General features: G+C 44.9%; 5 protein-coding genes across 16 annotated transcripts; 3 read left to right on the forward strand and 2 right to left on the reverse strand.

Annotated features, from left to right (window-relative positions):
- The first annotated feature begins 665 nt into the window (after positions 1 to 665).
- Positions 666 to 160,770, forward strand: LDLRAD4 (low density lipoprotein receptor class A domain containing 4). Its single transcript, XM_060405482.1, is given in 9 exon segments — positions 666 to 702; positions 9,182 to 9,243; positions 37,054 to 37,151; positions 101,424 to 101,874; positions 110,828 to 110,968; positions 142,849 to 143,003; positions 153,095 to 153,145; positions 154,474 to 154,942; positions 154,945 to 160,770. Coding segments are annotated over 6 exon segments (915 nt in total). The 5' UTR covers positions 666 to 702; positions 9,182 to 9,243; positions 37,054 to 37,151; positions 101,424 to 101,834; the 3' UTR covers positions 155,004 to 160,770.
- FAM210A (family with sequence similarity 210 member A) lies at positions 159,015 to 177,739 on the reverse strand. 4 transcript variants are annotated; one of them, XR_001024035.3, is made up of 5 exons: positions 177,545 to 177,739; positions 171,505 to 172,021; positions 167,606 to 167,717; positions 165,251 to 165,548; positions 159,015 to 163,772 (listed from the first exon to the last, which is right to left on the reverse strand). XR_001024035.3 is itself a non-coding variant. In XM_004020515.4 (4 exons), the coding sequence occupies exons 2-4, from the start codon at positions 171,978 to 171,980 to the stop codon at positions 165,315 to 165,317; spliced, it is 822 nt and encodes a 273-aa protein (XP_004020564.1). In that variant the 5' UTR covers positions 171,981 to 172,021; positions 177,545 to 177,739; the 3' UTR covers positions 159,015 to 165,314. The 4 variants fall into 4 exon arrangements, 3 of the variants coding, with proteins under 3 accessions (XP_004020564.1, XP_011959010.1, XP_042095256.1); XM_004020515.4 differs by having other exon boundaries at positions 159,015 to 165,548; XM_012103620.3 differs by having other exon boundaries at positions 159,015 to 165,548; positions 176,668 to 177,739.
- A 50-nt stretch (positions 177,740 to 177,789) lies between these two features.
- RNMT (RNA guanine-7 methyltransferase) lies at positions 177,790 to 211,573 on the forward strand. Of its 7 annotated transcripts, XM_060405479.1 has the most exons (12): positions 177,790 to 177,849; positions 178,873 to 179,156; positions 183,378 to 183,835; positions 188,185 to 188,320; positions 190,929 to 191,054; positions 194,390 to 194,505; positions 195,562 to 195,743; positions 196,220 to 196,384; positions 199,228 to 199,345; positions 200,362 to 200,463; positions 201,484 to 201,517; positions 204,572 to 211,014. In XM_060405479.1, the coding sequence occupies exons 3-12, from the start codon at positions 183,419 to 183,421 to the stop codon at positions 204,607 to 204,609; spliced, it is 1,434 nt and encodes a 477-aa protein (XP_060261462.1). In that variant the 5' UTR covers positions 177,790 to 177,849; positions 178,873 to 179,156; positions 183,378 to 183,418; the 3' UTR covers positions 204,610 to 211,014. The 7 variants fall into 7 exon arrangements, with proteins under 7 accessions (XP_060261462.1, XP_060261459.1, XP_004020565.1 ...); XM_060405476.1 differs by lacking the exons at positions 178,873 to 179,156; positions 204,572 to 211,014 and adding an exon at positions 211,090 to 211,573; XM_004020516.6 differs by lacking the exon at positions 178,873 to 179,156.
- Positions 211,574 to 221,364: 9,791 nt separating this feature from the next.
- Positions 221,365 to 226,207, forward strand: MC5R (melanocortin 5 receptor). Of its 2 annotated transcripts, XM_042239121.2 has the most exons (2): positions 221,365 to 221,505; positions 222,724 to 226,207. In XM_042239121.2, the coding sequence occupies exons 1-2, from the start codon at positions 221,459 to 221,461 to the stop codon at positions 223,724 to 223,726; spliced, it is 1,050 nt and encodes a 349-aa protein (XP_042095055.1). In that variant the 5' UTR covers positions 221,365 to 221,458; the 3' UTR covers positions 223,727 to 226,207.
- Positions 226,208 to 244,621: 18,414 nt separating this feature from the next.
- On the reverse strand, positions 244,622 to 263,097 carry MC2R (melanocortin 2 receptor). 2 transcript variants are annotated; one of them, XM_060405189.1, is made up of 2 exons: positions 263,045 to 263,089; positions 244,622 to 248,345 (listed from the first exon to the last, which is right to left on the reverse strand). In XM_060405189.1, exon 2 carries the CDS (start codon positions 248,263 to 248,265, stop codon positions 247,372 to 247,374), a length of 894 nt encoding a protein of 297 aa, XP_060261172.1. In that variant the 5' UTR covers positions 248,266 to 248,345; positions 263,045 to 263,089; the 3' UTR covers positions 244,622 to 247,371.
- Between the last annotated feature and the right edge of the window lie 24,128 nt (positions 263,098 to 287,225).

Here is a 287,225-nt window from a genome sequence, read left to right on the forward strand (position 1 = left end):
CCAATGAGAAAGGGATGCCGTGGGAAGACCTTCATGTCTGCGAAGGGGTTGACCGGGCGAACAGGAGGATTTATCAGCCCTACTAAGGGTCTTGCAGCCCTACTGTGCGTCTGGGCCTGTGTGGGAAGACAGGTTACCAGGGGCGTGCGCGGCTCCCGCTGCCTTCTCCGGCTCCGGGATGGAGTTCCCCGTCCGGCTGGCGGTGGGCGCGCGCCCCGCCAGGCCGAGCCGAGCCTCGTGCGCAGCCGGGGGTCCCGCGGCCTGGCCGCCCGCTCTCCCTGCTCTGTGGCCGCAGTCCGCGGAGGTCGGCGCTGCCCGCTCGGGGTCCGGACGGCCCAGCCCGCCCCCGCCCCGCCCGGCCGCCGCCGGTCCCGCTAGGAGGGGGATGGGGAGGGTGGAGAGGCCGGCGGACCGCGAGGCACACGCGGCCGCGGCGAGCGGGCCGGCAGGAGACAGACGGCGCGGAGGCGGAGACGGTACTGTCTCCTGCTTCCCCGCCCGGCGCTGCGGACCCGCCAGCGAGGCCGGGGATCCCCTGCGGGCTGGGGAGGAGCCGCCGCCGCCAGGCCGACTGCGCGTCCCGGGAGCGTGGAAGGGGGCGGGGAGCGCGGGGAGTCCGGGCCGATCCGGGCCCTTAAAGCATCTCGCCCTCCCCCGCCGACCCCGGGCGCCTGCCGCCTCACTCCAGAGCCGCGGCCGCAGGTAAAGGCTGACCCGGTGCTGCGGCGTCCGGCGAAGTTCGGGGCGGAGGCGCGGGCGGGAGGACGGGACGCTGGAACGGGATGTCCTCGATCCCCGCCGTCGGCGCCCTCTCCAGGGTCGCGCTGGGCACGGCGGCGTCCGGCGCTGCCGGGGGTGGGCGCGGGACGGCGGCCCCAGCCGAGCCGTCGGCTTCCTGGTGCCCCGCGCTGTGGTGCGCTGCCGCGGCGGGGTTGGGGAGGCGGGGTCCGCGGGCAGGTTGTGTGGGACCTGCCGGAGTTTGCGGGGCGGGAGGACCCTGGACCCCGCGCTTCCGGGTGTTGAGCGCGCTGCGCCGGGCGCCGGCTGCAGGGGCTCCCGCTGGTCCCGGCGCCACTGGCCCCTAGGCTGCGCCCGGAGCCCGCAAGAAGCGGGCGTGGGCAGGATTTCTGTGACCCTCGCGGCGGAATAAACAGGAAGCGACGAGCACCCAGCCCGGCCGCCCCGCTTTGTCGTGCGGTCTGCGGGGCGCCGCGCGCGGGACCCCTCCCGGGACCTCGCCCGCTGCCCGGGGGCTGGGCGCGCCGGGTAAGCTGGGTGCTGGGCCGCTCGCCGTGCTGGCCCCCAGAGCATCAGCTTGGTTTTAAACTTTTTTCCTAATTGGAAAAGGAAGAGGCTTCCGATGAGGCGGGGGGCAAGGGGGTTTAGGAAGACAACGAGGATCGCGACAGGTGGGGGGCACCTGGAGAAGGTAGGGGTTCGGCCGCTTGCCTAGTGAACACGGGAGGGTTTTTGCACAGCCGGAAACTCACCAGGCGCAGGAGTGTCCGTGAATGCGGTGGATTCAGTAGCTTAAGTTTTGTTTTCCCCGTAGACTCTTTTAATTAGCTGAAATTGGATATTTTTGATTTGCTTATTTCTCTTCCTCTGTGTCCCATCTATTTTCTTCTCTTTCTCTCTTATTACTTTGGTAGCTTCACATCTCTGGACCCCTGGCTTGTAGTTCGGTGCTGCGTTCTAAATTTTGGGTATTTTTGGGTGCCCTACTGTGTGTGGGCATTGTGGGATGAGGGAAGTGAGCGGCACAGAGTTGGTCCTGGAGCTGGTGTTAGTAGGCTTCTTGCAGTGGAGGTGGCTGGCTTGAAGACTGGTGCATCTCTTCCTTTAAAAGGAAGATTCCTTTGAAAATAGCCCTTCTGCCTGTTGGGCTGACCCTAAGGGTGGTCTCCAGTCCGGGTCCCCTGGAGTGGCACAATGGTCCTGGTGACCCTGCACGGAGAAACTGCCAGGGTGTCCAGTCAGGTCTGCGTTTTCATAGGAGGGTTTAGTCTTTCCAGGGCTTATACTGTGTGTGCTGTCTCCTCTGCACAGCTGCCGTTGGACTCTGCACAGTAATCTTGGAACATGTTCTTTATGTTCAGTGAAGGGTTGTAATGTCAAATTTGAGTCATTCCATGGACTAAGGAGTGGATCTTATCCATGTACATGTATTGAATTATAATATTTGGTTTCCTGTCAACCCTTGGATGGGTGCCCTTTAATGGTCCTTGCAAAGAAGTGCTTTTTGAAACACAGGGTATATTCCTCATGATCTCTTAGAGCTTAATTCTTTTAAGAGCTTCCCTTTGCTATTGACACTGAACACATTGTTAGGAAATAGGCCTGAGATTGTAAATGCCAGTGAGGGATTTGCTGCTGCAGACTTAGTGCTGCCTTCTTACCTTGTTTTAAAAGCCGCCCCCACCCCCCGCCCCCAATTTCTTCATATTTTGCTGTTACCCTGGAAGTCTTGGCTGTTGGTGGAGTCTTCTAGTTGGTGAAGGCTTGTATTTACAATGGAGAAACCTGTCCCTAGCAGGCTTTTAGGGCTGTCTCTCGAATCCTCTCTGGGGCTGTTTGCATGACCACAGTCTTGCAGAGGAACCTGGCCTGTGGCACCTGCTTACTAAAGGATTTTGTGCCAGTTTGGTGGCCTATTGTTTGAAAGTCAGAGTCTCCCACCCCCGCTTGCCAGAGTATATACATATACAGACAAATTTCATTACCCACCTCCCCTCCCCCCAGACTGCTGACAGTGCTCTAAGAATAGTTTTCTTGCCTGGCACTGAGAGCAGTATCCACCCGCCTGCAGAGGTGTTTACAGTCCTGGGCTGCAGCCCTGGTTGGCTTAGTGGCCTAGCAGAGCAACCGGTGGCTCGTGGGATGCAATGGGCTGTTCCTTGGGGCTGCTGGAAGGGCACCTCCCAACTGGACAGGGGAGCCTAGGGAAGTGACAGTGAGTTAGCATCTTGGGCGCTGTGGTTCCCGGCCTGTGGCCCAGCAGAGACCCCTGAGCTTGTCTGGATCCCTGTGCAGTCACCCTCATGGTCTGGGCAGGAGGTACTCAGGGGGTGGGGCATGGTCAGTGGCACCCATGACTGGTTGGGTCTTCCTGGTGGCCCTTGCAAGTTTTTTTTCCATCTTTCTTCTGCGTCTGGGCTTATGATGTTTCTGTGAGGTGTCTGTTCTTTGAGGTGAGAGTTAGTACAGAAAAAAGAAATGAAATGATCTTTCCATGTTAACCTGCAAAATTTTTAGAAACATTTAATTAATGTGCTTCATATGGATTATGGTGAGCAGTACAGAATGGTGTGGAGTGCCCCCCAGTGGCCCTCTCTCCCTACTTCCACCCCCTACTTTCAGGGGTCTCAGGACATTCTCCGGAAAGCCAGTCTTCTGATGTCAGAGTGACTTTCTGCCTTCGTGGTATGTGTTAGTCTGGAATTATACCGTGACCTTGTACCCTGGGTGTGAAGGAAGGTGAAGCTTCAGTTTTTAATAGCAATGTATAGCTTCTGCCTCCATCTGAAACTTTAGGCCACAAGACTTGCCACATCTTAGGGAAATTTTGGTGACATTATTAGTTTTTAGGCAAGTAGGGGACACAAGTGAGCACCTGTATTAATTGCTGTAGAAATAATTGGGTTTGTAATTCAAAGTGATAGTGTTTTTCTCGCTACCATAGGAGGATGTGAAAATAATGCTTGTGTTGTGTCCTATCTGTGTGATTTGAGTTGGATTGCTTTTCTTTGAATTTCCACTAAAAATGGTACTTTGGCCTTTTAAGCTGTTTTTGTAAGGACTTTTCTTTCCCCCAAGCTTGTTTTCCAGATAAGTCTTGGAAATTACGAAGAACATAGCTATAATTTCTCCCTTGATTGGCAGCAGAGAGCTTTCCCGGACAAAAATAAGGCTGTTCTGTGCCAAATGGTTGACTTTTCTAGAATAAAAACTCTAAAGGGTTTGCAGAGAGTCCTCTGGTTAATATATTGGCATTCCCAGAACCCACTAAAACCCGGCAGCCTGCCAGACACCACTTAATGAGGACGCGGAGTGTCTGGCTCAAATCCCCAAGAGCAGAAGCGGGTGGGGGCTGCTGTCCACACCCTTTATTCATTTTTAATGACCGTACTTTTGTTTTGCAGATTTTGTTCTGCACCCCTCAAGACCCACAGCCAGGGTGCCCCTCCCCCATTCATTTATCTGCTCATTCACTTGGCACTGGAAAAGTGTGGAGACTTTCAAGGTTAAGGATCCTGGTGAGGGATCCTTTCTGTTTGCGGGAGTTCTTTTGTGGTTGGCTTTCTGTTTTCTCATTCTTCCTCCCACCCTCAAAACCCGGCCTTTATTTTGGAAGAGGAAGAGAGAAAAGGAACAGAAAAGGAAATGACAACTTTTTTTAAAATGATGCTTTATTGTCTCCTGGAAAAGCGAAGCATTTATGAAACTTAAAGTTTGTCAGACAGTTTATATGACAGTGCAAGTTGGTGCTTGCCAAGCTCCAGACAGATTGCTAACGTTACATGACAGGGAAAAAGAAATTACCGCTGTCTGCGAGCGGTGGGCGGGGCCGGGCACCCGGCAGCCTGTAGGCTGTGCAGTGCGTGGGGTGCGTGGGGGTGCGTGAACAGCCTCCGCCCGCTGCCTGGAATTCTTCAACTAGCTTTGGAAGCAAGAAGGGTGTGTCTCTTGCTTTTATTTTCGGCAGGGCTGCAGGGCGACAGGATCCAGGGAGCAGCTCTGTATTTTTTCTGACCCGGTGACGCTTTGCCTCGCGGGCGCCTCTGGCCCGCACAACTCTCCTCCAGCCCGCACGACTCTCCTTCGCATCAGGGGACATGGTTCCTCATCTTCCTCCCGGGGTCCAGCTTCCCATGACACTGAACTGCGTTCTTAGCCGCTCGGGTCCTCAGGTGTCTCGAAGCCAAGTTTGCGGCTGCGTTGTTTCTGCAGCTGCAGACGTTAAGAATCGGTTGCCTGAGATAAGGGTGCCATCTACCCGGGGGAGGCGGCTGGTGGCACTCCTTGGGCACAGTGTACTTTCATCCCTGGCATGTGGAGAGTCAGCTGGCAGTGTGACAGGTGTAATGAACTTAATGGACTTGCTCTAGTTGTTGGTGGGGACACTGCTCGTATTACAAAGCTAGCTCCTAAGTGGGGGCTCTGCCAAAGGACTTGCAGGACCTTCTCTGTGCAGACAGGATCCAAGGCCTGGCCTGGCTGAGAACTAGGTGTGTGTAAGCCACACGATCCCTAAGTGGACCCAGACTTTCTCTTCAAAGGAAGGCTGCTCTGTCTAATCTCCCCACCCATATCCTTCCATCCATATGGTGGGGTGCGGCCCTGCCCCTGGGATTGCAGAGTGCAGGTTCCCAGTGCTGCCTCCTTGGTTCCCTAGGAGTGGCTGGACCCCTGGTGGCCAGTCAGTGGCCCTGGGGCCAGCAGCCTCTGCACAGAGTTGAGAGGGAATTTTTCCAGAGTGAAATCCCCTGTTCTGAAGGTGGGAGGCCAGGCTGTGCTTGGAAGGGCTCCAGTGGCCAGGGGTCAAAGTTGTGGGGGAGGTAGCAGCGCCTCGGTGCCAGGCCGTCCTTAGTGTCCTGAGAGCTCCTGTTAGCTGATTTCATCCCCAATCAGCCCTAGGATGTGGGCACTGCCACCCCTCAACCCCCGCACAGGCACACAGGCAGCAAGAAGCCTGAGATGCTGGCGTGAAGAAACGCTGTGCCTTCTTTGGGGACCACTCTCGGCAGTCAGAGTGGAGCAGGACCAAGTCTCTCTGTGACCTGAGCAGGGCCCAGCGCTCCTCCTTCCTGCCTGCCTTCCTCCATGGATCTGACTCACGCCTCTCCTCCCGGCCTCATTCTTCTTTTTTTTCTTCTTCTTTCTTTCTTTCTTTTTTTTTTATAATTCTTATTTATTTGGTTGCACCAGGTCTTAGTTGCGGCAGGTGGGATCTGGTTCCCTGATCAATTGCATTGGAGTGTGGAGTCCTAGCTACTGGACCAACAAGGAAGTCCCTCCCCACCCCTCATTTGTAACCCCAGCTCCTGAGCCTGTCCTGCCTGTGGTCACAGCCTCAGCTTTGAGAGTTGGGGTTGGGCAGGGCTCCACGGGACTGCCTCACTGATGTTCTCTGGCTGGGTTTGTTGTGGGCCAGTCCTATTTTCCTGGCCCCCAAAGCCTTTGGGGTGGGCTGAGGTGGCCCAGGCCCTCCCTGTGCAGCAGAACTCAGCTAGTCCCCAAATGTGGGGTGAAGCGAAAAGATAACCACAGCTCTCAAATTCTCTGTCGTGTCTTGTGCGGGATTGGGTTAATCAACCACACGTGTCTGCATGCAGTTCTTGTGTCCATCCTGGATAGACCCAAGTGTTTGAGCTTATGGAGCCTGAAGTGAGGCCCCTGGAGGTGCAGGTGTCTGAAGCCTGCAGGATGGCCCCCAGCCCTTGGTAGACTTTTCCAAGGCTGCAGGCGGGACTAGACATTTCTAGACCTTTCATACCCTCTAGTGGCTGGGTGGTACTGTTCCCCACGAAGGTACTGTGGTGCCCCCAAGCTGTGGGCACTGTTGGGCCTCAGTCTAGTGAGGTCCCTGGGATGGGGGTGGATGGGCATCCATTTGTGGTGGAGGCCACACCTATCTGGAGGAGTTCCTGTCTGTTCCTCCTGTCAGGTGGTGGGGGCCCTAGGGCCCTAGACCAGACTCCACACTCTGTTTGAACCTGACTTTTTATTCCAGAGATTCAGGCCTGGCTGAAATCAGCGTCACAGACCTAGTCTCTGAAATCCTTTTTTTTCCTGATTAAAAAAAACAAGAAGAAAATGAAAACGACTAAAATTACCTATAATTCCACTACCTTTAGATATGACCTCTATTAACAGTTTTGTAGATTCTTTCCAGGCTTATTTATTGATTATAAAATCATGCTTCGAACTTACATACTTTTTATAAACTTTAACATTCATCTTGAATATATTTTCATGTAATTTAAATATTCTCTAAAAATACCACTGCTGATGAGTATTAAATTCCACCCTGTGGTTATATTGTTATTTTCTTAAGCCTGTTTTGGGACACTGAGTCTGCTGGCAGTTTTCCCTATTATAAATAATTCTGCAGCAGACATTCCGGTTACATCCTCTGGACAGATTCCTCAAGGAGGAGCCGGTGGGTGTGAGAACTTTCAGAGGGGCCCCCAGAAAGGATGGGGCACTGCACACGGACATGGGGGTGACTGCAGCCTTGCCAGTGCTGAATATTGTTATAAAAAAAATCTTTGCAAGTTTGGCAATGAAATGGTATGCTTAAATTCTCTATCCCATCCCTCTGTTGTGAAAATCAGTGTAGCATCCGGTGACCCACAGGTGAAGAGAGTTTGCTGTGGACAGATGCCGTGATGTTAGTGGGTGCTCCCCACGGGGGGTATAAGACCTTTGTACTATTTTAAATTTGAATTAAACTTAGGCAGACAGGTTAAGGGTAGTAAACAGTCTAATGATACATTTTAAAGAGAAAATTAGGGATTTTATGGCTAAAGACTGTGTCTGATCTTTCCCTGCCCCCCCACCCTAACCGGGGACGGGGGCGGGGGGCAGTGTGGACTCAGCGGTGGAGCAAGGAGGCCAGGGTGGCTCCGTTAGCAGGTGCCTGAGGACCTGAGTGACGTTCCCCTCAGTCATCCTATTCGCTTTTAGCCCTCGCTTTCTGAGATCAGACTCTTCCTTGGCCTTTCCCCCAAGGATGCCAACATGAAACTCATCTTCTTACTGTTTCACTTGATGGCTGATGCTAGATCTCTGGCCTGGGTGTCCTCTGTGGGGTTGGGGGCCTTGCTATGGCCCCTTTCGCTACACTTCTGCAGATTTCTGCTTCCAGCCAAGGCTGGAGCCTGTCCTGAGTGCAGACTCCAGAGGGTGTTGGTGCCGGCTGCTCTGGAAACCCCAGACAAGGGAAGCTATCTCAGTACATCGCAGTTAGCTGAAGTCCGTTTTGTTCTCCTCAAAAGGCAGCCTGATTGGTTGAAAGGTAGGGACCAGCTGGAGGGAACAAGACTTGACACCTGTGTCTTGGGGTAATTGGGCCCCAACGAGCTTGTTTTGGTCACAGGCACCTTTGTGCAGTGGTGTGGGGCAGGTGTGGGTGCTTGGGAGCGCTGGCACGTGAGCCCAGTGAGCAGAGAGCAAAGGCCACGGGCCCACTGGGCGCTGATGCTTGAGTGGATGACCGCGGCACTCTGGGCGCAGCCTGTGGGAGCCCCCTTGGCTGCTGTCTTGCCTGCTTGGCACTCCCCACCCCACCCCACTCTGCTGGCCACGCAGGCAGCCACACTCCACTTTCCAGGTGCAAACACACCCTGGACAAGGCCTGGGGAGGGGGGCAGACAAGGCCTTGGAGATGTAGCGAGCCAGAGGACCCCAGGAAGTGAGAGGGCTAGCTGGTGGCCACCCAGCTCTCTGACCGTGGGGGGCGGGGTGGCTGGGGGAGCAGCCGTGTGGGGCGTTGAGGAGCTAGTATCAGTGGTTCGCGGACAAGGCTGCTGGTCCCTGTGTGCGGGGCTGGCTGCTCCTCAGTTGGAAAGGAGGGCCTTCTGGATAGAATTCAGCATGAATTTCAAGGGTGGCTAAGGTTACAGTTGGGTGGCTTGGCTGGACGATTGTATTTCTGTGACTTGGGCTCTTAAGATATAACACTGAAGCCTTTGGAACTTCCATCCTACTGGTATTTAAATGAGTGCCAGTCTTTTACTTCCAAACCAGAGGTCCTGGAATTTATTTATTTTCATCTGAAGAGTAATGTAAAAATAGTATATACACACAGTCTTCACTGTGTAAGTTAGGTAGTAAATTTAGTCCAGAGATATGATAACCTTTGTTTCTGATAAGTGAAGCTGGCCCTTCTGTGGCTTGGAGCATTTATTTGATGGACTCCCTTGTGCTGAGCGCGGAGCGTGAACTTTCACCGTTTTCCTGTTCTGACATGGCTTACTTTCTGGAGTTTAGGAATCGGGAATCACTTATGTGCCTGAGGAAGTGGCTTCCGCGGAGGCCCCAGGGCTCCAGTGTGGGCCGGAGCCGCTTGGGGGGACGCATCCCCTCATAGTATGGAGGGAAGTTTTGCGGGGAGGAGGTTGCTTTTCTTTGCTGCCGGCCGCGCCCTTCCCTAAAACAGCTTCTGTCTGCTTCTTAGGTTCGGAGGGGATCAGACGAGGTATAAAGCTCACGCAGACCAGCTGGGAGAGTCCAGCCTCGGTAAGCCTCGATGAAGCGCAGCTGCTTCCAGTGAACCGAATATTTTGGGCGCGCGCGCAGCCTGTGCGGTGGGGACACCGCTCCTGTCCCAGGACTGGAGACCCAGGAGTCTGAGTCTGGGCACCGGAAGTGGCCGCTGTGACCAAGCTCCAGGTCTGAGCTGTTAGTCTGGGAGGAGCGTGTACCGGGGGCGGAGGCGAGGCTGCTGGCTTGCAGCTCTGACCGCTGGCCACCGCACGCGCCCTCCCTCTCCTCCTCCTCAGTGGGGCCCCGCGACGTCCGAGCACTTGGTCTGCTCCAGACAACCGGGGGGAGACTTCAGGGAGAGGCTGGCTTTGGGCTGAGACGTGGCCGTACAGTGGTTTGCAGGGCGAATAGCGGGGAGAGGGGTCTCTGTCCCAGGCCCCTGAAACCCTGTGCACTGAGTCTGCATGGTGCAGACCTGAGCGTGACCTTCCTGCACTGTGAGCACGGGCTCCGCTCTCACGGTCATTGTGTGGGTTATAGGTCAGTTCACTTGTGCAGTGTGTGTGCTGCCCACTCTTGATCACAGCGGGATGTGTGTGAACAGTCGGGGGCCACTGTCGGCCCTGGGACCACGTGTCCAGGCATCTGTGGCAGGAGGGCGGGTCCACAGTGACTGTGTGGCTCCTGCGTTTCTGGCTCTACCGTGCCTGGGAGGGAAGGGCACAGGGAAACACTAGCAGAGCAAGCCTGGGTCGGGTCCTGCCAGCGCAGAATGTGCCTGAGCTTCAAGGGTCAGATCCCATCAGTGCCCATGGCTGGTGGTGGACGGCGTTGCTGGGGAGGGGACACAGGTGCTGGGAGGAAGTGGCAGTTGATCCGTGACCGTGACCTGCATGGTAGAGGGAGGAGGGGGGCTCAGGGGATGAGTGTAAGTGGAGGTGGGACTCGGAAGTGGGAGGCACGGTCTTTGTTGGAGGTGGAGAGTTCGGTGGTTCTAACTTCCTGGCGCTGGGTGGAGGTCTGCAGACTGAGCCTCTTGCAGAGCTCTGCCCATCTTTGCTGAAAACCGAATCAGCCAGCAGGTAAAATGGGGCTGTGGGGACACCTGCCTTCCACCTGTTTTCACACCTGGTTGTTTGCCCTGGAGGCTCTGTCCCCAGCTCAGAGCTGTAAGACTTGGAACTTGTTCACATTTCACAAAATGCTTTAACGTTCGTACTCCAAACAGCTCATACCAGGGAGTTAGGCTTGTCACTTTCACATGGTGACAATAGTGGCTTCTGTTTGCAAAACACTTGAACTTTTTCAAGCTCTTCAAAGACAGTGTTTAATCTCATGATCCTTGGCTTTAATAAACAAATAATGAGATGTACGTGGAAATGTAATTAATTTCTAATGCAGCTGTTAGCTGAATATGGGATTCAGATCACAGTTTATTTTAATGTACAAAACCTGATGGGAAGAGGTGCCCTGCAGTCAGTCATCCAGGCCTCACGGTGGGTGGTTTTCTGAAGGAACTCAGGGTTTGCAGCTTGCTGGCTGGACAGGCATAATTTTGGGAGGTTAGGGCAAATGCTAGTCAAATTCAGACGTACAAGGCTACTTTAGGGCTGATCTGAACAGTCATTTCCCCGTGGTTGTCAGAAAGAGACGTGGGGTGCAGCAGGGTATGTGGGACAGTGCTCTCACCTCCCTTGTTAGAGGACGCTGTGCCGGTGGCCCTTTGTGGCACTTAAATCACAGCAGGTCCTGGCACACCTGGAGTGTCACCTGGTGGTCACGATGGAGCCAACATCCCCCTGTTTGTCCTGTGTCTTTCAGACCAGCTGGTTTTCCCCTTGTGGCTTGGACGCTGTCTTGCTGTCTGTCTGTTCAGCTGTAGGTGCGGGTTACTGCCGATCTGCCTCCCCTTTTAACAGAGGAGTGTTTGAGCCGTGACATCAGGCTGCTCTAGCCCTCGCAGTGCCTGGCCACCCCTGCCCCTCGACCTCGGCAACTCCTCCTCGGGTTCTCCTCTTCTGTGGCCACCGTGTGTCCCTTCGCCTTCTTGGACCGCAAGCAGAGTCAGGCTTGCTTTGCAGCTTCCTGCTCTCTCCTTTGCAGGCCCCAGAGGTGCTGTTTCTCCCCAAGTCCAGGTGCGTCCTGAGCTGGTGATGGAGGCAAAGGCCAAAGGGTCCCCTGCGTTCCCTGCTTGGACATCCACTAAACTGCCAGTGTGGGCCAGGTGTCCCTTGGAGGTTTTGGTGCAAAGGAAGTGCTTTCTGCCCTGTTGGCCTATGGATCAGTACTTATCTTGGAGGGTCAGTGGCATTTGGGGGTGGCCTAACCCTGAAGGACAATGTGTGGAAATGGCCCCTCCTTGCTGAGCAGAGTGCTTGTCTTCTGTGTTGCTGGGATGTTCTCTGCTGTTGGTGGAGTGGGGACAGTGGTGAGGAGGGGCAGGTGGTCAGTGAGCAGAGCCTGGAGAGCTGGTGGGGGTACTGAGTGCCCCTTATCTGAGCTTCCTTCCTGTGGTTCTTTGTCACTGATTCTGGTGAGGTTTTATTGACAACCTCCTCATGATGAGACGTGGTTGGGTGCTTGGTGACATGGCCTGGGGGTCTGGCCACATCTGAGGGGTCTGACCTTCAGTCAGTGGGGAGGGTTTCTGACTACTAAACCTCCCACCCATGCCTGGAAAGCATAGAATTCCGTCACGTGGATTGAAATGGGCTCTGTATTTATGTGGAGACCTTTGCCCCTGATTCCACACTCAGGCCTGACTGGCCAGTGGTCCTCGCCAAGCCTGTGACTAGAGCCGTGTCCTGATCCCCTCTTTCCGCCCAGTGATTCAGACACACAACCAGGAGCCCTCCTGGACTCCCCCGCCCCGCTCAGGGGCTTGTTCTGCCTTCAGAATCTGCCCTAAATCTGGTCACTTGTCTCCGTCACCAGTAGCTCAGTGTGTGTCCCTCCCCTGGGCTCATGCAGGGGTCTCTGACCAGCCACTCACCTCCCTTCCCCATAGTCTGGTTTCAGCCCAGTGGCTGAGTGAACCGGGCCTGGTGATTGGGCTTCTGTGCCCGGCCTGGGGGCATGACTGCTGTCCCCTGGGGCTCCCCACTGTCCAGCTCCACCCCCAGGGCTTTGTGGTTGCTACCGAGATCCCTCTTCCCAGGGCTGTGTGTCCATCAATCACTTCACTCAGGCTTTGGTTGGGTGTCCTGCCCAGACTCTGTCCAGATTTCCTCTGCTGCCCAGGACAGGAAGCATAGGACCCAGGGAACACAGGCCGGAGCCAGGACACGGCAGGACAGTCACTCCTGGGGTGGGGGAGGGGTGGGGCACTGGGGGTCCACCACAGTCACCAGGGGTCAGGCCAGGCCTCTACTACCTATCAGAAAGGCTTAAGCACAGCCCAGGCTGGGGGCCGAGGGGGCGCTGGCACAGCTCAACTCTACACCACCCTCCCCTCACCCCCAGGTGTTTTCTCATCTACATTAACTTTCATTTGACTGTTTTCCCCAAAATGACCTGCTCTTGCCCTCCCTCCTCCTCTCCCAGTTCAATCCACTTGCCAAATAAACTGCTTGTGAATGAAAAATTACCTGTTTCAAGCAAATGAATCAGACTGTGGAAGATCATCAGATTTGTTAGTGTTCTTGAAATCATCATAGGCAGAGATTTCTCCCTTTAGACCCAGTGTCTGTTATAACCTCGGTTCTCCTCAGCTGCTTTCTTCTGTCCTTGGGATCAGGAAGAGTTCAAAGTAGACAAAGTTACAATCTGTGAGTCATTTTCCCATCTTGTCAAAGAAGGCTAAGCCCTGAACAGGTCCCTGGGAGCTTGACTCATCTCCAGACACCTGACTCTGCTTTTATTCTGGTGTTAGATTCATCTTCTTGGGTTGTGTGGCCTCCCAGGTTGGCACTAGCAGTAAAGAACCCACCTGTCAATGCAGACACAAGAGACCCCGGTTTGATCCCTGAGTTGGGAAGATCCCCTGGAGGAGGGCGTGGCAACCCACTCCAGTATACTTGCCTGGAGAATCCCATGGACAGAGGAGTGTGGTGGGTTAGAGTCCATGGGGTCACAAAGAGGCACAGCTGAAGTGACTTAGCACACACAGCACACCTTAGATTTCAAATTCACGAGGATATGAAAATTATTTAGGTGGAACAAGGGAAAAACCTGAATAAGACAAATTCTAGTTAGTGGCAAGTAACACAGCGATTCATTTCCAGTGATGGATTTCAGCCCATGTGATGTGTCACAGACACTAGGGATGCTTGCAGGTGAGGTGGGAGTCACCCCACATCCGTGGTCCTGCCCCCTCCAGCGGTGGCGGGCTGTCTCAGGGCCGAGTTCCACTCTGCCTCCATCAGGAGTCTGTTGGAACGAGGCAAGCACTGTGCTTCCCTGGAGAACACCTGCAGGGGATGGGCCAGGACATTAAGAATGGATGTATCCAGCATCGCCCAAGGATGATTTTGAAATCCTGTCTTTTTACCCTTTCCTTGTTTGCTACAGTGATCACTTTTATGAAAAGGAAACCACCAGTGAACTTGATTTCTTCGGGCCATGGAACAAAAAGTCAGTTTCTGAAAAACTGTGGAAAACAATGTGATGTGTGTCTTTTTTAAGCATCGTGGAAGCAGGAACGAGTTGCTATGGTGAGGCTCACTCTGCATGGAGAGCGGTGCCCTGAGCGTCCATGTACACAGACTTTCTCCTCAGATGTGAAAACAGTCACACGCAGGATCATGGTTCCGTCTTCTCCCCTCAACTCGCCATTTGGCTTTGATCTAAAAGCATGAACAATCCTGCATTCTCTCTGCAGCCTCTCAGCCTGAGGTCACCTGAGGTCATCTGGGGTTGCCTGTCAGTCCACCTTGCATGCTGTCTGAGGCTCCATCCTTGCCCACTGAGAGCAGACTGTTCAGAAAGCTGGCCCAGGGACCTTCAATTTCCACATCCATGTGTTTCTGCAGCCTTGTGTTGGAACACATGTGGGTTCTCCGACGCCCTCCTCTGAACCACTTGCAGAAATCCACGGTCACGTGTCTGTAAGGTTTTCCCTTCAGTCTGTCCATGGTGCAGAACACATTTGCTGCAGCCCCTCTGTGTGACTGGCTGCTGTTGACCTGCTGGCGTAGGTACAGGAGTGAGCGCGGTTCTGTGAAGAAACGTGGCCCATGGAGATGGAATCCCCATTTCTGTTGGCGTCTCTCGAGCTGGGCTGGAGGGCCACTGTGCTGGGGGCCGTCCTCTCCCAGTGTGGCATTAGGCCAGCTTGTTCGCAGGCGCTGGTACTCTGCACCTCTGACATCCTGTTAGTCACACTTGGAAATGAGAACATTTCCACTTAACCTTGGGGCTTCCCAGGTGGCACTAGTAGTAAAGAACCTGCCTGCCAATGCAGGAGATACGAGAGATGTGGGTTCAGTCCCTGGGTCGGGAAGATCCCCTGGAGGAGAAAGTGGCAAGCCACTCCCATATTCTTGCCTGGAGAATCCTATGGACAGAGGAACCTGGCGGGCTACAGTCCATGGGGTTGAAAAGAGTCGGATGTAACTGAAGCGACTTAGAACACACACACTTAGCCTTAGGGTTGAACATTCCTGCAGGTAGGTCACAAATGATGTCAAGATTTTAAAAGTTAGGTTGCCTTTGTTCCTGAAAGTCTATAATGTCTTTTTATCTACAGGCTGTTAATGATTTTTCCTAACAGCAACTGCTTATTCATTGACAGTAAACCAAGGAGGAGGCAGACCCAGGCAAACCTCAGGTCTCCAAATATCGTAACTAGGAACACATCCATTCTCACCACACAGACTTTCAGGTTCCAATCTGGGCAGCTTTTTAGTAGCCAGGAGGTAGTGAGAATTATGGGTTGTGTTATCAGCGTGTCTGCAGGGTTTTAAAATCCACATCCCCGCTCCTTTCTACCAGTACGCCTCGGCCTTTTTAAACAAACTTTGTATTAGTGACATTGCAGTGAGTGTGTTTACACAGAGTCCTCCTGCCCTTCACCCAGCTTCCCTGACTTTGGTGTCTGACACCGCATCAGCTCACGGTGACTTGCATCACAGGCGCAATGCACACAGACTTGCTGGGTCTCATCATTGCTCCTACTAAACCCCCTCTGTTACCAGTGCTTAGTCATTCAGTCGTGTCCCACTCTTTGTGACGCCATGGACTGTAGCCCGCCAGGGTCCTCTGTCCATGGGATTTCTCTAGGCAAGAATACTGGAGTGGGTTGCGATTTCCTCCTCCAGAGGATCTTCCCAACCCAGGGATCTAACCACGGTCTCCTGCATTGCAGGCAGATTCTTTACCATCTTAGTCACCAGGGAAGCCTAGACTGAATCCCATATTTGTGTTGTGTTCAGCCACTGCTATGTTTATTCCTCCAGCTTATCTTCGTCCTCTTATTACGGTAAAATTTCAAATGATGAAGGTAGAGAAGAGCAGAGCGTCTGAACTGGTTCCCCCTCTCGACTGTGACCAGCCTGTGGCTCGTTCACTTTTGTCCCCTGCAGAACTCACGTCCTGCTCGACGAACTGACCTTGAGCAGTGCCTGCAGCCTCAGCAGTGCCCTTCCCACGTGTGCCTGGGGGCCTTGTGAGGTCGCTAAAGACCTGATGCTCTGCAGTCGCTCCTGTAACACCCTGAAGTGAGAACCAGGTTGGGTCCTTTCCTGCCTTCTTCGTTTCCAGGAAAAGTGCCCCAAGTGGGAAGTCAAGCAGAAGGGTTTACAGGCAGGTGCCCCACTCCAGAGCCCTTGCCACACTCGGCAAAATGCCAGTTCATGTTTCTTATTCAGCCTGAGCCCCTCCAGCTCCTTCTGACCTTTGCACAGAGCCTGACTTCTGTGCCCACCTTCTCCAGGTGCTCGGATGCCCCTGATATGACCTGCTCTCCTCCCCGCAAGAGCTGTCTGTGGGTGCTTTTCCCCGGTTATGGCTGGTACCTAATACAGACATCCTCCCAGGGCGTTATCTGGTACTTGTTAGTTGAGTGAATGAATGAACCACCAGCCTGTGCTAGTAAGCTGCTTCGCCCCAAGGTGGGGATAGCTAGAGAGGTCTCAGTGTTGGTCCCTTGGGGTTATTACATTTTAAGATGTTACAATCGCTTCACTGAGTTGTGGCGTTTCAGGCTGTGGAGGAGGTGGGGTGCTTTTCTTACTGGTCTTCAAGTTAAGTTAGTGTTTGTATGAAAACTTAACCTTGGTGACCAAAGAAGGGAAATCGAAAAGAATGCTTCCTTTGGGCTTCCCTGGAAATGGGACCATCTGAGGGGACATGGGTCTTCCAGTGGGAACCATGCGTGTGGATGGAGTAAGTCTGCTCCCCGTGAATAAAGCTTGACGAAGCCTGATGTGATTGCTGAAGCTCAGCTGCAGATGTGCATTCGTCCCCCTGTGGATGTTTACTGTGCTGGGGACCCTGGCAGCACCCCAGCCCTGTCCCGGCCGGAGGACTGGCCTCAGGAGGCCTTTGGCGCCCACCTTGCACTTATGCAGACCCTGGCAGTGTTGCAGCCGTGGGCGGAAACCCGGCCTGGGTGGGTCCCAGTGACGAGGCCTGGCCTTTTCCCTCAGTCATCTGAAGCATCAGGAGGTCCTCATGGTGGATGCAGACACGTCTGTGCGCTCCTGTCACACTGTCCTCAGGGCACTCAGTCCACACCCCACAGGGCAGAGCCTGGGGTGATGGTGAGGCGTGTGGCAACCACTGAGTCATATGGAAACAGAAGCTGCGATGTGGGGGCTGGTGTGTGAGTCAGCCTGGGGGCGTTCTGGAGGGAAGGGTCTGCGGGGGTCCATCCTTGCTCCTGGCACCCTCTCCGTGTGGTTGCATCAGGCTCTTCTGTTGATTTTGTGTCTTGGCATTTTGCTCACTTTCTAAACTGCTGCCTGGGCTGTCAGAACTTGCCTATTAATGGGGTCCTGGAGATGGAGGGACCAGCCAGCATCTCCTTGGCAGCCCTGAGCTTGAACCCTTGGACAGCAAGTCTGTGGGGCTGCTGTGAGCAAGGTGCCACCTGCCTCAAGCACCTCTGGTGGCCTGGCACCTGCAGGTACTTCTCTAGGGAGCTGGGTGAGCTGGGGTGTGCCCTGGCACACAGCAGGGAGCCTCTCTTCTCTATGGAAAGGGTCAAGAGAGGGGCTGCCTGGGTGGGGAGCCCAGGTGTCACGCCTGTGCCGCAGTGCGCCTCCCAGGGTGAGGAAGTCGCTGAGACACACAGCTGTTTGCCATGTGCACTTACTTGGAAACATCGCCCATAGATCTCAGAGCTGTTTGTTGTGTTTTCCTTAAACATTTCTCTTGTCAGAATGATGAGAAAATTGCCTGTGTGGGAACTCAGAAGTGCAAGTTTGTTAATCCCTCCTTTGACAACGGAGGTCAAACTGCTGCTTTGTGTTCAGAGCAGTTTATGAGCTGTCACAAGTCACTTCCCGTTAAAAGTGCTGCCGCCAAGTGGAGGGGGTGGGGGTGGTGGGGGGACCTGAGCAGGCCTGGAGGCCCAGTGGGCACACGCCGCTAAGGGTCTTCAGCCGGTGAATTAAATGGTAAAGGGTGAGGTGGCCGGGTTCCTGTGGAAAAGCTGTTTCGAAAGTCTTTTCCCTTTTAGCAATCCCCAGAGGCCTGGTGTGAAGGTGCTAGCTGACGTAGCCCTTCTTTTGATGGCCACAGAGGGTCCCTCGCCGGCCTTTGCTCCTTTATGGCCCCCTTCGTCAGCCTGGCCTCCTGGTGGTGGACTTGCCCTGACCCACCCACCCAGCTGTTCATGGCAGGCAACTGCAGGATGGTGTTCTGGGGTCCGGAGTGTAGCCCGGGCCCTCGATCTGAGAAACCAGCCACTGCGTGGGGTGTTTTCCAGCACGGGTTCTCCATGGAGGCGCTCTTCCCCGCAGGGCACACCTGAAGGTGTGGGGAAGACATCTTTGGTTGTCATAACTGGGAGGCAGGGGTGGGGCTGGCGTTGGGTGGGTAGAGACCAGGGAGCCTGCAGCTGTCCTCCTGGGCAGGGATGGTCACCCAGCCCCAGGTGTCAGCACTGCTGAGGCCAGGAGCCCTGCCGCAGATGACAGGTGACAACAGTGGGTCACGGTTAGCGCACACGTGCCGGCCGGGCAGCAGCTGGCAAGACTGAAAGCTTGCTGGCAAGAGGGAAAGCTCTGGTGTCTGCTGTTACTCCTTGTTGTTCACTTAATATCCAGAAAAGAAACTCCATCGTCCCAAACCATCTTTTGTTTTTATTTTAAAATTTCTTACGTAATTTTTAAAGGGTACGCTCCATTTATAGTTATTATAAAATGCTGGCTATGTTCCTTGTGCTATAAACACATCCTTGTAGCCAGTAGTTTTTACCTCCCCCCCCCCGCCCCCACCCCTATGTTGCCCCTGATAACAGACCACTAGTTTGTTTTCTGTATTGGTGATCCTGCTTTTTTTTTTTCTGTTATATTCACTCGTTTGTTGTATTTGTTAGATTTCACATGTAAGGGAGGTCATACAGTGTTTGTCTTCCTCTGTCTGACTTCAAACGGATGTTTAAACATGAAGAGGGACGTTCAGGATATGGACTCCACCGTTTTGCCCTGAAGGTTAAATACTTTCTCACAGTTGCCTTTGCTTTCTTTTACTAGGTCTCTAAAAAGCATTTGTGATCTAATTACACCTTGTGGAAGCCTGAAGTTGATACATTTGTTTTTCATTAATTCAGTGTTTAGGCCAATCATCTTTCCTTCTGGACTTTTTCTGAGGCCCAGGTTTGGTCTCTCAAGAGAAGTATTCCTCTTTCCTTAGCTGGCTGGGCACAATGGTGTTCCAAGGCAGGCAGAGAAAGGATTGGGCCAGAACAGTGGCCTTTTGACCTCTGTAACACAAGGTCCCAGAAAATGCCCTCTGAAGGAGATTCATAATTTGTGCAGAAAGGGCAGGTCTGTGGTATTCACCCCCAGACAGACCCACGACCCCAGAGGGGTAGCTGTTCCTCATTTTATCCTCAGATCAGGATGACCGCATGTTCCTGAAACTCGCTGTTGTTTTCCTGGAGCGCTTGTGTTACACAATCCCATAACATCATCTTCAACAAAAGAGTATGCATAGTCTATGGCAACTTCTTAATTTCTGACTGTTGGGTAAAATGAAGTTTAGTTGTGAATGTCCCATGGCTGTAGCTCTGAGTAAGGGCCTTGGTAAAAGGAGCTGCAAGCCTTAGTATGTTCTGTGTGTCCTACGTTGTTATATGCTTTTCATTCATTTTTTTCCCAGTGTTTCTTTATTGTTTTCTGACTTTATATCCACATCATCGTTATTATCTATTTATATCAACCTTCTGTCTGTCTATCAATCATCTCTGTCATCTTTATCTGTCATTTATTTCTGTCCACGTATCCTGTCTGTGTGCCGCTCACACAACTCAAGGGGTATTCATTCTGTCCTCCCTTCTAGGAGAAAAGGCTATATTTTATCTTCAGATACCTTCTAAGAGCACATGCTGATTTTGATCAAAAGTCACTGGTTGGCTGTTGAGTGGCCCCTGTGCCACAGCTAGTAAATGTGCCCTCTGCTGCCTCAGCTTCTTTCAAGCCCAACAGCAGATAGGTCCTCCTAGCTGGCGGCCCTTGACACCTGTGGACAGGCATGTTCTCAGCTCTTCTTTGCCCAGGACTCTGGCTGGGTCATAAAGTTTTACAGCAACTTGACCACATTTGTTCACAGCTGGGGTGTAGGGGTGCATGACAGTAGTGGCAGATGTGAGGTTCTCCATGTAGCATCTTGGACTCAGCTGAGTATTTGCTGCTGCTGTTCTTTCTCCCACGATTTCCTTCCCTCTGCAAAGATATCTTTCTCTCCAGGACTTGCTCTGTGTTTTTTGACCTTTCTCAGTGGACAGGAGTGGTTACCTGCCCATTGGCGTGAAGTCCCTCTGTCTTGTCACTTGACTGAGGAGAGCCCTTCATCCATGGATGGAATCTCCCTGGGGACCAGGAGCTCATCACCTTGATAGCAGCCCCTTCGAGGCCCATGCAGATGGGGTGAAACATGCCTGTGATTCCGAGCAGGCTGGCCTTCCTTCCCCGTGGGCCGTTTGCAGGCACCACTGAGGCCACAATGGGCCTCTTCTTCTAGGCCAGACAGCTGGTCCTCCCCTGAGCTGTGAGGGAAGGACCCAAGCTGAAGACTGGACAGTTTCCTTACTCCATGGAGCCACATCCTCAGATGTGAGGATCCATCCTCAGCACATCCTTGCTGCTCTTTAAAGAGAGAATATTCAGAACATGAGACACACCTGAATTTAATGATGAGTATAAAAACATTCTGTAAAGACAGAAATGAATACATATTTGTCATTGTTCAATTATACAGTGTCCTTCATGAGCATAGCTAATTAAGAATGGACCTTTCCATACATATCCTGAGTTCAGTAACTTGAGAAAATGACATTCTTAGGCAGAGAAGCATTTAACATGTATTAGACCCTGTGCTGTTTCCTTTCTGTTCAAAATTGGGGTGAGCATTAAGCATTGTTTCATACTTTTTTCTGCAGATGGCTACATTTGGATTGTGTCAAGTAATTTCTTTCTAGCCTTTCTCTTCTTCCAAGACTGAATCTGGATTGATTCCTGTTTATAAAGCTTCCCAAGATCCTTGCTGGAGACTGTAGCTGGAGAAGGCACTGGAGTGCCTTTCACACCTGTGCTGTTGTAGAAAAGCATTTAAAGTAAAATCTTTCTGAATCAGGAGCATCTCAAGGTAGCTTGTAACAGAATTTGAAGCAGACGTTGGCAGAGTTGTCTGTACAGTGACGTAGAAGCTCTCTTTTCCTGACCTAAAGCTGGGTCCTGAAGCCAGAAACCCAGACTTCTCCTGGCTCTGCCTTTTCCTCCCTGCTCATCTGATCCATTTTGGAGCCATTGAGTCCTGTGGTCATAGTTCAGAGTATTCTCTGACTGGCCATTTCCATTCTTACTTGTAGGTAATACTTTGGCCACCTAATGCGAAGAGCTGACTCATCTGAAAAGACCCCGATGCTGGGAAAGATTGAGGGCAGGAGGAGAAGGGGACGACAGAGGATGAGATGGTTGGATGGCATCACCAACTCAATGGACATGGGTTTGGGTGGACTGCAGCAGTTGGTGGTGGACAGGGAGGCCTGGCATGCTGCGGTTCATGGGGTCACAAAGAGTCTAACATGACTGAGCGACTGAACTGAACTGCATTTGATTCCCAGTGTTTCTTGCTTGGATTCTGCAGTGATGTGGGGACAGACTGCTGTGCCTTTGACCTTTGGTTTTTCTTCCCCTCCCCGTGTGTCTTTTATGTACTTTAGAGAGAGGATCTCAGACTTCAGTGTGTGTAATAGTCACTGGGAGGGCTCCTTAAAATGCAGTTTATGAACTGTTGGGTGTTCTCATATGTTCCCTGGTCTGGGATCCCAGAACAACTCCCAGCTGGCCATGCGGCCGCAGTGACCTAGCCTGAGACTGTCTCCTGGCCCCCTCCCACTGCTCCCCGTGGTACCCTGTTTCTCTGGCACCATCCAACAGATCTCGCTCTTCCTGGCCCCTCTGCCTGGAGGCTGCCCTCGTTGTCTGCTACACAGCTGGGTATCTCCTGGAGAGGAGAGTGCTCCTCTGGGCACATCTTCAGCTGCTGGAAGGTGTAGCAGGAATGAGCTTCCTGGGAAATGACACACTTGGGGCAGGGCAGGCCTCTGCTCTGCTTCTCCAGAGCAGTTGCATCATTGGGAAAGGTAAGAGGGCAACTGTCAGTCTTTTGGGGGATGGCGTGTGTCCCTGCTTAGTTATGGGTTCTGTAGCAGCCCCCTGGGAAGGGTGGCCTGGTATCAGCCTCGCTCAGCTGCCCCAGGGCCCCCATCTCCTCCAGCTTCTGACCTCCAAGCTGCCTGCCTACTCCCTCACATAGGTCAGTTTCATTTGGGTTTAAATTTTGGTTTCCAAATGTCGGTAATGTTTAAGAATTACTTAGGGGGCTTGTTGAAATGCAGATTTCTAGATCCCACCCCCAGATGGTCTGACCTGGGGAGCTGAGACCTGCCCAGTGCCGAGGAGGCCAGATCTAGGCCCCAGCGAGTGGCCCTTGCACAGACCTGCTGCTTTCTCCCTTAGGATCCAGAAGCACAAAAGGCTGCTTTACTACAGAGAGACTGGAGAGGCTCTCTGAGGGCAGGATGTTTGTTCCATTCTTCTGCTCAGATAGTCTTGGGGACAAGTGTCTGCCGCAAACTGAGAAGGGAATCTGGTTTTCGCCTTTGTTGTGTCCAGAGGCCGAGAGAGGTGAGGTGGAGTCACCTCATCTTCCATGTCCCCGCCAAGGTCTTGGTGAGAATCTGCACGGTGTCCATGGTAGTTCAGTTCAGTTCAGTCACTCAGTCGTGTCACACTCTTTACAGCCCCATGAATTGCAGCACGCCAGGCCTCTCTCTCCATCACCAACTCCCGGAGTTCACTCAGACTCACGTCCATCGAGTCCATGATGCCATCCAGCCATCTCATCCTCTGTCGTCCCCTTCTCCTCCTGCCCCCAATCCCTCCCAGCATCAGTCTTTTCCAATGCGTCAACTCTTCACATGAGGTGGCCAGAGTACTGGAGTTTCAGCTTTAGCATCATTCCTTCCAAAGGAATCCCAGGGTTGATCTCCTTCAGAATGGACTGGTTGGATCTCCTTGCAGTCCAAGGGACTCTCAAGAGTCTTCTCCAACACCACAGTTCAAAAGCATCAATTCTTCGGTGCTCAGCCTTCTTCACAGTCCAACTCTCACATCCATACATGACCACAGGAAAAACCATTGCCTTGACTAGATGGATCTTAGTCGGCAAAGTAATGTCTCTGTTTTTCAATATGCTAACTAGGTTGGTCATAACTTTTCTTCCAAGGAGTAAGCGTCTTAATTTCATGGCTACAGTCACCATCAGCAGTGATTTTGGAGCCCCCCAAAATAAAGTCTGACACTGTTTCCACTGTTTCCCGTCTATTTCCCATGAAGTGATGGGACCGGATGCCATGATCTTCGTTTTCTGAATGTAAGGGGGAGGCAAATAGCAGCTCCTCAGGCTGCAGTTCTCAAGTCATGGAAGTGGCTTCTGGAGTAGCAGTCTTCAGTTATACCTGTACTTGCAGAAAGCCCCAACAATTAAATGTATTTGAAACATTTTCTGCATGTGATTATGTAGAGTCATACACTTTCATTTATTTGAATTAAAAAAATTTTTTTCTTGCTGTGGTGTGTCTTTGTTGTTGCTCATTGGCTTTTTCTAGCGAGTGGAGGCTACTCTAGTTGCTGTGGGTGGGCTTCTCATCCCAGTGCTTCTCTTGTTGCAGAGCACAAGCTCTAGGTACATGAACTTCAGTAGTTGTAGTACACGGGCTTAGTTGTCCCATGGCATGTGGGATCTTCCCAAACCAAGGATCAAACCTGTGTCCCCTGTATTGCCAGGTGGATTCTTATACAATCAGCCACCAGGGAAGTCCATGCACTTTTAAATTATCAAGGAATGCGTGTTACTTTTGAAAACTGTACTTGCAGCCCCTGGAAGCATATATGTGTGTGTGTGTGCGCGCACATGTGGCCTTGTTGCACGGCTATCACCAAAAGGTGCTCTGTCTCTCTTGTTTGCAGGCAGCAGCACTGGGTCTCCCCCATCACACAGGATGGGATTTGAGAGGAACAAGGACAGTTTTCTCAGCATCGTAAGAGTTTCCAACGGCGGCCTACGCATGATAATTCACTTTCTAAAAACAACCTGTGCAGCTCGCGTGCCTCTGACGCTGCCTCTGTGCTCAGACCTGGCTCCTGCTGTCTGTAGCTCGAGAAGAGCACCCTCCCTTCATACTCGGTGTCCCTCAGCCTCAGCCCCTTCTTCCTTGGGGTCGGCTCTGGGGAGGTTGGGGTCAGGTCCCCCCAGCCCCTTGCGAGTGGCAGTGTCCTGCGGCTGTGCTGGGGCCCCGGGAACGGCTTGCCTTGGACTGTGAGTCACTCTCCCTTTTTAAGTGTTAAAGTATAGTCAATTTACAATATTGTGTTAGTTTCAGATGTACAGCATAGTCTTTTGGGTTTTTTTGTTTGTTTGTTTTTGCAGATTATATTCCATTATAGGTTCTTACAAGACTGTGGCTTTAATTCCCCTTGCTATACAGTGAATCCTTGTTGCCTACCTATTTTTTGTATAGTATGTAACAAATTTACGGTTATCAAAGGGAAAGGGGAAGTGCGGAAGGAACAGATTAGGAGTATGGGATACAAACTAACTGTCCTTTCTGAGCTTGGGTTTAGGTCACAGGCAGATCAGGGCGTTCTTTCCTCAGACTTTGTATTCTTGTACTTTTCAAGCTGAGCCCACTGCCACAGTGATCTCTGTCATTTTCTTTGTCAGTGGCAGGGTGTTCTGTGGCTCTGTGAATGGACTGCAGACCGGGACGACTCCTCACCCTTCCGCTCAGTCTGTTCCTCTCCCTGGGCCCCAATCTCCTCCAGGTGGGGGCATCTGGTCCCTTCCTCTGGCTTTCAGCTCTTGGGTCAACTCTTTTCCCTTCCTCTCCCCTCTCCCTTCTGGTCCTGGCAGCCACTGGAACCGGGAAGGTGGCTGATTGTTTTTTGTATTATGTCTTTTGGTTGTAATAATTTACCTTCTCAGAAAAATTCCAGTTATTTGAATTTCCCAACTGTTCGGGCTCTGGCTAAGTGGGACTTAATTTCACCTGACGATCTGAAAACTTGGTGCTTATTGACTATACTGTTGAAGATGCTGAGGAAGAGGTTGAGGAAGGGAGATATTTTGATAAGTCAGTAGATGCAAAGTGTTATGCTTTCAAAACAACTCTTCCTTCTGGTCCTTCGGGGCTGAAGCATCCCGCCCACATCGCATTCTGCCCTGGGCTTCATTGTCTGTGACTAGCCTTGTGGGCTGAAGTCACTTCCTGATCTGTCTCCCCTCCCCTTATCTGTATCATTCATCTTAGCTTTTACTGCTTTGTTAGAGGCAAAAGTAATGCACAGAGTGTAACTCTAAAATGTTTAGGAGCTATGCAGTATTATATTGTAAACCTGTATAAATTCTTAACAAAGTTAGTGGTTTGGAAGGATTTTCAGGAGAACTCTGTTTAAAAGGTAAGTAAATTCCTTAAAATAACTGAACTTTGGCTTATAACAAGGTCATTGTTTGGCAGCATTCATGTTTTTAAAGCTTTCCAGAACTCAGAGAAGGAAATAATTCTGAGACAATGTAGTGATTAAAAAATAAAACTAATAAATTAACATTTTCATTGTTTGCCAATGATCGATTTTCTTTCTTCCAAAGTTTTACCCCACATTCTGAATAAATTAAACCTTGTGAAGAACTAGAAGATTAGCTTTACTTTTTTTTCTGGTTGAAATTGGTTTTGCAGAAGTGGAAATTTGGCAGCAAGTATGGAAACTAGCAAATCAGTTTACAGTGTTCTTTGCTTTCTTTAATGAAACCTGAAAGAATGAGGAAAGACTCCATGGCATCAAACAAGAGAAGACTAAATTGTGTATGTTTCCTGAAATTTTATTTTTACCCTTAATTATTCAGTAGCATGTAGAACAATATGTCCAGACTCTAGTTGGCTAGTAGTTGCCTCCAAGCGGGTAGAATTTCAACTTCAGTAGTTATTTTTTGCTGATCTCATGGAGATGTTGGGAAATATTTTCTAAGAATAGTCTAAAACGAAGAGGAATGTGGTAATTTAAGAAAAAACTGTAACCAAATGGAATATAAGCAGTTGGCTGATGACCAACCAGACATTGACCTCTAATGAACTTGACCTCTAATGAGGTGGTGAAACCATGGATGTATTTTCAGTTAAAATGATTAATTAACATGGGATTGTTGAGAGCATCTGTATTTCTTTCACATGAAATGGGGTAGATGGATGTTTCTTTGAACACTGGTTGCCTCATCAATATACGTTTTCCAGCCTGCTGCAGCTCTCGTGAGCGCATCTGATGGAACTTGGCTTGCGTATAGTGTATCTGAGTTGCAGTGTCAGATAAACATGTTTTATTGACTTCTAAATAAAATGTCTCTCTTCATCCTTGGGCAGTTTATAGGTTTCTACACTGGGCCTGGCCCTGCCTTCGAGTTGAGCTCCTGTGTTCTTTCACTCCCTCGCTTGGGTGCTGACCTTCACTTTGCCCAGGTGGCCCTTCCCTTACCCCAATGTGGCTCCTGTCAGCTGAAGCCAGCGTGAACATGCTGCAGTGTCACCTGAATACCTGCTGTCAAGCAGGTGCTCTCTGCTGAGGAGTCTGCTGATAGACTTAAATGTTGAGAATTACATGAGGCACTGTCACGACTAAAATGATCTTGAATTTAATTTGCTTCTTCATGCTGGTTTGGACACCGTTAGGACTTCCTGTTGGAGAAGGAAATGGCAACCAACTCCAGTATTCTTGCCTGGAGAATCCCATGGATGGAGGAGCCTGGTGGGCTACAGTCCATGGGGTCGCAAAGAATTGGACACAACTGAGCGACTTCACTTTTCAGGACTTCTGTATCTCTGGTTTCTATGGCAGAGGCTCAGCATCTGTATGAATAAAGGTGGAGAGAAGCCCACAAGACGATGGCTCCCAGGCCCCCACTACTTAGTCTGTTGATGGAGACTGTGGCCACCACTGAGGGTGGAAGAGTCTGGTTTTGCCTCTTCCCATGGCTTCAGCATCTGGCACAGGGCCTGGGTGTTGGAGTCTGGAAGCCCATGTGGAATGAAGGCTCCTCCTTCTGCTTGAGTCAAAGCCAGTCGCTACAAATGTGCAGGAGCCCTGGGCCCACCACCCCTCTGACCTTGTCTCTGGGACCCTTGTCCATGTTCACTGTCCAGCACCTGTCCTTGTTCTGGAACCTACCCCCAAGAAACTCCTGTCAAATCCTGGCCTCCTTCCAGCCTCAGGGGGATGCGCTGGCTCACCCTGTCTGCTGGCACACGTGCTTCCATGGCACCTGCGGGCTGGATGCTGGTCCAAGGGTTAGGGGTTTGGGTGGGCTTGGCTGCTCTTGGGTTGCTGCCTCCTGCCTCCAGTCTCTTCCCAGTGTTGAGTGTTCACATCCTCCCAGGACCAGGCACTTGGCTAGTAGGAACAGCTCTCTACCAAGAACTGGGTCTCTATTGGATGTTAACTATTAATATAGGTTGTTAAAAACTGAGGACAATTTTCATCTTTGGCTTCTGAAAACTGGTCTTGACATTGATGGGGCTTGCTCGTGTCTGTCCTGTTTCCCCTGTCATATTTTGGGTTTTCAAGGAACTAACAATCTAGGTCCTCCTTATTTTCTGAGAGTGCATGGCAGGAAGTTTGGGATGTTATAATGGGTCTTCTAAATGCCACTGCTTCTCCAGCCTGCGTTGAACTTGCTGTGCGCTTGCCCACCCTCCCCCAGCCTTTGAGGGTCCGGACTTTGGCGCCTACACAGTCCATAGCATCTGCATTTGGATGTGAGTGAGGCTGCTGTACGGAGGACACTGGATGAGAGGCCCTTCCAGGAGGCACCGCAGGCCGACAGGGAGGCTCCAAGGCAGAGAAGGACCTTGATGTCCTGCAGTCCTCATTATGCTTGGTGAGCTTTTCTGTAGGCATTGGGCATTGCCTTTTTTTCTTCCCTTGAGTTTGGAAATCAAGCTGCTGGGGCTGGGATGCCAACTGCCCCCAGAACAAGGGGACTGATGGATGAAGGGCCAAAGGCAGGAAGATGAACAGTTTGGGTGGAAACAGGACTCAGACCCATTTCTTTTCAATTTCTTATGCTGTGACCTCTACTCCAGCACACTTTGTGACCTTTAAGATATGTAAAGTGAAAGTTGGAAAAAGTCTGCATTCTGAGGGGGTCTGCTGCTCAAAGTCACGTTCAAGGGTCACGTCAGTTGTAGCAGTAAACTCACCATCTTGGACCAGAACATCTCTTAAAGGAAGCCAGTGTCTTTTCTGACATTTCCTTAAGGTGCTTTTACTAGGTTTGCCGAAAACTCGTGTTCTCCTCAGTTCAGTCGCTCAGTTGTGTCCGACTCTATGTGACCCAATGAACTTTAGTGTGCCAGGCTTCCCTGTCCATCACCAATTCCTGGAGCTTGCTCAAACTCAAGTCCATTGAGTCGGTGATGCAATCCAACTATCTCATCCTCTGTCCCCCTCTCCTCCTGCCTTCAATTTTTCCCAGCATCAGAGTCTTTTCTAATGAGTCGGCTCTTTGCATCAGGAGGCCAAGTATTGGAGTTTCAGCTTCAGCATTAGTCCTTCCAATGAATATTCAGGACTGATTTCCTTTGGAATTCATTGGTTTGATCTTGCAGTCCAAGGGACTCTAAGAGTCTTCTCCAGCACTATAGTTCAAAAGTATCCATTTTTCTGCCCTTAGCTTTATAGTCCAACTCTCACATCCATATGTGGCTACTGGAAAAACCATAGCTTTCACTATACGGACCTTGTTGGTAATGTCTCTGTATTTTAATAGACTGTCTAGGTTTCTGTTCTCTTACTGCCAAAGGCTTTGCCTGTGTGGATCACAATAAACTGTGGAAAATTCTGAAAGAGATGGGAATACCAGACCACCTGACCTGCCTCTTGAGAAATCTGTATTCAGGTCAGGAAGCAACAGTTAGAACTGGACATGGAACAACAGACTGGTTCCAAATAGGAAAAGGAGTATGTCAAGGCTGTATATTGTCACCCTGCTTATTTAACTTATATGCAGAGTACATTATGAGAAATGCTGGGCTGGAAGAAGCACAAGCTGCAATCAAGATTGCCGGGAGAAATATCAATAACCTCAGATATGCAGATGACACCACCCTTATGGCAGAAAGTGAAGAGGAGCTAAAAAGCCTCTTGATGAAAGTGAAAGAGGAGAGTGAAAAAGTTGGTTTAAAGCTCAACATTCAGAAAACAAAGATCATGGCATCTGGTCCCATCACTTTATGGGAAATAGATGGGGAAACAGTGTCAGACTTTATTTTGGGGGGCTAAAAAATCACTGCAGATGGTGACTGCAGCCATGAAATTAAAAGACGCTTACTCCTTGGAAGAAAAGTTATGACCAACCTAGATAGTATATTCAAAAGCAGAGACATTACTTTGCCGACTAAGGTCTGTCTAGTCAAGGCTGTGGTTTTTCCTGTGGTCATGTATGGATGTGAGAGTTGGACTATGAAGAAGGCTGAGCGCCGAAGAATTGATGCTTTTAAACTGTAGTGTTGGAGAAGACTCTTGAGAGTCCCTTGGACTGCAAGGAGATCCAACCAGTGCATTCTGAAGATCAACCCTGGGATTTCTTTGCAAGGAATGAGGCTAAAGTTGAAGCTCCAGTACATTGGCCACCTCATGCGAAGAGTTGACGCATTGGAAAAGACTCTGATGCTGGGAGGGATTGGGGGCAGGAGGAGAAGGGGACGACAGAGGATGAGATGGCTGGATGGCATCATGGACTCGATGGACGTGAGTCTGAGTGAACTCCGGGAGTTGGTGATGGACAGGGAGGCCTGGCGTGCTGCGATTCATGGGGTCGCAAAGAGCCGGACACGACTGAGCGACTGAACTGAACTGAACTGAACTGGCTTTGAAACATTACATCTCTGTCTAGGCCCCGCAAGCTTCCATCTTAATGGTCTTTAAGCCTTGGCTGCACGTAAGCAAATAAGTGCGCACCTACGTGTGCGTCATATGCGTGCGCGCGCCCTTGTGTGCGTGCGTGCTTCCCTGAGTCCACTGTGTGCATGCTTGTGTGCGCATCTCAGGAGCTCAGCCTGGCCGCCACATGGGCTGTTGCGCGACTCTGCAGTACAGCATTGCCCTGGCGGCTCTTTGGCCTGGTTCCCTCACAGGTGGTTCTGGCCTGTGTAAAGTTGAACGATGGAGCTTCTGAATGTTTCGGCCCGAGGCAGTCGGGCCAGAGCGAGAGCGGAAAACCGTCTGGTTTCCTGTCAGGCCGTAGGCCGTTCACTCGGAGAGGCCCGACCTTCCTCAGGAGTTGGCGTTGGCTGAGAGCCCGGCCTGGGCAAGGGCCACCTTGGCTGGACTTGTAGGTGGTGGCGGTGGGCAGTGAGTGGCACCACCCCGGGCCATTTGCACTGGAACAGCTCAGCCCCGGGGAGAAGGCGACCATCGCGGGGTCCGGGGACCAGAAATCTGGTCCTGCGTCCGTTAGTCCAGCTGCCCATAGGGTCCTCCAGGGCCCGAACAGTTGGGAAAGGAGTGGTCTTCTGCTTCCCTAGTCCCTCAGTAACTGGAGCCTGCAGCTACTGCTGATGGCTGAGACCCTGCCCCCGCATGGGGTCGTCCTGTTCTCAAGGGCCCCTATTCCAGAGGAGCCGCTGCCAGGCCTCATACCAGCCTCAGCCTTCCATTACATTAAAGAGAATTCACCGAGGTTGTGCAAGTTAAGAATGGCTGTGGCTCTGCATTTGCCGGTGGCCCAGTGGTTAAGCATCCACCTTCAACGCAGAGAATGCCTGTTCAATCCCTGATGAGCGGTTGGTGCGAAGATCCCATATGCGGGAGAGCAGCTAATTCCGTGTGCCGCAATGAATGGTAGCCGCACACAGCAGTGAAGATCCCACGTGCTGCAACTAATGCCTGACCCAGCCAAACAGATATTAAAAAGGACATGGCCCGTTCCTCGGTTTCTCCCATGACTTGAACCTTGTGCCCTTCTGTGCCCTCTTCACGTACGAGGGACCACGGCGGCCTGCTCCTCTGCAAGGGTACCTAAGCCATGCTTTGCACTGGCTCCTTGGCAGCCCGCAGCCGCAGCCTCTGCTTGCTAGAAATCAGAGGTCAGGAGGTGGACCCATCCTCAGGTGCTCAGCATCGGGGGTGGTTCAGGAGGACCGCTGCCAGACTTTGTGTGAGCACATGTGCTTATTAATTCTCTTAAGTGAACCGCCCCTAGCGAGGCTTAGTTTCCTGGGTGGGGGCATGTTATTCATGTTCAGCCTTCTTTCTCCGAAGCATTGAGCTTTGTGTGGAGCTGTGCTTTGTGGGAAGAAGGAAAAGACCTGCACGTGCAGGGAGCTGGGTGTGTTCTGTCCTCTGGGCCTGGTACTTACTCTGCCTGAGGTGGGAGGATGGCTTGGTAACCCGGGGTTCCCTGCTGTGGGTTCCCTGTGTTCACTGGCTATTTTTACATGTAGAGATAGGCCCAAGAGAGTTAGTTTTGCTGAGATGTAATGAGTTTATTGAAACTCTCTGCCTTGTTTGTCATGGAATTGGTGTTTTGAGTTTTTCTTGGCTTTAGTGTGCACATTCTGCAGCCTAAGAGGTTGAGCACCAGGGATAAATCTTGGAAATAATGTTCAGATTTATTGAGTGGTTTATGAGGGAGTAAGAATATATAATAAGATCCTGAATATAGATTTCGAAAGAGTATGGTGTGTTTCGGTGATGAAAGAAGTTTTAATTTTGTACTTTCTTTAGTAATTTAACTGACTTGAATGTTTTAAAATCTCCTGTTTTTACACTAGTTCTTTCGAAATTTAAAATAGATACAACTTGAGTAACAATATTCTTTGTAATAATAAACTAATTTTAATCTCAAGGATAGCAGAAACTGGATGATTTATGCATTCAACTTTTAAACAGTCTTGCTTAAAAAATTACAGATCATCAGTTAAAAAATGATCTTAAAGAACCTTTGAAATAGGTTGTCATGAAGTTGACAGTAGTGTTTTGTTTCAAATTTAGAGTCAGGGCATTGAACCTACTCAGGTTTTTCCATTTTAGTTGGGGATGAATATGTATACAAATGGAAAATTAAGAATGATTCTGACTTTGGAAGTTTTCTTAGCGATTTTTTTTTTGTTTGTTTAACATTCAGCTAATAGCTACATGCCCAAGAACTGGCAAGGATATTTGGCAAAAATGGTAACTATGGAGCAGAACTACTAAGTAGTGACTCAGGTTCACAGGTAGAATGACATAACCAGTCCCAAAGAAATTGTCCATTCATCGTTTGGAGATAAGACATTATGCTCAGTGTCTTCCACCTGTTTTGAAGTTAATTTTGAGGCTCTGAGTTCTGCTCTGAAGGATTGCACAAATTCTATTGCTTTGGCCTTATTGTAGTAACAGGAGACTGACAAATCATAATCCTTTTAATTTGGCTTTCAGTTCAGTTCAGTTGCTCAGTCGTGTCCGACTCTTTGCGACCCCATGAATTGCAGCACCCCAGGCCTCCCTGTCCATCACCAACTTCCAGAGTTCACTCAGACTCACATGCATTGAGTCTGTGATGCCACCCAGCCATCTCATCCTGTCGTCCCCTTCTCCTCCTGCCTCCAATCCCTCCCAGCATCAGAGTCTTTTCCAATGAGTCAACTCCTCGCATAAGGTGGCCAAAATATTGGACTTTCAGCTTTAGCATCATTCCTTCCAAAGAACACCCAGGACTGATCTCCTTTAGAATGGACTGGTTGGATCTCCTTGCAGTCCAAGGGACTCTCAAGAGTCTTCTCCAACACTACAGTTCAAAAGCATCAATTCTTCGGCGCTCAGCTTTCTTCACAGTCCAACTCTCACATCCATACATGACCACTGGAAAAGCCATTGCCTTGACTAGATGGACCTTTGTTGGCAAAGTAATGTCTCTGCTTTTCAGTATGCTATCTAGGTTGGTCATAACTTTTCTTCCAAGGAGTAAGCGTCTTTTAATTTCATGGCTGCAGTCACTATCTGCAGTGATTTTTTAGCCCCCCCAAATAAAGTCTGACATTGTTTCCACTGTTTCCCCATCTATTTGCCATGAAGTGATGGGACCAGATGCCATGATCTTTGTTTTCTGAATGTTGAGCTTTAAGCCAACTTTTTCACTCTCCTCTTTCACTTTCATCAAGAGGCTTTTTAGCTCCTCTTCACTTTCTGCCATAAGGGTGGTGTCATCTGCATATCTGAGGTTATTGATATTTCTCCCGGCAATCTTGATTGCAGCTTGTGCTTCTTCCAGCCCAGCATTTCTCATAATGTACTCTGCATATAAGTTAAATAAGCAGGGTGACAATATACAGCCTTGACGTACTCCTTTTCCTATTTGGAACCAGTCTGTTGTTCCATGTCCAGTTCTAACTGTTGCTTCCTGACCTGCATATAGGTTTCTCAAGAGGCAGGTCAGGTGGTCTGTATTCCCATCTCTTTCAGAACTTTTCACAGTTTATTGTGATCCACACAGTCAAAGGCTTTGGCATAGTCAATAAAGCAGAAATACATGTTTTTCTGAAACTCTCTTGCTTTTTCGATGATCCAGAGGATGTTGGCAATTTGATCTCTGGTTCCTCTGCCTTTTCTAAAACCAACTTGAACATCTGGAAGTTCACGGTTCGTGTATTGCTGAAGCCTGGCTTGGAGAATTTTGAGCACTCCTTTACTAGCGTGTGAGATGAGTGCAATTGTGCAGTAGTTTGAGCATTCTTTGGCATTGCCTTTCTTTGGGATTGGAATGAAAACTGACCTTTTGCAGTCTTGTGGCCACTGCTGAGTTTTCCAAATTTGCTGGCATATTGAGTGCAGCACTTTCACAGCATCATCTTCCCTTATATAAAAATGAGTTTCATTCTGAGAACATACTTGTAAGTCCCACTTGTTTGTAAGTCCAATGAAGTTAGCTTAGGTACCCACCAATTAGCTATATAGAACTGTACTGTAATAGGTTTACAATACTTTTCACATAAGTAATATACAAAAAACATACAAAAAACAAGCACAAAAGTAAAACATTTTTAATCTTACAGTACAATATCTTGAGTACAGTAGTACAATACAACAGCTAGCACACAGAGGCTGGCGTCAAGTGAAAGGGCAACAAGAGGTACTGGTTGGAGGAGGGGTAGGAGGTGGGAGATGGTACAGCTGAAGGGTCATTGGCAATGGGAGATGGAGGGCAACCTGCAGTTTCACACCTGATGTTGCTGGAGCGCGTGTTTGTGTCTTTGAAAGTTCACGACTTGAAGGTTTTTATGTAGGAGACTTAACTGTATTTTTAAAAAATGTTAAAGGCCTCCCATGTGCCAATATTCTTCACAAGCATGATGATACCAGGGTGATTGTGATTTGCATTCTTGCCTGCAAAAAGCTCAGACTCAAATAGGAGAAATGAGTTTTTGCTTATGGATGGATGAGGCAGGTATGGAGAGCTGTTTTGATTTGGTAGTTGTATGTGCATTTAACATATGCATATATTATAGACTCCTATGTTTAATTAGTAAGTTAAATATATTTACTGTTGCTACAAAGCAAATAACTGTAAACTTAATAACTTAAAGTGACACCCACATGTTATTTCATGATTTCCATGGGTTGGGAGTCTGGGAATGGCTTAGCTGGTTTTCTACTCAGGATCTCAGAGATTGCCAACAAGCTTCAGCCTAGCTGTGTTCTCTTCTGGAGACGTGAGTGGGGCAAGAATCCACTTCTAAGCTCATTTAAGTGAACAGGTTAAATTGTAGCTGTGGGTCCTTGTAGCTGTAGGTCTGATGTTCCTGTTTCTTTGCTGGTTGTCAGCTGGTGACCGTCCTCAGTGCCTAGAGGCCCCTGTGGTTCCTTGCTGTGTGGCCCCTCAGAGGCCCTTCAGAGATGATTGCGCATTTCTTGAGAGCTGCAAAGGGAGTCCCTCAGTTTCTATTAATAGTAGGCTGACATGGAGTCTTAAGTGAAACCAGATCAAGGGAATGACATCTGTTTGCTTTTGTCATGTTCTGTTGGTTAGAAGAAAGTCACGGATTCTGCCAACACTTATGAGGAGGGAGTTATACAAAGGTGTGACCCCACTGCAGTCACCTTAGAATTCTATCCACCACATGCATTTCTGGTTATTCCACTGACTTGTGTTCCCAGGAAATCAGCATTTGAATCCCAGGAAGACTGAGAGGAGCAGTCTCAGTTGAGGAATAAAACCATCATCAGAAAAGTCAGAAGTGGGTTGTTTTCTTCTCTCAGTGAGTAGAAGGCAGGAGAGAGTGTTTGTAGGTTCACAGTATTGGTAGGAAGGAGTTACGTGAAAATAAAGGGGTGTTTGGCTTGTGTGTTCAGGGTGAATGTCCACAGGAATCTCACAGGGTCCTTTGGCTGGATACAGTCATTTTTTATTTGTATGTCTTAGTCTTGACTGATCACTCAGGAGTGACATATGGCAGGAACATGCTTTAGGGGGCAGGTCTCCTGCTGCGGCACACAAGCTAGACAGATGGTGGCTTATTCACCCTTGGATGGGAATGTAATCCCACACGTTGGCAGGCTGGGTGCTGAGAGGTGCCTGTGCCCTTTGAGACAGAGCTGACTGAGTTGACCTGGAACTACTTTGTCAGGCGTTAGGTGGTCACCTGATGTGACCTGGAGTGATGTGAAGGACAGTGTGCTCATCAAACTGGGAGGAGGATGCTGGTGACAGATTGTGTGAACTGGAACTAGACAGTCGGGAGTCTGTCCTGCCAGCAGGGTGGAGGGCAGAGGTGAAGACAGCCTTGAAGACGCGAATCTTGGAAGTTAGCACATTAGCGAGGTCTCTGATGCTGGGAGGGATTGGGGGCAGGAGGAGAAGGGGATGACCGAGGATGAGATGACTGGATGGCATCACTGACTCGATGGACGTGAGTCTGAGTGAACTCCGGGAGTTGGTGATGGACAGGGAGGCCTGGCGTGCTGCACTTCATGGGGTTGCAAAGAGTCAGACACGACTGAGCGACTGAACTGAACTGAACTGAAGCATGGGTCATTGTTGCTTCCACAAAATTAGACCTGTTTCAGTGGAGGAAAAAGGTGCAGTCTGTTTCCTTTACAATTAAGGATCATTGATCCATGTAGTTGACAGATATTTTGGGTTCATAAGCTACAGCCATATTTAGGATCTCTGTAGTTAAAACCTAGTCCAATAAAGACGTTGTCCATTATATATGTTTGCGACCCGTCATTGAAGAAAAGGCCTGTGACTTTGAAGAAACAAGTCTGTGTCCTTTGATTGGAGACTGAGAACCTGATGGCCCTGTGGCTGCTGAAGAGCTGTTTGGGGGAGTTTATCCCCAGTTCATGCCATGTACCCCAGATTGTGTGCTGGGGGCTTCTCTCTTCCTTCTCTTTATTATTTGATGCTTGTTTTATTCATTTTGGTGTTTGTGCCTTTTGTTGTGATAGTCCTCTAGTATTTTGTTAAATTATTATTATTTTTTAAATTTTATTTACTTCTGGCTGTGCTGGGTCTTTGTTGCTGTGCAGGCTTTTCTCTAGTTTCAGTGAGCAGGGGCTGTTCTCTAGTTGCATTGCGCAGGCTTCTCATTGAGGGGGGTTTCTCTTGTAGTGGGGCGCACAGGCTTCAGTAGTTGTGGCATTGGGCCAGTAGTTGTGCCTCCCGGGCTTTAGAGCACAGGCTCAATAGTTGTGGCGGGTGCATGGCCTTAGTTGGTCTGTGGTATGTGGGATCTTCCTGGGTCAGGGATTGAACCCATGTCTCCTGCATTGGCAGGTGGTCTCTTTACCAGTTAGTCACCAGGGAAGCCCCTAAATGGGCATCTTTAAAAAAAAATTTATTTGACTGCCTTGAGTCTCAGTTGTGGCACGTGAGATCTTGGTTGCAGTGCGTAGACTCTAGTTGTCGCAGGCAGGCTCCAGAGTATGGGAGCTCAGTAGTTGCATTGTGCAGGCTTAGTTGCTCTGCAGCATATGGGATCTTAGTTCCCTGACCAGAGATTGAGCCCGCTTCCTCTGCATTGAACAGTGGCTTCTTAACCACTGGACCACCAGGGAAGTCCTCTCTAGTATTTTTTGGAATTTGGGGGATGGTTCACTAAGGGAAGCCAAGAAATGATTCACTGAAATTCTTTATTTTTCCTTTCAGCAGTTCATGCTCCACGTTGGTAATATCAAAGTGCTCTCTCCTCTTTGGACCGTTTTCAGGAACTGACATCAGTTTTCATATAGCTTAAGCTTAAAAAGGTGAGTAAAGCTTGAGACTCTTCTCTTTGATAATGTTTGTGAGGCAGAGCTTGTCACACCACTGACTGTTATGAGATGGTGTCCCTCTTAAGAATGTGGTCCCAACTCTGAAGTGCAAAAACTATTAATATCTTCCCAGTGTAACTGGGATTAAAGGAAAGTTGCATGGTATCAGAGTAAATGGGACTTTTTCTTTTTTGTTTAATACCCAAGTATTACCAAGTATTATTCACAGTGGGCTGTGAATGTATATAAAATATTTCTAGATTTAGAATATCTGAAGAAAAATAATAATCTTGCTATTCAGTTTGTCTTTATTGCTCCACGTGAGCATTTAATACTCAGATGTTTAAACACATTTAAGATTGATGAGAAGTGGGATTCTTTCTTTCTCATTCTAAATTCTTTGTTTTGCTTGGTTTCCAACTTTGTAAAATGGAAATAATACTGAGATTGCCGTGGGACGTGAGGAGCCACTGTGCTTCCTATGGCACCTGGCGGGTGGTACACTCAAAACGTCTACTGTAGCAGCTACTGGGCAGCTTTTCCTTTGTCTGTGTTGGCGTGATCTGTACTGTAAGGGGATGTTGACCCCCTAATCTGCTGTGTTTGTTCCTATGTTACTTCTTAAAGGCAGGGTATGAGTGGCCTAACCTTGGTGTATCTGGAAGTAGGAGCTTAGATGACACATGTGTTTTGATCACCTCTGGACCTCCTCAGACCCAAAGCTCAATTCAGAGCCAAGCCCCATGGGGGACAGTCAGTGAAAGTGCCCGGGAGAGGGGACTGTGGTGCCAGGAGCAGCCTACCTGCCTCAGTCTGCCTCTTCACCTTTGTGTGCTTCTGTTTCATCAACTCTTAAGTATTTTAATGATTCATCTTCTCCCTAGTTCCCAAGCTGTGGAGAACTTCAAATGAAGATATGAGACTCTTTAGGAAAATAAAAAAATTGTATAAAATATAAGATTCTTTTCCCCCTGAATTTTTATGTGCTTGGCATGACTCATTGTTTATGCCATATTCCTTACTAGAATGTAAGTTTTATAAAGGCAAGAATCTCCCTCCCTTCCACTTGTTTTTTCCTGTAGGACTGGAAGTGGTGCCTGCTAGCTTGGAGTAGTTCAGTGAGCCTTTTGTTAGATGGAATGATTGATGGAGAGTCTCTCAGAGCTTATGCAAGCCTTCTTATTCATGGTGGTTGTTGGAAATAGATGAGGCAGTTGGAGAATCAGGAAGGATTTAATGTGCTTCCTTACTGAGGCACACAGACCCTTGGATTTACATGGACTTTTCACAAGTTGGAAGCTTCCTGAAATCGAAGGTGCTCAGAAGCATGTTGTACTTAACAGACACTCTGAGTCAGTGTGGCTTGCAGTTCCTATGTAGTTCTTTGCTGAGTGGATTTCACCATCAGGGATCTGCAAACATGGAGCCCATTTGGTAGTCTCCCAGGGCGGGGGACGCTTCCATAGGGGCACTCAGGCCGAGGGCCTTGTGGATGGTCAGTGACTGATGGAGTCCTTCTTGTTCTCGAAGTTGTCATTACCTGCCAGGCACTGTGATGTTGGCAAATCCCTTACCTTCCCTGACATGGGGAGCGTTGCTGAGATGTGCTGTTTTTCTTCTACAATTTGACACACTGACCACCGGCTTGAGGTGGAACGTCGTAGCTCATTTCCAGTAGAGCCGTAGAGAGTGTGGGCACAGTGTGGTTTCTCATTGTCATCTCAGATGTAGACCTCTTTGACTTCACCCACCAAAACCTGGAACAGTTTTTAAGTAGAATTTTGCTGGGTAACTGAACACACCACTGGACTAATTCCCTATGGAGTGTGATTCTGTGATTGATTTACAGAATTTTGACAGAAGTAGAAATACTTCTTGCAAACTACATAAGTACCCAGTTCTCTCCCATATATGGAGTTACCTCATTCTGTCAGCTATTTTAAGCAACTTTCAGAATTGGTAATGGAAAACTTTTTCTTGACTACATTACTGTATATGGATTTTAATTAAAAGTAAAGCTGTATTGCTCCTTCTGACTACGACAGGAGTTAAGAGCAAAGTCCCATCTGCAGAACTGCATGTTGCCTGGTGCAGTGTGGCAGCAGGTTGGTGCAGCGCAGGTCATTTCTAGGCACATACTTGGATTCTGAGGTGTTGTAAGAACTTTTATCCCTAAGATAGGTTCTCACAGCTGACTGTCCTGGAGTTTATTCTTGCTCTGTCACTTGTAAAATTCTGTCCCTTGAAGCTCACAGCTGGACTGGGACACATTCCTGCATGCTGATGGAATGGACTGGTGGCATTCCCACAGTGCTCTATCTGCTGGGCTGCGACAGCCCAGGGAGGTCTGGGCTTTTCATTAACTACAAAATGTGCTTGTTTTACTGTACAGAGCAATTTTTTAGACTTGGTTTTAAAATCAGGTCGCGTCCCCATGTCTGGGTTATTATTAAACATGTTTTAAAATTTAGACCTCCTTGATAAGTCTGAACACAGGTGCCTCTTTGCCATATCACGTCTATAAGGTATAGTTGGAAACACTACCTTTGGCCCAAATTCTGTGGCTTGCTGCTTTCACTCACTTTGTTACTCTGGGAAACCCTAACCTCCTCTGGGTCTAAGGTCTTCTCATCTTTATGTAGGATAATAATTGTTTTGTGGAATTACTGTGAAGATTCTTAATTCAGCATTCAGTGCATAGTCAGAGCTCGGTGAAATGTCAGCTATTGTTTTTCATCCAAATGCTAGCTTTTACCCAAGGACTGTGGCTGTCTGGGTCAGAGAAAGAGAACGGAGGTAGATCTTCTCATCCGATTTCAGGAGTAAGAGGTGTGCTGAAGAGTTCCATGAGGTGTCTTTCTGGAGCCAGGAGGGTGAAGTGCTGGAGCCCTGGCTGAGCACAGAGCCACTGGGATGGGGGTGAACAGGTCATGAATTACAGTTTCTTGTACCTTCTCCTGTCCTCTTAATGAGACATAGACATGGTCAGCTTTCAGCACTGAGAAGAAAGGTTCAGACGGGGACATCCCACTTCTTTTTTGGTTTCCTTCAAGGTCACTAAGGAATGTGAAGTGGATGATGAGGACCAGGGAGCCAAGTGGAAGTTCCAGTGTGAGACGTGTGGTCCCAGGGGGGACGTGCTCTAGCAGTCAGAACATGACTCTAGGTACAGGTGATGAAGCCTGACCTGAGCGTCTGTCTTTGTGTTACATTTAAACTTTCAGGCTACATCAGAGAAGATCAGTAGTGTTGGGAGAATCATCACTTCCGAGTACAGGTCTCTGCTCTTCACACTGTCTGAAGGAATGCATACTTTCTCCAGGTGTGTTTTTGCCAGTGTCCAGTAAAACACATTAAACTGTGGAAGGTTTATGCTGGGAGTTCCCTAACTTGAAGGAGGATTTAAACTCTGCCTCACAGTTAGGTTGGGTTCATTCAGAAACTACACCAAGACATCCTGGCTCTATGAGAAGCCAGGCAGTGTTGGCCGTTAGGTTGGGGTCATTCGGTGCCTCTCTGGCCTTCAAGGCTGTCATCAGGGGAGGTGACACCAAGATTCCCTGTCGGGGGCGGGTGTCCTAGGACAGATCCTAGGTCTAGGGTCCCTCTTGGCTTGTGAGAGCTTCTGGGTTCTCCAGGTCTCATTCAGGCTCTCCCACCTTCCATGTTATTCCTTCCTCCCTACCTGCCTTCCCCCTGCCGAGCCATGTGTGCAGCATCAGGGGACTCAGATTTGAGTCCCATCTCACTGCTTTCCCCTCATTCTTCCACTTTAAGGTGAAGAGTGGCATGGAGAAAAGCTACTAGAGTTCAGCAAGGGCATCAGGGATGCTTTATGGTAAAGAGGAAGACCCAGCAAGGCAAAGGGGAAGGCCAGCAGGCAGACACCATTTCTAGAAACTGGGAGGAGAATCCTGTAGCCTTGGCCATCTCTGCCTGTGGCCTGGGAAATTGAGCATTTGCTCTGCCTGGGCATTGGGTACTGTCCTTGTGTTGTTAGACTAGACTATTTTCTCATCAAGTAGACATTCAGAAAAACACCTTTATGTTTCGTGTTAAACCAAAACACACAACAACTTTGTCAGTTGATGCCTAGCACAGTGTCAAACTGCTAAAAAGCTAGCAAATGTTACACCTAAAATTTTTCTGGGGGAGGTAAAGGTGGGGGGTGTGGAGGAGAGTATAAAAATAAATCTTTTAGAGAATCTGGGTTGCTTGGTGGCGTGTGTATTTTTCCATGGGTGGAGGAGGTTAGAAATAGCATTACTTTTTATGGGTTTCTCAGCAGCAGCTCAGAGATTTGGCTTTGTGGGCTTGGTCTGTGTGTGTGGGTGAGGCGGCTCCGGCAGCCTGCGGGGTAGAGGCAGTGCCAGTCTGTCTGCACCCCTCCGCCTGCCTGCCCGCCCCCCACCCCCACCCCTGCAGCTATCACCCGGACGAACAGTGCTCATGTGCGAATGTGATCTCCAAGGTTAGGCTATTGTGGGGACCTGCCTGTGGCAGCAGATGCCTCTGGAGCAGATGGAGCCTCAGCGGTCCCACAGAGTCACATGGATGTGTGTGCGAGGGCAGGTGCCAGGCGTGGGTGCTGTGATCTGGGAGACATCCTCTGGGGGTGCTATGTGTCTGCTGGCTGGACCTCCTAGTCCCTGTGAGCTGGCCTCTCCTTTGAGCCTTAATCTCAGCACAGTGGCCAGGCCACTCCTTTAGAAGGGGCCCTCAGGGGCCCCTTGAAATTTGTTAGAGTTACGTAATTCTTACAGATGGAGTTGGGTTTCCCAGTGTTTCTCAGATTCAACGCAGGAAGGAAATGGAAGGAGGTAGCCACTGGGACCGAGATTTTTAACCCCCAGGGGACCCAGGAATATGTGAATTCTTTGAAATTGTGCCTGTTATTGTAGAGAAGGCCAGGGCTTTGATGGGATTCTCAGTAAGATTTTGATCTCCGTAAAGGTGAGGTAAAGTTCAGTTAACTTGGAAAAGTCATTTTGGAAACGTAGTGAGTGTGGGGAGAGGAGGTGTTGGCAGATGTCCGCTTTTAAGCTATGTGGCAACGCAAGAGGGGACCCCCATCTGCTGGGGTTTTTCTTTGTGGGCTTTTTCTCTTGAATTTCCCATAACATTGTACTGGGAGTGGTTCCTGCCAGAGTCCAGTTGCCAGTGCTTGGTTACCTTTGCAAGCTTGGCGCTTGGGAGGGGGCCTGGGTACTTGCTCATCATTTGGGCTCTCTGTGGATTCATCCTGACATTTAAAAAAAAGCAAAAAACTTTTACTGATTTTTTTTTTTTTCCTTTCTTGGCTGTGCTGGGTCTTTGTTGCTTCACGTGGGCTTTCTCTAGTTGCAGTGAGCAGGGACTATTCTCTAGTTGCAGTGTGTGGGCTTTTCATTGTGCTGGCTTCTCTTGTTGTGGAGCACATGCAGGCTTCAGTGTGCACTGCTGGTGGGTGTGCCTCCCAGCTCTGGAGCATGGGCTCAGTAGTTGTGGCACACAGGCTTAGTTGCCTCTTGGTATCTGGGATCTTCCCAGACCAGGGATCGAACCTGTGTTCCCTGCATTGTAAGGTGGATTCTTAAGCACCAGACCACCAAGGAAGCCCCTCAGTCTGATGTTTAATCAGCAGTTTTCCCCTTTTTTGCTGGGTCTGTTGTTCCATGTTCTCTACTGTTTTTCTGGAGGCTCTCGGGGGTGATTATGATAGGCCAGCAGCTGTCAGTGGACATGGAGGAAACCTTAGGTGACAAGTACTTCACCTGCACTTCCATAGGTCGCCGTGGCTTTGGCACTGCTCAGTGGTGCCCGCTTCTGCACGTTCTGAGTGGCCAGTCACCTTGAGGGGACAGGATCAGTGGGGAAGCATGCTGATGACTTGCAAACACAAAGTGTTATAGCTGCCCCAGGACTATGTGGGCGAGAGAGCCTCAGCCAGGATGGGAGTGGTACCCATGCTGACTGGGCTGCATGGTCCACTGGGAGCAGAAGTGTTTGTGTAGAGTCTGTGAGTGGAGCTGGAGGAGCCAGGAACATTACTCAGGCACCTCTCTTCCGGAGCAGAATGTCGGGGTGCCCTGGAGCCAGGGCAAATTAGAGCAGGCAGGACTTGTCCCAGACATGACCTGGGTCTGTGCTCGCTTTTTAAAAGTTCCACAGCTGCTACCTGAGATGGAAGTTCTGTTCTGTTGTAATATTTCACCTGAGCGGTTACATTCTGAGAATAATAATGCTGTGGGCTCTCTTGAGTTCTCTGCTTGAGTAGATTACCGATTGCCCAGGGCAGTGACTGGGCGAGCAGTTCTGCTTCCCGGGTGCCAGTCGGGCAGCTGCCATGTCCTGTCACCTCATTCTTCATCTCTGTGTACCCCTGTGGACTTTGTAAAGATAAGAGAATCTGCTCAGGTTCTTAAGTCATTTGAGAAAAGTTTTATGGGTCCAGGTGGGTCTGGGAAGTATTTTTTAGTGCTTTGCAAGATATGAGAGTGCTTTCCAGTTGTCATTAAGAACTTGTTGCCACTTAGTATTGTGGTATTTAAGTCAGTTACCTAATTTTTAATCTTTAACTGGTGCTCAAACATTCTGCTGCTCCCTTTTTTCAAAAAATGTGGTAGAAAATATGTAACAATTTGAAACACTGTGCACTGCTAGTGGTAATGAAAAATGGTCATGCTGCTGGGAAAACGGTAGGTTTTAACCATTTTAAACTGTACCGTTGAGTGCTATTAACATATTCACATTGTTGTGCAGTTCCATCCCCAGAATTGGCTTCGTCTTGAAGGCCTCGAGCTCTGTTTCCATCAACCACTGACTGCTATCCCCACGCCAGCCCCTAGCATCCAGTGTTCTGCCCTTTGGCTCTCGGAACTTGACTGCTGTAGACCTGGCACTGGTGGGATCATGGAATATTTGTCATTTTGTGACTGGCTCACTTCACTTAGCATAGTGTTCTCAAGGCTCATGTTACTGCAAGTGTCAGAATTTCATTCCTTTTTAAGACTGAATAATATTCCATGGTCTGTAATAGAGCACATTTTATTTATCTATTTGTTAGTCGATGGACACTGGGTAGCTTCCATCTTTTGGCTGTTGGAAATAGTGCTTCTGTGAACATAAATACCTCTTCAAGTCCTTGCTTTCAGTTCTTTGGATATCCTCATTTAAAAATAAAGTCCCAAAATTTATTTATTAATTTTTTCCAAAATTTAGTTTTAAAAGCACACTCTCAATTAGACGCTGTTGTTATGGAGTTGCTAAGTTGTGTCCAACTTTGCGATCCCATAGACTGCAGCACTCCAGGGTTCCCTGTCCTTCACTGTCTCCTGGAGTTTGCTCAAACTCATGTCCTTTGAATCAGTGAATCCATCCAACCATCTCATCCTCTGTCACCTCCTCTTCCTGCCCTGAATCTTTCCCAGCATCAGGGTCTTTTCCAAAGAATCAGCTCTTTGCATCATGTGGCCAAAGTATTAGAGCTTTGGCTTCAGCATCAGTCCTTCCATTGAATATTCGGGGTTGATTTCCTTTAAGATTAACTGGTTTGATCTCCTTGCAGTCCAAGGGTCTCTCAGGTGTCTTCTCCAGCACATAGTTCGAAGGGAAAGGCAAACCACTCCAGTATTCTTGCCTCAAGAACCCCATGAACAGTATGAAAAGGCAAAAAAGACACCATTTGGAATCCGAAAGAAAGATATACTTAAGTATGGAGGTGATCTGCTTACAATCAGCTTCCCAGGTGGCACTAGTGGTAAAGAACTCATCTGCTGGTGTAGGAGACATAATAGACTCAGGTTTGACCCCTGGGTTGGAAAGATCCCTTAGAGGAGGGCACAGCAACCCACTCCAGTATTCTTGCCTGGAGAATCCCATGGCTAGAGAAGCCTGGCAGGCTGCAGTCCATAGGTTGCACAGAGTTGGACGTGACTGAAGTAACTTAACACTCACAAACAAACAGAGCTGGGGAGCTGTCCTTTATTATCTTAAAATATTTTAGAGGTAGTATCATTTAATAATGATAATAATACCAATAGGTCTCTCGTACATGTTCTGAGTGAGAAGCATTATCCTTTAGACAAAACTCCAGGTAGAGCCATCTTCCAGGAAAAACCCCCCTGGCCTATAACTTGCTCTTGTGTTGTCAGGGCTACTGCTAAGGGAGACTGACAAAAAATGTGAAAAAAAAAAAAAGGAAAAATTGCAGAACTTCTGGTCCGACTCTGTTTTTCCTGAAGATTGGAAACGTAAAATTGTGGCCTTTTATGAATAATAGTGTATTAAGAATTCCATGAGCTCTTCACCATAATGGTTTTCAGCAATCCTGTGCAGTAGGAAGGCTTTCATGTGGCAGTAGCAGCACCCGCCCTCAGGAGCCTGTCTTCAGGGCAGGGGACACCCGGGCAGATCAAGAGTGATGCTCATGGTGAAGTACAGGGAGTTGTCTCAGTCTCAGCAGACCTGGGCTTCACAAGGGTGTGAAGATGCTCTGTCATCAAGACAGAAAGCTGCTGTTGGAAGAGGAGCAGGGGGACGTGAGCAGGGTCATGACCAGCTGTTGGTAATAAAGTTCATCTTGAGCCCACCTCAGAGCTCCAGCTGTGTGTTGGGCCCTCCAGGAGGCTTGGGCTCAGAGATGGCTGGGAAACAGGCCCTGCAGCCCAGGGGGTCTGATGGAAGAGACCTGCAGTCGTGTCCCTGGTTGCAGTCCACGTTGCTGTGTGCTCAGCACGTGCTGCCGAGGGGGCCCAGGCACAGAAGCCTGTGCACACCCCTCACGGGGATGGTGACATGTGAAGTGGGGCCTACAGCACGCTGTGTGTCTGCAGGTGGACACATGCAAGGAGAAAGCGTTCTGGGCAATGGCGGAGGCTCAGCGAGAGGCACGGCCATGAGAAGGTGAATATGGCTGGGGCTGAGGTGGCTTGGGAAGGAAGGTGAGAATCAGAAGGCTGGACAAGGAAGTGGGAGCCAGACCCCAAGTATCTAAATGTTGTGTGTAGGTTGTTATGTGGCAGGGGAGACCTTTTGGGGAAGAAGGTGTCATTAGTTAAGGAAGTTGGGTCTGGGAGCCGTGGGAGGGGGTGAGTGGAGGGAGAGGCAGAGGCTGAGAAGAGAAGCCTGGAGGAGAGCGAGGAGGCTTCTCAAGGCAGAGGTGAGACAGCCTGAGCAGGCTTTGGTGACAGGAGAGGGCCTTGTGGCAAGGCCACGAGTGTCCACTGAGAGACACTGAATGACTTCGAGGCTTGGGTAAGTGGGAGACAAGTGAGCAGAGACAGGTGGGCTAGGAGGTGGGGATGGCTCAGTACGGGACTCCTCACTGACAGGCCTGGAGGGCCTGGTGCGAGAGGCTGGAGGTCAGTCAGGCCACAGGCTGAGGCTGGGTTGGAAGAGGGATCTGGGGTTGTCAGCATGAGGCACAGTCACCCCAGAGACACCGGACAAATCCAAGGATAGGCCTCCTGGAACGGGTGTAAAGACAACAGATATGTAACTTGCTTTGTATTGTTACAGTGATGAAGGTCGATTCTGTTGTCAGGTTTTTGTCTGTTTCTCATGAACTGTCAGAAAACAGACGTCGAGCTTTAACAGTGCTGTGTATCATTTTAACTAGTCATAGTCAGCACAGCCTTAGAGACTGTCCCCTTGGCATTCCCATTATTCCTAGTATTTCCTGTCTATACCTGGGCGCCTTAGGCCTGTTCCAACTCACAGCTACTCTTGTATAGATCATCTCAGAAATCACCCGAGACAGTGCACAGTATCATCAGCCTTCAATTTGGATGATTTTGGCCAGTGAACTCCTAGTTTCAAAATCCCCTTAGTATCTTGCTTTCTCTCTAAAACTACTCAGAAGTACTTTTAAGAAATTTACCCCATTTGTCAATGAGAGCTCAGTAAAGCTGGAAGAAAAAGAAACTCACCTCATCTCTAAATGTAATTGGAAAGACTTCACTGTTGATGTTCTAACATTAGAAATTGAGAATACTCAGAAGCTTTGCAGTAACTCTTCTTTCACAAATGCGTTTTAATGAACATGCTTTATTAACATGCTACCAAAGGTAAGGTTAAAATGGGGCTTGTGTTTTTTATCTCCTGGGTTGGGTCTGATAAACAAAGATGTGAGAAAGGAGCCGTTGCTTATCTTTGGACGGTGGGTGAGGGAGTGGGGACATCTTTTGGATAAAGAAGCATGCTTGTTACTTTCTTGTCTCATGTCCTGGCTATGAAGACTTGACTTTATTGAGTGAGCTCTTACATTTTCTGCACCATCTGCCCTCACACTGTGGAATGGGCACCCAAATTCTTATTACTGTTTTCATTTTGATCTCATATGAAACTGAGAAATGTGTATTATGAGGAGTGGACTTAACTCCAGGTTAAAATCAGATGATTGAATATTTATTTCAGAGAAAATGCTAGTAATTAATATAAACCTCTTGCAAATAAGAAAAATTCAAAGAAGATCAATTAAATAATACTGATGTCATTGATTCAATGTAGAGAAAATGGTAAAAACCTCTATCAAAGGAGGCAGAGAGATTAAGAAAAAATGTACCTGTATAGTTAATATCAGTTTAATCAGTTGAGTTTTTAGAAAATCTAATACAGACAAGAAACCATCAGATAAATGACTAGTTACTATCACTGTGATCTCCAAAATGTTTACTCTGTTCCATGAAGGGAGTGGAAAGGGAATAATAATCAGTTTATATTTCTTTCACATTTTGAAGTGAAGATTTACTTCTGTAGCAATTTGAATTTTTTATAGATGAAACATACTGAGTTTTACAATTCCTCAATTGTATGTAAGTAGAATATAGCACAGAATAAAATGGGCAAGTGCCCTGACCTCAATTTCCGATGGCTAAAAAGATTTTTTTAAACCATCTTCTGTCATTAGCCGAAATCGCATCAATAAAGGCCTACTTCATATCTGTTTAAAGGACAAGGGTTTGTTGAAATGGAAAGATTTATGTGGCCATCCATATTAATGTTGTTTACACTCAAACTGTCTTGAGTTTATAGCAGAGGAAAGTTTAATTGATGCTAGTAGGATCAGTTATACAACTCTGTCTACTTCACACTAAAATATTGCAGAAATAGTAACAGTTTTAATAATCTGAAAAAAGGAACCATAAAGGAATCAGTCAGTACTGTGACTGCACGTGAAAAATGCTTTAGAAACCATTGCTGCAAGGTGAATTGAAGGTCACAGTAACACTTCTGCAACCATGGTGACAGTAACAAAGCACTAAGACTCACTGACATAACTGTCCTGCTTAGAAGCATTTGAGATGCCAGCTAGGAAAAAGTGAACAAGCACGCAGCTTTGGCAGAAGAACTGAAACGCTGGAAAACAGCAGCCACCACTTCAGCATTTGGCAGGTGGGGGCTTCTAGAAACACAATCAGCCCTCATGAGGAACTTGGGCTCTGTTCTTCTTTGCGACACCTCAGCATGCTGTGCTGCCTGGGGTTTTCCACATTATGGTGAGGGCCCCATCACCTGAACTGTTTAGTGGTTGCTTTGAATATACTCTGAGCTTGCACTATAATATATATTGTGTATATAAAGGAAGTCCATTCCAGAGTGCATATTGATAACTTCTCACAGGAACTTAAATTATATCCTGTTGGGACTTCCCTGCTGGTCCAGTGGTTGAGAATCCACCTTCCAAAGCAGGGGATACACTTGAATCCCTGGTTGGGGAACTAAGATCCCCATACTGAGAGGCAATTGGAGAGCCCACTCACCACAATGAAGACACAGCACAGCCACAAAAAATCACATTCTGTTCACTTTCTCCTTTGTCCCTGTCATATGATGGGTAAACTCAGGATGGAAGAAGACGTGAGGCGTGCTCTGGTGTCTGTGAGGACTCTTACAGTGTTAGAGGGATCATAGGATGCAGCACGTCAGACTGTTCAAGGATTCATAAATATATTAGTAAGACTTAGTTCTGTTATTTGTCTAGTTCTCTAATCACTTACTTCAGACCCTCTTCAAGAATGTTATCTTTGATTTACAGTTGAATGAAAAACATTGACTCCATCCTTTTGGAACTTGAGTTGTCAGTGGAGAAAGCATAAATAAGACCAGGATTGAGAGTTGTTAGTCGGCCACTGTAACACTTTGCAAAGGGAAAGACAGATGAGGTGAAACCATCTGGGCTTCATCTGTCTCTGTCCCGGAGAGTGCTGCTCACCTGCAGACCTACCCAGTCCTGAGCCGCAGGAATGGCTGCAGAGATAGTTACAGAAAGAATGGATGGCTTTCAACCACAAGATGAAAACTCTTCCTTACGAAGTTGGATCCTTGAGCTTCTCAGGGTGAAGAATCATGCTCAAGAACAGGCTTCCTGTCACCTCAGGAAGAAACACGCTCTGTCTAACCTTTTATGAGAGTGTTGGGGTCATGGTGGAGGTGCAGCCTCCTCTGGGGAACCACTGCGACATTCTGTGTGTTCAGTTTAGGACCACAAGATTGGCTCTTGGCCATGTGTGTGTCCAGTCGTATAGTTCTTATGCACTGGTGGATGTGATGGGCTCATGAACTGGGTGGGACCATGCCCCAGAGGAGTCCTCGTCACTGTGTGTGGCTGTAGGAGTGAGTGAGGTCCTGACAGTTATGATGGAGGCGTCCATTTCTTCCACCGATCATCAAACTGCATGAGTTTGTTTTCTCATGATTCTCAGCAGACTTAGTCCCATGATCCTCACAGAGTTAGAGGAGCTGGGGTTCCTTCCTGTCCATGGTTCTCCATAGGAAGTGTTAATACTTGAAGTGCTTAACGTGTGTAGCTTATAGTCAGTGTGACTGGGCCAAGGGGTGCCCACATTAAATATTTCTGGATGTGTCTGCGAGAGTGTTTCCAGATGAGTCAGACTCAGTAGATGGCCTCCCTGCTGTGGGTGGACATCATCCAGTCCATTGAAAGCCTGCAGAGAGCAGAAGGGAGAGGAAGGGGGAATCTCACTCCTCTGCTTCCTGCCTGCCTGCTTCAGGTGTGATATCCTGCTCTGGGCTGGCGTTGACATTAATGGTTCTCAGGTCTTCGACTCTGCCTCTTCTCAAGCCTTTGACAATCCTAGCTTCCCTGGGTCTGCAGCTTGCAGACAGCAAATCAAGGGACTTCTTCATAATTGTGGAACCAGTTCCTCATAATAAATCTTTCTCCTTTCTCTGTGTGTATCCTATTGGTCCCATTTCCCTGGAGAATTTATGGCAGCAACCTCTTCATTAACCTGACTGTTTATAGTCTGTGTTCTCCTATCTCAGCATCTGCTTATTCGTGGGCAGCAGCAAAACTCTTAGTGAGATAGAAAACTAAGTTGAAGTCAAATGCTGTATATATTTTAAGAAATTACAGTAGACCACAAAAATGAAACGGCCTGCGTAAGGACTGTCACTGCCAGCACCAGTGGGAACGTCAGAGGCCTTGCTCTGCACCTCAGCCCCTGAGAGTCCACCCACACAGGGATTTTAGCTTCCTGAGGCTAACTAAACTCTGAGGTATTTTCTCAGTTTCTAGGCAGTGGACTGCGTATCAAGCCTGGATGGACTTCGGATCCCTCCAGAGAGTGCGTGTGAGCAGTGGCGTGAACACTCGTGTTCCTCCTCCTCCCCCAGCCAGTTTGTATTCACAGGTGTCCTCACACCTCTCGACTTGGGCTCAGTCTCATATGCTCCAGGAAACAGAACGATGAACAGTACTGTCAGCAGCAATGCACCTCTGCTACCAGGAGGGGCATTCAAAAGCAAAATTAGTTGTTGGTTTTTTCATTTTTTAAATTTGTTCACTCGTTCATTCACTCAACAAATATTCCTGAGAACTTGATTAGTCATGGCAAAGGCCTTCACAGATGGAGCGAAGTGGTTGGATAGGCTGTGACTTGGGCAGGTGCAGGCTTGCTTGGGCGCGTGAGTGGAGGGAGCTGTAGGGACCCAGCTCATACCTGTGGGGCCTCGGCACCTGTCACCTCACCGTAGGTCCAGCCCTACTTTCTCCCAGGGCAGACCTGGCAGACTGGCCTAGTCTTAGTCACAGCTGCTCTGTTCCAGACCTCGGTACCTCATATCTCAGGAGTCCTGGGAGCAGTGAGCATCACGTTCAGTGTAAATGCGGTTTAAGAATCCTGAATTTTAACAAAGCAGTGTTTCTGAGGAATAAAAATGTATCATCTCATGACCAATGTAATTTTCTCTTCCATTCTTTTAAAAAAATGTTTGATTATTTATCTGGCCATGCCAGGTTTTAATGGTGGCACGTGGGATCTTTGATCTTCACTGCAGTACACAGTATCTTCAGTTGTGGCGTGTGGGATCTAGTTCTCTGGCCCAGTGCATTGGGAGGACAGACTCTTAGCCCTTGTACCACCAGGGAAGTCCTTCTCTTGCATCCTTAAGCTTACAGTTTTATTTTTGAACACTGTTTGTTAGGCTTGAGGTGGATGCAGTGTCCCAAGGAGAGGCTACATCATAGGGTGTTTCCTGTTTACTAGGGAAATAATGCCCCGAAGTCTGTTGGCCTAACTGATTAGGGTACTTTTTAGCCAGTGAGATAAAATTTTGGAAAATGTTCAGTAAAACAAAATCTTCCCTGCTATGCTACCAAAAAAGAAGTGCTCGACGTTGGGTATTTTAGTTCCAACAGTCCTCATGTATTTGTTGTGTGCTATTAAGGGCTCAACTAGAGACACGGATGTGTGGTGAAGTTCAGAAGTTTCCTGGCCTCAGGGTGCTGGATGGTGGAGTGGATGGAGAGAATAATAAGGCATTTCTGAAGCCTGATGTTTTGCTTGGCTTGTGTCTTAGGAGTTCACAAGATATGGCAAACGGTAACAGCAATGTTGTGTGTGAATAAAGTGACCTGGGGGTTGACTGCTGACATTATCCCTGGATGTGTTCTCTGTGTGTTTGAGATTCTGTGACCCATACTCTTTTCCTGTTGCTTTTGCCAACCCCCTCGGGGGATCATATGGCTTGAGATGAGTATAGATGATGGAAACTTGACTTACAAAACATTTTTAGCATCTAGAAATGTCTAGGTTGCTGCTGGGAGGCTCTTGCCATGTGGACAAACTGTAGCTGATCCTGTGTGTTGGTGTGTGTGCGTATTGCGTCTCAGTCAGCAGTAGTTTGAATGTGGTGTTCTATGGCTTGCGTTTCCTCTCCTCTATCTCCAAAGAGATATAGAAATTAAATACATTTAGATGTGAGAAGAGAACTACTCATATAAAAGTTGTGCAAATGCTCAGCATGATTGGAATACTGTTTCACACCAGACCTCATTGTGTTACAGAAGAAGAAACAGTACAATTATCTTACGGTTCACTTTCAGATTAAATCATAACTTTAGGATATTTTTTTCTTTTAAAAAGTGACTGCTTCACTAAGAAGTTTTAGATGAATGTCACCTTCCTTCTTCATTCTTTTCACATTGCAAGTGAATTTTCAGGTGTTAGTATTACCTCATTCAGTTCAGTTCAGTCGCTCAGTTGTGTCCGAATTTTTTCAACCCCATGAACTGCAGCACACCAGGCCTTCCTGTCCATCGTTGGGGTTTACTCAAACTCATGTCCATTGAGTCAGTGATGCCATCCAATCATCTCATCCTCTGTTGTCCCCTTCTCCTTCTGCCTTCATTCTTTCCCAGCATCAGGGTCTTTTCAAATGAGTCAGCACTTCGCATCAGGTGGCCAAAGAATTGGAGTTTCAACTTCAACATCAGTCCTTCCAGTGAATATTCAGGACTGATTTCCTTTAGGATGGATTGGTTGGATCTCCTTGCAGTCCAAGGGACTATCAAGAGTCTTCTCCAACACCACAGTTCAAAAACATCAATTCTTCGGCACTCAGCTTTCTTTATGGTCCAACTCTCACATCCATATATGACCACTGGAAAAACCATAGTCTTGACTAGCAGACCTTTATTTTGTCAGCAAAGTAATGTCTCTGCTTTTTAATATGCTGTCTAGATTGGTCATAGCTTTTCTTCCAAGGAGCAAGTGTCTTTTAATATCATGGCTGCAGTCACCATTTGCAGAGATTTTGGAGCCCAAGAAGATCAAGTCTGTCACCGTTTCCATTGTTTGCCCATCTGTTTGCCATGAAGTAATGGGATTGAATGCCATGATCTCAGTTTTTTGAATGTTGAGTTTTAAGCCAGCTTTTTCACTCTCCTCTTTTACCTTCATCAAGAGGCTCTTTAGTTCTTCTTCACTTTCTTCCATAAGGGTGGTGTCATCTGCTTATCTGAGGTTATTGATATTTCTCTCGGCAATCGATTCCAGCTTGTGCTTAATCCCCCCCCCAGCCTCAGTGTTTCTCATGATGTACTCTGCATATAAGTAATACTCTGCATAATAAGCAAGATGACAATGTACAGCCTAGACAGACTCCTTTTCCTATTTGGAACCAGTCTGTTGTTCCATGTCCAGTCCTAACTGTTGCTTCCTGACCTGCATACAGATTTCTCAAGAGGCAGGTCAGGTGGTCTGTATTCCCATCTCTTTCAGAATTTTCCACAGTTTCTTGTGATCCACACAGTCAAAGGCTTTGGCATAGTCAATAAAGCAGAAGTAGATATTTTATTAGTCATTGTCATTTATCCTGATCACCCTTTGAAGCCATTTTTAAAATTTACTCTTAAACTTTTTAAAAATATTGCATTTTACCTTGCTTTCAGTCCTGGAAAATCATATGTAAATGGCACTGTTTGAAGCTTGTCCCATCCTTCTTAGTGATCTTGGAGGAGTCAGGCCCATAGACTGGGGGCTGGCAGAGTCCTTTAGTACAAGTTCAGTGCTAGCTCTTTCTCAGTTCATGCTGAATTATTTCTGAGGTTTCAATGACAGATTTGTCCTAGTGGCTCTTCTTTTAACGAACTCTGGCTATTTCATTCTGTATAGTAAGCTGAGGAATATACATTTTAAATGCTAGTTTTGGCTCATCCTGAAAGGGTGAAATGTTGGTCAAGGTGACTGTCAATTTGAGGCTGTCAGCTGGGAGCACATCAGGACTGGACCAGAAATGGCTTAAATAGGAAATAATTGTGACAAATGGTCTCCTCTTAAAAAAATAATCACTCAATCTGAATACTTAGCAAGAGATTTTTGTCATCAGAAGAATATCTGTGGTAGTATTATTAACTCGAGAGGAAGTTAAGTCTTTTTCTTTAGAACTGAGCAACCACAGCAATTGGATATATTCAAAAACTTCCATTACAAGTAAGGTAATGGAAGTCAGAGACCTTAGTGACTTGCTAAGGTCAGAACCTTATGAAGCAGTGGAGTGAACCTGGAAGCGAGAGCCTTCACTGTGGCCTGTGCCCTTGCAGACCTTGTCCTGGAAGATGTGAAGGGTGTTACTGGGCCAGGTGAAAATGATATTTTTAATGATTGCTAGGAAAATTCTGGTTGCACACTTTTTTTTTTACCATAATTGATGTAAGAACAGCCTGCTTTCTTATTTGCCTGCCAGCTCGTTGTTCAGTTAAAAAAAAGTGTATCTTTTAGTTTGGTCTTATGGAATAGCCGTGAGATTGTCAGTACTCTCAATAGGGGATAGAAGTGAATTCTGAGGCTTTCCTGGTGGCTCAGTGGTAAAGAATCTGCCTTCCAATGCAGGAGACATGGGTTTGATCCCTGATCTGGGTAGATCCCACATGCCTCGGAGCAGCTAAGCTTGCGTGCCACAACTGTTGAGCCTGCTTTCTAGAGCCTGGGAGCTGCAACTACTGTAGCCCGGGCACCCTAGAGCCCACGCTCAGAAACAGGAGAAGCCACCATGATGAGAAGCCCACGTACCACAACTGGAGAGTAGCCCCCACTCACCGCAACTAGAGGAAAGCCTACGGAGCAATGAAGACCCAGCACAGCCAAATAAATTAATTTTTTTAAAAAAGTGAATTCTGTCAGATTTGTTGATTAGTTAGTAAAAAATGCTTAAGAACAAAGAGCATTTTGGTAACTAGAGAGTCAGATTTTAGGGACATGCATAAAAACGCTATATGTTATAGTAATCAAGCACAGTAAAAATCAAGCATTTGACTTGTAGGTGAACCCTTCTTCCCTTAAATGAGCTGTGCCATCTTGGTCTGCAGCTGAGGAGTCCAACACCAGCACTTTCTAAGGGAAGTGGCTCCAGTAGACACATCAGGAGTAGTGAAGCCCCCTGGCATCTGGACTCTGTAGAAGCTCAACACGTTTACTCTCCTGCCCTCAGCACACATGACCATGCGTGGTATGCCCAACATCCTGGAAAGCTGTGGTGGACCTGGTGGCTGGGAAAACCTGGAGTTTGACCCTTCTGTAGACTCATCCCCACCACAGTGCCCAAGCCCGACCGAGGAAAAACCAGCCCCTCCTGTGAATCCGAAGTGTGGGTATGGGGCCGCCTGTAACTGGATTTTACTCAACCTGAAGCACAGCTTCCCCTGTTCAGATGGCCCGTGTGTGAGCTTATACCGGTAGATGTAGAATGAATTTAAAGGATCAGCTGGCACCTGGAAGGGGTTGGCCCTGTCTGCTTAGTGCTTTGGGAGCAGGGTGTGCTGACTTCCAGGTGTGTTAATACAATCTTTGTATTGTGTTTCAGGTGATACCTGTTCTTGAATATCTGAAACAAAGGGCATAGCCACTGTTGTTTTTTGTTTTTGTTTTCTGCTATGTGATTTCTATGAGGCTGAAAGACTTCCCCAGTAGGAGTGAAGTCTAATATATACTTTGGTATGTGTGCTTCTCATGCCTGTACAGAAAGAGTTCAATTTATGTTTGTGTGAAAGACTGAGCACTACCCACGCTGACAAAGGCAGAAATAATAAAGTCAGCTTTGGAACTTCAAGTAACTGTGAAGGCCACTGATTTCACTTTTTACACGGTATGAAGAAGAAAACCTGAAGCCTAGAGAGGCTGAGTGGCTGCAGGGTCTTGTAGCCGCCAGTCTTGAGGGAGGAGCAGACACAGCTCTCCTCCCAGTCCAGGGCTGCTGGTGTCCCTGAGGGGCTGTCCCCTGCCACCGGCACCTTGCCATCCCTGCGATTCAGCTCACAGCGGGGGGAGCGGGAGGAGGGGCGTTGTGCTGTGGTGAAGGTGGCCTGCTCCAGTTCATTATGGCAGGAATAGGGTGCAGTCAGTTACTTTCACTTAGCAGGGTGGTCTCAAAACGAAACTTTGGAATTCTTAAAGATCAGTTTGCATGAAACAGGGAGTGGGAGCTTTGGAAAGTCTTGTCCCAGCAAGTCCAGGCTCTGGTCCAGAAGTGACCTGTAAGCATAGAGGCTAGAGTTTTTGCTTCCATGTGCCTGTCTGGGAGTGGCACTGACTAGTGACAGGTCCTGCTTTGTTTTCTTAGGAAATCATAATATAACTAATGGAAAATACCCTTTCACTCCTAAACACATAGTTTTTATTTGTAAGCAGTATTTTATCTTTGTAACATTTGAAATAATAAAAGCAAAAAAAATTTAGATACAAAGAAAAGGGCAGATTTCATTATGGGGCCATTATTCATATAAGGGCTGTTATTTCATTATTGTAGCATAACCACTATTTTCATTTTTGTGCATTTCAGTTTTTTAATATTTCAGAGTCTATAACACATGCTTTCTACAAGGTCATAATCATGGCCTTGAGAAGAGTTCATGGTCTTTGGAGGCAGAAATGCCTGGGTTGGATTATGTGGCCTGTCAGTTCCTAGTTCTGCATTGTTGGGCAGGTCCCTTCATTTTGCATTTCAGTTTCTCCATCTGCAGAATGAGGCAAACCTTGAACTCACAGACGATTCTTGTAAAGTGGAAAAGGGTTTTCAGGAAGTGCCTGGCCTTTGTGGCCTGTCAGGGCGTGCCTTTCCCTGCTTAATGTCCTCCCTTTGCATGTGTGTTTTGCTGCCTGGTCTGAAAGGAAATGACCACCTTCTTTATAAGATGAGTCCCTACTTCCTATGGCTGGCCATAGAGAATGTTCACACAGGGAGTTGAGATTGAGTGACTTGGTGCCCTGAGGGTCTCTGCATTTTGAGGGGCCTTTGCTTTGCTGACCTGTATTGAGGTCAGAGGAGCAGAGGGTGCTATGTCCTTTGGTGTTTTCTAGCCTGTGGAAGTCATCCAGCCTTTTCTCTAGCATCCTGTGGAGGACTGAGATGAGTCAGCCCCGGTAAACACAGGGGCCAGATTGAAAGGAAGTACGTGTTCTAGTTACTGATACGTGGTTTCCTGAGCTGCCAACCCACGTGTTGGTGCCTGAACTTCAAGTCTGGTGTCAGGTGTTTACCAGGCCTGTCTGATGTGTCCAAAGTAATGGACAAGCCTTTCCTTGATTGCTCAGATAAGAAGATGTATGGTGTGGGGTCAGGATTTGGAACCTGGAGGTATAGTGGGACCTATCCTATTTATAGGTGCTGACCAGGAGGGCTCCCTGGAGCAGGCATGCAATGGGCTGCACAGGGCACTGTGGTGCCAGAGGCCTGGCATAGCCATGGGGAGCCTGGTCACTGTGGAGGGGCACCTCCTGCTCCTATTTGGGGGGCGCCTCTGGTCCCCGGGTGAGGTAGTGCAGGAGTGGCTTAGCTTTTACAGACAAGACTTGCAGTATTTGTTAACAGGAAGCTGGCATCATGTAAACTCTGGGAGAAGTTCTGGGGAGCTTAGACAAAACCGTGCTATGTTCAGAGCAGTGCCAGTCCCCTTCCGGGGACTCGCTGCTAAGCTGTGGGTCCCTCTTGCTGCTGCCAAACACTGTGTTGAGGCCTGGCTGGGCACAGCTGGGGCACACGCTGGCCAGTCACATGTGATGTGAACATGTGTTGTCCCAAATTACACTGTTCTTGAAATTCTGGGGGGGATTTCCTTCTCAAATTCTAGGATGGAATGCTTAGAGTGATGATTTTATATAGCATGTTGGCATTTTAAGTGGTTTGTAGCTTAAAAAAAGGTGGAGCTTGATTTCCTTAGAAAAGTGAAATTAGTTTTCCAAACCCACTCTAGTGAGTGTGAGAACATCCGAGTCGCCCTCATCACCCACTGTACTCCTGCCACGGGTGTGGAAGGGTGTGTGTGTGGCTGTGGGAGAGGAATGTTGGGCCAGATTCTCTTGCTGGAAGTTAAACACATTTCACTAGAAGTTGTGGAGCTTTCGCGTTTAGGGTGTGCCTGTTTGATATATTAAGGCAAAAACATTAAAATTTTTTTCTTCAGAATTTTGGTTTTAGAACACCTGTTTCTTTCATCATCAAGTTAAGTGGCAGCTGCCCCTGAAAACCTCCATGCTTCAGAGGAAGAGAAAGGCCCCGTAACTGACTTCATGGGCTGAGGTGTGTAAGACAGGGACTGGAGCAGTCTTGTATCAGACCTGGATTTGAGACTAAAGTCCTCTGTGGTACCACTTTCAGTTTTTACTTGGGAGGCCAGGCTGATGTGATTATTACAAGTGAATTCCAATGAGACATTACAACTTATGGACTCCAGTGGATGCTGTCGGTGATGTCTGTATGTTTTAGGGTCCCAATGAATGGTGTAGAAACAAAGGAAAGTCCAGTGCCTCTGAGTCCTAGGTGGTGGTGTTCCCCTAGGAGGGGTGGGTTGAAAGACTGCCCGCCTGTGTTCACCTGGTGCCTCCATGCTCAAGTAGCTGGCTGTGTCTGGAGAGAGGCGCCTGCCTTGCCGGAGTGCATGGAAACAGGAACAGCTGGTGGCAGCCTGTCTGGCTGCTCCGGAGGAATTCTGCCCTCCCAAGGCCTGGCTTCAGGCCCTGGCTTGTCTCAGGAGAGCCAGCAGGTGCCTTCTTCCGGCTGAGGCTTTTTGGGGTCTAGAAGGCGAACTGGTGCTTCTCTTGCCATGCTGGCACCCTTCCTTGCCTGCCCAGCTTCTCGAGGTGGGGCTTGTGGTTTTGGTGGGGACCTGGGAGCCAGAGGGGCAGCTCTGCTCCAGTGGCTTTTTGTCCTGAGGACGTGTCTCTGGAGTCAGCCACTAGCACCATCTAGAGACAGAGCCGTGATGCGGGGCCAGGCCCTGTCCTGGGTGGCTGTTGCCTGCTGTGGTCAGCTCCCTCCAGATCTGTCCCAGTGAAGGTGCCTACGACCATCTCTGCTTATTTTTGGTGCACATATTTGAGAACTGGCCATGAGGTGAAAGCTCAAGCGATAGCAGGTTTGAATTTTGTATTATGATTTAATCTTTATGTTATCGACCACTGTACCCTAGGATTCTCTTGTAGTAACGCTAAGCAGGATTGTTCAAATAAGTGAAGCAGATGCCATGTGTCCTGTTTTAACGGGGGATCTTGGCTGCTGCTGAGTCTCTCTGGAGAACTCCATCTGATCACACCACAGCTGAACACCTCTTCCAGTCAGAGCTGGGTGTGCATGGGTGTGGTGAACTGGGAGCTGGCCGCTAGTTGGAGCTCAGAGACCATCCAGTAATTAGCTGCATGGCTTTGAGCAGCTCGCTCCCCAGAGTCACACAGCGAGCACCTGGAGGCCTCTGTATCTTCTCCATTTTTGCATCCTCAGCAACCAGTGTGTGCCTGACTGGAGTGGGTACTCAGCCAGACAGTAGAGAAGGTGGCAGAGCCTAGAGTGTGGCGCTCAGAGGAGTCTGGTCTCAGGAGGGGGCAGGAGAAAAGATTTCTAGTCCATCAGATTTTTAAGTGTTGCCTGCCAAACCCCCTTCTTGGAGATTCTTAATGTACCTTTAGCATACTAGAGGCTCTGAGAAGTTTGGCAGCAGAGAAAACAGTAGTGTTGTTTAACCCAGAATCTCCTTAAACGTGTTTGACCCAAGAACCGTCTCCATTTGACTCTGCTAAGCCTGGGGGAGCTTTTGCTAGACCAGGTGACCTTGAAGGAGACTTCCTTCTGGAACATTCTGGAATTTGAGAGCAGGGGTGGGAGGATAGGACGTATTTAGAGGGGTAATGAGGTGGCAGAAGGTTTGGGGCATGGGTAGGGGTTGGTGGGTTAATCTCTACACAGGGCTCAGACCCCAAATTCCGCAGTTAAACCTGGTAGGCTCTGCATCCACAGTACAAACGGGGGTCTGGGGTGAGGTGTGTATCCCTGGAGCTGAACTCGTGTTGAGGAGGTGTGTGTTTTGTCCTTAGTGAACCAAAGGGTGGTGGATAGAATGACCACGTTTCTGTTGTACTCGTGCCCTTTCTCCTGTTTTCAACAGATTGTAAGTTTCTTGAAGGGAAGAGTCGAAACTCTTAAACTTGCCAGGCACAGTTGCTGCTTATCCACCTGCCGTGGAGTAAATGGTGAAGGTGCTGAGATGCTGTGTGGAGACTTGGCCTCCCTGGCCCCTCCTTTATCCACTAGAGGGCAAGTGGGAGGGTCCTCCTCAGACAGCCACACTGGCAGTGGGCTTGGTGATCCCTCACCACTGTCTCTGGGGATCCATGCCCCCAGATCCCAAGGTTTGTCTCCACCCCTTTCAGATAAGAACATATAAATGTGATTATGTTGAGAAGCTGAAGCATTTGAATAAATCAGATGCTTTTGCCCAGCCCTAGAATAAAGGCTGTGGTTATTTTAACAACAACAGCAAAAATCCTGCAGTCTTCAGCTATTTCTGGAAGTAACTGGTAATTAGCATGCCATTTGTAATTCATTGCCGTCTCCGGCTGTTTTGTTTCCTTGTTCCAAAGCAGCCCAGTTTGGGAGACTGGGTTTATTTTGTTTGGAAATATGATTTTGTGGCGATCTCCAGAATGGCATCACGAGATTAATGGTTTTCTGGAGCTGTAGTTTGCCAAACCTGGGGACTCATTTCCAGCAGCCCTGTGGAGGGAAGTGACGGCTTGCTGGGGTGGTGTTGACTTTCCAAGAAAAGCGCTAGAAGCAACTGCTTCAGGATGGTTTGATGCTACCTGATTTTCCAGGAGGAGAACAGGTAATTGGGGGCAGATTTAAGAGGCTTCATCATTGAACTTGTTGCAGATTATTCTCTGCATATACAATGCACATGTATTGTTCTGTGCATCTCTTGATAAAAGGGTTTAGTTATATGGGCTCTAGACTCTAATAGTAAAATAATTAAAATGGTCCTAGTTCTGTAAGATACGGTGGTAAGAAGAGCTAACTTAGATTGTACAGAGGCCAGAAACTATGGCCTGGACATGTTGTCAGCAGTGAGAGCTGTTTCTGGGTTTTTAGGTGAAGGTGAACACTTGAAAGGGTTTGGGTGCAATTCTGTACTATGGGAGTGGAAATGTAGGCACCTGTATCAAGATGGTCATTGTGGACCCCAATGCAGAGGTTCTCCCACCAGGGCTGTGGGCAGCTTCCAGGTTTCCATGCACAGCCCCAGTCTTGGTTATTGAAGGCAATAACCAAGATTATTGGTTATTGGTTATTGGTCTGAGATTTTCCAGAAGTCTGGCACAGTTCAGGCTGTGGGCTGGAGCGCTGGGGAGAGTGATGGGGAGGGGTTGTGAAGTGGGTGTCTCCCAGAGTCCCTTGGTATAAGGAGGTCAGCCAGCTTCTCTGTTAACCCAAGAGGGTTCAGCCCTTTCAGGTTTGCCTGGTGCACACTTAGGAAAAAGTATTCCTTCTTAGTTTCAAAGTATGATATTCAAGAATAATTTATGTTTTCTGAAACTACTTGTCATGGAAACAGACTTGAGGGTCGAGGACTGGCAAACCAAGTAAGGGTCCCCTGAAGATGAGGGGTGTATACGATGTGGGAGACAGGGTCGTCTAAGCTGCAGCTGATACAGAGTTTAAAAACTATTATTAAGACAGTATCATCACATGGTTCAAAAATAAAATGAGGTGTCAAAAAGTATTGACTCAGAAGCCTACCCTGTCCACTCTGTGCCTGTCCTGTCTTAAAATCACGGTCATTAGTTTCTTATGTGTCTTTCTAGAATCATTTCATTCACTCATGAAGGACTTGAAAATGTGTTAACCACCACCACCTCCGTGTATCTAGAAGGTGTCACCCCCATTTTCCTGAACCGCTTTTTATATTTGACGTGGTTTGGAGATCCTTCACACGAGCACACAAAAAACTTCCTTCTCTCCCCTCCTCTCCTCTTTACAGCTGTCTCATGTCCCATTTAATAGATGCTCTGTCATTTATTGAATCATTTCTCTATTGATGAACATGTGTCTTAATTTCATTGTATTGAATTGCGTGCAAAGTGTGCCTTCAGGATAAGTTCCCAGAACTGGAGTTGTCAAGTCAAAGAGCACGTGCATTTGTGGTTTTGGCTGACACTGCCTTTCACCCTCTGTGGGGGTGGCACCAGCCATAGGTGAGGGGCCCTGTTTGCCACATCCTCAGGAATAGACTGTGTCACCACGCGGTTTCGGAGCTTACCGACCTGGTAGGTGGAAAATGGTATCTAAATGTAGTTTTAATTTATATTTCTATTGATATGATATTGTGTATCTTTCATGTGAGTTTTAGTGCCCTCTGTGTATGTAGACTGTTGCACTTTTTTTTCCTCTCTTGAATTTCTAGGAGCATTTTATATGTTTGAGAAGTAGATTTTGTGATAAAACTTAAACCTACTGTTTCCAAATTTTTGTCATTTGTCTTTAAACTTTGATTTTTACCAGGCTGAATTTTTTGATGTTTATATGGTTATATTATCAGTCTTTTCTTTTGTGGCTTCTGGATTTTGTGTTCTTGTTTGGAAAGAATTGACACCATGGCTGTAGAAGCACTCTATTGTTTAGAATTAACTGGTTTTAGAGATTCTATTAGTTTCTCCCAAACAACACAAGTTATTTGAGTTGTATTTGCCTTTTGTTTCCTGTATACTTTGCTTTTGTCCTCTCTGCTTCACTTTATTTAATATAATAAGAGATCCTTACTGCATTTTTCCAGCTCCCATAATTGGAAAGATACTATAGTTGCTACCTGGAGCAGATATGCTCTCAGTCTGGTGGGTTAAGCTTGTTGGTGTACTGACCTGGAGGCCTCCAAGTGACTGGCCTTGCTCTGCCATGCGCCCTGGTGTGCACGGGCCGAATCAATGGGCAGACACCGAGCTCTGCTGGGAAGCGGGCTCTGAATGTGGCTCCAGGGCCTCAGAATGCTGGGAGAGGCTGCCTTGTCCATGATAATCCAATTCCTAGTCGATTATCATCTGTGCATTCTGGTTTCAATTTTCTTGCCCTTAATTTTTAGATGTGCCAAGTCTTTTGTATTTATTACTTATAATGTTATTTTTCTCTGTGTGAGTTTACTGAGGACTTGGAAGCTGGTTTGTGGGGATGAGGCCCATAGGACATAGCACCCCATCTCTAGCAAGCTCTCAGCACTCTTACTTTGATGATGTTGTTATTATTGTTCAGTTGCTAAGTTGTGTCTGACTCTTTGTGACTCCATGAACTGTAGCATGCCAGGCTCCTATGTCCTCCACTATCTCCTGGAGTTTGCTCAAACTCATGTCCACTGAGTGGGTGATGCAGTCTAACCATCTCATCCTCTGTCATCCCCTTCTCCTTTTGCCCTCAGTCTTTCCTAGCATCAGGGTCTTTTCCAGTGAGTCAGCTCTTCTCATCAGGTGGCCAAAGTATTGCAGCTTCAGCTTCAGCAACAGTCCTTCCAATGAATATTCAGGACTGATTTCCTTTAGGATTGACTGGTTGGATCTCTTTGCAGTCCAAGGGACTCTCAAGAGTCTTCTTTAGCAGCACAATTCAAAAGCATCAGTTCTTCAGCACTCAGACTTATTTATGGTCCAACTCTCACATCCATACATGAGTGCTGCAAAAACTATGACTTTGACTATATGGACCTTTGTTGGCAAAGTGATGTCTCTGCTTTTTAATACATTGTCTAGGTTTGTCACAGCTTTTCTTCTGAGGAGCAAGCGTCTTTTAATTTCCTGGCTGCCATCATCGTTCTCAGTGATTTTGGAGCCCAAGGAAATAAAGTCTGTCTCTGTTTCCATTTTTTCCCCATCTATTTGCCCTGAAGTGATGGGACTGGATGCTTAGTTTTTGAATGTTGAGTTTTAAGGGAGCTTTTTCACTCTGCTATTTCACCTTCATCAAGAGGCTCTTTAGTTCCTCTTTACTTTCTGTCATTAGTGGTCTCATCTGCATATTTGAGGTATTTGGTGTTTCTCCCTGCAATCTTGATTCCAGCCTGTGAGTAATTCAGCCCTGCATTTCACATGATGTAGTCTGCATAGAAGTTAAACAAGCAGGGTGAGAGTATATAGCCTTGATGTACTCCTTTCCTAATTTTGAACCAGTCCGTTGTTTAGGGTCCAATTCTAACTGTTGCTTCTTCACCCATGCACAGGTTTCTCAGAAGACAAGTAAGCTGGTGTGGTACTCCCATCTCTTTAAGAATTTCCCACAATTTGTTGTGATCCAAGGGCTTCCTTGGTGGCTCAGATGGTAAAGAATCTGCCTGCAGTGCATGATACCGGGTTTGATCCCTGGGTTGGGAAGATCACCTGGAGAAGGAAATGGCAACCCACTCCAGTATTCTTGCCTAAAGAATCCTTGGCGGGATACAGTCCATGGGATTGCGAAGAGTCGGACATGACTGAGCGACCAACACACAGTCGAAAGCTTTAGCTTAGGCAATGAATCAGAAGTAGATATTTTTCTGGAATTCCCTTGCTTTCTCCATGATTCAACAAATATTGGCAGTTTTGATCTCTAGTTCCTCTGCCTTTTCTAAACCCAACTTGTACATCTAGAAGTTCTCAGTTTACATACTACTGAAGCCCAGCTTAAAGGATTTTGAGCATAACCTTGCAAGCATGTGAAATGAGGCCAATTGTACTGTAGTTTGAACATTTTTTGACACTGCTCTTCTTGGGGATTGGAATGAAAACTGACCTTTTCCAGTCCTGTGGCCACTGCTGAGTTTTCCAAATTTGCTGACATATTGAGTGCAGCACTTTAACAGCATCATCTTTTAGGATTTGAAATAGCTCAGCTGGAATTCTGTCACCTCTGCTAACTTTGTTTGTAGTAATGCCTCAAAAGGCCCACTTGACTTCATACTCTGGGATGTCTGGCTCTTGTTGAGTGACTACACTATGGTTGTTATCTGGGTCATTAAGACCTTTTTTTATTTAGTTGTGTGTATTCTTGACATGTTTTCTTAATCTCTTCTGCTTCTGTTAGGTCCTTACCACTTCTGTTCTTTATTGTGGCCATCCTTGCATGAAATGTTCCCTCGATATCTTCAATTTTCTTGAAGAGATCTCTAGTCTTTCCCACTCTATTGTTTTCCTCTGTTTCTTTGCACTGTTCTTTTTGGGAAGGCCTTCTTATCTCTCCTTGCGATTCTCTGGAACCCTGCATTCATTTGGGTATATCTTTTCCTATCTTTCTCGTCTTTCGCTTCTCTTCTTTCCTTAGTTATAGGGTCAGTCAGAAAACTGTTTAGACCTTGACCAGTTATACGGTCTTATGTGGGATCCGTCTTTGTGGAGTAAGGATTTTCTGGGACTTGGAAGATGGGATGAGAGTAGGTCTGAGGGACTCAGGGAGTAATGTAGGAGAGGTGGACTTTGAGATGATTATATTTTAAGACTGATAAACACTGGTTGGTCTGGTGCCTGCCTTTCTGAAGAATGATCTGTTGAGGACTCAGCCTATTCTCCTGGCTTCCTGCCGGCCTGTCCTGGGCGCTGTCGCGTCAGTTGTAGTGAGGCTCTTGTAGTTGTCTGTTAGCCTGCGGCTGTTTTAACTGGGTATCATTTAAGCAGATACAGTGATAAAGCAACTGAAGGTTGTTTCTCAGTGTTGGGCCCTGAGTTCTACCATAGGACAGTCAAAAGGAAATCTGTACATGGTTGAAAGTGTGGTGCAGTTAGCGGGGTGTAGCGAGTGAGCCCATGGTCCGTCTTCTCCTGCTTCCTCCTCCTCGCACTTCCTTCTTCCTGCTCTCCAGGTAGCATTTCTCCAGTGGAAGAGGAGGTGCTGGTGAGGGTGTCAGAGCCGTGGATGGTCAGAGGGAGACGGGACATGGAGGGCCGGGCAGTGGTGTTAGCACATGACATACTTTCTGAGAGGGCACACGGTGGGGACCTGATGAGTCTTGTTGGGTTTGGAACTTAGGAGGGTGCTGAGAGCTTTGCCAGAGCACTTCCAGAAGCCTGGCTGTGGATTGCAGGCAGAGTTCCTGCCTCACAGACACTGTTGGAAGGAAAGGCTGACCTGTGGAGGCTGTTCTTGGATGAGTGCCCATGCTTTGAACTACTCTATAAATGCTCACAGAGCTGTCCTTGGACCTTCTGGTGAGATGTACAATTCCCATGTGACCCACCTTCAACCGACTGCCAAACATCGAGTTAAAAAAAAATAGTTTCTACTTGAGATTTATGAGGACACCCAGGAGTGAATTTGGGGGGATCACTGCCCTTTGTTGTGGCCTTCACTCCAAGGGTACACCTACTTCAAAGCATCCCATCACCAAACTTCAGACAATCATTGGAGGGACGACAGGATCACCAAATGATACATCAGCACTTGTCACTGGATGAATGGGCAAGATGCCTGGCCTTGTGGTTTGCATTGCTGGCCTTACCTATTTCTTTCCTGTCAGAACCAAGAGGAGTTGCTGGCATGTCTGCTTGGGCTTGCAGGCAGGGCAGAGGGAGGCACAGGACTGTTTGCTCCCAATAACCCCAGAAGCATAACGCTTTCTGTTACCAGGGAGCACCTCAGTTCTTTCTTGTTTTTACTTTATTCAGTTTGCTTACAGAATTCACTATTTGTTTATTTACTTGCTAATTCTAATCCAGGTGTTTTTGAACCTTTATGGTATGTACAGTGCAGTGATAGATCTGGTCGGAAAAAATATATAAGTAGAAGACACAGTTCCTGCAGAGAGGCCCTGGCATGGCTTGGGTAAACCCTTCCCTGGGGGGAGGGCTGTGTGCTTTTCCTCCTCACCTGCTGGATTCCTCTTCATTCACCTGGACCTGAGCTTGTCCTCACAGGGCCAGAGTTTTGGGGCTTCAGTCACTGTTTGAATCCATTTAGTTTTGTGTTTTGATGTTTTTTGGTTTGTATTATTTATAGTGGACAATATGAGAAATATTTTTTAATTCTGAAATTAGCATATTTACTTTTGCTTATTCTTTCAATTTACTTGGGAAGCTTTAGATAGGCAAACTTTTATTAAGAAGATGATTTGGTATGTTGGAAAAGTTTTGGAACTAGAGATACATAAATTCACATTTGTGCTCTACCGGTAGCATTACTGAGGCCTTAGATAATTTATTTAACTCACTAAACCTGGATCCCTGCTCCACAAACTGTGGAGAGCACTGCCTACTGGAGGGTTGTTGTAAAGATGAGAACGAATGAAAAGCTAGGCCTATATTATTGGGGTAAGCCAGGGGTCCACATGACCTTTTTTATTTACATTTCAGAGTCTTTCATTCATCTGTTCAGTTTACTGTTGAGTCAGTTTATAAGGTGCCTCCTTTATGCCAGGACCTGTGATGGGTGGGATTCAGACACAGATAAGATTCTGTCCCCCTCACAAGGGGCTGCCCAGGGGCCCACTCCAGTCTTGTCATCATGGGGCAGTGGGTGATAACTTGGTCTGCAGAGGCATCCTTCGTGGGAGAGGTGCCTGTGTGTCCTGGTGGCAGCGCTGGGCAGAGTGGTGGTGGTGGCAGGGCCATCTGATGTCCATCAGGTCTTGTTGCTCTTCCTGGTTAGAGGGGCACCCCTTGCTCTGGCCAGTAGAGGCAACTTTGACTCCAGTGTCATCCTCAAAAATGCAAACCATACTGAATGGAATGCTGTTTTCAGTTGGTAATTACAGTTTTCTCAGGGAGGATTTCAAAATCACCTTTCTGGAGGTCAAAAGGTGACCCTGTTGGCACAGTGACAACTTGGCAGTGCCTCTGGTTTCCTTGTCACCCTCTTAGGGAAGGTGGTGGGTTAACCTGGTGGTGAAGGAAGTGCTCCAGTCCTGCCCAGAGGGAGTCATTCAGGCTGCCCTGGCTGACCTGAAGATAAAAGTCCATAGGAATAGCTATGTACCTAGAGGAACTGTTGGACAGCATCGTTAAGAAAGCAATTTCAAGGTTAAAATAACACTGGATAATTTTCCTCTTATGTTTGTACGAATGACAAATCTCAAATAATCATAATCATAAAACCACCGGCGAAACTCTTAAGCCTCCTTTGCATTGTATGTGTCTTAAAAGACATGTTTTGGACTATTTAAGCCTGGAGCTTGAAAAACATGGTAATAATATAACACAAAGTTCTATTTGTGTGTTTTTAGTTCTTTGTGATCTTTTTACTAACTTGGTCAAGAATAGGAGGGAGGTGGTCTGCTTTGCATTCAGCTATGGGACTTGATCTACATATGGAAGGAGTTTTGAGGACCAAGGGCTAAAGAGGGCCACGTGCTTCATATAATTTGGGGGCTACTGGAAGGGATCTGTTATTTGGTTCATTTCACACTACCTCTGGTCTTTGGAAGGACAAGCTTGCCAAACTTTTTGTGTCCTTATTTGCACAGAGGCCCATGTGAGTCAGTGAGTGAGGTCTGGCCAGCCTGTTGGGGTTAGGATGCTCTGCTAGCCTGGCAGCAGATGCTGGAGTCAGTTATTCCTGATTCTGACTTTGCCACAAAGAGCCAGCTAGCAGACAGCATGCTGATTTCCCCAGGCCTCAACTAAGCAGTGAAAAGGAGATGGACATGGGCTGCCAGGACCACTCATACTTGACCTTGAGCTGTTTTTTTCCTGTGTCAAGAGTGCAAGTTTGGGGTGTTTGCATAGCTGAGTGACGCTGATTTCCCTGAGGTAAACAGCTGTCTAAAGGACTGCCTTCCTTCCCATTGGGGAGCATGAAGTTAGTCTCCTTGGCACTCCTGTGTACATTTCATTTGAACAGGAACATTTTGCACCTGTTGATGTGCTGCTTTTTAATTGTTCACAGTTGTTTTCTTTGAAATGTTTCCTCTTGTAAACCACAAGGATGTTGAGGACAGTGACAGTTTGTGACAGTTTCATGCCAGTCTGCACGGCCGTGTTCTCAACGCAGCTGCATGCCGGGGTGGCCTGCTCTTCTCCTTCCTCCATATTTCAGTGTGTTGGTTCAGGAGAGCTTCCCCCCCCCCCCCCCAGTTTTTATATCGTAGAAATCAGAAAGCAGGAGAAATCATTGTTTTATTATGAACTAAATGCAACAAAAAGTGTCTTTCCATTGATCTCCACCTATCCCTTAGTAATGTGGCCAGAAGAGATTCAGCCCAAAGTCAGTGTTTAGACGTCTGTTTTCAGGTGAAGAAGCAATTCCTTCTCGTCTTCTTGGTGATGAGTTTGAGAGGTGGGGCTGGAGGGAAAAAGGCTTGGTATGATTTATGATGGTTTTGTTGCATTTTCCAATGGCTTGGGATTTCCCCATTGCCAAGTGATTTGTCTAAAGGGACATTTTAAAGGAGACTGTTTTGACCCGAGTCAGTGAAATGTTCTGTGTATTAGACGTAGCAAGGGGCTGTGAGTTGTGTTTTTGCAAGAGTTTTAAGTAGTTTTTATAGTTATACCATGCCAAATTATTTATTTTAAAAGTTTAACAGTTTGGTGATATGGCTGTTAACCTTAGAATAATATGCATGTGTGTATGAGAAATAAAAATGACTTACCTGCTTTTTAAAAATTAACATGAAAAGTCACACATTTGTTGGGAAGATGTTGTCAGCTAGAGTTCTCTAGTAGTCCCATAGGCTCAGCGCGCCTCAGAAGTGCTTGGGCTGTAGCTCAGGCATGTTGGCTGCATGTTACGGGGATGACCGTGAAACCAGCTGTTTGACTTTCTGTCAGAAGCCTGTGACTGTGCATCCAGTCAGCAGACCTCTGCCAGGTCGGGCACAGATTGGCTCTGTGTGACCCGCAGAGCTGATCCCTTTCTTAGGTGTGCTTCATGGCGTCTTGGGTCACTGGCTTGAGAAAGCACGCTCCACTGACTTTTCCTTGTGTATTTCCATCAGGCCATAAGAGATAATAATGAGTCAACAAGCCTTCAGAACACCAGATTGCTGACTCCCCAGGTCCCTCGGAACTCCCCCTTTTTTTATGTGTAAGGCAGGCTTTGCAGCCAGCGGTGTGTGCTAGCATATGTAGTACATGGGTTCACTAGCAGAAGACATGGTGATTGGAGCAGTGGACCATGGGCATGTGTGCCATGGAGTCTGTGGGGAAGAAGAGACCTGCTTAAGAGATGTAAGTAGGTAGCTGCCACCCCCCGCCCCCAAGAATAAATTCACCGAACCCATTTCTGAGGCTTCAGAGGCGGGTAGCCAGAAGCTGGAGTGGCGAGGAGGCTCTTGGGGGCGGCTGTGGACCCTGGAGCCCCCAAGCTCTGAGATATTTCTTTTGCTGGAAGCTTTCCTAGACAGAATGGACTTGGATTCGTATTCAGTTTTCGCTCATCCCCATCTTGTTCCACCTGTGAGTGTGGACCAGGAAATGCATTAAATCTCACCATTGTCTTGTGTCTCACCACTCCCCCACATCTTTCCTTGGAATTCTGCCTCTTTCACTTTTTGAGCAACTTCAGAACTAGGCATATCTGGAGCTGGTGGTTAAACTTAATTTGGGATTGATGTAGCTTTAATGATATGGCTGTCAGGAGGTTCTGAATGATGTTCAATTGGTGTTTTGCTGTTTGTCCAGCCAGCTTGGCCTTCAGCCATCTGGGCCTTCAAATAATCCAGTGGCTTTCATCTTCCAGACCCCCTGCATTTTGACCCTCTCAATGGATAATGTTCATTTTCCTTTGGAATTATCCTGGTACATGCATCTTTTAAGTGGGGGGGTATTGATTCACCTACCACATAAATGGTGACTTGGGTACCGTAAGTGTCAGGGCAGCAGTTGTGTGTACTGACTTATAGACAGTAAACACTGTCAAAGCCTTAAGGAGAGTGTCCTCAGGAACAGTTCATAGATGAATAGACAGTGATGTTCTCAAAGTGATAAGAACAGTGATAACTGCTGAGCACACTTTGGTGATCAGAAAGACCTCTACTGGAGTCAGAATTCAGAGGAGGTTCTTAGCTCTGACTGACTCTTTTCAGCCTGTAGCTGACCGACCAGTGCCATTGTGTTGGCAGGTGAAGTAGGACATGGCTTAGTGCATTGTCTGTCATGAGCCTTTCTTGTTGAATTTGAATTATGGTCTTTGGAGAAATAGGAAAGTGTTTTATTTTACCCAAACCTCAATTCACAGGGCCTGGTAAAATAATGATATACTGTGATTCCATTTTTAAAGGTGTTTACACTGATTGCAGATGTAAGTGAAAGTGAAGTCGCTCAGTCGTGTCTGACTCTTTGTGACCCCATGGACTGTAGCCCACCATGCTCCTCTGTCTGTGGGATTTTCCAGGCAAGAGTACTGGAGTGGGGTGCCATTTCCTTCTCCAGAGAATCTTCCTGACCCAGGGATCGAACCCAGGTCTCCCGCATTGTAAGCAAGATGCTTTACTGTCTGAGCCACCAGGGAAGTCAATACAAACAAATCGCTCATCTTGTAATAGGGTCGCCTTGTTCATGTTATACAATGAGTACCTTTGAGTATATGCACCTTACTGCAAGGGATTTCTGTGCACCCAGAGGGAACCTTTGTGTGCCAGACTAAGATGCAGATTGTGAGTGAGGGGTACACTCTCTTCTGCTTGTGGCCATCTGCATTTTCAGGCAGGGAGCTTTGATTCATGGTGGATCTTAAGTGTGTCCTCAAAAATGAGAATAAGTGCCCATCAGTAAGACTAAAAGTTCTTGTTTTTCCTTCATCTGTCTGTTAAATAGGCCTGGATGACAATGGGAAGCTTCATGCAACTTTTAATGTGGTATTAGGTGTTGCAACAGTTACAAACCAGTGTGTTGGTGTGGTGCCACAAAGGCCACAGACCCACGGAGGATGCTGGAGCTGTTGATGGAGTTGTGTTCCTTGGGCTTGTGGGTGAATGTGTGCAGTGCATATGCACCAGGTTAGAAAAGCCCTCTTGCTTTAGACTAAATCATGTTTCCTTCCCATCAAGGATAGTGGTTCCCTCTTTTCTCTTGACTCAGTGTCCCCTTTTTTTTCTGAGGGACCTTGGAATCTTGGTTTTCCTGGTTCTGGTTACTGGCTGGGGGCACAGCTCTCCTGCAGTTACATCTCCTGGGGCAGTTCCTACTGTCTTCTGTGAAGCTCACTTTGCATGGAGATAGGATGGCTGCAGGCACATCAATTCATTTGCAAATTGACGACTTCATTGATTCCCTAGCTTGGCCCTGCTCTGGCCCTAATATTCACTCATCTTGGCTTGGAAGTGGAGGAGGACTTGACTATTGCAGAAACGACTCAGGGTTTAAATGAGGAAAGCCCAGAGCTAAAAGGGAGAAATCAGTGCTAGCAGGAATTGTTGGTGAACTCAGGTTCCATTGCGTCTGTAACACATCCAGCTGGTTAGTATGTGAGGTCATTCACTGAATTTTTAGAAATGCTCTTATTCTTCATAAAGTCCTTTGTATTGGTTTAATACTTTACACGTATTGATTAATTTACTACTGTTTCTCTCGGGCTTCTGTGGTGGCTCAGCTGGTAAAGAATCCGCCTGCAATGCAGGAGACCAGGGTTCGATCCCTGGGTTGGGAAGGCCACCTGGAGAAGGAAACAGCTACCTACTCCAGTATTCTGACCTGGAGAATTCCATGGACTGTATAGTCCATGGGGTTGCAAAGAGTCGGACATGACTGAGTGACTTTCACTTCACTTCCTCTCTGTAGTACCACTTTTTTTGGTGTGGGCTTAACAGTTTATAAAAGCATGAATTGATCCTCATAGTGAACAACAGTCCTGTGAAGTAGCCACAGGAGGTGGTGTTAGTCCCAGTTCACTGGCAAGAATCAGGTGTGTGGAGGTAGAATGGCCTGCCAAGGGCCCTGCAGCTTCTGAGAGTAGGGGGAGTGCTGAGTTTTCTTGCTTTGATCTGGTGGTACTTTGTGGCTACGCCTCTGGATGTCTGGTGGATTGAGGGAGCTGGAGTTTTAGAGGCTGATGGCAGCAAGAACTGAATGCTCTCCTTGCAGAGAAGCCAAGTGCATTATTCATTTGAGACACTTGTTAATAGTTTCAATGTTTCTTCCTAAAAGTTATTACTAGATTATTTTGTTTCATTGTTATCTCTTTTTAGGTTTGCTTTTAATTTGATTGGTATACTAGAGTTCTATTTATGTACAAATAAACATCTCCTTTTTTTTTTTTTTGGTACTGCAGTCAAGATCTTTAACAGAAACTAAATGAGGGAAATGTCTTCCCATTCGTACCCTGCCCTCCCTGGGTTTAGTGGTTGGTGAGGCTTGTTCTGAGCAATCATCACTTCACGTGCAAACCCAGAGGTAACTGCTTCTCTGCTTCTGGCACAGGAAGCTCTTGGGGTTTGGCTGGAAGAGCGTTCCTTCCTGTGTGGGCTCAAAGCTGTACTTCTTCAGGAGCTCAGCATCAGAAGTCTTCTGCTTGATGTCCTTCTCAGAGCAGATGCAGTTGCTTTTGAAAGAGTAATTCACACAGGGTTTAATCCTGAAACCAAACAGTTAGGGCACCTCTGGCTCTGGGACCAAGAACTCTCCTTTTACATAATATTATTTTCAGCCCCAAAGCAATCAGATTGATAGTAACTAGTACAGATGGTCTGTAACTATTGTTAGAAACAGAAAAAAGGCACCCAAGTGATTGAAATATTTGAAACTCTGAATGAAATGATCTCTAAATATGTGTATTTCAAGACATGGTTGGCTTCTGTACTAAAACTGATTGGTTTGATGCTCAGATCAGGAAACATTAGGATCACTATGTTGAATTGTTGAATTGTTTTTAATGATGCTTTTACAAATAAAGGAATTCTTGACTTATATTCCCAAATGAAAGAAGGGATGAAGAAGAAAATAAGACCAAAACAACCTGTTTATGGCTAGTTCACAGGCCATAATTAGGCTGTGCTGTGTTGTTTTCAGGATCTTAGTTTCCTGACCAAGGATTGAACTCATGCCCTCAGCAGTAAAAGTGCCAAGTCCTAGCCATTGGACCACTAGCTAAGTCTTGAAATATTTTTGTTTTGACTCAGAACAGTGTTGTCCACATTGTTCAGAATCAGAGTTACTTCTTATGCTGTTCGGGAATTTCCTGTCAGTGACCCGTAATTTCTTAACTAAAGTCCTTAGTTTACATTGTGGTCCAGTCTTGGTTTTTTTTTTTTTTTTTTTTTGCATTCTATGGGTTTTGATAAATATATCCACCATTATAGTACCTCACAGAATAATTTTTCTTCCCTAAAAATGCTCTGTGCTCTGCCTGTTCATTCATTCCTCCCCTAACCCTTGGTAACTACTCTCTTTCATTGTTGCCATAGTTTTGTCTTTTCCAGAAAGTCATAAAATTAGAATCATACAGTATTGATGTTTAGTTGTCCCAGCACCATTTGTTGAAAAGAGTATTTTTTCCCCCTTTATTATATTGCATTTGCTCCGTTGTCAAAGATCAGTTAACTGTATTTTTGTGGGTCTGTCTGGGCTCTTTATTCTGTCCTGTTTATCTGTCTGTTCTTGCATCAGTATCATACTGTCTTGAATACTATAGCTTTATAATAAATCTTGAAGTCAGGTAATGTCTAATTCTCTTTGTTGTTCTCCTTTAGTATTGTGTTGGTTAGGAACTTTTACTTCTGCACTTTGGGTTTTTAAAAACATTTTATTTATATTTTAATTGAAGGATAATTGCTTTGCAGAATTTTGTTGTTTTCGGTCAAACATCAACCTGAATCATCCATAGGTGTCCATATGTCCCCTCCCTCTTGAACCTCCCTTCCATCTCCTTCCCCATCCCACCCCTCTAGGTTTGATACAGAGCCCTATTTGAGTTCCCTGAGACATTAAGATTTTATTGAACCCATAAATTGAGTTGGAAAGAACTGTCATCTTGACAATATTGAGTCTTTCTTTTCAGGAAAATGAACTTCTCTCCTGCCTTCAATCTTTCCCAGCATCAGGGTGAATCAGTTCTTCCCATCAGGTGGCTAATGCGTTGGAACTTAAGCTTCAGCGTTAGTCCTTCCAGTGAATGTTTAGAGTTGATTTCCCTTTGGATGGATTTGTTGGATCTCTTTGCAGTCCAAGGGACTCTCAAGAGTCTTCTCCAACACCACAGTTCAAAAGCATCAATTCTTTGGTGCTCAGCTTTCTTTATGGTCCAACTCTCACATCCATACATGACTTCTGGAAAAACCATAGCTTTGACTGGATGGACCATTACTTTGTCAGCAAAGTAATGTCTCTGGTTTTTAATATGCTGTCTAGGTTGGTCATAGCTTTTCTTCCAAGGAGCAAGCATCTTTTAATTTCATGGCTGCAGTCACCATTTGCAGAGATATTGGAGCCCAAGAAAATCAAGTCTGTCACTGTTTCCATTGTTTCCCCATCTGTTTGCCATGAAGTGATGGGATTGAATGCCATGATCTCAGTTTTCTGAATGTTGAGTTTTAAGCCAGCTTTTTCACTCTCCTCTTTTACTTTCATCAAGAGGCTCTTTAGTTCCTGTTTGTTTTCTTCCATAAGGGTGGTGTCATCTGCTTATCTGAGGTTATTGATATTTCTCTCGGCAATCTTGATTCCAGCTTGTGCTTCATCCAGCCCAGCTTTTCTTAAGATATACTCTGATATAAGTTAAATAAGCAAGGTGACAATATACAGCCTTGATGTACTCAAAGATATTGATAATGATATTGCTAATCTAAATAATATTGTTTTTAATTTCAAATTGTACTTGCTTATTGCTGGTACTGAAAAAATGACTGACTATTTTATATTAACCTTATTCCTGCCACCTTGCTATAATCGCTGTTTCAAGAGTTTTTCATCTTTCTTAAAATTTTCTACATAGACAATGTCCTCTGCAAAGACAATTTTATTTTTTCTGTCCCAGTCTGTTTACCTTCCCCCGCCCCCTCTTTTTGGGTCTTGCTAAATTAGCTAGAACTTCCAGTACAGTTTTGGAAGGGAGCGTTGAGAGAAGACATCCTTGCCTTGTTCCTGATGTTAGCAGGAAAGGCAGTTTATCACCATTAAGTATGATGTTAGCTGCAGATTTCCTGTAGATGTTCTGTATTAAATTGAGGAAGTTCCTCTCTATTCCTAGTATGGTGAGAATGAGTTGAAATTTGCTTCATGGCCTCATCTGAAAATATTTTAAACTGGTGAATTAAGTTTACTTAACTTTGTATTTAAGCTCATTATTGATTTGATAGATATATTTTGTCTAAATCTGTTCCGTTATATGTTTTTATGTTTTCTTTAAGTCTTTTTCATTATGTGACATGTTTATTTATGCTCATATGTTTGGCCTAAATTCTGTCATGCTGTTTTATGTTTTCTGTTAAAAAATTGTAAGTCTCTTATTATGGGGTCTTTTAAGAAATTTGATTTTTTTTTTTTTTGATACTCTAAATTGTACCTTTTTTGGTACAATTGATGTCTTTTGATTCTCAGCCACTAGGCAGTGGCATTGCCCTGTCCCCTGCCATCTTTTTCCACTTTCCTGCATAGTCATTTTTGTCAATTGTATCATTTTTACATTATCACATGATAAAATTTACGTTTGGCTTATCACTTTGATCTTTATATTTGTTGTAATCTTAGTTCTACAGTGAAATGAATTCAGTTGCCAGTTCTTTTGGCTTTGATTCTCCAGTTGTCTTTTGGATTCAAGGGAACCATAGTTTCTGAGTTCCAGTGTGTTCAGGACTATTAGTCTGTGGTCATTATACTTGAAGGAATGCCAGACTGGATATGAAATCCTTTACTCACACTTTGCTTCAATATTGTAAGAATTTTGAAGTTTTATTCCACTGATATATGGCATTGCATATTACTGTGAAGAAATATGAGGCCAGATTAATGCTTTTACCTCTGATATGTGCCTTGATTTCTTTCTTTTTGCCTAGCGCAAGGAGTTGTTTATTATTTTGAAAGTCCAAACTTAGTAAGTCCAATTTTACTAGATTTTACTGCATGCTGACCATTCTGGATCAGTTTCCTTGTCACATGGGGTGCCCTGTGTAGCCTTTCATTACATAGATTGAAGTCTCCTAGTTCCACTGAAAATGGAGTTTGAAATTCCATACAAGTTGTTTTCATTGTCTTTTTGATATCCAGATGAGATAGGAAGTCATTCTGTTGTTTATTTGATTCTGGGTAAGGAAAGTAGTTTCCCAGAGGTTAAGTAACTTGATCCTTGTCAGCCAGCGAAATGCAGAGTGAGGATTCAAAACCGAGTTTAAAAGCTTATGTTCTGTTACTTATACATACCATGGTGTTTCTTCAGGGCTGGGAATACAGTCACAGGAGAGCATAGTTGTATGATCAAAGGAACCTTGGTCTCACTGGATATTTGTCATAGAGGTGGGTACATCTTAAGCAGCAAGTGATGTCCTGAAACATTGATGGACCACTAGGAACTTCATGATCTTTTACAGCCTCCAAGTTTCCTCGTTTCTTACTGCCCTGTACCCTCTTCTTTCATTTTTTCCTTTCTTCTGTGTGACCCAAAAAGGAGACGATAGGTAGATAAAGTTTCTATTCTCATTTTTTATTTTCTTTTGATTTTTTTCCTTTTTAGAACTGGACTCATTAATGTAATATGTGTTCTCCTTTTGTTTTGTTAAAGGGGACCTCTAGTCAGATTTTCTGTGAAGCTGAGGGATAAGTGGGTAAAATCAAGTTTCTTTTCTTATCTGTTTTCACAAGTTTAGAGTGGTTGAGTTTCCTGAAACAGATCTAAAACCAGTAACTGCTGTTGTTGACTCTGACAGTCTCCTCAGCCCTGAACATTGCTGTGCCCTTCTTGAATACAGTGTTGGTGGATTTGTTTGTGAATGTTTCTGAGAGTATAAAGGTTACTCTCACACATATGTTTACTCTGTGAAGATAAGATTCTGGTGAAAATAGAATTGAACTGAACTGTGCCATGTTCTCCATCTTAGTATTTCTGTGAAGAACAGTCTAGTTTTCAGAGATTATTGGTAGCTATTACTCTAGTAAAAAAAAAAAAGGCTTGATTGCTAACAGTTAAGGTCATTGTGGGTCAGATTTAGTTGCTTATACATACAGGTCTTGTATATAAATTCTGACTTGTGTGTTTTTCTGGTTTTACCTGGGAAGATTTGTGAGAGACCCAGGGTGGAGAGTAGACAGGGCAAATGATGGTGCTTCAAAATGATGTATCCCATTGACTATTTCCTCTGAAGAGGACAACGGTGAGTCTAAGGGATTATTAATAATATTATTTTTGTGAATATGTGTTTGGGATTGGACGAGGGAGAAGACACATTTTTTTAAAGAATTCATAACATAATTTAAATTTTTGTTTGTGCTTAATTTATAATACCTGTGGCATAGCTGTGACATAGCTCTGTATATCCGTAGGCAAGAGGGAGGCATTTGAAATTTTATTTCCCATGTTTCAGGGACTATTTTCTATTGCAACTGAGAATAATATTCACTGATCAAAATGATGGCTTTTAAAAAATTAATGGCATTATATAGTGAACATTCCATCTCTTTGAATCTGTTTTCCTTTTATATATCTATTTCTTGAGTTTTGTGTCCTTTTCATATGTAAAGGTAAAAAGTTAGCATTAAAAACACAATTAAAACTATATATGGCTAGAATAGAGTGCCAAAGTGTAACGCTGATACTCTTTTTTGAGAAGTAATGAAACAAGAAGGTTTTTTCTAAGGTGATCATAAAAGTTTATGAAAACACTTTAAAAATAAACTTTTAAAAGTGAAATAAAGATCACTCAGTCTTAACGTGTTTTAAATTGTTAACTTTTAACATTGTGATTACATATACATAACAGAATTTACCATTTTAACTAATTTTGATTGTATAACTTCATTACATTATGTACATCCACAGAGTTGTGCAACTGTCCCTCTGCAGAACTTTTCTTCTTCCCATGAGACACAGTTTCCATTCAGCATTAAGTCCTCCTTCCTTCCTCCACTAACCTCTTGGCAACCACCATTCTGCTTTTGTTTTTTGAATTTGACTACTCATCTGAGTGGAATCATGGTATTTGTCGTGTGTTTGGTTTGTTTTACTTAGTGTAATGTCTTCAAGGTTTATCCGTGTTGTACCAAATGTTAGAATTTCCTTCATTTTTAAGGCTGAATAATACTCTGTTGTGTGTTTATCCTGTTTTGTTTATCCCTTCATCCTTTGAGGGGCACTTGAGTTGTTTCTACCTTTTGGTTACTGTAAATAATGCTGCTGTGAACATTGCTGTAAATATATTTGTTCAAGTTACTGCTTATACCCCGAAGTCAAATTGCTGGAGGATATGATAATTCTTTTTAATTTTTTGAAGAAAAAAAATCTGTTTTCCAAGGCAGCTATACCATTATTTATTCCTACCAGCCTATTTCTACATGTCCTTGCTAACACTTGTTACTTTCTATTTCATTGTTTTCTTTTTGATGATAACCAGTCCATGGATGGTGCATTAGTGTCTCCTCGTGGTTTTGATTTGCATTTTCTGAATGATTTGTGACATTGAACATCTTTTTATGTGCTTATTTGCTCTCTCCTTTGAAGAAATGTCTCCTCAAGTGCTTTGTTCATATTTTAATCAGATTGTTTGCTTTTTAAAATTTTAAGTTGTAGGTGTTCTTTATAAATATATATTTTGAATATTGTTAAAAAAAAACAACAGGGCTAAAGTGGAGGAACTGAAAGTGGAGCCACTTGTGCAAAGTTCACATCACCAAACCAAGACCTAATACCTAACTTTATTACAGTTTCAGCCTCTCCCACCTGTGGAGTCTAGGCAATTTGGAATTACTTGAGGTAATCTGACCAATAGACCCCTGCACCCCTAAAGGAAGGTGACCGTGTCACAGACAATCCACTCCGCTGTAGCTTCCTTGCTCCATCCCATTCTGCATGTAAATGTCTTTCATGCTGTGTAGCTTGTCTGAGCTCCTTTCTGTCTTGTTAGATGGGGTGTTTCCCAGTTCATGAGTTCTTGAATAGAGCCCATAAGACATTTTAAAATTTACTGTGTTGAATTTTGTTCTTAGTATAAATCTCTTATCAGATACGTTATTTGCAGTGTTTTTGCCAGTTCTGTGGGTTGCCTTTTCATTTGTTTGGTAGTGTATTTTGATGCACTCTTTCGTCATTGAATGTGATAGTATCTGTTTTTCATAAATGGCCTTTATAATGTGATATTTTCCTTCTATTCCTAGGTTTGTTGATTGTTTTTTTTTTAAATCATAGATGAGTGTTGGATTTTGTTAAATTCTTTTTCCTGCATTTAGTTTAAATGATCATATGTTTTTTTCCCCTTCATTTCAGTAATCTGTTGTATCACATTGATTTTTTTTAAATCAATTATGTGAATAATCGTTACATTCAGGGAATAATCCTACTTTGTCATGTTGTACAGTTTTTTAAATATGCTGTTGAATTTGTGTTTGCTAGTATTTTGTTGAGGATTTTTACATCAGTGTTCATAATGGATATTAGTCTGTAGCTTCCTTTTTCCCCCCTTTATAGTGTCTTTATCTGGTTTTGGGATCAGTAATTCTGGTATTGCAGAATGAGTTAAGAAAGTATTCTCTCATCTTCAATATTTTAGAAGGATTTGGGAGAGGCTGGTATTAATTCTTTAAATGTTTGGTAGAACTCACCAGTGTAGCCATCTAATTTGGGGCTTTTATTAATGGAAGTTTTTTTGGATTGCTGATTCAGTTGCCTTACTGGTTAAATGTCTATTTAGAGTCTTCATTTCTTCCATGATTCAGTCTTGGTAGGTTATGTGTTTCTAGAAGTTTGTGCATTTCTTCTTTGTATCTATTATGTGGCATTTAATTGTTCGTAGGTGGTGCTAGTGGTAAGAACCTGCCTGCCAATGCAGGAGACATAGGAGACACTGGTTCAATCCTGGGTTGGGAAGATCCCCTGGAGGAGGGCATGGCAACCCACTCCAGTATTCTTGCCTGAAGAATCTCACGGACAGAGGAACCTGGAGGGCTATAGTCCATAGGGTCACAAAGAGTTGAACATGACTGAAGGGACTTAGCATGCACACACACACTCTCTTATGATCCTTATTTTTACTTTACTTTACTTATCCTTTATCCTACTTATCTTTACTTATCCTTTATTTTACTAAAATTGGTAGTAATGTCTCCACTTTCATTTTTTAGTTTATTATTTTGAATCTTTTTTTCTTGAGTAGTCTAGCTAAAGGTTCGACAATCTTCTTGATCTTTTTAAAGAACCCAGTTTCATTGACTTTCCCCCCTGTTTTTCTATTCTCTATTTCATTTATCTCTACTTTAACGTTTGTTTGTAGATTTCTCTTTTAGCACTGCTTTGCTGCATTTCACAAGTTTTGATATATTGCTTTTTTATTGTCATTTGTCTCAAGTTGTTTTCTAATTCCCCTATGATTTCTTCTTTGACCCATTGGTTGTCTAATAGCATGCTATTTAGATTCCTTAGGTTTGTGAATTTTCCACTTCTGCTATTGATTTCTAGTGTTTTCCCATTGTGATCAGAAAAATAACTTGCATGATTTCAATCTTTTAAAATTCGTTGCCTTGTTTTGTGGCCCAACAAATATTCTGTCCTGAAGAATATTCCATGTGCATTTGGAAAGATGTGTATTTTGCTGTTATTGGGTGGCGTGTTTGTTCTGAATGTGTTTGCTAGGGTACAGTTGGTATGTAGGGTTGTTTAAATCCTCTATTTCCTTATTGACTTCCTTGTAGCCATTATTGAAAGTAGGGTATTGAAGTCTTCTATTATTGATAGAGCTAATACTTTAATTCTGTCACTATAGATACATATTTTTAACCTTTGACTGGTCCATATATGTTTATAATTGTTTTATCTTCTTAGCTTATCAACCCTTTTATCATATGTAATTTTCTTTGTCTCTTGTAATTGTTTTTGACTTAATGTCTATTTTGTCTGATACAGCCACTTCTGTTCTCTTTTCATTTGTATTTGTGTGGAATATCTTTTTCTGTAGTTTCATTTGCAACCTGTATGTGTCCTTATATTTGAAGTAAGTCTCCTTTAGAAAGAATATAGTTGGATTTTATTATTATTATTGTTTTACATTCCAAACTTTGCTAATCTGTGTCTTTTTACTGGGGATTTTAATCCATTTGCAGTAAGGAAGGACTATTTTTGTTTTTTAAATTTGTCTTCTGTATGTCTTATAGCATTTTTGTCCATTATTTCCCTTTGTATAAATATTCTATGAATTTTTTGTCAGTATGGAGATTATAGAAGATACCTTGCAGTTATAGTGACTCATTTTAAATTGATACTAATTTAACATCAATTTCATATAAATACTATTGTTCCCCACTTAGTTGTGTTTATTTTTTTATATTTATTTATTTAGTTAACTAGTTGGCTGCACTGGGTCTTAGTTGTGGCATGTGGAATCTAGTTCCCCCACCAGAGATTGAACCTGGGCCCCCTACATTGAGAGCATGGAGTCTTAGCTTCTGGACCACACCTTTTATGTTGTGTCCATTCACATAGAATTAAAAGTATTTTTTATACGTTTATTTTTTAAGAACCTGGGTCTCCTGTGTTGCAGACAGATTCTTTACTGTCTGAGCCACCAGGGCCCCTTTTAAATCCTGTAGAAATATTAAAAGTGGAATTAAAAACCAAAATTAGGGTGTTACTGATTTTTATATTTGTTCATGTATTTGCCTATTTGCCTTTCCTGGAAGACTTCCTGTTTTTCAGCAGCTTTGTGTTATCTAGTGTCCTTTCTTTCATTTCTACTTGAAGTACTCCCTTTAGCATTTCTTGTATGGTGGGTCTAGTGATAATAAACTCCCTTAGCTCTGTTTATCAAGGAATGTCTTAATTTTCCCTCCCTTAAAAACAAGGCTGTTTTGCCTGATACAGTTTCTTAGTTCACATTTTTTCTCCCCTTTCAGCATTTTCAATTTATATTTGTACTCTTTTGGCCTTCTAGGTTTCTGTTGACAAATTCACTGACACACTGATTGAGTCTCTTGCATGTGATAGGGTGCTTTTCCCTTGCTGCTTTCACAGTTCTCTTTGTCTTTCAGCAGTTTGATCATAATGTGTCTTGGTGTGGGTCTCTGTGTTTATCCTGCTTGTAATTTGTTGAACTACTTGGAGTTGTAGATCTATGTCTTTCCTCAGATTTGGGGATTTTTTGGCTTTTATTTCTTCAAGTAGTGTCTGTCCTTTATCTCTTCATCTTCTGGGACTCCTGTGTGTATACATTGGTCCATTTGATGGTACACTATAAGTTCTTCTCAGATTCCATAATTTCAGATAACCTATCATCAGGTTCTCTGATTTATTTTTCTACGTGTTAGAGTCTACTGTTAAGCCACTCTAGTGAGCTTTTCATTTCAGTTAATGTGTTTTTCTGCTCTAGAATTTATTTTTAAAATGTCTTCTTATAGTTGCCATTTTACAGTATCTATCTCTCTGTTTGATATTCTCATTTTGTTGTTGTATAATTTTTCTGATTACCTTTGTGAGTGAAAGTTGCTCAGTCCTGTCCAACTCTTTGCAACCTCAAGGACTGTATAGTACCTGGAATTCTCCAGGCCAGAATACTGGAGTGGGTAGCCTTTCCCTTCTCCAGGGGATCTTCCCAACTCAGGGATTAAACCCAGGTCTCCCGTATTGCAGGCAAATTCTTTACCAGCTGAGCCACAAGGGAAGCCCAAGAATATTGGAGTGGGTAGCCTATCCCTTCTCCAGCTGATCTTCCTGACCCAGGAATTGAACTGGGGTCTCCTGCATCGCAGGCAGATTCTTTACCAACTGAGCTATGAGGATTACCTTTAGGTTTTTTTTTAGTGTTTTTCTTTAGCTGTTTGAGCATATTTAAGACAATTTATGTTAAATTCTTTGTATAGTATGTCTTATACCTTTCTTTCTTTGGCAAGTCTGCCATTTTTTTTTTCTTTCCTTGAATGAGCCATGTTTTCCTGTTTTTTTTGTTGTTGTTGTTGTTTGCTTGTATTATTGACATACATCACTGTAGGCCCTGTTTTTTTGTATGCCTTATTTTTGTTATTGTTGAAAATGATGCATTTGGAAAAAACATAGTCAATCTCCCTTTCTTTTCAGAGTTGCTGCTTCCTAGGGAAGACCCTCATGTGTTGTGGGATCAACCATTAGTGAGGGCTTGACGAAATGGCAACCCATTCCAGTATTCTTGCCTGGAGAATTCCACGGACAAAGGAGCCTGGTGGGCTACAGTCCATGGGGTCGCAAGGAGTCGAACACGACTGGGCGACTAACACACAATGTCTTCTTAGGCCTTTTCTGGATGTGTGTCTTGCTGGCCGTGTGTTTGTGCTCTTTTGATGTCCCCTTATACATGGCTGCTTCTATGTGTCTTAATTCCCTAAGAGTCTCACATTGATTTTTTCTCTGGGCCTCACATAGTCTGTTGTATTCCTCTCTTTTCTAATCTCTTGCCACAGGCATCTGGGTCTTGTAGTTTCCCTGCAGCTTTTACTGTTCTTCCTGTTTCCTTGGGCTTGTCCTCATGTTAGCTTTGAGCCGTGTTGCTCTTTTGCTGTGTGAGCTCTGTTAGGTGACACTGAGACCAGTTCCTCAGGCAGCCCTGCAGATTGCTCTACTCCCTCTGGTTCAAGGGAAGGAACTGGGAATTGGGCTCCCATTTCTTCCAGGTCAGGACTGGGAATGGCTTGGCAAGGGAGAATTTAAAAAACCAGGAAATTCCTGCTGTTCTGAATGTGGTTTCTTGATTGGATATTTGCTTGGTTTTTGTAGACCCTTGTTTCCATAGTGCCTGTGAAGTTCATGTAGCCAGTATGAACTTGCTTTTTAAATGTTTCTGTGGCCAAACGAGGGCCTGGAGCCTCTTGGTCTGCTGTACTGCTCACATTGCTTCTCCAGATAATATTCATTTTTGCTCAGTTAATATATCAGTGATTTAACTCAAAGGACTAAAAGCATTTAAAGTTAGATTTACTCAACTATCAATACTTTGGGAAATGCAGTATGAAGTTGTCAGTTTTTTACACTGAAATTTCTCATACTGAAATCTTCATTCTATTGATTTAGCTGCAACATTTCTTTTTATTCAAGAAAAGGGAATTGTTCTTAGAAGTGGTATGAATTTCTATCTGATTTGGGGGACAAACATCATGGAATGGACATAAGTCAGGACTATTCTTTCACTGCTGTTGGATGCTATGATTTAGGACTTAAACATTTTTGTGTGTGATGGAAGATGAAGAGAATTTAGGGCAGTCCAAACTAATCTGTGGCTCCAGTAAATCAAGGTGCAGGCAGAACTGGGTGCTGACTTCATACTGTCTTGGAGGAAGGGGAATGTGGAAATAACCATAGAAGTCTCTGGTTGTGTGATTCAGATTCAGCTGGTGTTCTGAACTCAGAATCTGTTAATGGATTTAATGGATCTAAAGCAGACTTTCTTGTAAAATAGATTCCTTAGTTCTTTTGTGGAGGGTTTGCTAAAGTCTTCCTCAGTATGCATCTTGTCAGTGTTGAGAGATAGGGAAACATCATGTGGTTAGAGAATGATCATTTAAAATTAAAAATAAGTTCTCTTCTAATGAAAAAAAATAGCCTTTTTATTGTAAAATAAACAGGTAGACATGTAAAACAAGCAAATAATTAAGTAAAATGTTGTCTGGTGAATATGCCTGTGACCATCTCTGAAGTCAGTTGTAGAGCTTCGCCCTCTCCCCAAGAGTTCCCATCACATCCCATTCCTCCCTTTTTCCTTCAAAAAGCAGCCGCTAGTGACTTTAGTAAGTTTAATCTTTCCTGATTAAAAAAAGCCTCCGATGTCTTTTAAATTTCTTTTAGTATATAGGTCCTCTATCCTTTTGTTTTCCTTCAAGATTATTTGTTAAAACTCTGGGGCTTGTTCACCCACAGTCTCCTTCACTCAGAGCTGTGCCCTGCACATGTTTGTCCTTCCTGTAATTCCTGTAAGTTGTAGCTGTGTCCAGAAGTTTGATCAGAATTTGCTGTCTTTGGCAAGGTTAGAAGCTATGCTGTGATAGGATCTCATTGCAGCCATGTTGAATGAAGCATATATTTTTATTTATGAGGGAAGATTTGTTATAGGATTCTTTAAGACAGCAGGAATTTCTATACAGGCATACCTTGGAGATATTGCAAGTTTGGTTCTAGGCCACCACAATAAAGCAAATATCATAATAAAGCAAGTTGCATGAATATTTTGGTTTCACATATAAAAGTTATATTTATACTAGACTGTAGTCTATTAGTATGCAATAGCATTATGTCTAAAGGAAAAAGTTATATAACTTAATTTAAAAACACTTTATTCCTAAAAAGTGCTAACCATTATCTGAGCCTTCAAATGAGTCCCAATTTTTTTGCTGGTGGAGGGTCTTATCTCAGTGTTGCTGGATGCCGACTGATCAGGGCAGTGGTGGTTGGAGAGTTGGGTGACTCCGGTAGATTCTTAAAACAAGACAGTGAGGTTTGTTGCATTGATTGACTCTTCTTTCAGGAATTACTTTTCTGTAGCATGCAGTGCTGTTTGACAGTATTTTCAGTTCAGTTCAGTCGCTCAGTCGTGTCTGACTCTTTGTGACCGCGTGCAGAGGAACCAGAGATCAAATTGCCAACATCCGCTGGATCATCAAAAAAGCAGGAGAGTTCCAGAAAACATCTATTTCTGCTTTATTGACTATGCCAAAGCCTTTGACTGTGTGGATCACAATAAACTGTGGAAATTTCTGAAAGAGATGGAAATACAGACCACCTGACCTGCCTCTTGAGAAATCTGTATGCAGGTCAGGAAGCAACAGTTAGAACTGGACATGGAATAACAGACAGGTTCCAAATAGGAAGAGGAGTACGTCAAGGCTATATATTGTCACCCTGCTTATTTAACTTATATGCAGAGTACATCATGGGAAACACTGGGCTGGAGGAAGCAGAAGCTGGAATCCAGATTGCCAGGAGAAATATCAATAACCTCAGATATGCAGATGACAGTGTTTTACCCACAGTCAAATTTCTTTCAAAATTAGAGTCAGTTTTCTCAAACCCTGCTGCTCCTGTATCAACTGAGCTTATGGAATATTCTAAATGCTTTGTTGTCATGTCAACAGTCTTCATAGCATCTTCACCAGGAGTAGAGTCTATTTTAAGAAACCACTTTCTTTGCTTATCCATAAGAAGGAACTCCTCATCTGTTCAAGTTTTATCATGAGATTGAAGCAATTCAGTCACATTTGTCAGGCTACCCTTCTACTATTTTGCTCTTTCTGCCACATCTGTAGTTACTTCCTCCACCAAAGTTTTGAACCCCTCAAAGTAGTCTGCCAGGGCTGGAATCCACTTCTTCAAAACTCCTGTTACTGTTGGTATTTGGACCTCTTCCCATGAGTAATGTGTGTTCCTAATGGCTTCTAGAAGGATGGATCCTTTCCGGAAGACTTTCAGTTGACTGTGATCAGATCCATCAGAGGAGTTACTGTCAATGGCAGTATTGGCTTATGAAATGTGTTTCTTGAATAATGAGACTTGAAAGTGGATATGATTGCTTGACCCATAGGCTGCAGAGTGCATGTTGTGTGTAGGCTTGGAGACATGAATCCCATTGTCCATCACCCCCAGAGCTCTCAGGTGACCAGGTTCATTTTTGATGAGCAGTCGTATTTTGAAAGGAACCTTTTTTTCAACAGAGGGCTTAAAACATTAGGTAAATCATGTTGTAAACAGATTGGCTGTCATCCTGACTGGCAGATTTAGCATTCTTCTTAGGGGCCTAGGATTTTCAGATGGCGTATAAATACTAGCTTCACCTTAGTCACCAGCTGCATTGCCTGCTAATGAGAGGGTCAACCTGCCGTTTGAAGCTAGTGACTTTTCCTCTCTCTAGCTGTGAAAGACCTATCTTCTTCCAGTAGAGGCCTGATTCATCTGCACTGAAAATCTATTGTTTAATGTAGCATCTTCATTAATGATCTGAGCTGGATCTTCTGAATAACCTATGATGGCTTCTCCAACAGCACTTACTGCTTCTCCTTGCACTTGTATGTCATGGAGACAGTTTCTTTCCTTCCACCTCAAGGAGCAGCCTCCACTAACTTCACATTTATCTTCTGCAGCGTGCTCACCTATCAGCCTTCACAGAATTGAAGCGAGTGAGGATCTTACTCTGGATTATGTTTGGCTGAAGGAAGTAATATGGCTGGTTTGGTCTTTTATCCAGACCTCTAACACTTGCTGTGTATCAGCAGTAAGGCTGTTTTGCTTCCTTATCATTCCTGTGTTCTCTGGAGCAGCACTTTCAATTTCCTTCAAGAGCTTTACTTTCGCATTCACAACATGGCTGGCTGTGTGGTGCAGGAGGCCAGCTTTCGGGCTGTCTTGGCTCTCTCACTAAGCTTAATCATGTCGAGCTTTTGATTTAAAGTGAGAGAAGTGTGACTCTTCCTTTTACTTGAATGTTTCATGGCCATTGCAGGCTTTCTCATCAACCTAATTCTAATCCTGTTGTGTCTCAGGAATTAGACCGGACTGAGGAGGGGGATGGGGAAGCAGTCAGAACACATCCAGCATTTACCAGTTAAGCCTGGCATCTTACATGGCTATGGTTCATGGCACCCCAAAATAATTGTAATAATAATATCAAAGGTCACAGAAACAAACATAATAGCGATGAGAAAATTGAAATGTTTCAAGAATCATCAAAATGTAACACAGAGACATGAAGTAAGCAGATGCTGTTGGAAAAATGGTGCTGATAGACTTACCTGCCACAAACCTTCGATTTATTTAAAAAATAAATACAGTATCTGCAAAAGCTCAGTACAGCATCATACCATAAAACGAGATATGCCTGTGTTATGCCTAAAAGGGTGTTGGATTTAGCCCATTTTGTATTCCGTTCTTTGTCCAGCTCGGTATGACTTGTGATAACTGAGCCGTAATTTCTACTTACTGGGGAGGATGAGTTGAAATGGATGATAGCTTGGAACATTTCCTGTTCCCAAACCCCACGTTAGTTCATCAGGCAGTTCCTCATCCATGGGCGTGTTGTTGAGCCCAAGGTGTTTCCATGAGCAGGAGCCTTGCCATTGTCCTCTCTGCTGCAGGTGTGTGGGGTCACTGTCAAAGGCGGTGGTTTTTCTGTTTAGCCACATTTTTACCTGCCTTTTGAGAAGCATGGAGAATTTTGCTTTTGCTCTGTCTTGCTGAACACTATTAAACTCAGAGGGAAAAGGCAAATAAAATGGTATTGTCCTTGGAAACGTTAGAATTTGTAAAGGAGACGTGATGAATGATGGAGCACGGGACACAGCAGACCGTCGAAAGGTTGTCAGTAGCGGCCGCTCAGGGCTGGGGTCCGGGTGCCGGGAAGCACTAGGTCACTGGGTTTCTGAGGCTGTGGAACCAGATCTGGATAGATCCAGCAGCCTGCCCACCCTCCCCATCCCTGAAGCTGTGGGAAGAGGCTGAGTGAGACACTCTTCTAGGCCTGTGGTGCTAAGTCGGGGCTCGGAGGCCGCTGTCATCTGTGTGAAGTGAAGTCCTTGTGACACGTCATGCTTGGCCCTGTGGTTTGTACTGTGAGGACAGCGTGGGGCGTGGGGACAGAACTTCAGGCCCCGTGGAGCCACCTGCCATCCAGCCTTTCACAGGAAGAATTGCTTCTTCATGTCGACCCGGAGTGGACTCCCGGACACAGTGGACAACCCCCTGTGGACCCTCCAGCCAGGACCGCAGACTCTGGGCTCTTGTTGCTACTTGTGTGCCGAAATCACAGAGCGAGTTTCTTTCCCTTTTTTGTGTTTAGAATTAGAAGATTATCTTTCAAATAAGCTACAGCATAATTCAGTGATTTATAGTTGGATTCTTTGTTCATATTTTAATTTTCAAAGATTGATATATGTTAGGCTTTTTGAAGAGAGATGTAAAGTATATATAATGAAAGACTGAAATAGCTCCCTTTTTATACATAAGCAAAATGGAGGTTTCTTAAAATAGAAAATCAGTAACTTGCTTTTGAGTAACACACTGGCATTTTACGTGTTTTAAACTATTATTGAAATAAATAGCTTTTAGCTGAAATGTGAAGGCTGTCTTATTTACTCCGTTTTTTAAATTTTTTAATTTTTAAGAACAGGGATTTTAAGGCTAGCTGAGCTACTTCCATACAATAATTATAGAGTTTTTCAAAATTTTTACATCTTTTACAATGATACATGAACAGTTCCATTCTTCTTTGCTAATACATCTGTATTAATAAATATTCTAACTTTTTAAACATTTCCACCACTAGATCAATGCTCAACTATGCAGAATTTACTTTTATTTTTCTTAGAGTAATCAGAATTGGAAGAGGCTGTCACGTTTTCCCTGATGATTATATGTAGAATCTGATTATCCGTTAACAGTATCCAGACAGGACTGTCTCCACAGGCTGAGGAAACAGGCCGAGGGAGGGTAGTGTGAACCACGAGCCCACCCTCTGCAGGCGTGGCCCTGGAGCCTCTGTGACCCAACCTGCAGTGGACTGCTGGCTAAAGACGGAGCAGGCTGCCCCGCGGGAATGGTTAGAGTCTCTGTCTGGGTCTCTGGGAAGGTTCTAGGGCCAAACTCATTGGAGTCTAGATCTTACTATTCATATGTGGTCCAGGGACCATCAGCAACAGTACCGTCTGGGAGCTGGTTAGAAATGCAAGGTCTCAGGCCTCCCAGACCTGCTGGTCTAAAACCTGTGTCCCACTAGGCTCCTCAGGGTGCACAAGCACCTTCAGCTTCAGGGAGCTCAGGTCCAGGCCATTGGTTTCCCAGATGGCTGAGCATCACAGTCATCTGTGGAGCTCGTTAAAACCGTAAGATCCTGACCCAGTTTCCTGACAGACTGACGACTAGATTTGGGGTTACCTGGCCAGATGTGTAACTGCTGGTCTGAAGTGGGTCACCCCTGGCTTGTGGGGGCCTTTTAGAGAGAGGGGATGTCACCTGCCGAATATGTTGAGAGGGCCTATGTCTAGCCTTCTGTGAGTATCCTTGTCTCTGGGCCTCCATCCCTTAGTGGACGTGGCACTCCTGAAGAGGCCTGCAGACCACTGGCCCAGGGTGCCAGCCTGTCTGCAGCTCCAGCTGATGGAGACGCACATCTCAGGCGGTCCCGCTGCCCAGCCTCCATCCCTTCTCTTCCAGTTCCCATGGAAACAGATTGCAGGGAAACTGGGCACGGTACTGTCTTTACTCTGTTCTGGGATCTGAGGTCTCTGTGTTACCATGGGAACCGGGAGGGAACCGGATGGTAGTGGAGCAGCTAGACTGCTTTCCAGTCTCAGTGGCACCCCCATCCTCACACCCAACCCTCTTCTGCCCAGTGTACCTCTGAGCTCAGGATGCAAGCTGCTGAGTGTGGCTGGGACTCGCCCTGGAGACAGTGTGTGTTGCAGGGAAAAAGTGGAGCTCCTAGAGCACCCTTGAAGGTGCCAGTCACTGCCTTTTCCCCCAGGCCGCCATTTCTGGGTATTGGTTTAAGTTATTGAGATGTCACCCTTTTTTATTGTTTCTTTTATGATTTTGTTGAATGTAATAACATTTTTATTCAAAGGAGGTAAAGATATGAATCATTTTAATAGGAGTGATTCTCTGATGTAGGGATTACCTACGGCTGGTGGGTGAGCCTGGCTCATGTGTTGGGAAGGACAAGGGCCTTGTGGGGTGAACAGCAGGGCCGGGGGTGGGGGTGCCAAGTCAGGTGGACATTTGGCCTGTGGTAAGGAAAAAGAAGTGTACCTGATGGTGACCCATTTAAGTAATTGTTTGAAGATGAGAATATTAAATTCCAGTCTAGGAGGCCCTGGATTGGAACTGAGTGATGTTCAGTGAACCCCACCCACTCACAGCCCAGTCGACTTAGCACACCACCCTCATGCACCCAAGCATCTGACAACCAGGCAGTGTTGTCTGTGCCCTTCTTCCCTACTCCCCATTCCTGCCTTGGCTGTGTTTTGAGGGCCTCCTGGGTGTTCTGAGGGTACGTGCATGCCATCATATATTTTCTCAGCACTGCTGCCTTATGGTTACATTAACGTCCCCCTTAATAGATGAGGAAACTGAGGCTCAGAGAGGTTGTGTGGCCTGTCCGGGTGGAGTGGTGGATGTTTAGCAGAATGCTTATTCTGAGCCCTGTCTGTTTGACCCCAGAGCCATGCTTGCTCCTCTGAACACAGCACCTCCATGCGTGAGTTGGCTGTGTCAAAGCCAAAGCCGGGTTTGAGCCCCACCTTCATTCTCTGTCGTGGCCTCTGACCCCGATCCAAATGAACAGGCAGCTCCTTGCTCTTTGACATTAGTCTTGCATATTTACTTACAGTTATTTTTGTATTTCCAATGTGTTTATCAGTATATTCAATTTTTCAGTCAAAACAGACAAAATTTAGTTTTAATGATTTCATGCTTCCTCTTGGGATATTTGGGGGAACACCAGCCTAGAAGCTGTTTGGGTAAAAAGCAGTAGAGCTTGCCCTCCTATGAGGAAGGTGATCACATCGCCTCCTTCTCGCTGCCAGAGCACGCGGAGTGGGTGGGGGGATGACGATGCTGCTGTGACCCTCCTGTCTCCTCAGGAGGGCTCCCATCTGGAGGAAGAGGCTCTGCAGAAGAAGGGAATAGAAAAGGGCTGGTTTTAGAGGGGAAGAAGACATTTTTTTCAGTGTGGAGAAGGTTGCCCGTCAGGCTGTCCAGTGCAGGGGGAGGCCCTCAGTCCTGGGGCCGCCAGACCCTGGCCTGCTGTGGCGGGTGGTGGGAGCAGGGGCAGTGACGCCAGGCTCCAGACTCGGTGCTTACAGTTTCCTCCTGCTGCCAGACCCTGTAGTTTTCTTGGTTGGATTCCTAGAGTTCTCTTGTCCAGATCTGACTATGGCCGCATGAGACAGGCAGCCTCAGTGCCGTGAGCACCGAAGTGGGCTGAGTGCACTGTTGAGGACGCAGTGGTTTCTGTAGTGTGGTGCGTGCTCTGAAGCCGTGGAAACTCAGCAACAGTAGGCACACCGGCCCAGCCGCTGCAGGGCAGCACCGCCCACCTCTGGGTGGTGGGAAGGTTGGTCCTGTGTTACAGGAGGTCTGTCTCCTCTGCTGGGGACGCTTGATGGGATTCATTGTACCTGCAGTGGTGCTTCCCTCATGGATAACACTCGTTTGCTTCTGGTGTGATGAGCACACACTGGCCTTTGTTACCGAGACAAGGGAAACTGGGTCTGATGAGCCTTGTTTGCTTGGCCAGAGGCCTCTAGGCGCACGGCGATGGGTTGTGTAGTCCCATTAGTCGACCACGCTGCCTTTCCCCTGAATTCTCTGCCCCTTCAGCAGCTGTTCTTCAGGACAGGTGCACTGTTCCATCCAGCCTTCCAGGGAGCCAGGAAACTCTCTCACTGTTTCCATAATGGCTGACTCTGCCTTTTAAAGGCAAGTTTCCTCTTTGTCATTAAAAAAAAAAAATTTCTTTGGCTGTCCGGGTCTTAGTTGTGGCATGTGGGATCTTCGTTCTTTGTTGTGGCATGCAAGATCTTTTAGTTGCAGCCTGTGGGATCTGGTTCCCTGACCAGGGATTGAACCTGGGCCCCCTGCGTCGGGAGCATGGAGTCTAAGGCACTGGGAAGTCCTGTACTGTTTCTTTAGCATTGACTGGTGGTGTGTTTTATACGTGGCTTCTTATTAAATGAGCAGCATTTCTCTGAGGGTGGTGCCATCTACTTGACAGATGAGGAAGCTGAGGCTCAGGGTTAAGTAACAGCAGAGCTGCAGGAGCCCTAGACCGGGGTAAATCCCGGGCTGTCTGCCTCAGAGCCTGGCCTTTTGCCCTCTGGCCTGTCTGTACGGACAGCTCTCCTTCCAGTGTGTTTTGAGTGGAGGAGGGTTGGCCCTGCCTGTGCTCCAGATGTCCAGACTGACCCTCCACAGGGAGCACCCTCTTGGTGTGCATATCTCATGGCCAGAGCCTCCTTGGGTCCTAGGCTCTTGGCGCTTTGTGCAGCTGAGGCAAGGCAGAGGGTGACAAGTGGGTGACTGACCGAAGCCCCAATGTGATCAGTGCAGTAGAACCAGCATTTATTGGGTACCTGCTGTATGCTTGTCCACATAGTCAGTGTTGTGACTGCAAGATTAGCAAGAAAATTTTCCATCAGGAACACCTCCACAGAGATAGGTGCAAGTGCCATGGGGACAGAAACTGGCTTTCTTTTGCTCACTGCTGTCTCCCCTGCACCTAAAACAGTGCCGTGCAAGTCAGGACCCTACAAGTTACTGAACGAGAAGATGCAGCTTGTGAGGTGTTCTGTAGGCCAGAGTGTGAGGAGGTCATGGGGGAGGCACGGGCGTGCACGTGTTGGCCCAGTGGCTGTGACGGGTGACAGGGCTGTGGGAGTGCATGTGGGGAGTGGGTTCCGTGGCCCATTGTTCTCTTCTGCTCCCAGCCACCTTCCCTTGCTTCTCATAATCGTTACTCCTGTGGGGCCCCCCTTTTCATGGCCTACCATGCCCATTGTAAGCTGATTTTATCTGTGGAAAAGTGGGGTGAGGGAGAGTGCTAGCTGAGGAGCTGCCCCCTCACTCCAGGCTGGGAGAGGTGACTTTGGCTGGCATCTACTCTTGAGGTGGCCTGACACACTCAGCCTAAATCAGGGGCCCTTCGGTCAGAGTATGTGCGCCCAAGAACTCTGGCTCTGCACCAAGGCCTTGGCCCTTCTGCACCTTCACCTTTGGGCATGTTGGTGTCATGGGCATGGCCTGAGCTGGGCCTGGGACAGTGGGGATTGTCTCAGGATCCCTTGAGCCCACAGGCGGGAAGTTCATGTGTGCACTGTGCCCCTCCTCAACCTCTTCCTTTGGCTGGTTTGTGTCTGTGGGAGAACCTGGAGCTCAAGTCGAGACTGACACCCAGTTCTGGTCTGGCTTTGTCCTCATCCCGCATCCCCTGAGTGTGTGCTCTCCTCCTGGGCTTCCTTGTCCTCCTCCCTGAAATGAAGGGAAGACGGAAACACTATGGGCACCTCCCCCATCCCCCCCACCCCTGCTCTAAGATGATATGAGCAGGTGGTGATATCTGTGCTGACTTATTAGGGACAGTTTTCCTGCTTAAGTATGTGGGAAGTGTTCTCCAGCTTGGTTTGTGTAGAGCTCAGATTGTAGGTCCTTTCAGTTAAGTCGCTCAGCCATGTCTGACTCTTTGTGACCTCATGAACTGCAGCACGCCAGGCCCCCCTGTCCATCACCAACTGCTGGAGTCTACCCAAACCCATGTCCATTGAGTTGGTGATGCCATCCAACCATCTCATCCTCTGTTGTCCCCTTCTCCTGCCCTCAATCTTTCCCAGCATCAGGGTCTTTTCCAATGAGTCAGGTCTTCGCATCAGGTGGCCAAAGTATTGGAGTTTCAGTTTCAACATCAGTCCTTCCAATGAACACCCACTGATCTCCTTTAGGATGGGCTGGTTGGATCGCCATGCAGTCGAAGGGACTCTCAAGAGTCTTCTCCAACACCATAGTTCAAAAGCATCAATTCTTTGGTGCTCAGCTTTCCTTGTAGTCCAACTCTCACATCCATGCATGACCACTGGAAACACCATAGCCTTGACTAGACGGACCTTTGTTGGCAAAGTAATATCTCTGGTTTTTAATATGCTGTCTAGGTTGGTCATAACTTTCCTTCCAAGGAGTAAGCATCTTTTAATTTCATGGCTGCAGTCACCATCTGCAGTGATTTTGGAGTCCAAAAAAATAAAGTCAGCCACAGTTTCCACTGTTTCCCCATCTATTTGCCATGAAGTGATGGGACCAGATGCTATGATCATTTTCTGAATGTTGAGCTTTAAGCCAACTTTTTCACTCTCCTCTTTCACTTTCATCAAGAGGCTCTTTAGTTCTTCTTCACTTTCTGCCATAAGGGTAGTATCATCTGCATATCTGATGTTATTGACATTTCTCCTGGCAACCTTGATTCCAGCTTGTGCTTCCTCCAGCCCAGCGTTTCTGATGATGTACTATGCATATAAATTAATAAGCAAGGTAACAATGTACAGCCTTGACGTACTCCTTTTCCTATTTGGAACCAGTCTGTTGTTCCATGTCCAGTTCTAACTGTTGCTTCCTGACCTGCATACAGATTTCTCAAGAGGCAGGTCAGGTGATCTGGTATTCCCATCTCTTTCAGAATTTTCCACAGTTTCTTGTGATCCACACAGTCAAAGGCTTTGGCATAGTCAGTCAAGCAGAAATAGATGTTTTTCTGGAACTCTCTTGCTTTTTTGATGATCCAGCGGATATTGGCAATTAGATCTCTGGTTCCTCTGCCTTTTCTAAAACCAGCTTGAACACCTGAAAGTTCATGGTTCACGTATTGCTGAAGCCTGGCTTGGAGAATTTTGAGCATTACTAGCGTGTGAGATGAGTGCAGTTGTGCAGTAGTTTGAGCATTCTTTGGCATTGTCTTTCTATGGGATTGGAATGAAAACTGACCTTTTCCAGTCCTGTGGCCACTGCTGAGTTTTCCAAATTAGCTGACATATTGAGTGCAGCACTTTCACAGCATCATCTTTCAGGATTTGAACTAGCTCCACTGGAATTCCATCACCTCCACTAGCTTTGTTCATAGTGATGCTTCCTAAGGCCCACCTGACTTTACATTCCAGGATGTCTAGCTCTAGGTGAGTGTGAGTGATCACACCGTCTTGATTATCTGGGTCGTGAAGATCTTTTTTGTACAGTTCTTCTGTGTATTCTTGCCACCTCTTCTTAATATCTTCTGCTTCTGTTAGGTCCATACCATTTCTGTCCTTTATCAAACCCATCTTTGCATGACATGTTCCCTTGGTATCTCTAATTTTCTTGAAGAGATCTTTAGTCTTTCCCATTCTATTGTTTTCCTCTATTTCTTTGCATTGCACTGAGGAAGGCTTTCTTATTTCTTCTTGCTATTCTTTGGAACTCTGCATTCAAATGGGTATATCTTTCCTTTTCTCTTTTGCTTTTCACTTCTCTTCTTTTCACAGCTATTTGTAAGACCTCCTCAGACAGCCATTTTGCTTTTTTGCATTTCTTTTTCTTGGGGATGGTCTTGATTCCTGTCTCCTGTATAATATAACGAACCTCTGTCCATAGTTCAGCAGGCACTCTGTGTCTATCAGATCTAGTCCCTTTAATCTATTTCTCACTTCCACTGTATAGTCATAAGGGATTTGCTTTAGGTCATACCTGAATGGTCTAGTGGTTTTCCCCACTTTCTTCAATTTAAGTCTGAATTTGGCAATAAGGAGGTCCTTTAGGTTTTATCAAGTGTTTGGATTTGCTGAGGTAACATTTTAAAGGATGGTCTAATGGAATTGTCTCCTTCCCTGTTTGCATCTTGTGTGCATATTTGAAGCGTGTTTTACCTCTGACTACCTGGAGCCCATCGAGCTGTCCAGAGGTCGATGGCTTTGAGGTTGTATTATAACAGTTGCAGATTATTGTACACTCAAATTCCAGAGATGAAGAACAGTGAGAAAGATCTGTACTGTCATGCAGACAGCCCTTTGTCTCAGACTTGGTTTCTATGCAGATTTTCTGGGCCCGTTTGCTGTGTCCTTTTTGTGCATATCTGTCCTGTCTCCCTTGACCAGAGACATGGCCGCAACTCTTTGCAACTGTACAGGCCATGGAATTCTCCAGGCCAGAATACTGGAGTGGGTAGCCTTTCCCTTCTCCAGGGCATCTTCCCAACCCAGGGATCGAACCCAGGTCTCCCGCATTGCAGGCGGATTCTTTATCAGCCGAGCCACAAGGGAAGCCCAACCAGTTGGTAGTAGAGGTTTTTTCCCTCTGGTAAGCAGTGTGGTGCACTGCTACAGTGCTTTGATTTGTCGAGGGTGGGACCATCCCTTCACCCCTCGGTGCTCCTTACTCTGAGGGTCAAGCAGTGTGGGGCCTCAGGCGGGGCCTCTTCGACCCAGAGCCTGGGGCTGGTCTGTCTGGCCGTCACCCAGGTAACCGGCACGCCAAAGAGGCCCGCAGTCCATGGTGTGTGGAAAGCAGAAACGAAACTGAGGTGCTGATCCCTGATGCACTGCACTTGCACTCATGTTGCTAGGTTTTTAGAAAAGGAGGTTTGGCTTCTCTGTTGACTTTGGCCTCTGTGCCCAGTGTGTGACCTTGTGTTGCCTAAACCTTGTGTCTCTGCAGTTGAGCTTTCATGATAGGGTTTGTCTGTGGAATGCGGTTCTTTTCTCTCCCCAGTGATTCTAGGGACACTGTGTTTCGTATGAATTTCTGTAAACAAGTGGTAAACATATTCTGCAGCTTACTTAGTTAGGTTTTGTGGGTGTTCACGTTTTAAAAAATGTCTCTTCCTGTGGGAGTGTTTTTCCATCTCGCGTGCTCTATTTCCTTAGTAACTGTTGCTCTGTTATGGGAGCGACTTAACCATATATTTCAAGTGCAGTGTTGAATTGATTTATTTCCTGGTTAGTCCTGCCCATGTTCTTGGTATAAACAGCACATGTGTGTGTGAGTGTGTCTATGACAGGGTGATGGTAGTGTGCTTGTATAGAGGGGGCTCTTGAATGAGTCCATGTTACTCTGTGACCTTGCATCCTAGGTAAGTTGCCTCTTTCTCTCTTTATGCTTCCTCTTCCCTCCAGGTTTTCCTGATTTGAGTGTTACCAGGGTGTTGGAGATGACCTGAGACTCAGAAGTAGTGTGGGAAAAACAGTGGTTGGAAGGGTCAGAGACCAGGTGCTGATCCCAACTCCTGAGCACTCATTTCAGGGCAGAGTCTGTGACCTCTGTGGGCTTAGAGTCATCCCCGTGGTTTGAGAAGGTTCAGAGCAGTGAGCTCCATGGGCCTGTGTGGGGGCTTTGCTGTGTGGTGACCGTGGAATGGTCACACAGGCCCTGCCCCTTCAGAGATCAGAGCCAGAGGAGAACAGCCTCTCAGCCCGGATGCCGTCTGTCAGCTCCCCTCGGGGCAGCAGGCTGGTTTGTAGGGTCAGCCGAGGCTCTCTACTCCTCCTCCCGGCACCAGGAGCCTTGATCCACTCACCCGTCCAGTAGACCAGCGGCCTCAGCCCACTCCTCCATCGTCCAATAGGCTCATCCTACTGATGCCTGCCAGGCAGCACCTTAGGTGCCCAAGGGAAAAATCCCTGTGGGGCTTGCTGCCCCAGGAGAGATGGCTGAGCTCTCAGCACCCTGCAGGCAGCCCCAGCTCTTCTAGGGCCCCGAGCCAGATCACCTGGCTCTGTCTGCTTTTAGCCCCAGGGGTGGGCGAGGGGCCACCTCTGAGACCAGAAGGTAAGTAGGGCTTGTAATGGTGGGAGGCAGGCAGGACTGAGATGTGTTCGGCTTCTGCAGCTTTTTCCTGATTTTTGAATGGTTCCTAAATTGTGAAAATGGACATGTGGCGCCTCTGCTGACTCCGGGTCCCAGTCACCCCCGCCTTGTTTCTCAGCCCAGTGGAGACCCACCCTTCTTTCTGTGTGTTTTTAGAAAGGGCATCTTTTCTGTGTTGTTAGTGGTTAGGAAGAAAACTGTTATGGCACTTAACAGTTTCATTTTCACTTGAAAATGCTTATAAGGAGACTTCAAATGTATGTAGGAATATGCTTGTCATCAGTCAGTCAAGACAGTTGAAATAAATGCTCTCCCTTCAGCCTGTGTTGGGAATCACACATGTCATTCCCTAAACATCCAGGCCAAGACCATCTATGCCCAAGACCTCAGGGAGTTGTTACACACCTGTCTCCATCTCTCCTTTTTGAAGAAGCAAAGTTAAGCATTAGTGACTGTGACAGACAGGAAGAGAACAGAAAGGAAGAGTGTGTTGTTTCTTCTGTTTTTTTTTTTTTTTTTAAATTGAGGTAGCATGCCTTTTGCAACAAAACAAGATAATTAAACAAAACTCCTCAATAAAACAGCAAAAGCCTTACTGCACTTGTGTTTCTCTTTGAGATCAAGGAAAGAAGAAATACAGTCTGGTATTCCTGTGTTTTGAAAGCATCTTAGACTGGAGTAAAGGTTATCAGGGTTGTGGGGCAGGTGGACTTTTCTGTTTATCTGGCAGTTCTGTTCCCTGAGGTGGATGGCTCCAGGGCACATGGCACTTTAGACGCTGGTGTTGGCCTTCGGGATGCTGATAACTGTGGGTATTGATCATTCGATATGGAATGTTTAAATTCAGAGAAAGAACATTTTCTCACATTTTTCAAGCACTTCAGACCCACCAATTACATAAATGATTTTGAATTAAATTTTTTACCTATTCATTAAATTTGAGGACTCCTACTGGGCTGCACTTCATTAACTGAGATTATTACTGCAAGTACATGAGGGCAATGCAGTTGAATTTCTTATGTAATGTAATTAAGGTGCTTCATTAATACATAAGGGCTTCCTTCCGGTCCGTCTGTATGAGTGATGTTTTACTTTGTTACCTTATGTTTATAGCAGGAGGGTTTTAACAGAGGGCTTCTTTCTGTTACGTGCTGTTTTCTTAAATTTTTTTCTTTTCTCTAGTTTGAAAAAGAGGAATAAAGTGATATTTTCTAAAAATTGACTATAAATTGATTAGCATGAAGTGATAATAATGGAAAAAAAGGTTCGTTTTCTCCAATGCCAGAGATTCATATTTGGGATTCTGTTTTAAAAGTCTGGTCCTTTGGGCTTCTTGTTGTTGATGTTGCTTCTTATATAGTTTAACAGCATTAAAATAGCTGATAAGTACTTATAAAGTACTTTTATTATCATGTTCTATGTAATATATATGAAACAGTTTATAGGTTAAATTTGCTTTTCCTTCATATTCTTGCAATAAATTTACCACTGGCCTTCAAGGGTCCCCCCCACTTCAAGGGTCACTTTTTGAAGCAGCTTAGCCCCCGTCCCTCCTGGTGTGCCGGCAGCAGTGGGTGTGGACCTCAGATCCTCCAAGACCTTGGGAACCTGCTGAGGAAATGGGTTTCTCCTCCAGGTGTCTGTGTTGGATGCATGTGACCTTTGTCACTGTTCTTGGAGCTGCTCGGAGCCTCTGGCGGTGTCTTGTTCCGGGGACAGTTCCCTCATCCGGCCCCTCACAGCAGCAGGAGAGGTTGCCCCACCGTCCCCGCAGTGTGGTTTCAGGCATGGCTCTGGGGGTGTCTTCGTTTTCTTTCTTGGCCTCTGTGGTCTACTGAATTCAGGCTTTACAGATCATCAGGAAAGTGATCTCTTTCTTTTTAATTTCAGCAAGGGGAGAGGCAAAGCACAGAGAGCTGCAGATCAGACCTTCCTGAGCCTCCCTGCCTGGAGCAGCAGAGACCTCTGGAGAATGCTGGCTGCCAGGCCCTCCCTCTGAGGTGGGAAGGCTGGTGTCCATGGGACAGCTTCCAGGCTCCTGGGTCCACCATGACCTCCATCCTTTGACTGGACAGCTGACGTGACCAGTGCCCCCAGCGTGTGTACTGCTGGACTGGGTGCCGTGTCAGGTACCGCCTGCTCTCGGGCTGGGAGCCAAGCTGGTCAGCATCAGATGCTTCCAGAAGCCAGACAGCAGCAGATGGCCTCAAGCAAACTGAGATGGAGGTGACCTGAGGCCTCCTGGATGCTCCTGGGGACAGGACAGCTGAGGAGCTGGAGCCAGGCCTGCTGGGGAGCAGTATGCAGGAAGCTGGCTCTCAGGCCACGAATGCTTTCACAGGTGAGACTCCTCCATTCTGAACTGAGCATGTTATTTCACTCTTAGTAGGTAACGAGACACTGAGCAGTTCTAGGAGCTGAATGTGTGTCTGCATTTAGGAGCTGAAGCCCTACAGTGTCTGGGGGCTCAGGCTGCCACGGGGAATGATTTTGGCAAATCTATGGTGTTTTATCCTTTTCTGTAGCGAGGAATTTGAAACAGCATCAGACATTTTATGATTCTGCTTTGTTGAGTCGTAGGGCACACAGTGTCCCACGAGCCACTGCCCCTGAAAAAAATCCGTCCCTTGCAGTGCATATGTCAGGGGGTCTGTCTGCCCAGAGCTGGGGGACTCGGAGGGAGCAGTCATAGCCGATGAGTACGTTCTCCCTCTGAGCCTCACCCGCATGCAGGCGGTGTGGGTGGCAACACTGAGTGCTGACCCGCTCCTGTAAGGACTTGTGGGCATGCCCCTCTCTGCCCCATCTGGTCTGCATCCCTTGAAGGGAACCGCTGTGTCTGGATGGTGCACAGAGCCAGGGCATGATCAGGGGCTTTTGAGTTGGGTCTTAGTTCTTTGTCTGAATCACTTAACATCCCAAGAAGCCACTAATTCTTATGGGCCTTTGACTCCTCGTTTATAAAATGGGGAACTTGAAGCTGAAGAACGTCATGGAATCCAGAGAAAACAGTTTTACATAAAAGAGGTTTTTTCCTATTAAGGGAGGGATGGTGGGAAAATTACAAGAAGTGACTGTGTTTCTCACTCTGAGAGCCCCACGAGTTTGTCAGTTTCCCGGTTGTGTATAGCAGGCAGGTTGGGGTGTCAGGTGCCTGGAGAGAGCTTGAGGCTCGGCCCCCGCTGCCCGCCCTGCTCATGGACACTCACCAGGGCCAGCCCTGCTCCCTTTGCTTGTTTGACAGCCACCAAGGCCATGTGCAGCTCTCACAGAACCACGATTGGGGCAGCCAAGCATGTGGAACACAGGAGCCCCCTCCTGGGGGCCCAGCTTGGGGAGGGCCCCTGGATGATCAGGGCCCAGGAAGACGAGTGTGGTGGCTGCGTCAGAGAAACATGTGGAGCTCAACTCTCCAGAACCCTCCTCAGCCGCCAAGCCTGGCCCGGAAACCCATCCTCCAGTTGATCACTGGGTAGTCAGAAGCACAGGTGATCACCTGGACTTGGGACTTGTGTCTGAAGGGGCAGTGTTGCGGGTCCAGGCCACTCCAGGCAGACAAGGTCAGAACCAACAAGCTATTGGTTCTGGTTCCAGGACTTGCTGCTCTAGCATGAATTCATGCTTTCGTATGAACATCTGTTTCCAGAAGCTCATGGCTTGGCAGTGGAAGTTGCCCAGTAGCTAAATCCTAAATCTTGAATTAAAAGATTTTTATCTCTAGTGACTTACACAATTTTAACCATCTCAGTGTGTTTCCCAGTTTCTGGCATTGCAGGGATTTTTTTTTCCTAATTAAAAAGAAATTTATGAAATATTTTAAAGTCTTTTTGATTTTTAAGTGAAAAACACAATTTTTGGAATGCCAAATTTAGGTACTTTTTTGTGAACAGGAGTCATAAAAGTTCTCATTTATGTAAGTATTCCTAACTCTTTGCAGACACTTTTATAGCTCCTTTGTCAGTGCTGCTTATAATACATTTAATATATATAGTGAATGAAGGAAACACTGAATATTTGTCATGACTGGAAGACTCTTGAATAACTTGAGTTTCTATTTAGTGATCCCAAAGCATGTCAATGAATGAATAGCATCAGCCAGGTAGGGACTCTAATGGCTGTGTCTCCAGGCTTTCTTGTCAAGCACTTGGGGATAAGTGATTAAAAAAACATGCTTCTCAAATTTGCGGATGACAGGAGACTAAAGGGAATTGCTGACCCTGGTGGCAGAATTGAAATTTAGAAATAGAGCAATATTAAAATATGATGAGGAAGTCTCCGGTAGTTCCAGGGGTTAGGACTCCATGCTGTCACTGCCAAGGGCCTGGGTTCAATCACTGGTTGGAGAAATAATCTCTCACAAGCCTTGTGGTATGGCAAAAATAAATAAATAAATAAACAGAGTGAACCAGTCCCAGAATAACACATGGTTAAGTAACTATGATAAATCATTGTGATGAAATTCCCTGTAGCTACTACAAAGGATGTTTTAGTGTTTCACGTTCTGGAGAAATGCTTATATTTTTAAGTGAAAAAAGTAGGTCATAAAACAATAGGAAGAAGGTGATCCTTTTATTTTTATACTCAAAGAACAAAGACAGTATAGGTGGATGTGCACCAAAATGTTACTAGTGGCTACCTCCGAGTGATAGCAATACATAATGTGGTTTCCTTTCTTGGATTTACTTATCCATATCTTACAATTTTTCTTTTTTTAAGTAAAAATGAAAATATCAAGATAATGAACCCAAAATAACTGTTCCTTTGTGATAAAAAGGAATAATTATTTGTATGTGTCCAGTATAGTTTAATTTTACTGCTTTATAATATTAAAAGAGTGCATCTGAGAACATATACTAAACCCCTGGCCATTTGTTTTGATACCAGAGGTCGATGAGGGGGTATGTTACTGTTTCTTTCCTTACTTAGTTGTGTGATCTTGGGTGAGTTACCTAACTTCTCTGGGCCTCAGTTTCTATGTGAAGTCAGGAATTAATATAATGGTCACCTGTGTGATCTGACAACTCTGTATCACTGGGTCCCAACGTTCTGTAGTTGTCTTTTGTTGGAGGGTGTCTTTGTAGAAACCTCATGGTTGTGTCTTTGTAGGACCTGGAGTGTAAACAACAGACTTCAGACTGGTCCTCATAGGTTTCATCTCTACAAGAAAGGCATGGGAAGTCTGTGGCCATAAGATGGGTTTTCCATGTTGCATATAGGTCCCAGGATGAAGGGAGAGTGGTAGGGCCTGGGAGGAGGACAGGGACCATCTTGGTGAAAGAGACTGGCCAGCTTCAGAGCTACGTGCAGGCTATGTGCCAGGGTTTTTGTTGGTAAAGCAAAAAACTCTTCTGTTTTCTGTGTCTACACACAGCACTCACAGTGCTGGCCACCAGCCACGTGGGTGTTTCCTGCACCAGGCAACTGTGAAACAGCTTGATGTCCTGCAGCTTTGTCGGTTTTGACCCTTTCTGCCTGAAGTGGCCCAGACCCCGAGGCACTGCCCTCTTCAGACACAAGTCCCAAGTCCAGGTGGTCACCTGTGCTTCTGACCAACCGGCTGATCAATTGGAGGTTCTTGTGATCTCTCCTGAGATTTGGTAGACTTGCTGGAGTGGCTCACAGAACTCAGGAAAGCAGCTGGGTAATAGTGTTACTGGTCAAGAAAAGCCAAGGCACAGTGGTGTAAGGAAAAGGTGTGGAGCCTGACATCCTCTCAGGCACCACCTTCCCCAGACCTCCCATGATCACCAGCCTGGAAGCCCTCTGACTCTGTACTCTGGGGTGTTATGGAGGTCTCATCATCCCGGCAGGAGTGGTGAGCTCACTGGCCATTTGGATGGGCTCAGTCTCAGCCCTTCTCCTCCAACAAAGGCCTGAGAGTGGGGGTGAAAGTGCCAGCCTTCTGATCCTGTGGGCAGTTCCCCTGGCAACCAGTCCTATCCTTAGGGGCTTTCCAAAGTCACCTCATTAACCAGGGCCTTGGCATGAACAACAAAAGACACCTTCATGGCTCTTACCGTTTAGGAAATTCTGAAGGTTTTAGGAGCCCTGAGTTGGAAACTGTGACTGAGACCAAACATATATTTCTTATGATAAATCTCAATGTCATGGTCCCAGCCCCTACCCCCATGGTTAGTGTGGCCTGGGAAATGACTTTTACTTCCTCTTTTAAGTATATTTTACTAAAAAGCCAGAGATTTCAAATTTTGTTATTTCTTGATCAGTATGCTGTAGGGCCAAGACACGCTTTGGAAACTGGAATCCTTTCTTGAACATTTCAGATGTGTGATTTTGCACTGTGAACTTGACCCTTCTTGTCAGAGGTGCATGCTGTGTCTCAAGCAGCTTTGCTGTCACTTTACATCTGTGCCATTTGCTGTGCTCCTAATGCTATGTCTAGAGGTCTGAGGGCATGGGGTGCAGTGACCTGTGACCTCAGATCTGGGCTCAGCCTTGGAACCCTCTCTGGCCTGGACTGCTCACCTCGAGCGTCCACTGTGCCGGGTGTGGAGATGTTCACAGTGTGAGTCAGCTGTCAGAGCATGGTCCACAGGAACTATTGCTCTATAAAACTTTCTTCCCCAAAACTATGTTTTGTTATTTTAAATTTGCATTTAGATTTTTAAAAAGTAATTATACAAATTCAGGCCTGGAGAAGGGCATGAAAACCCACTCTAGTATTCTTTCCTGGGAATCCCATGGACAGAGGAGCCTGGCGGGCTACAGTCCCTTGGGTTGCAAAGAGTTGAACTTGACTGTAGCGACTGAGCCTGCATGCGTACAAATTCAGGAACTATTTTAATTGTAATATTTTAGAAATGCATGCAAAGAATGGAAATCATTAATATGTGGGTTATAAAAGTAATGAAAGAAAAATACAGTTTTGAGAGAAACCTGGTGAAGACATACTTTTGTTTGATATAAAAGTAGCTGTGACATGGCAGCCTCATTCATGAGGGTCAGACGTGCCAACCCTGATGCAGAGGGGCCCCTGCGGAGATCATGTGGACATTATAACTGTGGCTCCCAGTCTGTTTTTTTGTGATTGTTATCTGTTACCTATTTAGCTTTGGAAAAGTTTTAAAGTTCACATCTGCTCTGGTCAAATCCAGAAGTTACTTCCATGATCCCCAGTCTGTTTTTTTGAGGTGCTGATAATGATTATAATATCAGATATGTTGTTAGCTTCCATTTGGTTGTACATGTGCCACGAGTCAAACACTGTATTGAGCACTGCATGTACGGCATCTGTTGAGTCTTCACAGCAGGTATTTTATATGTGAAAAAACTGAGCCTGAAGAAGACCGTGCAGCGCAGCTGGTTGACGGCAGAGCTGGAGTTTGTGACCAGACCGGTAGCCTTGGTGAGAATGTGCGATCTGAGAATGGAGGACGTGAGCTCACAAGAGGGTATCACCACTTCTCTGAAGACAGTGCTGGCATGATAACTCAGTCTCAGCCACAAGTCTTGTTCTCCATCTCATACGTCAGTACCACAGGCATGGAGGTTATGTCGAGTGAGAGGGTGTCGGTATGCAGATGTGTGGGTGTCTCACTGGGGACCTGTTGGCCTTGGCCCACCTGGTAGGGTGAGTGTGAGGACCCTGTGCTCCTGGACCCTGTCCCGCTGACACCTCTGTCCTCTGCAGTGGACGGTTCGCTTAGTGTGAGAGACAACTCCTCTCTTATTAATCCTTTCCCCTGGACAGAGTGAAGTTTTGTGATGATCCTTATATAGCTTTCAAGACACCAATTTTCTATTTCTTTATGGCAGCTGGTAAAGTTGTGTCTGGTTGTGCAGCACGTTTCATCCTGTGGTGTGATTGGGACTCAGACCGCCCACCTGACTGCTGACCCCTGTTGAGTCCCCAGCCCTCAGGTGACCTTGAGACCCCAGCTGATGAGGATCAGGTGTCTTGACTGGGAAGTGGTGCTGAGGTCTTATGGCTTTCTGAGATGACGGTGGCCCGTAAACCATCTTGATTAAGTGGTGACATGAGTGATGTGACCAATGCCAATGAGGCATTTTGTCTCAGAGACAATGGAGGCTCTGGCATCTGTAGGACCCAGACAGGACAGGATGTTGAGGGACTAGTCTGGCCCATCCCAGCCATGCCAGGGAGCCTGCTCTCGGTAGTGCTGGACCCGCCCCCTCTGGAGTCCCAGTGTATTCAGCCTTCCTGCCTGCCCTTGACTGAGAGCCTGGAATGGGCCGGGGCAGAGCGTAACCCTAACTCTCCCCAGCGCTCAGACCCGCCCCTGCTCACTGTGGGACCTCAGTGTGTGGCCCCCTGGTGCATTGGTAGGGGACATGCAGGGTGGCTCACAGGGTGAAACGTGTACTCCTGACGGACAGTCCATGATGTGAGTTATGATCATGACAGTGCTCAGATCAGTGCGTGATGATTGAAGGTGGATTTGAGTCCTTGACCTTTGGAGCCCAGACACTGATTCAGCAATAAAAGAAAATGACTGTTAATGGCAGTTTTAGGCCAGGACTGTTGGCCTCTTCTCTTTCTTGTGGCCCATAAATTTAATGTGGCCTGATGCACTACGAAGGATAATAAAACACATGGTGCTGCGGATTTTAAGACTTTTCTCTGGGAGTTTTCCTTCAGTTTTTCCTCTGAAGAGTGTTTGGGAGAGAGCTCTGTGGACAGCACCCAGACTTGTTTCAGATGCACGTGCTACTGTGCATCGCTGCTGGACAGCACCTGCTGACCACGGAGGCGACCTGAGCGTGCTTCTATGGCCGTTCCACTTCCACATTTATCAGAAACATGCATGCAGTCTTGTTCAGTCACTGTGTCGCATCTGACTGTGACCCTGTGGACGAGACATGGCCTAGGTGCTGCCCTGGAGTTGACATGGAGGGCGTCCATGGCCTGGAGTGCAGTGATGGGGCCAAAGCCTGACCAGATTTGCTGGGGAGAAACAGGCCTGAGCCCTGGGAGTGGAAACATGCGAGTGCGGCCCAGAGCATTGTATTTTAAAGATGCGGAGGTTACAGCATGTTTGTGATGCTGCTGTGAAGGATCCCTTGGAGGTGGTATTGATGATCAGTGTGTCCAGTTCAGATCAGTGTGTCCAGTCAGTGTGTTGATCACTGTGTCCAGTACTGATCAGTGTGTCCAGTCAGTGTATTGATCACTGTGTCCACTGGGTGATCAGTGTGATCCCTATCCAGAGTTCAGCACCTATCATTAGGATAATCATTAGAATAATGAAGAGTGAGCACCGGAAGTACCAAAGGGCTCAAGTAGAGTGTCATTCTTCAACATTTCTTTTTTAAAACTGTTGAATTGTGGTTTCTAAGAACTTGAAGGACTTTTAGAATGTAAGGCAATAGGTAGCTTTCAGATTTTTCAGCTGGAGGATGCTGTCTTGCAGAGGAATCTCGAGGGAATCTACCTGCACACAGACTTAGCAATCCTGTGGGGACACTCACTGACCCCAAACCCCATATCCTCTGGGCCCTAGGCTATCAGAGGAGGATGCAGAGTCACTGCTTTAATCCCAATACCACGTTGACCAGGAAGCAGTTGAGAGGCTAAGAGTCTTGTTCTTGCCTGAGGAAAACACAGTGTTTAGTTTAAGAGCTGAAGGAGAAACTCTTAGACGGACTGTCTGTTCCATCCTTGGCACCTGTGGCCATGCTCCTTGCCAGAGTAGTGAGGACTCTTGAATGAATGAATGAAAGAGTGGCTTGAGGGAAGGAGTCCTGAGGCTCAGTGGTCACAATACCTGAGGGTCACTGCTGCACTTTCACCCATCTTTCCCCTGTTGGGGCCCAGGTTTGTGCCGTGAATGCCTGTGCAGCCATCTAGTGGGTCCTGCAGGTTGGGTGTGGTCCTCAGGGATGTGCGCACATGTCAGTGGGCAGTTCAGAACTCTTGTTGCTCCTCCGTGGAGCTGTTGTGAGTGGGGTGTGCAGGGTTAGTCTTGATGGATGTGTGTTAAATGCTCAGGGCTGTACAGTTAGATCCTCTTTAGAGGCCCTAGATCCCTGGGTCAGGAAGATCCCCTGGAGAAGGAAAAGGTAATCCACTCCAGTATCCTTGCCTGGAAAATCTCATGGACAGAGGAGCCTGGTGGGCTGCAGTCCATGGGGTCGCAAAGAGTTGGGCACGACTGAGTGACTAACACTTACTTATTACAGCCTGTAGATACAGTACCAGCCTGGTCATCAGCACGCCGTCCGGCTCTCAACATTACTCCCACACTGCGGGCCGTGGCTCTCCGGGATCTGCGCCCTCCTCCACCCCAGTGCTCTGCAGCGGGTCCTCAGGCAGGAACTGCCAGCTGGTGTCTGTGCTTTTACTGCTGCTCTTCCTGGGGGTGCCCCCATGAGCTCCAAGCCACACAGTGTGACTGGGATGGTGAGGCTGGAACTGTGTCTGGACTTCTGTTTGTATGATGTTATAGGTACTTCATTATGGTGAGTTTAGAATTCTATGAACATTTGGTTTCAGAGATTTTTCTCACTTTAAAATAGGCTTTATATTTTCCTGATTATAAAATGGTACGTAAAAGTCAGAAGGAACTACAGATTACCAATGATCCCAGCACCCAGAAGTGTCACTGTTTGTGTTTTGGCGAGCATCCTTTCAGACTGTCTGCCGTGTATTTGATACCTTGCATGTACTGATGTGCTTTTTGTTTGCAGAGAATGTTAAGGCATTCTTACCTGCTTCCATGGGTGCTTCTATTATTGTTCTAAGAAGCTAATGAGAACACTTCTGCACATTCTGTACACAGGAAAACAAAGAAAAGCATTCATACATTCTTTCACGCAGTGCTTTTGAACGCAGAAGAGAAATAGTGCTATTTGCCAGTTCCAGTTCTGAAGGACTTTTAAAATACCTGACGGTGTTCGGATGACAGTTGGCTAGTTTTTTCAGGCTGCTCTGAAGGGTACTTGGACTGGCAGTCCGAGGCAGAGTACCTTGGACTGTTCAGAACGCATTTTTCACTGCTGCTGCACTGACTCCTTCCTTGGTGGCAGTGGAGACTGACAAGGATTTTTTTCAGCAAAGAGCTCCATAACTGTGACTCTTGCTGGGCATGTTGTGTAAAGAAAGCACCTGTGCTATTATTTTGTGGGTGAGAGGTAGGGGGTGAGTGAGGTCTGGCAGGCCCGAGTGCTCCTGGGCCCTGTCTGAGCTCAGTTCCCTGGATTCTCTAGGTAGATGTGTTCCCAGACCATCACAGCATACAGACGGGGGAGGAGAAGCGGCAGCTGAGGAGGCTCAGGCTGGCATTGACAATTCCATGCTTTGTGTTGTGCTTTTTCAGAGTGCAAATTCACCTGCACCAGCGGGCAGTGCTTGTATCTGGGTTCCCTGGTCTGTAACCAGCAGAATGACTGTGGGGACAACAGTGACGAAGAAAACTGCCTCCTGGTGACGGAGCACCCGCCTCCGGGCATCTTCAGCTGTAAGTCCTTCCTGCCCACCTCGCGCCATTCAGCTGCGGTGTGTTTGCAAACGGTAGGCGGCCCTGACCCTGGGATGTGGGAAAGATGTTGTTTTCGGTTAAGAGAAGAGGTTTGTGTTGTCACAAAGGCAATGTTTTCTTTTAGGATAGAAAGAGGGTATGTCTGAGAGTCAGAAGTTCCTTCCACTTTAAGTGGCCTGTGTTTTGTTTGGGAGAGGCTTTCTGCTGCGTATCTGAGAAGCACTGACTGATCCCAAGAAATAATTATTGACTTAGTATTCTTCATACTGGTTTTAGAGAATTTTTGGAAGTAATTTTAAGCCACTATTTTAAAATAATTTTAAATAAAGAAGGATATATAGAGTCTGTGTTCAAGCATGTAATTAAAACAAGAAAATAGAAAAAAAAAGTTTGTTGGGGATTTCAAAAGGTTGTAATTGTGTGTTTTTTTTATTTGGTACTGGAGTGGGTTGTTTCTCGGGTAAAGCCCCAGGTTGAGGCTCTGAGCATTTCTTGAGCTGGAAGAAGGTGAAGTCCAAGTACGAAGTTCATTGACTGATCTTGTGGCTTTTGTGAAGAGGAAGGAGAGAGAAGGCACCTGGAAACATGGCTGTGCTACTCTGAGAGTGGCTTGTTGCGTCCTATGTTTCTTTGTGTCCTGTTTCCTGGGCCTAAGGAAGTATGTCAAGGTCAAGGATTCTTCACAGCACCTACCTTCACCGGGGGTCTTTCTCCCTGCCTCAGGTCCCTTCCTCCCTGCCTCTCCTCCTTTCTCATCAGTATTTCCTGGTGTTTAAAGCCAATTTCCAAATATCTTTTCATTTTAAAAATGTAAACTCTTTAGTTTTGTTTAGAAGCCAAGTGAAGCTTCTCCATTTGTAAATGGCTCAGCATTGCCCAAAGACATCTGAGAATCTGTCCTAAGAGAAGAATCTCTTTTTTAAATTGAAGTATAGTTGATTTACAATGTTGTCTTAATTTCTGCTGTACAATAGTGATTCAGTTATATATATATATATATATATATATTTTTTTTTTTTCCTCCTCTTCCCCATGTTGATTTATCACTGGATATTGAATACAGATCTCTGTGCTCTACAGGAGGCCCTTGTTGTCTGTCTTACATATGCTATAGTAGTTTGTATCCTAACAGAGGAATCTTAAGATCCTGTTGGCAACCTGTTGGTCCCTACTGTTCAGGTGTAACTAGGCTTGTTCCCCTGTAGCCAGAATGGGAGGTTGTTGACAACATGCTGTCTTTTAAGAAGATGGGAGAGTCTGGAGACAGAACAACAAAGGGCAGGATGAGGGCTCTGGCTTCATGTGAACCTGGGTTCAAGCTCTTTCTTGCTTAAGGAAGGCAGCTGAACTCCTTAAGGCTTAGTGTCTCTGTCCATGAAATGGGAATGATTCCTGCCGTGTACAGCTGCTCTGGGGGTTCACGTGAAGAGTGCGGTCTGCATCATCATCCTGCTGCTTGCTGTGTGCCTGCTGCTGTCTGTCTGCACGGCCGGGCCTCCTTCACATGAAGCATGGGCTCAAGTGTCCAAAGGCGAGTTCATCCTCAGAGGTGCTGGGTGTTTCCCGCCTCCTCTGTCCCCTGGGGAAAGCCTGCTGGGGGCTGCCCGCTGAAGGGGGCTCACTGGGCCTGGCCTCTCTGCCAGCTCACAGGCAGCTGGCCTGCTTGTCACATTTGGGTTTGCCATGGCTGGTCTGTTCTTTGTGGTACTGAGGGTGATCTGGTATCAGATCAGTGCACTTTCCTCCCCTTGGTCTGTAGCCAAGAGTAGAGAGTGTCTGCTTCCACCCTCAGCTGCACAGCGAGGCTTGGGGGAGTCTGCAGGCCCCACCAGCCTGCGTCTGCAGCAGGTCGGCAGTGTCCCTAGGGGGATTGCTTGTGGGGCTGCCACTTCCTCTCCGCCTTCAGAACTTGGAATGTGACAGGACTTCTTGTCTCTAAGTCAGTTTAGTCCAGGAGAACAAAGCATGCTTTCTCCTTACTCCTGCATAAGAGTCAACTTACTCAGTCTGCTCTGTGTCTGCATGGAGGAAACTCCCCATGTTCTACCCTTTGATTGCACTTAGGGTCAAGCACACTGGAATCGGTTTTTTGCCTGTGTTGTTGGCTGTGGGCATGCGCCCTGACTCAGGTGTCTTGATTATCTCTCTCATTTTGTATTTGCTAAAATTTAGCATGAATTAAGGTTAGAAAGAAAATGTCACTGTCATTTGTGAGGCAGCAGTGCTAATGATAGTAGAAGCCCTTACAATAACAGCTCTAAGAAACTTTTCCTTCTGAAAACAGTTTTGGAACCTAGACTCTGTGTCTCATCTGCTCCTCTGCCTTGTTGACCAGTGGACTGAGGCACATCCCTGGGTCTGAGCCCCATGCTCTGCACATGTGGGTGTGGAGCTGTTGTGAGTATCTTGCAAGGAGAGTGGTTGGTGTATCTTTTCAAGGAAGAGGGCTATACTGTCAGCCTCAGTGTCAGCTTTTCTATGTCTTCCTCTATCAAAACATTGTATTCCTGAGCACTGAAAATACAAATCAAACAAATAAAATTATTATTTATAAAAATAAAATTTTACAATACAAATTATTATATTTACAGGTATATGTATTAAGTGCCTTCTTCGGTCATTGTACCCAGCGTTCTAGGGAATGAAGGTCAACAGATTTCATTATCAAGGTGCCGACAGGCAGATTGGGGAACTGAAACACACTCGTGCAAAGATGACCCAGCATGGACACAGGGTACTGAGCTGTCTCAGGGACTGTGGTCCCGGAGTCTACAGAGAACCATTTTGCCAGGACGTGGTCATGGTGGCTTCGCGGAGGAGGCGAGTGGGGTGTCAGGGTCAAGGATGGCAGGGTGACTGGAGGGGGAAGGCAAGCTAGTCATGCCACTCCTTTTGTCCTTGTTGCTGAAGAGATGGCCCGCGGGTCCCCGGCTGCGCTGCCTGTCTGTTGCCCTCGATGCTGGCCCTGTGCGCTGGGCTCTGGCTCCACGAACCTGCCCTTTGAAGCCCCTGTACTCCACAGCTTGTGGAGCTTGGTGCTCTACAGCTCTGGCTTCTGAGAAACAGGATTTGAGGAGTGTGGAAAGAGCTGTGTGCTTTGATGGTGTTGGCGAGGGCAGGCCTTTCTTGGTCCCCCACAGATCTCAGAGTGGGGGACTGAGGGTCCCTGCTACAGCTTTGCCTCCAGTGAGTGATAGGGTCCAGATCAAGGGCGGTGGCACTTCTGCCCATACTGGGGTCTCGATTGGTGGCCTCGGAAATCTCAAAGTGAAATGAGCCGAAGTTGGTCAGGTTCCTGGATTCAGCCAGGAAGTTAATTTCAGGACTTTTCAGAAGGAAACTCTTTTTTTTTGCCTAGGGTCATTTAGGGTAATAACAAACAAATTAGATAAATTCAGCACAATAAATTCTGAGCTAGATGTCTTTCTTTCCACCTTTCTCAGTTTTTTTCCAAAGGGACTAGCTCCCTCCCTGTCACCAGGCTATGCCCCCCTGTGCCCCTGTCTGGGAGACAAGTCCTGTGGGGCTCAGGAAGGGCTGACTCCTGCGGGCCCCAGAGGAAACATGACTAAATGAGGCAGCCACGCTGCCTGTCGCATCAGTGACCAGGTCAGTCTCCCAGCACAGGTTCCACCTTCTACCAGAGTGTCCCTGGCACCGCCTTCATACTGTTGCTGGCTCCTGGGGACAACCCTGCAGTTTGTTCCAACTGTAGAGTCCAGGGTGAGGCCCTGAGTTGGCAGGCTTCAGTCTCCCCTCGCTGGTTGTGGCTTTTGGCAAGTTGCTCACCCTCCTTATGCCTTGATTTTCTCCTCTGTGAAATGAAGACAGTGATAGTTTTGGCATCTCGCTCAGAGGATTGCTCTGAGGATTTACTAAAATAGTTCAGGTAAAGCAGTTAGAATAATGCCTGGCAGTTGCACCCACCACACATATCTTTACCTGACAGTACTTCAGTGTTGTATTTCCTAAGAAAAAGACATTCTGACCCATAACCATAGTATAGTTACCAGGGACCAGAAAACGTAATGTAGATATAGCCCTACTTTCTGACAGGTGGCCCCCTTAAACTCTCGCTGGTGGCCCGTCTTGTCTTTCCAAGTAGTTGTTCGTGTTTTCAGCAGAGGGCCTAGGATAAGTAGTAGAACAGGGCTGCGGAGGGCATGGTGCTGGGAGAGCCCTCCTTCCACTCTCTCCTTTTCTTAAATGTTGATGGCCAGGGGTGGAGCCTTCCCTCACTGCCCCTCACTTACCAGAGGGGACACAGCCCCGTTTCTCTGGCAATTAGTCTTTTGAGTTTATCTGAAGGCCTGTATCCAGGCTTCCTTAGGCTGGGGATGAGGTGGGCAGAGAACTGCCATTTGCTGAGTGCTGGCTGTTTATATGCATCTTGTCATTTATCTCAAAACGTGCAAGTCTAGAAAGGTTGCCTAGGAAACATTGCTCAGATAGGTTAAATAATTTTTTCAGGATTGGATCAAGGAACTGAACTCAGGCTCTGGGTTTTTTGGTTTTAGCTTCTAGGTATTTGGTTTTCTCATGATTTTTTTTTAATAAGATAAGAATTTACACTTCAGTTTTTAAAGGTTTGTAGGGTGAAGATCAACAATGCATTATTATGAAAGACCATATAAGTGAGTGCCCCACAATCAATTGTTAGTGTGTGTGTGTATGTGTGTGTGTTAGTTGCTCAATTGTGTCCAACTCTTTGCAAACCGATGGACAGTAAGGCAAGAATACTGGAGTGGATTGCCATTCCCTTCTCCAGGGGATCTTCTCCACCCACGGAATAAACCCTATCTCCCACACTGCAGGTGGATTCTTAACTGTCTGAGTCACCAGGGAAGACAGTTGTTTATATGGCAGTTTTTGATTGATACATAGACAGTGGTATTCTTGGATTCATCCTGGATTTTCAAATAGATTCTGAAACGTGAACCCAGGAGCCCTCAGATATCAAGGGTCATTGGTTTTGTTGAGAGGGAGTGCTGAATCTGTCCTTCAGTTCTGCCCGGCTGTGTCCTGTTTATGTGTCCTGCAGGAAGTCCATTCCCCTTTCCGCTCTCCTTTCCTGCCAGGAGGTGAGAATGTAAACACCCACCTGGTGGGATCCAGTGAGCAGAGCGTATGCATTCCTGCCACTGTTCACCCCTCTTGGCTGTGTGCACAGGGCCCCTTAGTCGGACGTGGGCTGTTAGCTCTCGTCCGGATGCCCCTTCAGACGCCCTGTGGTCAGACTGGTGCGGCCTCCACAGGGAGGGTGGGAGGTCTCCCAGAGTGCTGTGTTGCCCCAGGCAGGGAGGCTGGGGTGGTCCTGCCTCAGTCAAGGCCAGTAGGAGAAGCCTCTGGCCTTGAGCCATGCTGTCCTCGCAGCACTGTGTGTTCTTTTCACAGGGCTGCCCACCCCAGTGTCAAGTTAAAAAAAGGAAAAAGAATCCATGGCAAAACCCTTACCTGGATTGTGTAAAATGACCCAAGATGGCATTTAAAGAAGATTGGGTCAGGAAGGGCAAGCTTACCCCCTTCCCCAGCCAAGAGGGCCCCTTCACCTGCCCCTTTGGTTTGTGCCTCTGTTTCTCCAGATGGATTTCTGATCAATTAAAATCTTGTAAAGTCTTGAAAGGCAACTCAGCGTTTACAAATAAACAAAGGCAGAGAGCAAAGGAAGGGATTTCAGTAAACCCAGGCACCCTTTCTTCCTGCTGTGACGCTAAATTTACTGGATGAAAACAACCTCTTAAGATTCACGTTTTGATTCTGTTACTGCTTTCCTGTGTGCGGGCTGTCCCACTTCAGATGAGATTTATCCACTTCTTTAAATATTTAGTAGTCTAGCGTGGATGTTAATGACAGTCTGGCAGTGCTATTTTGAGAACTGCAACAATGATAGTAATTTTCAGTGTCAGATTCCTGCTTTGCAAGGGGAGAGCGGGCGGGGGAGGGGCGGAGGCGGAGACGCGGCTGCAGTCCTAATGGAGTTGCCGGCCGTCCGCGGGCCTGCCAGACAGATGGGTCATGAATACTGTCTAGACGCCCTGCCTGCGGAGCCCGGTCTCTGAGGACACGCACCGAGACGCCGGCTCGAGTAACGGGAAAGTCAGGGCAGGCTCTGTGTAATCAGACAGAAATCAATGCGTGCCGGCTTCCTGCGGGAGGGGGATGCGGGCGTGCGGTGGGGGAGAAAAGATGCGCTCTTTTTCAGGTCAGTTTTGTGCAAACTCGGCTAGTATGGGTGTTAGGGGTATGAGCTGGGAGAGGTGCAGAGGATGGCGCTGTGGACTTGGGCCGTCCTCCACCGCCGGATGCGGGGTGACCGCCCCAGACCGCCCGGGCCCTGGACAGCAGGCCGCAGGTGCGGGACTGGTGGGTCGCGTGTATTGCTGAGTCCCATGCTGCTCCGGTTGACACTGTCTGCCCTGACTGTTGGTTTCTAGAGTTTAGTCTCTTAATTATGGAAGGTTTTAGAGACTCACCTGGCTGGCTTTCCTTCCTCCTGAATCTCTGAGCACTTTGCAGAGATAGATCTTGTCATGGCAGCGCTAGCTAGTGGTGCTAGAGGCAGGGGGGTTGAGCCTTCAGGAGCCCACTTGGCCTCGCAGGGACATGGGCACCTTCCGAGGGTCACTTCACACAGGGCCATGTGTGGGGCTTACGGGATGGAAGTAGTGCCGTTTCTACCCAGAAAACACGTGGTCTGAGTGTGGTTGAATGGGGCAGGGCATCCACAGCAGGAGCCCACTTTGCTCCACTGGGAGAGAGAGGCCTGGGTGCTGGACTTTAAGTCTATAGCCATGCATCAATATTTGCCTCAAAAAAATTACCCAGAAGGGTCTGCCGTAAACCTTGGAAGGGGCCCTCTTTGAGGAATGGCAGAAATAAAGGTGAAATTCAGTCATCACAGTATGTGTCCTGTCCTGCAGAGGTGCAGTGACCCCATGGGCCTGACCCTAGAGTCAGCCACTTGGACTCTTTCATTAAGTTACGTCTCAGTGCAGACACCTGGCAAGGCTTTTAATTTGGAAAAAATCTTCCAGCAACCTAAATTTAGCAATAATTGTTTTTTCACTCCTTCATCCATTCTTCTTGTGTCCTGAGAATGAACAACAGAGGGGAAACTAGATGGTTTTTGCATCTTCCTGCCTGGAAAGGAAAATATCAGAGATGAAAACATCTTGTAGCACAGGATCTCTGGAGAAGGAAGAATCAGAGCTCCAGGCAGTGAACGGGCTGACCTCCCAGAGTTGCTCTCAGAAGATCTTCCCAGGCATCCTCAAGGCACTGCTGTCTTTCAGAAAGTCTTGTCTTTCCCTGAACTTGCCTGCATCCTGTCAGCTCCATGGAGAGTGTGAATCTCCCCACTTTGGGCAAGCTGAAGGGAGTGATGCCAGCTGACCACAGCCTGGGCGTCTGGAGGGTGAACCCCAACACACTGGTTCTGTCCACATCAGCAGATGTGGTGTACCTGAGTCAGCTCCCCTGGGCTTTCCTGGGGGAATGGGCTGGAATGGGGGTGTGGCCCCCTCCCTGGGGAGAAGCCCTGCCTTAGGTAGACAGCACCTGTCCTGAAGGGGTGCCAGGGCATGTTGCTTCCTTTCTTCACCTCTCCATCTTCACTGTAGTTTCTGTACTTCCTTTACTCATGTATTCTAAAAATGGGAGAAAAAGGAACTTGACCTAAACCTCTGACCCTTTTCTCCTTAGATCCTGAAGAGGAGGGGAGGGCACATGTTGTGGGGAGGCGATGCCAGCCTGGGTGCTGGACTTTAAGGTACTGTTCCTGGGAAGGCGCCCACACTGGCAGGGTCTTCTACCGTCTGGGCTGGAAGCAAGCGGCTCTCCATGTGGCCGGAGGCGGGTGTGGCTGAGCGAGGCAGAGACAGTAATGTCCCTTCTTGAATTTGACAGTTTCCACAGGACAACCAAGAAAATGCAGCCCCTTCCTGTTACATGTGCTTGGGAGATAGAAATGCCAAGTCTGCTCCTTGGGGAGGCGACTGGCCTGGATCTAAGTTCTTAAAAGCCGGTCTGACCTTAGAAGACGTCCTGGGGCACCTTCAACCCCATGAGGCTGCAGAAGCCATGGTGGCTGCCTCCTTAGCCCCTTGTGATTTGGTGTTTGCTCTCATGTCAGGACCTTTAAGCTGGAGTGACAGGGACAGTAGACAGTGCAGGTAGCATCTCCCAGAAAAACCAGGTGCCAGAAATGATTCATGTTCAGATTGTTGAAAAGAACAGGACAGGAAGCTGGAGTGTGCTCTAGAGAAAATGTGTTTGGGTGGTTACCTGTAGAAAATGGTGTCCTGAGTAATAGCAGCACATCCTTTGGGGCTATCTTGTAGAGAGTGTTTCTGTGAGTGTTGGGTTTGTGAGGAGTATAGGGTGCAGCGTATACAGGGAAGGTGGTGTGGGTGCGGGGGTGCAGTATGGTCTCCGTCTAATGCTAACCCACTGGCCTTGAGAAGATCCTCAAGGTTTTGGCAGTTTCTCCAGTGCTGGGTGTGGGACAGCACTGGTGGGTGGTGCCCGGGCAGACCCTGTTGTTGGGGTTGGAGTGTCTTAGAGAACTGTCTTTCCCAAGCAGCCTAACAGGTGGGGGAATTGGGAATTGGTCACGAAAAGCCAGCTTACCTGGAGATAAAGGCTGATTTTAAGGAGTAGTACTGGAGAGGTAAATTGGGGTCAGATTCTAGAAAATCAGGATATAAGGTGTTTTCAAACAGTTTTTATTCTCTTTTCTGAAGGAACTCATTGAAGGTTTTTGAAAAAGATTCATTTATTAATTTGACTTTTGGCTGCACCAGGTCTTCTTGGCGGCAGGGTCTTTCTCTAGTTGTGATGCACGGGCTTCTCACTGCAGTGGCTTCTCTTGTTATGGAGCACGGGCTCAGTAGCTGTGGCTCCCAGGCTCTTGAGTGCAGGTTCAGTAATTGAGGCACATGGTCTTAGTTGCCCAAAGACGTGTGGAATCTTCCCAGACCAGGGATCAAACTGGTGTCCCCTGCACTGGCAGGCAGACTCTTAACCACTGGACCACTAGGAAGCCCTATTGAAGATTTTTAAGGAGGCAAGTGAGGCTGAGACGAGGCAGTTAACGTGGGCAAGTGCTAAGGAGCACCAGCTCTGAGCCCATTTTACAGGCAGGGGAACACTATGGAGGGGGAGCCCCTGGAAGGACTAGCCTTGCCCATGGAGCAGGTGGGCTTTAGGTGAACTCGAGCTGCCTAAGGAGATGTAGCAGTTGGGGGGAGGGATTGGCTTTTCAACAGATTTTGAAAAGAGTCTTATTGCTATGATGATTATCACAATAAAATTTTGAAAGGAGTGTGTGAAAGCACATCAGAAGATGGGTGGATGGATAGTGAGAGCTGCCCCAGCTCGGGGGAGCCCCCTGCCTGCCTGCCCCTGGCAGTCTACGAGGCTTCCACATGCTGCAGCTACCAAGGCAGCTTGAAGTGGGCTTCACGGCCCCTTCCTGTTCTTGCTGAGAGGATGGCATGGAGGAAACCCCAGCAGTTTACAGATTTACAGCCACCAGGACAGGCTGATGCGGGGGTCTGTGTGTGACCCAGGGTGTGTGAAGGGATGCAGGAGGCCAGTGCTGCTGCCCTCATGGTTCAGGGAGACTGGGGGGTGGGGAGCAGGATGAGAGAGAGACTCTTTTTCTCCCAAACCTGGTAACATGGTTTCAGCGAAACCCTGACTTTCCCATCTCCAGCCTTACCCAGGTACGATGGACTAAGTGTAAATATTAATGAGCACAACAACAATAAAACTGGCAGCAGCGCGAATGAATGTGGTCTCCTGCAGTAGAAATATTTACCCGATATGTCCTGCCAATGAGAGAGATTTTGGCATTAAACCTAGACATTACCTCACTCTCCTGGGCAGACAGCCGACTTCAGTGCTAAGCAAGTCTGCAGAGTGAAGAGCTGCGTGTACCTGCCTGATTGGCTGCACAGCCCAGACCCTGGTGGGAAGTGATTTCTTTGAGTGTATCTGTCTGTCTGTCTGTCTGGGTCTTGCCCTTAGTTCCTTTCTTTGTTTCTCTAGCCCTCCATAGGCTTGTCATTGTCTATTTTCAAATTGCTGGGTTTTGTGTTTGTTTTTGTTAATCTTGAAGGGCACGTTGTGAAAAGGTCTGCCAGCCAGGTGGGCAGGTATTAATACACACGGAAACCTGAAAGGTCAGAATTATCAGGAAGAAAAGTGAGGAACCTGTGTGTGTGTGCGTGTGTGTGTGTGCAAATGTCCCCACACACAGGCTCACATGCCCTTCTTACTTATTAAGAGCCAGGAACTGGTGAATGAAACAGGTTTCTTGTTTTGTTGTGGTTTGTTTTAATTCATGATTAGTACAAGGGGATGTTCCACAGTAAAGGATGTTTTAGTTCAAGATTAATGGCAACTAAAATAATATTTTGAAACATTTGAAATTATACTGAAAATGCGGTTTTTGACGCTTCTAACCTAAGAAAACATACTTGAAACCATCTATTCCACTGGCCTCAGATCTCTTTGAAATTAGTATTACATATAGTATAGAAGTTATGGGTCAGCACAGGAGACAGATCTGGGCTGGAAAGTAAAGTCTTTGAGTTGAGAGTACTGGGAAGGCTTTGAGTTGTCACTGAAGTACCAAATATTCTTCCATAAGTTTCCATATAGGTTGTGGAGAACCACGCTGTCCGTCTACTGCTGAGACCAAGTCACCCTTTATTTTCCTTATATCTTGACTCTCAGTTTCACGTCGTTTAGGTTTTGTGCTGTTACTACTGAGTGACTTAGTTTTATCAGTTGGTTTAAAGTAAGAAGTGCTTCCGTTTTCCTGTCTAATCTGTTCTTGAGCACTGGCTGTACCAGGCTAGTCCTTGCTCCCAGGATCAGCTTATTTGGTAGCCTTGTTGTGATGCAGAACAAATGGGCCTCTGGTGCCACCACCAGGCAGCCCCTCTCGGTGGAACATTATCCACAAAAGGTAGAAAGTCTCAACACCAGAGCAGTTTCATACTGTGTAGATGATACTGTGCTTAACAGTGTGTCTGCACTTGATGGCCCTGAGGACTGAATTCCACCTAAGAAATCACTGTGGGTGTGTCCTGTGGTGCTGGGGGCCGGGCACCAGCTGGAAGTCCCTGCTGGTCCTTGTCTACATCATTCAGGGGAGGCTTACCCACAGTGGAAAGGGGTGGTGATGTGACGTTAGCCCAAAGCCATAGCCAGCTTCTTTATCGGGGGCAAAGATAGCTTTACTTCTTTGAATGAGCCCAAGTTCATAAAAACCCAGCATTGAATCCTAGGGTGCTTTTGGTTTTAGTTTTGGAGTTTCAGTAATTTCAGGGTCCCCAGGAAAACATATTCCTGTAAACTTCACTGGTCATAGAGAAACATTACCAATGCCACTGAATGTTAACGTTCAGGGCTGAAGAAGTGTGACAGAGGCAGGTGGATGGGAGTGGAATAAGGACATTTGTTCAAGGAGTGCAGTGGTCAAGCAGCCAGATGACCTTGTTAAACTGGGCCGATCTCACCCCAGATTTTGATGCCTATCACTTGGAGAGTGGTTTTATGTTCATGGAGAAGACTTGGCTGCTGGCAGGCTTGGCAGAAGCAGGGCAGAGGCGTGTTCATTGGTGTAATAACTTTAATAGCAGTAGTGCTTGTGAACATCCTGGCTTCCTAGTCACTCAGCAAAGCCCTTTTTGCTCCTGAGTTCTTACCAGGTGGGGCATGCTTGGCCCCAGGCCAGGACCAGTGGATCCCATCCAGTGTGGGGACAGCAGAAGGAGCCCTTGATCAGGAGCTCTGAGATGCCCCCATCAAGTCTGCTGGCTGGAAAGCAAAATGAAACAGTGAAATAGAAGTGAGCTTCACTTTGCCAAATTAGTGTACGTCATGTTTTTCTTGGTTTTGTTTAATAACAGCTATTAATTCATCCATCATATTTTCTGAGCACCTGCTATGTGTTGGGGCTTCAGGGATAAGCTGGTGAACAGGTCCTCTCTGACAGTCTGTGTTTTAGTTACGGGCTCAAGTTTGGTGTCGGCCTGAAGAGCCTCTGACTGAATTGTGTACATTAATCTGCAGAGAGGGATATTTTTCTTATCAGAGTTGATATTTCAGACTGATAATCAATCCATCAGTCCACTTGGATATATTTTTGGTCTCCAACTATTGTCAAACATTTGATTGCTTAACTTTCCATGATTTCTTTGAAAGAGTAAGAAGGGAGGATAAAACGACATTGAAACTGGTAGATTTAGGGATTGTAGAACATCTCAAGGAGAAAGGCTTAATGGGAAAGAAAGTAGAAGGAATTAAGGATTTACATTTAGCTTATGATCTTAATTTTTCACGTTTTTTGGGGGGTGGGCGGTGCGGGGCACACACTGACTGAAACTGCCCACCCTGGCCAGGCACCATAGTAATTATTTGCATGAGTTACTTTCTGACAGGAGGTCCTGGTAAGGAATTTGGAACTAATAAGCCACCACCAACCAGAAGAGTTTGGGAAATGTCAAAAGGAGAGACCACGTGTCTGATCACCTCTCAGAATCCTTCTCGCGCATCCATCTTGGCTGAGCAGTGTGTGCGCCACCAGGAAGGACCCTGAGTCAGAACAATTGACCAAAGACAACCTGGAAACTAATCCCATCACCACAAAATCCAAGAGTGCAAGCCACGTGGCAGAGCAGTCCTCCTGGATTTCCTTACCCTACTGCTCTCCGCCTGGTTGCCCCTTCCCAATAAAATCTCTTGCTTTGTCAGCACATGTCTCCTTGGACAGTTCATTTCCAATGTTAGACAAGAGCCCACTTTCAGGCCCTGGAAGGGGTTCCCCTTCCTGCAACAAAACCAGAGCATTTCCCCTATATGCCTAGCAAGGTTTTACGAATCTGGGTTTAGTTCGAATATTGATTTTATTTATGAGTGGTACCCCTGTTGCCCGGGACTGTTGATGATTTGTTATTGTGCTATAATCCTTACCATGGAGTAGCATTCAATATGTCTGAATTTATGTGATAAAGGCTTGAAGGTGTCTGTGTCTATAGCTGGAAGGAGGGAGAAAGAAGTGAGCTTTTTTTTGAATTGAGTTTAATGACTCACCTCAGTAGGTGAGTGATGTTCCACATTGGGAATTAAAAGGACTTCATTTTTCTCTTGAACATCGTGTATCTTTCCCTGAACTGAGGGAGGCCCGAGGAAATGTGCTCATCTCTCTTGACTCTTAAGAGGCAAAGTACAATGATGCTGTGAAAACTATGAAACAGTTATTTAAAATGCAAGATTATTTAAAATTCATTTGATTTGAATGGTGCATGGGGTTGCTGCATTCTTGTTTGTGTTTAGTTCCTTGGAAGAGCTTCAGGTGCACCTCCTGACTCTCCTGTGGCCGGCCTTCCTTGCTTCCTGTGGGTTGTCAGAACTAGTCATTTCCTTCTGGTTTCTGCCACTGAAACGCTTTGTGGTTTTACACTTTGCTGCCTTCTTCATATTTTACGGATGTTTATTTCAAAGCAGTTCTTACCTGCACTTTTTTATAACTCTTTCTTCCTAATGTAGCGTCCGCATGAATATATCAGTGCTTTTTAAAATCAAAGGATGATTGCCTCATTGCAGGTCTGGGGATGTTTGGTAATTGGGCTTCTTGATGATGCTCCACATGTGTCAAACTTATTTTCAGAAAGTTGGTTAAATTTTTAATGCAGCCCATAGTTAAATCATGCTGTAAACAGAAATTTTATCTTTTTTTATAAAGAAGAATGTTATTTACTTTTTTAATCTAAATAAATGAGAAGTTGGTTATTTTCCCTTGTAGTTGGGAGGAAAATACCTTGAAATAGGGAGGACTTGAAGAAAGAGGCCTAGAAGTTTTTATAATCTTTCTTGAAGAAAAACAGAAATGCTCTAGCTGCACCTCCAATGGTGGAGGCTGGAGTCAGATCCCTTCCCACAGGTCTGTTGAGCCACACTGCTTACACTTTCCATGGAGAGGTCGGGCATCTGGGTCCTCATCCTTTTTAGTTACATGTCAGTTGGCTCCTTTAAAGGGAGGAAAGGTAGGCAGAGAGACAAACATAGAAGTCTCTCTGATGAGGGTTGAGAAGCCACCCTGTCCACTGAACACTCTGGAGACTTCCCCAGAAGATTACTGCCTTTGCCCTTGACCACGGAGACTGTCACTGAGCAAATGAGTTTTAACCCTAACCCTGGCCCAGGAACAAGGAAATAAAATGAAACGACCAGCTGCCAGTGGAGGTTATGTTAAACAGGGTTAGTTTTTGGTTTGTTTTGATTTTTTTAGTTTTTGCACCAGGTCTTTTTGATTTATCTGTATTTACTTTTTTTTTTTTTTAATTGGTAAAAGATGTAAGTTCAAGAAAAACTGGTAAGAGACCTGGGCCAAGAAGCTGAGGATTCTGTAATTCTTTGTTTAGTTTGTGACCCCCCACAGACTGCCAGGCTCCTCTGTTCATGAAATTTTCCAGGCAAGAAATACTGGAGTGGGTTGCCATTTCCTTCTCCGGGGTTCGTCCCAATCTAGGGATCAAACCCTTGTCTCTTGTATCTCCTGCATTGGCAGGCGGATTCTTTGCCACTTGCAGCACCTAGGAAGCAAAGTGAATCCATATATAAAATTGAGTCGATGTTAAGTAAACTCAGGCTTCCTTAGTAGCTCAGTTGGTAAAGATTCTGCCTACTAATGCAGGAGACATAGGTTCAGTCCTTGGGTTGGTAAAATCCCCTGTAAAATCCCCTGGAGGATGAAATGGCAGTCCACTCCACAATTCTTGCCTGGAGATTTCCATGGACAGAGGAGCCTGTCATGCTACAGACCAAGGAGTCCTTCAGGCCAGAATACTAGAGTGGGTAGTCTTTACCTTCTCGAGGGGATCTTCCCAACCCAGGGATCGAACCCAGGTCTCCCGCATTGCAGGCGGATTCCTTACCAGCTAATCTGCAAAGGAAGCCTGAAGCAACTAAACAACAAATTGGCATCTGGCCAACCCTCTATGCCACCGGTAGGGGGCGTGTGTGCGCTGTGGGTGCAGGACTGGCCCGGTCTGGTGCTGTCGAGGGCTGGCCCACCCCACTGCTCACTTGACCTGCAGAGGTGCAGAGGGGGTGCACGGCTGCGTGCTGGTGGGTCTCAGGATTAGAAACCCCAGGAAAGGAGCACTGAAGGAGCTGGGACTCCATTTCTCTTGATGCGGGCATCCTCTTCTCTTGAATTTATGCCACTTCGAACGGTTTCATTTGAAATTCTGGTTGGTGAGTGTAGCTGTGCACTCTTGTGACTGTTTTTGTTATCTTGAAATGTGCTGGTGCGGGTAAGATTGCAAGATGATGACAGCACACACAGACGTCTCTCAGCTACTGTGTCTCCCTTGATTACTCTCCTTTCTGTACTGACTTAGCTTCAGTTAATCGTCCTCTGAGGTAAAAAGGAAGGAAGCATGTAGGATTTTGTTATTTACTTGACTGGCATCCATTTAAAACAGTGTGCTTTATACCTTAAAGTTGGAATTGCAGATTCTGGTCTTCTTTGAAAACTAGAACTATTTGAAAAATTAACTTCCTGCACAAGCTGCTTTAGTGCAAGAGCAGGGTCTTAGGCTTGTTGGAAAATCCATCACTGTCCAGCAGTGGGTCCATTGAGCTCTGCCTTTGCTGCAGCCAACCCCCGCATGCCGCCCCCCACCGCCAACGAGCTGGAGCAACTTCCTGCATTTCCCCAGAGCAGGCAGCCACCTAGTCGAATTTGACTGTCATTGTAATGGGCTCCTGAGGCCGTCACCTTTGGGGGATGCCTGGTTGGGACAGCACAGTGGTGCCTCAGAAAAGCTGAGTTGAGAGGGGCAACATTTGCCTTGAGGTGTAGAGGGAGGCACCATGCATGCATTTAAAGACTTAAGTTCCCTGCTGGCAGTTTTTAATGATCTGCTGATTTTATTAAACATTTATAATAAGAAGTTGGAGTTTTGGGCACTGAAGGGCAAGAGGTTTTGTGAGTAAGATTCAGAAAGACCAATATTTCTGTTAAATTTATTTTACTCACAGAGCAATTTGGGTTGAATAGCAAATATTGATACCTAATTGTGTTTTTATGTGTCTGAGCAGAGGAAACTGAATCGTTGATGGGTCCATGGTGTGTGGAGTCTTAGTTCCCCATCCAGGCATCGCACTAATGTCCCCTGCATTGCAAGGCAGATTCTTAATCACTGGACCATCGTGAAAGTCTCTTTTTTGTTAACTTTATCATCAAGTTAGGACTTACCCCATTTTTAAAATATTCTTAGGAAAGGATTGAAAAATGATAAAAGGTTAGTATTTTGTTATTATGTATTTTTAGTAAATGTGCTGTTCTGCTGCTGCTAAGTCACTTCAGTCATGTCCGACTCTGTGCGACCCCACAGGCGGCAGCCCACCAGGCTCCACCGTCCCTGGGATTCTCCAGGCAAGAACACTGGAGTGGGTTGCCATTTCCTTCTCCAATGCATGAAAGTGAAGTCGCTCAGTCGTGTCTGACTCTTGGTGACCCCATAGACTGCAGCCCACCAGGCTCCTCCATCCATGGGATTTTCCAGTTGAGTCTAAATATTTGTAGACCTGAAACAGTGGTAAAATTGTTAATGAATGGGAAATAGATGTAAAGATTCATAGTTGGTGATTTGTTCAGTATCACTTAGCAGCATCAATATTTTTGTCCACAAATTAAGGTTTCCTGTGTTGTGCATATTGAAAATGTTTGTCCACTGAAGTGTGTATGACCTTGTGTACTCGCAAAGGCACTAGGACGTTTTGGTCGTTGCTGGGTTTGCAGTACTTAATTTGGGTGTCTAGTGACAGAAGTGTCTGAAGATGTGAGAAACAGTGAAGGTCCGCTCAGTTGCGTCCAGCTCTGCAACGCTATGGGCTACATCCAGGCCAGAATACTGGGGTGGGTAGCCTGTCCCTTCTCTAGGAGATCTTTCCAACCTAGGCCTCAAACTGGGGTCTCCTGCATTGCAGGTGGCTTCTTCACCAACTGAGCTATCAGGGAAGCCTTGAAGATGTGAGACAAGAATCTAAAGTCCAAAACATGCAAATAATTACTTTCCAAGAAAGAACTCTTTTTAAGATCTAAATCAGTAGTTTATTTCTGTGTTAAGAGGCAGTTTGCAGACATACTTGAAGAGTAGCATTCTTTAAAGTCTTTGAAGATGTGAGACAAGACATGCTCCTCTGGCAGCAGGGAGCCCTGCAGAGAGCACTCCTGATATGTGACAGACATGATGCTGGGCCTTTGTGGTCTTCCTCCCCCAGACCCAGACCTGCAGTCTCATCACATGGGGAAAAAATCAGACAAATCCCAGTCAAGGGGAATTCAACAAAATGCCTGACCATCCCTCCTCAAGACTGCCAAGGTCATGAAAAACAAGGAAGTCTGAGAAACTCTCACAGCAGGGAACCTAAGGAGATGCGTGACTGCATGTAATGTGGTATCCTGGGTGGGGTGCTAGAACAGAAAGAGGACATTATGTAAGAAAGCAAATACAAATACACTGTGGACTGCAGGGGATTTTTCTTTGAGTTACAATCCATAAGAGGAAGGTTGACATCAGTCGAGTCTTGCTGCCTTTCTGAGCTCATCATAGCATCCAGAGCAGCTGTTATGGGATCTGCTGTGACCTGCCGCCGCCGCCGCCTCATCTCCTCCTCCTCCTCACCTCCTCTTCTCCTTCTCCTCCATATCATCTTCATCTCCTCCTTATCATCTCTTCTTCCTCATCTCCTCTACTCCTCTTCTGTGTTTTTAAATTGTTCTGCTAGATTACTTGTGATGAAATGTCTTGGTCTTTTCTTACCTGTGAGATGAAATATTAGATAAATAGCTGATTTTGGGGTTGCTCTTTTTGTTTGAAGTGGGCTGGAAGATAGCAGTCTTTAAGTATCTAAATTTTGTTGTATGTCTCAGGTGAACAGCAGTTGTTACCTTAGGACATAAAGAAATGTAAATAAGTCATATTTGAGTTGAAAAATTACTTGGTCTGTCCTAATAAGTAAGCCAGGCATGCCTCAGAGAAACTAACTGTATTCATACAAAGACACAGAATTACAAGTTGAAAGAGAAGCTTATAGGGTATATATATATAGTTGAATTATCTATGAGTGAATCAAGACTTAGATGATGACTCAGAGCTCGTTTGACAGTTGTATTGTTTACTAAGAAGGTGGGTAAGTAGTTTTTTGTGTGTGGACTAGTCTCTTCCATTTTAGCAGCTTCAACAGTGTCTTCCTCGTGACTTCATAATTTTAGAGAGAATGTAAGTCTGTGTTGAGCACTAGATTTATTTCTCATCTGGCCTGAGGCTGATGGTCATTTTGGAAAGCATTCTGCCCTACCTGGCCAGTCGCTGAGAGTGACAACTTGCATAAATTACCACAAATTGGGTAAAAACACCTGTTTTCTTTAGCATTAATGGATGTTGTTTTTTGTCATTCATCATGTCCAGAAGCTTGATTTAAGTATGAGTTATTTATTATCACTTTGAATTTCTGAAACTACTGGCTATCATTTCTGGGCAGTCGGAGAACATTTTTAGTGAGCAGCATTTTCCTTCTTATGGTGAGTCCTCATTCTTTTCACATGTTCCAAGAGGCCACAGGGCCTCGCTGGAGTGAGTGTGTCTGAACTGGAAGAAATGAAATAGGTATAAACTCTGCTCTTAAGAACTCTGCTGTCCAGATAAGCATGTGGTTACTTGTACTGTATATCTCTTGAATCGTGTGAAATACAGAAGACAGGGGTAACGAGGATGCTCTGGGAGAGGTGGGCATGGTGCTTGGCTTTGCCTGAACAGATGAACTTTTCATAAGAGGAATTATAGGCCCAGATCAGATGGCCATGTAGGGACTTGTAGCTGAGAGCAAGGATAGCTCCATGGAGCCGGTGGCCTTGAGGCTGGGTCTTCAGTGTCAGGAGGTTTCCAGAGGTGTGAGATGCCTTTGGAGAGAAAGGAATTTCAGCTGTTAAAGACATGCCAGTGGGAAAAGTTGAAATATATTTGGAAAATTCCATGTTGGGGGATTGACTGTTGCTGAATCCTAGTCTTTGTATTAGATGAAGGGTGATACTGTTGATGTGATTTATGACTGTTTATGGGGCCCTCACCCTGGCTGAGGTCGTGTGTGTCAGTCAGCTCTCTTCACTGTAAAGTTACTCTCTTCCCGTTATTCAAAGAGAGCCACCCTTTAAGGGGTGACTGATGATGTATAAAATAGAGGTATTATTAACATACTGTGATAAAAACCAATCCATGAAAATCATGGATATTCCAGACCAGTTATCAGGCCTAAGAAAATGGCAAACAAATGCTAGACTTTACCTGCGTTTTGAAAAAGATCATCATCTAAAGTTGACCTTCTCCAAAACTGGTACCTAAAGGTGGTTTCCTTTAGATGAGGTTTTAATAGGGAGATAAGAAGTAGTTAAGCAGTGAGTTAAGAGGTAACACGTGTCTTAGTGTCTGGTGTGAAGTCCTCACTCTGTAAATGTCAGGCAACACTTCCATCATCATCTTCCTTGTCCTTGAATCACTGAAGATCCTGCACACCAGACACCAGTGCATCCGGATTCTTAACAACCAGGCTCATTATTTCCACGTTGAATTTGAATTTCTAAAAAAGTTTTAAGACAAAAAATTTAATCATTTTTCAAGGTATAACAAATTTCATTATTGAAATACAATGAATGGTTTTTGCAAACTTTGATTGTCTCTTTAAGAGGTGTTGGCGTGGGCTGCTCTGGGAGATCGCCTCTTGATTGCACTGTTGTCAGTTCCTAAGCAACCACTGCCAAATTTGTCTGCACGTCACACAACTTGTTTGTTATCCAAGCTGTTTGGAATTCTTACCCTTGTACCAAAATAGACCAGGGAGGATGGAGTAGGGCTGTACCATGGCAGTGGGCTACATTCAAGCATCCCTTCCAGAGGCGTCTCTCTGGCAGGAGAAAACAAGAAGCAGTGCGTCCTCACGAGGGGGAAGACTCCTGGAAGACCAGCCCAGGATGGGGCCTATCTGTGGCCCTGCTTCTCCGTCCTCCCTGGCTCCTCTGGCCAGCAGGGCAGGCTGCTGAAGCAGGTCAGAGATGCTGCTGAAGCAGATCAGAGGTGCTGCTGCCGGTGAATGTGATCGCCTCCATGGTCGCCAAGGCTACTGAGGGTTATTACTGTGGATGAAAGGAACACTTGAGTCTTGACGGTGATCCCCAGTCATTAGTGACTGTAAAGGTCTCTTGAAAGAAAGAGAGAATCCCTACTTTGATTTTTCCTCAATAGATAATTGTTGACTAGTAACAAACTGTTTCTCCAGCCCAATTAGAACAACATCTGCTTCGTAACAGGACTCTGAAGCATTGCCACTTGCTTCTGGGACTCACCCCCTGACCTGTGAAGGAATGAAGGAACAGCAGGGACCTGGGAATGGCACTTGCCTTGAAACAGCATTCATGGAGAATGTCTGGATGCTCCAGCTGAGTAATTTTTATGAACTGTTAATTACATGTGCAGCCCAGTCCATTAAAACTGCAGTGAGCATGTTAGCCTGTTTAGAATTTCTAAATATACGTCTGTGCATATCATGTTTGTGTGTAAATATACACATATGTATAAACACATCTATATATATATATGTGCATATATGTATATATGTACAAAGTCTGGATTTCTTCAGAGTCTGGATTATTTCTTCAAAGTCTGGATACCAAGGTCACACTACTTGAGAGTGGGGAAACTTGAGTTCTCGTAGAAGCTACGCAAATCACTTCTTCAGTGACCTTGGCCAAATCATGCCTTTTCCTGGCTTCAAATTCCTTGTCTCAGGAGCTGGTAGTTAGGCCTCTTTGAGCTCCAAGATACCACGTGGTTTTTGGGATTACTGCTGCATCTGGACAGAGCTCTAGGGCCCTCTAACCAGGGCAGGGCATCGGCTTCTGTCTATGAAATGCCCAGTCTGCCATTCAGAATAGACTGGGTTGGATATTAGAACCAAGGATCCCCTTGATTGATCTCTCCATCTGCTTGGCACTTTCTAGATTTTAGATTAAGTGTTAGCAGAAAGAGTGAAAGTGTTGTGTTAGTTGCTCAGTCATGTCTGACTCTTTGTGACCCCATGGACTGTAGGCCGCCAGGCTCCTTTGTCCATGGGATTCTTCAGACAAGAGTACTGGAGTGGGTTGCCATTTCCTTTTCCAGGTGATCTTCCCCACCCAGGGGTCGAACCCTGGTCTCCCACATTGCAGACAGACCCTTCACCATCTGAGATACCAGGGAAGCAGAAAGAGTAGAACTCCTCAGTTCCTGGTTTGCTTTTATTTTTTCTTTCCAAAATTATGTTGTTCAAATAGAGGAGTCAGGGAATGATTTTCAAGGATTTGAAGCCCTCAGTGGGTGAGGTGATGGCAAGTGTGCCCCTTTGCTTCGTAGGCAAGGCAACTGCAGGAAGAACTCAGATCACTGGCTTTCCCTCTGTGGCTTCTGCGCAGGTGTTTGGAGTGATAGGTAAGTCGGCACCATCTCAGACCCAAAGGAACTGGGCTATTGCTTCCTGGGCCAGGACTCTGCTTCACTAGCCCCAACAGGCTGGCAGGAAGAAGTGGGGCTCACTCCTCTTCCAGGGACCCCTGAGAAGGCGCATTTCATATGACCCAGCAGTCTTGAGTAGGTCACTGAAGTGACAGGATTTTCAAAACAGAAAAATTTTCTCCTCATCTATGAGTTTTGAATTTAATCTTTTTTTCCACAAGACGAGAAATCAGACAGTTTATCTTAGTTTGTCTGAAAGGGTCTTCATGCAATCAAGCCTCCTTTTTCATTCTTGACCTTTTATCTTGAGAATAATCTTTAAAGACTCCAATCTCAGCTTCCGCATTCAGGGTGCAGCAGCTCCTGTTGATGTGGCTGATGAGACGCAGGACCTGGAATGCAGAGCTGGAGTCGAAATTACCAGCCAGAGTCCGCAGGTGAGCCGTGAGCTGTTTGCTGTAACTGGCTCTTTTGTCAGATCCTTCAAGTATGTGTGGAATAAAGGAAAACCATGATTCCAGTCCTGTGTTTCCACATGACCACTATGACTTTAGGAGAGTGTCTGTGATTCTGTTTTTGCACTTGTAAACTGGCCTTGATTGTGTCCTGTGTCAGAGATGTGTAAAACCTCCCAGTTTGCAGATCTGACATCTCAGGGGACAACCCAAGTTGGTATGAGAGGCCCTATCCTGTAGCTGTTCTTTAGGTTCTGTGTTTGAAAAGCTGAAAGATTTGGGGGCTTTTAACTGGACATGAACTGGTACAGTCATTTGGGTGACAGCTGCAGATAAATGAGTCTTGTTGGTCCTTTTGAAATGGGCCTCAGTTAGTGTAGCTGTTGCAGTTTATCCTTTCCTTCGGGCACCACCCACTTATGTTTCCTCAGGTCATAGAATTTGGAATTTTGAAAATTTCTCAGTGAGAAATAGATGCACACTTTACAGCTCCTCATGTTAGCAGGCATGGGAACCATATTGCAGAGCTCAGCGGTCAGCTGTGGGTAAAGCCAGTGAGACTCAACAGCACTTGGTATTGTCTGCCACTTATTATGCATGCGTGGCTTTGTTGGACCTTTGACACTCTTAGGGCATCAAGGGGTGATGAGGAAGAAGGTGGTGTGACTGATGCAAGTCAGACCTTCATCAGTGCGTTTCTAGTATGTTCCTATGATGATGGAGCTTTGGGGGAAGAAGATGACTTATGTTGTTTAATTGGGAGAAATGAAATACTTGAATAGTCAGTTACTTTTTCAGTGGGTGTCTTTCTGACTTTTTAAACCCTGACTCTAGAGTGAGAAATACATCTCTTATCCCAACCCAGTACAAACACAGACCCTTACGTGCAGAGCCCAAGCACACCTTCACTATTGCAGTGACTACCTTGTGGATTGTGAGTAGGCTTAAAATCACTGTTTAGTTTCCTTTCTCTCTGAAGGCCAGAAGGGTAACCCCATGGTTAGGGAAGGGAATGAGCTGTCTTCCACAGCTACGTGGAGATGTGCCGTGGGCTGAAGCATGAGTAATGTTTGGTAGAGTGTATAAGACATATTGTCACTTGTATGTTTGATGGGCTTGGCACTGGGTAGTCAGCCTGGCTTTTAACCTTTTTAAGGAAAATTCTTACACAGTAAAGAGTGTAGGTATGATTTTTCCATGGTGAGGTGATCAGTGGTGTGATCCCTTCAGTTTTTAATGTTGTATTTCACTCTTGGAATTCCGAGATGAGAAACAAGGCCATGAAAAAGAAAATTTGTCATCTACAAGTAGTTTAACAGGAAGTCAGGGTTCCCAGTTGGAGTATAGAAGGAAACCAGAACTTGGTGAGGTGATCCAAGTTTGAGGTGTTTCTTAGGAGTTTATTATCTGATTTGCACAGGTAGAACTTGGTTTTATGAATCAGCATTTACATGTAGAGGTGTTTTTAAACTTATGAAGTGCTATTTGCAGAATACTTTCATTTCATAGTTCTTTTTATTGTATCGCCATTATTGAGATATTTCACATATGCACTACAATTCCCCTATTTGAAGTATACAATTCAGTAGCTTTTAGTATATTCACAGAATTGCAAAACCATCAACATGATCTAAATTTAGAACATTTCTGTCAGTTTGAACAGAAACTTGAAGCCCATTACTAGCCATCTACCTTTTCTCCGAAGCTCCCAGCTTTAGCCCACCACTTATCTCCTATTAGTCTCTGAATTTGCCTGCTTGGGATATTTCACATCACTGTCTTTTGTGACAGCCGTCTTTCACATAGCATGATATCTTCAAGGTTCTCTCATGTGGTAGCATGTATTAGTGCTTCATTTTGATCTAGTTTCAAAGCCAGCTGTTCACCACAAGTATGATAATTAGCTGTGAGCTTTGGTAGATGCCTTTCTGTTCCCGGTTTGTTGAGTGTTTTTATGATAAAAAGTTGTTGGGTTTTTGCCAAATACTTTCTCCGTTTTTTTTTTCCTAAGTTTTAAGCCAGCTTTTTTTCATTTGTTTACTTATAGTAGTATATCACTTTAAATGATTTTTGGATGTTAAGCCAACCTTGCAGTCCTGGAATAAATCCTAATTGGTCATGATACATTATTGTTGTTCAGTTGCTAAGTCATGTCTGACTCTTTGTGACCCCATGGACTGCAGCTCACCAGTCTTTCCTGTCCTTCATCATCTCCTGGAGTTTGCTTGGACTCATGTCCATTGAGATATCAGTAGCCTCAGATATGCAGATGATACCACCCATCTGGCAGAAAGCAAAGAAGAACTAAAGAGCCTCTTGATGAAGGTAAAAGAGGAGAGTGAAATAGCTGGCTTAAAACTCAACATTCAAAAAACTGAAATCATGGCATCCAGTCCCATTCATGGCAAATAGATGGGGAAACAATGGGAACAGTGACAGACTTTATTTTCTTGGGCTCCAAAATCACTGCAGATGGTGACTGCAGCCATGAAATTAAAAGATGCTTGCTCCTTGGAAGAAAAGCTCTGACCAACTTAGACAGCATATTAAAAAGCAGAGACATTACTGACAAAGGTCCATCTAGTCAAAGCTATGGTTTTTCCAGTAGTCATGTATGGATGTGAGAGTCGGACTATAAAGAAAGCTGAGCGCTGAAGAATTGATGCTTTTGTGGTGTTGGAGAAGACTCTTGAGAGTCCCTGGAACAGCAAGGAGATCAGTCAGTCCTAAGGGAAATCAATCCTGAATATTCATTGGAAGGACTGATGCTGAAACGGAAGCTTCAGTACTTTGGCCACCTAATACGAAGAGCCAGTTCATTAGAAAAGACCCTAATGCTGGGAAAGATTGAAGTCAGGAGGAGAAGAGGATGACAGAGGATAAGATGGTTTGATGGCATCACCGACTCAATGGACATGAGTTTGAGCAAGCTCTAGGAGATGGTGAAGGACAGGGAGGTCTGGTGTGCTGCAGTCCGTGGGGTCTCAAAGAGTCAGACATGACTGAACGACTGAAAAAACAACATGTCCATTGAGTTAGTGATGCCATCCAGCCATCTCATTCACTGTCTCCCCCTTCTCCTCCTGCCCCCAATCTTTCCCAGCCTCAGAGTCTTTTGTGATGAGTCAGCTGTTCGCATCAGTTGGCCAAAGTTATTGGAGCTTCAGCAACAGTCCTCCCAGTGAATATTCAGGGTTGATTTCCTTACGATTGACTGGTTTGATTTCCGTGCTTTCTATGGGATTCTCAAGAGTTTTTTCCAGCACCACAATTTGAAAGCATCAGTTCTTTGGTGCTCAGCCTTCTTTATGGTCCAACTCTTAGTTCATACATGAGTACTGGAAAACCATAGCTTTGACTATATGGGCCTTTGTCAGCAAAGTCATGTTTCTCCTTTTTAATATGCTGTCTAGGTTTGTCATAGCTTTTCTTCCAAGGAGTAAGTATATTTTAATTTCATGGCTGCAGTCACCATCTACAGTGATTTTGGAGCCCACGAAAATAAAATCTGTCACTGCTTCCACTTTTCCCCCTTCTATTTGCCATGAAGTGATGGGACCAGCTGCCTTGATCTTAGTTTTTTAAATGCTGGGTTTTAGCCAGCTTTTTCATTCTCCTCTTTCACCCTCATCAAGAGACTCTTTAGTTCCTTGTCAGTTTCTGTCATTAGAGTGGTGTCATCTGCATACCTGAGGTTGTTGATTTTTCTCCCAACAATCTTGATTCCAGCTTATGATTGATCTAACCTGGTATTTTGCATGATGTACTCTGCATATAAGTTAAATAAGGGTGACAATATACCGCTTTGATGTACTCCTTTCCCAATTTGGGGGCTTCCCTCATAGCTCAGTTGGTAAAAAAAATCCGCCTGTGATGCCGGAGATCCCAGTTTGATTCCTGGGTCGGGAAGATCTTCTGGAGAAGGGATAGGCTACCCACTCCAGTATCTTGGGCTTCCATGTGGCTCAGCTGATAAAGGATCCTCCTGCAGTGCGGGAGACCTGGGTTCAGTCTCTGGGTTGGGAGGATCCCCTGGAGAAGGGAAAGTCTACGCACTCCAGTATTCTGGCCTGGAGAACTCCAGGCCATGGGATTACAGTCCATGGGGTCTCAAAGAGTTGGACATGACTGAGCGACTTTCACTTTCCCAATTTCTAACCAGTCAGTGGTTCCATGTCCGACTCTAAATGCTGCTTCTTTACCCACATGCAGGTTTCTTAGGAGAAGGTAAGGTAGTCTGGTACTCTCATCTCTTTGAGAATTTTCCACAGTGTATTGTGATCCACACAGTCATAAGCTTTAGTGTAGTAAATGAAGGCGAAGTAGATATTTTTCTGGAATTCCCTTGCTTTCTCTGTGATCCAGTGGATGCTGGCAATTTGATCTCTGGTTCCTCTGCTTTTTCTAAATCCAGCATGTACATTTGGAAATTCTCAGTTCACATACTGCCAAAGCCTACCTTGAAGGATTTTGAGCATAATTTGCTAGCATGTGAAATGAGTACAGTTTTACGTAAGTTTGAACATTCTTTGGCGTTGCTCTTCTTTGGGATTGAAAACTGACCTTTTCCAGTCCTGAACCCACTGCTGAGTTTTCCAAATTTGCTGATATATTGAGTGCAGCATCATGTTTTAGGATTTGAAATAGCTCAGCTGGAATTCCATCACTTCCACTAGCTTTGTTCATAGTAATGCTTCCTAAGGCCCACTTGATCTCATACTCCAGGATATCAAGCTCTAGGTACGTGGTCACACTATCATGGTTATCCAAGTCATTAAGACCTTTTTTTTGTATGGTTCTCCTGTGTATTCTTGTCACCTCTTTTTAATCTCTTATGCTTCTGTTAGGTCCTTATCGGTTCTGTCCCTTATTGTGCCCATTCTTTCATGAAATGTTCCCTTGATGCTTCCAATTTTAAGAGAGCTCCACTCTTGAAAGTCGTGTTGAGTAGCAATCGTGGGCCCTGGTTCCACCTTGTTTCTTCTGTATGGCGCGCAGGTCACAGGTTTTCTGAACTCCAGTTTGCTTGTTTAATCCAGATGAGGACTCTGGATTAGTCCAAAGTTTCAGAAGCCACCTAGGGGTTTTGTTAAAATGCAGGCTCTGGTTGAGCCAGTGTGGGATGGCACCCAATTTCCTGTGTTTCTAACCATCACTCTGGACCACACTTTGTAAGTTTCCAGGGGTTATTTTATTTCATGCTCCCACTGACTATACAGTGGAGGACTCAACTTTATTTTACACATGAAAACAGCTTTTGCAGCTGATGAAGTCAGATGGCAGAACTAGAACCAGACTGGGGTCTAACTGGCCCTGAATTTATCCACATGAAGTATAAACTTCATACTGCTTTCCATTTTCTCCTGGGTTTGCAAGAGTAATTGTGGTTCTCAAAGCTGTAAAAGCCACTTAGTAGGGAGAAGCTTGACTGTTGTGAAAATAAATATTGAGACAAACACAGAATAATAATAATTCTTTTTTTCAATAGAGGGAAAAAGTACTGTCTTGGTATCAATAATGTGCAGGTAAACTCCATAGTGCATTAACGCAGGGCCTTCATTGCTGTTGTGCAGCTGTTTTAGGGTTTTTTAACTTAGACTGATTTATTTAAGGAATGTTTAATCTGCTGTCAGCTTGGTAGCTGAGTCAAACCATGTAACATTTTTACAAAATGATGGGGCGTGAGGCACTGTGGTTGGAACACATGTAGGGCATTGAACATTTCTAGATAAATAGCTCTCTGTGTTACAGTTTTTTAAACACTAAAAATACATTAGTGAATTATTCTTTGCTATAGGCTGATGTTCACAAATATCAAGTAAACTACTACTATGTTTTGAGTCTGTAGGAATGTAAAGTTCGTGTTCTTTTAAAATCCTCATTCATGACTTTAAGTGTAGCAAACTTACTAAAATGTACTATTTTGTTTTTTAAAGGCCAAATTCCAGGGTGTAAGTTTTATGTGGAAAATTTCATCTCAGGGCAGAATTTTATAGCATAGTCATAAACCTCAAAGAATGGAAATCTGTAATGGACAGAGCCATCACCTCTGACCAGAGTCACCCTAACAGGCACACAAGACACATAAGTGTCTCCAAGGGCCTCTGGCTCATGTAGAGACACAGAGTCTTTACAGATTTTGAGAGTTAGTGCCTCAGTGGAATGCACATAGGTCCCCTGGGACTCACTGACCTGCTTTGATTAGTTTCAGGGCCCTTTGTCTGCAAACAGAACCCAGGACGAGTCCCACCCAACTGAGAATGCTTGTAGGTCAGTCATGCTCAAGGTCTGTGCATTTTCTTCAGGACTGTGTGTGTCACACAGGTCAGTGAACGGAGGGCCTTCACAGAGGGAACCTTGGGGCTGGAGGTGGGGGCTCAGCCCTGGTGGCTGCCACAGCCCCCGTGAAAGGATGAGCAGACAAGAACCACTCGTCTGTCATGGTTAGCCACGCATCCTGTGGGTGCAGGTGAAGCCGTTGGGCATGTAGGGTTTGGGCACAGGGAGTAGAGATGCGCATGCTGTTAAGTGAGATGGCACCGGGAAGTTATTTTGTTACTTGTGTTAACATGTGGTGACTTTATTTTTAATGAATAAATATTTAACATCTTTAGGCTTCTCTGGTGGCTTAGAGGTTAAAGCGTCTACCTCCAATGCGGGAGACCTGGGTTTGATCCCTGGGTCGGGAAGATCCCCTGGAGAAGGAAATGGTAACCCACTCCAGTATTCTTGCCTGGAGAATCCCATGGACGGAGAAGCCTGGTAGGCTACAGTCCACGGGGTCGCAAGAATCAGACACGACTGAGCGACTACACCTTCACCTTAGTTTTAATTTCAAATATGGTAAATGCTGGTAGATGTCATCCACATAGAGCTCTTTGGGGGTAATGAGTCATGTTTAAGGGTACAGCTGGACCACGGCCCTGGAGGGCCGCCGGCCTCAGCAGTGCAGGAGGGAGGGCCTGGGAAGGGTCTCAGGAGGATCCCGAGAGGGAGCACACTGACCAGAGAGCTGGCTCAGCACAGCCTGAGAGCAAATGTTTTTTAAAGATAGTTCTTCCCCTCTGAAAGAAAGGTGAGGGCTTCTGTGCAGTCCCCATAGCTGAAGACTATCTCCCCTTGCTTATACTGAACTTTTTAGTGTGATATTAGGTCAGAACAGTCATATTTGTTAGATAATACATAAGGTTCTAGGTGCTGTTGTCCTGTTCAGACCAAAAGAAATAAAGATGCAGAGTAAATAAAAAACAAGCTATAAAAATCTTAGAAGAAAAATATTTTTAAGAGTACTGGAGAGACCTTCCTAATCAGTGAGAAGCTTTGAAGCTATAAAGGAAAAAGATTGTAGCAATATTTGATGGCATAAAAATTTATATTATCTATAAACCCAGGGAAAAGTTTCAAGAAGTGACAGACCAGGAGAAAATATTTGTAATGTAGCCATAGTATGTAAAGACTGCTTACAAATGAGAAAGTTACAAATAAAGTGATATGAGCTAGTATGAAGAAAAATACAAATTACCACTAATCATAGGGAAAGATCACAATCACTAGTAACCAGGGAAATACAAATGACAACAAGATACATGTTTTTGCCCTCCCCCCCACTCCCCCACCCCCCACCACAAATTAGTACAAATGGAAAGGGCCCAGCATCTGGAGCCACGAGGCAGGAGATTCCCTTCCCTCTCCCTGAAAAGAGCAAGTGTACAAGGTTGTGTAAGTGTGTGGAATCTCTGCTTAGGGGTGCTCACAAGTGTGGGTCACACACAATCTTTTTGATCATGGTAGAAAAAAGAAATCCAACCACATAAAGAGCAGTCGCTTAGAGAATACAAGGTCCAGTGTATCGTATTTAGGAACTGGGGAATGAGATCTTGTTTAAAGATGTTTGTGATGTATTGAGTGGAAAAAAAGAACAATATATTTGTACAGCAATTCCATTCATTGAAAAGAAGAAAGCCCTTATTCAAGAGGTGAAAGACAGATACACACAGTGGCTGAATTGTGCCCTGGATGACATGGGCATCGCGGTGAGAGCTGCCGGCTTGTGCAGGGGAACTTGTATATTATACACTATATCCATATATGTTCTTTACACTTTAAAGGAGTCTTCATTATTTTTTTTATAATAAAAATACTTTTTAAGTGAAACAGATATATATCCGCAAATGTCCATAGAAGTATGACAATATAATTTGATTGAATTGCTGCAAATGGTCATCTGCATAGCCTTCCATATTCAGAACAAGATGACATGGGCTGACAGCTTCCAAGTGAAGCCTTAACGCATGTAGAGGCATGTAAGGCCCCTCACTGAAGTCATCATCCAAAAAGCAGTACAGTTTTCTTGAGAAGAGAAAACATTTGTCAATTCCAGGGCACAAGGCAACCTGAAAGGCAAGTTTTGAATACTCTGCTGTTCATTCACAAAATAGAAACAAAAGTCGGTAAAACAAGGCATTTTCTTGGGTTCAGTCTCGATGCTGCATTGACTGCCCTTGATTCCGTGCTTCCTGTCTGCTTGTCCCCAGAACTGTGGTCCCCTCCAAAGATGCCCACCTTGTGCTTGGCGGCCAGGGTGGGCCTCAATCTGCCTGCAGGAGCGATCCTCCAGGTGGGCACCTATGCAGTGGGCACCCCAGAACCCAGCTGGGGCTCCAGAGTCTGTCCTCAGTCCACCACTTTGCCTGCCGTCAGGAACACAAGATGATGGAGGTGGGCTCCTCATTGCTCACGCAGCCTCCCTCATCTGTGTCCTCGGGGATGGGGTTTGGGGTCCAGTCACATGGGTACCGTGTCCCAGACACGGACAGTTGTGTGCAGGCAGAGCGTTGTGAAGAAGAGTTTCTGCCTCACAAGTGTGTCATGCCCACAGCATGTGAGGATAGACGAGGTCACGCTGGTGTCTGCAGCCCAGCTGCAGAGTCCCAGCCCTGGCCCTCAGACAGGCAGTGATTTCAGTTTCCCGGAGGTGCTGCCATGACGATTCTGATAGTGCTTTGTAGCTTCTGGGGGCTTCCTCCCCGAGGATGTACAAGTGCAGACAAGCCCCTGCCCACCAGCCATGAGGCCCTGGGTGTCCAGAGCACAGCAGAACAGAGCGGACAGCTACCGTAGGGAACCCAGTCATGGGCCAGGGGTGCATCCAGCCCACCCACCTGGGCCCTGCCACCGCCCCATGCCCCGCCTGGCCTGGCAGGCCCATTTGTCCGTCTCTGTCCCTCAGGTGTGAAGGGGGGGCCAAGGGTGGGGTGCAGGATGGTGCCACAGGATGGGACTTGTGGGTTCAGGAAGACCCTCCTTCTAAGCCCACAGGTTGATGCAGGGCTGGCCTTGGGCTCTGCTTCCCACAAAAGCCCTGGCACCCACGCCCACACACACTGCCAGTGAATGCACGGGTGGGGAGTGTGTGGTTTAGACAGACTTCTGTAACGGCGCAGTGGGAACCCAGTGGAGACATGTCCCATCCTTTCTCTGGGTGGTGCCTCTTCCCTCCAGGGTGCTGCGCTGCCATGGGAAGATGCTTTGGGAATCATAGTTTCAACCTCTAGGGGCAGGGGGTCTGGCAGGGACTGGGCCCTGAGCCTCTCGTGTCCCGGGAGATGGAACCCAGGAGTTGCCTGCCCTGGGGAAGGTCCCCGAGTGGTGGCTGTCTGTCCATGTGACATGGGTCCATCTCAGGACAGAACCTGTCTAAGCAGCTGGGGCCTTCCTCCCTCACCTGTTAGCCACACGGCAATACCCTCAGGCAGCAGGCCTGGGGAAGTTTCTGTCCTTCGAGGGTCTGGGAGGGGGTGGCCCCATGCCTGGCTGACAGCTCTCCTCTTCGTCGCAGCGGAGCTGGAGTTCGCCCAGGTGGTGGTGGTGGTGGTAGTGGTCACAGTGATGGTCGTGGTCATCTTCTGCCTGCTGAACCACTACAGAGCATCCACCCGGTCCTTCATCCACCGCCCGGGTCAGGGCCAGAGGCAGGAGGACAGGCCGCAGCTGGTAAGTGTGGGCTGGGGCTGGGTCTCCCCGGGGCCGAGGCTGGGGCTGGGAGCACAGGCACAGGATGGCACTGGGCTCAGCTCATATATCCACCACAACGGAATGCCCAGTCAGGGTGCGATGGTCAGCGATGCATCCTGTGTCCCCGCCTGCACCGTGAGACGGCGGCTCAGTGGGGCAGGGCTGTGAGGGTGCCAGCCGCTGGGGCATGAGGGCCAGCGGGTTGTGTGGGCTTCAGGTCTGTTGTCCCCGTGAGTGGAGCTGAGGTTTCTCCAGTGTCCTGTGTCCCTGGCAGCCAGAGTCTGGGAAAGAGTGGGACTGCTGGTTGCTGCCCCCAGACCCACAGGAACAGTGTAGGTGCCTCCAGACCCACAGGGACAGGGGCCTGCAGGTCAGCCCTGAGGGAGGCCTCTCCCGGCTTTCCCTCGCCCTCCACATCCCCTTCCTGCCACGTTTCCTCCCCGCGTCCCCGTGCCGGGCAGGTGCGTCCCAGGGCTTGGATTTTTCTTCTGATAAAACCAGGGAGGTGTGAATACCGCTCCCAGAGGTTTCACTAACTCATGATGCATGTTTACACAGTGACCAGAAACCATTCAGCCCAGGCCAGAGCTCTGTTTCATGTCTAGTCGGGACACGGACACAGATGGGATCCTGGAGTGCTCGGGGTCACTGCCCAGGAACATGTCCCCCATCTGGCGATATTTCTTCCCCCTAATTACCGCCTCTTCTGTTAGGGCTCCTGAGAGGTGCTGCCTCCCTTCACATGGCTCTAAGAGAACAGTGTGACCTGCTCACAGTCAGGGTCCCACCGGGGACCATCTGTGGCTGTCGCAGTGCGGGGATGCTGCTGTAGTGATGCTCTGAGCCTGAGCGCACCCCCTCCACCCCGCCCCATCCTCCCTAGGGGCCCTTCGGTAGTCACACTGATGCTGCTACACACGTGGGTCTTGTGGCTGCCTCAGGGACGATAGCAGTGACGAGAGCCTTTGCCTGCAGTTCCCCAAGCTAGGAGTGTCCACAGGCAACCTGCCTCATCAGAGGGTCTTGGTGTGGGCTCTGCCTGCCTTCGTTCCCCGGGTCATTGAGTGGATGTGGGCCTGGTACCCACCAGTCGAAGAAACGTCTCAGCAAACCCCAGCCTCCCCCCATCAGCAGTGCTGTGGCTATTTTTGGTGGTATTTTCTGTCTTGGGGGAGGCCGGGGGTCTCCAGAGGCCATTTGTGTGTGGGGAGGGGTGCACAGCAGGAGGCTGAAACCTGTAGGAGGGTGTGGGGTGAGGCAGCTTCAGGGTGCCCTTTTGGGTGCCCCAACATGCAGCCAGCCTCCCCACAAGGGGCCTAGAGGGACCGGGCTGCCTGTGGCCACGTGAGGTTTGTGCTTCTTTGGAGGTGGCCAGGGTTTCGAGGCGCGGTATCTGCTGTCTGCACCCCAGAAGCCACCGTGCCTGCTGTTGGCAGCTGGTAGGTGTGGTGCGCCCCCTGCCGGCCTTCCCGTGCGTGAGCATCCAGGGCTCTGAGCCAGTGTTGTTGCTGGGACTCTCGCACTTCTGTGGGCCTTTTGGCCTATTTGTTCTGGAACCGTGTGAGGTCTCCACAACCATGTTAGTAAACAGTGTGTTTATTTTAAAGTGGTGTGAGAAAGGCTGGGCATCTAATTTATCAGCTTCTGGAAAGTTTGGTTTAACACTATTGGTTAATGTTATTTTTACATATTTCTTGGGGGAAGAGTTGATAGTCAAGGTGGAACAATGAAGCCCAATAGTCGGCTTTTGTTTTTGAGGAGAGGCTGAAATTGTAGATGTTCTGATGTGGTTGAGGAAACGACTCCCTTTCTGCACTAACGGGCTTTCCCTTTATCTAGAAGGGAAAGGCAAGCTGGGGCCTCGGTAGCTGTCACAGCCCGGGTTCTCACAGAGAGCCCTCTGGGAAAAGGTGGGTTGGATCAGTGGCCCCTTTGGGCCCAGCTTGCTCAGTTTGGGAGGGTTTGCTTTGTGCAGTCATAGCCCTTTCCTCATGTGGCCCCTTGCTGCCTCCAAAGCCTGTGGAATGACACACTTCGTTGCCAAGAGAAGGACAGATGGAGGCTGTTTTGGGAAGGCTAGTGAGCCTGCATCACCACAGTGTCCCTGAAATGCCGTTCCAGGGGGCCAGGGCAGTAGGAGGGACCAGTGCTAAATTTGGTGGAAGCAGCCATTTCTGGATGAAAATGAAAAAGAGCTATCAGTCAATTGGCTGCAGTTAAGTTACGAGAAAAGGAAATGCTTCAATAGTGGTAGCAGCAGTTAAGTGGGTTTGTGATAAAAAGCTATGTGTTCTTTCTGAGGGAGTCTGCTCTTAGTATTTAGAACCATTTTTTTTTTAAATTTAATTATTTTTGGCTGTGACACTGGATCTTCGTTGCCGTGCAGTGGGCTTTCTCTAGTTGTGGTGTGTGGGTTTCTCATTGCAGTGGCTTCTCCTGTTGTGAAGCACTGGCTTTAGTTGCTCCAGCTTCAGTAGTTGCAGCTTGTGGGCTCTAGAGGGGCTGAGTAGTTGTGGCGCATGGGCTTAGTTGCTTCATGGCATGTGGAATTTTCTTGGACCGGGGATTGAACCCATGTCCCCTGCTTTGGCAGGCAGATTATTATCCACTGCTCCATCAGGGAATCCCTAAAGAGCCTGGTTTATGTGAGTTTGGAATTTTCTTATTTGTTTTCTGAGGATGGATTTGATTTTTGGTATCAGCCAAAATCCATATAGAGTTAAATCTCAAGATGCAGTTGATCAAGTTACTGATACGATTTTGGTACAAAGTCAAGCCATTAGTAAGCCTGATGTTGTTCAGGCTACAAGCTAATGCTGCAGAGAAAGGCCAGGAAGAACCCAGGAGGGGGTGGTTGACAGAAGCCTGGTCCCTGTTGGTAAGGCTCCTGTGATAAGGCTATGATCATGTGTTACTTCTGCTCATCTGCTAGTAAAGTGTGCTTTTACTTAGTCCTTAAAAATTGATGTGGTTTGTTCTGGAGAAGAAACGTGTTCTCTGAATTATCTTGATTCTGAGTGGTCCCTGTTGGGGAGGCTGACCTGGGCATCTAAGGGAGGTGGCTAGGATGGCTCTGTTCCTCCCCTACCAGCTCCACTGTGGGAAGGCATGTGGCCTGAAAGGAGGCTCACAGTGTTTGGCCCTGAGCTCTCAGGTTCCCAGGCTGCTTCCTCTGGAAACCTGACTGCTCACTGGCCCTGCCTTCAGTCCAGAAGGCATCACAGTCCTCCTCTTGGGTTTGGTTCTGGGCCTGTAGGCTTTCTCTAGCTGTTGATTGTTCTGGACAATAAAGGAGTCCCTTTGTTTTCCTCCCAGGAGAACTTGCTTCATGGTTTGTCTTTCCCTTAGGGGATCTGGTCTACATTGAATCAAGTTGGAAGGGAAGTAGTCTTGAGAAGTCTGATGATGGATGCCCAAGGTGGGTAAGGGGAAGTGCTGGAGAGGACAGTCACCAGCACTTAAGCTGTTAGTGTCGCCTGGGTGGAAAAGTCAGTACGACTGAGGAATCTGTCTGGGAATAGGGAAGAAACAAGAGAAAATGGACTTTTGTTGTTGTTTGGTCACTAAATTGTATCTGACTCTTTGAGACCCCATGAATGGCACACCATGCTTCTCTGTTCATCAGTATCTCCCTGAGTTTGCTCAAACTCATGTCCATTGAGTCAGTGATGCCATCCAACCAGCTTATCCTCTATCATCCTTCTCCTGCCCTCAGTCTTTCCCAGCATCAGGGTCTTTTTCAGTGAGTCAGCCCTTTGCATCAGGTGGCCAAAGTATTGGAGCTTCAGCTTCAGCATCAGTCCTCCCAATATAATATTCACGGTTGATTTCCTTTACATTTGACTGGTTTGATCTCCTTGCTGTCCAAGGGACTCTCAAGAGTCTTCTCTCCAGCACCACAGTTCAAAAGCATCAGTTCTTTGGCACTCAGCCTTCTTTATCAGATGGCAAAGGTGTTGCTAAATACCCAAACATCAGTTTTAGCTGTGCTTTTCATCCTGGAACAGGGAGTAAAATAAAATTTCAAATATTTGAGGCCATATGATAATATTCATTTGCTGTGAGGAACGCTTGGGTAGAAACTGAAATATCGAGCAGTGATCTTGCTTTATACAGACTGGCTGTGTCACCTCCAGCGAGTCATGTGCCCTCCTCAAGCCTCAGTTTCCTCCCATCCAAAATGAGTGAGAATTGGCTCAGATCAGAGACCTTCAGATTGTCTGACCACTTTAACCAAATGTGTAGGAAAGACATACCACTTAAATTGATACCACTTAAACATACCACTTAGCTCTTCAAGAGGCTGCAACTCACAGTATGGAAAACACTGTGCTGGGTGTTTCCAGTGCCCAAATCTGATGATCCCTGTGGTCCTCTGTGTATTGAAAGGAGAGTTTAGCTGAGAGCTACACCAAGAACGTTGGGGGCATGGGGTGGTCTCATGTGGTCACAGTGCCCATGGCCCTGTGGCAGCAAGTGGGCTTCAGCTGCAGCTCACAGCACCAGCCAGTGAGTCATGGTCACAGGTGACTCTCTTTCAGTGCTATAAGGATGGCATCCTTTGGGTGGGAAAAAATCTAAGAGATACAGACAAAAAAAAAAGAGTATTAGTACTCTGAGCACTTGTATATCAACATATTGAATAAAAGTAATAACCCAGATGAAATGGACAGATTCCTAGAAACCCCCTCCTAAGACTGAGTCCTGAAGAAAGAGAAAATACGAATTGATCTATAACTAGTAAGGAGATTGAATCAATAATCAAAGATCTTCCAACAAAGAAATTTCCTAGGCTAAATGGCTTAACTGGTGAATTCTACAAAACATTCAAAGAATTGACACCAGTCCTCAGACTCCTCCCCCAAAACTGAAAAGGATGGAACCCTTTCAAACTCATTTTATAGGCTAGCATTGCCCCAGTACCAAAACCAGACAAAGACACAACAGGAAAAGAAGCCAGTGACCAACATCCCAAATAAACATTGATGTAAGAATCCTCAGCAGCACTAACAAATGAGAATTCAACATCATAATAAAAGGATTATATCACCATGACCAAGTGGGGTTTATTTCTGGAATGCATGGAGGGTTCCACATTATGAAATCAATTTATGTAATTCACCTCATTAACAGAGTGAAAGGAAAACTGCATGATCGTCTCATTGATACAAAAAAAGTATCGAACATAATTCAGCACCCTTTCATAATAAAAACATTCAACAAACTAAGATACGAGGAAACTACCTCAGCATAATGAAGTAATCTATGAAAAGCCCGCAGTGAACATGATACACAACAGTGAGTGACTGGTGGCTCCCCTGTCAGATCTGGAACAAGGAAAGGACGCATGTGTTCTTTCACCACTTCTATCCAACATAGTATTTAAGTTTTAGCTGGAGCAGCAAGGCAAGAGAAGACATGTATCTCAGTAAGAAAGGAAAAAGTAAACTTACCTCTCTTTGTAGATGACATGATATGTAAGAAAACCCTAAGCATTCCAATTAACTAATAAACAAAAACTCCACTAGAACTAATAAGTTCAGCAAAGTTGCAGGACACAAAATCAGCCCCCCCCCAAGTCAGTTGTGTTTGTTTATACTAACAACAAACAATCCAAAAAGAAATAAGAAAACAGTTCAGTTTACGATAACATCAAACAGAATAAAATACTTAGGAATAAACATAACCATGAATATGAAGGGTTTGTAGTGTTGCTGAAAGAAATTATTCTCAAGTAAATGGAAAGGTATCTTGGGTTCATGGACCGAAAGACTTGATACTGTTAAGATGTCGGAACTACCGAGAGCAATCCACAGAGCCAGTATGCTCCCTGATGTTTTTCTGCAGAAATAGAAAAGCCCATCCTGAAATTCATGGGACTCCAACCTGCCCATAGCCAAAATAATGTTGAAAAAGAATAATGAAGTTGGAAATTACATACTTCTTAATTTCAAAAATTACCAGAATGCAATAAAGACAAACATTTAGACCAACAGGATAGAATAGAGAGCCTGGAAATAAACTCCCCCATGTATGGTCAGAGGGACTTCCCTTGTAACTCACTCAGTAAAAGAATCTGCTGGTAATGCAGGAATCCTGCCTGCAATGCAGGAGACCTGGGTTTGATTCCTCGGTCCGAAAGATCCCCTGGAGAAGGAAATTGCAACCCACTCCAGTACTCTTGCCTGGAAAATTCCATGGACAGAGGATCCTGGTGGGGCTGCAGTCCGTGGGGTTGCAGATTTGTCAGACATGACTTAGCGAATCAACTACCATGTATGGTCAGGTGATTTCTAACAAGGGTTCCAAAGGCCATTCAAGGAGAAAGGAGACTCTTAAAAAAAGTGGTGTTGGATAGACTGGGTGTTCATTGCAAAATAATAACATTGAACCCTTATCTGCTAGCATATACAAAAAGTTAATTCAAAATGTATCAAAACCTAAATGTACAAGTTAAAACTATTAAACTCTTAAAACAATAGGGAAAAAGCTTCATGACATTGGGTTTGGCAATGGTATCTTGACTCTGACACCAAAAGCACAGGCAACCAAAGAAAAAAAATTGGTAAATTGGACTTCAAAAATTAAAATCTTAACCTTATCACAGGACACTATCGAGATTGAAAGGCAACTCACAGAATGGGAGAAAATATTTACAAATCACATATTGATATTCAAAAAGTATAAAGAACTTTTATAACAAATAACAAAGTAAGTCAATGTAATTTTAATTTAGGCAGATTTAAAATAGGCAAAGAACCTGAGTAGATACTTCTCCAAGGAAGATAATACAGATAGCCAACAAGCACATGAGAAGAGCTCAGGATCACTAATTGTGATGGTTAATTTTGTGTGTCAGCCTGATTGAGCTAAGCAATGCCTGGATAAAGCATTACTGTTGGGTGTGTCTGTCAGAGTTATTCCAGAAGAGGTAACCATTCGACTCAGTGGACGGAGTGAAGAAAATCTGCCCTCACCAGTGTGGGTGAGCATCATCCAATCCCTGAGGGCCTGGGTAAAACAAGAAGGTGGAGGATGGGCAAGTTCTTTCTTCCTCTCTCTTCTTGAGCTGGGGTGTTGATTTTCTCCTGCCCTTGGACATCACAGCTCCTAGTTTGGGGACCTTGGAAATCCAAGACATATACCAGTGGCCCCCCAGTTCTCAGCTGGGATGTTGATTTTCTCCTGCCCTTGGACATCAGAGCTCCTGGTTTTGGGGCCTTAGAAATCCACAACATATACCAGTGCCCCCCTTCCCCCCCCGCCCCGGTTCTCAGTTCTTCGTTATTTGGACTGAATTATACCACTGGCTTTCCTGGTTGTCCATCTTACACATTGCAAATGTGGGACCTCTCTGCCTCCGTGGGCACATGGTTGATGCCTATAATCAGTCTGTCTCCTGTTTCTCTGGAGAACCCCGACTTAACATACTAACCATACACAGGCTAAAACCAGGGTGAGATGCCACATCACACCCACTTGGACTGATTATCAAGAAACTAGAAGATCAGGATTGGCAAGAAATTGGAACCCTGTGCTCGTTGGTGAGAATGTGAAATGGTGCCACCACTCTGGGAAACAGTAGTGGTTCCCCCTGACCCTCCACATTAAACATGGAGTTACCACATGACCCAAAAGTTCTCCATTAAAAGCAGAGATTCAGAGAGAGATTTGTACACCCCCGTTTACAGTAGCATTATTCACGATGGCCAAAAGGTGGACACAACCAAGATACCTATGAATAACAAAATACAGTATGTCCCTGCAATGGATTATTACTCATCCTTAAAAAGGAAGGAAATGCTGACACTGGCTGCACCATGGATAAGCCATAAAGTCATTATGCTCAGTGAAATAAGGACAGTATTGTATAATTCCACTTGGATGAGGTCCTTAGAACAGTCAGATTCATAGAGACAGAGGGTAGAGTGCTGGTCACCCGGGCCTTGGGTGGAAGGAATACAGAGTTGGTGTTTAGTAGGTGTGGTGTCTCAGACAAATTCTGGAGATGGATGCAGCGATCAGTACATGGCAAGTGGATGGACTTAATGCCACAGAACCATATGCTTTCAAATAATTAAAATAGTAAATGTTACACATAACTTACCACAACTTTAAAAAAGACAATTTTGATTTTCTACTCACCATCCAGCCCAAAAAAAGTGCCAGATTGAAAAGGAAAAAACGCAGTCATTGTGTTCTAGGTCTGCAGCCGGCATATCTGGATCATTCGGATGGTAAAGACAATCACTTGGAAGAGCACGTGATTTTTTAATCTTTAATACAGATGTTTTAGTGTCAGGTTCAACTTAAGGGAAAGTTTCCTGCCAATGTGGCTGGAGGAGTAAAATACAAAGCGGATTCCTCGAGGGTAAAGGAATCTGAAAACACACATCTTCCCCCTCTGAGATCCAGAGCTGTCCTGTTCCTTCTCCACAGCATGCAGATTCCCTGGAGCCCCTCGTGGTGGCCCAAGGCCATTGTGGGCCTGGGTTCTGGTGGCCCTGCTCCCCGCGGCACCCATGGGGGCATCTTTAGGTCACCAAGAGGTGCTCTGTGGACACAGCTTGAGTGAACAGTTCTCACAAGCACACAGCTAGGAGAGATGCAGTGCATATGGGCCTGGGTAGTGATGCTGGCTTGATTTCATTCCTGTTGCTATGAATTCTATAAACTGCTAACTTATTTCTCAGCTTACTCCGCCATGGTCAGAGGACCTGGCTCCCCGGGGCATCTGCTGCAGTTGCTGTGGCGGTGGTGATGCAGATGTGTCCCAGGGGGAACAGGCTGAGTGGCCAGAGAGGCAGCGGGAGGGGAGGTCTGGAGGGGTGGGGTTGGCAGGAGGGACTGTGAAAAGCGGGGCTGGGAAGCACATGGATTTAGAAACAGACAGGTTGATGCGGATTTGGTGAAATACAGGACTGAGTGTGTGCAGGGCTTGGTGTCAATCTTTTTCAGGGATTTTTTCAGTGTTGCTAATTTCTAGGGAAATAAAACCATTGAGAATGGTTACTGCCGTTTTCAGAAAATGCGCCACCCTTCTCCTGGGTCCTTCCTCACCTGCTTCATCTGGCGCTGTGAATTCTGGCCATCAGGCTGTTCCCTGTGCTTTAATCTACAGCTGTTGTCACCAAAAGTAGAATTCTGAGTCCTGGAGACAGTGGAGGGTGTTCTGTGCTGTTCTCAACACCGGGGCTTGGACACCTGGTTAGTCACTCTGTGGCCTGTCGCCATTACATGGTTGTATAGTCAGACCTAAGGATGCCACCTGCTTGCAGTGAGGGGGGCTGTGCTGGACACTGGCCTGCAGGGAGCAGGGAAGGTCACCTTTGCCTCTGAAGGTCACCTTCACCTCCTAGGTCTGCCTGTGGTCACTTTCAGGTCACAGGAGGCTATGATGGCAGATCATGTGTGCGTATTCTTTTGGAATCCAAAAATGTGGGCACTGCCCTCGCTCTGATGCAGTTCTTACCAATCACAACAGCCCAGCAGACCCTGCTGTAGCCAACAATGAGTTCAGAAGGGATACCACATGGAAATACTCTGTTGACAGGTTCATGGTCTTACAAATGATCCTTAGTCATGCCTATTGTTTGCTTGTCAGTCTGGCCAAACATTTGTGAAAAAAGATACTACAACTCAATCTCAGGTTCCATGTACCTTGTGAATGTTTGTACTGAAGAATCAGTTCATTGGAAGATGCCCAGGGGGCTCTTAGGTTTGGGAAACTCAGTTTTCAGTTTGAAAGCCCACTGCTATGGACAGGCAGTGCTTTCCTTCTGCTGCTGTTAACGCAGGGCAGCCCCAGCTCGGAAGGCTTGGTACCAGAGTTGCACACACACACGTGTAGATTGAGAGACCCCAGACCTTTCTCAATGCTACTGTGGGGAGATCTGTTGTACTTGTGGCCACAGCTTTCCTCGAGGTGCAGATTAAGGGCTGGGGCTTTGTGGTCCTGGGTGTTAAACAGCCTGTGTTCAGTGGAGTGTGTGTGTGATGCCTTGGCTTTGGGTGCTGCTGCATGAAACTAATTATTTTCCTGTGATGTCCACTCCCTGCTCCCCACTCAGGAAGGGTGCCTGTGGCCTTCAGACGGCTCTGAACCTCGGCCTACCTCAGAGGTAAGGGATTGAACACTGGTGAGATGTGGGTGGCAGGAGATGAACAAGATTGGTGGAAGGGTTGTGTCGGCACAAAGACTAAGACGTATGCCAATAACCTGGTTTAGGAGGTTGGGGAGGAACTTCCCTGGTGGTCCAGTGGTAGTAAGACTTCACCTTCCAATGCAAGGGGTTCAATCCCCGGCCAGGGAGCTAGGATCCCACATGCCTGAAGGCCAATATAACCAAAACATGAAAGTGTTGTAATAGATTCAATAAAGACTTAGTATGATAGGGAAGGGGCTTTCTAGGTGGTGCAGTGGTAAAGAATCTGCCTGCCAATACAGGTTCGCACCCTGGGTGGGGGAGATCCCCTCGAGTAGGAAGTGCCAACCCACTCCAGTATTCCTCCCTGAAAAATTCCGTGGACAGAGGATCTTGGTGGACCACAGTCCATGGGGTTGCAAAGAGTTGGACACGACTGAGCATGCACGCACATACAATTGGGAAAATAAGTTTTTTGCCTTTAAGTTAAAAATATGGTATGAGAGAAGTTAATGAATATATATCTTTATATATGTATGTCTTTCCTCTAGAAGAAAGTTGAATGGTGAATAAGTTATGTTAAATAAAATGTCTGGATTCTTTTGGGGGGAAAATCTATAATCATCTTTACTTTGGAATATAAAACATTTTTCATGTTGGTTGCTAAAAATTACAGGAAATTTTATCCAAAATAACTGGATAAGTTTAGAAGCCAGAAAGAAAAAGTCACTTGTTTCATATTTTAAAGTAACTGATAGGGCAGCAGGTTCCTATAAATAAGTCATAAGTTGTCCCAGGCTTGTATCTGCTCCAAGTACAGGCCTGTGAATTTGCAACTTTCAATTACAAAGGAAATTCTATCCCCTTCCCCACTCCTCTGAATCACAGGTCTAGGAGCTGGAAGGGGCTTGAGAAAGCAGGGGGGCTGTCCTTACTTCCTATAAAAAAGAGTGGGACCTGGAGCAGGTCATGTTGGGGGGCTGGCCTGGGGGTGGGGGCTCCTGCATTCTTCCTAACCCAGTGGGAAATGTACACATAGCACATACAATAACTCCATTAAACCTACATTTTCAGGTAACTGCAATTATCCGTTGCTGAACCATCCTGGGTTTGGCAAGGTGAGTGATGTAAGTCATTAGGAATGAGAAAACCTTTTTTTCTGGAATAGTCTTTACTTGTTTTTTTGGTGGGGGAAGTTTTCAGACGGGTGAGAACAGACCAGGCGTTAATTTCCCTGCGGCCGTCACGTCCGTGGTCATCACTGTGCTGAGAACATCTCGCAGCCCTTCCTCTCTTCCCTGCAGACCATGTATGCCCCGCGGTCCAGGGATGGGGTGACTGCCCCACCTTTTCTCCAGAGGGATCGGTTCAGCCGCTTCCAGCCCACCTACCCCTACGTGCAGCACGAGATTGACCTTCCCCCCACCATCTCCCTGTCGGATGGGGAGGAGCCACCTCCTTACCAGGGGCCCTGCACCCTGCAGCTCCGGGACCCTGAACAGCAGATGGAACTCAACCGAGAGTCAGTGCGGGCACCGCCCAACCGAACTGTTTTTGACAGCGACTTGATAGGCGTATCCGTGTACAGTGGGGGCCCGTGCCCACCCAGCAGCAATTCAGGCATCAGTGCCAGCACCTGCAGTAGTACTGGGAGGATGGCGGGGCCGCCCCCGGCCTACAGTGAGGCGATGGGCCACTACCCAGGCGCCACTCCCTCCCACCCCCAGCACAGCGGCGCACACAGGGGGAGCAGACTGCTGCTCCAGCGGGAAGGCCCCGGAGCACGGAGCTGCCCGTCCAGGGCACGGACAGGAAGCCCAGGGAGTGCACCTGACCTGCGAGCACACCTGATGTGAGAAAAGAAATGGAGTCGCAGCACAGCAGAATTCAGTAAAACAGAACAATTCTTTTCAGGGGAGCCACACGCAGAAGGGAATAGTGTAAACCTCCAGTCTGGCCACAACAGTATTCATCTGTGGCAGAGACGGGACAGGGCTGGTTTTGGCGAAGTGTGGGCATGAGAACACAAAAGGGTGCTTTGAAGACACCATGAAATAAAACCCATGAGGCGTTTGACTTTAATGTGAAAGCAGAGGCCAGAATGCCTGTTTTACAATTAACCGAATACAGAGGAAAATGTTATACGTTATGGGGAAGACTCGCTAGTTTGCTTTCCCCCCGAACTGTGGAACTTCTGTTTTAAAAATATGATTTTAAGTTTCTGCTTTGTGTGCCAAGGTATAAAGTGAAGTCAGATGAATGCAAGGAGTTAAATCTGTGTTGTGATGCTGTGTTTTTAAAAATTGCACTATCTTCACTGTTTAACATGAGGAAGCTTTATGTGAAGTCCTGTATGTTGTTTTCTCACCTGTGCATCATTATTAGGCCCCATAATAATGTTCCCCCCATAATTGTGCAGGAAAGGGTGTTTGGGGAGGTAGCCTAACATACTGCTAACTTACACTTGTGAAGAGAGTCATCACAGGGCATGCATCACCAGGGCACCTGCAGACTGGATGGAGCAGAGGAAACGCCCGCGTCCCTGGTGGGTCGAGTCCCTCCAGCCTCAGGCTGTGTGTTTCACGCCTGCATTCACACATCACACAGTGCTGCCCTAGTCCTCCAGCAGGGCAGTTTCTGCAGTAATTGATTTTTTTTTTTCACTGTAGCATGAAATATACTCAGATAATACACTATTTTATGCAATAAATTGTTTAAAATGCAAGGTGGTTATTTTTATACTGTTGAAACATGTGATTTCAGTGTTTCCTGTGGTCTGTCTTTCCATGGATAGTTGAGTTCAGGCCTGGATGGCTGATCATTGAGACTCGACAGTGGCTCCGATGTGCTCGCTGCCCTGGTGTTGCCTGACGCTAGCTGCGGGTTCTCTGTGTGTAGAAACTCCTGAGTTGAGGAAGGGAACCAGCCCCATATGGGAACCAGCGCCTGGGAGAGATGCAGGGCTCAGAACCAGCCATGCTTCTGGGTCACTCAGGCTCTCCTGGAGACCAGAGCTGGGCAGGGAGTGACTCAGAGCCTTGGGTGAAAATGAAAAGCTCAACCTGCAGCTAAACTCAGCCAGAAGACTTAAATCTTGTAACATTCATCCTCCTCTAACACAGTAAGTTCCTTCTGCAGAACATCTGCCTTTCCTGCACCCAGGTGGGGGTTTCTGTGCAGCCCCTACCTGGTCTCGCAGGGTATCTGACCTGCAGGTCCAAGTGTCCACTCAGTTCTGAGTGTTGTCGTCTTGGGTGTGGTTGTCTGGCAAGGTGCCCTTGTGCCGCTGGCAGAGCACTGTCAACCTCAGGTCCTGTCTGCTGCCCTTTCTGAGGCCCTTCTTGGCCCGTAAGTCCCAGGTTTTGTCTGGAGGATTGGAATCCTCATCCACTTCACAGTGACATCCACACAAGTAGTTGGTCTATCTTAGGAGAAAATGGTCAGCGGTTGTCACTCATACTTCAGATCCTGTTGGGCAGTGTGCCTGCTGAGGGCCACAGTGGGAGCTCTAGGACAGGCAGAGCTCTGGGGGACCTGACCAAGGGACCCCTTCATCCCCCTACGAGGTCAGACAGCCTCGACCACGAGCCTATGCTTGCTTGATGGAGGCTTCACCTCGAGTTGGTGGTGACTATGGGGAAGTGCTTGTCCTCATCTGCAGCAGATTCAGTCAGGCATCCTCCCAGGTGCAGAACAAGGTTGGCGGATGATGTCGTCATTCCAAACTTCGCCAGCACTTTTGGGAGAGTGGGTGAGCCCATTCTATGGTTCTAGCTCAAAATGGTGATTTATGCTCAGAAATTGGTAAATTTCTGCAAGTACCTGAACATCTGGCATCTGTCCTTAGTACTGGCAAAACAATTATTCAAATAACTTTAATTGTCCTTTAAAACAGAGGTTGCTCCCTTTCAGCCACCCTATTAGATAACTGCCTCTAATGTTAACAGTTAGAGATGTCCGCATCTGTAACTATACAAAGCATGACTTGGATGGTCTCTGAGGCTGGGCCTCTGTAATGAATTAGTTTAAAAGCTGAGGTCCTAAATTGAATTAGGTCAGTCTGCTTTCCATACAGGGATAAGGTGATTTAGGTCTCTACTCTGTCAAAGGTTGTGTGGCCTGGGATGGAAAGGAGACATGGCTCTGAAGCTGCAGCCTGGTCAGTGGAGCCTGAGGGTCCAGCTTAGACGCCAGAGTCAGGTGACCAGGGAGCAGTGGGTGGAAGCTGGGATCCACAGTCTCAGCAACACCCTGGGTGTGAGCCTTGAGCAGGCCCACCTACAGGAAGATTCATGCATCTGTTGACTTTTTCAGGAAGCCTGGTGTTCCTCAGACACTGAGGTTGTCCTTTCCTACAAAAGAGATTTTGCTAAACAAGCCACGCATTTAGAGTTCTTCTGTGACCAAAATTCAGTGTTTAAAAAGCTTGACAGGCCTACTCTCTGTCCTCCACACCAAAAATACACTTGGATACACAGCCCAGTCAGCAGAGGAAAACATGCAAAACACAGGTAGGTTTGTCCTCAGAAGGACACTTAAATCTACTAACTGCAGCTGGGAGAGGACAGGGGCTAGTAGGAAGGGGCCAGCAGGAAACTGCAGGCCTTTCACCCCAGCACAGGGATCTATGTGCAGATAAGCACATCTCCAACTTCGAGTTACTGCTCTTTGTCTGTATTTTATTGTCTTAAGGAGGAGAAGGGCTCAAAGGCCAGCACTTTGCAGAAGCACTCAGAACTGGCAGAATCCATTCCAGTCTCTGCCTTCCTCAGAGCAAGAAGCTGCATCCTGACAGGCAGGCCCGGGCCTTACCTCCGCCTGCTCTCTGGCAGGGGTGTCCCTGCAGACGCTGGCTGGGGCCGTACACCCCTCCAAAGCAGCCTCCGTCCGCTGCTGGCCACATGGCTTATGTGTGGGTCAGCCTGGCTGAGGCGTGCCAGCTGGGGGCTGCTCCCCAAGCCTTGTTTGTGGTGCTGAGGCTACTTGAGGTCTGCTGTTGCCAATGACATGTAGGTGTACCCTGCATTTTTCTTAAAATTTCCAAAGCTCAGCAGTGTCTATGACGAAAAAATTGGGAAGGATACTGGTGCTGGGTGTGTGGCCTTGCAGTGACAGACACCTGCTCCCCACTTCCTGGTGGAAGAGCAGGGACCAGGCTCCCCTTCTGCATGGTCGCCTTGGTTACCATGGCTTTGGTGAAGTGGAGATGCATTGGCAAGTCCCCCCAGTGAGAGGACACTGTGTCTAAAGGGGCCCAGCAAAGGCAGATGAAACACCTACTCTCACCCCAACCATGAAAGGGTCCCAGCAGCTCACCTGCCTTGCGTGGACTCCTTAGAAATCAGGATCTCAGCTTAGGTTATTTTACTCCCCAAGTGCTGCATTTTGGGTCTGTATTCACGGCCAGGGTTTGACAGTCATTTGCTGCTACTGCCTTCAGGGTGGCTCAGGGAGGGAGGCCTTGTGAGCAGTGCTGTCCTCAGTGTGCACGGTGCTGGGTGAGAACTGTCCACAGAGATGCAGGTGATGAGGACTCACATCCTTCCACAGAGCTCAGAGTACAGCAGTTTTACTGACTGAAGTGCCACATGTTCTAACTTCAGCTGATGCGTCGTCATGCCGCACTCATAACGGTGCTTTCAGTGTCTGTCATGCATTCATTTTGTTAGGTGCTGTATATATAACTTGACCAGATTATGCACATATCCTACCCAATGGGTGGAACAAAAACGGTACTGCAATATAATGTATAGGTACCAGATTTAACAGAAATGGCATAGAATTTGTGAATGCCTATGTGCTTTGTCCTCTTTTGTAAGGAAATCTGCTAGTGGATGCATACAGATAAAGTCTATGTCATTTATTTTCTTATTAAATATCAATATTATAACACAAGGGAAATAAGTGTGAACAAGCAAGCACAGCCTATGTACAGCAATCGGAGTTGCATCTTTGTTGTGAAAACACTTTTTAAGAAATAAGTTTTTAAAATTCTGTAGCCTTCTGGGGCCACCAGATGTTTCTTTTTAATCCCTTCAAGTTCAGTTGGACCAGTATTATAGTCAGAAAAAAATGCTGATTTTTCAATTTGCTTTATGAAAACATATTCTATCTTACATTGTAGAATGAAGAGGGCAGACCCAGTGAAGAGCGCACTTTTCATTAAAATTGCAAAACTTTGCAAAACTTAAGTTAGAGTGAGCACAGTGGCCTGCAGCAAGGATTGTGCAGTCTAGATGCATTTGTGACCATCTGTGTCTGCCTTTTTGACAAATGGAAGCTGTGAACCATTGAATGAGCAGTAGTGTTTGCAGAAAAATAACTAACAAACCAGTCCACTTGAGAAGACCCCATTCTCAGAAAAATGTCTGTTACGGGTTATAATGAGCAGACTGGCAGTCAGCCAGCTGAGTGAAGTCTTAAATCCCCTCCCTTTGATATCTCCTGGTGATAACTACCAAACTAGGACCCAAACTAGGCTTTGCCATTGACCAGGGACCACATCATTCCCCGACAAAGCATCTACTTCCAGCTCTCGCGATTCTGACAGTGACCTTTGTGTTTATCTTCAAACATTCTAATAGTCAAAACAGAAAGAAATGACAACATTCACTAAAACCACTGATGAAACTCTGGGTGTGGGCCTCCTTCCAAGTTCTGTCCATGGAGGTCACTGGTGAAATACTGCCCATCTGATCTATACTTCCAGTTTATTCTGTCATCAGAGGATGTTAATTCTAGTTAATTGGTTTTTGTTCTGCAGTAGGTGTTCTGATTTGAAAATCATGACAGAATCATACTCTCATCCACAAAATAAGTACTGAAAGTGCCTCTGCAGCTCTTGATGCTAACAGACCAGAGGTCAGTCCTTCAGCTGTGATTTTCAGGGGCCACAAGATGAGGGTCTGTGTTTCTTGCACTCAGAGCCCCTGCTGTCTGCTCACTGCTAGCAGCAGGGTCCTGGTGGCTCAAGTCAAGGGTGGAGGCTCCTCCCTGTCAGAACCTCTTCCCCCCACAGGATGCTGCGCAGGTTGTTGTCTGAAGCACTAAACCTGGTACACAGCATGGCTTCCTATCTACAAGACTAATCGAGGCTTAAACTGTACTGTTAATGATGCTGGTTCATTTTAATGTGCTTGCCTCCTGTATTACTATTCTTCATTTCATGGTTTTCAAAAATCACACTTTCTGATATTAAAGCTATTTTTAAATGTGTAATACTATTAATAGCATTTAGTTCACTTTCACTAGGCTGCTTTATAATGACAAGTACAGTTGTAGCTGAACTTTTCAATAGTCATTAGGTTCAATATCATAGGTTCACACGACCTATGATAATCCAAAGTCATGGTCTTTTTTTTAAACAGCCATTTGTGCTTACTGTCCAACAGAATTCCCAGTTATACACAGAGAAAGATTTCCAGCTGTTTTGTACCTGCCTGTCTGAGTGATGATACAGTTCCTAGACCCAAGGTCTGTAATCGCAATCCCTAAAGGACAATGATGCTCTAGTGCTGTGTGTTATGAAATCAGCCCTTTCTGACTGTTTTTAATGCTGTGGTTGAACTGCAGCTTAAAATCATTAAAAATAATCAGTGATACATGTGTCTCCTGTTTTTTTTTACACAAAAAATCTTTTCACAATATATATTGGCCGGGGGTGGTGGGCACTCTAAGTACTTAAAAAATCGTCTCAGAAATGTTTCTGATGCTTATTTGGTTCTTATTCTGACTTTTCAGAAATTATATTCTGCTATAAACAACACTGGCAGATCACATCATACAGTTCTGGTTTCTACACAGGAAATTCAGGGATTGTCACCTGACAGGTGTCACTTCAGGTTTCTGGACGCTGTTACAAACTGGAGTCAGCTCAGCAGAAAATGTGAATGAAACTAATAGGAACTGTTCAGCAGATGCCCTCAGAGGCTGAGGTCTTTTGTATCAGTTTTCAGTTCATGATGACGGAGCAAAAGGAATTCAAGATTCCTTCACTGAGAGATGAGAATGATAACTCTAAGCTCCAAATAAGTACATAGATTCACAGATCACATGATTGAGAATGTACAAAGCCTCATACAATCCACCAAAAGTGAAGTGTAAATGTTAGTTGTTCAGTCGTGTCCAACTTTTTGCGATACATGAACTGTGACCCACCAGACTCCTCTGTCCATAGACTTCTCCAAGCAAGAATATTGAAATGCATATAACTGAGTTTAGCTTCATTGCAGGAAAAAAATTTAATATAAAAAATTAATATATTTTTGCATTTCTATACATTAGTAAATGAACTTTGGAAACTGAAATCTTAAAGTACCATTTAAATAACCGCCTGGGCCCAAAACTCTAGTTATAAACCCATTTTTGTTTTGGTCACGCCATGTGGGTTGCAGGATCTTCGTTTTCTGAGCAAGGCTTAAAACTGGGCCACGGCAGTGAAAGCATGGAGTCTTAATCACTAGACTGCCAAGGAGCTCCTATAACACTTATTTCAGATTCTGAATTATTTTTTAGATCATTTTGGAAAGGGGATTAGAAAACTATGAGGAGGAAAATAGCTGTAAGAAAAGGATTTCTTTCTCTTAAAATAGCAGTCACTGACAAACCACATTATGCTATTGAATACATTTTATAATTTCTTACTTAGCAGTTATTTAAGAAAATTTAAAGACTTTTCCCCCAAACTTCTATCCCTCAGTGAAGTAAGACCAGTATATAAACTTTGCTCACAGTTGGGCTTGATTCCTACTGGACTGGGTTCAGTAAACCCATTTCTATGTGTGGTTGCCTGGTTGGCTGGGTCTAAGGTCCGGGTGCAGGGAGGTTACCTCGAGCTGCTCCAGGGGTGGCAGCAGACAGTCAGAGTGGACCCACTGGTGTCCATCTAGGCAGCAGGGCTCTGCGTAGCCCTGAGGAACGAGAGGCTGTGCTGGAGGGCAGCAGGTGGGACGCTGAAATCTCCATCATCGGGGCCTGGGGGACCCTTCCTGCAGCCCTGGCTGGCTATACATTGGAAGACCCTGAAGATTACAGAAGCCCTAGGCCGAAAGCAGACAAGAGGCTGGGAAGCTGCTGGGGGTTCAGGAGCTGTCCATCAGGCTGGAGCTGAAGCACTGGAGGCCAAGGAACCCCACATGGGTTCTCCAAAGCCCAGGTACTGCTTGCTGCCCAGGCAGGGACAGAAATGCCAAGGACTGGACCTGCCATTTTCCACTTAGGCTACACTCAGCACAAGATGTGACAGAGCCCAACACCTCCCTCCTTGGTGGGGAATGGGCTCCTTCCCCGCCCCCCCCATCCCCATACATAGGGAGCTCCCACTGCACCTTGGGGGCTGCACTGGACCCCAGACCCACCCCCCAGTCTCCGGCTTTCTTGGACTGACTTCTGTTCATTGGATCGTTTGTGAAACAGCAGAGCTGCCAACTGCTAAGCAAATGGACAAGCAACTCAGTCAGCCCTCTCACTGAAACTTTGGGAGACATCTTTGAAAAAGAACCTTCAGCAATCCACTCACAGTGGCCTTGGAACAGACACTTTCTCTGACTTTCCATGATGATACTTGCACATAACAGTTAATAACTAATCTGTTACTTAAAACATCATAAAGATCTTTCATTATAGTGTTTGACATTTTACTTTGAAAGAGCTAGATGTATCTAATATACGACTTGTCTGTTTTCTTTAAATACCTCTTCTACCCAAACTGTTAAGACCTTTGTAAAATTCCTGGAATTACCTCCTAAATATCACTGAAATGAGACAGCCAGCTCCATATCTTACTGGAGCATAAAGGACTACAGTAACATCTTCCGTCTGTAAATAAATAGAAGGTAGATTCTAAAACAAAAGACTGTATTTGAAGGCATAGTCTTATTATTTTCACTAGTGGCAGGAAGGTGACCTTAATACATGTACTCTTTTCCCTTTGTTGGGAGCTGCAAACAGCACTCTGCTACATGCAAAATGTTGAGTCAGTAAAAAATTGTTTCGATACTTAAAAAGGTTGGTTTCACTATTTTTCTTGGTCTCTCTTTTTTTAACCTAATCTGTTTTTCATTTCAATTGTTAATTTTTTGAGCACTTTTTTCCATTTTGTAGACATTAAGTCTCAGCTATGACTCCTTCTTTACCTTGTCAATAATCCTATTTAAAAACAGATGCACACACCAGACACAGCAAGTTTAAGGCTTACTGTAAATGAAATGGGTCGTGATACTTACCACACATACACACTCTGGATAATTTAACTCAGTGCCCACTATGTGCTACTGGCCTGCTACAAACACTCCACGTAGACACTCCAGGGGTCCCCCTTTCAGCTCTCTGTAGCTTCCCTTAAGGACTAGGTTGGCAAGATGAGAGCAGCAGTGTTTGACAAGATCAAGTATTCCTGATACCAAATATGATACAAGAACTTCTTACACCTTCAGAGAACATTTTACTAGAGAATTTCAAAGCATTCCCCAGTGTCTCACGTTCTGTAATTGAACAAACACAACAGAGTTATGAAACTGGATGGCAGCAGATCTCCACTGGACTGAACCAAAGGTAGAAACGCAGCTTCTTAGACCCACGATTTATCCTCATTGGAAAACATGCCCTATGCAATGTGAAAAGTAAAAAGAAAAGTTTCATTTAACACATGATTTTAAACCAGGCAGTCTTAGTGACTAAACAAGAAATTTGTTAATATCTATCTCAGCATTTAACATTCAGAAGATGTGAATTATTTAATAAGTTAAAACAGGTTCACTGTTTCCGGATTTGAAAAAGGACTGTCAATTTGGAATCACACGTTTGATCTGCATTAGCAGATAAACCATCCTGCCTGATGAACCCTGCATATGGCAGAGTGAGTTCTGCCCCTTCATACTCTGCCCTCCCCTACCAAGAAGAGTCACCACAGCATATCCAACACAAGAGACATATCAAATGTAAACATTTTTTCCCTTCAAAATATTCTCTAAATTTGGCCACTTTGGCACACAAAGTGACGGTGACACCTGTGGGACTATTTCTGGCAAATCCCTCTGGCATCTTCTTACCGAATCAGATCACTTAACAGACAAACTAGAAAGAGGCCGTTCCCACTTTCAATTTTAAGGTTAGAACTGGAGTAAAGGCAGTCAGAGCAAAAGGAATCACACTCACTCAGATGTGACAACTTTCACATCTGACCATGACTGAATTTCATTTCAAGCTGGTTTTAATGATAGCTTTGCTATTTAAAAAAAGTAAAATATTCAAGTAAGAATGTTTCAATGCAAGGAGCAAACAGCGTTTACAATCTTAAATGGTACTCCATAATGGAACCAAGCCCGACACTGGCAGGTGGAGACCAGACGGCAGGGGCAAGAAGGTCCCACCCTCCCAGAACTGCACTGCTGAGAATACAAGCTCCAGGCACTGCTGTGGGCATTTGCTCCCCACTATAAACTCCAGGTATAATGATTTCTCTTTTCCTCTGAGAGATCAGCTGGAGAGGACATGATGTAGGAATAACAAGAGTTTTATGTGCTGGGTAACAAAGTGCTATGGCCACACAGATTTGCTTAAAAATTTGATTATGACAAGCTTCAGGTAAAAGTCATTTTTAAAGGGTCAATTTTTCATTTACATGTAACCATACATCTTATTTACATATATATGACTCAACTTTCATTCAGCTTTCTTCATTTGAAGTCTACATTTTAACTGGTATGTAACCATTATATAGTCTTCACAGAAGGACTACATATCCTCTTATTCACAGCCAGTTCTGATGATAATCCTTTGTCTCCACATTGAGAACTGATCACAGTTAAAGCCTCAGTGAATAATGAAGATCCAGTGTTAAATCTGCTTACAGCCACACCAGCTATTCAAGGAGTCAGCAGCTGCAACTAAGTCCAAAGCAAGGATGACTGAAGACATGGACCACTGCTTAATGCTGCTACTGCCATGAAATTCTTATACTGGGTTCATTTTTTCTTTTAAAAAAACTGATTTTTCTGGTAATGTTTAAAGTTATCTCAGTTTAACTCAAGAGAACTGCTATATTTAGGCTAGTAACAACAAAAAAAAATCAAGAGCATGTACCTTTGTCCATAGTCTCCAAAGGTTCAAGTGCAAGAACTGTCTAAAACCTGGTATACAAGGCACCCTATTCCACTTTTTTCTTAAGAGAAACCTTTCCTTTGGTTTCTTGCAGTTTTTCAGTGAGTCTGTCCTTTGTCTCTTCCATCTTCTCTGTGAGGAGCTCCTTTGTTTCCTCCATCTTGTCTTGCAGGTACTCCTTCACGGGGGGTGGTGTCGACATGTAGCCCCGGCTACGCAGATACTTCACAGTGAAGGAGGTCCCCCCGAGAGTTACAGTGTACCGCGCAGGCGTTGCAATCTGCAGGAAAACGAGACAGTTTAGTATGGATTATAACTACCATCTTAAGCAAAAACTGGCTGGCTCAGTGGTAAAGATTCCGCCTGCAATGCAGGTGACGCAGGTTCTACATCTCTGTGTCAGGAAGATCCCCTGGAGGAGGAAATGGCAACCCACTCCAGTATTCTTGCTGAGACAATCCCATGGACAGAGGTGCCTGGCGGGCCACACAGTCCATGGGGTCACAAAGAGTTGGACACTACTGAGCACACATAAGCAAAGACAGTGTAAAATTAAAACTCTTGGTAATAACTATCAATTACTTTATTGCTTCACAAGGCTAAAACAGTTACATGCTATATGGTTTTCCCTCCTAACATTCCATAAGTATTTGTCACCTAGACACTGACCTAGGATCAGAGAATATACACAGTAGCAGCACCAAAGTTTGTACTCCACATGCTAATGAACCTGGGGGGCAGGAGCCCCGAAATCAGTGAGAGCTCAGGACCCTCAGACAACAAAGGCACATGCATTTCCATTCTCAGAAACCCTGTCAACCTGCACACACTATACCAAACTGAGGGGCAAACACAAGCCAAATGTTTGTTCTTCACGGAGTCTAGTTTCACTTGTAAATCTTTTCTTTAACTTCTCCAGGCTTTATGATACTTTATCATTACAGTCCACACTGAGTCTGGAATCCCAACCAGGAACTTTGTGAGGCGAACGAATGGTAAAATGGCACACATGTAGGAGACAAGTACAGGTCAACTGACCAGAGGTTACTTAGTCCCGAACTAACTAGTAAACTAATTGGTTCAAAGGGAGAATTGTAACAGCACAGGCTGCATCACATTCTGAGGCAAGGAACCTCCTCCTATCTGCTGTTCTACCTGAGAAGTCAGGTTACAGGAAACACCCAAGTGGACAATTTACACCTCCCTCCTCCCAGAGGAACATGAGTAGAGCCACTGGTGACATCAGCCCACCTGCATGCCAGCCTCGTGTTTCAATTCTAAGCAGACCGGCAGGCACTGAGCACTGATGCTCCTTCAGAGCACAGCACCAGCACAGGAAACGCAGCGCAAGAAGATGGAACTCTGAACCCCTAGGCACTCATGAGCAAAGACAACAGACATTCAGAAAAGAAGAGACACACAGACTGTGATATGAGAGTATGGGATAAGAAACAGTTATAATTAGGGACATGGTTTAAACCATCAAGACAGCTGGATTTATTAAACTACACAAACTGCAAATTCATCAATTGATAATTTATGAATTTAGTAAGTTTTAATGTTGAAAAATTCAGCAATTAAGCTTTAGGCCTCTAGTCAAAATTATCATATAAGAAGAAATAAAAATTAAAGTACTACTATAAACCCATAATTCTAAGTATTTTTATAACAAAGATAAATTAACATCTACTTTCCCAATGTTTTCTACCTGGTTTCCTAGAATAAAGCTACGAAGAACCTCATAACTTTTTGTCAATTGAGAAAAATTAGATTAATATAGCTAAACTCCACAATTTACAATGAGTCTTCCAAAACCACAAGTATAAAAACTATTAACAACAAAGATGTCATTGTCTGAATCTAGACAACAGTTGTAAAGACAATGAACAAGTGAAATATATGTAACATCAACAACTAAGTCTAAGGTTTATCACAGAAATCAATTTGATTTAAACTTTACTATTTTACTTTTTAGGAAGATGAACTATTATAAACAGTAAAATAAATGCTAAATTTCACTAATATGTCAGGTGGCATATGGATCTCTGAATAAGGAAATTAATGTACTGTCAATAGGAGAAATGTCAGAGATGACCTGCTTGCTAGAAACTCATTAGTCTCATATGTGTCTCAGCACAGCAGGCTGTGAACAACCTACCTATTCTTAGGGCACTTCTTCCTTAGCCATCATTTTATTTACCCATAAAAAATGTATACTTTTAGTCATTAGTCATATAAGAGGTGAAATACACTGAGTTATAAAGGTAAGCCTGGGAACAGGCAGGGAGTGTTATGAAGGTTCAGTGTGAGGCTCCATCCACCCACAGCAGTACCTACCTTAAACAGGGCATATGCTGTTAGTGCATTTCCACTCTGGGAATTTTTCAGAATGTTCACTATACTGTCAGGTAACCCAATAAGTTCTAGAAAAGGAACGACATTCACTCCTCTAAGAAAGAAACAGAAAGTAATTCATATGTATATAAACTTTTGGGGTATTTTCAAAAGATTACCTGAAAACATCAAAACCAAATTTTTGTTTAAAAGTCAATTCTGCATCACCAAGCACACTCTAACTTCACTCTAAAGGAACAACGTGCATGAACACCAGCATCCCACTTTTCACAGCTTCTGCTCATGGACATTCCTCATTAGCACACTGAGAAAAACAGAATCATTTATCAGAGCAAAATTAATAGCACTAGGTAACCTGAGAAAAAAGGATCAGAATCATTCACCTGATCTTGGAATCTTTAGTTCCTTAGAATGATCCAACTCAAACTTTTAAGACAATTTTTATCTCTAAAATTACATGTCAAACTATACTATTACCATAAAAGCAAGGGATATTATAACATCACTTACTGTGTTATTATGCAAAGAATAAATGACTCTATGGGTTTGATAAAACTTCAATGATTCTAAAAAGATGCTTCTACTATCAGACTTAGAAGGTACCTGAAGAAGCAATTACCATAAACTGCAAGAAATTTTTGAAGGGAGGGAGAGAGGGCAGATATAGTCTCTAATCTAGCTGCTGCTGCTGCTGCGTCTCTTCAGTCATGTCCGACTCTGTGCGACCCCATAGATGGCAGCCCACCAGGCTCCCCCGTCCCTGTGGATTCTCCAGGCAAGAACACTGGAGTGGGTTGCCATGTCCTTCTCCAGTGCGTGAAAGTGAAGTCGTTCAGTTGTGTCTGACTCTTAGTGACCCCATGGACTGCAGCCTACCAGGCTTCTCCATCTGGGGGATTTTCCAGGCAAGAGTACTGGAGTGGGGTCCCACTGCCTTCTCCGCTAATCTAGCTGGTAAACCCTAATTGCTTTTTAGTTTCCCTGAGTGTTGAGTTTGCCACATTGACATATTTGTGCTCTCCTGCTCTCTCCCTCACTATCCATACTGGGTTAGCCAAACGTTTCCAAAACATTGCAGAAAAACCCAAACTTTCTGGCCAACCCAGTAGTTGTTTTGCAGATGTTCGGCTTTCACCCTTAAATGACAAGGTTCTCATTCTGTGCTTCTCCTTCATAGGCAAAATCATCACAGGAAACTTAACATATAGGATAGTATATAGTTAATACAACAGTAGATTATTTAATGTTAAAACTCCCTGTATTGTCCCATGTCCCTTGTCACTATCTTCTCCGTGTTTTCCAGTTTTTCTCCAGAAGTATTATCCAGCATATTCTGTTGAGGAAGGCAGGATGTTTTTTTTTTGATGCTGAGACCTTTGACGCTCCTGGGCCAGTCATGTGGTAGAATAGCCCCCCAACTTGAATCTGTCTGATTGTTTGTTCATGATTAGATTTGGGGTAAATGTTTCCTGACAAGAAAGCTGCAGAGCTGATTCTGTGCCATCAGAGCATCACAGCAGGAGCCCCAGGATCAGTCAGTCCCATCCCTGATGTGAGTCTGACTTGTGGTTAAGGTCTGGTCCACAGATTACTCCTCTGTACAAGTATTCTTGCTGTTTATAATAAAGAAAGGGAACAGCCTGGATTCATTATTATTATGGTGGTTGTTATCTCCTAGTTTATCTTTAACATTAAAAATTAATTTAACTGGGAAAAGTTGTCCCTCTCTGATCTCACAATATAATACTAGGAGATCAGAGAACTTTTTCCAGCTAAAATCAAATCAGATAAACCCAGCATCTAGTTGGCTGAATCGAAAACCTATATTTAACACAATTCCAACAATAAAATCATCTCAGTCAGAGATTATACAGTAAGATTTACTGCCATTCAAACATACACTACTGTTTTCTAAGTATGACTTCTCTTAGAACAAACTGACTTAATTTCTCAAGTGTTAAGGATCTAACAAAACATTAGGGGCTGTTCTGGAAAGCAACACATCCTACCTAATGTAACTGAGCTATGTGATGCTGTAACAGAACTGGACCAGCAGTCATGGCTGGGCAATAGAGCTGAGTCTGGCAAACAAATTTCCATGCTAACAGAAAGCCAAAGGTAGGTGGTGGTGGATGAGGGATAGGACTTTAAAGCCTAATTAACATCACTAGATTATTTCAGGGTCTAATTTTTTGGTTACAGAACTTCTTTACTGAAGGCAAGGAAAAATAAATGGGAAAAAAGTACTCTTAATAGTCCAAATAAGAAGCTCATATTCAATGAATTAAATTTCTCCCCCTCAGGTCAGGAGGCTGAACGCTTATTAAAAGCAATGTAGGGAAGGCAAAAGAAACAAGGAAGAAGCTCATCATTAGTCACAAAACCAAATCAGAAAAATCCTCAGTGGCTCCCAAAAGAAAATTTGATACGTAGAAAGCCATTCCATTAAATAGAAGAAATGAATGCCTATGAAATTTTTATGTAAAATGATACATGATTTTAGGCTCCATTAAAAAACTAAATGCAGTTCTGAAGATTTCTATATTACACATGTCCAGAAAATGTCAGTAATAAACAAAAAGGTAACTCCATAAAATGCACATACAAAATCTCTGCAAAGAAAGGAACTGTTAAAGAAAATGATACATAATGAAGAAGGAAGAAATTGAGTAACAAGAACAGAATGCAGACAAAGATACAAAAAGAAACAAAATAGCATCAATCACACAGGTTAAAAATAATCTTTTTTAGAACACTGGCAAAGAAACATTTCTAGACCTGTGTTTTGTAAGAAGAGTCTCCATTCTATCATCTTTTAATTTAGTAAACGATGAGCTCTTTTCAACAAGTGAGCTTTATAATACTCAATACCTATCAAACATTAAACATAAACCCAAACTGAAAATCAGTAGTCTTTTAGAAAGTATAGACTAATTCTAAACCCACTAGGGGAGTTCCCGGAAACATCAAAATGGTCTTCACTGTGCACCTCGTCGCTGCAGGATGAGCACGCGGCCCGCTTGGTCACACCCAGGCCACAGCAAGAAAAGCCACACAGCACTCAGGGAACAGGCACACGCTGGCACACCCAGTTCTGCTGGCGGCAGAAACAAACTGGAAATCATAGGGAATCTGGTTGTACGTGAAACTCCTGCTCCTAAAACAATGTGAATAACACAACTCACTTTAAAAGAAAGGAACGGTATTTATCAAGAAAGGTATATTTAGAAATTCTATGTTTTAAGTGCACAACAAATCAACTTCTGATCAGAACAAAGGACCTTACCTTGACATTCATCAGATGTAACATTAAGGTATAAGTCTATAATTTGTTCATTTTTGTGTCTACAACAGATACAAGTCAGGCTTTATAAAAATCTTACTAATTTCCAATCAAAATCATACATGTGGCAAAATAAGTTCTTTTCACAGTGATTAGCACTTTTAACAATATCTTATTTAAATACAAAGCTAACTTATGGTGCTGTCAAATTTCTGGAATCGGTTATTTCTGTGCTATCCTAGATGCTGATGGGACATGAGCACAGTGATTAAGATTTGAAATCAGACTGAGTTATTTTGGGGAAAAACTAAGTTATTTAGACTTATTCTTGTTTAACCTGCTCTCTCTTTAATAAGATGGGAATAATTATTTCATATGGTTGCTCTGAAAATTAAATGATAGTTACAAAAATTTTAGTATAATATCTGCTGTACATAGTAAGAAAATGTTAGCTATTGTTATTAAAATGTGGAAAACAGCTATGAAAAACAGTCATCCTCTATCAGTTGAAGACATTAAAGCATTTCAAAAACTATTTAAAGGCTTTCATTAGTATAATTAACATTCTGATAAAAGGCTCAGTCAAGCAAAAACTTACTTTATGGCTGCATAATAAAATGTTCCAAACCAAACAGCAGAAGTTATTAGATGCACTGGAATCAAAACTTTTCCATATTGTCTAAATGTTTTCTTAAATCGCTGATAAAGACTAATAGATCTGTCTTGTAACGGATCAGGTTCTTCCTTTTTTTCGGAGGGAGGTCCTGAGGATGTGGCACTGGATGACAGAACTCTCTTGGATAAGATATCCTGCTCCCACTGTTTATGGTGAAAGACCCCTGGTTGGGATGGAACAGCAATGAATGGCTTCCTTTCCTTTGCAACACACTGGGCAGTGGGTAAGTGCAGCGACCGTTTCTGAGGGCCTTGTACCACAACCACTCTGGATTCCAAGGTATACAAAAGTAATGGTCCCTTTATGTTTTGACAGTGTCCCAAAAGACCGGCTTTATGTGGTTCCATGCACGTCCTATGTGCCAGTCGGAATACAGTCTTTGGTACATTCCATTGCATTTTGAAGAATGGAGATTGATGGACCTCAGCTTCTATAGACACTAGATTAAAAAAAAAAAATAGGTTATACATAGATTTCCATTGTAAACCAATCAATTTAAACATAAATTGTTAACTATTAGGAAGTTAAAAGACACTGTTACCAAATCCATAGAAAGAAATGTTAAGGTATATAGTTCTATACACCACAATTTTAAAATTTCATTAAAATACATCATGTAAATATGATACAGTAAACCACAGCAGCAGACATCATGAAGGGTAAGGTTTCGGGGCTGTTTTATTGCTACAAAAGGGATATCTGTAGGGCTTCTCTCATTCTACAAAGAAGTAGTGTAATACAATGGGAAAATCAGATCTGGAAGTAAAAGAGCTGGGCCATAATGTTTTGGGGTCATAATTCTGTGCAATTATCTCTTAGACTGGACTTGAGATGGGAATTTCAAGACCTGAATTCATCACTCTCCACAACCCCCTTCTCTGAAAACAGAACAACCAATCAGTCTCATTATACTTGTTTATTTGGGGAAAATGCTTTAAATCTTCAAATACATGGTCATCAGAACCTGGTCTTTTGTTAAATATCTGAGTAGTGGTATCCAGTGGTGATATCTTGCATATTTCTATTGTCATATCACATCATGGGCTACAGTGCCTTCTTCACCACTGAAAATAGTGAAGAGTGCTTTTAAGTCTAATCTGATTAGAGCACCAATTCCAGGAACACCGTAACCAATTCAGAAAGTTCATCATTACAATTCTGTTCCTTTAGAAACACTCTTAGTACCAAAATATGAATCAGAAGGGATCTCCAGAGATATTGAAGCAACAAGGAAAAACACAGATGTTTATCTACCTATCTCTATAGGGCTTCCCAGGTGGCGCTAGTGGTAAAGAACCTGCCTGCCAACGCAGGAGACACAGAGATGCAGGTTCGATCCCTCGGTTGGGAAGGTCCCCTAAAGGAGGAAATGGCAACCCAGTCCAATATTCTTGCCTGGAGAATCCCATGGACAGAGAAACCTGGTAGGCTACAGTCCATAGGGTCACACAGAGTCGGACATGACTGAAGCGACTTAACAGGCATACACCTATCTTTTGGCTTATCTCCATCTAGATAGATATTTCTATCTATTGGGTATCTATTATAAGGTTGTTTAAATAGATACATGTTTATGTTAAGGAACTAGCTCACACAACTGTGGGGGCTACACATTTGGTATGTGTAGGGTAGATGTGCAGGCTGGAAACTCAGACAAGAACTGATGCCACAGTCTTGAGATTTTTTTTTTTCTTGAGATGCCTCAGTTTGAAATTTAGACTGAGTGAGGCCCACTCACATTATGGAGGGTAATCTCCTTTACTTAAAGACAGTTGATTATAGATGTTAACAGATTTTCAAAATACCATCAAAATAACACCTAGTGTTTGATTAAATAACTATGCTTTTGAACTGTGGTCTTGGAGAAGACTCTTAGAGTCCCTTGGACTGCAAGGAGATCCAACCAGTCCATCCTAAAGGAAATCAGTCCTGAATATTCATTGGAGGGACTGATGCTGAAGCTGAAACTCCAATACTTTGGACACCTGATGCAAAGAACTGACTCATCGTTAAAGACCCTGATGCTGGGAAAGATTGAAGGCAGGAGAAGGGGATGACAGAGGATGAGATGGTTGGATGGCATTACTGACTCTATGGACATGAGTTTGAGTAAGCTCCAGGAGTAGGTGATAGACAGGGAGGCCTGGTGTGCTGCAGCCCATGGGGTTCCAAAGAGTTGGACACGAATGAGTGAACTGAACTGATAGCCAGATCTCTTGTTGTTAAGTTGCTCAGTCTTGTCCAGCTCTCTGTGATCCCATGGACTGCAGACCACCAGGCTTCTCTGTTCATGGGATTTTTCCAGGCAAGAATACTGGCTTGCCATTTTCTTCTCCAGGGGATCTTCTGAACCAGGGATCAAAGCCACATCTACCTGCCTTGGCAGGCAGGTTCTTTACTAATGAACCACCAGGGAAGCCATCCATAGCCAGGTTTAGTTGACAAAGCTACTCATCACACATACAAGCTTATAGATTTCTCAACCAAATCTTTACTTTCTACTAAAGTAAAAACCTTTTAAACATTGACATCTTATGTGCTCAAAAAGAGGCAATAAAATTTCAGTAGGAACACTTTGGCTGAGTGAACTGGAGGAATGAACAGTTTTCCCAAAACTGTTTAGAGAAACAGTTCTATAACCACTTTTTTCCCACCTCCAAGAATAGTATCATTCCTGGGAAACTGTAACATTGTATCTATACTTTAAAAACAAATTATATGTTTCAAAAAATGTGATATTCAACCCTGCAATAGAAATGACAGCTTAAAATTACACACCTGAGTGCTCTCACTTTAAGGGATGGTATCTAGGGAATTTGTTGCTTGCCTTTGACCAGAAAACTTACAAGTTACCACTTCATTTTTCTCTCAACAGACAAAAGTCTAATACAAAACAGGAGAATTCCAAACCAGTCTGGGTGAATGGACCAAATAATCAAAACAGCACATAAAGAAATCTTATAAATGGGTTGAAATAAATAAATCCTGTATGTCCTTTCAAAAAAAAAAATGAGATTTTGAAAAATCATTCCAGGTGATTCATTCATCCATAACCATCCCACTATGTGCCAGGCACTGTTCAAGGCACCTGGGTTAAATCACTGAACAAAATGATGATCCCTGTCTTGCTAGAGTTCACGTGCTAGCAAGACAACATCTATCCAGCTGTTTTCTCTCTGAACATAATAACCCAAGCAGTAAGAAGTATCAAAACATTTCCTGAAAATCTACTATGTGCCAAGTAACTTCCAGTTCTCAGTCTGGCACTGTTTCATTATTAGCACAGTACAGTCTCTGGGCTTTCCACGTGGCTCAGTAATAAAAGAATCTGCCTGCCAAGGCAGGAGTTGCAAGAGACCCTGGTTCCATCCCTGCGTCTGGAAGATCCCCTGGAGAAGGAAAGGGCAATCCACTCCAGTATTCTTGCCTGGAAAATCCCATGAACAGAGAAACCTGGCGGGTTTCAGTCCATAGGGTCGCAAAGAGTGGAATACGACTGAGCATGCACAGACCATGGTCTTTGGAGTCAGGCTGCTTGGATCCAAAACCTAGCCCACTACTACTTCCCAGCTGCATGACCTTGGGCAAGTTACTTACCACTCATCTATGAAACAAAAGAATCATAACAACTATCCCACTGGATCATGTACAAGTTAAAAATGAATTCAAATATATAAAGGTACTACTAGACTATCAGCTATTACTCTTTTAACTCAATTTCCAGAAAAGCACTTATTACTCAGGTAACAGTGGGGAAAAATAATATCAATGGTAACTTTTAATTTTTATGTAGCTCATTTACTCCCTCCCTGGAGTAGGAAATGGCAGCCCATTCCAGTATTCTTGCCTGAGAAATCCCATGGATAGAGAAGCCTGGTGGGCTGCAATCCATGGGTTCACAAGAGAGTCAGACATGACTTAGTGACTAAACAATAATTTACTCCCTCTACTATCCTCAAGAGTTCTTCCTGTTCTTGAAACCAGTGGGTAATCGTTAAATTCATTTCACCTATATCCTGCCTTACACCACTTTCCAGTCACCTTTCTCTACACTCCCCCTTCCATCTCAGAGTGCCCTACTTCTTTATTCTTTATCCCATAAACACCCAGAGCCCTTCACCTTAGGGTGTCCGACTTTGCAACCCCATGAACTGTAGCCTGCCAGGCTCCTCTGTCCATGGAATTCTCCAGGCAGGAATACTGGAGTGGGTAGCCATTGCCTTCTCCACGGGGATCTTTCCAACCCAGGAATTGAACCCAGATCTCCTGCATTGCAGGCAGATTCTTTATCGTATGAGCCACCAGGTAGGCCCCTATATATCTTATGCACAACAATTCATGGTGGAGTCTGGATAATATAGTTAGGAGGCTTTTAATCTTATGAGAATATTTCTTAAGTCAAAATTAGACTCATTTTCTGTAAAATTACAGTAGCAACTCTCTTAAGAAAATTTAGCATCACAACCAGCAAATATGGATTGGTAATTACCCAGTTCTAAATGCATGAATATGTAGATAGCACAATCTCCAGCACTATACCTTTGCTTTAGGTGGAGAGCAAATGAACTTTAGGTGGAGAGCAAAAAATCTACTATAAAAATGAGGATCAAAATAAGAATATGCCATGTGGAAAAACCTATTTCCCCAATGTGTTGTGCAAAGTAACAAGTACTTTTAAATCACAGTTTAAGTGAAAAAGTGAAAGTGTTAGTTGCTCAGTCATGTCAGATTCTTTTCGACTCCTTTGACTGTAGGCCAGGCTCCTCTGTCACGGAGTTCTCCAGGCAAGAAAAGACACATTTTGTTTGTCATAGTGATTTTTCACAGATGTCAGCGGTGGCAGGCCACTAATTTATGTTTAGAAAAATAAACAAGATGTTTAGTTGAATTTTTAGGTTTGATGCTTAAACTTTCTTGGAAGGATCACTGTCTATTTCTTATGCATGGAATATTTACAAAGATACTCAAAAGTAACCTTGTGATATGAAGATAGTAATGATCTAAAAGGTGCATGCATCAGTACAGTAATAAAAACAATCAACTTCGAAAAAAAATGAACTGAAGTTAATTCTCAACTTCGCTCACCGCATATAATAAAAATACAGTCATCTGAAACTGATGGCTCATCCTCATTTGATAAAAACAGGCTTCGTTCTTGGGCCAAAGTTTATAAAGAGCAAACAACCTCAGAAAGGTTAAAGCCCACAATTTAGAAGTGACTGGATTCTAAAGTACATGCTGCAGGCACTGCTTGCTTTCCCCCAAGCGAAGTCTACCGGCTGCTGTAACTGCGCCTACTGACAGGTATGCAAGCCAGCACACCTATTTCCACAGCTGCTTTTAAGGGGTTCAAGTTTGGTAACGAAGAATAGAAGACATATTTCTGATCACGTCTTTACACCATCTCGGTGGGAGGTGCTGAGGCGCAACGCGTCAACCATCTTAGTCCACAGGCAGTTCTGACCCTAGCGTAGAGGGTGGAAAGCAGGAACGAGCGACACTCCGGTGGAAATCTGGGAGGGAAGGATGAACCAAACGAGTTGACTCCCCAACCACCCCATATCAAAGTCCAGCCAACAGATACTATCACTGAAGCGTTTCTGAAAAACATGTATGGCCTGTCGCGCTCCTCCAGAGGCTGACCGAGCACGGCCCTCTCGAGGGAGGTCTGGCCGGAACTTCCAAGTGCGGCGGAATGGAGCGACCCGCGATGCAGTGAGAAGCAGGACGCCGCGCGCTTCCGAAGCAAGTCCGAGGTCGGGGGCTTCCGGCCCCTCCCGACCGGCGTCCGAGGAAGGGCAAACCAAAGGCTGGAAATCCGCCCCACGGACAGGGTTAGCAGGACACCGGCCCACTGCGAAGGGCGGGGTGACCTCTGTCCGCCCAGGGGCGCTCGCGCCGCGCACCACGCTGAGGAGGCCCCGCCGACCGCCCCTCCCCCAGAGGCCTCGACCCCCGTTACCTCAGGACCTCAGCCCGGAGGAGCCGCTAGGAGACCCCTCCGCGTCACTCCTCAGAGCGACCAGCAGAACGTGAGTCTGGCCGCCGGAAGCCGTGGGCTCAGGCGACCAGCCTCCCACCCGCCCGCCACGCCGTCCCTCCAACCAGGTTCTTGCGTCCCTTCGAGCTGTCGCTCTCCGCACGCCGCGCGCAGCACGCCGGGACTCGGGATTCCGGGCCAAGCGACCCGCGATCTCCGGAAGTGGCGTCATAGCGCGCGCGTGGCGTGGCGCCGCTTCCGCAAACAGAGTCGCGGATGGCTGGAAGGTAAGTGTGGGGTCGCAGGGCTGGGCTACGTCTTCTTTGTATGTAGCGGTGGCCGCCGAGGTGGAAGGGGCATTCCAACCACTGTCTGTGCCACTTCAGCGGCTGCTGATGCCCCTCTGCTTGGAGCCATCCCGGGTTCGAGAGGTCCGAGAGCCGCTTCAGGCCCGGTCGTCTGCCGGAGCGGCCGGCCGCCTGCCCTGCGTGGTGGGCCGGAACCTGAGCCGGGCCGTGCCGGGACTTCTCGGTGCGTCCTCGAGTCCGGGGACACCACCGGTGGGTCCGGCGTGGAGCTCACCTGCTTGAGCTCCAGCCCTCGGGCCGGTGAGTTCTGAAAAACCTCGGGTGTGACTGCTGCCCAGATCACCGAGATGCACGTTTGGTCGTTTATGCGCCTTCTTGTACCTGTCGACTCAGTCCTTGTCTGAGGGTTCCCGAGAGCCAACCCTCTTGTGTCGGGACCTAACTCATTACTCAGCTTGGACTCTCAGTCTTATACATCTGTTGGGTCGTTTGGAAATCTGTGTCGCTTATTCTGACCGAATTGTCTATGGAACGTTTCATTGGTGGAAATGTCACAGATAAATATAAATTAACTTTTATTCTCAATAGTGAGTTTAGATATTGCATTTCCAGAGAGAATTAATTATAGCTAGGGAAAAGTTAAATCGTTTTATTTGAAATTAAAGCCAGTTTTATTTCCTTATTAGGAAAATGATTACTAGGTTATCATTTTAAACAGCTACTTAGAAAATTACGTTTCTGGGTAATTTTTTTCCTCTTCGATTCAACTCTTGTTTTGTCACTTATTGATATCTTGTTACCTCAAACCTTGGATAGTGAAAGTTAATAGCCCTTGAAACCTTCCTGATTTAGAGTGTCTTGTTTTTACCCATTCCATTAAACAAATTTATTTCTTATTCTGTTTCTTTATATGGAACACTTAATAATTTTCAGGTTCTGAATTTGGGGAATCTCACTAATTTTCCAACTTTCGCTTTTTCTTCTCTGGTTTGGATAATACAGCCCAACATTTTAAGTCGTGTATCAGTTGTAAACTTCTTGAAGACTGACCTTCCCTGGTGGCTCAGGGGTAAAGAATTCACTTGCCAACGCAGGAGACATGAGTTCCATCCCTGATCTGGGAATATCCATCATGCCATGAAGTGGCTAAGCCCCTGTGCCACAACTATTGAGCCTGTACTCTGGAGCCAGGGAACCAAAACTACTTAGCCCCTGTGCCTCAACTACTGAAGCCTGGGCACCCTGAAGCCTACGCTCCACAACAAGAGAAGCCACTGCAATGAGAAGTGGGTACACTGCAACTAGAGAGTAGCCCCCACTCTTTCACTTTTTTGTGTGGGAAAAAAAAAAAAGCCTGGGGTTGGGGAGGGGGAAGCAACTTCTTGAGGACTAATTCACACAGTCCCTTATTGAGCTTCTCTGTAGTATTTCACTGAACTTGTTGAGTGGCTTAATAAATTCTTGTCCAGTTAATAGCTCATTTATTTTTTTACCCTCCCATTTCATCTGCAAGCCTGAGAACATTTGAAAGAGACTAAACAGAGGCCTTACAAATAGCTGAAAAAAGAAGAGAAGCGAAAAGCAAAGGAGAAAGGGAAAGATGTACCTAACTGAATACAGTGTTCCAAACAATAGTAAGGAGAGATAAGAAAACCTTTGTAAGTGAACAAAGAAATAGAGGAAGACAATAGAATAGGAAAGACTAGAGATCTCTTCAAGGAAGTTAGAGATTCCAAGAGAACACTTCATGAAAAGATGGGCACAATAAAGGACAGAAGCAGTAAGGACCTAGGAGAGGCACCTAATTAAAAAGAAGTGGCAAGAATACACAGAACTGTACAAAAAAGATGTTAATGACTCAGATAACCACAATGATGTGGTTACTGACCCAGAGCCAGACATCTTGGAGCGTGAAGTCAAGTGGGCCTTAGGGAAGCATTATTGGGGGCAAAACTAGTGGAGGTGATGGAGTTCCAGCTGAGCTCTTTAAAATCCTAAAAGCTGATGTTGTTAAAGTGTTCCACTCAATATGCCAGCAAATTTGGAACACTCAGCAGTGGCCACAGGACTGAAAAAGGTCAGTTTTCATTCCAGTCCCAAAGAATGGCAGTGTGAAAGAATATTCAAAGTACTGCTCAGTTGCTACTCACATGGTAGCAAAGTAATACTCAAAATCTTTCAAGCTAGGTTTCAACAGTATGTGAACTGAGCACTTCCAGATGTAAAAGCTGAATTGAGAAGGCAAAGGACCCAGAGATCAAATTGCCAACATCCATTGGATCATAGAAAAAAGCAAGAGAATTCCGGAAAAATACCTACTGCTGCTTTATTGAGTAGGCTAAAGCCTTTGACTGTGTGGATCGAAACAAACTGTGGAAAATTCTTAAAGAGATGGGAATGCCAGGCCACCTTACCTGGCTTCCGAGAAACCTGTATGCAGGTCAAGAAGCAACAATTAGAACCAGACATGAACAACGGACTGGTTCAAAATTGGAAAATTAGTATGTCAAGGCTGTATATTGTCACCCTAATTTAACTTCTATGTAGTGTACATCAGGGAAAATGCCAGACTAGATGACTCACAAGCTGGAATCAAGATTGCCAGGAGAAATAGCAACAACCTCAGATATGCAGATGATACCCTGCTAATGGCAGAAAGCAAAGAGGAGCTAAAGAGCCTCTTGATGAAGGTGAAAGAGGAGAATGAGAAGCTGGCTTAAAACACAACATTAAGAAAACCAAGATCCTGGCATCTGGTCCCATCATCACTTCATGGCAAATGAGGAAAAAATGGAAACAGTGACAGACTTTATTTTCTTGGGCTCCAGAATCATTGCAGATGGTGGCTGCAGATATGAAATTATAAGACACTTGCTCCTTGGAAGAAAAGCTATAACAAACCTAGACAGCATATTAAAAAGCAGAGACATCACTCTGCTGACAAAGGTCTATCTAGTCAAAGCTGTGGTTTTTCCAGTAGTCGTGTATAGATGTGAGAGTTGGGCCATAAAGAAGGCTGAGTGGCAAAGAATTGATGGTTTTGAACTGTGCTGCAGAAGACCCTGGAGAATTCCTTGGACAGCAAGGAGATCAAACCAGTCAATCCTAAAGAAAATCAACCCTGAATATTCATTAAAAGGACTGATGCTGAAGCTCTGATACTTTGACCACCTAATATGAAGAGCCCACTCACTGGAAAGACCCTGATGCTGGGAAAGATGCAGGAGGAGAAGGGGATGACAGAGAATGAGATGGTTGGATGGCATCATCTACTCAATGAACATGAGTTTGAACTGTAGAAGATGGTGAAGGACAGGGAAGCCTGTCCATGGGGTCGCATAGTTGGACACGTCTTAGTGACTGAACAGCAACAATGGTCATGGGTTTTGAAACTTCTTTCTACTCTCTTCACTCTCTACCTGATTCTGACATCCGTTGCAAACTAAGGATTTTACTAGTCCCAGGCTTTCTGTGCTCTTGGTTTTCAGTGTCGCTAGGCCAAAAGAAATACCTAACAGTTCCCTAAGTGGTTTAGTTCAAACAATTTGTGTGTCCTAACAACTTTATTTTAAAAAATAATACACAGATCGAAAGGAATACTGTTTATTTTTTCAGTTCAGTTTAGTCGCTCAGTCATGTCCGACTCTTTGCGACCCCACGAATAGCAGCACGCCAGGCCTCCCTGTCCATCACCAACTCCCGGAGATTACTCAAACTCACGTCCATCGAGTCGGTGATGCCATCGAGCCATCTCATCCTTTGTCGTCCCCTTCTCCTCCTGCCCCTAATCCCTCGTAGCATCAGAGTCTTTTCCAATGAGTCAACTCTTCATGTGAGGTAGCCAAAGTACTGAAGTTTCAGCTTTAGCATCAGTCCTTCCAGAGAACACCCAGGGCTAATCTCCTGTAGAATGGACTGGTTGGATCTCCTTGCAGTCCAAGGGACTCTCAAGAGTCTTCTCCAACACCATAGTTCAAAGGCATCACTTCCTCAGCGCTCGGCTTTCTTTATACTCCAACTCCATACATGACATACATACATACACATACATACATACATACATACATACATACATACATACACACATACATACATACATACATACATACATACATACACATCCATACATGACCACTGGAGAAACCATAGCCTTGACTAGATGGACCTTTGTTGGCAAAATAATGTCTCTACTTTTGAATATGCTATCTAGATTGGTCATAACTTTTCTTCCAAGGAGTAAGCCTCTTTTAATTTCATGGCTGCAGTCACCATCTGCAGTGATCTTGGAGCCCCCCAAAATAAAGTCTGCCACTGTTTCCCCATCTGTTTCCCATGAAGTGATGGGACCAGATGCCATGATTTTCGTTTTCTGAATGTTGAGCTTTAAGCCAACTTTTTCACTCTCCTCTTTCACTTTCATCAAGAGGCTTTTAGTTCCTCTTCACTTTCTGCCATAAAGGTGTCAGCTGCATATCTGAGGTGATTGATATTTCTCCCGGCAGTCTTGATTCCAGCCTGTGCTGCTTCCAGCTCTGCGTTTCTCATGATGTACTCTGCATATAAGTTAAATAAGCAGGCTGACAATATACAGCCTTGATGTACTCCTTTTCCTATTTGGAACCAGTCTGGTGTTCCATGTCCAGTTGTAACTGTTGCTTCCTGACCTGCATATATAGGTTTCTCAAGAGGCAGGTGAGGTGGTCTGGTATTCCCATCTCTTTCAGAATTTTCCACAGTTTATTGTGATCCACACAGTCAAAGGCTTTGGCATAGTCAGTAAAGCAAAAATAGATGTTTTTCCGGAACTCTTGTTTTTTCCATGATCCGGCGGATGTTGGCAATTTGATCTCAGGTTCCTCTGCCTTTTAGTTCTTAGTTACCACAATGCGTAGTAATGGAATGTGTACATCTGTTGAGTACTGGACTTCTCAATCCTTGAGATTAGATTTGACCCTAACTGCACTTCTTGTTTTACATTGATTTTCTGTGGTACCACCAAAGTCTTAGCTTCACAAGGTTCTGTTGTCATTTAAAGAAAAATATAGTTCAAGCTACTCAGTTAAAACTGTGCTCTACTTGATGGTGTATCTGATACCTTCCAGGTGTCAGATATCACTAAGCTTTCATTAAACTTTAAAATACCTTGCTGTGCACATATGAATTTGTTGTAGTGTCCAGCACACATTTTGGGAGCCAAGGCTGTAGAGTAAGGGTCAGGATAGAAATGGAACTGACTTCATTTACTGTGATGACTTTTGTCGGTTTTAATGTCAGTGGTGACTTTTATGGATTAGATTGTGGAAGTATTTGGGGATTATAATTAGTACTTCATTAGCACTTTTAGAAATTCATATGCAATATGTATCAGTATTGTTTTCAGTATTCTGTAATGAGTTTTTAAAAATTCTTACTTGATCACTGAAACTAAATGGCCAACTTCTGATTTAAATTGCTTTTAAAGTCTCAGCATTATGTTTACAAGTAATATCAAATTTTTACCATTCTAGTGTCAGTTCATGAAGTTTGACCATCATTTAAGTAATCAAAAATGGAAAATTCTGCAAAAGCAGAAGAACATGAAAAAATCTTTCATAAAGAAGCAAAAATATCATTAGATTCAGAAGCAGAGTCATCATTCATTATTAATGAAAATACAGCCTCTCCTGAGACTGGTCTTTCTGCAGAGGCTCCTACTTGTGGGCAAGTAAACACACCAAAAAAGAGAAAAATGGAGTTTGAGGATGATCTTGTAAAGGAAAGTTCTAGTTGTGGGGAAGACACTCCATCCAAGAAAAGAAAACTTGATGCTGAAATTGCCCCAGAGGAAAAAGGTTCTGGTGATGATGAAGGCATTTCAAGGAGAAGAAGAATAGAAACTGATAGTTTTCCAAAAGATGAACCTACTGGAGATGGCACTCAGAAAAGGAGAAAAATAGAACTTGAAGATGTTCCTGAAAAGCAAAAGGTATTTTGAATGCATTTTTAAAAATTCATAATAGACTATGTCAGATTGAAATGTGGAGCAGTTATGAAATACCTTTTTTAAAAAAACATAATTTTAATAACTTAAGGGTTCTGTGTTTTTTTTTTAAATTTTATTTATTTATTTATTTATTTTTTACTTTACAGTATTGCATTGGTTTTGCCATACATCAACATAAATCCGCCATGGATGTACACATGTTCCCAATCCTGAACCCCCCTCCCACCTCCCTCCCCATACCACCCTTCTGGGTCATCCCAGCACACCAACCCCAAGCATCCTGTATCCTGCATCGAACCTAGACTGGCGTTTCGTTTCTTATATGATATTATACATGTTTCAATGCCATTCTCCCAAATCATCCCACCCTCTCCCTCTCCCCCAGAGTCCAAAAGACTGTTCTATACATCTGTGTCTCTTTTGCTGTCTCGTATACAGGGTTATCGTTACCATCTTTCTAAATTCCATATATATGTGTTAGTATACTGTATTGGTGTTTTTCTTTCTGGCTTACTTCACTCTGTATAAATCAGCTCCAGTTTCATCCACCTCATTAGAACTGATTCAAATGTATTCTTTTTAATGGCTAAGTAATACTCCATTGTGTATATGTACCACAGCTTTCTTATCCATTCGTCTGCTGATGGACATCTAGGTTGCTTCCATGTCCTGGCTATTATAAACAGTGCTGTGATAAACATTGGTGTTCACGTGTCTCTTTCAGTTCTGGTTTCCTCGGTGTGTATGCCCAGCAGTGGGATTGCTGGGTCATAAGGCAGTTCTATTTCCAGTTTTTTAAGGAATCTCCACACTGTTCTCCATAGTGGCTGTACTAGTTTGCATTCTCACCAACAGTGTAAGAGGGTTTCCTTTTCTCCACACCTTCTCCAGCATTTATTGCTTGTAGACTTTTGGATAGCAGCCATTCTGACTGGCGTGAAATGGTACCTCATTGTGTTTTTGATTTGCATTTCTCTGATGAGTGATGTTGAGTATCTTTTGTTTGGTAGCCATCTGTATGTCTTCTTTGGAGAAATGTCTATTTAGTTCTTTGGCCCATATTTTGATTGGGTCATTTATTTTTCTGGAATTGAGCTGCAGGAGTTGCTTGTATATTTTTGAGATTAGTTGTTTGTCAGTTGCTTCATTTGCTATTATTTTCTCCCCTTCTGAAGGCTGTCTTTTAACCTGGCTTATAGTTTCCTTTGTTGTGCAGAAGCTTTTAATTTTAATTAGGTCCTATTTGTTTATTTTTGCTTTTGTTTCCAGTATTCTGGGAGGTGGGTCATAGAGGATCCTGCTATGATTTATGTCGGAGAGTGTTTTGCCTATGTTCTCCTCTAGGAGTTTTATAGTTTCTGGTCTTACATTTAGATCTTTAATCCATTTTGAGTTTATTTTTGTGTATGGTGTTAGAAAGTGTTCTAGTTTCATTCTTTTACAAGTGGTTGACCAGTTTTCCCAGCACCACTTGTTAAAGAGATTGTCTTTAATCCATTGTATATTCTTGCTTCCTTTGTCAAAGATAAGGTGTTCATAGGTGCATGGGCTTTCTATTGTGTTCCATTGATCTATATTTCTGTCTTTGAGTCAGTACCATACTGTCTTGATGACTGTGACTTTGTAGTAGAGCCTGAAGTCAGGCAGGTTGATTCCTCCAGTTCCATTCTTCTTTCTCAACATTGCTTTGGCTATTTTATTTATATATTTCCATACAAATTGTGAAATTATTTGTTCTAGCTCTGAAAAATACCGCTGGTAGCTTGATAGGGATTGCATTGAATCTATAGATTGCTTTGGATGTGGATGAACATGGTATATTTTTCCATCTATTAGTGTCCTCTTTGATTTCTTTCATCAGTGTTTTATAGTTTTCTATATATAGGTCTTTAGTTTCTTTAGGTAGATATATTCCTAAGTATTTTATTCTTGCAATGGTGAATGGAATTGTTTCCTTAATTTCTTTTTCTATTTTCTCATTATTAGTGTATAGGAATGCAAGGGATTTCTGTGTGTTGATTTTATATCCTTCAACTTTGCTATATTCATTGATTAGCTCTAGTAATTTTCTGGTGGAGTCTTTAGGGTTTTCTATGTAGAGGATCATGTCATCTGCAAACAGAGTTTTACTTCTTCTTTTCCTATTTGCATTGCTTTTATTTCTTTTTCTGCTCTGATTGCTGTGGCCAAAACTTCCAGAACTATGTTGAATTGTAGTGGTGAAAGTGGGCACCCTTGTGTTGTCCCTAACTTTAGGGGAAATGCTTTCATATCCACCATTGAGGATAATGTTTGCTGTGGGTTTGTCATATATAGCTTTTATTATGTTGAGGTATGTTCCTTCTATTCCTGCTTTCTGGAGAGTTTTTATCATAAATGGATGTTGAATTTTGTCAAAGGCTTTATCTGCATCTATTGAGATAATCATATGGCTTTTATTTTTCAATTTGTTAATATGGTGTATTACATTGATTGATTTGCGGATATTGAAGAATCCTTGCATCCCTGGGATAAAGCCCACTTGGTCATGGTGTATGATCTTTTTAATGTGTTTTTGGATTCTGATTGCTAGAATTTTGTTAAGGATTTTTGCATCTATGTTCATTGGTGATATTGGCCTGTAGTTTTCTTTTTGGTTCTGTTTTTTTTAACTTAATTTTTATTTTATAGTGAAGTATTGTTGATTTGCAATATTGTGTTAGTTTCAGGTATACAACAGCGTGATTCAGTTATACATATATCCATTTTTTTGCAGATTCTTTTCCCATATAGGTTATTGCAGAATATTGAGTAGAGTTCGCTGTATAGCAGGGAACTTGCAAGGTCCTTGTTGATTGACTATTTTATATATAGTAGTGTGTATATGTTAATCCCGAAGTCCTAATTTATCACTTTCCCCTTTGGTAACCATGTTTGTTTTCAAAATCTATAAGTTTGTGTCTGTGTTGTAAATGAGTTCAGTTGTATCATTTTTTTTAGATTCCACCTTTAAGTGATGTTATATGTTTGTCTTTCTCTGACTGATTTCCCTTAGTATAATAATCTCTAGCTCCATCCATATTACTGCAGATGGCATTATTTCAGTCTTTTTTGTGGCTGCATAATATTCCGTTGTGTACATCTTCTTTATCCATTCATCAGTAGATGTTTAGGTTGCTTCCCCATCTTTATTATTGTAAAGAGTGCTGCAGTGAACAATGGAGATCATATATCTTTCAAATTCTGTTTTTCTTCTGATACATGCCCAGGAGTGGGATTGCTGGATCATATAGGAGTTCTATTTTTATTTTTTTAAGGAACCTCCGTACTGTTCTCCATAGTGGTTGTGCCAGTTTACATTCCCACCAGCAGTGTACAGGGTTCCCTGTTCTCCACACCCTCTCAGGCATTTATATTTGTAGACTTTTTTATAATGGCCATTTTGACCTGTGTGAGGTGATACCTCATTGTAGTTTTGATTTTCATTTCTCTTTTATTTAGATAAAACTTCTGCTAATGAGATAATTTTAATCTTATTTGGAAATCTTGACTAAACACTTGAAAGGGAGTTTTTATAGTTTGCTTTTTTCTTAGTGTTTTAAAAAAGACACCAATGTAAGTTTCAAATGATTTACCTTTTTTCCTTTTTAATTAGGTGTTTATCTCTTTTTTGTGTTTGAAGCATTTGAGATTATCACTCAAAATGATTTCTACATGATACCCACTTTTACATTTCTTTCTTAATGTAATTCCTTAAACTATGTAATTTCTGCTTATTAGGGTAGTTACTTGAAGCCTGGTATTTAACGAGTATTGTAAAGCAAGGGATAGCAAATCATTTTCATCTGGGAATACTGTTTTGTGATGGGACCTGAAGTGGAATCTGCATTATGCAATGAATGAGTAAAATTCTGTTATCACTCCTCAGGAAGAAAGTGGCAGATAAGCCAGGCATTTGTCATTGGTGAATCGCAAACCTTTTTAATAGAGAGAAGCTTGTATTGTAAACATAGTTTTCAAAGTTTTACTAGCAGTGGAACCCTTTATTCCCAGGAAAATCTTCAACCTTTTACCTATTTTACATACCAGGTGAAACATTTTGGTTGAGCAGAAAGTGGGGGGAATCTGAGGCCCTTATCTGGCATTTTTGCAGAATGCTTAAGGTTTTAGAGAGTACCAATTGAAATTTGAGTTAGGTTAATAGCAAATAATAGAAATCACTGACAGCAAACGTAGACTGTTGTGTTCCCATCTCTTTGTGAATATTAGCTCATGTAATGCTCACAATAATTTTATAATTTTATTTGTTTCATGTTTAGCTTCTTAATTTTGTGCTATTCTTCTATTTTCAGAACTTGGAAGAAGGACACAGCTCAGCAGTGGCTGCTCACTACAATGAACTCCAGGAAGTTGGTTTGGAGAAGCGTAGCCAAAGTAGAATTTTTTACCTAAGAAATTTTAACAATTGGATGAAAAGTGTCCTCATTGGTATGTTTCCAGTTTTGAATTTTTGATTTCAGCTTATGTTTCCTTTTTTTCTCCCTAAGTGGTTAATCATATACAAAGTGACTAGGTTTTTAGTTAGTGTTCATTTAATCATCAAACCTTGGCTTTATAAAACCAGAGCAAAACTGAAATTAGGCCTTTGAGATAAATTCTTTTCATATTTACTAATAGCTGACTACATAAGATATCAATATTGAGTTATTTAGGTTTTCAGAGGGCAGTTTGCTTTTATATTTAGAATTAAGGTTACCTAGTGCTATTAAATAATCTGTTTTACTCTAATTGTTTTGGAGCAATCCTATATTATTGAATGAAACATTTGGGTTCCATTAAGTTAAGATGGGCAGTGGCATGATTTTTTATCTCTGGGCCTTTAATGAGTTGGTAAAGGTCATCATTTGTATTGATTGTCCATTGAACTTGTTCTTTTCTTCTGGGGAGAAATAAAGTTTACTTTGAGGATTGATGGAGAAATTCAGCTTTTTGGACATCATTTTTGTCTATGAAAACTCATTTTTGAATTTAAAATGGAAGTCAGTGGAGGAAATTTAATTCTGAAAATATTTATTGCTTTCTGTATCAAATATATTAGTCAGCCACTTACCTGAGATTAGAGAATTTATAAAAGCCAGTAAATGTTGAAGTTTTTCACAAAAAGTTTTTTTAGTTTTGGTTTCTGTTGTTTTTTCAAAAGCCAGCCTCAGAAAAAGTGAGAATGCTTTCATAGTTAAACTAAAAAGAGTAATGTGCCATTTATGACTACTTTCTATCGTTTTGAGAATATTTTAGTAATTTTAAAAAATAAATTATCCATCCTGAAAAGTGTTAGGAAGGGGAACAAGACTCATTTCAGATGCATTTTAATATTTTTCTTTCTCACTTTTGTTTTTAATATTTATGTTTTATTGCAAAAATAAGGCTTATTTGACTCTGCTACTTGTCATCTAGGATAAATGAATAAACTCTTTAAGAAAAGCTTTTTTTTAGGGTTACTATTATGGCGTTTTAAAATCTATACTCATAAAGTAATCTTTGGACCCTATTGCTAATTTCTCAATTTTTTTTTCTTCCTTTGTTCATCATCCTTAGTAATGTAGATGACTTATTATTGAGTATTTTTCCTTAGTCACTTATTCAGGTATTTATTCATTGAATAAATATTTTTAAGTTCAGTTGTATTTTTCACATTGTTAGTTGTATTATTTTTATAAACAGGGAAATAGGTAGCTTTTATTATAAAAACACTATGTCGGGCAAAAATGTATCTCTCAGCATATTCCTGATGGTGGTTTCTCCTTCAGCTGTTCCAGCAGCTCTCTTTAACGGGTGCTTTGCTGTCTGCACCTGTCTTTCTGGTCTTGCTGTAATTGATGTGCTCTGTGCCAGATCTTTGCTATCTCTTTTTTTGTCTTCTCAACACCCATTCTTTGCCATTCATTTTCTCTTCCTTGCTGTTTATAGCTAGTGATAGTTGAGTGTGATGCTTGAATGTGATAAAGGTAACTTGAATAATGTTTCAAGAAGATTTCCCCTCTCATTAATCTTATTTTGTGGAAATAAAGAAGTTTTATGATTCTTGCTGGTTTTTACTCTTGACATATTACATATTATGCTGGTTTTTTTAAGATTCATAGTAGAAAGTTAAATATTGAACACTTGTACATCTGTTGAAATCAGTTAAAAATCCTATGGACGGTGAAAGCAGAAGTATTTATACAGAATATTCTAGCAGTCAAAATACTACATAGGAAATAAAAAGCATTAAGCTCAGAATGATAAAGATAGACTAGATCTAGGATTCAGTATTTTATCCAGTGTTAGAATTGCTGAATAGTTCATTGTCTAAGAATATTCATATGCCTTTAACCTATATTTGAACCATTTGGCTATTGATATGGGGACCTACTAATATCATCCATTGATTATTAATGTGATTTGGTAGATTGAGATAAAAGATTCCATTTTTATTTCAGAGTTTTAAGAATTCTGATGACAGTAAAGAGGTTTATATAGTTTTTTGACTAGTTATTGTGTTTCTTTTAGAGGTAAGCCTGGCTCTTTTATCAAAGTCAAGCTCTTATGATCCCATAATTATTTTCATCTTATTAAATGTATAAGAAGCCAAACACTTAGCTTTGGAAAGAGAACTACAGCAATTTATGAATTAATTTTTCTCTTATCAAGAATAAGTGTTGGATATTCTTGTATTAATTAGAATTTAAAATGTTTGCTATTGACCTGCCAAGATCATGCAGCTTTTCTATACTGTTTAACTTCTGTTTAATCAAATGAGAGAGACAAATGTTTGCTATATAATGTTGAATCAAATTCTGAAAATAACCTTCAAAAACCTGTCTTAGTTTCTAAGATACCAGAGATATATTCTTTCTTCTTTAATGCTGAAGAAGAGTCAAGTTAATTAACTCTTAGTCAAATTTGAAATATTTCCCAAAAGTTATGAATTTAATTACATAAATGAATGTGTTTATATTACACGTCATGTAGAAGTTAGTAGATTATTAAGGGTAGCAGTTTATACTTCAGTAAAAATGGAGAAGAACATTTATTATAACTTATTTCTCTCTTTTAGGGGAATTTTTAGAAAAAGTGAGACAGAGAAAGAAACGTAATATCACTGTTTTGGACCTAGGATGTGGTAAAGGTGGAGATTTGCTCAAGTGGAAAAAAGGAAGAATTGACAAGCTAGTTTGTACTGGTAAGAGAGATAATGACATGGGAAGGAATGCATTGTGGTCAGCCAGGTAAATGGAAATAAGAAAGATATTTTATGGGCATAACACTGAAATACCATACCACAAGATGTGGTATGCTCATGTGGAGCTGCTCATGAGACAGGTATTTTTTAAATGAGGAATGAGAATTCACTCATGGTGTTAAGACCACAGATGATTGAAGTCATGGTGGACTCCATGTTTGAAGCACAAACTTGGAAAGTCTTTCACTGGTCACAGATAGGACAGTTTCATAAATTAAAAAAAAAAACAAACAGTAATTATAGTGGATTAAAAAACATGGAATAAGGGGAAAATCTCATTGTTCAGACTTGGAGGGAGCAAGGAAACTTATTCATTATTCTGAACTGTATAAACAAAGGTAGAGGGTATTTATCTTTTTTAACCCTATATGAACCATATTTCAGCATAAACAAATGGTTTAAAAGACAAATTTCTGTTTATTGAAAAATGATGAATAAATTTTTCCACCCTTGATGAAATAATGGCTCTAGCTGTAGTCGTTAAAAGATGCTGAAGCTATTAGGAGAAAAGTTGAAAGGAACTTAACTGGATTAATCAAGCACCTGAACCTCCCAGTCAGTCTTAACCCAGAAAAGGGGCAGGCAGACAACATGTTCCTTCCTGTCTGAGGAGTCATGGAAGCGCACAGCACTGCCTGTGGAGTCATGTTGCCTAAATTGGCACTTCTCACAGTTTCTGGTTTATGAACTCAGTTCAGTTCAGTTCAGTCGCTCAGTCGTGTCCGACTCTATGCAGATGACAGTATCCTTATGGCAGAAAGTGAAGAGGAATTAAAAGCCTCTTGATGAAAGTGAAAGAGGAGAGTGGAAAAGTTGGCTTAAAGCTCAACATTCAGAAAACGAAGATCATGGCACCTGGTCCCATCACTTCATGGCAAATAGATGGGGAAATAGTGGAAACAGTGGCAAACTTTATTTTGGGGGGCTGCAAAATCACTGAAGATGGTGATTGCAACCATGAAATTAAAAGACACTTACTCCTTGGAAGAAAAGTTATGACCAACCTAGATAGCATGTTGAAAAGCAGAGACATTTCTTTGCCAACAAAGGTCCATCTAGTCAAGGCTATGGTTTTTCCAGTGGTCATGTATGGATGTGAGAGTTGGACTGTGAAGAAAGCTGAGTGCTGAAGAATTGATGCTTTTGAACTGTGGTGTTGGAGAAGACTCTTGAGAGTCCCTTGGACTGCAAGGAGATCCACCCAGTCCATTCTAAAGCAGATCAGTCCTGGTGTTCTTTGGAAGGAGTGATGCTAAAGCTGAAACTCCAATACTTTGGCCACCTGATGCGAAGAGTTGACTCATTGGAAAATACTCTGATGCTGGGAAGGATTGGGGGCAGGAGAAGGGGACGACAGAGGATGAGATGGCTGGATGGCATCACCGATTTGATGGACATGAGTCTGTGTGAACTCCGGGAGTTGGTGATGGACAGGGAGGCCTGGCGTGCTGCAATTCATGGGTCAGTACACTCTTAAAAATGATGAAGGACCCTGAAAAGCTTTTGTGTATGTAGTTATATCTATTGATTGTGGAAATTAAAACCGAATATTTTAAAAATAGCTTTAATTTTTTACAAGTAAAATTTAGTGAGAAGACTAGTATTTTAAAAGTATTTCTGCAAATTCTTTTAAAGTCTGTAATAATAAAAGACAGCTGAATTTGCACCTCTGTGTCTGCATCAGTATGTTGTAATGTGTTATTTGATGAGCAGTGAAATGGAATTATTTGATGTGAAACTCCATTAAATCTGTCTTGCACCTTGCCCTGTAAGATTTTGTTCACTAAAATTATGCAAATCTTCTAAACATGGGCATCGAGAAATCACATTGGTTTAATATCACCATAATCAGAAAACTCTTTAGTATTGGGACAATGCCCAGCCCATTGTGATAGAAACAGTTTTTTCAGAGTTGTAGTTTTCACTTGAAAGCTCAGGTTTATCATTGGTAACAAATAGCATTTGTAGTTTTCACTTTTTTCATTTTGAAGAAAAGGTCTGCCAGATTACCAGGTCTGAATAACCAGTTTGTCTGTTGTTCTTCAAGTGAAAACAATTTCCCTATTAAAAAATTGGCCAGTACAGCTCACAAACAGTCACACCAGTCCTGTTCAGATAGACTTTGTTATGTAGCAGAAATGTTTTAAAGATTTTATAAAATTAATGTTTACTGCTTTATCAAGGACATTCCTAAATGAAATTGGCTTCCCCCCTTCCCCTTTTCTTCTTTCTGAGCTGGTTTATAGCAGTGAAAAATAGATCAAGAATTACCAGTATCACTGGTGCTCCTACCTGATATTCATGACACAGTATCAACTGTTATTTCTTTGTGTTAGTCATTCAGTCATGTCTGACTCTGCAGCTCCATGGATTGTAGCCCATCAGGCCCCTCTGTTCATGGAATTCTCCAGACAAGAATATGGGAGTGAGTAGCTATTCTCTTCTCCAGGGGATCTTCCTGACCCAGGGATTGAACCTGGGTCTCCTGCATTGCTGCCAGATTCTTTACCACTGAGCCACCAGGCAAGTCCTTAGACTGCAAGTAGATCAAACCAGTGAATCCTAAAGGAAATCAACCCTGAATATTCACTGAAGGACTGATGCTGAAGCTGAAGCTCCAACACTTTGGCCACCTGATGCAAAGAGCTGACTCATTGGAAAAGACCCTGATGCTGGGAAAGATTGAGGGCAAGAGGAGAAGGGGGCGACAGAGGATGAGATGGTTGGGTGGCATCATCGACTTGATGGACATGAGTTTGAGTAAACTCTGGGAGTTGGCGATGGACAGGGAAGCCTGGTGTGCTGCAGTCCATGGGATTGCAAAAAGTCAGACACGACTGAGCGACTGAACAACAACATCCACTGCTGCTTCTGTACCTGTAGTGCAAGTCTCAACACTGGGAAAAAATAGATAACATTTTAAGAAAATATAAAGAGCTGAGTGTACAGAGTTAGGTTTTATAATTCAAATTGGAATCTAAACTTTCTGCTTTAAACTTTGAATAAGCATTTAAAAATCACGATAGAACTTCTCTGTTGTCAGCACTTATTGAGAAAGTGTTTAATTCATTCCGAAAAATATTGGTCATTTGCATTGGTACAGAAGACTTTATTCTCCCTTGTTTTGAAGGAAATAGAACCTTTTTGCTTTTCTAAGGCTAGATTCCTTGCCAGAGTTCAACAGTTGAGATGCAATCTAGATTGTGCCATTTTTGTGTTTCTGATGTGACTCTGTGGGCCTCTGCTGACGTCACTGATGCCTCTTCCCCTTCCAGATATCGCTGATGTTTCTGTCAGACAGTGTCAGCAGCGGTATGAGGACATGAAAAACCGTTGTCGTGATAATGAGTATATTTTCAGTGCAGAATTTATAACTGCTGATTGTTCAAAGGTATGTGGTGTTTTTAGAAGTATGTATTTATATTTTTAGTTTGAATAAGTGATTTGTTTTAAAAATCAGCTCATTTTTAAAAAATGTGCTTTGAAACATTAAAAATCTTAGGACATGGCATTTTTAATTTCAGCTAGAAGTTCCATTAATGATACATTTCCTTAAATGACCTGCCGAATACTAGTGGGTTTTAGCTTTTAATACTTCTACTTTGGAAATAGTTTGTTGCTTTTCTGTTTGGACACTTTTTTCTAGTATTTTTAAATAGATCTGCACTTAGGTTTTGTTTACCTTGTAATTTGTTTGACCGGCTTCCCAACATGTCACAGTCTGGTGACACCTGTTTCCAAATCTCTTTGACAGCTGAAGTTCAAGACTACAGAGGCACTTGAAATGCTGAAAATCTCCCCCTGGAACTTTATCTCTCTTTTCTGACTTGTTAGCTCGTTAAATTATTGTAGATACCTTTAACTACACATTTTGTTTGCAGTTGTGAAGGTGGAAAGAAGTGGTAGTATACTGCTAGAAAGTTAGAAACCTTTAAAAAACATTTTGCATTTTTCAAAATTTCCCAGGGAGTTCTCTGGCAGTCTGGTGATTAGAATTTGGCACTTTCACCTCTGTACCCCAGGTTCAATCTCTGATTGGGGAATTAAGAGCCTATTAGCTGCATAGCACAGCCTAAAAAATAAAAAAATGTCTCAAAGGCCGGTTTTGTGTTTTTCATAAACCCAAGTATATAGGTCAACATCATTTTACTTTAATTTTCCAGTAAAGCCAATTAAAGAATCAATTCCTTTAAATGTCATATGTTTGATGTATTTTTAATATGATTCCCGAATCTCTAGTTTTAAAAATTACTGTGAAAGTGGGAATGAAATTATATTGAACCAGAAAAGAGAGAACATTTTTATTATGATCCTTAAGATACATAATGATAGAGGATAGGTTGGTTGGAGGGCATGTCAACTTTTATTTTAAGGATCCTAATATTAGAAATTAACTAATTATGTTGCAGCCAATTTCAAAATCTTGACCCATTATAATTTGTTTCAGGAACTCCTAATTGATAAGTTTCGTGACCAAGAAATGTGCTTTGACATCTGCAGTTGTCAGTTTGTCTGCCATTACTCATTTGAGTCCTATGAGCAAGCTGACGTCATGCTCAGAAATGCATGTGAGAGACTGAGCCCTGGAGGCTATTTTATTGGTACCACTCCCAATAGCTTTGAATTGATGTAAGTACTTTCATATATTGTGGTTTATAAAACATTCAAAATTAAGCTTATTTTAGAACAGCAGATATTTATCAGAAATAGAGTTTATAGAAGGGTTGAGCGCTTTGATAATGTATTTGTGTAGATAATCTAGTTTTAAGTTGAAAAGTCAGACTTACAGATGAACCTTTAAAACATCTTTGTGTTTTAGTTGGGGACTGATGTTGCATTCAGCCAAAAAGCCAGAGGTGGTATTGCTAGATAAACTCCAGATCAGATGAGACTTAACCAGCTGTCATGATAATGGAGCCTATTTCTAGCATAATTTTGTTAGTGAGATTGTTAATGATATTTTAGCATATTGCTTCTTAAAAGTAGCTCAGACCCACTTCACAGCTATCAGTTGCATCATGTGTGTTCCCCCCCCATATTTAATCTGATTAAAATAAATTTGACTTAATAATAGACTTGATTTTGGGGGGGTGTATAACCTACAGAAGACGCCTTGAAGCTTCAGAAACAGAATCATTTGGAAATGAAATCTATACTGTGAAATTTCAGAAGAAAGGAGATTATCCTTTATTTGGCTGCAAATATGACTTCAACTTGGAAGGTGTTGTGGATGTTCCTGAATTCTTGGTCTACTTTCCATTATTAAATGAGTAAGAATGTCATTAATCTGTTACTGTTCTCTTTTGGGGGCTTCCCAGGTGGGTCTAGTGGTAAAGAACTCATCTGCCAGTGCAGGAGACATTAAAGATAAGGGTTTGATTGCTGGGTCAGGAAGATCCCCTGGAGGAGGGCATGGTAACCCACTCCAGTGTTCTTGCTTGGAGAATCCCATGGACAGAGGACCCTGGCAGACTACGGTCCATAGGGTCTCAAAGAGTCAGACAGGACTGAAGAGACTTAGCACATAGCACATTGTCTTTTTGCATAAGAATGAAGGTAAAGGGGGGAAAATCAGTATTTCTATTTGTCTCTCATTTTAAGTGGGATCTTAAGAAGTATAGCCTGAATAATGACAAAACTAAGACTCAACGGTTGGTGCCATAGGTCACTTACAGCCTTACTCATTTAGTTTCTTTTATCCCTGAAATTATTTTATCCTGTAAGCAAGAAAAGGGAGCCTGTTGCCTACAACTTGTGGCATGAAATAACTGACAACTAGAAATAGCAAAGATTTGTTTTTAAGTAACTACTGGTACTTGGGTAACTAAAATTAGTTCTCCCAAAGTAGGGATCCTCCTTTTGACTGGAATAGGTATATTAAAAGTTTTATATTTCACTATAGCTTATGAAATTGTGACTCATGGCAGTGGTGATAGTAAAATCCTGATTCAGGAATGTATTCATGAACCTGAATTATTAGGAGTCCTGGCAAACCATAACCCCAGGGAAAGCTGAGGTTTCAGGCTTTATCAGGTAGGGCTCCAAGGCCTAATGAGACACCTTGGTCTTCGGGGTTTCCCTGAAAGGAAGTGTGGAAGAGTCAAGTTAAATGTGGGTCATGTCACAGCTGACCAAAGTGTATTTCCTTCTTTTTATTTTTTATTCTTTTTAAAACAAAGCCTTCATTAACTGAGGAAAAGGTCGAGCTTTATTTTTTTACTTATTTTTAGATGGTGATTATTTATTTGAATTGTGTCTCAGTCAGCTTGTAAATTTATGGATGTAGGATTTTCAGGAGTTCTACAGTGTATAAAACTTTTATAGAAAATAAAAATGAAGAAAATGAAAGAAAAGAAAATGAAGTAGCATGTGATTAAACATGGAAAATACTATGCACAATTTATAAATCTGAAAGTTAAAAAAATGTATATCACATTTTCCTTATAATTAGCAAACTTTGGGGAAATGTTATGCTTGAAGAAGTTAAAACGTTTTTAGTATGTTATTTTATATGTTTATTATGTTAGCTTGGTGCTTTTGGTTGACGGTGATTTGAGTATACCCCAAAAGATAAAGAATGAAACAAAAGTTTTTTTTTTTTCCTAAGGGCTAAGCAAACATTAGCAGTCTTTTCTGCTTGTATTGCTAATGATGATAAACATATCAAGTAATAAATTGTCACTGTAATTTTCAACTTTTTATAAATTATCAAGATAAGTATTCGTTCAGAGAGACAATCTGAAAATGCATAGGGATCCAAGCCACCTTTTCCGTCTTGTTAATTAGCTTTCATATGCAGACCTATTCAAATCGGTCAGATTGAGTCTCTGTTCTTTGTAATTATGATTTTTGTAGATGTAAAGCTCGGTTTCCCTCGTAAAGGCTTATTTTGGATATTTTTTGATTGAAAATGAACTGCCTGGAATAGAAGAGGCTTTATATTGACCTGTGTTGTCTTCCCAAGGGGCCTGATGCAAGTGACAGGGACTCTTGCTGTCCACACAGCTCTTACCTGCTAAGCTTAGTGGCCCTCCGATGTTCCCATTCGCTCTGTCCCCTCTTTTGTCCCTTTTCAGGGTTTTACCTGTTCCTTCTCTCATCTTTTATCTGTTGCCTGAAATCATCCTCAGGTTCCCTTTTGTTGTCTACAGATGTACAGTGATCTGCTTCAGCAGTTGCACTGGGAGAGATACATACACAGAGCAAAGGGAGACCTAATGTAATTAGGGCTTGAGGAAGCCACCTGGGAGAAAGTGACATCTAAGTCAATATCTAAAGGGTGTCTAGGTGGCCAGTTTTGCCCTAAGTGTGCTGGGGAGCCAACGAATGTTTTAAAAGGCCATGACCTGTGTACTTTTGAAGCTTCATTGACTGCAGTTGGCAAATTGGTTGAGGGAGGGTAAGAATAAAAGCAGGGAAACAAACAAACGAAGTGGTACGACATTGAATGGTGATGGTGATAGAGAAGGCTGGTGGCCAGTGTCGGGATTGGGAATGGGCCTGTCCAAGTACGTTTTGAGGTTAATGGAGAGGATGCAGTGGCCTGCTGAGCACTGGGCACAGGGAGGGGTGGCAAGAGCATGAGATGGTTTACTGAAATAGCAAAGGCTGGCAGGAGAACAGGCTGGTGGGATTCAGCCCTGCAGGCCTGGGATCGTCCTGGTGGAGATTTCTAGGGAACATGGAATGAATGTGACAAAAGCCGGGACTGAGCTGCCGCCGCTACTGGCAAGCTGTGTACATCGAGCAAGGATCTGGGCCGCTTTCTTCAGAACCATGACATCTGGAAGTTGAGAAAAGAGACCTGTAAAAACCTGTGAAGAAGCAGTTCAAGATGTAGGATAAAAATTAATAGTTTGTCTTGCCAGGGAATCCAGTAGATGAAAGGGAATATTTTCGTTTCACTTCCTGGCCTATTTGTTAGGTTACTGGAGTTCCCTGTGACCCAGGGAGATCTAGCTGCTTGTTTTTTTCAGGTCACTAGGGTGTTGCCCTTCAATTATTTCGCATGGTCGTCTTGTGAATTCGTAGTTAAGCCCAGAAGATGTTACTGTTGCGTAAAGAATTACAAATATTTTGGAAGCCTTTTCATGAAAGAATCTTTTTTGGACAGAATGGCGAAGAAGTACAATATGAAATTAGTCTACAAAAAAACATTTCTGGAATTCTATGAGGAAAAGATTAAGAACAATGAAAATAAAATGCTGTTAAAACGAATGCAGGCTCTGGAGGTGAGTATTTAGAAATTGTGTAAAAATCCCAGGTTATTGCAGACTTGTTTGGTTGTTTCTGAGATTCCTTTCAAGGCCATGGACACACTCAGTATTTATATAAATTGCACAGATAACTGGTGCCAATAGTAGACTGTTCAGCACCTAGGACAGAGCTTTAACATGGGCTGTCAGGACTGTCGTCAGCATTTGGGGCTGCTCTGTATCTGAAGCATGAATTTTTACACTATAGGAATAAGCAAATTTATTTCTCATTGGCAAAAATGTGTTGATTGTAATGGTTCCAAAATGGTTTTTTGATTAATAAAGATGTGTTTCAGCCTAGTTATAATGATTTAAAATTCACTGTCTGAAACTGCAATTACGTTTACACCAACCTAATACTTAAAATGGATTAAAAATAATGCTTGAAGTAATTTGAATATCAGACATTTGGTCACCATATCTTTAAAAACACAGCATTATTTTGAGGCCCTTCTTCATATTCTGTGTAATTGTGGAGACGATCTGTATTGGAGGCTGGATGTTTTCCTTCTCTTCCGAAACTCCCGAGGTTCTTTTGACTGAACATTTTATTTGTATTATTTCCAGTTGCTGTTTGTACTTCCTTGGCGGTTAAGTCACTGTAACATTCAGATGAATGTTTAACTCTTGTGTTGATAACTTCCTTCAGGTTTGAGTTGTGGCAGAAAAAACCTTTGCCCAGGACTCACAGAGATACAGGTGTTTGCTGCCAAGTGGTCTTGGCGGCGATTCAGGACACTGTTCAGTCCCTCTGTGACACTCTGTAATTGTAGATACTCCAGCCGTGCTCATTGTTAACCACAGCAGCTCCTTTGTTCAGAGAAGATTCCCTTAACTCCTTTTTTAAAAAATATTTCAAAAGTATGTGTAGTTTTTATTTCTGAAGTAATACTTAAAGATTATTGTCTCATTTCAGTGATTTAGGGTGTTTCATTCTGAATTGTAAATTTCACTTGTAATGACTCAACTAGGAATTTCCCTTGATTCCTTAGCCATATCCTGCAAACGAGAATTCCAGACTTGCCTCTGAGAAGGTGGGTGACTATGAACATGCAGCAAAGTACATGAAGAACGGTCAAGTGAAGCTACCTTTGGTAAGGTTTCATTCTTTAACAAGTCTTATAGGAGAATGGAAACTTAAATTATTTCATTGGTTTACAATACTTGGGTTCACTGACTTATAAATCAGATACACTTTAGCCTATTTCTCCTAAGTTATTACTTTTTATAATTGTAGAATACAGAATAAAATGCACTTTAATGCTGAGAAATGTAGTGCTGTATTTGAGAAAGTAGGATGAGAGGAATGTTCTTGGCTTGGCTTGAGAGTTTTCTTGCTGTATCATTGTATCTTAGCCTGGACACTACTGACTAGCAGTGTTCCATAGATATAATTCAGGGGCTTATGAACTTAGATGGGGAAAAATTATATCTTCGCAGACTTCTATGTGGAAGTTCACATTTTCCTTAATTATGAATGCTCCACAACCATAGTGATATTACTAGTTGTAGCTGTGACTTTGTTATCAATAGAAATTATAGATATTTGTGTAACACATTTTTGCTGACATCTTGTAGTATTGATATTTATTTATCACTTCAACATTTATCACTTCTTTATTTCCTTAGTTATTAGGCTTGTTACTGTATCTTATTACTCAGGGTCTTTGCAAAACAGCAAGTATGTTACTAAATGCAGTTTAGTTCCTTTGTATGATAGATATTTTGTGATTTCCTTTGTAAAAACACAAAAGTTTTATTCCCTCCTGCAGTATTATTTGATGTTTCAGGATAGGCCTTTTTTCTCCCAGGTTAAAAATGCAAGCTCAGTACTTTTTCCAGTTACAAATGATACCCTGTTTATGCAGATTCACCCTTTGATTGAGAAACAGTGGTTTAGAGAATTGGCAGGAGCACAAAAGTGATGAGAAGATGGCATTAAAAGTTAATCTCATTGATTTATTTTATATTCAGATCACAGTAATATTAACAGTGAATTGTATGTATATTTATAGTGAAGTTAGGGTTTTGGAGCACCTCTGTTATTGAAAAATAAGTATACGTGTGCTTCTATATTCAATCTGAAATTTTCTTCCTTATTTTTTTAATTTTAGGGGACCTTAAGTAAATCAGAATGGGAAGCTACAAGTGAGTATATATATCATCAGTGTAGATTTACTGACATTTGCAAAGATTGCTTCAAAGTGATTGTTAAAATTGGAAGACTTTGGAAATTTTTCTGACACAGATTGTGAGGGGATGATTGTGTTCACACAAAATTCCTATAAATGTCTAGTTCCCCTTGTCTTGCAAGGCTGTTCAGTGCCAAAAGAAAGCATATGCACGGTGTTCCTTAACGTAAACTTTGAGCGTTCTTAAATATTTCCATTGTCTGCTCGTTACTGCAAAGCCATCTGTATTTTACATCTTTACCTCACATTTCTGTTGGGAATTTTGGCTTATGGACCACTTCCTTGTGTTTCACTTGGTTGTGGCCTCTCTGATGTTAACAGTGAAGGCTTAGTAAATGCTAAAACGTTCAGTTAAGCACCACTGAGCAGGATGTCTTGGAGGATGTGTGCTTGGGAACGGCCATGATGTGGAGGCATTCTGAAGTGATGCGTGCGTGTCTGGCTGAGCAGTCAGAGGCCTGGCCAGTTCTCAAGGTCCCAGAGCCTCCCTGCCAGGGTGTTGGTGGTGCCCCATATAGTCACCCTGAGGACTTACAAGGTAGTTCCCATTCTTCGCTTAAATATTTGTTGATTATATTGAAGAGAAAATCAGAGGTAATCAAAGATGGACACTGTGAATATTGAGTTACATAAAGATCTATGAAAGGGCTTTGGGGGATACAAAAAATAAATACTACCTCTCTGCCTCGCAGTGGAAGAAACATAAATAAGTGACTTCTAGGCAAATTGTTCTACATGCTGAAGTTCTTGTAATGGGGAAAACAGATGAAGGAGCACTCAGTGAAAACTAGAGAAATTGGAGAATAATAACAGATGGTGTTATGGAATGTTTAGCCTGGGCCTGGTTGCTGTTGGAAGCTTTCATGTGTTATGCTTCATTCTGTCCTCACAGCTTCATGAGTAGACTACTGTTAATCATGTCTCCTTTCCACAGATAAGAAATCAGGCATATAGCTGGGCTAAGGTCAGAGAGCTAACCCAGGTGCTTCATACTCACAGCCTTCGCCTCACAGAAGCCCATGTGAAAGGAGGAGTCTTAGGACTTTCTGAATGGAAAGATAGGAAAAGGGAAGACAAGGGCTAACAGTTTGAGCTTGTTTGTCTCAGAATATTGTTTCCTTTAGTAGAAATGGGATTGGAAGATATTAGAGACATCATCTGTGATGAATGTGGGAATGTGTGCAGAAACCGACAGATTTCTTTGGCTTCCCTGGAGTGCAGATAGGCGGCTGCCTTAGCTGTCCTGTCAGTGCCAAAGGGCAGTACAGCAGGATAACCTTGGGCAGAGGTCGTGGTGGTGGTGCTGGTTGCAGATTAGGACTGTATTTTTATACTAAATGTGGACTTTAGCGATACTATGCAGGTGAATTAGATGCTTCCAGACAGTTGAAGAAGAGGGGCGTTAGAGATGAGAAGAGCAATAGGAAAGGATCAGTGGCCACAGGGCAGCCAGGATCATCGTGTCAGGGCCGTCTGCTCTGTGATGAGTTACACTCCTACAATCTAGAGGGCTTTGTGGGTTGTGCCACAGTCTGAGAAGCTGTATTTTAAACTCGTACTGGTCTAATCATGAGCTCATATTTCCAGAGCTTGCTGCTCGTCTAGATGCTTTAAATGTGTTGCTGACAAATCAGAAGTGGTTCAAGTTTTGTTTGTTTAAATCCTAATTGAAATGCTGGCACAGAAGGCATTTTATATATAATTAGTGAGACTTCTAGAATTTTTGAGTTAGAAAAGAGGGAAAGTTAGTCATTGCTGATCTCGAATCGAGCATTAGTTTTCAGTGACCCTACATCAGAGCAGCTCAGGACAGGCAGGTTACCTGCAATAGGTGCAGAAGTATTTGGGGTGGGTTTGGCAGGGTTGGTTGCAGACAGAGTACTTGGAATGCAGGGCAAGCTCTGATGCCGAACTGTCCTGAGCCTCAGGACTTGCTCATGAGAGCTTTAGGTTGCTCCGCTATTTAACCCTCAAGAGGAATTTATAGTGTTGATGATCACTCTGCCTGTTTTCTGCCCGTCTGTCTGCTCTGCTGCCAGCCATCTTTCATTACTCCTGAAAGACTCGGGAGGTAGTAGATGAGGAGTAAAGAACAGCATGATCAGAGAGGTGTTAGGGGAGACTGCCTTGGTGCTTCTGTGCAGTCTGGATTGGGGGGCCCTTACATGGTCTACCATCCTTCATCCGTCCCCTGTTCCACAGTTGACCCAAGGGGCAAGGCTTCCTTGTCACATGGCTTCTTGTCTTGACTTGCTGCTTGAATGTCCTAGTGAACATCCTGAACATGCTTGTGATATCGAGACTTTGTCATCTCTGTCATTTTCATAACTAAAACATCTGTCAGTATCTTAGAAGAAGATACGTTTGAACCTCAGTGATTCGGGATGAGGAGCTGCAGGTGCAGTTGGATGTCTGAGTGAACACACGTGGAGCAGGAGGCCTGGTTTCAGGGAGCATGCCCTTGAGGCTGGGTGTGTCTCTGCTGGGGTTGTGAGTCCTCAGGTAGCCTTGGCCCACTTTTCTTGTCATGCCCTTAGCACTACAGCTGGATGATTGGATGAAGTTCAACATGCACGTTATATTCCTTTACAGTTGATTTTAGGGTTCACCCACCCCCAAGTAGCAAACTAAAGTACCCTGCACTCACGGTAGTGTAGTTATTCCAGGTAAAAATAATTAAATCATAGAGTTTTCCAGTTTTCATTTTCCTTGCCTGTATACTTTTTTTCCCTCAACCTGTTGGTAGAGTTTTTAGAGCTGTTGAGTTGGATTGCTCCATGGCTGTGATGTCAGAGTATTACAGTAGGTGGATATTTGTTTTCAAGTAAATAGATACGATCCCATATCTACCTAAGTATGACTCACAATTATGGAAGAACTCTTAGAAATAAATAATGGAACTTTTCTTTCAAAAGCTGCTTGAGAATTTTCACCAAATTATGAATAAGACCAAGACTGTTGCCCTGAGGATATGAGAAACCAACCTCTAATTTTATTTGTTTCTTTTTAGGTATTTACTTGGTTTTTGCATTTGAGAAGCAGCAGTGAGCACGTCATACGTGCAGTGGCACCAGAGCAACTGTGTTCTGTCTTATACGGATTTGAGCGGTCCACCTTCCATAGATCTGACGCCCTTGTTAAATGTAACTATTCTCAGCGGGCAGGATGCTGCTGGAAACGTCAGTGTATAAATGGAACTTTTGCTGTCTGTGACAGATGAACTTTGTGTGTGTATATAAGAATGAGATGGGACCTTTGTCTTTGAAAATCTATTTTTAAGTAATGTTCTAAGAATTCCATTTGCCCCCACTCTCGTAGCTCATAAAAATTATAAAATGACGTGTTAAAGCCTGAGTTCTTTCACCAGTGCTCTGCTTCATCCAGTGTTTATTTATCATATTAAACGTATAGCAGTTGTAGAATTGGTGGGAGTGTACTAATTCACAGGGATGTGTGCTCATTTCCAAAGTTTTGTTAGTGTTTTTCAGGGTTAAAATAATTGCTCTCTATACAACTGAATGTCAGTGTTCAATATAAGTTTAAAACTAAAATTTACATGGTGGTAAAAGTTAATTAACTTTTAACTTAGGATTCTAGCCAGTTATTAAGTTTCATTTTAAATAGCAACTAGTTCATTTGCTGACATGATTGAGTTCTAGAACTGGACAGAACATTTCAGATTCCAGCATAAAATTGTTTTGCATTTGGGGGCCTTTGTCATAGGAGTTCCCGATGATAGCAGTTAATGTTTCTAGTTATCAAGGATGTAATTCATTTCTTTACTGAACCAAAATGCTGTGGGTATTTTTCTCAAGATTTAGTGGACATCTCCCACGTGAACCTGTTTGCACATTTTCCTCAGATTTACGTAAGGAACTCAGGTACGGGGGATGAGGGCCCAGGGGCAAGGTTCCACAGGGATGGAGGCGTGGGGGTGGGCCAGTGAGCAGTGTGTGGCTGTGAAGGGAGCTGACAGAGAGGCTTGAGGGATCCTCCTGATGGAGGTCTGGGCCACGGCGCTGTGTGCTGTTGATCATTCCCCTCTTTGGCCCAGAAAGAACCAGTATGTGTTCCTCCATCATAGCATTATACTTGACGCAATAGGATCTGGTGTCTCATCCTCACTTGGAGTTTGCATTTGCCGTTTCAGAACCCTTAAGAGTTGTCAGCCCTGGCTTCTTGCATGACTCTTGCGAAACTGACACCAAAGTGAACTGTTGTCCTTGATTTATCACCACTTAGAAAACTTACCAGTTTTGATATATAGCAAAAACTTTAAAGAGCAAAGCAGAGAATTGGTACATACGCTTTTAAAAATCATTTCTTTCATGCATGGTTTTAAAAGACATTTCTTTCTGTGATTATCCAGAGTACTTGTTAAAAAACTGTTGTCTCTTAGTTTGTTTACATGTGTTGATTGTTCATCATGTTAGAATAGCAGACATTTCAGCTATTAGGTAATACAGGTTACCTGATTTCTGTTCTTTCCACAATCTGTCCATCTCCAGCTGTTAACCAGTTTACAAAAATGTGGTGGTCTACCATAAGTTGTTGGAGGAAATAAATAATAGCAGTTCTGACTGGTGGCTGCCATCGGCCAGCTGAGGTTTGGTGACGGTGCTGGGAGGTGGGCTTGTGAGCTCTTTAGTATTACATCAGTTCTGGAGGAAAGTGCCAGAAAGTACTGTGATAGTTTGGTATAGAATGAAAAGCTTCTCTGTTATCACTGTCTTCATGTAGTGATCTTAGTGTATTCCAAGCAAGTAATAAGACATATTTTTAGCCTCCTCCTGCTCTCTCCATTCCATGGAAAATTTGGGTGGAATAATTTGTGGTGGCAAAGCCAAGTGGAAAAGAAGGATTAAAAGGAGCAGAGAGAGCTGGGTGGGCTCTGGAGTCTGAGCAAGCTGGTGTGTGCTCGGAGGTGCTTGGAGCCTCCCCGGAAGGTGTGGTGTCCTGGCCATTGCACTTTGCGCGTTTATGACATTGTTGCCTTCCCTGCTCTTCCTCCCTGACATCTCCTGCTGCAGCTAGCGGTGGGCAGTGACTCAAGAAGAACTCCCATCACCAGGGTAAAAGCTGGTGGAACTTCCCACACACATCTGCAGTCTAAATATTTGGTGATTTTCCATCCAAGACATGGGAAAACTGTTAGGAGAGGGGGCTTTTGATTATCAGGCCAGTGATGTCAGGCGCTCATGGGAGTGACTGAAGGGCACTTTCAAACCTGCCATTAGGTTTATCCTCTGAGAATGGAAGTAGAAATGAGGCTCAGATACAGCCTCTGTGGAAAGAAGTAGAAATTAGGATCCGATACAGCCTCTGTGGAAAGGAGTTGGGAGGAATGGGCTGGGAACCTGGCTTGTTGTGTGTAGCTAAGAGCAATCAAATGGAATTCTCTGGGCCTGGAATCTAGTAAAGCAAGGGCACCACATGGCTGGTGTTCAGGGGGAGAAACTGGCCATTTCCCACTGCACCAAAAGGAGAGTGTCCTGCAGCTGCAGCAGCCTACCAGGTGGTAACTGTGCCCTGAGGCCACCAGGCCTCCACTCCAGTGTGACTCCCCAGAGAAATCTGCATCCAGAGAGAGAAGAATTGGTTAGAGGCTGTGATAACTCTTGAAAGGTAGATTATCAGTGCAGGGTTTCCTACTCACTCCTCCCCAAACTTGGAATTCTGAGAAGTACGATTGCTGTCTACATTCATGTTAATGGTGTTTCTAGAGCGTCAGAGCAAAGAGGTACAAATGAGACGGGCTTGGAGGCAGGGTGTGATACGGATCAGCACAGGAGAGACCGTAGGAGCGTTGTTGGCTGTCCAGCTCTGCAGTCCCTTTAGCTCTTCTGGGAACTGATTTCAGCCTTTCTTAGCTCATTGTCATTGTGTTGTTTGGTAAGTCTTCAAGTATCCTTCTAATGAGAATTTGGCTTCCTGTGCAAATCTTTGTGCAGGGAAGAACTGCCAGTGTAAATATTCAAGCTACTGAGCATGACTTTATGGACTGACTTTCCGTTGTCTACCTCTGCCTGAGGCCAGACCCAGGGAACGTGGCCCTGTAATCACAGTTACACCATAATGCCTGTGACACCTACTGTCACTTTGGTCAAACAGGAAGCATGGGTGTATAATACCACTACCTCCCTGGTTGACATCAAATGCTGCACATCTGATAGGAAGCTTCTTTGTTTGCCGCCCTCTGACAACGTTATTCCTGATTCTTTGAAGGTAGTTGATACAGTGGCTGCTACACTCATTTATTTAGTGATAGACTTATTTCAGCAGATATACACGGGACTGGAGTTGGGTAACAGCCAGCTCTTTACCTTACATCCTTCTCTGTTCCCGTTTCAGTTTAGTTCAGTCGCTCAGTTGTGTCCGACTCTTTGTGACTCCATGAATCGCAGCACCCCAAGCCTCCCTGTCCATCACCAACTCCCGGAGTTCACTCAAACTCACGTCCATCGAGTCAGTGATGCCATCCAGCCATCTCATCCTCTGTCGTCCCCTTCTCCTCCTGCCCCCAATCGCTCCCAACATCAGAGTCTTTTCCAATGAGTCAACTCTTCACATGAGGTGGCCAGAGTACCAGAGTTTCAGCTTTAGCATCATTCCTTCCAAAGAAATCCCAGGGCTGATCTTCAGAATGAACTGGTTGGATCTCCTTGCAGTCCAAGGGAGTCTCAAGAGTATTCTCCAACACCACAGTTCAAAAGCATCAATTCTTCGGCGCTCAGCTTTCTTCACAGTCCGACTCTCACATCCATACATGACCATTGGAAAAACCATAGCCTTGACTAGACGGACCTTTGTTGGCAAAGTAATGTCTCTACTTTTGAATATGCTGTCTACGTTGGTCATAACTTTTCTTCCAAGGAGTAAGCGTCTTTAAATTTCATGGCTACAATCACCATCTGCAGTGATTTTGGAGCCCCCCAAAATAAAGTCTGCCACTGTTTCCCCATCTATTTGCCATGAAGTGATGGGACCAGATGCCATGATCTTCGTTTTCTGAATGTTGAGCTTTAAGCCAACTTTTTCACTCTCCTCTTTTCACTTTCATCAAGAGGCTTTTAGCTCCTCTTCACTTTCTGCCATAAGGGTGGTGTCATCTGCATATCTGAGGTTATTGATATTTCTCCCAGCAATCTTGATTCCAGCCTGTGCTTCTTCCAGCCCAGTGTTTCTCATGATGTACTCTGCATAGAAGGTAAATAAGCAGGATGACAATATACAGCCTTGACATACTCCTTTTCCTATTTGGAACCAGTCTGTTGTTCCATGTCCAGTTCTAACTGTTGCCTCCTGACTTGCATACAGGTTTCTCAAGAGGCAGGTCGGGTGGTCTGGTATTCCCATCTCTTTCAGAATTTTCCACAGTTTGTTGTGATCCACACAGTCAAAGGTTTGACATAGTCAATAAAGCAGAAATAGATGTTTTTCTGGGACTCTCTTGCTTTTTCCATGATCCAGAGGATGTTGGCAATTTGATCTCTGGTTCCTCTGCCTTTTCTAAAACCAGCTTGAACATCTGGAAGTTCACGGTTCACGTATTGCTGAAGCCTGGCTTGGAGAATTTTGAGCATTACTTTACTAGCGTGTGTTCCCGTTTAGCCTGAGGCATGTGTGCCTACTTCTCACTGCACTACTAAACAGGTTTGGGGCACCCAGCAATACTCTCCCAGGCTGGCCTGGCAAGCCACAGATGGAAAACATGCATACAGTCAGCCCCACCCATATCAAACAATGTTCCCAGCACCCCAGAAGTCCCTCTTCCTCCCTTTTAGTTGCTGCCTTCCATGGGTAACCACTATCTGGACCTCCAAGAGCATGGGATAGTTTTGTCTGTTTGGGGACATTTTATGAATAGAATCAAACTATGTTTTCCTTTGTATTGGCTTATTTGCTCAACAGTATGTAGATTTCTGTTGCATATATTTGTACATGGTTGATTTTCATGACTGCATAAACCACATGTTATTTACCTAATGGATATTTGGTTCATTCTCAGTTTGGAAATACTAACTCATTATTGACTGGGGGATGTTTGCAGAAACTAATGCCTGTGGCTGCCCCAAAATTAATTCTGTTATTTGACTAACACTTTATGGGTTATTGCATTCAATAGCCTGACATACCTGTAAAGCCTTCTCCAGTATGGTGTGTGGTTTTTTTTTCCCCCCACTTTCCGTATCAGAGTCAATCACTAAGGTTTTTTGTCTTTTTGTTGGTATAATAATTACATCATGTAAGTCAGAACTATATTCTGAAGAACTGTTATATTCTGAGACACCAGTATATATGTCTCTTGAATAATCAAGCAAAGTATCTGCATCAAATTCACCAAGAAATTCTTCACTGAAAATTTAGCCACATGTCATTTTTGAAAATTTTCCTGGTAATAAACTTGCATTTTTAGTACAAGGTTGAAACAAAAAACTGATGGAGCAAAATGTGAATGATAATGACAATCATAAGTTGTATGATGAACCCCTGATCAATTTTGAGCTGTGAAACTTTGCATGGTGATGTTAATTGTATCACTGTCTTAAAAACTTACCGATAAGTTCTGGGTCAATAACGTTTGGGTAACAGAAGACATATTAATAAGTCTCTGGTCATTAATGTGTTAATAGTCTTGCTTCAGGTATTCTAGTCTGTGAACTTTGGCGCATGGGTACTGTTCTTTGCCTCGGAGTGGAATTGTGGGGTCACTGTGCAGACATTGTGCTCAGCTTTATTGGACTTGCCCCAGTGGGTTTTCTAAGTTCCAGTTGTCCCACTTTTTCACCAACACCCAGTAGTGTCAGTCTTTTTCATTTTATTCTGGCAGGCACATAGTGGTATGTCACTGGCTTTAGGTTTCATTTTAATGCTTCTTAATGAGATTGTGTATGGATTCATTACATATTCTAATGTATTGTCTATAGATCATAAGATAAAGTCAAGCATGTATGTGCTGATACTTTCTTAAGTTGACCTGTCTTTATACTTAAAAATGTCTGTTTTGATAAGCTTCCCTGGTGGCTCAGATGGTAAAGAATCTGCCTGCAATACAGGAGACCCATGTTTGATTCCTGGGTCGGGAAGATCCTCTGGTGAAGGAAATGGCAACCCACTTCAATATTCTTGCCTGGAAAACTTTATGGACAGAGGAGCTTGGCAAGCTACAGTCCATGGAGTCACAAAGAGTTGGACACAACTGAGCGATTGTCACTCACACCACACACTCAATGAGACTGAGCACTTTTCATATGCTTATTGACCTGTGTCCTCTTGTGAAATGTCTGTTCAAGTTTTGCCCATTTTTCTATTGGGTGGACTGTCTTTTTTGTATATTCTGGATACAAGTCATTTGCTGAATGCATTGTAAGAATATACTTGGCAAAAAGCTCTTCTTTTCTGTTTTTGAATTGTGATATATGCCTTTATATTGAACACCAGTTTCAGAGCTCATGTATTATTTCATTTTATTCATCCATTTCATAATTGTTCATTTGTCTGTTTGATGTATATTCTTTCACTCTCCAGGTTACAGGCAAGGGGCTAGAGATGCAGCACAGATTAAGGTAGACCATCACTGTTTGCATGGAGTGGATCAGGCCAGCTTCACAGTCCCCATGACATTCCTTGATCTCACCTGTGGACTTCTGCTGGTGCCTCCCCCTGACCAAACTAACCAGCAGTCCAAGTGCATGAGAGGCCATCAGTGTGATTCGCACGCATCCACCTCCTGATAGAGCAGCTGGAGCAGGAGCTGAGTGGATCTGCTCGTGTTGGAGGGTCTCATTGTAGGGGTGTGGATCGGCAATGGCTCAACACGGGGACAGTGCCACTGGCAGAAGCAGTCCTGGGAGACACCCCTTGGCAAGTAAGCCCTGGAGGTCACCACTAACCCCACCACAGAGCCTGTATGTTCCAAGTGAAAAGCTCTGAGTTTTAATTTACTGATTACAATTTACTGATGTTCTTTATAGTTGGCATTTTTTGTTTAAGAAATCTTTGTCTACTCCAAGATCATGAAGGTGTTCTGTGTTTTCACCTAGTCTTTTTTGTTTTACCTTTCACTTTTAAATCAGAAATCTTCCTGAGTTGATTTTTGCTAATAGTGTGAATTAGGATTTAGGGTATAAATTTTCTCTCAGGTTTCTGGCTGACCTAGCATCATGGATTGAGAAAAACCATCCTTATGACAGCAGTTTTCCACCTTTGTTATGTAATAGGTGATCATATATGTGTGAGTTTGTTTTTGGACTCTCTTCTGTTTCACTGATCAGTTTATATCTTTTTAATGGTCTCAATAACAGGATAGGAGTTTCCTAGTGGCACTGTGGATAAGAATCTGCCTGCCGATGCAGAGGACACAGGCCAGGCAGATTCCACAGGCCATGGAGCAACTTAGCCCATGAGCCACAGCTCCTGAGCTCATGAGCTGCAACTAAGCATGGGTGCCACATTTCTAGGAGGCTCACCCTGGTGCTCAGAGGAGTTGGCTAGCCCCTGAGTTGCCTCAAGGGCACCTCCCCTAGCATGCTTGTACTAAGTCACTTTAGTTGTAACCAACTCTTTGTGACCCCATGAACTGTACCCAACCCGCTCCTCTGTCCATGGGATTCTCCAGGCATGAATACTGGAGTGGGTTGCCATTTTCTTCTCCAGGGAATCTTCCTGACCCAGGGACCAAACCCAGATCTGCATTGTAGGCAGATTCTTTACTATCTGAGCTACCAGGAAAGCCCTAACCCTAACCCCTAGTCTCCTCAACCTCCAGCCCAGACTCCAGCAGCGTCCACCCTGCAATGGTGCCTCCTGTAGGGCCCGGGTTTTGCAGTATGCAACACAGAAGAATCCCACTGGGCCTGACTCACACTCCCAGGGGACGTGGTGGGGCTTCCTCAGCCCTGTGCCCCTCCTACAACCCAGCACCAGGCTGTGGGCAGGATTCCCATTTGCTGAGAAAGGGCAGATCTTGAAATAGAGGATAGGACATAGATGTCTACTTTTACAGATCACCCATGAGGCGGATACTCTACTTTGGGGATGCAGAGGTTTTAACGTGAGGGAACGTTTGCTAAATATAATAATCTTTTATTTTCTTCCACTTCATCTCTATTTTCTGAAAATAGAAATTCATGTCAAGATGCTTCCTTGTTAATTGTTTATCTCAAGGTCATTTTACTCCACTAAAGGCTCAGTCACTTCATTTCAGTGGAAAAGGGCTGTCATTTAAAATTCCATTCACATGAATTAGAAGCTATTTATACATAGAGGTCGCTGGTGCTGTTTCTTAGAAACACAGAATTCCACTGAAAACAAATTGTTCAGAATAGCATAAACAAAACATTTGAAGGAGAAAAGGAAGATCTCAATTCATCCCATTTACCTTTTCTTTATTAGAACCGAGTTTCTTCCATAAGCAATTTTGGAGTTAGACTTTGAGAATTCTAGTGCCACCACTTCCTAGTTGTGTGACCTTGGCCTATGAGTGGATAATACTGAACCTCAGCTTCCTCACCTGTAAAATGGGGTAACACCCGTCTTACAGATATTACACATAAGGACACACACATTATGTGCCTGACAGATAACATGCATTCAATGTACAGTTATCCCCAAATTTGACTGAGCCTAAGGAGGTGATGGAATTCCAGTTGAGCTATTTCAAATCCTGAAAGATGATGCTGTGAAAGTGCTGCACTCAATATGCCAGCAAATTTGGAAAACTCAGCAGTGGCCACAGGACTGGAGAAGGTCAGTTTTCATTCCGATCCCAAAGAAAGACAATGCCAAAGAATGCTCAAACTACTGCACAATTGCACTCATCTCACATGCTAGTAAAGTAATGCTCAAAATTCTCCAAGCCAGGCTTCAGCAATACGGGAACCGTGAACTTCCAGATGTTCAAGCTGGTTTTAGAAAAGGCAGAGGAACCAGAGATCAAATTGCCAACATCCTCTGGATCATGGAAAAAAAGCAAGAGGGTTCCAGAAAAACATCTATTTCTGCTTTACTGACTGTGCCAAAGCCTTTGACTGTGTGGATCACAATAAACTGTGGAAAATTCTGAAAGAGATGGGAATACCAGACCACCTGACCTGCCTCTTGAGAAACCTGTATGCAAGTCAGGAGGCAACAGTTAGAACTGGACATGGAACAACAGACTGGTTCCAAATAGGAAAAGGAGTACGTCAAGCTGATATTGTCATCCTGCTTATTTACCTTCTATGCAGAGTACATCATGAGAAACACTGGGCTGGAAGAAGCACAGGCTGGAATCAAGATTGCTGGGAGAAATATCAATAACCTCAGATATGCAGATGACACCACCCTTATGGCAGAAAGTGAAGAGGAGCTAAAAAGCCTCTTGATGAAAGTGAAAGAGGAGAGTGAAAAAGTTGGCTTAAAGCTCAACATTCAGAAAACGAAGATCATGGCATCTGGTCCCATCACTTCATGGCAAATAGATGGGGAAACAGTGGCAGACTTTATTTTGGGGGGCTCCAAAATCACTGCAGATGGTGATTGTAGCCATGAAATTTAAAGACGCTTACTCCTTGGAAGAAAAGTTATGACCAACGTAGATAGCATATTCAAAAGTAGAGACATTACTTTGCCAACAAAGGTCCGTCTAGTCAAGGCTATGGTTTTTCCAATGGTCATGTATGGATGTGAGAGTCGGACTGTGAAGAAAGCTGAGTGCCGAAGAATTGATGCTTTTGAACTGTGGTGTTGGAGAATACTCTTGAGACTCCCTTGGACTGCAAGGAGATCCAACCAGTCCATTCTAAAGGAGATCAGCCCTGGGATTTCTTTGGAAGGAATGATGCTAAAGCTGAAACTCCAGTACTTTGGCCATCTCATGTGAAGAGTTGACTCATTGGAAAAGACTCTGATGTTGGGAGGGATTGGGGGCAGGAGGAAAAGGGGATGACAGGATGAGATGGCTGGATGGCATCACCGACTCAATGGACGTGAGTTTGAGTGAACTCCGGGAGTTGGTGATGGACAGGGAGGCCTGGCGTGCTGCGATTCATGAGGTCGCAAAGAGTCAGACACAACTGAATGACTGAACTGAAGGCTGGTGCTGCTGCTGCTGCTAAGTTGCTTCAGTCGTGTCCAACTGTGACCCCATAGATGGCAGCCCACCAGGCTCCCCCATCCCTGGGATTCTCCAGGCAAGAACACTGGAGTGGGTTTCCATTTCCTTCTCCAATGCTTTAAAGTGAAAAGTGAAAGTGAAGTTGCTCAGTGGTCTCCGCTCTTCGCGACTGCATGGACTGCAGCCCACCAGGTTCCTCTGTCCATGGGATTTTCCAGGCAAGAGTACTGGAATGGGATGCCATTGCCTTCTCCTGAGCCTAAGGCTAGAAGCTAATAAAACCACAAAATCCTTCTCCCAGAAGTTCCGATTCAGGTGCCTGCAACCTGTCCATAAGAAGCTCCATGGTAAATCTGATGCTGATGGTTTGTAGATTGCTCTTTAGAAATGCTGTCATAGATCCCAAGTTCCTTGAATAATAAGTCTTCAGCTCCTCTTCTCCACCTGACTAGACTCCCTACCCTGTGACCTCATCATATCCTATTTCTAAGGACTGTTTCTTTATATATAAAAATTTATCATTTCCCTCCCTACGTCCTAAACGAAATTTCTTTGGGTTTAGAAAGGGGATAAGGAAGAAATGTCAGCATTTTGTCTTCAGCATCCAGATTATAAACAAGAGGACTTTACTTCTGTTATTTGGCAGCTGATGTCAGACCTCATTTTCTGAAATGACTTTTCTGAGAAGGAACTTACATAATGGCAGAGATTACTATGAAACATTTAAAGAATTCATTTCTTATTAGTGGTTGAGCAGGATTCTGAAGTACTCACGGCCTAGAGGGGAGACCTGTGCCAGGCAGTTCACAGTCAACCAGAAAGGTGTCAGACAGACATCACACAGGTCAGAGGGCACAGCACCTGGTCCCAAAGGTTCCCAGTAAGAGGTGCTGGCCTGGATCTGAAAGGGTGGATAGGAGTTCAGTGGCCACAGGAGGAGAGAAGGGAGGAGTTTGGGGTAGCCGCTGCTTAGTCGCTTCAGTCATGTCTGACTGTGACCCTATGGACTGTAGCCTACCAGGCTCCTCTGTCAATGGAATTCTCCAGGAACAGTACTGGAGTGGGTTGCCATGCCCTCCTACTCCAATACTGTGCCAGGATCTAAACCAATGAATAAGAGTTCAGTGGCCACAGGAGGAGAAAAGGAATTTGGGATAGAGGGAATCCCAAATTTCATGTTATGAAACAGCAGTCCTATTGTGAAGCCTGAAGTAGCAGGCAGTGAAGAAGCCCTTCCTGAACAAAGCTGGTGAGGCAATTACATGAACAGGAAGGCAAGATTTAAAACCTGCTGAAACGCCCTCCTAGAGCTTGTGCTAATGTCCCAGCAATCATCCAAGTGCCAGGCCGAGAATCTCGGAGAGATGTAACTAACGCCCTCTGACAGGAATACAGTGAGTTCAACCTGCTTATTAGGCTTTATACACTTCTAGAAGGAAAGGACTGTCTAATTCAGATTTCTGCCAAGATTCTTAGCTTTATACTGAATCAAAGGATGATTACTGAGTCCTTTTCAAAGGAAAAGTGCATAGGATTTGAAAAATAAGCTTCCCAAGAACTAATAGAACCTTGACTCACACACTGAATGTGAAAACCCACAGACCCCGTCCTGGCAGCCCAGACAAACCTGACACGACAAATAAAATCCCACCCCCTCCCACCCAGCCCCACGTTGAATCCCTGAACCCCAAGCTGTCCCTTTCTTGCCTGTGGACACACAGGGGTGGGTGTGGCATTTTAAGTGTCCGGGCTCTGTAAGCTGCTGGCTCAGGGCTGCCTTAGTTTTCAGGTTAGATGTTCAGGGAAGTGTGGTCTGAGCATGAATCAACCAGATCGCAGGATCCTGGGTGATAAATTCCGCCCAGGGATCTAAACGTCTCACCATGAGGCACTGCTGTCACTCACAGCTCTCTCCTGTCCTGATCCTGTTTCTCTCCTCACTGCGGCTGCTTGAAACCCAGCAGGCCTTCCCTCTGCTCTTAGAATGAGGCCCAAACCTTCCAGCCAACCACAGGGCATGTTGTGACCAGCCCTCCCTCCCCTATGCTGGCCCTGGGGCTGCGGATCACCCCTCAAGTAGCAGCTCGCCCCTCCCGCTCCCTCAGTGCCCTCCTCCGCCCCTTGGCTTCGCGTTCTCCCTGCTCCTCTCCCATGGCTTCTGCAGTCCTGTTGCACCCGAGTTTCTGCCTATGGCATGAGTCAGAAGAAGACACCAGACTCTGTATGATGCATAGATGTGGTGAAAAGCCTGGATTTGGGTCCTGCTTTCATCAATAGCTATGTCACAGTCTCCTTTGAGCCTAGGTTTTCTTGTATGGAAGGCAGTGCTAAAGATTTTGATTTCATATGTTGCTGGAGGATTTGCTGAGATTCTAGACCTGTGAACCAGTCACAGGCATTGTAGGCTCTCAACAAATGTTCACAGGAGATTTGGTGCTTGCTTCCGTAGGAGAAGGAAATGGCAACCCACTCCAGTATCCTTGCTTGGAGAATCCCATGGACGGAGGAGCCTGGTAGGCTACAGTCCACGGGGTTGCAAAGAGTCGGACACGACTGAGCGACTTTTTACTTTACTTTTTTACTTACTTTACTAGGACTCCACTGTCTAGTGCTCATACCTAGTATACAGGGCTTGTGTGTATTTATAAACCTGGACTTTGGAGCAAGAAGATCTGGGCTCAACAGCTGGTGGCATCACTTCTCAGCCCAGCAGTGCCAGAAAATCCACTCAGCTTCTCAGAGCCTCTGAGTCCACATCTGCAGAGAGGGTGACACAGAAACTGTTTCCCAGGGCTTCTGGGAGATCAGGTGAGTTGATATATGAAAATGTTTTACACACCTTGGAGTTAAAAAGAAATCTGTAACCCAGCTTCTGTGAATACATGATGCTCTCTCCTGTGTCTCACCCAGGTCAGGTTTGCCTCTGTGGCTGGACCCACAATGGTGTCTAGGCAGCCTCAGCACAGAGATGGCATGTAGAAGAGTTTGCTGAAAATCAAACCCACAATGAGCTATCCCTTCACACCTGTTAGGATGACTGTCATCAAAAAGACAGGAGATAAATGCTGGCAAGAGTGTGGAGAAAAGGAACCCTTTGTTCACGCTTGGTGGGAATATAAATCGATGTAGCCACTGGGGAAAACAATGGAGATTCCTCAAAATATTAAAAAATAGAACTACTATATGATCCAGCTTTCGAACTATGGTGCTGGAGAAGCCTCCTGAGAGTCCCTTGGACTGCAAGGATATCAAATCAGTCAATCCTAAAGGAAATCAACCCTGAATATTCACTGGAAGGACTGTTGCTGAAGCTGAAGCTCCAATACTTTGGCCACCTGACGCCAAGAGCCAACTCATTGGAAAAGACCGTCATGCTGGGAAAGATTGAAGGCATGAGGAGAAGGGGGAAACAGAGGATGAGATGGTTGGATGGCATCATGGATGGATGGACAGGAATCTGAGCAAACCCTGGGAGACATTGAAGAACAGGAAGCCTGACGTGCTGCAGTCCATGCAATCATAAAGAATCAGACACAACTTAGCAATTGAACAACAGCTCCTGGATATTTATCCAAAAGAGATGAAATCAGTGTCACGTAGAGACATCTGCATCCCCATGTTCAGTGCAGCATCACCCACAATAGCAAAAACATGGAAACAACCTGTGTTCATTGACAGATAAATGGAGAAAGAAAAACATTCCTCACACAGTGGAATAATATTCAGCCTTAATAATGAGATTTTGCCTTTTGTGACAACATGGATGGACTTGGAGGGTATTATACTAAGTAAAATAAGTCAGAGAAAGAAAAACGCTATATGATCTCACTGATAAGGGGAAGCTAACAAAGCCAAAGTCATAGTAGCATCAGTTGGGGGAAGAGGGTGGGGGAAACAGGGATGCTGGTCAGAGTACAAACCTCTGGATGTAAGAAGAATAAATTCTGGTGACTGTCGTTAACAACACTGTACTGTATTCTTGAAAGTTGTCAAGAGAGTAAGATCTTTAGTGTTATCAAAAGGTAATTAAATGACTTGCTGCTAAGTCACTTCAGTCATGTCCGACTCTGTGCGACCCCATAGACGGCAGCCCACCAGGCTCCCCCGTCCCTAAGATTCTCCAGGCAAGAACACTAGAGTGGGTTGCCATTACCTTCTCCAGTGAAAAATGAAAGTGAAGTTGCTCAGTCCGACTTAGCAACCCCATGGACTGCAGCCCACCAGGCTGCTCCGTCCATGGGATTTTCCAGGCAAGAGTACTGGAGTGGGGTGCCATTGAAGTGACTTGATAGACGTGTTAATACTTTACTGTGGTCATCATTTTGCAATATCTACATGCATCAAATCATTACCTTGTATGTTTTAAGTTTACATAAGTCATGTGACAGTAATATTTCAGTAAAGCTGGGGAAGCAAAGACTGATGCTATGAGCCATGAACATGGACGCGTGCTGCCCAGACCCCTTCAAGGGAGGCCATGCTGCCCAGCTGCAGGGGTGGTCAACAGCCTGTGCCGTGTCATTCCCTCCATTGTGCCTGCCAGACCTCACACCTCCCCAGGGCGGGGGAAGGCTTCTGGTGACCCCTCTAGGCAGAGCAGAGGGGCTGTCTCACTCACGTCTCAGAGCTCTGAGTAGGGTTGACTGAGCTGTGGGCCTGCTCTGTTGCCCAGCTGCCCCACCACTCCCCTCCTATTCCCCCAGGTTCTGAGCGCAGATGCTTCCTGATGGACCCTGTGGAGTAAACCCCCTGAGTCGGCATCTGGGAACCAGCTGTGCTGCAGGGCGTCCAGCAGGTCCCACCCTTGGGCCTCATGGACCGCCGAAGCGTTTCCCCTGTGCCTTTGAATCGACAGTTGTTGCATCGTCCCTGCTTGGGCAACAAAACAGAAGAACACAGGATCCTTCACAGAGGAGGGGCCCCCCAGGTGCAGTTGGTGCTCTCGGGGTGCCCTGTGTGTGGTGTGTATGCTGTTATGAGGGAGGAGCCAGGAGGCAGGAGCTTAGTCTACATTCTCTCAGCCCTGTTGGCATTGATGGGATCTCTCTCCTGCAAGAAAATGATAAATCCCACCTCATTCAAACTGGCTCAGAATAGGAAATAATTGAAATCTGTCCCATTTACTTAACCAAGCCAGGGTAACCTGAATACCGAAACCTGATAAAGACAGAACAAAACAGGAGCACTGCCCACCAAATTTAGCAGCACTAAAATAGTAGGAAACCAGTGACCACCGGGGCTGGTGCAGAGTGAGCCCTGTGACTACAAGGGCCCCTCTGGTGGCATTTTCTTGCCCAGTCAATGTGAGCCCAACTGTGCTCCTTTCCAGCGCTGGGACCTTGGGTTTGCTGCTTTGTGAAATGGGGTGATGGGAGGACCCACTTCCTAAGGCTCCTGTTATGATGAAGGTAATTCATGTATATGTATTCTTTGCTCAGTCATGTCTGACCCATTGTCACCCATGGACAGAGGAACCTGGCAGGCTACAGTCCATGGGATTTTCCAGGCAAGAATACTGGAGTGGTTGCCATTTCCTTCTCCAGGGCATTTTCCCATCCCAGGGATCAAACCCACATCTCCTGTGTCTCCGGCATTGCAGGCAGATTCTTTACCCCCTGAGACATGGGGGAAGCCAATTCATGTACAGCACACACAAAGTCACCAGCATGCAAGCTGGGAGGGCTGCACCTATGGCAGCTGTGCTGTGTCATCTGGATGGTTAATGATCTTTAACAGAAGTCTCCACTTTTACCACTTTACTGGGAAGCCAGAATCTTCTGTAGAGCCCAAGCTGATGGAACATGAGAAAAAAGTAAGGGAGGCTTGAATCATCCATTTTCCGTCAACCGTCCCTTTGTGTGTACACAGCACCATTCTTACCGTTCCATCCTGCAACCCTTGGCACAGCCCCAGGACACCAGTGTGTTGGCTCCAACGACTCGGTTGGAAAGGCCATCTGGTCACATCTTTGACAGCAAAGCAGCCCTGGGTATTTCTACCAGGCCTGGTCCAGCAGGACTGCATGTCAGCTTTCTAAGTCCCAGAGAAACAGAAGATCCAGAAGTTCTTGCCCAAGTCCAGGATGTTTGGCCAAAGGAAAGTCTCTTTTCCCTTTTTACTTGAGTAACAAAGAGGATGAGATGGTTGGATGGTGTCACCAATGCAATGGACATGAACTTGGGCAAACTTCAGGATATGGTGTGGAACAGGGAAGCCTGGTGTGCTGCAGTCCATGGGGTCGTGAAGAGTCAGACAAAACTTGGTGACTGAACAACAACAAAATTACATTTGTTGTCTTGGACCTGACCTGGCAGAGTCCTTGCAGAAGAGCTAATCTTGGTCCCACAAGGGGTGGATCAGGCTCACAGCTGAGGGTCACCACGGTCAGTTCCAGAGAACAGCCATCAGGGGACCAGTGACTGGTGTCCTGGGCTGTCACAGGATCCCATAGTATTTCCATAGTTCAAAGAGGAAGAAACAAGAAGCAGAGTCAAAAAGAACAACCTGCTGGAGAACACATTTGAACACACTTTGGGGAAAGGATTTTCCACAAACAGAAGGTGCAGGTGTCGGCCAGGAGAGGACGGGCCCTGCTCTGACCACTAGGTGGTACCTCAGGCCGTGACTGGAGAGCAGGGACAGAAGGGGCGGCGGCGGGCAGGAGGCGGTCCTGCGAAGCTGCATAAAGGATGAGCCGCAGGGAGGCTGCAGTGCCTCTGCCACCCAGTCCTCATCCTGCGGGGATGGCACTTCCCCCTGGTGCCCAGGCTGAGCCCCGGTCCCGGTCCCGAGTGCAGCCTCATGGCTGCTGTGCAAGAGGAGCCGCGCCAAGGAGACAGGGGAGACGGGTAAATAGCCATGCTTTCTATTCGCTTCAAGTTGGCTTGAATGGATGCAAACCGTGCCTGACCTGCATGTGGAGAAGAGCTGGCTGGGGACTCAAACGTCAATGTGGTGGCCGTTATTCCTGAAACCGAACTAGGCAAATAATAGTGACTCTTGACGATGGAGGTGATGACAGAAATTGTGACTCTCTCCCTAGATATGCTCTGAGTTTGAGGGCAAACAGAGATTTGAATATAAATTGCAGGAGAGGAATCGGGCAACAGAGGAGGAAAGTACCTTGCTCTGCTGCTGCTGCTGCTAAGTCACTTCAGTGGTGTCCGACTCTGTGTGACCCCATAGACAGCAGCCCACCAGGCTCCTCCGTCCCTGGGATTCTCCAGGCAAGAACACTGGAGTGGGTTGCCATTCCCTTCTCCAATGCATGAAAGTGAAAAGTGATAGTGAAGTCGCTCAGTCGTGTTCGACTCTTAGCGACCCCATGGACTGCAGCCTATCAGGCTCCTCCACCCATGGGATTTTCCAGGCAAGAATACTGGAGTGGGTTGCCATTGCCTTTTCCAATCTTGCTCTAGTTCTTGGTAAATCTAAATGCCTCATTTCTCTGTACTTCATTTCTGTGGAACTTATACAACTGTCTGTTAATCTGACTTCATGGAATTTCAAACACAGAAATTAGGGAAATTTTAATTCAGGGCTTCAATTTTAGTGTGTATATGAAACCTAAACTTATGAATTGAAGACAGTAACTTTTATTTGTGATTATGCTCAAGTTAGTTGATCACCTTGGTTATGATCTTAGTGACAACTGTAGGGATGAATCCTTGGGGCTTCAGGATGAACAGGAGGTACCTGTCTGCCTCTCTTGAGACCTGCAGGTCCTTCTGGACTCAGAGGCCACTCAGGAAATGTGGGGCAGTCACTGTGTGTGTGGAACCAGGAGACTGGAGAGGTTCTGCAGGTTGTGAGCTGTGGCACTTTTGAGAGTAAGCATGGGCACCAAGATGACAAGAACAAGACTGAAAGTGTCTTGTGCATGCTGGGGTGTCTGATGACTCTGCTAGGAGGTCTGTGGAAGGAGGGGAGAAGGGCGGAGGGGGCTTCACATTAGAGGGACTCTAGGCACACAGGGCACGTTGCTTATGGTGTGGTTGCTCTCCACATGCATGTACTTCTGTAGACTGTTAAGCCCTCTGGATCACGAATTAAAACCTGTTTTACAGTGATCAGCTGCTCAGAAGAGGAGCAATGAACTCCTCATTCCACCTGCACTTCTTAGATCTTGGGCTGAACGCCACGGAAGGCAACCTCTCGGGACTGAGTGTGAGGAACGCGTCCTCACCATGTGAGGACATGGGCATCGCGGTGGAGGTGTTCCTGGCCCTGGGCCTGATCAGCCTGCTGGAGAACATCCTGGTCATCGGGGCCATTGTGAGGAACCGGAACCTGCACATCCCCATGTACTTCTTCGTGGGCAGTTTGGCGGTGGCCGACATGTTGGTGAGCTTGTCCAACTTCTGGGAGACCATCACCATCTACCTGCTCACCAACAAGCACCTGGTGATGGCCGATGCCTCCGTGCGGCACCTGGACAACGTGTTCGACTCCATGATCTGCATCTCCATGGTGGCCTCCATGTGCAGCCTGCTGGCCATCGCTGTGGACCGCTATGTCACCATCTTCTGCGCCCTGCGCTACCAGCGCATCATGACGGGGCGGCGCTCAGGGGCCATCATCGCCGGCATCTGGGCCTTCTGCACCAGCTGCGGCACGGTCTTCATCGTGTACTACGAGTCCACATACGTGGTCGTCTGCCTCATCGCCATGTTCCTCACCATGCTGCTCCTCATGGCATCTCTGTACACCCACATGTTCCTTCTGGCTCGAACCCATGTCCGGCGCATTGCCGCTCTGCCTGGGCACAGCTCTGTGCGGCAGAGGACTGGCGTGAAGGGCGCCATCACCCTGGCCATGCTGCTGGGCGTCTTCATCATCTGCTGGGCCCCCTTCTTCCTCCACCTCATCCTGATGATTTCGTGTCCTCAGAACCTCTACTGCTCTTGCTTCATGTCTCACTTCAACATGTACCTCATCCTCATCATGTGTAACTCTGTGATTGACCCTCTGATATACGCCTTCCGCAGCCAAGAGATGCGCAAGACCTTTAAGGAGATTGTTTGTTTTCAGGGCTTCAGAACACCCTGTAGGTTCCCGAGCACGTACTAAACTAAAAGTCCTTCTCTCTGCAGCTCTTCTCTCTTTCATCGCCCTTATGCCAAGGTGGGTTAGGAGGAGTCAGAACTGGAAATTACACCATACATTCCCTTCATCTTTTCTCCACCTTGAATCTGTGTCTAAGAGGCAGCTTTTCCCTGATCGGCAGTCATTGGGTCAAAGGTGCACGTGCCACTTCTCTGCCTTGAGAACGCCCGTGACAGTTTCTTACAGCCTGCTTTCCTCCTGCACTTTCTGCTGTTCCCACCCACTTCTGGGGTCCCCGGCACCCTCCATCTTCTGAGTGTGTGCTCAGGGGAGGTGACACTCCATGAGCAAGTCTAAGTATGATGAGCGTGGCTGGACCTGGGGGAAAAGCTGTGAACACACTACGGTGCATGATCACTTTCTGTCCCAGAAGCAGTTCCCTAACTTTCTGTGATGCCCCTGGGAGTTCGGCGTGCTTTTCGGGGCAAAGTAGAGCGGTTAGATTGTTTCCATTTGAAAATTTCTGTCTATTTGCTGTGGGAATTTTCCACAGCTCTCCTTTCCTGAACTCCTGGTTTCATGGCTTGTGTCCATGATTGTACAGGGATGACATTTCTTTAATTATATTTCTGTCAGTCATGTTTTTGCACTAATCTAGACAGAAAACCTCTTGCCACAAACTTTCCCTTACATGGCATGAACATCTTTGTGACTCTTTCTTACTGTCTTATTCTGACTCGGTCCGGAATTTCCAAGTGAATGTTTTGGGGGCATGGGAGGCCCCGAGGTACCTGCCATGAACACACCCCGCAGGCAAGCTATCTTTGATCTTCTCTGACGGGGTCTGTCTTGGAGTATGAAGCCCCGTCCCTGTACCATCTGCAGTTTGCTGTCTGACTCCAGAAGTCCAGGTGCCCAGCACTAGCCCCGCTAAGTCAAATCTTTTCCAGTGCAGAATGGACTAGGAAAGTGGAGTTCAGTCCTAAGTCTGCCCCTAATCATATCAATTCAGGTTGCATCTGTGCTGACCCCACAGGGCAAGCATGAGAAAGCGTGAGAACACTTGAAACTTGGAAAGCACCCTAGAGATTGTCTGTTTATTTTAAAGGAAGGTTGCAGATGGGTGGTGCTAGGAGAGGATGCAGAGGTCTGTCAAAGCAGTGGTCTGGAAGCCAGGAGGCCTGCCTGGCCACAGAGCAGGTGTGGGCCTTGGCATGGCTCTAACCTCTGTGTCCCAGGGCTCTCATCTGAAGGGCTTGGTTCTTATGGCTCTGAATTCCATTCTCTTGTCTTTGATGTGAATAGCTTCTCTTTTGTTGTGGATATTCATGTCTAGACTGTCCCCAGTGAAGGAATATATGTAAACAAGCAGTGGCCCACTAGGGTCACAGAGTGGTGAGTGTGAGGGTCTATTGACCAGAAGACCTCCCTGGGTGCCATGCACAAGCACAACCTATAGACACGACCCCCACTCAGCAGCTCAGAGTCCTGAGAAAAATGGTGCCAGCTCAAGTAGGAAAGTGCATAAAACATACGAATCTTCTAGAAAGGGCAAATTAGCGGGTTGTTGACAGTTGAGGTTTAAGGAGGCAACTAACCCTTCAAATGCATCCTGTCCTTTTAGCTGACATTCCCAGGTATACCCACTGGCATGAGTGAGCTCCATATGACTGTTCTGGGAACCACCAGTGCAAGTTACGTGGGTCGTGTCAGGATCCCCGGCTCCAGGAACATGGGCTTCTTGCTGCCCGACTCACCTCGGGGGCCCTGTTGCCACAGCAGTTTCTGGTGCTCAGTTGTTGTTTGTCGTTGTTGCTAACCACATGCGTACTTAGCCTGCTGCCCGCCAGCACTCTCAGAGTGCTAACTGAGGTCACCAGGGCCACGATCCTATAGGCAGATCACACTTCAGCCCTCGTGGTTTGCCCTGTGGCTCTGCTGGGGACTCACTCTCATCAGGCTGACTCACTGTTCTAGGTGGATTCTGGCTGCAGACAAGGTCTGACCTTCTCTACAAAGGTCCTTGAGGAAATGCTCAAAGGTCTTGTAATCTCTGTATAAGTAGTGCAGAAATAGCCAAGTGTTCTGACGAGTCTTCACTTGGAAGAAGTAACCGGAATGCAGAGACTCAGTAAATATCTGTAAATGAGCCTGGAATCCCAGCCCACAGCCCCCAGACCAAAAAATATCCACAGAACTGTTGTACGCTATTGTATATTAACTATTTCTGCTTTTGTAGCAACTTTATTTGATGTAAAAACATGTGTTCAAAAAAGGTTAATAAAATGGAAGGACCAGACCACCTGTTTTAACTGGCCATTCTGACCTCTGATAATCAGAGGGTCTTGGGTCTTCTATCTGTCAGCAGCTGCTGCAAAATGAGGAGGGATATTCACTGGTGAGGTGTGATGGTGTTTTCTTGATGGTATTTATCGCCTATAGGATGGTCATTTATCAGTTCAAAACAATTTAACTCCTGGTAATAAAATTGTACACATGACATTATATCCTGTCCAGAATTCTGTCTTTCAGGAAGTATTTTGGTGTTATTATCTGTTCTCAGTAGGATGGTAGAGAAAGTGCCATTCAGGGATCTCTGCCATTACAGTTTGGGGGGCATGAATTATTTCAAGACTTGTAGAAGCAGTGTCCAAAGTCCAAGGTGCTACCTACAACTGAATGTGAATTCAGGAGGCACGGATTGTGTGTGCTGTGGAACGAGGGCTGTGGCTGAGTTCTCACAGGTGGGTGGCTGGTGTGTGTTGAGATTTCCAGGGAGGGAATAACTCTAAAACGCTAGGTAGTCTCTACATCGGGCCCAGATGTCGCTCCTCTTGATCTGGAGACCAATAAACTGAAAGGCCACCTTATCCGATATTTTTCCCAGTGTAATGATGGTGGAAGAGGGGCCACACAGACATGAGCCCCTCCCAGGTGCAGTGAGTGGGAGACTCGGCTCACCTGCCCAGGGCTCAGTGGTAGCCTGTGGCCAGTGCAGCCCCACTGTTCAGGACCCACCTTGGCTTGTTTATTTTCCAGGCTTGCTGTACATCTCTCCTTTTTGCCCCCAAGACTTGTTCTTGCTCTCATCTTAAATATGTATGCTTGAGTCTATCCAACTCAGAGGGAGTCATGCTTTTAGTTTCTTTTTCCTGAGCCATTTTGCCCTGCTGAAAGACTTACTGGATCTTTCTGATAAACTCTGAGCACTTTACACTGACAGCTGCCTTGGAACCACTCAGAGGATTTGTGATGGTGGTGAAAGCCACCCCCTTGATTTAATCCTGTGCCACATCTGAGATTTAACTGATTTACTTATTCAACTTGCTTACTTTTACTTATTGAGTCTAAAAAGCTGTATCTCCCCACTCTCAAGCCCTGACTTCGGATTCTCCTGAAAAAAATTTTTTTAAAGATGGTTTTAGATGCATCATTGATGAATCATATTTGTTTATTTATACACGTGTGGTAAAATACACATGAGATAAAACCTATCATCCTAACTATTTTCAGGCCGGCAGTTACAGGGTGTTAGGTGCGTTTTCACTGTTGTGCTCTCATCTGGAGTCCCTTTCACTCCTGCTGGTATTCAGGTCACTGTCTCTGTAGCTCATCTCCTTGGAGGATCTCATCAAATACAGCCAACTGTAGCCAGTGCACATGACCCCTATTCCCACCTGTCCTTGTTTGACTGTGTAGATCATCCATCAGCCAAGCTCTCTGCCCCCACATAATAGGCACCTGTCCTCCATGCTCTCTGAGCACCCTTTTTGGTTTTGATACAGCCACTTTGAAGTAACAATTTCCATACTTATCTGGTGGGCCTGGAGCAGGAACTGAGATTTCACCTTTTGAATAACCTCTTAGATGCTGTTGGTCAAAGACTCCCACTTAGAGAACCAAGGTTATTCTGCAGAAGAAACAACTCCCAAGTCTCAGCATCTTAACAAAGGTTTAGTTTTCATCATGTTATGTATTGAGCACAAATTAGCAAGGAGTCTCCTAGTTACTTGGGACATAGGACGATAGAAGCCCCATCCTGACACACAGATGTGAGTTCCTATTTCTGCTCACACGTTCACCATCTGTGACCCAACATCAAAGCGAGCTGGAGAAATCAACCCTACTATGGCCCTGGAAGGGGTGAGCTGAACGGGGGTAAGCAGTACCTCTCACAAAGCCAGGAGTGTGGCTGGTCAGTGCCTTGCCCTCGAGAAGCTGACAGGCCAAGAACCACTCTAACAGGCACTTGCAAGGGCAAGTGCACTCTGTGTAACTACAAATGAACTTGTGTAGCACAAAGTTACTGTGATGTATAACAGGAAATATGTATCTGTTTTTTTGTCACCATTCGTGGCACAGGGCTCTCGGAACTCTCGGAATTTACTAAGCCTTGAGATCAATTAATGTGTCTTTTGTTATGTTGATGAGGGGTGTGCTGCAATTCATGGGGTCGCAAAGAGTGGGAAACGACTGAGCGACTGAGCGTCTGAACTGAACTGAACTAAAGGAGCTGGAATCATCTAAGAGGAATCAGTCACAGGTTAGAGGTTAGGACTTTCAGTCTCATCCCTATCCCCTCTCCCACCATCAGGGAGGGGAAAGCAGATGGAGATGGAGTTCAGCTGCTGAGGGCCATGGTTTAAATCAATCACTCCTGTGTCGAGAAGCCTCCATAACCCCCTATTGGACAGGGTTCTGAGAGCTTCTGGGATGCAGAACACCTGGAGACCTGGAGGCACCTGGAGGGCATGGGAGCTCCAGCCCCCTCCCACACACCTTGCCCTCCTAGTCTCTTTCAGCTGCTGCCTCTGAGTCATAAGCGCACACTCTAGTAAGTAAAATGTGTCCGAGTTCTGTGTGACTTTCTAGAAGGGACAGCTGGAGTTCCGGCGGGTGTGTGACATGGGAGGGGTGCCGTCCTGGCTCAGAGGCTGCCCCCAGGCCCGTTGTGTCAGAAGTGGGCTGGCGCTGGGGACCTGCAAGGTGCTATGTGGAAACACATCCGTCTGTGGGGCCGGGCTGTGTGCTCCCCTCGGCAGGACTGACTCCCACAGGTGGGTGTGGGGCTCTCGGGCACACGAGGGCCGAGGCTGGAAGAGCCCCCGAGGGTTAGCCTCCTTCCACCTTCTGTTGTGTAACAATTGAGGGAGGGAACACGAGAGCTAGTAAAGTCAGGGGAGGTGATCTGTCCGCAGGCATGTTACGTAAGGCCTTGCAGGATGGGGCGGGTCTGCACCGCTGTGGAGAAGAGGGGGCAAGGGATGGGGAGCTACTTGGGTTTGTGGTGAAACAGCATGACTAGATCTAGCCGAAGAGCTTCCTGGTGGCTCAGGTGGTAGAGTCTGCCTGCAATGAGGGAGACCTGGGTTTGATCCCTGGGTTGGGAAGATGCCATGGAGAAGGAAATGCCAACCCACTCCAGTATTCTTGCCTGGAAAATCCCATGGGCAGAGGAGCCTGGCAGCTTACAATCCATGGGGTCGAAAAGAGTCGGACACGACTGAGCAACTAAGATGAAGAAAAAAGAGCTGAGGGAATAAGGTAGAAGAGGAAAGCCACTCAAGTGTGCTGGAAATTATAGAGGGGGGGATTATGTGGGCCTTGAAGGCCGAGAAGTATCTATTTTACACTGTTTTAGTCTCCCTAGGGAGACACTGAAAGTTTTTCTTTCTCGTCTCTCTTTAAAAATACATGGCTTGTCAATGAGTGTGAGGGCAAATTCAAGTGACTGCCAGGGGCAGTGGGGCAGAGGGGAGGAGTCACAGTTAGGTGGGTATGGCCCGAGGGCCTGGACTAGGTGTGAGCAGGAAGTCAGGCTGAAGGAGGGGTCTCTGTCTGATACCCAACTAACTACCAAAATTTATATTAATTCAGTTCAGTTCAGTTGCTCAGTCGTGTCCGACTCTTTGCGACCCCATGGATCGCAGCACGCCAGGCCTCCCTGTCTAACACCAACTCCCGGAGTTCACTCAGACTCACATCCATCGAGTCAGTGATGCCATCCAGCCATCTCATCCTCTGTCGTCCCCTTCTCCTCCTGCCCCCAAGCGGTCCCAGCATCAGAGTCTTTTCCAATGAGTCAACTCTTCGCATGAGGTGGCCAAAGTACTGGAGTTTCAGCTTTAGCATCATTCCTTCCAAAGAAATCCCAGGACTGATCTCCTTTAGGATGGACTGGGTGGATCTCCTTGCAGTCCAAGGGACTCTCAAGAGTCTTCTCCAACACCGCAGTTCAAAAACGGCGCTCAGCCTTCTTCACAGTCCAACTCTCACATCCATACATGACCATTGGAAAAACCATAGTTTTGACTAGACAGACCTTTGTTGGCAAAGTAATGTCTCTGCTTTTAAATATGCTGTCTAGGTTGGTCATAACTTTTCTTCCAAGGAGTAAGCCTCTTTTAATTTCATGGCTGCAGTCACCATCAGCAGTGATCTTGGAGCCCCCCAAAATAAAGTCTGACATTGTTTCCACTGTTTCCCCATCTATTTGCCATGAAGTGATGGGACCAGATGCCATGATCTTCATTTTCTGAATGTTGAGCTTTAAGCCAACTTTTCCACTCTCCTCTTTCACTTTCATCAAGAGGCTTTTAGTTCCTCTTCACTTTCTGCCATAAGGGTGGTGTCATCTGCATATCTGAGGTTATTGATATTTCTCCCAGCAATCTTGATTCCAGCCTGTGCTTCTTCCAGCCCAGCGTTTCTCATGATGTACTCTGCATAGAAGGTAAATAAGCAGGGTGACAATATACAGCCTCAACGTACTCCTTTTCCTATTTGGAACCAGTCTGTTGTTCCATGTCCAGTTCTAACTGGTGCTTCCTGACCTGCATACAGGTTTCTCAAGAGGCAGGTCAGGTGGTCTGGTATTCCCAACTCTTTCAGAATTTTCCACAGTTTCTTGTGATCCACACAGTCAAAGGCTTTGGCATAGTCAACAAAGCAGAAATAGATGTTTTTCTGAAACTCTCGCTTTTTCGATGATCCAGCAGATGTTGGCAATTTGATCTCTGGTTCCTCTGCCTTTTCTAAATCCAGCTTGAAAATCTGGAAGTTCATGGTTCATGTATTGCTGCAGCCTGGCTTGGAGAATTTTGAGCATTACTTTACTAGCGTGTGAGATGAGGGACTCGAATTCCAGTTTGCCATTATTGCTCCTATTGCCTACCATAGGTTCCTTGAGATTTTGGCAAGGTTTATGGCCTCTGGGCTTCCCTGGTGGCTCAGACAGTAAAGAATCTGTGCAGTGCAGGAGACCTGGGTTTGATCCCTAGGTTGGGAAGATCCCCTGGAGAAGGGAATGGCTACCCACTCCAGTGTTCTGGCCTGGAGAATTCCATGGACTGTATAGCCCATGGAGTTACAAAGAGTTGGAGACGACTGAGTGACTTCCACTTTCTGGCCTCTGATTGAGAGCGACTCTTAACTGTCCTTTTCCAGAGACCTTTTAGATCCCAACATCCTGCATCTGTCCCTTCCCTTCTTACTTACCCTCCCTTCCTTTTTTCCTTGCATCACTGGGCTCACTGGGAGAACAAATGAACTTTCTAGTTCTAAGGAAAAGACAACTGTGTTTCCCACACGTGGGCTTTGTCCTTGGTGGTCATGTGTGCATTGGAGTGGAGGGTGTGAGTCATGGAGGGAGCCTCATCCACAAGGGGCTTCTTTGCTTCACTTTACAGCAGCCCTGACTACGTGGGCAGAGCTGGACACAATCACTGGGAATGACAGGGTAGAAAGCAGGCCTTACAGAAACATCCTCTCCCAACCTGTTTTTAGTACCTTTGTGAATTCCTTCCCCTTTATACTTTTTGTCGGTCATTTCCATGGATTTTCAGGAAGAAATGGAGATAGATACTTGAATGAGAAATCGATTTGAGCTGCTTTTGGGGCCAGCAGGACTAGCTTCCTGTGCAAAGCAGAAAGGCAGGACACCGCCTAACCGTGGTTCTAGCACAAGCGCATGGCTATTCCCTGGATGAGAGTTTTGCCACCATGAAGGGGGGCAGGAACCTTGCCTCACCCTGGCCCCTTGATCATGCTTCTGTTGGCCTTTTTCTTGTCCTGACTCCTGACTAGAGTGAGCAAAGCCATGGTCAGTTCAAAGACCATAACCCAGGGCAGAGGAGAGGGCAGGGTCCCTGAAGTGTCCCCTCCCCCAACGGTTCAGAGGTGAGTGGCCCTTCTAATTTCAGACATTTCTTTCTGCCCGCAGTTGGCAGTGAACATGTCTCAGAATTGAAAGAAAGTTGTTCAGTTGCATTTGATTCTTTGTGACCCTGTGTTCTATAGCCTACCAGGCTCCTCCGTCCATGGGATTCTCCAGGCAAGAATACTGGAGTGGGTTGCCATTTCCTTCTCCAGGGGATCTTCCCGATCCAGGGATTGAACCCAGGTTTCCTGCATTGCAGGCAGACGCTTTAATCTCTGAGCCACCAGGGAAGCCCACAGTTCCACTTTTCATCCCACCCTCTGACCAGCCGGTCAGGGAGCTAAAGTAAACCCCAGGGGAGTTCTCCGGAAGCCTCAGTGCTCCAAAGCTGCTCAACAATACTTTGAGTGCAAATGGCAGTGCTCTTTGTCTTTTAAAGAGTTGTCTTTTTTTTTTTTTTTTTAATCCCCAGTCTCCTTAAATAAGAGTTAAACATTACCATTCTTACCCAAGAGGAGGCAGAAGCCCAGAGAGATATATAAAAGCTGAAGCAGGAGTGGGATGGGTGGTGGCCAAGGGCAAAGCCAGGCGGTAGGTATGCTGGGAAGGGGGAATGCGGCCCTGGTACCCTGGGTTCGAAGCTGATGAAGGAGCTCCTGGTCTCCTCTGACAAACATTTGCCCTGTTCTCTTGTATTTCTGTCTCTTCTCTTTCTTCCTTAGTGCTTGACGCTGTCGGTGGTGAGGGCGCTGGTGGCTCCCTTGGGGAAATTTGGGGTAAGGGGTGCTTTAGAAGATTCACAGCCACCCACCAACTGGACCCAGGGGACTGGCTGGCTGCAGCGGGGAATCAGGCTGTAGCCTCGTGTCTGCAGAGATAGTGGTCCAGGATATGCTTCCACTCCTTGTTCACACCCATTGGTAACAAACTGGCTCCCGCATTTCTCGCTTTCCCACCTCCAAACGGCTCACCCCACAGCAGCACACCAGCAGGTCCCAGAAACTTCCCTACACATCTCAGAAATCCTCACCGGATTCCGTGACAGCTCATGGTCGGCCACTCCACCCTTGGTCGTGTCCTTCTGTCCCTGAACTTTGGGCTCTTGCTCCTGGGCTGGAATTGTGTTTTCTGTCCCTGGCCTCCAGGCTTTTGCTTCCTTGGGACATCCATGTTTCACCCTCCCCACCTGGTGGAGACCTGTACATCCTCAGTGTGTTTCGTAGGATTATTTTCTGTTAAACTAATCTTGTGCTTGAATGCTCAGTTGTGTCCGACTCTTCACGACCCCATGGGCTATAGCCCATGGGATTTTCCAGGCAAAAATCCTGGAGTGGTTTGCCATTTCCTTCTCCAGGGGATTTTCCAGACCCAGGGATCGAACTCACCTCTCCAGCATCTCCAGCATTGGCAGGCAGGTTCTTTACCACTGAAGATTGGGAAGCCCCAATCTTCTTGCTGACCTCATAAATTCCGAGTCAGGTCGATTAAGTTTGTGACCCAGGAGGACCTCACCAACATTAGTGCCACCATCGTGATACCTGGGTTGGGCAGGCCAGGTAGGAGGAACCTTAGGCCTTAAACAAGTAGGGTCTTCTCCTGTTTCCTGGTGGTTCAGGCGGTAAAGAATCTGCCTGCAATACTGGAGACCCAGGTTCCATCGCTGGGTTGGGAAGATCCCCTGAAGAAGGGAATAGCTACCCATTCCACTTGCCTGGAGAGTCCCATGGACAGAGAGCCTGGTGGGCTATAGTCCATGGAGTTGCAAAGAGCCACAGGGGACTAACAGACGAATATTTTCACTTTCCTATATAAGAGAGAGACTCTGTACATGTTTTCACTACATGTTATTACAGTATTTGCTTTCTGAAGCATTTAATGACTTAGAAAAACACTCAAGATATTTTAGATTAAAAGGAATGAAGGCTATGAATCATTTTTTATGGAAAGAATCTACCTTACGCACCCCCATAAGCATATTCATGCCTGCACCTACATTGCTCCCACACTACACAGGCAGGTCCCAGCCATCTGGCCTGTGCCACATCCACATCCCTTCCTGCACCCCCATCTACACTCACATCAGCACCCACACTGATGTCCACTTCTCTTTGTAGAACTCATAGATGCTGCCCAAGCTGCCCCCATCCCCTGCTGGATACACTTTTCTAGCTTCCTCTGCAGGTGGGAGCAGCCATGTGTCCTGGATAGCCAGTGACATGTGGGCAGGTTACCTACAAGCTTACTTCTCAAACTCTCTTTCTTCGCTCCTCAGATGCCAAACGCTGGGGAACCAGGGCAGGACTCCAAGTCCCAGGGTGTGATGGAGCCACTGGATAGGAAGGCTGGGTTCTAGAATGACCTGCCTGGGTGCGGCAGGTGAGTTGAGGGGGTTGTGCACGTGTCTGCTGCCCACGTGGCTCTGAAGTGAAGTTCTGAGGCTCCTCTGTGTAGAAAACCGCCTCCAAGTTGCTCCACAGACGTCAAGGTATCGAGGGCCAGAGATGCTGCTAATGCGGCTGGTGTCTCTTTCCGCGGCCTCCCACTCCACCTGTGGTGCCGGTGCCACAGGGGAAGGAGGCAGCAGAGCGGCCCACCAAAGCCACGCGCCCTGTTCCTGGGACCTGGGCCCAGCGCAGACGCCCTGGTTGGGGCGGCGGACCGGCGCGCCTGGACCGCGCGAAATGCGCAGGTGAGCGGGCGCCAGGGCCTGGCCCGGCCACGCGAGGCGCCTCCCCCTCGCCGGAGGAGCAGCCGGTTGTTCCCGGCAGAGCCCATAGATACTCAGAGAACTACTATTTTCTGTTTTTTCTTTTTTCTTTTTTTTTTATGTTGACTTAAAGACGTCTGGGTTGGTTTCATCTGGAAATATGCTTGATATGTTTGGACACCTGAAGGTAAGATGAGGCGGCTGGGAACTTTCTACCAGTTCTGATGAACTAAGTTGTTTTCACCGCTGTGACTCAAGCTATGTACTGAGCGCTTGCTTACTCCGCTCCCCTTCTTTCTTGCTTTCTGTGTTCTCTGCTAGGGCTGAAAATGGAGAACGAGAGAGGGGTGCCAAAGCACTGATTTTTAGGCAACTCTTTGTTGTTATTACTGGTTCACTCTCAGACTTTTAGCTTATAGTGGGTAAAGAATCTGCCTGCAATGCAGGAGAACCCGGTTTGATTCCGGGGTCGGGAAGATGCCCTGGAGGAGGAAATGTCAAGCCACTCCCTTATTCTTGCCTGGAGAATCCCATGGACAGAGGAGCCGGGTGGGCTACAGCCTGTGGGGTTGCAAGAGTCAGAAACGACTTAGACTAAACTACTTCTCCTCCTCCTCCTCAGACTTTGAAGTTAGAGATGTAGAAAACATTGATTAAGAAAATCCTGAATCACCTGTTTTCTTTCATGCCTACTATCCCTGCCTTTCCCCGACCCCCCCCCCCCTTAAAGTGGCAGAAACCTTTCTTTCACAGGAAATAGGTGAGAAGTCAGCACACCAGACAGAACAGTAGTATTCCCACCTGTCCCCCACCCCCATGCCAAGTTCCTGGGTGAGGAGAACACAGTTTTTTAAAATGTGACAAAGAAGGTCAAAGAAGGTCAAAGGTTGAATATACTCCCTTGAATTTGTAGGAAAAAAAAGAAAACAATAGCAAAAAAGCAATCCAGAGAAAGCTGGTCTCCCTGGGGTCCAAATGCCGCTGAGAGGAGACCCAGGCTGGACGACTGGACTCCACACCTGTTGCCCACCAATCCTAAGCCCTCCTGTGCTCAGCAACGGTTCCCTGAGCTTCAGTATTCTCATCTGTAAGATGCAGTTTCTTACACTGTGAAATAGTTCCCCTCTGTCAGAGTAGGTGTGTAAATACAGTAAAACCTGAAAGAATTTGATAGAAAACTGTGAAGTGATGGATATTATAGCAAGGATTCCAGACACAGCTGTTCATCAGCAAATGATCTGGTGAGGTCCAGTTAGCCCAGGTTTGGCCTTCAGGGAGGAGGAAGGCAGAGACAGACAGACGATGTGTGTCCCAGGGAAAGCCAGTTTTCTTCCCACTTCTGAGCAGTCCACTGGTTTTAAGCGGACGTTTCTCCTCATGGGTCCAGTGTAGCGAGTGGGCGGGATGAACTGGTGATTGTGATGGGCTGCTTTCCCTGCAGAGAGCAGAGCAAGCAGCCTGGGGAGGGAAGAGTGACTGCAGTGGGCCTCACACAGGGGCCAAGGATAAGGGATAATTGCAGCTGGTGTTTAGGTGAGTCATCCAAGGGGCAAAGCTGAGGAGACGAGGTACGGAAGACAGCCTGCTCACTGGATGACCTTTGCTGTAAATGTCAGCCGGAAAATTCTGTCAGATCAATAGTGGTGGTAATAATGGCTTTTGAAAGGAATGCGAAGGGATTTCATTGCCAGAAGTGGCTTGCCTGTCTTGTTTGAATGGGAGGCCTTGAGACCCAGAGGCTGACGAAGAGGTGTTGTGGCTTCAATGTGGGCCTGGGGGCCTGTCCTCTGGCCTTGCAGGTGGTGAGGGAGGGGGGCACCATCACAGCTTCCCTGCAGAGGCAGGATCCCAAGCCACTTTGGGTCACTTTGCTGGGGCTTCTGGGAAATGATGACTGATTCTCAGTGAGAGTGAAGTGGGCTGCCAGGGGCTGAGCAGGGGACTGACAACTGAAGTTGTGGGCAAGCCACAGGGACACAGACCAGAGGGCCCAGGATGTCAGTCGGCTCTAGCTAAGTGCTGTGGGCAGACGCCCTCCTCCAGGATGCCCTGAAACCTACTGGTTGGAGGCAGGGCCCAGGTGTGAACCCGGAGTCTGATGGTGCAATGATGGATAAAGCAGTGAATTGAAATAAATCTGTCTGCAAAGAACCAGATTAAATGGTTACACTGGGTATATTAGACAGTAAACACGGTAATCATGCAATTAGAAATTAAAGTTAGTTAAAAAGAAATAAAATTATAATTTCAACATCAGAGTATTGTAAAATATAACTGAAATACTGGATCCATGAGGCAGAAAAGTCTAGAGGAGAAGGAAAATCTATTGTACATGCCCCTATTTTTACTCCTTCCATTTTTCTTACTTCTAGTTTTCCAGGATACCCTATTTTATCATTTCCTTCTGTTTAGAGAACTTCAGCCATTATTCCAGATTTACTGGTGACAAATTGTCATAGTGTTCCTTAAATGGAGACTGTGTTGATTTTGCCTTCATTCCTAAAGGATATTTTTGCTGGATGTAGGATTCTGGGCTGAGAGTTTCTCCCTGCCCGCCCACCAAAAGTTAAAAAATATTGTGCTGTTCCTTTTGACGTCTAACTTTTTCTGATTAGTAATTCTTATCACTCAAATTGTTTTTTTTTTCCTAATAGGTGAAATATTTCTCCCTTGCTGCTTTCAAGACCTTCCTCCTTTTCTTTTCTCCTTCCTTCCTTCCATTTTCTTCCCTCCTCCATCCCTCCCTCCCTTCCTTCCGCCTTTAGTTTTATAGAAGATTGACTGTGATTTGTCTTGGTGTGGGTTACTTTAGGTTTATCTTGTTTGGGATTTGCTCTACTTCTTGAATCTGTTGGCTTATGTGTTTTGTTACATAGGGAGTTTTCATCCATTATTTTTCAAGCACTTCTCAGGCCCCCTTTTTTCTCCTTTTCCAGTTCTTTGACATGAATTTTAGATCTTTAACTATGGCCCCACAAATCTCTGAGGCTCTGTTCACTTATTTTCAGTCTATTTTTCTCTCTTGTTCAGATTGGGTAGTTTCTATTTTTCTATATGAAAGTTATCAGGTTGTTTCTCCTATCTCTTACAGTCTACTGTTGGGTTCATCGTGTTGAGCTTTTAAAAAATTTGGTTATTTTACTTTTCAGTTCTAAAAATTTCATATGGTTCTTTACATCTTTTTTGTGGAATTTTTTTTCATTCATTTCAAATGTATTTGCAATTCATTATTGAAGTGTTTTTATGATGACTGCTTTAATATATTTTAAAAATAATTCTAACATCTCTTAACATCTGTTGATTATCTTTTTTTCACTCAAATTGAGGTTTCATGGTTCTTGGGATGATGAATGATTGGAATTGAAACCTGGATATTTTGGGTATTATTTTATGTGATTTTTAACATTTTACGTAAACCTTCTGGCATAAATAAGTATTGAGCTTGACTACTGGTTTTTTCTAATGCTGCCAGCAAGGAAAGAAGGGAGGCCCTGCCTCCAGGTGATGGTAGAATTCCAGGTTCTTCACTTAGCTTCCCCTGACCTAGGGAGAGCCTTCTATTTATTCTGGCTGTGGGTAAGAGTTTTGATTCTGAAGATGCCACCCTGGCATGAATGCGTAGAGTGTCTCATTAGTGCCTCTGACGTGGTATCTGTGAATACCAGGTTATGGGGGAGGTTGCTTGATTACAGATGGGCAGTGGTGAATGTCTACAGTAGGCCTACTCTGATGCCACTTTCTTGATGCTTGGTGAAGAGTAGTCCAGGATGCCTGTGTGATCTCCACAGGGGAGAGGATGGAGGCTCTTTATTGCCTGATAGGGATAAAGTCTCTGGCTCATAAGTTTTTTTCTGTTTTTTTGCTTGAGTAGACCAGATATTACCTAAACTTTTCCTTCTTGCTAGCCTGTCCTCTTCCTTGTCCTTTGACTAGAGAGATCAGGCCTTTGTGGATATGTATGTGTGTGTTGGTCCTATGAACACGGGAACTTTCAAGCTGCTAGCTTCAGCTCACATCTGGGAATTTCAGGGCAGAGAGAAATATAAATAACAACAACAACCAGCATTGTTTACAACAACCATCATTGTTCATTGGGTCCCAACAATATCTAGCTGATTTCTTTTCTCACCATCTTTCAAAACTGTATGTTTGTCTTATGCCTCACTTCTAGTGGTTTTAGTTGTAGTTAGCAGAAGGAACGAGGAAAGTACATCTACTCTATCTTCCCAGAATGAGAACTCTACAGCATGCTCCTTTCTATGGCATCTCACTTTTTATCTTGTAATATTTTTTCTTATGTTTTGTTCTTCTAGTTTGATTGCTCCTTTCTATGCTTATTCTTTACATGGTATGTTTCTATCCATCTTCTTTTAACATACATGTATTTGTAAATGAAAGAGATTCTCTTCTTATTAGACTATAATTGTGTTTTACTTTTTATATGTTCTGATCACCTCTGCCTTTTAATTGATATGGCTAGTTCATTAATATTTAATATAATTACTGATATGTTTTTAATCAGTATTACCATTTAAAGATTTTATGTTCATTCTTTTTGTTTTCTTCCACTGCTCTTACTTTTACATCTTCTTTTGGACTATTGAGTACTTTTAAATGAATTTTATTTTAATTTCTTTATTCACTTTTTAGCTGTCTTTGGATTATTTTTTCAGTAGTTGACTTAGGGATTAAATAGACATCTTTAGCTTCTAATAATATATTTAGAGCTAATGTAGTATCATTTTAGAGAAATGTAGCAGCCTTGCAACTGTAGAAGTCCATCTACCACCCCAATCCTTTACGTCATAGCTAAACTATGTATTCTATTCATATATAAGTCTGGCAAGAAAATGTTATATAAGTTTTCCTCTAAACAGTCATGTATATATTAAGTAAACTAAGAGAAAGTTGTTATTTATATTTATTCACACATTTATGGAGAAGGCAATGGCACCCACTCCAGTACTCATGCCTGGAAAATCCCATGGACGGAGGAGCCTGGTAGGCTGCAGTCCATGGGGTTGCGAAGAGTCAGACATGACTGAGTGACTTCACTTTCTCTTTTCACCTTCATGCACTGGAGAAGGAAATGGCAACCCATTCCAGTGTTCTTGCCTGGAGAATCCCAGGGACGGGGGAGCCTGGTGGGCTGCCGTCTACGGGGTCACACAGAGTCGGACACCACTGAAGCGACTTAGCAGCAGCAGCAGCAGCAGCAGCAGCAGCAGCAGCACACATTTACAATTGTGAATGTTCTTTGTTCCTTCTTGAAGCAATGCACTCCCTCTGATATAATTTCCCTGTACTCTGAAGAATTTCTTTTGGCAATTCTTATAGTGCATTTCTGTTGTTGAAAAATTCTCTAAAGTTTGCTTTACTTGAAAATGTCTGTGTATTTCCTTCGTTTTTAAAAGAAATTATTTATTTTTGTTTTATTTTTGGCTGTGCTGGATCTTTGGTGCTGCGTGCAGAATTTCTCTGGTTGCGGTGATGGGGAGCCACTCTTGGATGTGGTGCGCGGGCTTCTCATTGCAGTGGCTTCTCTTATTGTGAAGTGTGGGTTTAGTTGCTCCTTAGCATCTTCCTGGACCAATACCTGGACCCATGTCCCCTGCATTGACAGATAGATTCTTTTTTTTGTTAATTTTTGAGCTTTAATTGGAGGATAATTGCTTTACAATGTTGTGTTGGTTTTTGCTATTCATCAGCACAAATCCGCCATAGGTATATATATGCTCCCTTCCTCTTGAACCTCCCTCCCATCCCCCATCCCAGCTCTAGGTTGTCACAGGACACTGGGTTGAGCTCCCCGCATCACACAGTAAATTTCTGCTGGCCATCTAACTTTGCATATGGTGACGTATATGTCTTACGCTGCTCCCTCAATTGGTCCCACCCTCTCCTTCCCCCACTGTGTGCACAAGTCTGGCAGGCCAATTCTTATCCGCTGTACCACGAGGGAAGTCCGCTTCATTCTTAAAGAATGTTTTTACTGGATATGCACTTCTGCACTGGCAGGTTTTTCTTTCGGCACTTATAGGACGTTGTGCGGCTGTCTTCCTGCTTTCACTGTTTCTGATGGTGAGTGTGTTGTTATTTGACTCATTGTTCCTGTCTGTGTAATGTGTTCTTTACTCTGTCTCCTTTGAAGAGTTGTCTCTTCATCTTTACTTTTCAACAATGTGACTAGCGTGCAGCTAGATATGGTTTTCTTAATATTTCTTGTTTGGGTGTGCTGAGCCTCTTGGACATTTAAATTGATGCCTTTCCCCAGCTTTGAAAAGTTTTTGGCTATTATTCAGTTTTTTTTTTGTTGTTTTGTTTTTTTTTTTTGGTCTGCCCAGTTCTCTTTCCTCTTCTTGTGGTATTTGAATTACCTATTCTAGACCTTTGGATGTTGTATAACAGGTTCCTAAAGCTCTATTCATGGTTTTACAAACATATTTTTTTTCTTTCCCTTTCTAAATTGGATGGTTTCTACTGACACAGTTGTTTTTTCCTGAAGTAATTTATTTATGACTGTGCTGGGTCTTTGTTGCTGTGCATGTGCTTTCAGTGTTTGCTGTACGAGCTGGGGTACGCGATCATATTTGTGGTGCGTGGGCTGCTTACTGCGGTGGCTTCTCTTGTTTCGGAGCAAGGCTCTAGAGTGAGCACGCGGGCTTCAGCAGTTGCAGCGTGTGGACTCAGAGGTGGTGACTCACAGACTCTAGAACGTAGGCTCAGTAGTTGCGGCACGTGGGTTTAGTTGCCCCAAGGCATGTGGAATCTTCCCGGATCAGGGATCAAACCCATGTCACCTGCAAGTGGATTCTTAACTGCCGGACCACCAGGGAAGTCCTGACATAGTTTCACGTTTATAAACTCTTCTGCTGTTATCTCCACTCTACTACTGAGCCCATCCAGTGAATATTTCATTTTAGATTTTGTATGTTTCATTTCTGAAACTTCATTTTTATTTTTAAAATTGCTATTTCTCTAATGATGTTTTCTACCTTTTCGTTCATTCATTGTGCATGTATTTTCCCTTACCCCATTGAACATTGTTTCAGTAGCAGTTATGTTTTTGTTGATATTGCCAACATCTGAGTCATCAGGGTTTGCTTCTGTTGGTTGAATTTTTCCTTGAGTGAGGATAAACTTTCCTAGTTTATATATTGATTAATTTTCAATTCGATTCTAGAAATTGTAAGTATTATGTTGTAGAAACTCTGATTTTTTTATATGCCTCTAGGAATTTTGATGGTTTTATGTAGTATGCAATTGACTTGCAAACCCTTTATCACCTATAATGCTGAGAGTTCAAATGCCAATTTAGTTCTTTAAACCTTAATGCAAGCTGTGTTGAGTCTGCCGTCTACATGCTTGGTTCAGGAGTCAGCCAGAAACTTGGGCAATGTTTGTCCACAAGATTATGACCTCCTTTTTTCTGGCTTATCCTCTCCAAGACACCTCCTTCATTTTCTGGCAGCTTTGGTGGCCTTGTACCTCAGGCAAGAAAGATGGTGGACTTTATTAGAGAATTTTAATCACCTTGCACTGCACTGAGGCTGTCACCTTTCAGCTCAAAACTAAACAAATAGAAACTCACCTATGTCTGTCCCTTCCTTCAAGATGTAGCTCTTCTCTAAAACTTCCCTGCTTTTGTTCACTTTTTAGAGCCCTGAGTATTTAAAATTGTGTCCAGAATTTGTACTGCTAAAGGGTTGGTTTCTAGGAGCCTGCTCCAGCATACCTGTGGAAGTCAAGGCTTTATTTTAAACATGTCTTAGGATGTTTGAAATATTTTTATTTTTATAAATAAATAAACTTAATAAAAATAACAATAAATATTTTAAATTTATTTATTGCAGAGATAGAAATATTTATCTCTGCAATAAATTTGGTCATGACCTAAGATTAAAAATTAGTAGCTTAAACTCTCAGATTCCTATTTAATTATCTGAATGTTAGAAATAATAACAAAAAATAGCATGCTGTCATTTAACTGTCTACTCATCAACTAATGTGTTATCGTGTATGGTAAGTGCTTTAAATGCCGTATTTCATCAAGTCCTCACTAGATCACTCTATAGGCTTGGTGTACCCTTACAGAGGTGGAGTCATAGCCCAGTTTATAGATGAGAGAAAGGGCTTTGAAGACCTTCAGTATTTTCCCTAGGCATGAATCCAACTCTTTCTGACTCCAGAAACTGAACTTTTAAGCACTAATCAATGTTCCTGCTAGGACAATTTTTAGGAGTAGCAGCTAGTGAAAGCTGTACAAAGTAATCTGTAAATATAGAGCTGTAGTGACAATGTGTCATGGAAATACTTAGAAGGATGCAAATAGTTATCAGGAAAGCACTCAGGATTCCTAGAACTAGACATTTTCCTTTGCTATGGTTATGTGGATGCTGAAAGCATGATTTTTAGACCTAAATTCTTGCTAATTGTTATGAGTTTAGAGATGGTCTTCTTGATTAAGAGTATATTTAAGTATTTGGAATTAGAGATTAAGAGAACAGGGGATGTGGGCAGGCCCTTTATAGTGAGAGAATCAGAAGAGGAAGCATTAAGTTGTGCTGTGCTTACTCACTCAGTTGTGTCTGACTCTTTGTGACCCCATGGACTGTAGCCCACCAGGCTCCTCTGTCCATGGGATTTTCCAGGAAAGAATACTGGAGTGGGTTGCCATGCCCTCCTCCAGGGGATCTTCCCAACCTAGGGATCGAGCCCAGGTCTCTGCATTGTGGGTGGATGCTTTACCGTCTGAGCCACCAGGGAAGCCCAAGAATACTGGAGTGGGTAGCCTATCCCTTTGCCAGGAGAACTTCCCAACCCAGGAATCGAACCAGGATCTTCTTCATCGCAGGTGGATTCTTTACCAGCTGAGCTACCTGGGAAGCCCAAGCACTAAGTTAAGCAGCAGCATTTCTACACTGTGGTCACAAGGCTCTGCCCATTTGTCTGACACTGGAGTAATAACAACAATGTGTGTGTGTTCAGTCACTTAGTCGTGTCTGACTCTTCAGGTTCCTCTGTCCATGGGGTTTTCCCTGGCAAGAATACTGGAGTGGATTGCCATTTCCTCCTCCAGGGGATCTTTCTGACCCAGGGATCGAATTTGTGTCTCTTGCATTTCAGGCAGATTCTTTACCAAGGCCCATGATAATAATAATAATAGCAATGACAATGACAGTAGACACTAACTTTTATCAAGCATTTAGCATGCTGCAAGCATAGTACTAAACTTGTATTTTTTATTTCTCACAGAATTCTCTGTGACAGGTAGTACTGTGGTCCCTATATAACTGGTGGAATGATGAAACCTTACTGAATTTAAGTATCTTGTTCAAGGTTATATAAATAGTACATATGGAGCTGGGATTAGGACTCAGTGATGTGGATTTTCAATCACTGTCACCTCTCCTAACAGTGGTTTTCTATCTGTAAAAGGAAATTCTTGCCACTTCTAGACATATTCTATGAACTTATTTGATCAGTGTTTTAGCTTTGTTAGTATTGGGACAATTTTCAGTGATCCCAGCACTCCTGGGTTGGATATCATCAAAAAGGCAGGAGGAAGGGAGCCCAAGAGGAGTTTTAGCACTCTTCAGCAAGTGCTACAAGACATCCTGGATAAGACTATGACATCATAGTCTTATCCAACAAATTCCAGACTGCTAAAACCTGCAGCAAACAGTAAAGGATTAAATAGGGACAGATAAAATGAAGACTTTTAACAGATTTAAAGCTCATGGGATTTGTTACCTCAGATATCGTATAGCTTCTACTAATATAAAACTTTCTTAAGGAATTAAATTAGGTACATTTATTAATATCCCAATGGAAGCAAGAGACACTGTTCTGGAGTCTACTTAATTTCTGTAGGTCCTCCTGCTCTCTGCCCTCCTTATTTTCAGAGTTCTGGGGAACTTGGTCAAAGTCTGACCTGAGACATTAGGGGATGTGAAGAAAGATGTACTTTTAGTGCATGACAAGAAAGATATACTTTTTTTTTTTTTAAAGATGTACTTTTACTGAATGAGAATATACATGTATTTAGAGTCTCTTAACATACTATCAGAACTTTTAATTATAGTACAAACTGTACTTATATGGATAAAGAAGCATACATGTAGATTTGCAAAGAGGAATAACTGGATTAGTTTCTCAGCAATACTTTGCAAATAATAGATCTTAAATATACATGTCAGTAAAATAAATAACCGTTGTTTGCTGTTTCTTTAATGATCATGTTGTAATGTCAGTGCGATATTGTCACCCTGATTGTGAGAATTGCTAGCTACAAACTGTTGCATGTAGCAATATGGATCTGCACAAAATAGGTTTTAAAAATCACTAAATATACATAGAGGAGTAGCCAACTAAATAGCCCACGTAGAATTTCTTTTCCTTTATTTTAAAAAGAATATTTATGGGATGCACATACCTGTTGTTGTTGTTGTTGCACCATGCAGCTTGCATGATCTTAATTCCCAGACCAGGGGTTGAACCTGGGCCCCAGCAGTAAAAGTACCGAGTCCTAACCCCTGGACTGACAGGGAATTCCCTGGAAAGCATATGCCTTGAGTTTTTATTTTTTGGTACTGTTCTCATTTCTCATAAAATTCACTAAAGGTCATTCACGAAATATAAATTAAATTATACCTTTACGGTAATTTCATATAAAAATATAAATCAAAATAAATCTTTTCTAAAACAACATATTTTAGCTTTGTAAATATGTCCATGGTTGCTATAATACAAAGATAGCCCAATTATTAAAAATTTATTAATCTGATATACCACATTAATAAAGGAGGAAAAAATGATCATCTGAAAAAGCATTAAATAAAATCCAACATTGATCAACAATAAAAATACTGTTAGGAAAGTAGGCAGGAAAAGGAAATTTTTAATTTGATAAAAGTTAATTTTCAAAAAGTAAGCATATTGGTGAAATTTTTAAAGCTTATCTGTTAAAGTGAAGAAAAGTATAAGGAATTCCTCAGTCTTTGCTTCTTTTGTTCTGGATGTTCTCTCAAGAGAAATAAGAGGAAAAAGGGGTATTGTCATTTATTTGGTGAGGGGGAAGGACCAAAGAAGCATTTCTGGAGGATGGAGGTGTGGAAGACACTGGGTTTCGCCTTCAAGTGAATTATTGACCTTTTGGATACCTACCCCAGCAGCCTCCCCTTTAACTCTGTTTCCCTTCTGCTTCTTAAGCATCTGCCCTCCCTACACCGAATACTCTACCCATCACCCGACCAGCAGTCCTATTTGTGGCTGACTTCTCCTCTCAGCAGCTCAGGGAAACTCTGGGGGCCAAGAAGTGCCTCTTCCCAAGACACCGTCCCTCTTGCTGGCTCCTGAGCCGCTCAGCTCTGTGTACCTGCAGATCTGGCCTCTTTGTCTCTTCCGTTGATCATCCCTGTAAATTAATCTGTGACTCAGCAAAGATTTAGGGTCAGAATTTGCTTCTTCTTTAAGCTTTGTCTTTAAAAACAGACAAACCTACAATTTGTGTTTCTTTTATCCTGCCAGGGATTCCACTTGTCAGTATCTGGCATCTTTCCTGTGGCTCTAGTAGGAGGAAATTCTTCAGTGATGCTAAAGAATTCATCTGGGGAATTGTCTGCCTTAGATTCATCTGGGGAATGAGGTTAAATGTTTTTCACCAGTCTCTGGCTTGAGTCTCAGTAACAGCTCTGTCTTGAAATGTTGTTTTGGTCTTGGTTTCCCTCATAGTCCAAAAACCTGGTGAACACACACATTCTCTACTTAAAATGCATTTTGGGACATGTCGACTTTTTTCGTTTACTTCTATGTTTGGACAGGTATGGCTTCTTATGTGGTGCAGTGCTAAAGAATCTGCCTGCCAATACAGGAGACACAAGAAATGCAGGTTCTATCCCTGGGTTGGGAAGATCCCCTGGAGGAGGAAATGGCAACCCCTTCCAGTATTCTTGCCTGGGAAATCCCACAGACAGAGGAGCCTGGCGGGCTGCAGTCCATGGGGTCTCAAAGAGCTGGAAACGACTGAGTGACTGAGCACACACATGCTGGACAGATTCACAAGGGTTGGGTATACCTTCTTCATTTTCCCACAGTTTTCCTCTGGCCTTTATTTATTCCTACATAGGGACCAAATGGGTTAAATATTTATTTTCTCCTTTGAAATGTATGCTTCTAAAGCATAAAGAGTTTTAACCAGGGAAATACTTTAAGGCCACTGGGATGCTGAGTTAGCCAAGAAGACTAATGGAGAAGCTTCCTTTATTATTGGAAACTCAAAGCTGGTTATTTGACTAGAAGATGCATCCTGCCTGCTTGTAGAAAGACTGGAGATGGTGCACAGCAAAGCAGGTGGGCAGAAAGGAGAGCAGGTGGCAGGCAGGGGCTCTGTGTGGCAGTGCAGCCGCAGGAACTTATTGGCACCTTTGGCTTACAAAAACCCTGTAGTCCATACCCTGAGTGCTTGTCCTAGCACTTAGGAGAGGCCACCCCGTGATAGGCTAGCTAGTTATCTATAGAAGAACAAACTGTTCCTTAGCTCAGAGTTCTCACATGTGTGTTGCTGTATGTGCTTTGTACTCTGGCCTTTTCGGTAATTATTTTGCCTCTCTAAGCTATAGAAGTTGTACCCTATAGCAAGGCTGTTCACATGGAATTGAGCCATTACAACAAGAGTTAGTGGAATTATCCTCATGTGCTCTAGGGAAGGGGAGGACAGTTGGAGTCCTGGTGTTGTTGGTCTGTCACGCTACTCTGTCCCCGACAGTATATCCCTGTAGCTCGTAAAATCAGGGACCAATCATTCTACTGGTACCAATTGCAGATAACCATCTTTTTGAATGCCACCCTGAGCTCTGGGCTCCGAAAGGCATATATGAAGGGGTCGATGACGGCATTACACATGATCAACACACCATTCACCTGGAAGAGGGACATGTAGCAGGCACAGTAGGGGTCAGCCGGGCAGAATGTCATCAAGAGGACATGAAGGACAAAGGGTGCCCAGCAGAAAATGAAGACCCCGAGCAGGACAGTCAGTGTGATGGCCCCTCTCATGTTGGCTTTGGGAAGGGAGGAGGTCCTCCTGGCGTGGGAGCGGGCCAGTAGGAACATGTGCACGTAGAGGCACAGGATGAAGGCCAGCATCAGGGGGAACAACGCTGTGAAGGCGATCACCGTGGGGACGTGATGGGAGAAGGTCACAATGGTGATGCCACTGCCTGTGCAGCCTGCCCAGAGGACCGTCAGGACGACGAGGGCGCGGTGCGGGGTCACGATGCGGTGGTACTGCAGAGCGTGGAAGATTGTGATGTAGCGGTCAGCGGCGATCACAGACAGGCTGCAGATGGAGCCAAGGAGGGAGAGGATGAACAGGGAGTCCACCACGTCATCTGCTGTGCTTTCAAAACTGCCTCGAGGCTCGAGGTAACCCATGTTTCTGAACATGATCAGAACATTTTCCAAAATCTTGTACAGGCTGCCCAGCATATCGGAAATAGCCAAGCTGCAGATGAAAAAGTACATGGGCGACTGAAGACTCTTATTCTTGGCCACAGCCAGAAGGACCATCAGGTTCTCCAAAACTCCGACAATGGATACTGTGAAAAATATCTCTTCTGGCAAAATCACAGCAGGACAGTCCGAGTTATTTCTTGCTGTACTGTTGATGTTTTCATACAGATTGAGAATGTGTCTCATCTTTCCTGTGTGCAGTTAAGACAGAAATGTTACCGGAACTTGACAGGAAACTTGATTAATTTGTAGTTCTTGCTGAAGATCTGAGGTAAGAAAAAGCATATGTAGGAATATTAGTTACAAAATAGATCACAAAATAAAAACAAGCCATGATACCTTTGAGGAAGCTCTGTGGCCTCTGCAAAATACAATGGTGGAATATTTAAATAAAATAATTTATCGTACCCTCATCTTTTAAAAAATCCTTCCTAAATATATATTTTTAAAATTGAAGTATAGTCGATTTAAAATGTGCCAGTTTCAGATGTACAGCAAAATGATTCAGTTATGCATGTGTGTGTATACATGTATTTTTTTTCAGATTCTTGAATATGGTTCCCTGTGCTATACAGTAGATCTTTATTGTTTATTTTATGAATAGTAACATATAGCTGTTAATCCCAAACTCCTTTTATCCTTTCCTTTCTTTCCTCTTTGGTCACTATAAGTTTGTTTTCTATGTCTCTGAGCCTGTTTCCATTTTGTAAATAAGTTCACTTGTTTCATTTTTTTTTTTCTAGATTCCACATAGAAGTGATATATTTCTTTCTCTTTCTAACTTAGTTCACTTAGTATGACAGTCTCTATGTCCATCCATGTTGCTGCAAATGACATTATTTCATTCTTTTTAATGGCTGCATAATATTCTTTCTGTATATGTGTGTGTGTGTGTGTGTGTGTGTGTGTAACACATCTTTTGTACCCATTCATCTGTCGATGGACACTTAGGTTGCTTCCATGTCTTAGCTGTTGTAGATAGTTCTGCTATGAGGATTAGGGTGCATATTTCTTTTTAAATGAGAGTCTTCATCTTTTCCAGATATATGCCCAGGAGTGAGACTGCTGGATCATATAGCAACTCTATTTTTAGTTTTTTAAGGAACCCCCAATTCCCACCAACAGTGTAGCAAATGATTGTGGCTGTAACAATAGTTACATGGGGTAACTGGCAGATGCTGTTTGCAAAAGAAAAGGGAACATGGGCAACTATAAAATGAGGATTTTTAATACTGATTATTGTCTTTGGCCAGAAAATGTAAAGGTCTAATTTTCATATTTTTGCAGTTCTCTGAGAGAAAGGAGAAGGCTTTTTTATTTGTGAAATTCCTGTTATGTGCCAACCAGTACTATGCCATGTGCAATGCGTGGCATCTCATTTTAATCCTCTTGTCAACAATACAAGGTAGTCCTGTTGCCTCTAATTTGCATCTAAGGAATTGGGGTGGAAAGGCCAAGATACTGAGAGTTAGGATTTAAATCAAGGTCTCTTTGGCTCCAAAGATGAATATCTGCTAAATTAAATCATTTATCTTAGTGTTTCTGTAAGTATTCATCTGATAAAGAAATTTTATCGGCTTTAGTAGAAATGAAAATAAAATAAGTTAAAAACCTGTGTATCTGACCAAGTCAGATATAACTGACCAAGTTGTTTTCCCAACTCTCTCTAGAAGACTATATTAAAGAAGTTCAGAGGACAGTGTGGCCCCACAATCCCCTCCTTTAGTTGAGGAGGGCGGCAGATGGCACGAGGCCTTGAGTAAAAGGGCTGCAGGCGTCCTGGAGAGTCAGCAGCCCGCATTGTACTCTCTGTGCTTTGGGGTTGTAGTATGGCTTCTGGGGAGAATGGCTAGGGAGGAGGGTAAGGGCTTATTTTTCTGTTGAGTGAATGAGTAGTTTGTACCATATGGCTTTTCCAGTTGATGGAGTTTTAGAATCCAGTCTTTCGAAAGAGCCAGAGAGGAACTGAGGTCTGTGTTCCCAAATGGCCCCCTCCTCTTGAGATTTTAGCAGTGGCTTTCCAAAAGTCACCTCATTAACATAACAAGAGACAACTTGGTTGTTCTCCCCACTTAGAGAGTTCCAGAGATCTTGTGAACTCTGTGCCAGACAAGAGGAGGCAGACCGCATATGTGTCTTCTTATAAATCACAATGCCACAGTGCCACAGGGCTCCTGCCTGCATCCCAGCTCAGTGAAGCCCTCTCTCCCTGTTTTCACTAGATGCATGTAACATTTTGATTTCATTTTTGAATAGGTATTACTGTCATATATATTTATATATGTGTATTTGTGTGTATGTGTAGATACACGGAAATAGTAAAGAGCCTCCCTCCCATCCCTTCATCTTGTGTGCCCCATTACTACTCCTCAAAGTAGTAGCCAGTCTTCTTCTGGAGTTTCTTTATGCCCAAAAAACACTAGGAGTGTGTACATCTTCTCCCAGTTGTTAGTTAGGGTGAAAGGGAGAGACAGCAAGAGCAGCAAGGCAGTCATCAGGCTGTGAGGCAGGTCCGACTCCTGGGGCAAAGAAGAGGAAGCAAGGGGCACTGGGTAGGCAAAGTCTCTCACCACAGCACAGCTCTGGAAAGTTTTGAGCTGGTCAGTGGAAAGTCCTTGAGTCAGCGGCCAATGAGAGGGGTCCTAGCTCCTGCAGAAGTAGACTGAGCCCCGTCATGGACTGGGGGCAGCTGGGAGGAAAGATGCTGGGGACCCAGACTCGGAGCACTGGGTTGCAGGGAGAAAGCCAATTCTGGCTCCATGTTGGAAACTCTTTCTTTGACTTGCTTTTCATTGCTTTTATTATAATCATACTCAGGCCTGGAGGACCCTGCCCCTCTGCTGGACTGTAAACTAAAGTGCCTTTGTTCATTTTGTGGAGAGATAGTTTGTCCCTGCCCACCTGTGAAAAGAAGAGATTAACACATCCTTTCCAAAGACTGGCTATTCCCTTGGAGATGTTTTGCCAGACTGAAGACCCTTTCACTTTACTTCCCCATGGCATCTCCTTCTCTATTCTGCCTGTTGACTTTAGTTCCTCACTGCTTCTGATGTATAAAAGAACCTGACATCCAGACCCCAGTAAGATGCTTATTTTGAGGTACTAGCCTGCCACCTTCTCAGTCTGCCAGCTCTCCGATTAAATCTCTCCCTTACCTCAACCCCTCGTCTTTCAAATGCATTGGTCTATGGTGTGGCAAGCAGAGTGAGCTTGATCTCAGTAACACTGGGCACCAGTCAGCCCATTTCTGGCCAGCAGGATACCCCCTGCCCTGTGTGTTCAGTGGTCGGTGTATTATACCTAGTGTTTTGTACCTTATTTCATCTTGGACACTTTGCACAAAGCAGATGGATCACTTTCTCATTCTTTCTGCTCCTCATTTTTCCATTTTCAAAAAAGCTACTACAAGGTATTCCATTGGGTGGATATGTCCTGAGTTATTTCATCTGTGTATTGATAGTCACGTGGGTTGTTTCAAACATTTTGCTGTATAAAGAATGCTGTAATGAATAATCATGTAAGATTTCATGTGCCTAATGAAGTGGATAAGTTCACAGAAAAGGAAATGTTGAGTGAAAGTGTATATGCATGTGAAAGTGTATATACATCAGTATATGCAAAGATAATGTCAAACTGCCTTCCTGGAGGGTTGTACCAGTTTACATCCTCACCAGCGGTGCGCTGCCCCACGTAGCCTCCTTAATGAAGGAGGCTTATCGCCAATGGAACAGCTGGTAGGTTTTGGCCTACATACTTACACATGTGCTGTTGCCTCCCTCTGTGTGACTCTGATCTCAGCTTGGCCAGGCTCCCTACCGTTCCTGTGCTCTCAGGACGCTTGGGCCTTCTGGTTTTAGCTTCCTACTTATGTCCCGGTGCCCGCAAACACACCAGACCTCCCTTCCCTTGATAATGTGGCTGAGAGAGACACCCACCATTTCCTCCTTGGGTACAGTTCAGTTCAGTCGCTCAGTCCTGTCTGACTCATTGTGACCCTATGGACTGCAACACGCCAGGCCTCCCTGTCCATCACCAGCTCCCAGAGCTTGCTCAAACTCATGTCCATTGAGTTGGTGATGACACCCAACCATCTCATCCTCTGTCGTCCCCTTCTCCTGCCTTCAATTTTTCCCAGCATCAGGGTCTTTTCCAGTGAGTCAGTTCTTTGCATCAGGTGGCCAAAGTATTGGAGTTTCAGCTTCAACATCAGTCCTTCCAATGAAAACCCAGGACTGATCTCCTTTAGGATGGACTGGTTGGATCTCCTTGCAGTCCAAGGGACTCTCAAGAGTCTTCTCCAACACCACAGTTCAAAACAGTCCATTCTTCTTGGGTACAAATTGTCCTAATTTGTATTTCTATTTCTTGGTCTTAAATTCAATAAGAAGAAAAAGAGTAGAAAAACTGAGTAGTAAGACAAGCTAAAGATGACCCAGTAAAAAAAGAAGAGATGAAAAATTGGAAACAACAGCAAAATCTTAAAAACCAACATGTAGGCTAGGATTTACATAAATTACAAGTAGCCAAAATGAGGGTGTGGTGTGGGAATGGGGCAGGGCGGAGGAGGCAGGTTGGTCTGGGAGCTTCCGTCTCCCCAGGGGAAGGCTCAGCAACCTTCCCTTTGGCCTGCACCCAGCTCTGCTGAGCACTGGCAGCTCCTGGCAGAAGTCCGTGTGGCAGTCAGGAGGAGTATGTGTAACCAATCAGCTATCTGCCATGGCAGTTCCCCAGTCCCCTTGAGGAGCTGAGTGCCTGCCTGTTCATACCTTCAGTCTCAGAAGTTTGACTTGAATAGGGCAGAGCACTTTGAAGGACTTCTTATAAAATTGAACAAGTGAACAAATTGAAAAGATCTGCTTCTTGTGAGGGACTTTGTAAGTGATGGAACTGTGCAGTCTGTGTGGCTGGGATTCCTCTTCCCGGTGTCTCCCCCTGTATACCCACATCCACCACAGGCCCTGAGCTGGTGCTTTTAAGACACAAGGACTGTTAATTGCTGTGGACTGGTTTGTGAAGGCTTTGCCTGCTTTCTTATTTGCAACCTTCTGGAATTAATGTATTTGTATGATTGACAGATGGCTTGAAGGATGCATGTTGGGCTGTGGTGTGTGGCGTGGTGAGGAGTCTGAAGAGTGCTGAGATTGATACTAAAATCAGAGAAGATTTCTCTCCCACTGTGCCATTGCTTCTTGTAGAATCACCTGAAGCACAGAGAACTTTCGATTTGAAATTGCTGGCTCTAGAGCAACAGACAGGTTCCACTTTGGGAAAGGAGTACATCAAGGCTGTATATTGTCACCTTGCTTATTTAACTTTTTGCAGAGTACATCATGCGAAATGCTGGGTTGGATGTAGCACAAGCTGGGATCAAGATTGCAGGGAGATATAGCAATAGCCTGAGATATACAGATGACACTACTCTTATGGCAGAAAGTGGAGATTAACCAAAGACCCTGTTGATGAAAGTGAAAGAGGAGAGTGCAAAAGCTGGCTTAAAATTCAACACTCAAAAAATGAAGATCATGGCATCTGGTCTCACCACTTCATGGCAAATATATGAGGAAACAATGGAAATTGTGAGACTTTATTTTCTTGGCTCCAAAATCACTGCAGATGGTGACTGCAGCTATGAAATTAAAAGGCAAGTGGCCTGCTCCTTGGAAGAAAAGCTATGACCAACCTAGTGAAGTGAAAGTGAAGTCGCTCAGTCGTGCCCGACTCTTTGCAACCCCATGGATAGTTGCCTGCACCAAGCTCTTCCGTCCATGGGATTTTCAAGGCAAGAAGTACTGGAGTGGGTTGCCATTTCCTTCTCCAGGGAATCTTCCCAACCCAGGGATCGAACCCAGGTCTCTCTCATTGTAGACAGATGCTTTACCGTCTGAGTGACATTATTTTGCCAACAAAGGTCTGTCTAGTCAAAGCTATGGTTTTTCCAGTAGTCACGTATGGATGTGAGAATTGGACTATAAAGAAAGCTGAGTACCAAAGAATTGACACTTTTGAACTGTGGTATTGAAGAAGACTGTTGAGAATCCCTTGGACTGCAAGGAGATCCAACCAGTCAATCCTAAAAGGAAATCAGTCCTGAATAATCAATGGAAGGACTGATGCTGAAGCTGAAGCTCTAATACTTTGGCCACCTGTTGTGAAGAGCTGACTCATTAGAAAAGACCCTGATGCTGGGAAAGATTGAAGGCAGGAGGAGAAGGGGATGACAGAGGATGAGATGGTTGGATGGCATCACTGACACAATGGACATGAGATTGAGCAAGCTCTGGGAGTTGGTGATGGAAAGGGAAGCCTGGTGTGCTGCAGTCCATGGGGTTGTAAAGAGTCGGACATGAACTGAACTGAACTGAACTGAACTCTGGAGCCTGATCAATATTTACAGGGAGCAGCAGAACTGAGTTGCTGAGGCAGAAGGGCCTTGGAGACACCTAAGCTTGTTAGGTGTGCTGCCGAGAATGTTTTCACTGAGGGTTTTTTTTTGTTTTCCCCATCAATTGGTAAAAATGGTCTTTGTATTATTTATCATAGCTTTTGCTTCCTCTTTCCCCTTTGAGGTAGCAATATCACCTAGTCTCAACTGTCACTTGGCTGTCCTTACCATTTTTATTTACTTTGGAGTTTGATAATAAACATGCTGTCTCACTGGCCAGGGAAAACTCAATTAAATTACTAACAAAGTAGGATATTTTGAGTTTTATATGCACAACTAAATGAGTATTTATTTTTTTCTCAAATTATATAATACAATGCAAATAAAGATTAAAAGACACAGTCACTGAAGTGGAAAGGCTGAGCCTGTAGGATATTTAAGTCTGCTGCCTTGTTTAACTATATTCCACAGAAGTGGTACACTTTTCTGGTGAGAGAGCTGGATATATTCATAAGAGTACAGTTGAGGATGCTCACTTAGAAGGATTGCCTAGAAAGTGTTAAATCTGATTGTGACCAGGTGCTTGACCTCTGGAGGAGTTCAGGGTTTCAGTGATGATATATCTTTGTGTTTTTGCTCATCTATCTTTCTCTTTAAAACAATTTCTAATGTTCTTTGAAAATTTCTAATATTCTTGGAAGGGAAATCTGAGAAATAGTGGTCTGTGCGTGTGTGGGTGGGTGGCAGGGGGGGAGAAATGATATATTAAGATCAGACTAAGGTTTGATTTTAATTAGAGACAAGTGACCTCCTTGGTTCTACTGTAGAGTCCTATATCTGGTTTATCCTAAAAATATAAACATTTTGTGAAAGTTAATTTTGTTTTAGTCTAAGAGAAATAATCATCAAAGTCAAGAAAAAGCATCAAAGATATAGATGTCCTTAAACCTTATCCTGTTCAGTTCCAACACATGCACAGGGGAACAAGACGACTTAGTTCAGAGTTCTTGCATTAGGTTTGGGTCATACATGACATTATGTGCAAATACCCCAACCCAGAGCCATCACGCAGTGTGGGCTCCATCAAGGAGTTCTCATTGTCTACAGGATAAAATCCCATTACTACGTCACTTGACATTTCAGGCTATCTATACTCTGTTCCAGGCTAATGTTTTCTTGCCATATTCCCCAGTGTTCTATGTAGAATCCGCATTCCAGCCAGCCCAGGTTTCTTATTGTCTCCAGGAAGTTTAGCACATTTTGCCTTCTACATTTTTACTACTGTTTTCCTGCTAGAATTCCCCAATCTCTACTCTGTCTAAATCCTGCTTTTGTTTTAGCCCCAAGTCAAGACCAAACATCTTGAGTGTCTCCATGCCCTTGACCCATATGACCGCTGTGCTTTCGTGTCCTGAAGCGTGTTTTGTTCTTGCATTTGGCGTGTGGTACCCTCTGCCCGTGTGAAAGGTCAGCTTCTGGTGTTTGTGTTGTCTCTTGAGCAGCAGGTAACCCCTTGGGGGGCTGGCAGATTCTCCCTCCTCCTCTCTGATCCACTCTAGTGACTCACTGAGATGTCCAGGAACTATTTTTGATGTGTTAGAATGTGAATGTCATCAATCGAATAATCAACAGTTTGTATTTCTAGAAAGATATGTTTGGGAGAGATATATAAAACGTGTAAGGAACAAGAGTAAGTGGTTTTATTTTTTCATTGGCAGATAAAATTTCAGTTAGAATTTGTGGGAAAATGAGCATTTCTGCTAAAGATTAATTTCTTGGTGTCTTTTTATTTGAAGTAGTGCCTGTAAAATGAGCAGCCTTGCTCTCCACTTAGAAAGGGCAAGGGATCCGCTTCCCTGGAGTCCAGGAACATGACTTTATCTGCAGGAGCATGTGAAGGGCCAGAGTTCTCCTGGGCAGTAAAAGCAGGAAATAATGAGACCTTTAGTGCAGGACAGAAAGGAAGAGGCTTTTTCTTAGAAGGCGAAATTGAGTAGCCTTTGTCAGTAGAAAGGAGTTGAAATCAGACCTCTTATTTGAATGTCAGGAAGGAAGAATTGCCTAACCTTTGAGAATATCTGCTCTTGGTAAGGGAAAGAGACTGTGGACAGTCCTCTTGGAAGAGAGGAGTGAACATCAAATCCAGTTTTGTCCTAGAACTCCAAGGTGGCTAGTACCCTGGGGTGGCTGTGATGGGGTTAAAAGTGCTGAGGACCACAGGTCATGGTCTGGCAGTCCCTTGAGGCAGACTCTGCCCTGGTTGTGTCAGGAGCTATGCCCATCTGGGCCAGCTTCCCTGCGAACAGTGGAGCAGTTCCCAATGTCGGCACCAGGTGGCAGTGAGGAGTCCAGACAGCACTAGATGGACGCATGCCAGACTCCTGGCTCAGTTCTGGAGTCCGTAAACCCTGGGATTACAGAACATCCAGGGTAGGAGACAGCCCAGAGGAAGACACTGGCCTTTTCCCCCTACATAGCAGGTTTATGCTTGAACATATAATCCGAATATTGAGACATGTGACTGTTTCTACCATTACTTGTTGCGCAACCCATACTGGTTATATGAAGTTCATTTTAAGACATGGCTTCTATGAGATATTCAGGATAAAAAGCACTGATCATTCTAATGAGTAAAACTTAGGAAATACACCCTGATCAAAAAGTGTAAGCCCCTCCCCCCAAAACAAACACACAAAAATAGAAAAAGACAAAAAAAAGTGTAAGCCCATTGTTATCATTGTAATTTCAGATCCTGTGGTTTCCATTTGGTGCAAATCAAAAGGTGAGTTGAGAAAGGCTTTTCCTGGAAGCAGGTCAGTCCGTTTTCACTTGAGTACTTGGTATTCCTTTTCATACAGTAGAAGATACTGATATTGGGTTGGGGTGAAAGTTGGAGGGGGAAAAGAAATGGTTAAAGCAAACAGTTTTCTATTAACATTAGAACCTAACTGACTAATGACACTTGAGACAAGTGAAAAGATGAAAAAAATAGAAATGAAGGTGTTTGGGGAGGGAGGTGGGAGGGGGGTTCAGGATGGGGGACATATGTAAACCCATGGCTGATTCATGTCAATGTATGGCAAAAACCACTACAGCATTTTAAAGTAATTAGCCTCCAATTAAAATAAATAAATTAATAAAAAAAAGAAATGAAGGTGTTGTGAAAGATCATAATCACAGCTGATTTATTTGTTTCAATAAATATAAATTGTTCAAAATCTAGGTACTGACCCTTAATTAGAAAGTGTGTTATCACTAAAAAGTCTAAGGATCCTAGTCACACACCCTAACCCAATAGAAGGTGACTGATAGAGTTCCACTATGCTACTCTGCCTTTAGGATCTGCCAACCTGACCAATCTGACTCAGTGGCTCTGAACATATTGTCAATGATAGGAACAAAGATATACATACAATGATGCTCACAGTATATACAAATTTTTCAGTGGAAAACTGAAAAACCATGTAAATACCTGGTGACCTTATAAGTAATTATAAACCAAGTATAACCATATAAATAATGGGTTAAATAAATTCTGCAGGCCCATAAAGTAGACCCCTCTTCTATGGTTAAAATCATGGTTCAGTGGTGCAGAGTATATATATATATATATACACATATACACACACACACACACACACACACACACACACACACACACACACACACAGATGCAAAAGCATCGAAAAATCCCTGGAAAATGTTTCAGATTTTATTTGGGTGATGGAGCTTGGACATTCTTAAAAAAAAAATAGCCTTTTATTTTAGAACAATTTTATATTCATGGAAAAGTTACAAAGATAGTATAGAGAGTTCCCATACACAGCACACTCATTTTCCCATGTGAGGCCCCACATCAGACTTCCCAACCTGGAGATCCAGCAAAGGGACTGGGAATCCCCAGGGAATCTGACTCTGAAGGCCAGTGGGATTTGATTATGGAATGTCCACAGGATTGGGGGAAACAGAGACTCTTGGAGGACAGACACAAAACTTTGTGTGCACCACAACCAAGGGGAAGGAGCTGTGAGCTCAGTGGACCCTGAGCCAGGCTGCCTGTGAGTGTATGAGGATCTTCTGTGGAATGTGTGCCCACGGTGGCCTGCTGTGAGGACAGGGGCACTGGCAACAGCAGTCCTGGGAGGCGTGTGTTGGCAGAAGTCCTCCTGGAGGTCACCAGTAGCCCTACCGTAGAGCTCTTAGACTCCAGGACTGGGTTGCCACAGGCCAAACAACTAATAGGGCAGCAGCCCAGCCCCACCCATCAGCAGACAATTGGATTAAAAATTTACCCACCAGAGCAAGACCCAGTTTCCTCCACAGCCAGTCCCTCCCATTAGGGAGCTTGCACAAGCCTCTTATCCGCGTCCTTCAGAGGGCAGACCGAAGAAGCAAGAACTACCATCCCACAGCCTCCAGAGCCAAAAATCACAATCACAGAAAAACTAACCAAAATGATCACATGGATCACAGCCTTGTATAACTCAGTGAAGCTATGAGCCATGCCACGCAGGGCCACCCAAGATGGGCTGGTCATCCATGGATACATGGATATTTATTTTATATTTTAGGTTATAATCTAGTATTATTTTACTTATATTGTTGCTTATATCATCCCAACTTCTTGCAGTTGGCACATGTCCTTGGAACATGCCCTCACCACTGTGATCTTTTGAACAATTATTTATCTTTTGCACTGCACAGTGTTCCTAGCTCACTTTTGTTATTTTGTGCCATCGTCATGAAATCAGCCATTGTTCTGAGAGGATCACTGACTCCTTTTATTGGAGAATGGTGTTAAAAACCAAGATCTGAGGGGTAAAGTGTGTGTTGTTTCTGGCATGCTGCTGCTCCTAAGCCCTTTGCACTAACAGAGCAAGCAGACGTGTGTGTGTACACTACCTATATGTGCACACAGCTCTGCAAATACCTCTCTCTCTATCCATATCTATATGAAGATAAGCATGAGCTCACCCTGAAGTTTCCAGCTCCAATCTGTGGTCATGTGGCTCCATCTGGCCTCCTCTCCTTACTTATATGTAACCTCCTGTTCCAACAGGGAAGAACCAGCTCCTGCCATGTGCAGGGCATCTTTTAATTGTTGGGTCCAGGTACACACTTGCAGGTGTACCACAGAAACACTTGCAGTGGTTTTCAGGATCAATAGCCCACATCCCTGTGGTGAACTGTGTCATCTAGAGAGCAGATAGTCTGTATTTTACCGTTTTCGCTCATTTTCCAGGTCACTTACATGAGCACCTTCCCCTCACCCTATGCATTGAGATTTTTTCATGTATTTATGATGGTACAATCAGATTCTTTGCTTAGACTGCATCCTGAGACTGTCTAACCTCCAAAATGATTTAAAAATTTTTTTGAAAACATAAGATTCACAATTTATGCCATAAATTTCTATAGGTTTTGACAAATGCATGGTGTCGTATATTCACTATCATAGTATCTTACAGAATAGTTTCACTATTCTGTGGTACAAAAATCCTCTTGTACTACATCTATTCACAGCCCTCAGTTCCTCTCCAAACTACTGGTAACATCTTATCTATTTCCTGTCTTGTTTTCCTTTTCCTAGAACATCATATAATCAGAATCATACAGCAGCTGGCCTTTTCAGACTGGCTATGCCACTTAGTAATATGCATTTAAGTTTCACCCCTGTCTTTTTTAGGCTTGATAGTTGAAAGATAGTTCAAGGACTTCTTGGTTGTTTCCAGATTTTGGCAATTATAAATGAAGCTGCTATAAATATCCACGTGCAGGTATTTGGGATGAACGTGAGTTTTCAACTCATTTGGGTAAATACCAAGGAGCCCAATTGTTGGATCATATGGAAAGAGTCTGTTTAGTTTTGTATCAAACCACCACAGTGTCTTCCAAAGTGGCTGTACCATTTTGCATTCCCACCAGTGAGGAATGAGATGCTCCACAGCTTCACCACCTTTGGTGGTGTCAGCATTTTGGATTTCAGCCATTTTAATAAGTGTGTGACCTCATTGTCATTTTAGTTTTCATTTCTCTAATGATAAATGGTGATGAGTATTCTTTTCTATGTTTGTTTACCATATGTAGATCTCCATTGGTGAGACATCTGTTCTTACCTTTTGTTCATTTTAAAATTCTTTGATTTCTCACTGCTGAGGAAAAATAGTCATTTCCAATATGTGTTTTGCAAGTATTTCTCCCAGCACTGCCTGTTGGAAGATCTATCCTTTTCCCTTGAATTGCCCCCACACTTTTGTTGGAATAAGTTGGTTACATTTGTGTGGGTCTGTTTGTGGGCTCTCTATTTGCTTCAACTGATCTTTGTCTATTCTTTTGTCTTGATTTCTGTCGCCTTACAGCTTTACCTAAAGCTGCAAGGGATTTGTTGTCTACTGTGTGGAGCTCAAAACATGTGATTATCATTTTGAATTAATATTCTAACATATAAAAGAGCAAACTCCCCAGTACATCAGCACTTCCTTTAAATTTGTACTTTAAAAGCAGCTTGATTTCGCCCAGCTTCTCTTACAATTGTCTCTACGGTAAAGGTCAGAGAGAATGCAGGGTGAGAGAGGTTCTCCTTCAGTGCTTCAGTTAAGTATGAGGGCAAGTTCTACTCCTGTTCCCTGCTCCAGGACCCGTTTCATAGATAAGAAAACTGAAGTTCAGAGACAACCTTGCTCAAGGTCTTTGAGCCACTAGATCTTGCTCCAGGGCTCCAGCATTGCTGGCACATTGGCAAGTGCATGTGGAGCCACGAGTGTAAACTGTCTTCTGAATTTTAGTATCATTTTAACATCAGCCACACTTCTTGAGGTGACACGCACACCCTTTACACACCTTATCTCTCAGCTCCCAGGGCCCCAAGGGCCACCTGGCCCCACCCGCCAGAGCCTCCTGGAAACCCTGTCCCTGAGCGGCCTTACCTGTGCTCCCACCACCTGTCCTCACTTCCTGGCCTCAGACGCCACCCCCAGCACAGACCTGCCCATGTTTGTACAATGTGGCCTTTAAGTGTTTAGGTGGGAAACATGCCTGGAAAACTAGCAAGATGAAGGTAGATTGGCCTTTTTCTTTACACTGAGCTGCCTGGGATTGCCCAGAGTGGTGAGAGGGCGATGGTGCTGAAAGGGGACACCCCTAACCCTCACACCAATCCCCAAAACCCAGGACACTGAAAAAATCAGGGTGCTCCAAGAGTGTCCTGCCCCCTCTGCTGGGGGCCCCTTTCTCTATGTTCCCACAGAGAACAGCCCCAAGGGGGCTCTTCTTGAGGACTGAGTGTGACCTGCTGTCCCAGCCACAGTGGGCTAGTGGCCGCAGGCTGGCTCCTCGGTGTGAGCGGCCGTTTCCGGTCAGTGTGTGAACTGGTGAGGCTCCTGACCAGCCCTCTGCCCGTCCTGATCCTGCTCACAGCCCAGCTCTCAGTGTTACTTCGCATCACTCTTTCGGTTCCCCCCCCCCCTTGGCTTTGCATGTGTGCGTATGTGTGTACAGGAATATGTGTGTGTATACATGTGTGTGCATGTACGTGTGTGCATAAGTGTGTGTGTTTAGGAGGAGGATGAATAGTGGATTATCTCAAGGCAGTTTATGGAAATAAAAATAGGACAACTCGCTGTTTTTATAAAAAGCCTGGGCCGCCCTTTCTGGAGAATGCTTTTCCCCCGTGACAGAACCAACTGAGCAAAGAGTCTCAAGTCTGCAGTGGGTGCATGGCTCTCCAAGTGATTAGGGCTTTGGAGGAGAATGGGATCAGGAATGTGCTTTTACTCTCGTTTATCCTGCTGCTGCTGCTGCTGAGTCTCTTCAGTTGTGTCCGGCTCTGTGCTACCCCACAGATGGCAGCCCGCTAGGCTCCCCCATCCCTGGGATTCTCCAGGCAAGAATACCGGAGTGGGTTGCCATTTCCTTCTCCAGTGCATGAAAGTGAAAAGGGAAAGTGAAGTCGCGCAGTCGTGCCCGACTCTTAGCGACACCATGGACTGCAGCCTACCAGGCTCCTCCGTCCATGGGATTTTCCAGGCAAGAGAACTGGAGTGGGGAGCCATTGCCTTCTCCCTCGTTTCTCCTACACCCTATATTTTTGCCAAGGAAGGCAGAGGACCATTGAACTAACAGATAAGAAAGTCAGAGTGTTAATTGCCCCAGATCACAAAAATTCCACATGTGAATGTCGATGGCAGAGATGCTTAGGCACTAGTGCCAGAGTGAAAACAGAAAGTTAATCAGGTAAAAGGGTGACTCTCCAGGGGTAAAAGAAGCATGACTTTTCCCACTCATAACCCCATTAGGAAAACCTGCCTATTGTCCTTGACCAGAGCTAGATGATGATTTAAAACTATGACTTTAGAATAAATTCATCAGGAGGGAAATTGGGTTTAGTTTGATACACACATAGAAGATTTTGTTACAGTTTAATTAGAAAATAATGTACTCCACGTGAGGATGAAAGACCATAATTTGAAAGATGAACTGCTAGGAATTCTGAATATAATCTTTTCTCAAGGTTTTTCCCTAACTGCTCTATTTATGAGTCCAAAGCACTCAAAAACCTGAGAAATTAGTAAAAAATGTACTTACCTTCTGCTCTGAAGCAGGAACTTTCTGGCCAAGATGACTGAGACTAAATGAGATTTGAAAGAAAAGCAAGAGCAGGGCCTTGGGCTGGGAGGTGCGGAACAAATGTATCACTGGAGGGACAGTTGTTTGTTATCATAACCTTGGATAAATGTCATTCGAAAGGCACTGCATACTTCTGGTAATGTGAAGTTGGGAAAAATGGAAAGAAACGGTTAGATTAAGACACAGTTTCCATGGGCTCAGCTGGATAAGGGTGCTTCCAATGTTCACAACAAGGTTTATGGCAGACGGCAGCACTGTGACCTTGCTCATTTTTAACATCGTTTTGGGTTAGTTTTCAACCAAGGAATTCAGTAAGGTTGGATTTTGTGGAAATGGTTTTGGAAGAATTTGTTTTAAAATTTTCATTGAACTATTCAAGACATCTTGCACTTACCTCGTTAATCTCATTAAGAAGAGGGGAAGTAACCCATCATCCGAGTTTCACAAGATCGAACAGTGAGCCGGGCTGTGTGCCCAAGGCCCGCGGAGCATGGGCCGCCACAAGAAGAAAACCTCATGTGCTGCCAATTCTGTCATTAAGCTTCACAGAAGCCACAGTCCAGAGCCCCATTATTCTCAGCAAAACTGTTTAGTTTTAGATACAATGTTGTTGGCTTTCTGTTTGCCAGTGCCTCCAAGGAAGGACTACTGTTGCTCCCAGGCGCTGTGGACCTGAGTGTTTAAAGGCAGTGTGGATGGGGCCAAGTCTGGGTGGACCTGGGGCTTTGGGGCTGAGTCCAAATTAGTGGCCGTTTCTGAAGATATCAGCTCTGGCTTCGAGCTGAACAGTGTTCCCACATGGGTGGTCTGGGGAAGACTGAGGACAGAGGACCAAGTTTGATTTCCCAGCTGGGAAACATTTTTATAAACTGCCTTTCCTCTTCTGTCCCTGAGGCGAAGCATGTTCTCCTGAGTGCTGCCAGTGCCAGGGTCACTCCAGTCCAGTCTAGGCATGTTTGTGGACAGTCGTGGGCCCCACGACAGACCCTGGGGCCCATGGGAGCCTGTTCTGAGGGCCTCTTTCCTGCCAGAGCCACACAGTTGAACAGTATGTAAAAGCAGGGCAGCATGTCCAAAATCACCTAAGAAAGAAGAGACACCTGTCCTCTACCCTCAGACCTGCAGTTTCACAGAAAGATCTCATGAGCTAGTTGGGAAAGCTGGGGGCCTGCTGGCTGTCTCCCCAACCTTCTCTTCTGCAAGGAGCCCTCCACTCTCCCGCCCCTCATGCTCCTCTCCTGAACTCTTCCGGCATTCCCACATCCGTCCCAGATTCCGGAGCTTCCCTTAGACAGGGAAACACTCAGGGTCTTGAAACGGAATCTCTGTCAAATGGACTGAGTGAGAAGAGCTGAGTGAAAGGACCGTTTACAGCGTGTGTAGTAAACCATGGGGAAGCATGGGATGTGACAGGCACGCCTGCTGCAGCCCCAGGTCTGAGGGCTGAGCAGAGGGCGGGGTGACCCCCCCCCAAGAGGGTGACTCCACGAGAGGAGCTGGGAGCGCACCAGTCCTCCACCTTCCTCCCTGATCTGCTCCATGGGGACCGAGCAGGGTGGTTTGCAGAGGGGTCAGATGTGTGCCCTCGGCCAGATGGGCTGGCCTCCCAGCACTGCCCCTGCATCTCAGCCCGGTCCAGGGGCTCACATGTCTTTTTCGGTGCCACTTGCACTCAGCGTGTCTACCTCTCTCACTTTCATCACACAGCTGGAGGCGGTTCTGTAGCAAGAATGCACTGCAGTCCTGTAGCTTAACATCACAGAGGTCGCCTGGGAGGTCTACAGCTGGGGCCAGGGCGCTTTCTGCTCCTGAAGGACGTTTGGGGAGTGTTCGTGCTTGAGTCACACAGCCTCCCAGGGTGCTCCCTTTGCACGTGTCTGAAATGCTTCTCTTAGCACTACCTGTATTTGCCCGGGAGGAACAATTCCTACCAGAAAGCACAGCCTACCTGTACTATTCTTTACACTGAAGAACAATACGGTTCCCCAAACTTAAGGACACAGGGAACTGCTGGGGAAAGCCTGGCTCTGGCATGGGCATCTATTAGTTGCTTTCAGTTTTGGCTTTTACCCTGAAAAGAAAAATGTAGGTATTTGGCTTTGCTTAATCCCATGGACAGAGGAGGCTGGTGGGCTGCAGTCCATGGGCTTGCGAAGAGTCAAATACAACTGAGTGACTTCACTTTCACTTTTCACTTTCATGCATTGGAGAAAATGGCAACCCACTCCAGTGTTCTTGCCTGGAGAATCCCGGGGACAGGGGAGCCTGGTGGGCTGCCCTCTATGGGGTTGCACAGAGTCGGGCATGACTGAAGTGACTTAGCAGCAGCAGCAGAGCAAGTCCATATGCTCAGCACCAGTCACTATGGCTTTTAATAAAAAACCTCTCGCAGAGCCCGGACCTCAGAGCTGGAAGGGGACCCAGAGGCCCTTTAGTTTAGAAACGTTGATTTGCAGATAAGGAAACCAAGGCCAGGGGGAGGTGAAATGCTCTTCCAGAGTCCTTCGGTTAGGCCGGCTGTCTTTCATACCTAACACGTGTTTGATCAGAGGCCCAAATGTAAAATAGTAAATAATATCAACTACTAGAAGTAAATGATACAGCTATCATTCTGCAATACTGTTTGGAAGTCTGGCTCCTTCCAGACCTAGTTCCCACTGGGGTTTCGTAACCCATGTTCCCAGGGCTGCTGCCAGCCTCCGAGGGCTCCGAGCTGCTGCCCCTGGCATCTCACCTTTGCCTCAGCCTGTCTGTCAGGCTTGAGCCAAACTCTCCCGCTCTGCCAGGAGCAGAGGGCGTACAGAGAGGCCTCATCCCACCAGTGCAAGGCTCCTGTGGCAGGAAACAAAGCTTGGGAAGAGGAGAATGGAAGCAGGAAAGCTCAGTTCATCAGCCAAACTGCACTGTTTACTCACTCATTTGTTGAGAGCCTCCTATACATACCTGGCAATGTTGCCCGAGCTGGCAGTTCGCCATGAACACACACTGTGGCCCCCGTCGTGGAGTTTCTGCTCCAGGCTGGTCGTCTTTACCCGGAAGACTCTGCTGACTCTACCCCCTGCCTGACACCACTTGGGGTGGGAGTGGCCTTCGGGGTATGCTCCTTTATGTTACACTCTTTGCAGCTGGACCCGTGGCCTCCTACATTTCTTTTATTCTTGGTGAGTCAGAGAAAAATAGACCATCTCCTTGGACAACTAATAAAAATCTGCCTAAGAAAACCCCTCTTTGCTTGGTTCTGTCAAGCATGACCTGGAAATGTGTCCAGGATGCGGAGATCTGGCCACCTGAGTCTCCCAGTCCCTTTAGCTGGTCCTGAAGCTTTAAGAACCTCAGCTGCAGAGCTGCTTAATCCCACCTGTCTCCTCTATGTGCCCCTCCCAGGCCTGGGCTTCTCATTAAGTAACCAAGAGAACCGCTGAAGTGCTTCCCAGAGAAGAAAAATTACTCTCAGTAAGTGCAAGGGAGGAAAAAGAAAGAAATTGTAAAAATTTCTTACTTTTAGGAACATGCTGTTCGTGTATTTTTGAAAATGGTGATCAAGGTAGATATCAAATTGCGTAGTATTTAGACATTCCTGAATATATGTGACGGGGTTTCCCAGGTGGCACTAGCGGTAAAGAATCCACCTGCTAATGCAGGATATGCAAGAGACACGGGTTCAGTCCCTGGGTTGGGAAGATCCCGTGGCAGAGGGCATGGCAACCTACTCTAGTATTCTTGCCTAGAGAATCCCGTAAGTAATATAATCATTTTTAAATGACAAAGGAGCCTGGCGGGCTATAGTCCATAGGATTACGAAGAATTGGACACAACTGAAGTGACTTAGCATGCATGCATTGATGTTCCTTACATGTGTGTGCAGTTACTAGACAACCTAGGATCTCTGAGGTAGTGAGGTGGTGTCTTAGATCAGTGGCATATTTCTTCCAAGGCGTGATGAGTGTGGTGGCACACTCCATGGGAGTGTTTGCAGTTTGCTGTCATTACTTGTGTCCTGAGAGAAGTGAACATCAGGGGACACAGTATGGTTTTCACAGGAGGTGACTGGGAAGGGTGCTGAACGGGTATGGAGAGAAGGATCTGAAAGGAGCAAGGAGCAGCCAGCAGCAGCACATACGGTTTGCTTATGTTTGCACTCAAGACACACATCTGCGTGTGCATAGTACACACATGGGGTGTGGTGAAAGAGACGCCAGGCAGAAAGAGGGGTGCCCTGAATAAGTGTTGCAGAGGATGAAAGGGCCACCAGGGAGAGGAAGTGTTAGGGGAAGCACGCTGATTGAAGCCGCCCACCCTGGCCAGGCACAATAGTAGCCATTTTCATGAGCTGTTTTACGACAGGAGGTCCTGGTAAGGACCAGGGAACTAATTAGCCTCCACCAACCAGAAGAGTTCGGGAAAGGTCAAAAGGAGACACCACCTGTCCGACCACCTCCCAGAATCCTTCTCTCTGGCATCCATCTTGGCTGAGCAATACATGAGCCACCAGGAAAGACTCTGAATTAGAATGATTGGCCAAAGACCACCTGGAAACTAATCCCATCACCATAAAACCCAAGACTGTGAGCCACACGGCAGAACTGTTCTCCTGGGTTCCCTTACCCTACTGCTGTCCACTCGGGTGCCCTTTCCCAATAAAATCTCTTGCTTTGTCAGCACGTGTGTCTCTTCGGACAATTCATTTCTGATTGTTAGAGAAGAGCCCAGTTTTGGGCCCAGGAAGGGGTCCCCGTTCCTGCAACAGAAGGAGCAGGGACAGAACATAGGCCTGGACCACACGGAGAGCCCAGTGGTTCTGAGCTGCACACCTTGGGCCAAGGGTTGAGGCTGGACAGAGCTTGGATGGCAAAAGTGGTCACTAAAACACTTGATGAGAGAGTGTTGAGATTCTATTTGCATTTTAAAACAAAAACATAGCTAGCACCATTCCTGTCTTGTCACCCTACTTCACTGTAGTTTTCCTTGGTAACAGTGCTGTATAATACAAAAACTGGACCACAAAAACAAAAGTTGGCCTAACAGATCATCATATGAAAATGTTAAGTCTTCCTTAGTTTATGGCAGTGACAAAATTTCAAGAAGTGCAGCTTTCTACACACATTTCAGCACATTTGACATTTTGTGTTTCTCATCTGCTGGTCAAGATGGCTTTTTTCTCAAGGATCACCACGCTTTGAAAGTGAAAAGCAGAAACAAACGGGTTACTACTGTGAACACTTTTGATATGCAATCGTTCAGAAAACATTTTGAAGCCTTGCTACTGCTAAGTCACTTCAGTCGTGTCCGACTCTGTGTGACCCCGTAGACGGCAGTCCACCAGGCTCCCCCGTCCCTGGCATTCTCCAGGCAAGAACACTGGAATGGGTTGCCATTTCCTTCTCCAATGCATGAAAGTGAAAAGTGAAAGGGAAGATGCTCAGTTGTATCTGACGCTTCGCGACCCCATGGACTGCAACCCACCAGGCTCCTCCATCCATGGGATTTTCCAGGCAAGAGTACTGGAGTGGGGTGCCATTGCCTTCTCCGTTGAAGCCTTGACGTAGGCCCAGATCTTCTTGGTTTTAAAAGTGAGGTGTAGCGCTTTTGTACTACAGCACCTGGCTGAGTTGAACTGTGTTCTCCTTTACTGTGTGTTTCCAGTTCAGAGTTTTTTCTAGCAGAGAAAGCTGCATGGAACTGAGTGGGCAGGAGCAGGCAGGGCTGTAATGTTCTGAAGGTCATCTTGGCTCGTCTCTTCCACATGGGGTCAGGTCCTCTTCCTGGTTGCTGGTCTGGCTCTCCTCCAGTGACCCAGGCACACAGTCAGACTAGCTGTAGAAGCCAAGCTTGCCTCCCTACCTAGACTCCCTGGCTGCTCCCTTTGGTGACCTGCCCTGGCAGCCTTCCGGAGGGCTGCTTGCAACTTCACTCCGATCTTTGACTCCCCTTCAGATGCCTACTTCTGTAGTTTTTTCCTTCAATTCTGTACTCTCTTTTTACAATGCATCGCTTATTTCATAATACTCCATAATACTCATAATGGCTTTCCATCTCTGATTTAAGAATTTGGTAGCTGAAAATGAGTGCTCACGTAACAGAAAAGGTAGCTTTGGGTCTGAGTGGCGGTGGACAGAGAAAGTTTTCAGAGACTATTAAGGACAGGGAGGAAATTTTTATAAGAAAAATGGGAAAAGACCCATGCTATATGATGGTGGATCATTGGCTGAAACTGTGCCTGTGTGCTAAGTCACTTCAGTCGTGCCCCATTCTTTGTGACCCTATGGACTGTAACCTTCCAGGCTCCTCTGCCCATGGGATTCTCCAGGCAAGAATACTAGAGTGGGTTGCCATGCCCTTCTCTAGGGGATCATCTCAACCCAGGAATCCAGCCCGAGTCTCCTGCTGTGCCGGCGGATTTTTTACCACTAGCACCGCCTGAAACTGTGGGCCTCAGCAACAAGGAAGTTAGAGTAGATGGTGAATGAACTCATGGATGTGACCAAGGAGGAGTTTGAAAATGCTGATGGCTCCTTTCAGGTGTTTGTAATAAAGTACGGGGACAGCTGGATGTGCAGAGGCAACTATTTAATTTTCAAGCAGAGTTTAGAGGAGCCAGGGTTTACTGTATTGGAAATAAAACAGTTTCTCGTGCTCAGATAGACAGGGAAGCCTGGTGTGCTGCAGTCCATGGGGTTGCAAAGAGTTGGACATGACTGTGCAACTGAACTGATACAAATGTAAAAAGAGGTTTCTTTTAAAATTCTGTGTTGCCATGATGATCCCTGGTTCCATCTGAAGTTAACCTTTTTCAAACCTTGAGCTAACCAATGCATTTTTCTTATAGAAATGTTTGTCTTAAACTATGTTAATGAACTATGTACTTACCCTAGACTTTGTCTTCAAGTAGGTTCCCCCTAAGACTCAGAATCCACTTGACAAACCAGTATGTTTTACTCATGCAAATGTTCTCTTAAGCTATGGTAATTAGTCTGTATTTGCTTGGAAACCTGCCTTTCTTTGAGATTCGTGTCTATCACTTTATGGCCTTCGACAGCTCACCAGGTGCCAATGTTACCTCAAAATGCACGTTGTGGGTGAGGGGCCTGGCGTCAGTCTCTGAGTTTTGAAACATTTTCTTTCTTTAATTAGCAGACTGCTAGTAGCTACATATGGAGAAGGCAATGGCACCCCACTCCAGTACTCTTGCCTGGAAAATCCCATGGATGGAGGAGCCTGGTGGGTTGCAGTCCATGGGGTCGCGAAGAGTCAGATACAACTGAGCATCTTCCCTTTCACTTTTCACTTTCATGCATTGGAGAAGGAAATGGCACACACTCCAGTGTTCTTGCCTGGAAAATCCCAGGGACAGGGGAGCCTGGTGGACTGCCGTCTATGGGGTCACACAGAGTCGGACATGACTGAAGTGACTTAGCAGCAGCAGCAGTAGCTATATAACATCCTGCTAAAGACTAGCAGGGGGGTACTCTTTCTGCCCCTTTCCGATGTCTATGTCAGAAGCTTTTTCTGTCTCTTTTATAAAGAGACAGAATCAATAAAACTTGATTACACAAAAACTCTGAGCGATCAAGCCTTGTCACTGGCCCTGGATTGAATTCCTCTCCTCCAGAGGCCAAGAATCCCGGCGTCTTTTGTGGTTTAGCAACAGCCTCTCATCATGTACCTTAAAGGCTTATAGTTATGAAATTTTCAATTATTATTTAGTAAAAGAAGGAATGAGGAGTGAATATGGGAACTAGCATAAATCTTAATTGTCAATTGCAACCAAATGCAGGGACCATTCACCAGAAGTGTGGGGGAACTCTGGCCTTGGCAGCAGGCTGGCGACGGTGACAATGATGAGCATTTGGTAAATTCTTTCATAGATGGAAAAGTTGCCAGGCTAGCTGCGGGTCTAGAGACCCTGGAGACTGGGGATAAGAAGGGTGCTGCAGGAGGCGTAGTTATGCACAGTCTCCCTGTTTTCAGGTGCAGATGTGGTTAAAGAATCATTCACCAAACCAGCGCTCACTGGGATCTGTGTACCAGGGCTTGTGCTCGGTGCCAGGGCACAAATGTTCTCTGCCCTCAAGGGTTCACTGTCCAATGAGTTATAAATATATCAGTTTTTTCCATGTGCAGTAAGAATGATGTTTAAATGTATATAAATATTTGATGAAACAAACGCCATGAACAAAAAATGCTGATTGCTACCTGAATATTGTTTTTAGAGCTTGAGGATTGATTATCCTATTGTCATTAATCATCTTTTCTTACTCTATCTCCCTCCAGCCATGTAAGGGACTTTCTACTGAAATTTTCCACTTTTCTTGTTTCTTCTTCTTGTGTATTAGACAGACAAATAATGCCCCAAGGTACTCCTTATGTGTTTATGGGATAGCTTGAAGGAGGCAGTATGGAGTGTGGGGGCACACACGATGGTGAATTTTGGGGTTTGGAGTGATGCTAATTGGTTTAAAAATATATTTGTGCAACTAAATATTCATGAGAACTTGGACAGATTACTTCCTTCTCTAAGCCTCAGTTTTCTCACCTATAACATGGAAATGATAATAATAGTCTTATTATTAAAATAATAGATCTCCTAGGGATGTTGTGAGGAGTGAAGAAAATAGGTCATGTGATGGGTTTGCAACAGTGTCTATTGTAAGCAACCCATGGGTGTTCATCCTTTTAAGTATATGTGCTGCCAAAGGGAGCACAGATGTTCACCCTTTTATATGTGCAAGAAAAATATAGGAGGCAACAAAGAGAACTTTGGTAAAATAAGGAAGTTTGGTGGAAAATTAAAATATTTTAAAAATATAATTTAGAATAAAAGATATAGATTTAGAAACTATAGCACATTAAATCATGAAGTCTCTAGAAAAGTTCAACCATTTCATTTATAAGCTTCAAAGAACTTAAGAGTGAGAAGCCCTCAGTCTCAGAGCTGGTGAGGGCAGAGCCAGAACTTAAGTGCTGCCCAGGTTCTAGATGACTGTCATCATCTCCCACCTGGTCTGTACTGTCCACTTCTAAAGGGATGCAATACAGGACCATGAGATGAGAGGTTCCACTGCTGTATACTGGCCTCCATTGTCCAGCACTGGGTGCTGTGGCTTGTTAGTCTCCGCTTTACCATGGCTACTTTCTGATGGTTGGTCTGGAGAAGGAGAAAGCTCTGGAATGTGAGCTCTAGAACTGTAACATGTTACTTAGAAGGCAACTAAAATGTTGACAGATTTTCAGGAAGCATGGTCAGAGTAAGTTGTATCCATAGGTGATTATGTTTTTTGGAGACCCTCCATTCTAGTAATAGATAAATACTGTGCTAATGTGACCCGCCCTAAAAATCATGTCTCAGAGGCCTAGAGGTTTAGAGGAATGTGATATATTAAGATTATAATTATGTAGATACAATGAGTAACAGAAAGGTACCATATACTATAATCTTGTGGCAATTTTAGGGAATTAGAATTCAACAAAAGTTAGGCTTCCCTGGTAGGTCAATTGATAAAGAATCTGCCTTCAATGCAGGAGACCTGGGTTCTATCCTTGGGTTGGGAAAATCCCCTGGAGAAGGATAGGCTACCCACTCTGGTATTCTTGCCTGGAGAATCCCCATGGACAGAGGAGCTTGGTGGGCTATAGTCCACGGGGGCATGAAGAGTCAGACAGGACTGAGCGACTTAGCACAGGCTGTGTATCAATTATCTACTGATGCATAACAAACCACCCCCAAACTCAGTGTCTTAAAGCAATAAGTATGTGCTGTGGAGGGGGCTTCCCAGGTGACACTAGTGGTAAAGAATCCACCTGCAATTGTAGGAGACATAAGAGATGCAGGTTCGATCCCTGGGTTGGGAAGATTCCCTGGAGGAAGGCTCGGCAACCCACTCCAGTGTTCTTGCCTGGAGAATCCCATGGACAGAGGAGCCTGGCTGGCTGCAGTTCATAGGGTCATGAAGAGTTGGACACAACTGAAGTGACTTAGCACGCACACATATGTATATTCAATATCACATGTAACACACATTTATTTAATAATAAACTCAGTGTAATGCACACAGAAGCTACTTAAAACACTTGTTGATTGAAAAATGAGTAATTCTGGTATCCTGAGATGGGGTGGGGGGGGAAAGGCAGTTTCCCCGTTTTTAGGACTGTCTAGATTGTACCTCCTAGAGGGGTAGCCCTGAGGCCACTATCCATGTCTAAGAGCCTTCCAGGACTGCTCTGTGGGGCTGTTCTGCTCCTGTGGTCTCCACTGTTTCTCCCCTGTGATGCTTCTTCTACTTTCTCAGGGACACTTTGGATGTGCGTAGCTGGAACACCTTACCCGTCTCCCAGCCTGACCCAAGTTTTTCCCTCTTCATTATGTCTCCTTTGGAGGAACCACGTGAAATCTGGGACTTGAACTCGCAGCTCCTCTCCATCTGAGGAGGATGGGGTGGCCCTCTTGGCAGGTGGTCACACTCCAGGACACCGCCAGCCTCCCTGGGCTTCTCAGGACTGTGTCCTGGGGTTCAGGGCCTCCTCTGACAAGCTCTATTGACAGCAGTCACCTTTAAAACCAACCATGGCGTGTGGTAGCAGGCTTCACCCTTCTTGGAAATGTAGTTGGTTTAGGGTTTCAGCGTGTCATGCCTGAGCCTTGGAGGCAGTGCAGATGAGCCAGTGTGAACAGGGGCAGAGGACATGGCCTGAGGTGCCGAGCCGGGGGTGGGGATTCCCCCTCTCCCACCCCCACATCAGCAGGGCTTATGTGCATCCTGACTGGAAGGGGTTGCTGATAAGGGCAGGTTTGGGGCTGGTTCTGAGACCGCTGGTGAGCAGGACTGGTTGCCATAGCCACTGGCAGGGTTGTGGGCAGGGTCGACTGAGTCTGGGTTGATGAACAGAAGTCAGGATCTGCAGAGGGCCTGGCAGGGTCTGGGCTGGGGTTTGAGACCAGCCTGAAATATGCCTCCATGCTCAACAGAATCTTGCAGGCAACTGTGTTTTCATTTGCTGTGTCTTAAGTGCCTTCCTGCGGGAGGGTCCTTGGCCTCACAGGGCGGGCCTCCAGGGAGGTTTTGGCAGCTCACACACCAGGCCAGCTTCTATGTGTCAGGCAGGTTCCTGGTGCTGATGGCTCTGGCTGGCCTGCCCTGCAGGACGGTAGAAGCCCAGAGCCCTTGTCACAGGCATTGCCATCTTCTGCCTGTCCCGTCCCTTATCTGGGGCCACAGGCATCACAGCTCCGGGTTGTGGGAGGGCACATTCCAGACCACATAGCTGGAACGACAGGCCATGGTTGGCAGCTTAGTCTTGAGGAGAAGAAGGAACATGGTGATGGAGAATTGGTTGTTCTGGAAGCGAACGTGGTGGGGGTGTCCTCGGTGTCTCCTTCCCTCTTCCCACGTCACACCATGACAACTGTCTGCGCCACGAGTGGGAGACCTGGGTGGTGTGCTCAGCTGAGTTTGCTGCTCTTCAGAAGCCTGCCTTTTCCACATTTTCCCTCTGACTTACTGGCAGACCAGGCAAGACTCACTTTCCACCTCTAGTTAATTAGTACAATCCGACGACATGCTGGAAGTTGTGGCTAAAACTCAGCACTTCAAAATTCTCACACCTTTGTTCTCTAATCCCTTCCATCTAAAAACCAGAATTCTGATTAGCTACTCTGTTCCTCAGATGCCGACCAAGGTCAGCTTGGAGGCTGTCTTCGGGCTGTCTGTCCCAAAACACCTGGTTGCATCAGGAGCCTCAGCTCTCACAACCCCAGCTCAGGGCCGAGCTGAGGTTTACCAGGTTGGACTCCTTCCCCGGGTGGCCCTGCCCCCTTTGACTTTCATATCCATTGTTTGCACCATTCTGTGATGCGTGTCCTTTCCCCTGGGGTTTGAAGCTCCTGTTCAGCAGTCTGCACTGCCTGCTTGTCTGAGACCATTCCTGGACCCACCAGTTCTTCATTATACCTCCCTGAACTCTGAGCAGTGGGTGAGGTGTGGTCCCTGTGCCAGGGTCTAGCCCCCTGTGCCACTGCCTGGGACTGTTATGAGAGAAGGTGGCCTGTGCACAGGAAGGCCTTGCTGCATTCTCGACATGGAGCTCAGTGCTTTGCCTTATTTCATGTGCTGCTCCTCACAAACCTGTGAGGTGGTTACTGTTCAGATCTTTATTTACAGATAAGGAAATGGAGGCTTTAGCAAGTCAAGGAACAATGCCAAAATCACCCACTGTCAAGTCATAGAAAAATGAGACTTAAATCCAGACCTGCTTCATCCTGGAAATCCTAATCTCAATCAGTGTTTTCATGGGACCCCTGGCAGAGAGGTCGGCATTGTGCTAAAGCTTGGTCAACTTCCTGGAAGTGGCAGCTCTTACTTTCACCTTGAGTTTACCTCTAGCCTCGGGCACTGAGACTGGGGCTCTATCCCCAAACAGAGTGAAGCAGAGTGATCGCACACTTCTCCAAAGTTCTTTCCTTGTTGCCAGGGAAACCTCCCTGCCTGCTCCTTGCTTGCTTCCCAGCAATAGTAAAGCTTCCTTCCTGCTGGTTCCAGGTGTCCTAGGTAAGCACTTTCTCTCTGTCAGGTGTGTAGATCTTAGGACCGCCCCCCCCCCCCCCCCCCCCCCCCGCCCCCGGCCTTTATTCTGTTTACACATCAAGGAAGGGTTTCCCTAGACGCCGCTACGTGCTTCTTGGCATTCGGCATTTTGTGTTGCTTTTACTTAGTAGCATTTTAGAATCCGGAAACTGAAAGGGTCACCTACAGCTGCCCACTTTCAGTCCAGTTTGGGCTTTAGAACTATGTTATGGGACTAGGAGCACATATCTGTGTGCCTGTTTGTATGCTGGTGTGAAGAAAAGAAAAATACAAGAAAAACAAGCTGTGTTTTGGGTAAAGGCAACGCTTGCTTCTAATATGTTAAAGGAGATGTGATTCCCTACCCAGCTGTCTTAGTTTTCCTCCCAAAGGCCTTTTTTTGTGCCGAGCCCTAAAAGCATTTTCCAGAGTAATCAAAGCTCAGGACCACGTTGTATGGAGTATGTGCAATGTCATTAAAAGAAGGTGACCTTGGAGTAGCCAAGCTAGTTAAGAGAGTTTAACTGAATGGAAACGTATATTGAAAGACAAATTGCCAACATCCGTTGGATCACTGAAAAAGTAAGAGAGTTCAAGAAAAACATCTACTTCTGCTTGATTGACTATGCCAAAGCCTTTGACTGTGTGGATCACAACAAACTGGAAAATTATTCAAGAGATGGGAATACCAGACCACCTTACTTGCCTCCTGAGAAATCTGTATGCAGGTCAAGAAGCATTTACAGTTAGAACTGGACATGGAACAACAGACTGGCTCCAAATTGGGAAAGGAGTACGTCAAGGCTATATATTGTTATCCTGCTTATTTATCTTATATGCAGAGTACATCATGAGAAACACTGGGCTGGAAGAAGCACAAGCTGGAATCAAGATTGCTGGGAGAAATATCAATTACCCCAGATATGCAGATGACAACATCCTTATGTCAGAAAGTTAAGAAGAACTAAAGAGTCTCTTGATGAAAGTGAAAGAGGAGAGTGAAAAAGTTGGCTTAAAACTCAACATTCAGAAAACTAAAGATCATGGCATCCAGCCCCATTGCTTCATGGGAAATAGATGGGGAAACAGTGACAGACTTTATTTTTGGGGGCTCCAAAATCACTGCAGATGGTGACTGCAGCCGTGAATTTAAAAGACACTTGCTCCTTGGAAGAAAAGCTATGACCAACCTAGACAGCATATTAAAAAGCAGAGACATTGCTTTGCCAAGAAAAGTCCATCTAGTCAAAGCTATAGTTTTTCCAGTGGTCATGTATAGATGTGAGAATTTGGACTATAAAGAAAGCTGAGCACCAAAGAATTGATGCTTTTGAACTGTGGTGTTGGAGAAGACTCTTGAGAGTCCCTTGGACTGCAAAGACCCTGATGCTGATAAAGATTGAAGGAGAGAGGAGAAGGGGATGACAGAGGATGAGATGGTTGGATGGCATCACTGACTGAATGGACATGAGTTTGAGCAAGCTCTGGGAGTTGGTGATGGACAGGGAAGCCTGGTGTGCTGCAGTCTATGGGGTTGAAAAGAGTTGGACACGACTGAGCGACTGAACTGAGCTGAGCCTCTGTGAAGTGTAACTGAGGGATTAAGCCAAACAATATTGACAGATGACAAAACTGATAACCTATTGTGTGCAAAGTTTGTGGGCTGGAGACAAAATTAAGTCCTGGGCAAGAAGAGCAAGGGTCTTACAATCATCTTATACACACTGGCTTGTGCAGATAAAGGATTCTGGAGGGGGTGCAGATCAGCTTAAGGTGGGGTTGTTAGAAAGGTTTCAGGAAGGCAAGAGCAGGCATGGGCTTTGAAGGGTGGAAAGGAGGCCAGAGAGCCTTATGGTTATACTGGAAGCAGGGCAGTGGGAGGAGGGGAGGGGGCTGAGAGGGCTTCATCATCCCAGAGATGTTTCGTGAAGTGCCGCACAGATGTGTGTGTGTGTTCTCCTGGGAGCCGCCCAGAGCGTTCATCAGATTATCTGGGGATCAGTCTGTGGCTCAGAAACATTAAGAAACATGAGTTATCTAGGATCTGGTTCAGGATGTCAGCGTAGGAAATTCTAAACCCACTTCTTCCCACAGACTCATCAATGCTAAGCCGATAAGTTTTCAGAGGAAAGCTTTCCTCTGAAAAAAAACCCCAAAACAAAAGCAGAGTGACACTTCTACACTGGGCAAATGAGACGGAAAGCACACAGAAGTGGGCAGGAGGGGCAGATACCACCTCCCCCCTGACCCCACCCGTGGCCCAGCAACTCACAACCAGGAGGGAACTCAAAACCCAGAGTTTTTCCCTGGGCAGCCAGCTGTTAAGACCTGCTCCTGAGAAACGAGCCCCCAGTTTCTGGGTTTGAAGACTGACCGGAGGGGCCAGGTGAACAGAGGAATGGCTTTCACAGGCTGTGTGCTGAGTGCTTCCCCAAGGCCCAGCACAGAGGCAGCCGCCTGAACAGGGCCCAGACGTGTTGTTCACAGGGTAGGTCTGAGGCGCAGGGGCCTGGTGGGATTCTCTCCAGGAAGGGGAGCTGGCAGGCACCGTGTTTTGTCTTTGTTTTCCTTTCTTATTTTCCTCACCTGTGATACCATCCCTTTTATTCCTAGTTTGCCTGGGAATGGATGTTAAATTTTGTCACAGGCTTTTTCTGTGTCAGTTGAGTTGATCATATAGTTTTTCTTTTTAAAGTTTATTAATATGGTGAATTATATCGATTGATTTTCAGACGTAGGAGCAGCCTTGCCTTCTTGAGATAAACCTGAGTTGGTTATCTGTCAAACCCAAATTAGGTAACTTGTGTTATCCTTTATGTACATTGTTGGACTCAATTTTCTAATACTTTGATGAGGATTTTTATGTCTGTGTTTATTTTGTTTTGCTTTTGCTTATAATATTACTCCCTGGTTTTGATGTTAAAGTCATGTGAAAGTCACTCAGTCGTGTCCCACTCTTTGCGACCCCATGGACTATACAGTCCTTGAAATTCTCCAAGCCAGAATACTGGAGTGGGTAGCCTTTGCCTTCTCCAGGGATCTTCCCAACCCAGGAATCAAATCAAGGTCTCCCACATTGCAGACAGTCTTTACCAACTGAGCCACAAAGGAAACCCAAGAATACTGGAGGGGGTAGCTATATCATAAAACGAGTTAGGAAGTATTTCTTCCTTTTTTATGCTCTGGAAAAGATTTGTAGAATTAATACTGTTTCTACTTTCAATGCTTTGCAGAATTCACAGTTGGCATTTCTTTTGTTGGAAGATTCTCAACTATGAATTTAATTTTTTAATAGACATAGGACTATTCAATTTACTCTTTCCTTGATTTTTTATTTATGTCTTTCAAAGAATTGATCCACATCATGCAAGTTTTTCAGTATATAGTCATTTGTATATTCCTTTATAACCCTTTTAATATCTGAGGGGATTGTAGTAATGAACCTCTACCTTCCTGATATTGGTGATTTGAGTTTTGTATTTTTTCAGTCTGGCTAGAAGTTTATCAACTTTATTGACTGTTTTCTTTAAAATAAACTGCTGTACTTTTTAGTGAAATTCACTATTATTATTGTTTTCAATTTCACTGGTTTCTAATTTCATCTTTATTGTATTCTTCCTTATTTTGTATCCAGTCTTTCTTCTCTGGTTTCTTAAGGTGAAACCTTAGATTTCTGATTCTGAGAACTTTAATATTTAAATAAGCATTTAAAGTAGTAGATTTTGCTTTTCAGTTCAGTTCAGTCGCTCAGTCGTGTACGACTCTTTGCGACCAAATGAATCGCAGTATGCTAGGCCTCCCTGTCCAACACCATCTCCCGGAGTTCACTCAAACTCACATCCATCGAGTTGGTGATACCATCCAGACATCTCATCCTCTGTCGTCCCCTTCTCCTCCTGCCCCCAATCCCTCCCAGCATCAGAGTCTTTTCCGATGAGTCAACTCTTCGCATCAGGTGTTTCAGCTTCGGCATCATTTCTTCCAAAGAACAACCAGGGCTGATCTCCTTCAGAATGGACTGGTTGGATCTCCTTGTAGTCCAAGGGACTCTCAAGAGTCTTCTCCAATATGACTGTTCAAAAGCATCAATTCTTCAGTGCTCAGCTTTCTTCACAGTCCAACTCTTGCATCCATACATGATCACTGAAAAAACCATAGCCTTGACTAGACGGACCTTTGTTGGCAAAGTAATGTCTCTGCTTTTAAATATGCTATCTAGGTTGATCATAACTTTTCTTTCAAGGAGTAAGTGTCTTTTAATTTCATGGCTGCAGTCACCATCTGCAGTGATTTTGGAGCCCCCCCAAATAAAGTCTGACACTGTTTCCATTGTTTCGCCATCTATTTGCCATGAAGTGATGGGACCAGATGCCATGATCTTCATTTTCTGAATGCTGAGCTTTAAGCCAACTTTTTCACTCTCCTCTTTCACTTTTATCAAGAGGCTCTTTAGTTCCTCTTCACTTTCTGCCATAAGGGTGGTGTCATCTGCATATCTGAAGTGATTGATATTTCTCCTGGCAATCTTGATTCCAGTTTGTGCTTCTTCCAGCCCAGTGTTTCTCATGATGTACTCTGCATAGAAGTTAAATAAGCACGGTGACAATAAACAGCCTTGATGCACTCCTTTTCCTATTTGGAACCAGTCTGTTGTTCCATGTCCAGTTCTAACTGGTGCTTCCTGACCTGCATAGCTTTTGGTACTGCTTTAACTGCATCCCATTCTTCACTTCAAGATATTTTCTATTTCCTATTGAAATTTCCACCTACACTCTAAATGTATTTAGTAAATACATGTATTTAATACATTTACTACAATGTATTATTGTTACATAATTATATAATACAATATATGCATTATTTACAAGTATGCTATAAATAATTTCCAAGTATTTGAGGGACTATGTCAGCTTTCTGTTACTGATTTCTAGTTTAATATCATTATGCTAAGAAAACTTACTTAATATGAATTCTAGTTTTTAAAATTTCTTAAGATGTTTATTTTAGCCTCAAATATGGTCTACTTTGATAAATGTTCCTTGTTCTTACTTGCTTCTAATTGTTATTTCCATTGTGTAGAAAGGAGTGTTAAAATCTAAAATCATCGTTTTGTTTATTTCTCCTTTCTACTTCTTCAGATTGTTTCATGCACTTTGAATTGTTGTGTGTGTGTGCATACATATATACATATATATATATATTTTTTTTTTTTTTTTGGCTGTGCTGGGTCTTCCTTGCTGCGCAGGTTTTTTTCCAGTTGTGGCGAGCAGGGGCTGCTCTCTAGTTGCAGTGTGCAGGCTGCTCACTGCGGTGGTTTCTCTTGCTGTGGAGCGCAGGCTCTGGGGCCCACAGGCTTCAGTAACTGTGGTACGTGTGTCCAGTTGTGGTGGCTCCCGGGCTGTAGGGCACAGGCCCAATAGTCGTGGCACATGGGCTTAGCTGCCCCTTGGCAGGTGGGATCTTCCCGAATCAGGGATTGAACTGGTGTCTCTTGCATTGTCCAATGGATTCTTTACCACTGAACCACCAGGGAAGTCTAAGTATTTAGGATTGTTTATATATTTATAAATTTAGGATTTATATTGAATATATTTAGGATTGTTATATATTAATTTATATATTTAAATATGTAGGATTGTTATATCTTCCTGAAGAAGTAATCTTTTTATGTAATATCCCTCTATATCCCTCCCAATAATCCTTTTTCTGTACTTACTTTGACATTAATAAAACTACTTGAACTGACTTTTGGTTAATGTTTGCATAGTAGACCTTTTCCAACCTTTACTTTTAACTTATCAATATTCTTATTTTAAAGGTGGATTTCTTGTAGAAAGTAAATAGTTTTTTTTTTTGTTGTTGTTGTTCAGTCAAATTGTCTTTTAATGTCTGTGTTTAGACCATTCAATTTTAAAGTGATCATTTATATGGTTGTTTTAATATCTGCTGTATGTTATCTATGCAACATATCAAATTACCACAAATTTAGCAGCTTAAAATAATACCCATTTATTAGCCAGAGTTATGTAGGTTCACTTTCATGCGTTGGAGAAGGAAATGGCAACCCACTCCAGTGTTCTTGCCTGGAGAATCCCAGGGATGGTGAAGCCTGGTGGGCTGCCATCTGTGGGGTCACACAGAGTTGGACACGACTGAAGCGACTTGGCAGCAGCATGTAGGTCAGAAGTCTTGGCTGAAATCTAGGGGTTAACTGGGCTACATTCTCATCCAAATTCTTTAGTGAAGAATCTCTTTCCAAGATCATTTGGGTTGTTGGCAGAATTTCATTCCTTGCAACTGTGGGACTGAAGTCACTGTTTCCTTACTGGCTCTTGGCTGAGGGCTGCTCTCTGCATTGAGAGGATGCCTCAGTCCCTTCTGATACAGTTCCTTTCATCATTACAGCCACCAGTGGAGACTCCTTCAAGTAAATATCTTCAACTAGGAAGAGCCCCATCCCTTTAGAGAGTTCATCACATTAGGTCTGGCTCATGGACGATAGGCTCCCTAACTTAGACATAACTGATTAAAGATACTTAAACATCAACAAAATCCCTTCAAGTGACACCTAGATTACTGTTTGATTGAATAACTGGGAGTAGGTATATATATTACAGGAAACAGCAGTCTTGAAGGGGGTTATCAGAATCCCATCTGCCACTACTGTCTTATAGCTCTTTTCTCTTTGTTACATATGTCCTTCTCTTTCTGATCTTTTTCTACCTTCTCTTGGGTTGTTTTTTAAATTCCACTTTATTTTCATTATTGGGTTATTGTTTGTATCTTTTTAAACGTTTTCAGTGCTAAACCCTGGAGTTTACAGTATACATATTTTATTCAGTAAACCTACCTTCCAACAGTATTATACCATTTTTGATACACTATAAGAATCATACAGGGGCACTTTTCTGTTTTCTGTCTCTAGAGCTTTGTTATTATTGTCACAACTTTTACTTCTGTGCATCATATAGACACACAATGCATTACTACTATTTTTTGTTTTAGACAATTGTGTTTTAAAACAAAAATAAGATAAAAATAATTTTATTTTACCTTGATTTATCTCATTTCTAGTGCACTTCATCCTTTTGTAGAGATCTAAATTTTCCTCTGAAGCAATTTGTCTTCAACCTGAAGAACTTTTAACATTTCCTGTTAAGTAGAGCAACTGGCAATAAATTCCCACAATTATTGTTTGTTTGAGGAGATAGTCACTATTTCTCTTTCATTTTTGAAAGTTTTTTTTTTTTTTGGTGGGGGGAGGATATAGAAATCTGGGTTAACAGCTTTTTTTCTTTTCAGTACTTAAAAGATGTAATTCCATTGTCTTTAAAGTTGCATGGTTTCTAAAAAGAAGCCTTAAATTCTTGTCTTTGTTCCTCTCTGTGTAGTGTGTCATTTTCTTTGCCTATTTCCAAAGTTTTCTTTTAATTTTTAGAAATTTGAATAAAATATACCTGCTATTTATCTCTGGGATTTATTATTCTTTTTATGCCACTGGCTATTTTCTGAGATTCTTGTGTCTTTGGTTTGACATCTATTATTAACTTTGAAAAATTTGTAGCCAGTATTTGTTCCAGTATTTTTCCTGATCTATTTTGTCTTTCTCTTCTTCAGAATTCCAAACTTGTATGTTTTACTGCATTGCAGCTGAGGAACCCTGAGCCTAGGGAATTAATGACTTTGTGCTGAGAAGTATGCAAGATTGTTCTTTGTCTTGAAGGGAGATATTACCTTATCTCTTAAGGTTTTTTGGCTATAGTCCCAGGTCTTTGGAGAAGGAAATGGTAACCCACTCTAGTGTTCTTGCCTGGAGAATCCCATGGACAGAGGAACCTGTCAGGCTACAGTCCTTGGGGTCGCAAGAGTTGGATATGACTTAGTGACTAAACCATCACCTGCCACAACAAATGGCCTGGGTAAAGAGCGAGCAAGACCTTGCACTCTTGGCACTGTACGACAGGTAAAAGCACAAGAGACCAATAGAAGGCTGGGGCTGTCTGTCATCCTCCCTTTGATCCTACAGCACCTTGGCTTCTGTCCATCAGAACTGATTGTTAAATTTGATTTGGATAATCATGACACTGATTTGGTTAAATCACATGGGCATTGCAGCTTTTACCATTGCACTTGACACAACTCTAAGGCCACTTGAGAATTAGGATAAACATATGAACTTGTATCAGTCATGTTGAAACAAGGTTAGGCTGTTCCATATATTTGGACACATATGAGAGGGATCTTCATTTGAAAGCTGCCACTGATAGCAGATGCAATACTGCCTTCTCCTAGCCTCTTAGGGGCTTCTGAAGCAACATTCCTTAGGATAATAAAAGATTCTCTGTGAAGTCCTAGAGCTCCAGCTTAGTGTGCTTGTAAGCATGCTGCAGACTTTAGGCTGAGTCTGTAGGTGCACTTCTGCTCAGTTGTGTCTGACTCCTTGCGACCCCATAGACTGTAGCCTGCCAGGCTTCCCTGTCCATGGAACTTTCCAGGCAGGAATATTAAAGTGGGTTGCCATTTCCTTCTCTAGAGGATCTTCCTGACCCAAGAATCAAACCTGCGTCTCTTGCATCTCATTGGCAGGCAGATTCTTTACCACTGCGCCACCTGGGAAGCCCAGGTTGAAGTCTAGAGTTGGCATTTTTAGAAAAATGTGAGAGCATTAAAACTACAATGTGTTTTTCTTTCTTTCTTTTTCTTTTTACACTTCTTTGGCACTAATTGAATACAAGTTATATCTTCTCAGGCCTATTGGTTTAAATATCTGCTGGTTGTTCAGAATTAATATTCTCTCCAGGGAGCTGTAAAAGATTACTGGTATTGAGGCAATTGTGGTGGGGTCTTCTGGCAAATTTATCTCTGTACTCCATTTATTATCAGTGAATATCTCTATCTCTGTCTATCATCTATTATGTTTGTCTATCAATCATCTCTTTCAATGACTTGCTTTCTTAGTGTTCCTTCTTTCTTTTCTGGCAAGAATGCTAAAGTGTACAAAATTTTTTCCTTCGGCGACTTGGAATAGAAACCGTACTATGCTTGACCAATCCTGAGGGGGAGGGTGTGCAGGGTGGGGGAGGGTGTGTGTGCTTGAGTCCTGGTCCTGGAGTCCTTGCCTCTGAGCCTTAGCGGCCTCATCCAGAGAATGTGGAGAGTCCATATATTCCACTTTTAGCCTTGTGACGTGGATTGAATTTAATCCATGTAAGTATAATTTTTGGAAGATAGTTAATACTTAGTAAATATAAGCTTTTATAATTATTATCTTACTGTCATTATATTTAAGTCATGGATAAAAGAATAGTGAAAAACTGTTGTAGGATGAGAGAAAAATGATATGACCACTGGTCAAATGGACTATCAGTTCAGTTCAGATGCTCAGGCGTGTCCCACTCTTTGTAACCCCATGGTCTGCAGCACGCCAGGCTTCCCTGTCCATCACCAACTCCTCGAGCTTACTCAAACTCAGGTCCATCAAGTCGGTGACGCCATCCAACCATCTCATCCTCTGTCGTCACCTTCTCCTCCTGCCTTCAATGTTTTCCAGCATCAGGGTTTTTTCAAATGAGTCAGTTCTTCACATCAGGTGGCCAGAATATTGGAGTTTCAGCTTCAGCATCAGTCCTTCCAATGAATATTCAGGACTGATTTCCTTTAGGATGGACTGGTTGGATCTCCTTGCTGTCCAAGGGACTCTTAAGAGTCTTCTCCAACACCACAGTTCAAAAGCATCAGTTCTTTGGTGCTCGGCTTTCCTTGTAGTCCAACTCTCACATCCATACATGACACTGGAAAAACCATAGCTTTGACTAGAGGGACTTTTCTTGGCAAAGTAATGTCTCTGCTTTTTAATATGCTGTCTAGGTTGGTCATAGGTTTTCTTCCAAGGAGCAAGCGTCTTTTCATTTCATGGCTGCCATGACCATCCACAGTGATTTTGGAGCCCAAGAAAATAAAGTCTCTCAATGTTTCCATTATTTCCCCATCTATTTGCCATGAAGTGGTGGGACCGGATGCCATGATCTTTGTTTTATGAATGTTGAGCTTTAAGCCAACTTTGTCACTCTCCTCTTTTACTTTCATCAAGAGACTTTTTAGTTCTTCTTAACTTTCTGCCATAAGGGTGTTGTCATCTGCATATCTGAGGTTATTGATATTTTTCCTGGCAATCTTGATTCCAGCTTGTGCTTCATCCAGCCTGGCATTTCACATGATGTACTCTGCACATAAGTGAAATAAGCAGGGTGACAATATACAGCCTTGATGTACTCCTTTCCCAATTTGGAACCAGTCTATTGTTCCATGTCCAGCTCTAACTGTTGCTTCTTGACCTGCATACAGATTTCTCAGGAGGCAGGTTAGGTGGTCTGGTATACCCATCTCTTGAAGAATTTTCCACAGTTTGTTGTGATCTACACAGTCAGACTTTGATGTAGTCAATAAAGCAGAAATAGATGTTTTTCTGGAACTCTCATAGTTTTCTGATGATCCAGTGGTTTTTGGCAATTTGATCTCTGGTTCCTCTGCCTTTTCTAAATTCAGCTTGAACATCTGGAAGTTCATGGTTCATGTACTGTTGAAGCCTGGCTTGGAGAATTTTGAGCATTACTTTGCTAGTGTGTGAGATGAGTGCAATTGTGCAGTAGTTTGAACCTTCTTTGGCATTGCCTTTCTTTGGGATTGGAATGAAAACTGACCTTTTCCACTCCTGTGGTCACTGATGAGTTTTCCAAATATGCTGGCATATTGAGTGCAACACTTTCACAGCATCATCTTTTAGGGTTTGAAATAGCTCAACTGGAATTCCATCACCTCCACTAGCTTTGTTTGTAGTGATGCTTCCTAAGGCCCACTTGATTCTGCATTCCAGGATGCCTGGCTCTATGTGAGTGATCACACCATCTTGGTTATCTTGGTCTTGAAGATCTTTTTTGTATAATTCTTCTGTGTATTCTTGCCACTTCTTCTTAATATCTTCTGCTTTTGTTAGGTCCATACCATTTCTGTCCTTAATTGTGCCCATCTATGCATGAAATGGTCCCTTGGTATCTCTAATTTTCTTGAAGAGATCTCTAGTCTTTCCCATCCTATTGTTTTCCTCTATTTCTTTGCATTGATTGCTGAGGAAGGCTTTCTTATCTCTCCTTGCTGTTCTTTGGAACTCTGATTTCAAATGGGTGTGTTTCCTTTTCTCCTTTGCCTTTCAGTTCATTTCAGTTGCTCAGTCATGTCCAACTCTTTGCAACCGCATGGACCACAGCATGCCAGGCCTCCCTGTCCATCACCAACTCCTGGAATTTACTCAAACTCATCTCCATTGAGTCGGTGATGCCATCCAACCATCTCTTCCTCTGTCGTCCCCTTCTCCTCCTGCCTTCAATCTTTCCCAGCATCACGGTCTTTTCCAATGAGTCAACTCTTCACATGAGGTGGCCAAAGTATTGGAGTTTCAGCTTCAACATCAGTCCTTCCAATGAACACTCAGGACTGATCTTCTTTAGCATGGACTAGTTGGACCTCCTTGGTGTCCAAGGGACTCTCAAGAGTCTTCTCCAACACCACAGTTCAAAAGCATCAGT

This window comes from Ovis aries, chromosome 23 (genome assembly GCF_016772045.2).
Source record: "Ovis aries strain OAR_USU_Benz2616 breed Rambouillet chromosome 23, ARS-UI_Ramb_v3.0, whole genome shotgun sequence".
Lineage (NCBI taxonomy): Eukaryota > Metazoa > Chordata > Mammalia > Artiodactyla > Bovidae > Ovis > Ovis aries.

Coding starts and splice junctions, on each gene's coding strand:
- FAM210A (XM_004020515.4), bottom strand. CDS start 171,980: ATGCAATGGAATGTACCAAAGACTGTATTCCGACTGGCACATAGGACG. Junction 167,718..171,504: donor TTTTATTATGCAGCCATAAA/GTAAGTTTTTGC, acceptor TTTCTTTCTTAG/AGGAGTGAATGTCGTTCCTT. Junction 165,549..167,605: donor CAGCATATGCCCTGTTTAAG/GTAGGTACTGCT, acceptor GTTTTCCTGCAG/ATTGCAACGCCTGCGCGGTA.
- RNMT (XM_060405476.1), top strand. CDS start 183,419: ATGGAAAATTCTGCAAAAGCAGAAGAACATGAAAAAATCTTTCATAAA. Junction 195,744..196,219: donor CCCAATAGCTTTGAATTGAT/GTAAGTACTTTC, acceptor TATAACCTACAG/AAGACGCCTTGAAGCTTCAG. Junction 200,464..201,483: donor GTCAAGTGAAGCTACCTTTG/GTAAGGTTTCAT, acceptor TTTTAATTTTAG/GGGACCTTAAGTAAATCAGA.
- MC2R (XM_060405189.1), bottom strand. CDS start 248,265: ATGAGACACATTCTCAATCTGTATGAAAACATCAACAGTACAGCAAGA.
- MC5R (XM_042239121.2), top strand. CDS start 221,459: ATGGCTGCTGTGCAAGAGGAGCCGCGCCAAGGAGACAGGGGAGACGG. Junction 221,506..222,723: donor CAAGGAGACAGGGGAGACGG/GTAAATAGCCAT, acceptor CCTGTTTTACAG/TGATCAGCTGCTCAGAAGAG.